A 254,010-nucleotide genomic window follows, 5' to 3' on the forward strand; every position below is an offset into this window, starting at 1 on the left:
CTGTTGTGTTCATTCCTAGTTCTCTTATATTACTGTATAGTTTATTTTTAGTTACACTAATTAATTATTATTTTGCCATGGCCCCATATGGCATATTCCCCCCCACATTAGCGGACTACACCATGGCCTGCTAATGACCTACTTAATTTTGACAATGTATTCTGGTAGGCAGATACTACTGTCATGTATTCTAATAGATACAACTGATGGGTAAACAATTGAGGGTCATATCTGACTATCACTTAACAACCTCACCACTGTTAACGAACCGCCCCGAGTAATTTTAAGCAAGGGTCCAACCCGAAAGCTAAGCCAATTGCTTCCTTGACCATTAGGCCAGTTCATTAATTTTTAAAAACAATATTCCATAGTTCTGACCTGTTTTGTTCTTTTCTTATATTGCAATATCCTAATGTTTATGCTGAAATGTCTTTGACAAGATTGTATGCTTATGTTTGCACAACAAAAATACAAAAATAAAGAATGTAAAAAAAAATTACAAATATCTGAAACTCCAGATTTTGGGGGGACGGAATCTTGTAAATAAACCTATAAGACAAATGACAATGGAGGTAATGGACAGACTGACAGATATACACATGTATATGTTCCTCAGAGAACAAAGAATTTTTGCATTTCTGCAGAACCATAAATAATACTTTGTTTCTAGTAAATTCCATGGTGCTAGTTCACAATTTTCTATTTTATATATTGACATTTACGGATTACTCCCTAACACTAATTGCTACACAACAAATCTAATAATTATAGATGACAATAGCATCAATATTACACTGTACATTGACACAATTTTTTTTTTAATTTTTTTTTTTAAGTCCCTAAAATACAGCTTGTGGTTACAAAGTTAATTAGCTTTTATTCTCTGGCAGATAATACATATTGAGAGATGGCATACATCTCAGTCACATTTATCTATATTTCAAATCCCTTTAAATCTGAAGTGCACTCTGAGATCTAAACAGAAAAGCTGTGTCGTAAGTCAGAATTCAATTATTTTAAAGGGTTATATAGTGCTTGGAGCTCATCCTTTTTTATGTGCAAGATTAACTATCTTGTTGTATCCTGTGTACAATTAATCACACTTGTGCCGTATCAAAATAGTTATTAATGTTTTTACATAAACCATGCATATTGTAAAACATAAATAAATATACTAGAAAAAAATATGTATTTATATAGGTGTGTATTTATATATGTGTGTATGTATACACACACACACACACACACACACACACGCACACATTTTATATCTAATAGGCATTGTGTAGGAGTAATTATTAATGTCAATCTTTAATGAGGCCATCTCATAATTGGTCTTAGGAAGCTGCCAATCAAAGCACATGAAAAACTATTTTACTGAGAACTAGTGTGGAATAATTCAATAAAAAACGTGCAAGAATGGTTTTTAGAAAGTGCAATTGGATTTCAGTTGAACTTTGTTTAAAAACCAATTAGTGATATATAGTAGCTACTGGGATGTTTAACTCCCACAAGTTGTATTACACATCTTTTCACTTGAAAAAAAAACATACTTGGAGCATTTCTTGCGTTGAGCTATTCCAATTGTTTTTATTTCATTTGTTCATTGCAAACAGCTGAAAGTCTTTACATTTTGACAACAAACCTGATTTTCAACGGGGGTTGAATCATTTTGATTACAATTGTAAAACCTATATCAGTTAATAGAGGCTTATGAGTCCATTTCGGTAATCCATCACTTCTGTTCTGGATAATGGTGATGAATGATCTTCCTTTATCAAGTAGTTTTTCAGAATGATAAACCAGGAGCCTATTAACTGGCTCTGTATATAAGCACTGTATGGTTGTAGACCACACCACCTTCCTTAGAATTTATCAACTTGATTGTTTAACATATATTAAAAGGACATACTACTAGTGTGAATAGAAAGTCTTAAAAGCTATTATCCTCACCTTGGTTTTTATGTAATCAACATATTCATCACGACTAAGGAAGGATGTAAAAATTAGTATTTTTGACCTGGACAGAAGATTCACTGTCTAGGCTCACAGTCTCCCTTGCCACTTTGTTGCCAATGCTAATTACACCTACATGTCCTGGTGCCTGGCCGTAGAGAAATGTGATATCTTACTCTTTTCCGATTTCCCTTTTTTGTGAGGTTAACGTACCAGGGAAGATATGCAATGGGGCATGAGAAATGTTTACTATGGCATTTTGGTGAAAACAAGGAAAATGCATTTAAAACGTGGCCAATATCATTTAAGAATGAAGAGGAACATAAATTATGACTTTTAAAATAATAGAGATAATGAATAATCAACTGCTTTATAAATTCCCTATTCCCTAGTTTCCTATGTTTTCCTATGGTTTAAATCTTTGCTTGCTTTTGAGCCCGTCATTCCCTCATTTGATTTCAATATAATTACAATTCACTCCCCTTTCTTGCTCAAAGGTAATCAGCCTTGACTGTAAGCCGCACTAGCATAGTCTACCAGGACAGTTTTTCATGTATACCGTGCTAAGGATGTGCACATGCATAATTCAAATGTGATCTCCTGGTCTACAGACAAGGTCCTGGGTTGGGAAACAGGCTAATAGGGCGTAGATCAAGATCAGAAACACTTCTCTTCGTCTCTGCAGCTTTTAAAATTCCCGATCAATACTTTTATTCTGAAGTGCTTTGCTTTTTGTTTAAGAAACTTTTGAGTAGATTTTTTTTTGTGCCCTAATATTTATTTGTGGTTGGATGATCACTAGGATAGAGGGGATTTAATAATGTGAATAGCCTGAAGACAACATTTTCGTCTCTATATAAAACAAACCTGCTGTGCAGCTGTAACGGTATTACACAGTCCATGTTTTATTACATATCAGTTACTAAGTGTTTAAAGGCCAGTGAGGTATTTTTCCTCCCATACCTTTGCTTGTGTTCCAGCACATTTGTTGTACAATTTACCATGTGATTTTATTTCAGAAGGCCAGGATGATGTTCAGATAAACCTTTTTGGTTATTTAAAAATTCAAACGAAGACATTTGCACAGACCGTTGTTGAAAACAAACTATATTTCAGAGTGCAATGGTAGTAATCAAATCTTTAAAACCCCACAGTTTATTAATAAATATAATAACATAAAAATAGCAAAGAAGATGCTTTTCTCAATAATGATATTTTCCCCTGTGGCTTATGATATCATTGTTTCCGAGCGTGATTACAGTTCTGTTTGTGGTTGTTTATCTAGCTACTGTCTTTGCCTGCAGTACTTGACATTGTTCAATTTTCTGTATCAATCATCTTGTTCTATGGAACATTAAATATAGTACAGGCCTAACAAGTTATTTCTCAGGAAGTGAGGATGCATCCTGCCTCTGTGCCCTCAAGGACCAGTATGTCTCTCATGAATTACCTTTACACCAATTTGTAGAACTGAAATACAAAATCAAACCATGGTTACTATGCACTTCTTAATACAACATCCAATGTCTGCTTGAATAAACAGCAATAACATGTGTCATATCAGTGCCTTATGAGAGCGGAGCCTCAGTAGGACGGTATGAGATGTGGTACCTGGTTAAAGAAACAAATCCCAGAATTAAATGCAATACATAGAGAAACTAATGTGTTCCACTTGGCCAATACTGATATGCTGCTTTGCAGAGTACTCAGTGAATTGACTAGGCATTTAGAAGCTTTGAAACATGTAGCAGTCTTCTAAGAGGAAGATATATTTCTGTAAAACTGAACTTAAAACCTCAGCAGTCAAGTAAAGTCATTTTTCTTTAAAATGATTAAATGCTCCAGTGCATGGGAGGTATGAATGCATCAAAAAACAAAACAAAACAAAAAAAACAAAAAACAAAAAAAACCTACTGTGAAGTTCTAAATTGTTTTCAAATGACAAGATGTATGGTTTAAGCTTTCTTGTTGTTTTTTTATTTGTTTCACTTCATGGTTTTTAGAACGCTGAAGGTGCTGCTGATTCAGGGGTGAGTTATATAAATATGCCAGAAAAAAATAAATGATAACATCTGTTAGGAGGCTTTCTTACTAAAGAATCAGAGAAATAAAAGCAAAATATTTTCTGTGCTACTCATATAAAGTTTAAATTTTACTCAGAACAACTGACTTTTTTCTAAAGTGGAATATTGAAACATGTATTAGAGTCAAGATTTACACATACACACACAAACACACAGACACGCACACACTGTGTACATCTAGCAGGCAGATTACTGTAAAAACCAATATGCATGTAAATATTAAATAGCATTAAAAAATACTACTGGCCACTGACCCATAAAATTTGTCCATTCATTTTCAGACCCCCCCCCCCCCCCCAAAAAAAAAAAAATCAGCATTTTTGCTATCTATCTGCAGGGGTTTACATGGGATATTTTCACTCTCTGAGCGGTTTTAGACACTTTCTGTCTGTTGAGACATCACTGCAGAAGCTGAACAAAATGGTGTTGGCAGAAAATATTTATATAAAACAAAATATACTCCTGTTAAGATAGGACTTAGACACTGTACTGGTTAGTAGGGACATTTCCTTATAAATCCTTCCACCTCCAGCTATCATACATCAGGTGGTTGTAAGAGAACTGCTAGGCTTTCATATTACGCACGCCTAGTGTAATAGTAAATGCTATACATATATACATTGTGTTAACAGAATTGCTAGCAAAGTTTAGATTGGATTAAAGGAACACTATAGTCACCTAAATAACTTTAGCTAAATAAAGCAGTTTTAGTGTATAGATCATTCCCCTGCAATTTTACTGCCCAATTCACTGTCATTTAGGAGTTAAATCACTTTGTTTCTGTTTATGCAGCCCTAGCCACACATCCCCTGGCTGTAAATGACAGAGCCTGCATGAAAAAAAAACTGGTTTCACTTTCAAACAGATGTAATTTACCTTAAATAATTGTATCTCAATCTCTAAATTGAACTTTAATCACATACAGGAGGCTCTTGCAGGGTCTAGCAAGCTATTAACATAGCAGGGGATAAGAAAATCTTAATTAAACAGAACTTGCAATAAAGAAAGCCTAAATAGAGCTCTCTTTACAGGAAGTGTTTATGGAAAGCTGTGCAAGTCGCATGCAGGGAGGTGTGACTAGGGTTCATAAACAAAGGGATTTAACTCCTAAATGGCAGAGGATTGAGCAGTGAGGCTGCAGGGGCATATTCTATACACCAAAACTGCTTCATTAAGCTAACCTTGTTCAGGTGACTATAGTGTCCCTTTAAAAAAGAAAAACACTTACAAATAGGTCCCTCTATCACCTGTCAGTCAATTCTTAATCATAGAGACCGCATACAAATGAAGAGCATGGAAATCTCCTGCTATCTGGCACAGCAGCTACCATGCAAATGTAGTGCTATTGTAAATCTACTAAAAAGTTTTGTAATAGGCAGCCAGTGGTAGGCTTAGAGCGTCAGCTGATATGTTCAGCCAATTATCAACCATCCAGCAAAACCTTCCACATACTACAGTGACTGAGAGAAATGAAATCAGGGGCCAGCAGTGTCGGCACTGAGTTACCAATTTCAAAGTTAAAATTTTAAAAACTTGTTTACCCCTGAAGGTAAGACATTGCCCAGACACTCCTGCCTCATAAAAACTTCAATGAGTTTGTTATGGGGTTGGAAGCGTTTCTTTAAGAGTTGTAATTACAAATCAATCATGGGTGTGTGCTAGATAAAGTACATATCATATATAAAAGGAAAATAGAAAGTTAAGCACACAGGTATTAGTAACACCAGAGCTCCTTGGTTGAGGTCCACTAAGCTCTAAAAGTGAAGAGCCACAGGCTGCACAGCTTAGGGTGAACACTCAGATAGGTTTATTGTGGAATCAAGGACAAAACAAAGATACGTTTTGGGCTTTGATGCCTTAATCATGGCTGAAACATTGTATCTCTGTTTTGTCCATGATTGCACAATAAACATATATGAGTATTCACCCTCCGCTGTACATAATAACATGAACAATACAGTATTAATATTAAATTAAGATACACTTTATTAAAAACATATAAGGGTAACAATTATACCTATTAGAAGCAACTATATGTGGCTATATATGTAAATAAGGGGACGGGAGCGCTATTAAGTGAACATTAACACTTATGCCTCGTTTCCACTGAGCGGATCGGTTCGGGTCGGTACAGTTTGGAAGGTTTAGAATGGTCCAGCCTATTCAGGTGAGCGTTTCTACTCAGTGGCGTACTAAGGAGGGGGCGGAGGGGGTGGTCCGCCCGGGTGCCACCAGGGTGGGGGGGTGCCATGACCCTGGTCTGGGGGCTGGAGGGGGCTGTGTGAGCTGTGGCCGCACAGTGCCCCGCCATGTTAGTTAGGATGCCGGGCGGACAGAACAGCTCTCACAAGCAAAGAGCAGCTGAACTGGCCAATCGGAGGAAAAGTGGGGGGCGGAGCTAACACAAATCGGGGGCGGAGCCAAACCGGCAGCGGAGGTGGAGCTTAATACGGCCCTTACCGGTTACTGCTGCACATGGATGTGCAGTAAGATGGAATGTCTGCTTCTCCACAGGCTTCAGGGAAGGACTTCAGGGAATCCTTTCCTCCTCCAGCCCACTGTCTGTAAGTAAGAGTGTGTGTCTGTGTGTGTCTCTGTGTGTGTGTGTGTGTGTGTGTGTATGTGTGTGTGTGTCTCTGTGTGTGTGTGTGACTGTGTGTGTGTGTGTCTCTGTGTGTGTGTGTGCCTGTGTGTTTGTGTGTGACTGTGTGTCTGTGTGTGTGTGTGTGTGTGTGTGTGTAAAACTGTCTGCCTGTAACTGTGTTTGCGTGTGTGTGTGTGTAACTGCCTGTAACGGTGTGTATTTGTGTGTGACTGCATGCCTGTAACTTTGTGTGTGTGTGACTGTAAGTGTGTGTGACTCTCTGCCTGTGATTGTGTGTGTGCCTGACTGTATATGTGACTGTCTGCCTGTAACTGTGTGCGTGACTGTCTGGCACTGACTGTGTGTGTGTAACTGTCTGCCTATAACTGTGTGTGTGACTGCATGTGACTATGTATGTGTGACTGTCTGCCTGTGACTGTTTGATGTTGCCTGTAACCGTGTGTGTGTCTATCTGCATAGGCATGCGCACGGGGTGTGCCAGCTGTGCCTGGGCACACCGTAATCCCTGCGGCACACGCTATATGCCTCCCTCCGTGGGCCGGTGAGGGAGATCAAAGATCTACCTTACCGGCCCACAGCAGCATGGAGGGAGGCAGGAGAGGACCCAGGGAGCTCTAGCCAGCAGCTCCGCTAGGTTCCTCTTGCAAGATCTGAGCGTTGCCACAGCAACGCTAAAGGTCACTCACCACTGAACCACCAGGGATGGCAGCAGCATGGTCCCCCCTCCCTACATAAGGTAAGAAGGGAGGGGGGATATTAACTAAATGGCCCACCCACCTACACACAATACACACAAACAGCACCCACACACAGCACACACACACTAACAGCACCCACACACACACACACACTAACAGCACCCTTACACACACAGCACCCTCACACATACACTAACAGCACCCTCACACACACAGCACCCTTACACACACAGCACCCTTACACATACACACACACACACACACACACACACTAACAGCACCCTCACACACACAGTGCCCTCACACACACAACACCCTTACACACACACACCACCCTCACAAACAAACACAGCACCCACACACACTGCCAGCACACACACACTGCCTGCACACACACAGTGCCTACACACACACAACGTGCCTTCACACAACGTCCACACACACAGTGCCTTCACACACACAGCGCCCACACACACACACACAGTAGTGTGTATGTGTGTATGTATATGTATGTGTATGTATGTGCATATATATATATTAAGCAGCGTGTGTTTGTGCTTCAGGGTGTGTCAATGTATATGTGACTGTCTGCCTGTAACTGTGTGCATGACTGTCTGTGACTGTATGTGTGACTGTCTGCATGTGACTGTGTGCGTGTGACTGTCTGCCTGTAACTGTGTGTGACTGTATGCCTGTAACTGTGTGTGTGACTGCCTGCCTGTAAATGTGTGTGTGGGGCTGCAGGGATTTTGTAGAAGGGGCAGGGGTTTTGTATTGGGACAGGAGTGTTTATAAGGGGGGATAAGCAGGGGATTTGTAGAAGGGGGTTGCAGGGGTTTTGTAGACGGGGGGCAGTACAGGATTTGTAGAAGGGGCAGGACAAGGATTTTGTAGGAGGGGGCGGGGCAGGACAAGGGTTTTGTAGGAGGGGCTGGCAGTTTACAAATTGTAAAAAAAAAAGAAAACATGAAAAAAGATTGACAGGTTCTTTGGGGGGGGGGGTGCCAATCAATGGCCAAATGCCAAATGCTCTAGGTACGCCCCTGTTTCTACTGCAAGTCAGACCTCTAGGGGCCATGCAGGGTTTAGAAAAAATGCCTAGCATGTCATCCAATCAATGGATTGTATAGCAGCTTTGCCCTAACCATAGCGTATCATTTCCTATGGCCCTACATCTGAAGCAGGACCCTGAATGGTGCGGTACGGTTCGGTTGTATGGGCCACTTTCATAATGGAAACACTCAAATAGTGTACGTACCGAACCGACCTGCTCAGTGGAAACGAGGCATTAGATTACTTGAATGGCCAGTAGATGTAATAGATGTTGCTACAAAAAGAGCAGAGCAGAGCAGGCAGTAAATTGCACGAGCGAACTATAAATTATAGCCGATCAAATAACACTTAATTTATGTAAGCTTAGGAACAATGTTGCCACATTAGTGGGTTGTGTAACCAGGAGGTGTTTAAAGCACAATGCAGGAGTGGAGATAGATAAGCCGGGTGGGCCAGCAAGCAAACCCCTCAGGACCATGTCCAATGCAGACCCACTCTGTAACTCTCAGGACCGTGTCCACTGTAGACCCACTCTGTAACTCTCAGGGCTGTGTCCAATGCAGACCCACTCTGTAACTCTCAGGGCTGTGTCCAATGCAGACCCACTCTGTAACTTTTATGGCTGTGTCCACTGTAGACCAACTCTGTAACTCTCAGGGTCATGTCCAATGCAGACCCACTCTGTAACTCTTAGGGCTGTGTCCACTGTAGATCTGCTCTGTAACTCTCATGGCTGTGTCCACTGTAGACTAACTCTGTAACTTTTATTGCTTTGTCCACTGTAGACCAACTCTGTAACTCTCAGGGCCATGTCCAATGCAGACCCACTCTGTAACTCTTAGGGCTGTGTCCACTGTAGATCTGCTCTGTAACTCTCATGGCTGTGTCCACTGTAGACTAACTCTGTAACTTTTATTGCTGTGTCCGCTGTAGACCAACTCTGTAACTCTCAGGGCCATGTCCAATGCAGACCCACTCTGTAACTCTTAGGGCTGTGTCCACTGTAGATCTGCTCTGTAACTCTCATGGCTGTGTCCACTGTAGACTAACTCTGTAACTTTTATTGCTGTGTCCGCTGTAGACCAACTCTGTAACTCTCAGGGCCATGTCCACTGTAGACCCACTCTGTAACTCTCACGGCTGTGTCCACTGTAGATCTGCTCTATAGCCCTCAGGGTTGTGTCCACTGTAGATCTGCTCTGTATCTCTCAGGGTTGTGTCCACTGTAGATTCAGTGGGTGTGCGCTAAAAAGCACAGCAAATTCAGTGTGGCCAACAGAGAAAGGGAAAATAGACCTGTCTGATCTCCTTAATGACGGCACAAAGCATATAAATCTTCCCAAACTGTTGTAAAAATAACCCAAATGTATTACTGTAATGAGTCGTCAGCTGTAAGTCCTTGCAAGGTTACTGCTTTAATGGAAAATAGTTGGACAAAAGGCCAACAACCTGATGGCATACAAATAGGGCAAAGATCTCACAATCTATGCATTTCTTTAAGTGTTTGGCCAGAAATGGTCAGATTGGAATTAGAAAGAATTCTGGTATATTTTCAGTTTGGCTATTTTTACATATATATGAAATTGTTGTTTTGTTTTGTTTTTAAACTATCAACAATTTAGTGAACAATCCTGCTACAGTCTTCATGGTGATGAAGGCAGTTAAATTTAATAAACAGGGAACTGTGCAATATTGACAGAAAATTTGGGAAATTTGGGACAAATTAGACAATTTTGGAATAGTGTTTCCAACTGACTTATTGTGGTTTGAATTTTGCAAATACATTTTTTTAGTTTTTCTATAATATAATGCTTAGAGGATATACAGCCAGAGCCAGATACTATGGTTTATATCCAGAGGCAAGAGCAGTTTTGGATACAGCTACCTGAGAAAAGTTTGAAGAATGGCCTGGCTTATTGCTGCCATATTTTGCATGTAAAGATATGCATAAAAATAAAAGGAGCAACATAAAATTAACAGTTCAAATCAAAGATACAATAAAATAGAGTGATGCTGGAAACTTGAAACAGATATAAAATCTATTTTCCTTCCCTTAGCTCAGTATTAAATACAAACTAGATTAGCTTTTAATTCATGCTGCATGACTGAATTATACCAGCCTTTCTCATTTACAATGTTTAACAGCTCTTGTGCTGGGTATTCCTGCCCTCTTGTGGTTAGAAACAAAATTGACAATTGAACTATTTTTCTGAAAATTTTTATGACATGTTTTGATACATATAATTAGTTTGACTTTTCAATTCCTGACCCTTTCTTCTTCTCGTTCATTATGAGACAGCAAGTTCAAACACTGAACACTCTTCACAGTAATTTCTGAAATGTGTGACAGTATTATCCAGAATACAAATGCGACAATGTAACGAAAGAAAGATTTAAGCACTATGCACCTTATGTATGGGTGACATTTTCTTATATCCCCAATGTATGTCAAAACATTTTACAAATCATCGAGAATGTTTATATAAATATTTAATCTATACATTTCTACTGAATGGGACTTAACCAGATTTCACTGTGGATTCACTTATTAAATTCTTTATTTGAGCTTATGCATTCTATATGCTGCTGTGCAGAACTTTTGTGTACTTGTCACTAGCGCATGACATTTATATGTTACCCATAAAAATACAAATTTTGATAACATTTTCCTTACGAATGTTGTGGATTGAATATAAATATATGTGTGGGAAGATTTAGGATTCCTGCACCTGACATTTAAAGGGATACTATAGTGCCAGAAATACAAATCTGTATTCCTGGCACTATTGCTCCCTTTGCCACCCCCCTCCCTTGTGTCCCCCTCCCGTTAAATAAATGGTTTAAAACCCTTTACTTAACTTATCACAGCGCCAATGTCCCTGGGCGCTGGGTCAAAGCTCCACCCCCTCTGATGTCCTTGTGACATGCGGCCTCTACTGCGCATGCACGGCAAATGCCATGCGCGCATTAGACCTTCCCATGGGAAAGCATTGAATCAATGCTTTCCTATGGGGGAAAATCTGACGCTGGATGTCCTCATGCAGAGCGTGAGGACATCCAGCTTCAGATACCGGACCAGAGGTCTTTTTAAAGGGACACTATAGTCACCAGAACAACTACAGCTTATTGAATTTGTTCTGGTGAGTAGAATCATTACCTTCAGGCTTTTTGCTGTAAACGCTGTCTTTTCAGAGAAATTGCAGTGTTTACATTACAGCCTAGTGATAACTTCACTGGCCACTCCTTAGATGGCTGTTAGAGATCCTTCCTGGGTCATGGCTGCCTAAAATGCATCCAAACATTCAGTGCAGGAAAAATAATCAACAGATGTCCAATGTGAAGACACTTTCAGCAGGATAATCCCTAAATTATATTATGTTATTTGTTCATTATACAATGTGCCAGCACTTAACACCTATCAATAACTGTTTTAAAAAAAAACACATTTGTATTAACTGTATTTAACTCCGTAAGGGCGGAGGCAATTGTACACATTCTGATCAAAACAAGATCTAAACAAAACCTGGAATTTAAGACAAAAAATTGTTTCTAAGTGTATCTCGTATAAACAAGATGGTGCAGCACTTGGTCATTGCATGCAAAAATAGATAGAAAAATATATTCTCTTCTTACCTGGAATTTGACAATATGTATGTTTAGCCACAATGCATCCACACTTATTATATTTTATTTTGTTCAGGAGAAGCAGGGTTTTCATTTCACATCAAATATTCATATATAAATCATAATTTTATTTAAATAAAATCTAAAAAAAAATCAAACATAGAGTGTGAGAAATAAAGAAATGTTATTTTCTTATTTTTGGGGGGGTAATGTGTAACTGTGAATGTCAGTTATCTTTTGCTGCAATAAAATGCACATATTTGCATTCAGTGATGTTTCATGAGACAACAGTACCCCCCAAGTATAGGTTTTATGGTGTTTTGAAAAGATACAGGGAAAAATATAAGGCTTGCCCATTTCTTTTTTTACACATTGAATTTTCCAGATTTGTTTCCTCTGAGAGTGTATGGCAGTCCAGGAATGAGAATTACCCCAGCATGGCATAACATTTGCAAAGCTAGACAACCCAAGGTATCCAACATCGGGTATGTTGAGGTTTTTTTTTAGTAGCCACTTAGTCACAAACACTGGCCAAATTTATTGTTCATATTTAGAATTAGCATTTTTCACACACAAATGGAAATTTCACTGATAATATCATTGTCACAATACATTTTAATGTTTTAAAACACTTATATGGAGAGGGCGGGGCCTGACCGCTGAGTTGAGCGGACGCAAGAAGCAGCAGCTCCCGGGCCCACAAACAATAATCACAGACTTCGCCAAAATAGACACCCAAATCGGGCACTGGGATGCTGAAACCGAGCAGAGGACACCGAGCCCTACAGAAGGACACCTCAAACAGCGATGCCCTGCTCGGCGCCAACATAGGGACTACACATACGAGAGGCGCGGGAGAGACGGACGCTCTCCCGCCGCTTTCACACTTGGCAGACTCACTACCGGGCCCACGTTCCCCCCCCTATGGACCGGCGGGGGTCATCCCGGTCCGCACTCCACGGGGCCACAGGACCTCCGCGACTATACGCAACCCGCAACCAGCACTCAAGATGGCAGCTGCCGACAAAGCTCCTAGGCCTACACTCACTAAACCTCGACCAGAGCGACAGGCAAACGGGACCTGCCAAGAAGACTGCATAACAGCAGCCTTCAATCACTTTTGGGCACGGTTGTGGGCCACAATGACATGGGCCCGAACAGCCACAAAGGACCCTCGTCTGCCCTTACTTACACCTACACCGACCCTGAAGGGCACCACCAGGCCGCCTTCCAGTGAGCATCAGCAGAGGAGTGCGGTGACCAAGCCTGGACTTCAGGGCCGCGGTCCGCGCCTGCCAGGGTCAATGCCTGCCAGGGTCTCGACAAACCGAGGGAACCCCCACTCACGACCCACCATCACACAAGGTAGTGAGATGCACTCGGAGATCCCAAGCTCAGCTCACGGCCTGCACAGTCAAGAGCCGCCGACAACGCTTCTCGGCCGCAACCAGGGTCCAGAAGGGCTTAACTCCCACATCAAGAAAAAAAGCAGAGACACCAATCACCAGATCAAAATGGGGAACAAAGAGACCGGCAAGCCACCAAGGACATGCCCATGACACCCGAGGTAATTACCGGAGACCGAGAGGCGGAGGCCCACCAGTTCTGTTGGTCCGCGGCACCGAGGCCCCTTGGAACCCACCGGCTGGAGCCATACCCCTGCCAACTAGAGGCATCGGATGACTCTCAAAGCCTCATTGCTGGATGGCCTATTGCCACGCCACCACGTCCCTGCAGCTGAAACAGACTTTGTCCCACATCAGTACGATACCACAAGATAGACTCAAACTGCCGTTAATATGTACTGCCGTGAATATGTACTGCCGTTAATATGTACAGCATAAACGTGAAAGCGCAACCTTCTCCATGTTTAAATAGTTGCAAGTTACAACACCACAAGCGTACAACTTACAGCTATGCCGCTAACAGGGATTGGCTGAACTTTCTCTAGAGACTGCCGTCTGACCAAACTCCCTCTCCGACAACAAGAAAAACAATCTATATGTTTTAAGTACCAGTTTTCTATACTTTATATTATGATTTTCCTTTCTCTGCTTTTATCTCTCTTTACGCTAACTGACTTATTGTTGATGCGGTAAAGTAACACTATAATATAAGCGACTTCACCTTAGCCTACACATTAATTTTGCTCTTTGTTAAATGTACAACTTCATAAATATGTTAACGTGGGAGACAGTGAGCTCCAACAGCCAGCAGCACTGGTATACAGGCAGACAAAGTACCTGTCTACACATCGCCTAGCCTAACATGTTGTATAATCATACAGCTCACAAACGCCTCACTATCTATTCTAAATGCTAATATGCATGCCATATCATGGAACTAGAAAAAGTGCAGAGGCGGGCTACAAAATTAATAAAAGGAATGGAACATATCAGCTATGAAGAAAGGTTAACAAATTTAAACCTATTTAGTTTAGAAAAACGTCGCCTGAGAGGGGATATGATAACATTATACAAATATATTCGGGGCCAATACAAACCATTGTGTGGAAATCTATTCACAAACCGGACTTTACATAGGACACGAGGCCATGCGTTTAGACTGGAAGAAAGAAGATTTCGTCTAAGGCAAAGGAAAGTTTTTTTTACTGTAAGAACAATCAGGATGTGGAATTCTCTGCCTGAAGAAGTGGTTTTATCAGAGTCCATACAGATGTTCAAACAGCTACTAGATGCATACTTGCAAAGACAGAATATTCAAGGATATAATCTTTCAATGTAGGGTAATAACTGCTTGATTCAAGGATAAATCTGATTGCCATTCTGGGGTCAAGAAGGAATTTTTTTGTCCTAGCTTGTTGCAAAATTGTGCTTCAAACTGGGGTTTTTTTTTTTTGTTTGTTTTTTTGCCTTTTGGATCAACAGCAAAAAACAAATGTGAGGAAGGCTGAACTTGATGGACGCAAGTCTCTTTTCAGCTATCTAACTATGTAACTATGTAACTATGTTTCCATGTTCTTTTGTCACTCCTCTGTCCACCTCCTCTTGACACATAGGCTAAGCTAGCATACTTACACTAAGAGAGGAACCAACTCATGATAACCTGCCTTTTCTACAACAAAAATGTGCCTGACTCTCCTCGCTCTTGTATTCAACAATACTACATACCTTTAACGAGCAGGCAGTAAATGGCAACATACTCATTTCTTCCTCAAGCATGGAACACAATTATGTCATTATTATTTCTTGTCTAACCTGTTATTGCAATATAACTACAATCTGATGTGTAACCAGTCGTGTAAACGCAATTTTAACCTAGCATGTTATATCATAAACCGACACCTATTAGCTTGTTATCTTTACGTAATATGTTAAAAAAAAAAAAAAAAAGTGCATTGTTTATCTACCCCCCACTGTAACTAATGTCTTGAAATCTGCACATGGAATGTCGTTGGGGCACCATATGTATGCCTCTGACAAATATACGCACTGCAAAAATAAACAATTACAAAAAAACACTTATATGCGTGTTCAACAAAGTCTCCCGAGTACAACAGTAACCTTTATGTACAGGTTTTATGGTGTTTTGAAAAAAAACAGGATCAATATAGGGCTTGCCCATTTCAGTTTGCCTGATTGGTTTGTGATGCCTATGTTGCATTTGAGACAATATGGCAGACCAGGAATGAGCATTACCCCATCATGGCATACCATTTGCAAAAGTAGACAACCCAAGGTATTCAAAATGGTGTATGTATTCAAAATGGTGTAAGTCTTTTTTTAGTAGCCTCTCGGTCACAAACATTGACCAAATTTATTGTTCATATTTGTTTTTTGCCATTTTCACATACTAACAGATCAACAGCAAAAACATAAGTGAGGAAGGCTGAACTTGATGGACGCAAGTCTCTTTTCAGCTATGTAACTACGTACATATCATCGTTGTGATACGTTTTACTGTTTTGAAACACTCATATTTGTGTTTAGTGAAGTCTCCTCAAGTACAACAGTACCCCCATTTACAGGTTTTATGGTGTTTTGTAAAGATACAGGGTTAAATCTAGGCCTTGCAAATTACGTTTTTTGGACTTTCTGCCTGGATTGTCAGGCAGGTCCCTCAAATCGTAATTAATAAAATTACTTAATAATGAAAAAAGATTACATAAATATATCTCCCTTTCTCAAGTCTAAAGCATTTCTCAATGCTTTAGACTTGAGAAAGGGCGGTTCTCCCAAAAGCTTGTCATTAGCAATTTATGTTAGTACAATAAATAAGGTATCTCAAGATACAAATTTGATCTGTTTTTTACATCTACATCACTGGACTAATATGGCTACAATCTCTACTTGAATACTATGGAAGATACTGCATACAGCCACCTAATAAAGCAAATCTACAAGATGACCACATATATATATATCTATATATATATCTATAATATAGATAGATATAGAAATAGATACATAAATACATTTCATTCTAAGTGTATTTTGATGTAAATATAAAAAGTGCTCTGTGTGTAAAAGTAGGCGCTTAAAAAGGAAATGTTTGAAATGCCAATCTATCAGCCTCTACAGCACTATTGTGGGCAGGGGAGGGCTGGCAGCCTTAGGTCTGGGGGAAAAAAACAGTCAAGTGGCCCATTGCACCACCAAATCAGTTAACCATCCATGCCCACCTTTTCCTGGTTTTATAACGGATATTGATGTTATGCTAATCAGTAGCTCTTTGCCATACCCGCTCCTTCACGGCTCTGACTTTCAATGTTGTCAGTGCGCAGGCTGAGAATCTCTGAGCCTGTGCTCTGACTCACTAACTGAGCGCCGGAACCACGAGGGAGAGGATATGATCTGACTGCACCTACTCCTGGTGCGCACCATTGGACCACCAGCGAATCGTTTAAATTGAATATGCTGGTGTACCCAACTTGTGAGCTGTGTTGGCCGCCAGGTGCCTCTGTTGTCATGGCACCCTGCGTGACCGCACAGCTTGCACACCCCAACGGCTGGCCCTGCTGACACACACTGACGTTACTACTTAGACATCCCTCAATATTAATACAGACATCAGAGTAAACACCAATAAACTGTGGAAACAGAGCTGATCCCCCCAAATGTATAAAGGTTTGCTTAGAGTATATATTGTAAGATTAAATCATGCCTCCTCCTCTCTCTCTTTCCCATGCGCTGCTCTGTAGGCTGGGAGGAAGTGAAGAGTAATCACATTCTCCCAGCACAGTGCCACCTGTGGCTGCATGGGGAACAGCTGTTTAATGTAATGCTTGCAGGACGGCCAGCTGCCGCAGAACCTCTTTGTTCCTGTCTCTGCAAAGGGCTCCAGGCACTGCTTGTTTTGAGTGTGAGCCACTGTAAATTAGGGGCAGAGGGCACTTGCACTGCGGTAAAGATGGGTCTGGGCAGGAGGAGTATGCAGTGCAATTAGTGCACTCCCCTCCTGTGGGTCACCAGTAGACTGGTGCACCTGCCCAGGATCAGAGCCGGTGCAAGGATTTTTGCCAGCCTAGACAAAATAAAAATTACCCCCCCCCCCCCATGTGACATCACAATGCCCCACCCATATGATCTGCCATATGAACTAACGCCAGTGCTGAACACAGTGTGTGTTTACATAAAAAAACCTGCAGGGACCAGCTATAGACACCAGAACCACTTCATTAAGCTATAGTGTCCCTTTAATGTGAGGTAAATTATAGATTAGTGTCACTAATAATATACTAGATTGCCTACTTACAACCAGATGAGGATGATGATGGGCTGCAGTTTGGCTCCACTGGTCTGGTGTAGAACAGGATCTCTGGAGGCTGTTTGCAACTGTGGTCACAAAATTCAATGTTCTGGGAGAATTGGAAGCAGCTCCATTTTTTGGTGGCCCCTTACACAGCTCAAGGTCTGGGCCCCAGGGCCTGACGGTGAGTATGCCCATAAGGCCCACTCATAAGTCCACTTATATGTTCCACCCACCCATGAGTTCGCTCACAGGGAGTGGAGTGTGTAGGGGATGTGTTATGTGTTATGTGTTATTGTAGAGGATCTAATATGTGTGCTTATGGTATGTAGTGTATAGGGATACCAGTTTGTGCAGGTGATGTAGTGTGTTTCTGTTTAGTGGAAGCAGTGTGTATTTGTGTAGAAGGGATGTATTTTGTGTTTCTGGTTGTGTGTAAGGGATGCATTGTGTGAATCTGTGTTTGTATGCATAAGGGATGCAAGGTGTGTGTCTGTATGTGTGTGCATTGAGTGTAAGAGATGCATTGTGTTTCTGTGTGTATGTAAGAAAAGCAGTGTGTGTGTTTGCATGTGTGTGTAAGGGTTTGCATTGTCTGTTTCTGTGTATGTGTGCAAAGGATGCATTATCTTTGTGTGTAAGGGTTGCATTGTGAGTGTGTGTAGTGGATGCATTGTGTGTTTCTCTGTGTGTAAGGGAAGCATGTTGTGTTTCTGTGTATGTATAGGGATGCACTGTGTGTTTCTGTGTATGTATAGGGATGCATTGTGTGTTTCTGTGTATGTATAGGGATGCATTGTGTGTGTATGTGCGCGTAGTGTGAAAGAGCTCCCTGTCTTGCCCCCTGTCCTATAGAGCTGTCCCTTCTGTCCCTTAGAGCTGTCCCCTGCCCCTTAGTGGTCTCTCCTCTCCCCCACCCTCCCATAGCGGTCTCTTCCCACACTCAGCCACCCTCCCTGTGCTCTTCTCATCCCCCCCTCCACCCTCCCTGTGTTCTTCTCACTCCCCCCCTCCATGTGTTCTCCTCACCACCCCTGTGCTCTTCTCATCCCCCCCTCCACCCTCCCTGTGTTCTTCTCACACCCCCCTCCATGTGTTCTCCTCACCCCCCTGTGTTCTTCTTACTCCCTCCACCCTCCCTCTGCTCTTCTCATCAGGGCTGGATTAACATAGGGGCTGATGGAGCTGCAGCTCCAGGCCCAGGCCCATGGAATAGGCCCATTTAACCCCTTAAAGACACATGACATGTGTGACATGTCATGATTCCCTTTTATTCCAGATGTTTGGTCCTTAAGGGGTTAAATTTTTTTTTTTTTTTTTTTTTTATTTTTTTTACACACTACTCTTAGGTTTGCCACCTGGCTGCTATTTTGCTGGCACAGCTGGTATTTGAGGCTGTGCCAGTATTGCAGTTATACAGGCAATACAAATGCAGGTATTTTTCTCATTATAAACGGAAATTACTCTGCAATACCAGCACCAGCCACTGTGTGTGGAGAGAGGCAGGGATAGGAAGTTACAGCATATCCCTCCCTGCCTTTCTCTACTACTCACTGATCCGTGGGGGAGCAGCTACACAGCACAGAGTCCAGACAGGAGCTCTACAGCTCAGGTAAGTGAGGGATGGGGGAAAGGCAGCAGGGAGACATGGGGACACTGAGACACTAGGGGACACTGAGAAACTAGGGAACACATGGGGACACAGACACTAGGGGATACTGGGAGACCTGGGGACACTGAGAGAAATGGGGACACTGAGACATTGGGACACGGAGACACTAGGGACACAGTGTCCCCTAGTCTCCCAGTGTCTGTCCCTATGTCTGTGTCCCTAGTGTCTCAGTGTCCCTAGTGTCTCAGTGTCCCCTAGTCTCCCAGTGTCCCCTAGTCTCCCAGTGTCTGTGCCCCCATGTCTCCCAGTGTCCCTAGTGACTCAGTGTCTCCATGTCTCCCAGTGTCCCCAAGTGTCTCAGTGCCCCATGTCTCCCAGTGTCCCCAAGGGTGTCAATGTCCCCGGGTCTCTCAGTGACATGGGGACACAGTGAGACATGGGGACACTGGGAGAAATGGGAGACTAGGGGACTGGGCGACATGGGGACACTGACACTGTGATACATAGGGACACTGAGAGACAGGGAGACACTGGGAGCAATCCGTCTATAGTTGTTCTGGTGACTATAGTGTCCCTTTAAGTTTGGACTGGCTGACAATAAAATAAGTTTAGATAATGCAGCCTTTGGTCTCTCTAACACTGTGGTATGTTCTCTTTCTTCTACACTCACTACATACACCTTTTCTCTGTCTCAGACTATATACCAGGAACTTCTGCCTGCTACTAAGATGACAAGTGGACATGTGAGTGCTAGGGGACAGTCCTTAGAAATCGTGGAGTAGGCGCATCATTTGATGCATTTATGTCAAGCTCAGGGTGCTTCCTGCATAGTATGCCCTTAGTTGGACAGCCTGCATTATTGGCAGGCAGTCTGGCATGCATTCATACCAGGCTGGCCTTCCAATTCTTTGGACAAGCATGTTCACCCCTTTTGGCAGGTCTGGTCACGTGATTCACGTCAGTGGCCCACTCTTTTACCCCGCCAATTGACTTCCTGCTTCACTGGACACTACTATTAGGGGGTATGGATTTACTTGAAAGATGAAAGCATAAATTATAGAGAGATTAGCATAGAGTATGTGTTTTCTTATAGCTGCATCCTTTGAGTTTCTCTCCAACACCATCTCCATCAGATACATGATGCTTGGGAGGTATGATTGTTTTAGTGTTTTAAGATCGATAAGATTCTGTAAATAGGCCCCATCATAATTGTCAGCACAAGGCCCACTGAGCTCTTAATCTGGCCCTGCTTCTCATCCCCCCTCCACCCTCCCTGTGTTCTTCTCACTCCTCCCTCTATGTGTTCTCCTCACCCCCCGTGTTCTTTTTATCCCCCTCCTCCCTGTGTTCTTCTTACTTCCCACCCTTGTTTTTCTTACTCCCCCCTTGTTCTTCTTACTCCCCCACCTGTTCTTCTTACCCCTTCTTCTTATTACTCCCCCCTTCTTCTTACCCCCTTCTTCTTATTGATCCCCCTTCTTCTTATTGCAACCCCCTTCTTCTTACCCCCCTCTTCTTCTTACCCCCCTCTCTTTCTTATTACTCCCCCTTCTTCTTCTTAACCCTCCTACTTCTTTTTACTCCCCCTTCTTCTTACTCTCCCTTCTTCTTCTTACTCCCCCTCTTCTTCTTACCCCCTTCTTCTTCTTACTCCCCACTTCTTCTTACTCCCCCTTCTTCTTACTCTCCCTTCTTCTTCTTACCCATCTTCTTCTTCTTACCCCCCCTTCTTCTGACTCCCCCTTCTTCTTACTCCCCCTTCTTCTTACTCTCCCTTCTTCTTCTTACTCCCCCTCTTCTTCTTACCCCCTTCTTCTTACTCCCCACTCTTCTTCTTCTTACTCCCCCCTCTTTTTCTTACTCACCCCTTCTTCTTCTTACCCCCCTCTTTTTCTTATCTCCCCTCCTTCTTACTCCCCCCTCCCGCTCTTCTTATTCCCCCTTTCCTTACTCCCCCTCTTCTTCCCCCCTCTTTTTCTTATCTCCCCTCCTTCTTACTCTCCCCCCCTCCCCTTACTCCCCCCTTCTTCTTACTCTCCCCTCCCTTCTTACTCCCCCCTCTTCTTATTCCCCCCTCCCCTTACTCCCCCTCCCCTCTTACTCCCCCTCCTCTTCTTATTCCCCTTCCTCCCCTCTTCTTACTCCCCCGCCCCTCTTCTTTCTCCCCCCTCCCCTCTTACTCCCCCCTCCCTTCTTCTTACTCTCCCCTCCCTTCTTACTCCCCCCTCTTCTTATTCCCCCCCTCCCCTTACTCCCCCTCCTCCCCTTATTCCCCCCTCCTCTTCTTATTCCCCCCCCTCCCCTCTTCTTACTCCCCCCTCCCCCCTCCCCCTGTTTCCTGTAACCGGCCGGACTGACAGGAAGTGCACACTGAGCGGACCGGAGCGGACCGGAGAGCAGCTCAGCCACGCTACAGGGGAGGGGAGGGGAGAAGCAACTGCAGCTGCCTGAGGCTCTTTACAGAGCGCTCAGGCGGCTGCAGCATTAGGACAGGCCCGCCGCGGCCGGTCTTAAAAGAATTTAGGACGGCCTGGGGGGCAATTGCCTCCCTGCCCCCCGGCCCAGCCCGCCCCTGATTGTGGGTTTCTCTCCTATCCACCAAGTTCTTAGTTATTGCGCAAAGAAAGGGAAAAAAGTGACTTCCACCGTTAATCCCTTAAAGGACCACTATAGGCACGCAGACCACTTCAGCTTAATGAGGTGGTCTGGGTGCCAGGACCAGCTAGGTTTAACCCTTTTTTATATGAAAATAGCAGTTTCAGAGAAACTGCTATGTTTAAATTAGGGTTAAGCCAGCCTCTAGTGGCTGTCTCACTGACAGCAGCTAGAGGACTTGTGTGCTTCTCACTGTGAAAGTCACAGTGAGAAGACGCCAGCGTCCATAGGAAAGCATTGATAATGCTTTCCTGTCAGACTGGCAGAATGCGTGCACGGCTCCTGCTGCGCATGCACATTCAGCCGAGGAGGCGGAGAGGAGGAGGAGAGCAGGAGGAGAGCTCCCCGCCCGGCGCTGGAAAAAGAGGTAAGTTTAACCCTTTCCTCTCCATCCAGCACGGCGGGAGGGGGTCCCTGAGGGTGGGGGCACCCTCAGGGCACTATAGTGCCAGGAAAACTATAGTGGTCCTTTAGTGGAGCGCTGCATATAAACACTCACCCTTAATATAGGGCAATCGGTTATTCCAATATAGGTATATAAAAGAGAAAAAAATATAATAGTGAAGTACATATTGGTATTATGGTAAATATAGAAAGGTGTATAAAGAACAAACTCACAAGTGAAGAGCCAAGTATAGGACTGGCTCAAATCACGACCACTTTGGTGTATTAAGGTGACACCCTCCCTCTTCTTTTTTCTTTCCTCGTATACTCAAAAAGGAAACACAAAGAGATTGCTTCTAGTATAGTAAGCCACGTAACATATAGAAATGAAGAAAACAACCCTCCAGCAGGCAATAATGAAAATTATCTGGCAAAACAAAAGACATAGGGTATCCAGACATGTCCTTTACCGCCTGAAAAAGAGGGGCGGTCTGGACCTCCGTAACTTGTTCTTTTATTACTTAGTGGCACAGCTGACACAGGTTGATATGGGCACTCACCCCCGGACAAGAGAAAGTGGGTGGAAATAGAATCGCTCCTACCTGGCGCAGACCTACCCCAATTCACAATTTGGGTCCCAAGAGAAGACACAGACCTATGGTTCGCGGCAATCTTAAAATCTTTTAGACTCTGGGATTCATACGGGCTAAAGTATGGTCTAGTGTCGTCCCCTTCTCCCCTTATGCCATACCTGCATAACAGAGCATTTAGCCCTGGAATGGCAGCCAGGGATTTCAGGAATTTAGAAAGAGCGGGACTTCAGAGGATACACCAACTATATCAGGGAACCAAAATCATTACCTTTGATGAGCTTAAACAAGGATGCCATCTTACCCCAGCAGATTTTTCTTAGGTACCTACAAGTTAGGGACTTCGCCAAACAACCCCCGAATAAAAGAGGCGGCTATGAAAGCAATGACGTTCTTTGAAAGGCTATGCATCTTGGACAGCAAGCCTACAGGCCTTATCACATTGCTTTATAGCCATCTGTATTTAGAGGATGCGGAGTGCGGGGGACTGACATATACTGAACAATGGGAACAGGATCTGGGCGAGGTTTTAGAAAGGGGTGGAATGGCAGGAGATATGGGAAGCTAGCAACACATCCCCTGTATGCGTAACCCTGCAGAAACAATCATTTAAGACGATGTTCAGCTGGTATACTACACCGGAAAAACTGTATATGATGAACAAATGCACCACAGATGTCTGCTGGAGGGGATGTGGAGCCAAGGGGACATATATACATATGTGGTGGGAGTGCCTGGAGATATTCTGGAGGGCTGTTGAAAACGTACTCAATCAGGTGTTCTCCAGGACACCGGACCTAGGCCCATGGGTGTATCTACTGAATACATCCATCGATGGAATCGACGGGAACAAACATTGATACATAAAATTACATTACCTGCAAGAGGGGCTATAGCATACACATGGCTAAAACCAGACCTCCCCCACATAGCGAGTGTGATGACTAGAATCAAAGAAATACAGCTGATGGACGACCTATCGGCCAGGGTGAGTGAAACTAATGAGGCGTTTCAAAAACTGTGGGAACCATGGGCAGTAGTCCTCTGGGCTCATAAGCGCCTGACCCCCCCGCGGGGTCCACTGGGTCGCCTCCCCCTTTCATTGGCGCGCCCCCCTTGCTTGCCCCCCCCCTCCGTCCCCGGGCCTCCTTCTTGTTCTCTCTATCTCTCCTCTCTTCTCCTTTTTTCTCTGGCCCTCTTCTACCGGGCAAATGCTTAGATTTGTGCAAACTACTCGCAGCTCAGATACAGTATGGACACTCACCAGAGTGAAGTGTAAAGCTGAATTAAGCCAACAGGATAAATGTGATTGAATTACAATGATGCTGCAAACTAGGCAACAATATTTAAACTCTATATATGTCTAACAAATATACAGGTTCATTCATTAAGCCGAGAGTTTTAACCAATGCTTTGTGTTTCGTATGAATCGATGTTAATAGCACAAACCGTGCTCTTTGTTCATGCCTCAACAATGTACCCGCGCTAAGAAGTAATATGGGATGAGACTGCTGAACATTTAATATTGTTTGTATTATCGCTGTTGTGGCGACTAAAGCTTGACTGTTGTTATCCATGCACAACAAAAATAAAGAATAAAAAAAAAATGAATAAACCAAATAGATTCTGCTCACCTTTTCCAGAGCCAATATGCATTAACCTGGCTCTGGGTGTAAAAGCTTGTTACCCACTAAAGGGGGATAAACCTTCTTTGTTGGAGGTAAATTAAGTCTACAGCCGATGGGACTTTAAAAATCCAGATGGATAAATGTATTAAAATGTAATTACACACATATATTAAAAAACAAAATTTTAAATCCACATAAACAGCTTGCTTGCTTCGAGATGCGTTTCGCCCATTCCACAGGCTTTCTCAATCGAAGTTCTTTGATTCTCTCTCATCACCTCCTTTTAAATCCATGTCCTGCTCCGTGATTCGCTGTATCCGAATATAAAAAATAGATATCCAAATATAAAAAATATAGATCAAGATAACAATAAAAGAATATTCCATTTAGATATAGCTAAAAAGGTTTTCTATCTTTACAACAATTAGTTAGCGCTCAGCAGAAAGTTAATGCAAATCAAGGAATTGTCCCAGTGTGTGTATGATATTCTTTTAATGTGTCCAATGTGTTACAATGTACACTGAAATAGCCCTCTTCTAAATCCTTCAGGATTCCAAAGGTTACAACATAGGTGGGTAACCTAGAGAGATTAGAACTGAAATGGTATATGTGACGGTCTGAATATGTGTTACGGTCTGTCATTCCCTTATTCCCATAAAGTACTATCGCCACTATAATCCACAGGGTAAAATATTGCTGTTGTCGCATAATAATCCACACATGAGCCAAAGCTTAATGCTGGAAAGGCATTCCATTTATACAGCATCAAACTCCTCCTCTGAGCCAGCGAGCTAATTGAGTTTTGGAAACATACTAAACTCAATTATCTGCTGGCCAGAAAAAAATTTCAATTTCACATTTTTCAGAAATACTATATACATGCATAAAAACCCCACAAAAACCATATCCCTGGGTAGCTGAGCTTGATGGGAGTAACATAAAAAAATTCAGACAAATCCGTTCGGTGGTTTTCAAACGGCACCGCGTGGAAGTTTGACCTGTCTGCCACGAGGTTGAATCCGACAAAGAGTTCCATAGAATTGGCAGCAAGAGCCGGTCTCCGTTCGCGCGGATTTATACGAAAACCGCCATAGATGGAGTAAAGCTGATTCGTGTAGAATGCTCTTCTTATTCGTCTGATTCAAACTCCTGAACGCCGTTCGTCTACCATATTGGAAAGCAGTACGTATGGGACTTCCATATAGACCGGGAATTGTGCGAGTGCCATGCCCAAAACAGTTCCAGTCACTCGACGACCAAGTCCCGCTGGCCGTCTTCGGGAGACAAGATGGCCGTCCATTGTTCTCACCACGTGCGTTCGTATGCATGAAATGGCGGCCACCTAGTAGCATTCAATTAGTCTGCGGTTTTCGTAAAGTTACACAGTGTTCCACGTTCTAATTAGTACCCAGGGTGGTCTCCGTTCGATAAAACAAATGATTTAACGAACAACGAAAAATAAAACAAATAATCCAAGGGAATTAAGTAGCAGGGAGGGGAAATAACTGAACGGTTACTGGGAAATCCTTCACAGTATAATAACATCGGATGAGAAACCTCCACCTTACACACCCTATGTGGAGCTCTCACCTAGATGAATATTCTTACATATTCCGTCCTAATTGATATCTTTTTGGTCCATGTCTAAGGAATGAAACACATAGAATTTCCAATAGTACAGCACTTTGTGAGAAGGGGTTAACAGCACTCCCCCTATGTACCCTGCTCACTTGATGCAGGGACTTGAATTGGACCCACGGTATATGTACGATATAAGCAAATAACGAGCCTTCAGTGGTTAAGTTATTACCACACTTTATTAGCTTACATAAAATAAATAATAAAATCTCTATAGCTTGGCTTACAGTTCGTAGGGTAATAGATAAGATCGTGATCAGTTAACCGTCCACCGATATCGCTGCTTGATCCTCTCCCCTGAACGCCAGGAATGTCAGCACCACGTGACGAAATTTATATGCATACATATATGCAGCTATATACTTGCATGCCCTGCCCTGCTGTTTTCCTGTTTTGTTGTTTATGTGTTTGTTTGTTTTGGTTTTTTTTTTGCTTTTTTAACTAGCTTATTGACTCTTCTCAGTTTTTTTTTACTTTTTCTGGCTATTCCCAGCCAACCTGACCTCTTGTGTGTTGCTATCCCTAATTCACTACCATTTAGGGTGTAAGTTGCTTGTGCATTCTTTACCCTGAAGTACATAACTTTGCATGTCTCTACATTAAATTTAATCTGCCATTTTAGTGCCCAGTCCCCCAATCTATCTAAATCCCTGCAGCAAAGCAGTATCCTGCTCACATTTTATTACTTTACAAAGTTTTGTGTCATCTGCAAACACTAAAACATGGCTATTTTCAAGATTATTTAAATATCTTAAATAGAAGCGGTCCTAAAACAGAACCCTGAGGGATACCACTTACCACTTTTGTCCAGCCTGGAAATTTACCTTACAATGACAACTCATTGTACTCTATCCTTAAGCCAAGGCTCTACCCAAGAACAAGAATATTCATATAGATCAATTTCTTTGACCTATTTTGAGGAACTGTATCAAATGAACTGGCAAAATCCAAGTAGTTCACATCCACTGCAACACCCTGATCTATACTTCTACTTACTTCTTCGTATAATGCAATTAGGTTAGTTTGACATGACCTATGTTTCATGAAACCATGCTCATTGTTGCTAATAACAAAGTTCTTGCCAGTGAATTCCTGAATATTATCTCTTCATAGCCCTTCAAATACTTTCCCAAGTATATATATATATATATCTATATATATATATATATATATATTGTGCACTCATATATTGTGGAGCCTAAGTGTTGGTTTCAGACATGTTAAAAAATACTGGAATGCGATTCACAAAACTATTAAAAAAATTACAGATTAAATTATAAATTCTCAATTATAAATTTAACCGGAAAAACTACAAAATCTCCTCCAAATTCATCTAAAAACTAATCCATTATGCTAAATCTTTTATTAAGTGACACTATAATCACCAGAACAACTACAGCATATTGCAATTGTTCTGGTGAGTATAATCATTCCCTTCAGGTTCTTTTCAGAGAACATGCAGTGTTTACATTACAGCCTAGTGATACCTCCACTGGCCACTCCTCAAATAGCTGCTGAAGGTGCTTCCTGGAGCAGTGCTGCACAGTGAGCAGCACTTCCATTCAATGTCTCCACCATCTTTATGCAGACACTGAACTTTACACATAGAGATGCATTGATTCAATGGATCTCTATGAGGAGATGCTGATTGGACAGGGCTGTTTGACTTGTGCTGTTTGACTTGTGCTGGCTCTGTTCCTGATCTGCATCTTTGACAGTCTCAGCCAATCCTATGAGGAAGCATTGTGATTGGCTCACACCACCACTTCTGATGATGTCAGCAGGCAGTTTCAGAGACAGACATGGGCAGAACCAGCAGTTTCAAACTTAAATACAATTAAGATTTCACTATATTTAGGGAGGCACGGGGGCTAGATGGTTGCTTTAAAACTATTGGGTCAGGAATACATGTTTTTGTTCCTGACCATACAGCAGGAACAAATACTGGAAGTCTATCAATGTCCCATCTATAAAAGAAATACTTAATTTAACCGTAGAAAACAAAAGATCTGAATTGATTTTTAGACAACAAACTATAAAAACTATTAATTTTAATCATGAATGGGCAATGTGCGAAAGGGACATTGTGGCGAAGGTAACCTCGCCACTAGTTTTTGGAGGGGCCTGTTTGCCAGCTTCCTACCCTGGAACTATGGGCCCTGTGATAACCCTTGTTTAAAAGTACTGTTTGTGCCCTTTTGGACTAGTACAGTAGCCTTTCGAACTTTCAAAGTGGCACTTCGAACTCTCGAACAGTCGAAGTGGCCGCCATTCGACAGTCTAACACATGGCAGCGGCCATTTTGTTTAGTCAAACGTGTTCAGCAGTGTTTTGTTGTCGAGTTCATGGAACTCAAATCAGACACGCGATGGTACGAACACCGCTGAACAGTTACCTTCCATGGAACTTCGGCTATTCGAACAGGAGTCGAACGGCGTTCGGTAAGCAGAAACCCACTAACAAGGGACATATACTGATTACATTCACGAATGGCTACGTTTGGTAATTTGAACGGTATTTATTTTTTTGGAAATCTTTTTATTTATTGAGGATAGAATAACAATATTGTTAGGCTCGCAGGCCTTCATGAATAACATTTGGAAAGACAATTCAAATTCGGTGACAATCATTTTGAATTCAAAATACCAATCCGTAGAGCAGTGCTCAATTATATCATTGTGTTTTTTTTGGTTTTTTTTTTTTAAGTAATTATATGTGTGTAGAAGATAACAGAAAAGTTAGGCTCGCAGACCTTCAGTAGAAACAGCTGAAGCTCTGGAACACAATCACCTCTTAAGATTCTCTAAATCTAGGTTCACAATGTCGTTATGCGTGGGATATAGTATTCGTTCCTATAGGAATATTTTGGGGTTGTATTGAAATGAGTGTTCATTGCATTGTGTGTCGGTAAGCATGGAAACCGTTATCCCAGGGTTAGGGTGTGTCATCGCATAGGTGAGTTCATGTTTCCCTCAGGCTAAGGTATGCGTGGTAGTTTCCGTGTCAAGGCAGTCTGTTTGTTTGTTTGTTTTTTTGTTAGTTAGTGAGAGAAAGCAGTGGTGTGTAGAGATGAAGAAGGGAGATTAGAGTAGTGGTTGTAACAGGGTCCCCCCCCCCCCCTGTCCCGCAGTGCGCCCCGCGAGGCATGTGAATCTAAGGTCATGTAAGAGATGGTGTATCCTGTTCGGGTCATGTGTCCCTATCGTCGTGATGTGTGTGTGGGAAGGCTAAGTCATTTGTCTGATGTTGGTTTCTCTATCCTTGGAGATATTCCCCTAGTATTGGGGTGATCATATCTCCGAAAGTGCTGATGGAGGGTGTCATGGTCCGTCTCCCGGCCCCCCGCACCCGCGCCGCGTACGATCTGCTCATTGCCCTCTAGCCTTATACGCAAACCACGGTTGCCATATCTCCGCGTGCCTGGTCTCCTGACCTGTTAGGGATGCCAGAAGTGCTTCCGCCATTTGTATGTCTCCGACCCTATGGAGCCATTCCTCAACTGTGGGGGTCTCAGTTCACTTCCAGTACACAGGGATAAGGGCCTTGGCTGCGTTCAATAGGTGGCGTAGGATAGACTTCTTATATCCAGATATGGACCATGAGGTGATATGTAGGAGGGCCAATTCCTTGGACCATTCCGTGTCATCCCCCAGGATTGTCTTGATGTCTGATCTAATTCGTCCCCAATATGGGGTAATGATTCTGCAGTCCCACCACAGGTGTATCACCGTCCCTCTCTCTTCCTGACACCTCCAACATGTTGGGGACACCGTCGGAAAGATTCTGTGTAGGGCGACTGGTGTTCTGTACCACATGGACATCAGTTTATTGTTGACTTCTTGATAGTGGGAACTGGAGGAGCTCTTGTGTTGCCACAGGAGTGCCATGTCCCATTGTGGTGGCACTATTGGCCCACCTGGTTGGTCTTCCCATTGTCTTCTGAAGGTGTTATTATCCATGTTGGCTCCCACAAGTAAGTGTTGGTAGAGTGTTGAGACTGCCACAAAACAGGTGAGGTCTCTGTGTAGTTGTTCTTTACATGAGAGATTTGAACGGTATTTAGACTATTGGAAATAGACCGGCGGCACATCCTGATTCACTGGAACTGTTTTGGGCATGAAACCATGCGTGCGGTCGGTTAAAAAGAGACTTTCAGGAATTTCCTGAACCCCCGATCTTGGTGATTTTTGAATATGTTGTTCACCCAGGTCAGGGCTATCAGGAGATATAACTTTTATGGGGATTTTATGTGTGTTTGGGGTACTTTTGGGGTTTTGAAAAATCAGTGGTTTTTCTGCCTGAAGATAATTAAGTTAATGCATTATCTGCCTTAATTATCTCCCAGGCAGAGGGGAGGGACTGTGTATATTGTATGAAAGTGTCTCACTGTATAACGCTGTTTTTATTGGTTTATTAACTTGTGTCCCTATGCCCAACAAGGTCCATGTGGGTGTCACCCTTGTTGGGAAAATTGCATAAAAGGCCAGTGTGGCTCCAGTAAAATAGAGTTCCTGTTTACCCTCAACACAGAGCCTCGTCTTGTGCTTGTAGGGGAAAGCTATACCTACTATAACCCCTGCTCTTGGGATTGCTCTTTGGAGTGTTATAATCACTAGCTCTTCTAAGAGCTGTTCCTACTACACTCTCTGGATTAGGAGAGGTTTGCCCACTGGGAGCTGGATCCTGGTCTTGGGTCCAGGGTTGGTGGAGGACGGTGAGTTCCCAGCCAAGCTGTAACGCTGGACATGGGGACTGCGGTGCTGATGGTGTCGGGTGGAGTGCTTGGAGTCCTCGATGAGCACAAGGAGCATCGATTGGCGGAGGCACCCAGTCAGGGTGCCAGGCGGTCCATCACAGACATAAAAAGCAGATACCTCAGATACAGTCTGAAGTAATGGCCTTCACAATTTTGCTTTTCTTTTTTTCATTAATAACTATTCATACTTTTCCTGTTTTTTGTTATACATATACTTGTAATTTAAATTTAATTTATATATTATGTTTAGATGTATATAGTTGTGAAAAATCATATAATAGTATTTTGTATATACACCCATAATGGCATACCATTTGCAATAGCAGACAACCCAAGGTATTGCAAATGGGGTATGTCCAGTCTTTTTTAGTAGCCATTTGGTCACGAACACTGGCCAAAGTTAGCGTTAGTATTTGTTTGTGTGTGAAAAATGCAAAAAACGCCAATTTTGGCCAGTGTTTGTGACTAAGTGGCTACTAAAAAAGACTGGACATACCCCATTTGCAATACCGTGGGTTGTCTACTATTGCAAATGGTATGCCATCATAGGGGTAATTTTCATTTTTGGGCTACCATAGGGTCACAAAGGCAACGTAAGCAATCTGGCGAATTTTAATGTGAAAAAAATGAAACACAAGCATTATATTTGACGCTGTAACTTTTGAAAATACCATAAAACCGGTACATGAGGGGTACTGTTGTACTCGGGAGACTTCGCTGAACACAAATATTTGTGTTTCAAAACAGTAAAAAGTATCACAGCAATAATATCGTCCGTGTAAGTGCTGTTTGTGCGTGAAAAATGCAAAAACGTCACTTTTACTGGCGATATCATCGTTGTAATACATTTTACTGTTTTGAAACACTAATATTTGTGTTCAGCGAAGTCTCCCGAGTAAAACAGTACCCCCCATGTACAGGTTTTATGGTGTCTTGGAAAGTTATAGGGTTAAATATAGTGCTAGCAAATTAAATTCCCTATACTTTCGGCATGGGTTGTCAGGCAGGTCCCGCTAATTGTAATTAATTAGGATACCTAATTATGTAAAAATATTACATAAATATATGTGTAGAATTAATAATGTTTTTAAAATATTTTTATTTATATATAGGTATATATATAGTGATATATACGTATATATTTATGTATATAGATATATATATTATTTCGTTCAACGTGTATTTTGATATAAATATATATATATTAATATCAAAATACAGTTAGAACGAAATAACACACATCTATATATATTTTTTTTTTATAATTCTTTATTTTGGTTGTGCATAAGCTTGCATGGCCACGACAGCTCAAACATTTTAGTAGAAAATATCATATTACATTGACATGTCGTTTAGAGTAAATGCACATTTTATGAATATAAGATCAGGCTAATCAGTCGTGTCTAACTACTTAGAAAAGAGAAGGTCTCAATACAAGCTAGTACCGTGTATTTAACTAGACATGCTTACAATAGCTTGATAGCCTGTGTAAATAGTCAGACATGGAGATGCGACAGTGTTACGTTAGGTAAACATGCTAATAAACTGCTAATAAAACCCCACGTAATATAAGAGTGCATTATACATTGCTAAATTTGTATTGTTTAATGCACAATACCAGTTCGGAGAGAAATCTGTACTATAACAAAGGCTAGGAAACCAATAGGGTTATTCTCTAAACTGAATTGTGGCAAAGCGACAGAGAAACTGCAGGTTTTAAGTAAGGCCCCCCATCACTGAATTAGATAACAATTGGAGAGATCATGCCCTCTTGTTCTCAGAAGTATTGCAACCGAGGAGCTAGAGGAGTTGGCTTAAAATAGGAGCAGAAACTTAACAAAACATAAAGTCACACAAGGCAGCGTGTATGCATCTGGGCTGGTGTGTGCAGGTGCGTGAGTCTCAGGTCCCTTACAGCCTATGTCCCTTTGGGGTAGATCATGGTTCAGTTGTGGTAAAGAGGTCTGTGGGCTGTGTATCCCATATGAAAGCTTAAGCATCGTGCTGCTTCAATGAGGTAGCCTGCTGAGTGTCTGTTTCATACTTCCCTTCGGTTGGTTAGTTTCTGGGCTGTGTGAGGTCGAACACTGCTGGCCGGTCTGCTGCGAGTGATCCCGACACTTTCCGGCTGAGCATTTTTGCTCCTCGTCTCTCCGGCCCGTCTGCAGTGTGAGCACTTGAGGGGTGAGGGCAGCCAGGAGTGAAGAGTCCGCGATTGGTCTGCTTGCCAGCGTCTCCGAGGGGGAGCGGTATGTGTGCCTCAGCCTCCCCTGCTATAGCTTTGGTAAGCTTGTGTCTCGTGAGGCAGGAAGATCAATGTCCTCTCTGGAGTAGGCTGTTGGGTGCACGGCTTCCACCATTTTGTGGGAGACCCCAGGTCTATGTTGCAGAACGGTGGTGCTGGGGGGATTCAGAGTTGCGGTAGCGGTGGGGGCTGCAGGGTTAGGACCGGGATCAACCCCCCGGCCCAGAGGATTGAGCCTCTGATTGGGGTCTGTGGTGCAGGATAGTGGGGCAGCGGTTGTCCGCCCCACTCCCCGCCAGAGAAGGCCTCAGTTTGGGCGACTAGAGTCTCTCCCCCAGGGGACTGTAGCTCGATGAGCCAGCCTCTCCCTGGGTCCAACAGTCCCCTTGCTTTGGATGCTCTCGCTGTTGGTCTTCTTTAAGGTGGAAATCATGTTTTAAGATTTGAATCATAGAGTTATTGCAGGAGCTGCTCCTGCTTGCGACCATCCAGCTCGGCGGTCCGGCCCCGCTCCCCATCTATATATTTTTTAATAATTTATTTGTAATTATTTTTTTAATTTTATTTTTTTACGTATTTACATATTTATTTATTTTTATATTATATATAAATATATATATAACAATAATTCTATATATATTTAATCAGTGTCAGTCTACGTGTAATTTGATATTAATATATATATATATATATATAATTATATATATATATATATATATATTAATAGTAAAATACACCTAGACCGTGTATGTGTGTGTATGTATATGTGTATATATATACACATATATATATATGATCTAAGAATATATATATATATATATATATATATATATATTTTACACTTATTTTAATTTAATTTAATTTAATTTCCAGCCAGCAGGGGGACTAACTGTCATTACAATTAGTCCCCCTGCTGGCAATGCCTCAGCCAGCTATCCCGGCCATGTGATTGTGAGGTCCTCGCAAGGACCTCACTCTCACATGGCCAGGGGGGCTCCCAGGAGGGAGGATCTGCCGCGGGGGGCTCCCTGGGGGCTCCCTGGGAGTCCCCCCAACCACGATCGCCGGCGTGGGATCGTCGGCAACCGGGTAAGTAAGAAAAGACCGGAGGGCGTACAATTACGCCCGGCGGCGTTTAGAGCTGCTTAAAATAGGGCGTAATTGTACGCCCTCCGGTCTTAAAGGGTTAATAGCCTGTCTCTGGAGGCTGACCACTGTAACGGCTGCCTTTTCAGAGAAAAGGCAGTGTTTACATTGCTGCCTAGGAACACCTCTAGTGGCAGTTTCTCACACGGCCACAACAGGTGCTTCCTAGTCTATGCCTTGAGTCACTGCAATTTCCCAATAGAGGTGCATTGTTCTATGGGAAAGCATTTGATTAGCTGACATCATCACAATTAATGAGTGTCACAATTGATCATTACAATTGATGATCTCAGACATGGAGGCAGAACCCTGCGAAGCATGGAAGAAAAGGTAAGTTTTAACCCTTTCATCTCCACGGAGAGGGGAGCCAGGAATCTAAACATTGATTCCTGCACTATACTGCAAGGAATACATGTTTCTATTCCTGACACTATAGTGTTCCTTTAAGATGGAATGCTGGTTAACAGTACTTAAAGAGACACTCTGGACCCCAAAAGCACGTCAGCTTGCTAAAGTGCTTTATGTGTAAAGAGTGTATACACTTCTTTTTTTCTTTTCATTTTACAAAAAGTGCAGTGGCATTTTTAGAAATTAACTCTGGTAAACCTCCCAGGCTGTCAATCAGACAACTGGTCCTGGTACTTCCTGGTTGTTTAGCTCAATGTGGCAGAACTCAAGATGCCGTCAAATTCCCAGAGCACATGCCTTGCAAAGACATCTAATTGAACTGCATTGGGAAGTCTATGATTGGACAGCCACCGAAAGCCTAGTCTGGGGAAGTAAAGGAGGATTTGCAAAGGCTTCAGACAAGAGATCTACGGTTTTTGCCTTTTGCCAGCTGATTTTTAGATATATGATAATGACAAAAATGCATTATTAAATATTCACAAGCTTTTGTTGGTGGTATATATACTAAACAGTGATTTTTGAAAAAAATAAAAATTATTTCAGCAATGAGTGCCTTTTATTGAAGATATCTGTCGTCCTGGACTTATCCACAGCTTAATGTATAGTGTGAGATGAAACAGTCAACAGGAAGAACAAGGAATCTCACCTTAAGAAGAACTATTATGAAAAAATAATAGTTGCAGCTTGAATTAATTTATACAAGCTTGCAAACTTGTAATTGCCACAGTCCTTTAGTTCATATTGTACTGGTGGATTTGTTTCTTCCTCAAAAATACCTTAAAAAAAATCAGCAAGAATAGTCCAGTGTAAGCATTTTTTTTTTTACTAATATGGAATCCAACAGTAGAGTAGTTCTCCTTTAATGCTAAACCTCCTAAGACTGTGTTTCCAGCCAAGATTGTAAAACAAACAACCATCCGGCACAGTTCATTAAATGAATTATGGTAGAAGGGCTCCATCTGTTATTTTGATAATTGTAGTAATGCTCATTTTGTATTTTGATAACTGTGATATCTGTGTTAGAGGTGTTTGGTAGACTTGGCACATTGCTAAATATAGAGTGGTCTTGTTGAATATGACTAGAAACAGAAAAAGTCGGATCTTATCTTACGCAATTGCTGTTATTTTTTCTTTTATCCATGCTTCGAGACATTACAACCTATATTCAAACATTTTCTACAGGAACACATTTTTTATTCATTTATTTATTACTGTCATTTAAAAAGCACCAACATATTCCACAGTGCTGTACAATTAGGGGAGAATGTACATTCTAAACAGACAAATACAAATACAAAAGGTAGGGCCCTGCCCGTGAGCTCAGATATAATGATTGAGCTCTTTTATACAGAATGCTTAGTTAGATAGCCTGTGAGCTTACAATCTAAAGGATATAATGGGAATTTGAGACAAGAGGTAGAAATAGGAATTTGGAAGTGGTGGCTAAAGGAAGTTAACGGAAAGTTGTAGCTACTAGTAAAATGTAAAGGGAATGAGGAGATAATTGAATATGATCTCAAGTAGCTGGAGAAGAATGCTATAAATTTAGTAGGAGCCTGGGTGGTCAGATGTGCGGGAGGAGGGCAGGTGTGTGGGAAGTGCTTAGAGAAAATTAACAGATTCTTTTTTTTGTTAATATATATTTCAGACATGCATATGTCTGAAATATGTTTTATCGGGTGCTTCTTGTTTCCAGGCACTGGTACTCTTGTCATCATAAATATCTCTTCCCTTACTCCTTCTCCTCCAACCCTAGTTCTCATCTCTTTATTAATATGTTCCCTTCTTTATTCAACAGATTTATGAGTAAAAGAGATGGAGGTAGCAGCGGGGATAACTTCATTAAACTCTAATCCTTCCCACCCCCTCCTACCCCATTATGCTTCTTGTTATAGGTTATTGGTTATAAATCTATCCTTCCTGCCTATCCTTGGTGAGAGAGCGCACGGCATTCCGTCTGATGTAATGTCGTTCATTTTTTTCCGTTCTTTTTGTCTGCCCGTTTCATAGGATCTTCTTTTTTGGGACCAAAGGAACTTTTACATCGGTGTGGTAGTTGTTAAATTATAGCTTCCAATTTGTTTATCCATGTGTCCCAATCTTCTATTTGAGTGTATCTATTTGCTAGGTTTGTCAATATACCCCATTTCCATATGATTTGTGCTATTAATTCTTGAGTGTATGGGATTATCACTGTTTTCCAATTATGTGCTAAAACAAGTTTAGTTGCCGTGATGATATGTAATGTTACCATTTGTACTTTTTTTGCATTTTGGGCCAATTTAGATTTAATAAGACCACTTCCAGCTTGAATTCTAGTTTCATTTCAGTTATTTGATATATTACTTTCATTACATCCTTCCAATATTGACTTATAGGTGCGCATTGCCACCAACTGTGAATCAAATTACCTTCACTGACATTGCATTTCCAATACCTATCTCATGCCTCTGTGAAAATTTTATTTAAGCGTTTTGGTGTTAGATACCATCTATTAGAAAGTTTAAATTGTGTTTCCTTCAGGTTTAGGCAATGTATATGTTTATATACTTTATTTAGGGAGCTTATCCATTCTTTTTCTTCTATGGGGACTTATAGTTCTCTTCCCATTTATTTATCAAGCCTATTGGTTTATCGTGTCTCCATCCATATATAATTTTGGCGCACTTTGCCAATAGGTTTTTATAATTCTTTAATTCCAGAAGGTGTTTTATATTTTTCTCCTCTTTATTTTTAAGTATATATTCTGAAATAAAGCTTTTGATTCTCAGATAATTAAAAGTTTCTTTCTTGGAATTATTGAATTCTTCCATAATTTGATTGAAGGGCTTGATTTTATTCTCCACTAATAGATCTTTGAATTCCCTAATCAACCTGGTTTTCCAGGTGCCTATTTTTATATTTTCCAGCATGTCTGAAATGGTAGAGAATGGAAGCACCTCTATTATTTTATTTCTAAGTCCTATATTGATTGTGAGTTTATCCCACATACTTGTAAATTCTTTAAAGTATCTGTGATTTGCTCCGTGCCCCTTCAATAGATTTTTTTATTCAAGTCTAAAACTCAAAATAGTGAGGATAAGTTGCCAACCCCAGTTTTCGTTTTTTCCATTTTGTACCAAGTTTCTTTGGTTGCCGCGTATTTTTGGGAGAGCATTATGTGGAAAAGTCTGCTAGCCAGGTAACATTAGAAAATTCCTCCGTCTTGCCTTGACCTAGCCAGGTTTTTCATTTTAACCCTTGCTTTTTTTACCACCCCATACAAATTTAGAAAATGAAGAATGTAGTAAAGAAAGTCAGTTTTCTGGGAAGTTGAGAGGGATCATTCTCCATAAGTAGCCATTTTGATAGGATATATGTTTTTAGAATGTTAATTCTACCCGACCAAGAAAAGCCTAGTCCTGTCCAGTCCTTTAGTTTTTTTATTGGTTTGTTTTAATAAGGGTAAGATGTTAGCTTCAATTAGGTCTTTTAAATCTGGCGTTATGGTTATACCTAAATAGCTTAGTCTATTCTTCTTGTCAGGGAGCCCTATATTTTGTACAAGAAAGTTAGTTAATCTTTTATTCATATTTTATCAGTGTATATTGATTTCTCTAAGTTCATTTTATATCCTGAGACTTTAGAATAATTGTTTATCTCCTTCAATTACTCTGGGACCAAGATTTCTGGATCTTCTAGTGTTAGTAAAATATAATCTGCGTAGATATTTAGCTTTGTTTGTCCTGACATGTTGTTAAAGCCTTTAATTTTTTTCATTTTGTCCTACTGAAGTCACTAGAGGTTCTAAAACCATTATGTACAATAGACGGCAAAGAGGGCATCCCTGTCTTGTCCCATTTTTTATACTGAAATTTTGTGATGTAAATCCTGACCCTTTAACCTTTGCTGATGGATCAGTATAGGGCTGATATCGCTTGTAGTACTGAACCAGTGATTCCAAATTGTTTTAGGGTTACAAACATGAAGCCCCAACCCACCCTATGAAACGCTTTCTCTGGGTCTATAGATAGTAACATTAAAGGGGTTTTATTGTTATCTGTTTCTTCTAATATGTTTTTAATTTTTCTGAGATTGTTGATTGAGGACCTCTCTGGTATAAATCCCACTTGGTCGCTGTTAATTAATTGTGGTTTAACTATTTTTAGCCTTTCCACAAGGATAGAAGAGAGAATTTTAATATTGGTATTAATTAGCGAAATCAGTCTATAGTTACCAATCAGTTCTGGATCTTTATCTGTTTTTGGAATGGGGACTATGTTTGCTGTCAACAACTCTCCAGGACATTGTCCTGTTCTCATTATATAATTAAAAATGTTAGAGAGTTCTCATTTTAGTTGCGCTTTCATTAGTTTATAAAAAATGTATCTGTAAATCCATCTGGACCTTGGGCAGTCTTTAATTTAAGCTTATCTATTGATTTGCTGACCTCTGTTTCTGTTATAGGTTGGTTTATCTTTTTTAGTTGGTCCTGTAGGATTTTTGGCATCTATATATTTTGGAAGAATTTATCAATCTCATCTTCCTTACCGTATATTTCTTCTGGTAAATTATATAAATCCCGATAATATTTCCCAAACGCTTTTCCTATTTTTTCTGAGGCCATTAAATAGGTTTCTTTGTCCTTTATTTTGTATATTACTCTTTTGTGTTTTTATTTTTTTTTATTTTTTTTTATATTTTAATATTTTTATTGTGCATATTTGATTGTATCACAAAAGCTTGTGGTGCCCCGACAGCAGTCCTCAAGCGCATTTTGTACAGCATTAGGAGCATAGATATAACTTGCGCATTTTTCTTTTAAGTGAGTGAGTACAGACATGAAGCTTAAATGTTATGATGTCTAAGTGGTCAGGCTATAGTTGCATGAGTGTGTAATCGCTTTATGGATGTCTGTGTGTCGGATTTTGTCTGAAGGCTAAAATTGCCACGGGTTCCAGGGCTCTAAGATTTGGTGCTGTTTCCTGAGTCTGGTAGGCCCTCACGTGGCGTGCGTGCTCGTGTGCAGTCGGAGCCGTGTGGGTGGCTGTGCCTGGAGTATGTGGAGTGTGTATCTGCCTTATGGTGCGTCGTGCTGGATGTGCCTGCAAGTGGGGTCGCCATGTTGTCAGGTGTGTGTGTAGTCGCTTGCGGGGCTGTGTGTGCTAGCAGGTGCATGAACAGTCCAGCATATCAGGTTGGTGTGGGAGTCCCCGAACCGCTTGCCGTTCTTGGCGTTGGGTCCACCGCGCCGGTGGCCGATGCTTCGGGAGTATGTCCCAGGTGGCCTTCAGCCCTGGTGGGCCCATCGTGTGGGTATTAGCTCTGCAATGTAGGGGGTGCCCAGGGGAGCTCCGCTCTCCGCCCGCCACCCACCCACCTGCTCTCATCTGTGGTAGAACTGAGGGCTGCTCGGGGGGGTTCCGCTGTTTTGTCCTGGGGGGAGCTCAGGGACTTGTTCAGGGTCTATGGCGTGGGCACCAGGTTGTTCTTGGTCGTCTCGCCCTGTAGTTGCAGACGTGGCTGCGCGTTGTCGGACATCTTGTCTTGTGCTGCTTTGTTTGCCTTTCACTGCTGGGTTGGTAGTTGGGCTTTGTGGCAGTTCAGGCTGTCACCCATATCCCCCCCGGTCCAGAGGGGGGGGGGTAACAGGACCAGATCCGCCCGATCAAGAGTGTCTGTCGGGCCACATTAGGCAGGATAGTGGGGCAGCGGCCATCTGCCCCACTCACCGCCGGAGAAGGACCCGCCGGAGTCAGCAGTGATCTCTCCTCCGAGGGACTAAAACTCCGGGAGCAAGCCTCTCCTCGGATCCAGCAGCCCGTGTTCATTGAGGGTCGCAGCTACAGGTAGGTAGATTTGTCAGAAGGCATGGAATATTGGCTTCATAGATTATGATTTGCAGGAGATGATCGTTCCTGCGACCGTCCATGTTGGCGGTCCAGCCCCGCCCCCCGTGTTTTTCTTTTTTTAAGCTTATTGGTCATTAGTGCTTCTGGCTTATTGCCCTTTAGATACCATTTTGATTGTGGAGATTCTAGCTGTTTGGCTGCCTTGTTCATTAACTGGTTATTGATCTGTTTTTCTATTTCTACAATCTTCCTTGCTATTTGTATGGAGGGTGTTGTTTTATTTAGTTTTTTGTATTCGCTTAGTATTATATATAACTTAGATAAAGGCGGTGTTCCTTTCTTTTTTGCGTTGGATACCATTATTATTACGCTTTTATTTGCACACCAGACCTTGATATCTGGAGTGCCTTTATTTTTATTTTCTTTAAAAAAAGAGATTAGTTATTTTTTTTAATCTCATCCACATTATTCTTCTTATATAATATATAATCTTTTAAGCGCCAATTAGTGATGTACCGAACTGTCCGCCGGCGAACAGTTCCCGGCGAAATTAGCGTGTTCGCGTTCGCCGTGGCGGGCGTACACATGCGCAGTTCGATCCGCCCCCTATTCGTCATCATTGGGCAAACTTTGACCCTGTGCCTCTCGGTCAGCAGACACATTACAGCCAATCAGCAGCACTCCCTTCCACACCCTCCAACCTCCCTCCCAGCATCCATTTTCGATTCATTCGGAAGATGCATGCTTAGTGAGAGGAGGGAAAGTTTAGCTGCTGCTGATTACATAGGGAAATTGATAGCTAGGCTAGGGTATTCAGTGTCCACTACAATCCTGAAGGACTCATCTGATCTCTGCTGTAAGGACAGCACCCCAAAAAGCCCTTTTTAGGGCTAGAACATCAGGCTGCTTTTTTTTTTTTTTCTGTGTAATGTAATTGCAGGTGCCTGCCTGCCAGCCTGTGTGTCAGGCTCACAGCATATACTGTGCCCACTTGCCCAGTGCCACCACTCATATCTGTTTCAACAATCGGTTAAGCTTTACATTTAAAATAAATATTTATTTTTCACTGTAATAGAAGAGCAGTTGCCTGCCTGCCAGCTTCTGTGTGAGGTTGGATGCCTTGCCCATTTGCACAGTCAGTGCCACCACTCATATCTGTTTTAACAATTGGTTAAGCTTTAGATTTTAAATAAATCATTTTTTTCACTGTAATAGAAGAGCAGTTGCCTGCCTGCCAGCTTCTGTGTGAGGTTGGATGCCTTGCCCATTTGCACAGTCAGTGCCACCACTCATATCTGTTTTAACAATTGGTTAAGCTTTAGATTTAAAATAAATAAAAAAAATTCACTGTAATAGAAGAGCAGTTGCCTGCCTGACAGCTTCTGTGTGAGGTTGGATGCCTTGCCCATTTGCACAGTCAGTGCCACCACTCATATCTGTTTTAACAATTGGTTAAGCTTTAGATTTAAAATAAATAAAAAAATTTCACTGTAATAGAAGAGCAGTTGCCTGCCTGACAGCTTCTGTGTGAGGTTGGATGCCTTGCCCATTTGCACAGTCAGTGCCACCACTCATAATTTTTTTTCACTGTAATAGAAGAGCAGTTAGTTGTCTGCAAGCGTCTGTGTTTCAGGCCTACTTCAGCGTGTGCTCTGCAGACCTGTGCCAGCGTGCTTTGACAGTTGCCAATCATATCTGGTGTCTCTTTAGCGTGCTTTTACAACCAAAATTTTGTTTCCACTGTAATAGAAGAGCAGTTGCCTGCCTGCCAGCTTCTGTGTGAGGTTCACATTGGATACTGTGCCTATTAGCCCAGTGCCACCACTCATATCTGTTTTAACAATTGGTTAAGCTTTCGATTTAAAAGAAATAATTTTTTTTCACTGTAATAGAAGAGCAGTTAGTTGTCTGCAAGCGTCTGTGTTTCAGGCCTACTTCAGTGTGTGCTCTGCAGACCTGTGCCAGCGTGCTTTGACAGTTGCCAATCATATCTGGTGTCTCTTTAGCGTGCTTTTACAACCAAAATTTTGTTTCCACTGTAATAGAAGAGCAGTTGCCTGCCTGCCAGCTTCTGTGTGAGGTTCACATTGGATACTGTGCCTATTAGCCCAGTGCCACCACTCATATCTGTTTTAACAATTGGTTAAGCTTTCGATTTAAAGCGGCACTGTCATGCCGAATCACGTTTTATTTTTTAACCCCCCTCCCGCCTCCACTACATCCAATCGACCCCCTAGTCACCCCCAAATTCCCCTAAGCCCCCCACATTACCTCTTTTTAATTCTTTATCTTCTGCCCCGATCTTTATTCAGGGCGCCGCCATCTTTGTGTAAGTAGGTGAAGTCCCTGTGGGACACGTCATCTACCCACACTACACAGACTGTGAGATTCCCGCACATGCCCAGTGAAACACCTGGACATGCGAACGGAAATTTCACCTATTCATTCATTCATCAGACAGACGAATGAATGAATAGAAAAAATCAGATGAACAAACTAACACTGTGTATCAGTGTTAGTTTGTTCGTTCAGTTTATTACAAGGAGGGAGCTACCGGCGTGCAGCTCCCTCCTTGTAATATGTAACTATAGAAGCGGCAGGGAGCAGTGCTCCTCGCCACTTCCTAAGCCCCCCATGTCCCCCCCCTCACTCTATGGGGGTCAATATGACCCCCATAATAGCACAAGGGAGATTAAAATCTCCCCAATACCCCTACTCGCGATACCGCGAGTAGGGGCATGTCCACTAAACAGTGAGCAGCCTGTGGCTGCTCACTGTAAAAAAAAATAAATGGTAATAAGTAGGTCCCCCCCCCCCGGCCCCCACCCCTGCGCGGTGGGTGGGGGCCCTAATAAAACAATAAGGGGGGGGGGACCTACTGTCCTCCCCCCCGGCCCCCACCCCTGAGCGGTGGGTGGGGGCCCTAATAAAACAATAAGGGGGGGGGACCTATTGTCCTCCCCCCCCTGGCCCCCACCCCTGCGCGGTGGGTGGGGGCCCTAATAAAAACAATAAGGGGGGGGGGACCTACTGTCCTCCCCCCCTGGCCCCCACCCCTGAGCGGTGGGTGGGGGCCCTAATAAAACAATTAGGGGGGGGGACCTACTGTCCTCCCCCCCTGGCCCCCACCCCTGAGCGGTGAGTGGGGGCCCTAATAAAACAATAAGGGGGGGGGGACCTACTGTCCTCCCCCCCTGGCCCCCACCCCTGCGCGGTGGGTGGGGGCCCTAATAAAAACAATAAGGGGGGGGGACCTACTGTCCTCCCCCCCGGCCCCCACCCCTGAGCGGTGGGTGGGGGCCCTAATAAAACAATAAGGGGGGGGGACCTACTGTCCTCCCCCCCTGGCCCCCACCCCTGAGCGGTGGGTGGGGGCCCTAATAAAACAATAAGGGGGGGGGGACCTACTGTCCTCCCCCCCGGCCCCCACCCCTGAGCGGTGGGTGGGGGCCCTAATAAAACAATAAGGGGGGGGACCTATTGTCCTCCCCCCCCTGGCCCCCACCCCTGCGCGGTGGGTGGGGGCCCTAATAAAACAATAAGGGGGGGGGGACCTACTGTCCTCCCCCCCTGGCCCCCACCCCTGAGCGGTGGGTGGGGGCCCTAATAAAAACAATAAGGGGGGGGGACCTACTGTCCTCCCCCCCGGCCCCCACCCCTGAGCGGTGGGTGGGGGCCCTAATAAAACAATAAGGGGGGGGGACCTACTGTCCTCCCCCCTAGCCCCCACCCCTGCGCGGTGGGTGGGGGCCCTAAATGAACCCCCCCCCCCATCAAGGTGACTAGGGGTCCCAAGCCCCTAGTCACCCCCCACCCAAAACATTCTATCCCCTACCTACCCCCCTCACCCTAAAAATAGTGAGGGGGGAATAAAATAACTAACCTGTAAAAAAAAAAAATAATAAACTTACCATTTGACGTCTTCTTTTTTCTAAATTCTTCTTACTTCAGCCCCCCAAAAGGCCAAATAAAAATCCATAAACCCGTCGCACTTTAAAAAAAAAAAAAAACGAGCGCAAACAAAAATTAATCCATCTTCACCCATGGAGGGCACGCCGCGTACTGAGCTCCGCAGGGCGGGGCAAGGCTTATAAAGCCTTGCCCCGCCCTGCAATTAGGCTTAGAACACAATGATTGGTTGGTTTAAGCCAATCAGAGTGCTCTGTGTCATTTTACACAGCGTGGGAAAATTCAAAAGAACTTTCCCACGCTGTGTAAAATGACAGATCACTGTGATTGGATGGTTTTCAAGCCATCCAATCACAGTGCTCTGTGTCATTTTACAAGCGTGGGAAAATTCCAAAGAACTTTCCCACGCTTGTAAAATGACACAGAGCAGTGTGATTGGATGGATTTCAAGCCATCCAATCACAGTGCTCTGTGTCATTTTACACAGCGTGGGAAAATTGAACTTTCCCACGCTGTGTAAAATGACACAGAGCACTGTGATTGGATGGTTTGAAATCCATCCAATCACAGTGCTCTGTGTCATTTTACAAGCGTGGGAAAGTTCTTTGGAATTTTCCCACGCTTGTAAAATGACACAGAGCACTGTGATTGGATGGCTTGAAAACCATCCAATCACAGTGATCTGTCATTTTACACAGCGTGGGAAAGTTCTTTTGAATTTTCCCACGCTGTGTAAAATGACACAGAGCACTCTGATTGGCTTAAACCAACCAATCATTGTGTTCTAAGCCTAATTGCAGGGCGGGGCAAGGCTTTATAAGCCGTGACCCGCCCTGCGGAGCTCAGTACGCGGCGTGCCCTCCATGGGTGAAGATGGATTAATTTTTGTTTGCGCTCGTTTTTTTTTTTTAAAGTGCGACGGGTTTATGGATTTTTATTTGGCCTTTTGGGGGGCTGAAGTAAGAAGAATTTAGAAAAAAGAAGACGTCAAATGGCAAGTTTAATTTTATTTTTTTACAGGTTAGTTATTTTATTCCCCCCTCACTATTTTTAGGGTGAGGGGGGTAGGTAGGGGATAGAATGTTTTGGGTGGGGGGTGACTAGGGGCTTGGGACCCCTAGTCACCTTGATGGGGGGGGGGGTTCATTTAGGGCCCCCACCCACCGCGCAGGGGTGGGGGCTAGGGGGGAGGACAGTAGGTCCCCCCCCTTATTGTTTTATTAGGGCCCCCACCCACCGCTCAGGGGTGGGGGCCGGGGGGGAGGACAGTAGGTCCCCCCCCTTATTGTTTTTATTAGGGCCCCCACCCACCGCGCAGGGGTGGGGGCCAGGGGGGGGAGGACAATAGGTCCCCCCCCCTTATTGTTTTATTAGGGCCCCCACCCACCGCTCAGGGGTGGGGGCCGGGGGGAGGACAGTAGGTCCCCCCCCTTATTGTTTTTATTAGGGCCCCCACCCACCGCGCAGGGGTGGGGGCCAGGGGGGGGAGGACAGTAGGTCCCCCCCCTTATTGTTTTATTAGGGCCCCCACCCACCGCGCATGGGTGGGGGCCAGGGGGGAGGACAATAGGTCCCCTTATTGTTTTATTAGGGCCCCCACCCACCGCTCAGGGGTGGGGTCCGGGGGGAGGACAGTAGGTCCCCCCCCCCTTATTGTTTTATTAGGGCCCCCACCCACCGCGCAGGGGTGGGGGCCGGGGGGGAGGACAGTAGGTCCCCCTCCTTATTGTTTTATTAGGGCACCCACCCACCGCGCAGGGGTGGGGGCCAGGGGGGGGAGGACAGTAGGTCCCCCCCCTTATTGTTTTATTAGGGCCCCCACCCACCGCGCATGGGTGGGGGCCAGGGGGGAGGACAATAGGTCCCCCCCCCTTATTGTTTTATTAGGGCCCCCACGCACCGCTCAGGGGTGGGGGCCGGGGGGGAGGACAGTAGGTCCCCCCCCCCTTATTGTTTTATTAGGGCCCCACCCACCGGGCAGGGGTGGGGGCCGGGGGGGAGGACAGTAGGTCCCCCCCCTTATTGTTTTATTAGGGCACCCACCCACCGCGCAGGGGTGGGGGCCAGGGGGGGGAGGACAGTTGGTCCCCCCCCTTATTTTTTTATTAGGGCCCCCACCCACCACGCATGGGTGGGGGCCAGGGGGGAGGACAATAGGTTCCCCCCCCTTATTGTTTTATTAGGGCCCCCACCCACCGCTCAGGGGTGGGGGCCGGGGGGGAGGACAGTAGGTCCCCCCCCCCCTTATTGTTTTATTAGGGCCCCCACCCACCGCGCAGGGGTGGGGGCCGGGGGGGAGGACAGTAGGTCCCCCCCCTTATTGTTTTATTAGGGCACCCACCGCGCAGGGGTGGGGGCCAGGGGGGGAGGACAGTAGGTCCCCCCCCCCTTATTGTTTTATTAGGGCCCCCACCCACCGCGCAGGGGTGGGGGCCAGGAGGGAAGACAGTAGCCTCCCCCCCCCCCAATCTTTAACCCCCGCGCAGGGGAGGGGGGGTGTTTATTAGTTGTTTTTTTTGTTTTTTTGTTTTTTACAGTGAGCAGCCACAGGCTGCTCACTGCTTACTAGACATGCCCCTACTCGCGGTATAGCGAGTAGGGGCATATTATTTACTAATACTAAGTAATCTTTACTTAGTATTAGTAAAGTTGGCTGAAAGACCAATTCAGGTATTTCAGCCTTTTAGTAGATAGCTCCCTGATACCGTGGGAATTAGGGAGTTATCTACTAAGCGGCTGCAAGATGCAGCCGCGGCAATGAATAGGATCGGAGTTTCATTCATTAGAATGAAATTCCGATACAAACAAAGTACCGAATTGCATCCTAACACCAATGGAGAAACAGTGCTCATTCTGTTAGGATGCAATTCGGCAGTTTTGCCGGCGTTCTGTCTAAGTGACAGTGATACCGGAGAAACTGACGGAAGCCAAGCACAGAGAGATGGACACAGGTTTCTTCAGGAAGGAAGAGATTCTTTATTGGATCACCGATCGGGACTCAGAGGGACTAGCGTCACCAAAATACAGCAAAGTCTGAGTACTGAATACATAGAGTACATTCCTTATATAGCACTGTAGCTCCTCCCACAATTAACTACACCCACACATACCCTTAACCTATTTAATGAATAGAGTCTAAACTCATCCATCCGGTCTAACCACGTGGCTCATCTGATACAAAGGAGAGGGACGCGTAATTCCAGTTCTTACATTCCTGCACCTGGTCAGTACAGTGATGACAGTATCTTAGCTACGTGTTATTAACTAACTGATACTACAAACACATATACATACATATGCCTTGTGGCAATCTTAGCCTGCTAAACTTGTATTTTACTGGAATTACATCACATTCCCCCCTTTGATGCCTCTGATATTTCACAATTACTTGAGGCATCACTTAACCTTGGTTTGCATATACCTCAGGTTACCATGAACCAGACCAGACTTATCTTATGATGTGAATCTTCAACATTCATCTTCTTGCATTGGTTCTCCCTGATCTAGAGCCTTATACTTATATATCGCCATTATCTGTGCAGCAGCCTTCCTCTCTGCTATACTTCCTATCAGGCTTTGCACAGACCTAACTACTAAGGGTATAAGACACGGCAGGAGTAGACACAACAGTAAAATCAGTAGGACTCCACCTACCACTGCCTTAAGCCCTCCAAACCACTCATACCAGCTACCAAACCAACTACTTGGATTATACCCTTTCCATACCTGAGTAGGCACATGCGCTAGTTTAACCATATGGCTAGTAAGCTCAGCTATTGCTTGCCCTTCGTCATCTATTTGAAGACAGCAATTGCTCAGGTTAAACTTCCCACATACACCTCCCTCTACTGCCAAAAGGTAATCCAAGGCTAATCTATTTTGGTAGACTGCTGTCCTCATCCTGGTGTTATGCTTCGCTAGAAGATTGAGCGCTTGTGATGTCTCATTTGTGATAATCTCAACCACCGCCTGTAATCTTATAATACGGTTGAGCATATAAATAGGGGTTCTATAACCAAAGGTACCATCCTCAGCCCACGTGGCTGGCCCATAATAATCTATGATACGCTGGGGAGGCCATTCGTTATCTTCCCAGGTACCTATCTCTATGGGTCCCCTTTTCTTCCTATGATTCACATCATACACTTTAACACCTAAAGTCTCACCTGTTTCAATTGGTAACAAGAAGAAGGATGGTTTGAGCATACCCAACACACATGCCCCTTCCCAGTCCTGTGGCAACTCCGAATAGGCTTTCTTACCACAGATCCAGTACAAATTTGCTGGGGCTCTCCAGGTAGATGTGATGGATAGATCAAACCACACATCCTTTAAATTGGCGTATCTAGCAAACGGGTTTGATGGTTCTGAGACATTTGAAGCCGACCACCAAGTTGTATTCTTTGTATCATCATCATAAGCTTTTTGCCCTAGACAAGTTAATTCTCCTACAGAAGTATTATACATCATTCCTTTCCTTGCTATGCAAACATAACCTATGATGGAGGTCTTTAATCTCCACTCAGATTTACCTCTAACACTCATCTGATAATCGGCTTGTGAAGATATTAATTGTTGAACTGCCTCAGAACCGGACATTACCTCCTTTGCTTCCTAAGGCCATTGGTCTCCCATGTTAGTACCTCCACACACATAGCAGTTGGTAACATTAAGACTACCGGCAATACTTTCAGCTAAATCGATGAACAGGTTTTTAGCATTATGGGGGATCTTATTATCTATACTCATCTCTTCGTAAAAGGAATGGTATACTTGATGAGTCTGGGAGGATACCGTATCAGTCTCTATTCCTATAAACAATAATGTCCCAGGATCTAAACCCGTCCCGTATATTTGAAACCCAAATAAATTTCCATACTTATCTAAGAACTTGTCGGGGTTATTAATGAGTATATGGACTGGGTTGCATTCCATAGACTTACAATAAGGGCTAGTCGGCAACTTAGTCACTATCATGTCTTTGTCTACTGTCTGTCCCCAAGTTGCCCACCCCACACAAGACCAATATGGGCAAAAGTTATAGTCTTTATTTGGGCATCTAGGACTTACATATTTATTTTTGCTACTGGGACAAATATATTTATCGTTAGACCCATACGTCCTCTCCCATCTAAGATCCCCACATACATTCCACGGCTTTCTACCACTCGATATCGCTTTACACGCATCAAATAGCAGAACACCCGAAGAATGTACGGATTCTAACACCGTTTTATTAATTAGGGTCCCCTGAGGATCTCCATTCCTGAGAGTCAACCAAATTGTACGAGGCTGATACTCCGGACTGAAGCACTTAGGTTCTCCTACTCCTAAATGGCACACACTATAGTCTATATTTAAGTATCTACATCTCGATACATCTCCTTTACACTCGTATTGTGAATGCCAAATTAGGGTTTGGGATATATGGTTACCTGTTCTCGTAGTCTTAATGCATACCTCACAGCTAGGAGTGTCGGTACCTCTACCTTCCTGAATATAAAAACACATATAAATAAACACTATCAAAAGCACATCTTTCGCCGTCATCCTCAGTCTTCGTCCGTGCGATGGCGCCTCAGCTTCCAGGATGTGAGGGGCTGCAGGGAATGGAGTTCTGCTCATCTTCACAGGTGTCCCTTCGAGACTTTCCTGGCTTATACACTATGTGATGGTAAGCGGACAGGCTTTATTATGGCCTTCTCACTCACACCTGTAACAATAAAATTTGTAATCCACAATAATTCCTCGTTACTCCGACTGAGTAGTACGTTTTAACCGGATCTTGCAGGGATTCTCTGGATCTGCTGTAACTTGCCAAGAATCGACTGCTGCTGGTTTAACCCTGGAGTGATGTATCCACGGAGTCACTTCTGCTACTTTTATTGCTGTAGGGGTAGACAAAAGAACAACATAAGGACCTCTCCACTTGGGCCCTAACGGTACAGTATTCCACTCTTTAATCCACACTTGGTCTCCTGGATGGTAACTATGAACAGGGGGATAAATATTCACAGGTAATCTATCTTGTACCCATTTCTGTACCTCCTCCATAGTCTTACCCAACTCTACAACCTGCTGCCGAGTAATTCCTTCTCCCAACTGACTCAAGTCCCCCCTTAAGTTACCAAGTACGGGAGGTGGTCGCCCATACATGATTTCAAAAGGAGAGAGGCCCATCCTTCTGGTAGGGGTACTGCGGATTCGCAATAAGGCTATAGGTAAGAGAACGTTCCACTTAAGTTGGGTTTCCTGACACATTTTAGCCAACTGGTTCTTTATAGTTCTATTCATTCTCTCTACCTTACCAGAACTCTGGGGTCTATATGCAGTATGAAGCCTCCACTTTATACCAAGCATATGAGTCAGTTGTTGTAGGCACTGGTGAACAAAAGCTGGACCATTGTCCGATCCTATAGAACAGGGTAGTCCATATCGGGGTATTATTTCTCGTAGCAGGAATCTCACAACTTCTCCTGCTTTCTCTGTACGAGTAGGACATGCTTCTACCCAGCCTGAATAGGTGCACACAATTACCAGCAGGTAACGATGTCCACCCGACTTAGGCATCACTGTAAAGTCTATTTGTAGATCGGACATGGGGAGTCCCCCCATAAACTGGACTCCTGGTGGCTTTACTGGTCCTTGTCTTGCATTATTTTTAGCACACGTTACACATCTACGTACAATGGCCTGAGTCAAGTTGGACAATCTTGGTATGTAGAAATGTTTTCTAAGAGATTCTTCAGTACTGTCTCTCCCAGAATGTGTCCCGTTATGATAGTTTTGGACAATTTCTACTGCTAGTGATGCTGGTATAACTATTCTTCCATCTTCTAGCTGATACCACTTGTTCTCCAAATACTTTCCCGGTTCAGTCTTTAACCACTCCTCTTCTTGAGCTGTATAAACTGGAGTCCATTGGGACAGTGGAGTTGGTATAAGAGCAGCTATATGCCCCACATACTCCTGTCTTCCTGATTCAGCAGCACGCTTAGCTGCACTATCTGCCATCCGATTTCCCTTGGTTACATCACCATCTCCTCTCAGATGCGCTCGACAATGTATGATACCGACTTCTTTCGGCTCCCACACTGCTTCCAATAGTTGTAGGATTTCAGCTGCGTACTTGATTTCTTTGCCCTCTGAATTCAGTAGTCCTCTTTCTTTATACAAAGCTCCGTGGGCATGAGTGGTTAAAAACGCATACTTAGAGTCCGTATAGATATTCACTCTTAAACCTTCAGCCAATTGTAACGCTCGTGTCAGTGCTATCAATTCTGCCTTTTGTGCTGATGTTCCTTTCGCCAGTGGCCGAGCTTCTATCACCTTGTCTATGGTTGTTACTGCATATCCTGCATAGCGGATCCCTTCTTTCACATAACTACTGCCGTCTGTATAATATTGAACATCGGGGTTCTGGATGGAAAAATCACGAAGATCTGGTCTACTTGAGAATACTTCATCCATTACTTCCAGACAATCATGTTGACTTTCAGTAGGTTGTGGCAAAAGGGTAGCTGGATTTAAGGTGTTTACAGTCTCTAAATGCACTCTTGGGTTTTCACACAACATTGCTTGATACTTGGTCATACGGCTGTTACTAAACCAATGATTTCCTTTGTAATCCAACAACGTCTGTACTGCATGTGGGACTCGTACATAAAGTTCTTGACCCAGAGTGAGTTTATCGGCTTCAGCTACTAGCAGGGCGGCTGCAGCTACGGCTCTTAGACAAGGTGGAAGTCCGCTGGCCACTGCATCCAGTTGCTTAGACATGTAGGCAACAGGTCTTTGCCATGATCCCAAGTACTGTGTCAATACTCCCACAGCCATTCTTCTTTGCTCGTGTACATATAAGTAGAATGGTCGTGTGTGATCAGGTAGACCTAATGCTGGGGCACTCATCAAAGCCTTCTTCACATCTTCAAATGCCGTTTGCTGTTCTTGGGTCCATAAGAAGGGGTCGTGCTCTGTACCTTTGATAGCTGCGTACAGAGGTTTTGCCAGTATCGCATAGCTGGGAATCCATATCCTACAGAAGCCTGCTGCCCCCAAGAATTCTCGCACTTGTCTTCTATTCTTGGGTATTGGTATTTGGCAGACAGCCTCTTTTCTCTCTGGCCCCATAATTCTTTGACCTTCAGAGATATGGAACCCCAGATACTTGACAGTTGGCAAACACAACTGAGCCTTCTTTCTAGACACCTTGTATCCTGCCTTCCAGAGAATGTGTAGTAGATCGTGCGTTGCTTGCTGACATTTTTCTTTTGTAACTGCTGCTATCAACAAGTCATCTACATATTGTAACAATACACACTCTCCTGGGATGGACTCGAAATCCAATAGATCTTGACTTAGGGCTGAACCAAATAGGGTAGGTGAATTTTTAAACCCTTGGGGCAGTCTTGTCCAAGTCATTTGGCGTTTTGAGCCCGTTACAGCGTTCTCCCATTGGAAAGCGAAAATACATTGACTTTCTGCGGCAATTCGGAGGCAAAAGAAGGCATCTTTGAGGTCTAAAACTGTGAAGTAAGTAGCCCCGCCCGGAATTAAAGCAAGCAGGTTATATGGATTGGGTACAACTGGATGTATGCTAACAACCGCATCATTGACTGCTCTTAAGTCCTGCACAGGTCGATACTCATCTGTGCCGGGCTTTTGAACAGGCAGCAATGGGGTGTTCCAGGGGGAAGTACAGAATTTTAGGATACCATACCGTATGAACTTATCCAGATAGGATTGGATGTTCTTCTTAGCCTTCTGCGGAATGTGATATTGTCTTAGGCTCACTGGATAAACCCCATGTTTCAGTTCAATTTTTATTGGTGGAATATTGCGGGCCAGTCCTGGTGGGTTGTTCTCTGCCCAAACTCCTGGTATGTTAAACAATGTCTCATCACTCCTAGGGTTTTGGCTAGTCAACACTGTATAAAGTCGCCACTCTTCTTCCTTTGGTACGGATAAAGTCATAATACCTGAAGGTCCATTAAACTTTAAAGATGTTGTTCCATCTGGTAGGAACGTAATCTGCGCTTGTAATTTGGATAGCATATCACGTCCCAGCAATTGGACTGGACATTCAGGCATATAAAGGAATTGGTGTTTTACTACGTGGCCTCCCAATGTACAGAGTCGACTTTTAAGAACCGGTCTTTCAGCACTTCTTCCAGTTGCTCCTATCACAGTAATAGTCCTTCCAGATGGAGGAGCAACTAGATTAGTCACCACTGAATGTTCAGCACCAGTGTCGATCATGAACGCACTCCTTTTCCCCCCTATTGATACATCGACCATAGGCTCCGCTCGACCAAGGGGGATGGAGCCCGGTCGGTATCAATAGTCCTCCATGACCGTGTCAGCCAATCCTACGAAGTCCCTACCTTCTCTATCGCGGGACCTTTGCGCTGCTGGAATATATCTGTCTTCCCTAACACTTCCTCTGTTCCCATTACTCCCTCTATAACCATTACTCCCTCCGGGGCCTCCTCTACCTCTCGCTCTGCCTCTAAAGTTTCCGTAGCCTGCCCTGGGTTGGTCTCTCTCGTACTGCTCTCTTTGCGGACATTCGTTCCTCCAATGCCCTTCTTCCTTGCAATACGCACACTGATCCCTACTCAAAGGCTCCCTACTCCATCTATTATTGCCTCTATCTGGGCCCCGTTTATCTACGCCTGCGATCGCTACCGCTAGCATATCAGCCTTTTTACGCATCTTGCGCTCCTCCTCTTTCTTGCTTTCTGTTTCCCTATTCATATAGACCTTATTAGCTACCTCCATTAGTTGGGAGATTGACATACCTGCAAACCCTTCTAACTTTTGTAGCTTGCGCTTAATATCTCCGTAAGCTTGGCTGACAAAGGCGGAGTTCACCATTCGGGAATTGTCTGCGTCTTCCGGATTAAAGGGGGTGTACAAGCGGTACGCCTCCAATAATCGGTCATAAAAGACACTGGGCGCTTCATCGCTTTTCTGAATCACCTCAACTGTCTTTGACATATTAATAGCCTTCTTTCCTCCGGCTTTCATGCCAGCAATTATAGCGTCTCTATAGGCTCTGAGTTGAACCATATCAGCACCATTTACGTTCCAATCGGGATCAGTGTTGGGATAATGTGTTGCGGCCCATGCTGCTGGATTAGCTTGGTTCAAAGCACGGGCTCTATCCTCTAATGCTTTAATGGCTGCTTGATTTATTCTTGTCCTTTCCTCATTGTTAAATAAAGTCATTAATAACTGCTGGCAATCAGCCCATGTCGGATTATGTGTCTGTACTATTGAGGTGAACAGATCAGTCATGGCTTGTGGTTTCTCAGTATACGAGGAATTGTGGGTCTTCCAGTTTAAAAGATCGGTTGTAGTGAAGGGAACATATACGAAGACAGGGTCAGCTTGTGCCATTTGACCTGCGGCATTAATATAGGCTGACCCGGGATTCAGACGAAGAGGCATCTGATAGTGTCTCAATTGTTGGGCACCGGTCAACTGTCGGGTCTGTATGGGGCTACGTGGAGGGGCGTCAGTCATGGGTTCCGGTCGGGGAGAGATAGGGTATGGGGATGTGGGAGGTTGGTTTTGGGAAAAGGTGGTAAATAGAACACTTCGGGCCGAGCTAGATGAAGCTTGACCGGAAGTCTGAAGTGGCGCCAAATCAGGATATTCGTTTCTAATGGGGGTGGGTTCTGGTTCCGGAAGGGGAGATTTAGTACGAGGGGGGGTGGATCCTGTACTGGAGGAGGAAGCGGAAGTGGATGAGGGTAATGAGGGAAGGGTTACAGGACTTCCTGTATTTGCGTCACTTCCTCTTACCGGAAAGTAAGGGGGCGGCAAAGGGATCTCGGACTCAGGGGGCGTGTCCAAAATGGGCCTAACACCAGCCCTAGTGGACGAACAAGTCCTAGCTACCATGAGGCGACACTGTTCCTCGTGGCATGTCCGGAGCCATTTTGGCGAGTCATTTACGGCCTGTCTCCAACAATCAATATAAGGAAACTGGCCGTAAAGTTCAGGCCTACCTGATACAGCCACGTGTAAGCGCTGTACCAGAGTTGGATCCAAACTGCCACGTGGCGGCCATGCCGCAACCAAAGTAGGCCACTCCCTAGTGCACAAAGTGACCAAACGTACAGGGGACATCTTAACCCCAAAATCACAAACTTTGAATCCCTTTTTAAAATTCTTAACCATACATCCTAAGGGATCCGTAATCGTTGACTGCGACGCACCCATATTTAACAGTGGAACGTCGTCGACAACGATTACTATACACGCGTACTATTCAACAGTCACACCCGTTTCCTCTGGCAACAGCACCACGTGGTACGGTTACCAAGTGAAACGTACACAATAACAATAAACACTCAGGGAATTCCCGTACACACACAGCTGCTACACCAGTCACTATATAATCAATATTATGCCCTTTGGCGTAACTACACAGTCACCCACGCTATAATTCTCTATATACGAATTACCCGTCTATAACACACCCCAGTAACATCGTCTTTTACAAATAGCGGTTACAGTACGGTTAGCATAGGTCAAAGCACAAGTTAAGGTCACAATACAATTATTAGTGGTTATGGTGTTAAACATGCAATGGACGACAATGATTAGTACTTATTATATAATGTCAGTAAATATACAGGGTTATGGTACCGTGCACTATAATACAGCAACACACTATTAACACTCTCGCTAGACGGCTGAGCTCGCGCTATCTAACAAGATATACACTTTACTAAAACAATCGTTAACACATTTACAATTCCCAACTAAACTATTGGCCAGTACCTTGAATGGACTACCTAAAACTATATACACCCGTTTTGGTTAGCCACACTGCCCAATCACCACATATACATAGCGAGCTAGAGAACCGAATTTACACAGGCGCCTCTTAGTCGCACTATACAACGAGCTAGAGATCCGAATTTACACAGGCGCCTCTTAGTCGTACTATCAAAAGTCTAGTGGGTTCCAAATTTACACGCCTTCCCACTTAGCCCAGATAGGATGAGAACTAGCGAACCGAATTTACACAGGCGCCGCTTAGTCTCCCGGTCCCTCCGACCTAGCGAACGTAATATACACCCTAGAACGCTAGTCTAGACAAGACACCGGTGTCCGGCTAGGGCTATCTTACACCAGGACCCCGCCTGACTAACCAAATCAAACGGTCTGACTAAAGAGCGTTCGATCGAGCGGTGCGCCTTCGCTCCTTCCCTCCGACAGAGGGGGCAGATACAGATTCAAAAACCCCTTTGGGCCTACCGCACAATCGGTATACCCCTAGCGGGTCCTGCCGTCTAAAACAGCAGTTATCTTACCTCCTCGTTCCTGAACCTGAGTTCACACTCATCGACGGGGACACCCCAGCACTTCTTACGTAGAGGCCGATGATCTCCTGGACAACAGACCAGTGGCGCCGAGACGAAGGGAGGTCCACGCAGAAGTTCAGGGGTGCAGCCGTAGAGAACGTGGGCAAAGATAGACCGTCTCACGCCTCTGCCTCTCAGCTACCGTTGAACGATGAGCTTCCCGGCCAATGCACCAAATGATACCGGAGAAACTGACGGAAGCCAAGCACAGAGAGATGGACACAGGTTTCTTCAGGAAGGAAGAGATTCTTTATTGGATCACCGATCGGGACTCAGAGGGACTAGCGTCACCAAAATACAGCAAAGTCTGAGTACTGAATACATAGAGTACATTCCTTATATAGCACTGTAGCTCCTCCCACAATTAACTACACCCACACATACCCTTAACCTATTTAATGAATAGAGTCTAAACTCATCCATCCGGTCTAACCACGTGGCTCATCTGATACAAAGGAGAGGGACGCGTAATTCCAGTTCTTACATTCCTGCACCTGGTCAGTACAGTGATGACAGTATCTTAGCTACGTGTTATTAACTAACTGATACTACAAACACATATACATACATATGCCTTGTGGCAATCTTAGCCTGCTAAACTTGTATTTTACTGGAATTACATCACAACAGGACGTTCGGCAATACTGACAGGAAGCATTGTGGGAACAGGGAGGAAAGCTAGGGATCATGGGAAAATTGCTCTGACCAGCGGAAATGAAGCACACTTTGCTCCTCCGCTGGTCAGAGCTGGTCAAGCGGAGGAATCCCATAAGACAAAGAGTCCCTACTTCGTCTTATGGTTTTAAAGAAAACTAAAGAAGACAGGAAGAAAAGAAGAACAGATCCTGAGAGAGGGGGAGAAGAGGAAGAGATTGAGGAAAGGTAAGTTCAGCATGACAGTGCCGCTTTAAAAGAAATAATTTTTTTTCACTGTAATAGAAGAGCAGTTGCCTGCCTGCAAGCATCTTGGTGTCAGGCCTACTTCAGCGTGTGCTCTGCAGACCTGTGCCAGCGTGCTTTGACAGTTGCCACTCATATCTTGTGTCTCTATAGCGTGCTTTTACAACCAAAATTTGTTTTTCACTGTTATAGATTGAATAGCAGTTACTTGTCTTCAAGCGGGTGTCTCAGGCCTACAGTGTGTGCTCTGCAGCACTGTTCCAGTGCACATTGCCAATCATATCTTGTGTCTCTATAGCGTGCTTTTACAACCAAAATGTGTTTTTCACTGTTATAGATTGAATAGCAGTTACTTGTCTTCAAGTGGGTGTCTCAGGCCTACTTCAGCGTGTGCTCTGCAGACCTGTGCCAGCGTGCTTTGACAGTTGCCACTCATATCTTGTGTCTCTATAGCGTGCTTTTACAACCAAAATTTGTTTTTCACTGTTATAGATTGAATATTCAAGTGGACTGATTACAATTACAGGACCTCTAAAGAGTCCTGTATTGTTATTTGTCGTCACTACCTTCCCGCGTCGGGAAGATTTCTTGCACAGGGCGCCCAAAGGCCTAAGGCTGGCCCTGCGCATGGGTCAGTGGCTCTGCACCAGACTTCCCTCCAATTGATCAAAGTTAAAGGATTTCAAGTGGACTGATTACAATTACAGGGCCTCTAAAGAGTCCTGTATTGTTATTTGTCGTCACTACCTTCCCGCGTCGGGAAGATTTCTTGCACAGGGCGCCCAAAGGCCTAAGGCTGGCCCTGCGCATGGGTCAGTGGCTCTGCACCAGACTTCCCTCCAATTGATCAAAGTTAAAGGATTTCAAGTGGACTGATTACAATTACAGGGCCTCTAAAGAGTCCTGTATTGTTATTTGTCGTCACTACCTTCCCGCGTCGGGTGTGGGTCATTTGCGCCCCTGCTGCCTTCCTTGCATGTGGTAGCTGTTTGTCAGGGATTTGTCAATCCATATCTGCCAAGTGACCCTATGTAGGGGGAACAGTCTCTATTCTGCTCTGTGTCAGTGTGTATCAGGGATCATTAGGACAGGTGTCAATCCATATCTGCCAAGTGACCCTATGTAGGGGGAACAGTCTCTATTCTGCTCTGTGTCAGTGTGTATCAGGGATCATTAGGACAGGTGTCAATCCATATCTGCCAAGTGACCCTATGTAGGGGGAACAGTCTCTATTCTGCTCTGTGTCAGTGTGTATCAGGGGTCATTAGGATAGGTGTCAATCCATATCTGCCAAGTGACCCTATGTAGGGGGAACAGTCTCTATTCTGCTCTGTGTCAGTGTGTATCAGGGATCATTAGGACAGGTGTCAATCCATATCTGCCAAGTGACCCTATGTAGGGGGAACAGTCTCTATTCTGCTCTGTGTCACTGTGTATCAGGGATCATTAGGATAGGTGTCAATCCATATCTGCCAAGTGACCCTATGTAGGAGGAACAGTCCCTATTCTGCTCTGTGTCACTGTGTATCAGGGATCATTAGGATAGGTGTCAATCCATATCTGCCAAGTGACCCTATGTAGGGGGAACAGTCTCTATTCTGCTCTGTGTCAGTGTGTATCAGGGATCATTAGGACAGGTGTCAATCCATATCTGCCAAGTGACCCTATGTAGGGGGAACAGTCTCTATTCTGCTCTGTGTCAGTGTGTATCAGGGATCATTAGGATAGGTGTCAATCCATATCTGCCAAGTGACCCTATGTAGGAGGAACAGTCCCTATTCTGCTCTGTGTCACTGTGTATCAGGGATCATTAGGATAGGTGTCAATACATATCTGCCAAGTGACCCTATGTAGGGGGAACAGTCTCTATTCTGCTCTGTGTCAGTGTGTATCAGGGATCATTAGGATAGGTGTCAATCCATATCTGCCAAGTGACCCTATGTAGGAGGAACAGTCCCTATTCTGCTCTGTGTCACTGTGTATCAGGGATCATTAGGATAGGTGTCAATCCATATCTGCCAAGTGACCCTATGTAGGGGGAACAGTCTCTATTCTGCTCTGTGTCAGTGTGTATCAGGGATCATTAGGATAGGTGTCAATCCATATCTGCCAAGTGACCCTATGTAGGGGGAACAGTCTCTATTCTGCTCTGTGTCACTGTGTATCAGGGATCATTAGGATAGGTGTCAATCCATATCTGCCAAGTGACCCTATGTAGGGGGAACAGTCTCTATTCTGCTCTGTGTCAGTGTGTATCAGGGATCATTAGGATAGGTGTCAATCCATATCTGCCAAGTGACCCTATGTAGGAGGAACAGTCCCTATTCTGCTCTGTGTCACTGTGTATCAGGGATCATTAGGATAGGTGTCAATCCATATCTGCCAAGTGACCCTATGTAGGGGGAACAGTCTCTATTCTGCTCTGTGTCAGTGTGTATCAGGGATCATTAGGATAGGTGTCAATCCATATCTGCCAAGTGACCCTATGTAGGGGGAACAGTCTCTATTCTGCTCTGTGTCAGTGTGTATCAGGGATCATTAGGATAGGTGTCAATCCATATCTGCCAAGTGACCCTATGTAGGAGGAACAGTCCCTATTCTGCTCTGTGTCACTGTGTATCAGGGATCATTAGGATAGGTGTCAATCCATATCTGCCAAGTGACCCTATGTAGGGGGAACAGTCTCTATTCTGCTCTGTGTCAGTGTGTATCAGTGATCATTAGGATAGGTGTCAATCCATATCTGCCAAGTGACCCTATGTAGGGGGAACAGTCTCTATTCTGCTCTGTGTCAGTGTGTATCAGTGATCATTAGGATAGGTGTCAATCCATATCTGCCAAGTGACCCTATGTAGGGGGAACAGTCTCTATTCTGCTCTGTGTCAGTGTGTATCAGGGATCATTAGGATAGGTGTCAATCCATATCTGCCAAGTGACCCTATGTAGGAGGAACAGTCCCTATTCTGCTCTGTGTCACTGTGTATCAGGGATCATTAGGATAGGTGTCAATCCATATCTGCCAAGTGACCCTATGTAGGGGGAACAGTCTCTATTCTGCTCTGTGTCAGTGTGTATCAGGGATCATTAGGACAGGTGTCAATCCATATCTGCCAAGTGACCCTATGTAGGGGGAACAGTCTCTATTCTGCTCTGTGTCAGTGTGTATCAGGGATCATTAGGATAGGTGTCAATCCATATCTGCCAAGTGACCCTATGTAGGAGGAACAGTCCCTATTCTGCTCTGTGTCACTGTGTATCAGGGATCATTAGGATAGGTGTCAATCCATATCTGCCAAGTGACCCTATGTAGGGGGAACAGTCTCTATTCTGCTCTGTGTCAGTGTGTATCAGGGATCATTAGGATAGGTGTCAATCCATATCTGCCAAGTGACCCTATGTAGGAGGAACAGTCCCTATTCTGCTCTGTGTCACTGTGTATCAGGGATCATTAGGATAGGTGTCAATCCATATCTGCCAAGTGACCCTATGTAGGGGGAACAGTCTCTATTCTGCTCTGTGTCAGTGTGTATCAGGGATCATTATGATAGGTGTCAATCCATATCTGCCAAGTGACCCTATGTAGGGGGAACAGTCTCTATTCTGCTCTGTGTCACTGTGTATCAGGGATCATTAGGATAGGTGTCAATCCATATCTGCCAAGTGACCCTATGTAGGGGGAACTGTCTCTATTCTGCTCTGTGTCAGTGTGTATCAGGGATCATTAGGATAGGTGTCAATCCATATCTGCCAAGTGACCCTATGTAGGGGGAACAGTCTCTATTCTGCTCTGTGTCAGTGTGTATCAGGGATCATTAGGATAGGTGTCAATCCATATCTGCCAAGTGACCCTATGTAGGAGGAATAGTCCCTATTCTGCTCTGTGTCACTGTGTATCAGGGATCATTAGGATAGGTGTCAATCCATATCTGCCAAGTGACCCTATGTAGGGGGAACAGTCTCTATTCTGCTCTGTGTCAGTGTGTATCAGGGATCATTAGGATAGGTGTCAATCCATATCTGCCAAGTGACCCTATGTAGGGGGAACAGTCTCTATTCTGCTCTGTGTCAGTGTGTATCAGGGATCATTAGGATAGGTGTCAATCCATATCTGCCAAGTGACCCTATGTAGGGGGAACAGTCTCTATTCTGCTCTGTGTCAGTGTGTATCAGGGATCATTAGGATAGGTGTCAATCCATATCTGCCAAGTGACCCTATGTAGGGGGAACAGTCTCTATTCTGCTCTGTGTCAGTGTGTATCAGTGATCATTAGGATAGGTGTCAATCCATATCTGCCAAGTGACCCTATGTAGGGGGAACAGTCTCTATTCTGCTCTGTGTCAGTGTGTATCAGGGATCATTAGGATAGGTGTCAATCCATATCTGCCAAGTGACCCTATGTAGGAGGAACAGTCCCTATTCTGCTCTGTGTCACTGTGTATCAGGGATCATTAGGATAGGTGTCAATCCATATCTGCCAAGTGACCCTATGTAGGAGGAACAGTCTCTATTCTGCTCTGTGTCAGTGTGTATCAGGGATCATTAGGACAGGTGTCAATCCATATCTGCCAAGTGACCCTATGTAGGGGGAACAGTCTCTATTCTGCTCTGTGTCAGTGTGTATCAGGGATCATTAGGATAGGTGTCAATCCATATATGCCAAGTGACCCTATGTAGGAGGAACAGTCCCTATTCTGCTCTGTGTCACTGTGTATCAGGGATCATTAGGATAGGTGTCAATCCATATCTGCCAAGTGACCCTATGTAGGGGGAACAGTCTCTATTCTGCTCTGTGTCAGTGTGTATCAGGGATCATTAGGACAGGTGTCAATCCATATCTGCCAAGTGACCCTGATACCGGAGAAACTGACGGAAGCCAAGCACAGAGAGATGGACACAGGTTTCTTCAGGAAGGAAGAGATTCTTTATTGGATCACCGATCGGGACTCAGAGGGACTAGCGTCACCAAAATACAGCAAAGTCTGAGTACTGAATACATAGAGTACATTCCTTATATAGCACTGTAGCTCCTCCCACAATTAACTACACCCACACATACCCTTAACCTATTTAATGAATAGAGTCTAAACTCATCCATCCGGTCTAACCACGTGGCTCATCTGATACAAAGGAGAGGGACGCGTAATTCCAGTTCTTACATTCCTGCACCTGGTCAGTACAGTGATGACAGTATCTTAGCTACGTGTAATTAACCAACTGATACTACAAACACATATACATACATATGCCTTGTGGCAATCTTAGCCTGCTAAACTTGTATTTTACTGGAATTACATCACATTCCCCCCTTTGATGCCTCTGATATTTCACAATTACTTGAGGCATCACTTAACCTTGGTTTGCATATACCTCAGGTTACCATGAACCAGACCAGACTTTTCTTATGATGTGAATCTTTTCAACACTCATCTTCCTGCATAGTTTCTCCCTGATCTAAAGCCTTATACTTATATATGGCCATTATCTGTGCAGCAGCCTTCCTCTCTGCTATAGTTCCTATCAGGCTTTGCACAGACCTAACTACTAAGGGTATAAGACACGGTAGGAGTAGACACAACAGTAAAATCAGTAGGACTCCACCTACCACTGCCTTAAGCCCTCCAAACCACTCATACCAGCTACCAAACCAACTACTTGGATTGTACCCTTTCCATACCTGAGTAGGCACATGCGCTAGTTTAACCATATGGCTAGTAAGCTCAGCTATTGCTTGCCCTTCGTCATCTATTTGAAGACAGCAATTACTTAGGTTAAACTTCCCACATACACCTCCCTCTACTGCCAAAAGGTAATCCAAGGCTAATCTATTTTGGTAGACTGCTGTCCTCATCCTGGTGTTATGCTTCGCTAGAAGATTGAGCGCTTGTGATGTCTCATTTGTGATAATCTCAACCACCGCCTGTAACCTTATAATACGGTTGAGCATATAAATAGGGGTTCTATAACCAAAGGTACCATCCTCAGCCCACGTGGCTGGCCCATAGTAATCTATAATACGCTGGGGAGGCCATTCATCATCTTCCCAGGCGCCTATCTCTATGGGTCCCCTTTTCTTCCTATGATTCACATCATACACTTTAACACCTAAAGTCTCACCTGTTTCAATCGGTAACAAGAAGAAGGATGGTTTGAGCATACCCAACACACATGCCCCTTCCCAGTCCTGTGGCAGCTCCGAATAGGCTTTCTTACCACAGATCCAGTACAAATTTGCTGGGGCTCTCCAAGTAGATGTGATGGATAGATCAAACCACACATCCTTTAAATTGGCATATCTAGCAAACGGGTTAGATGGTTCTGAGACATTTGAAGCCGACCACCAAGTTGTATTCTTTGTATCATCATCATAAGCTTTTTGCCCTAGACAAGTTAATTCTCCTACAGAAGTATTATACATTATTCCTTTCCTTGCTATGCAAACATAACCTATGATGGAGGTCTTTAATCTCCACTCAGATTTACCTCTAACACTCATATGATAATCGGCTTGTGTAGATATTAATTGGTCAACTGCCTCAGAACCGGACATTACCTCCTTTGCTTCCCAAGGCCATTGGTCTCCCATGTTAGTACCTCCACACACATAGCAGTTGGTAACATTAAGACTACCGGCAATACTTTCAGCTAAATCGATGAACAGGTTTTTAGCATTATGGGGGATCTTATTATCTATACTCATCTCTTCGTAAAAGGAATGGTATACTTGATGAGTCTGGGAGGATACCGTATCAGTCTCTATTCCTATAAACAATAATGTCCCAGGATCTAAACCCGTCCCGTATATTTGAAACCCAAATAAATTTCCATACTTATCTAAGAACTTGTCGGGGTTATTAATGAGTATATGGACTGGGTTGCATTCCATAGACTTACAATAAGGGCTAGTCGGCAACTTAGTCACTATCATGTCTTTGTCTACTGTCTGTCCCCAAGTTGCCCACCCCACACAAGACCAATATGGGCAAAAGTTATAATCTCTATTTGGGCATCTAGGACTTACATATTTATTTTTGCTACTGGGACAAATATATTTATCGTTAGACCCATACGTCCTCTCCCATCTAAGATCCCCACATACATTCCACGGCTTTCTACCACTCGATATCGCTTTACACGCATCAAATAGCAGAACACCCGAAGAATGTACGGATTCTAACACCGTTTTATTAATTAGGGTCCCCTGAGGATCTCCATTCCTGAGAGTCAACCAAATTGTACGAGGTTGATACTCCGGACTGAAGCACTTAGGTTCTCCTACTCCTAAATGGCACACACTATAATCTATATTTAAGTATCTACATCTCGATACATCTCCTTTACATTCGTATTGTGAATGCCAAATTAGGGTTTGGGAAATATGGTTACCTGTTCTCGTAGTCTTAATGCATACCTCACAGCTAGGAGTGTCGGTACCTCTACCTTCCTGAATATAAAAACACATATAAATAAACACTATCAAAAGCACATCTTTCGCCGTCATCCTCAGTCTTCGTCCGTGCGATGGCGCCTCAGCTTCCAGGATGTGAGGGGCTGCAGGGAATGGAGTTCTGCTCGTCTTCACAGGTGTCCCTTCGAGACTTTCCTGGCTTATACACTATGTGATGGTAAGCGGACAGGCTTTATTATGGCCTTCTCACTCACACCTGTAACAATAAAATTTGTAATCCACAATAATTCCTCGTTACTCCGACTGAGTAGTGCGTTTTAACCGGATCTTGCAGGGATTCTCTGGATCTGCTGTAACTTGCCAAGAATCGACTGCTGCTGGTTTAACCCTGGAGTGATGTATCCACGGAGTCACTTCTGCTACTTTTATTGCTGTAGGGGTAGACAAAAGAACAACATAAGGACCTCTCCACTTGGGCCCTAACGGTACATTATTCCACTCTTTAATCCACACTTGATCTCCTGGATGATAACTATGAACAGGGGGATAAATATTCACAGGTAATCTATCTTGTACCCATTTCTGTACCTCCTCCATAGTCTTACCCAACTCTACAACCTGCTGCCGGGTAATTCCTTCTCCCAACTAACTCAAGTCCCCCCTTAAGTTACCAAGTACGGGAGGTGGTCGCCCATACATGATTTCAAAAGGAGAGAGGCCCATCCTTCTGGTAGGGGTACTGCGGATTCGCAATAAGGCTATAGGTAAGAGAACGTTCCACTTAAGTTGGGTTTCCTGACACATTTTAGCCAACTGGTTCTTTATAGTTCTATTCATTCTCTCTACCTTACCAGAACTCTGGGGTCTATATGCAGTATGAAGCCTCCACTTTATACCAAGCATATGAGTCAGTTGTTGTAGGCACTGGTGAACAAAAGCTGGACCATTGTCCGATCCTATAGAACAGGGTAGTCCATATCGGGGTATTATTTCTCGTAGCAGGAATCTCACAACTTCTCCTGCTTTCTCTGTACGAGTAGGACATGCTTCTACCCAGCCTGAATAGGTGCACACAATTACCAGCAGGTAACGATGTCCACCCGATTTAGGCATCACTGTAAAGTCTATTTGTAGATCGGACATGGGGAGTCCCCCCATAAACTGAACTCCTGGTGGCTTTACTGGTCCTTGTCTTGCATTATTCTTAGCACACGTTACACATCTGCGTACAATGGCCTGAGTCAAGTTGGACAATCTTGGTATGTAGAAATGTTTTCTAAGAGATTCTTCAGTACTGTCTCTCCCAGAATGTGTCCCGTTGTGATAATTTTGGACAATTTCTACCGCTAGCGATGCTGGTATAACTATTCTTCCATCTTCTAGCTGATACCACTTGTTCTCCAGATACTTTCCCGGTTCAGTCTTTAACCACTCCTCTTCTTGAGCTGTATAAACTGGAGTCCATTGGGACAGTGGAGTTGGTATAAGAGCAGCTATATGCCCTACATACTCCTGTCTTCCTGATTCAGCAGCACGCTTAGCTGCACTATCTGCCATCCGATTTCCCTTGGTTACATCACCATCTCCTCTCAGATGCGCTCGACAATGTATGATACCGACTTCTTTCGGCTCCCACACTGCTTCCAATAGTTGTAGGATTTCAGCTGCGTACTTGATTTCTTTGCCTTCTGAATTCAGTAGTCCTCTTTCTTTATACAAAGCTCCGTGGGCATGAGTGGTTAAAAACGCATACTTAGAGTCCGTATAGATATTTACTCTTAAACCTTCAGCCAATTGTAACGCTCGTGTTAGTGCTATTAATTCTGCCTTTTGTGCTGATGTTCCTTTCGCCAGTGGCCGAGCTTCTATCACCTTGTCTATTGTTGTCACTGCATATCCTGCATAGCGGATCCCTTCTTTCACATAACTACTGCCGTCTTTATAATATTGAACATCGGGGTTCTGGATGGAAAAATCACGAAGATCTGGTCTACTTGAGAATACTTCATCCATTACTTCCAAACAATCATGTTGACTTTCAGTAGGTTGTGGCAAAAGGGTAGCTGGATTTAAGGTGTTTACAGTCTCTAAATGCACTCTTGGGTTTTCACACAACATTGCTTGATACTTGGTCATACGGCTGTTACTAAACCAATGATTTCCTTTGTAATCCAACAACGTCTGTACTGCATGTGGGACTCGTACATAAAGTTCTTGACCCAGAGTGAGTTTATCGGCTTCAGCTACTAGCAGGGCGGCTGCAGCTACGGCTCTTAGACAAGGTGGAAGTCCGCTGGCCACTGCATCCAATTGTTTAGACATGTAGGCAACAGGTCTTTGCCATGATCCCAAGTACTGTGTCAATACTCCCACAGCCATTCTTCTTTGCTCGTGTACATACAGGTAGAATGGTCGTGTGTGATCAGGTAGACCTAATGCTGGGGCACTCATCAAAGCCTTCTTCACATCTTCAAATGCCGTTTGCTGTTCTTGGGTCCATAAGAAGGGGTCGTGCTCTGTACCTTTGATAGCTGCGTACAGAGGTTTTGCTAGTATCGCATAGCTGGGAATCCATATCCTACAGAAGCCTGCTGCCCCCAAGAATTCTCGCACTTGTCTTCTATTCTTGGGTATTGGTATTTGGCAGACAGCTTCTTTTCTCTCTGGCCCCATAATTCTTTGACCTTCAGAGATATGGAATCCTAGATACTTGACAGTTGGCAAACACAACTGAGCCTTCTTTCTAGACACCTTGTATCCTGCCTTCCAGAGAATGTGTAGTAGATCGTGCGTTGCTTGCTGACAGATTTCTTTTGTAACTGCTGCTATCAACAAGTCATCTACATATTGTAACAATACACACTCTCCTGGGATGGACTCGAAATCCAATAGATCTTGACTTAGGGCTGAACCAAATAGGGTAGGTGAATTTTTAAACCCTTGGGGCAGTCTTGTCCAAGTCATTTGGCGTTTTGAGCCCGTTACAGCGTTCTCCCACTGGAAAGCGAAAATACATTGACTTTCTGCGGCAATTCGGAGGCAAAAGAAGGCATCTTTGAGGTCTAAAACTGTGAAGTAAGTAGCCCCGCCCGGAATTAAAGCAAGCAGGTTATATGGATTGGGTACAACTGGATGTATGCTAACAATCGCATCATTGACTGCTCTTAAGTCCTGCACAGGTCGATACTCATCTGTGCCGGGCTTTTGAACAGGCAGCAATGGGGTGTTCCAGGGGGAAGTACAGAATTTTAGGATACCATACCGTATGAACTTATCCAGATAGGATTGGATGTTCTTCTTAGCCTTCTGCGGAATGTGATATTGTCTTAGGCTCACTGGATAAACCCCATGTTTCAGTTCAATTTTTATTGGTGGAATATTGCGGGCCAGTCCTGGTGGGTTGTTCTCTGCCCAAACTCCTGGTATGTTAAACAATGTCTCATCACTCCTAGGGTTTTGGCTAGTCAACACTGTATAAAGTCGCCACTCTTCTTCCTTTGGTACGGATAAAGTCATAATACCTGAAGGTCCATTAAACTTTAAAGATGTTGTTCCATCTGGTAGGAACGTAATCTGCGCTTGTAATTTGGATAGCATATCACGTCCCAGCAATTGGACTGGACATTCAGGCATATAAAGGAATTGGTGTTTTACTACGTGGCCTCCCAATGTACAGAGTCGACTTTTAAGAACCGGTCTTTCAGCACTTCTTCCAGTTGCTCCTATCACAGTAATAGTCCTTCCAGATGGAGGAGCAACTAGATTAGTCACCACTGAATGTTCAGCACCAGTGTCGATCATGAACGCACTCCTTTTCCCCCCTATTGATACATCGACCATAGGCTCCGCTCGACCAAGGGGGATGGAGCCCGGTCGGTATCAATAGTCCTCCATGACCGTGTCAGCCAATCCTACAAAGTCCCTACCTTCTCTATCGCGAGACCTTTGCGCTGCTGGAATATACCTGTCTTCCCTAACACTTCCTCTGTTCCCATTACTCCCTCTATAACCATTACTCCCTCCGGGACCTCCTCTACCTCTCGCTCTGCCTCTAAAGTTTCCGTAGCCTGCCCTGGGTTGGTCTCTCTCGTACTGCTCTCTTTGCGGACATTCGTTCCTCCAATGCCCTTCTTCCTTGCAATACGCACACTGATCCCTACTCAAAGGCTCCCTACTCCATCTATTATTGCCTCTATCTGGGCCCCGTTTATCTACGCCTGCGATCGCTACCGCTAGCATATCAGCCTTTTTACGCATCTTGCGCTCCTCCTCTTTCTTGCTTTCTGTTTCCCTATTCATATAGACCTTATTAGCTACCTCCATTAGTTGGGAGATTGACATACCTGCAAACCCTTCTAACTTTTGTAGCTTGCGCTTAATATCTCCGTAAGCTTGGCTGACAAAGGCGGAGTTAACCATTCGGGAATTGTCTGCGTCTTCCGGATTAAAGGGGGTGTACAAGCGGTACGCCTCCAATAATCGGTCATAAAAGACACTGGGCGCTTCATCGCTTTTCTGGATCACCTCAACTGTCTTCGACATGTTAATGGCTTTCTTTCCTCCGGCTTTCATGCCAGCAATTATAGCGTCTCTATAGGCTCTGAGTTGAACCATATCAGCACCATTTACGTTCCAATCGGGATCAGTGTTGGGATAATGTGTTGCGGCCCATGCTGCTGGATTAGCTTGGTTCAAAGCACGGGCTCTATCCTCTAATGCTTTAATGGCTGCTTGATTTATTCTTGTCCTTTCCTCATTGTTAAATAAAGTCATTAATAACTGCTGGCAATCAGCCCATGTCGGATTATGTGTCTGTACTATTGAGGTGAACAGATCAGTCATGGCTTGTGGTTTCTCAGTATACGAGGAATTATGGGTCTTCCAGTTTAAAAGGTCGGTAGTGGTGAAAGGGACATATACGAAGACAGGGTCAGCGTGTGCCATTTGACCTGCGGCATCGATATAAGCTGACCCGGGATTTAAGCGAAGAGGCATCTGATAGTGCTTTAATTGTTGGGCACCAGTCAACTGTCGGGTTTGGATGGGGCTACGTAGGGAAGCGTCAGTCATGGGTTCCGGTCGGGGAGATATAGGGTATGGGGATGTGGGAGGTTGGTTTTGGGAAAAGGTAGTGAATAGAACACTTCGGGCCGAGCTAGATGAAGCTTGACCGGAAGTCTGAAGTGGCGCCAAATCAGGATATTCGTTTCTAATGGGGGTGGATTCTGGTTCCGGAAGGGGAGATTTAGTACGAGGGGGGGTGGATCCTGTACTGGAGGAGGAAGCGGAAGTGGATGAGGGTAATGAGGGAAGGGTTACAGGACTTCCTGTATTTGCGTCACTTCCTCTTACCGGAAAGTAAGGGGGCGGCAAAGGGATCTCGGACTCAGGGGGCGTGTCCAAAATGGGCCTAACACCAGCCCTAGTGGACGAACAAGTCCTAGCTACCATGAGGCGACACTGTTCCTCGTGGCATGTCCGGAGCCATTTTGGCGAGTCATTTACGGCCTGTCTCCAACAATCAATATAAGGAAACTGGCCGTAAAGTTCAGGCCTACCTGATACAGCCACGTGTAAGCGCTGTACCAGAGTTGGATCCAAACTGCCACGTGGCGGCCATGCCGCAACCAAAGTAGGCCACTCCCTAGTGCACAAAGTGACCAAACGTACAGGAGACATCTTTACCCCAAAATCACAAACTTTGAATCCCTTTTTAAAATTCTTAACCATACATCCTAAGGGATCCGGAATCGTTGACTGCGACGCACCCATATTTAACAGTGGAACGTCGTCGACAACGATTACTATACACGCGTACTATTCAACAGTCACACCCGTTTCCTCTGGCAACAGCACCACGTGGTATGGTTACCAAGTGAAACGTACACAATAACAATAAACACTCAGGGAATTCCCGTACACACACAGCTGCTACACCAGTCACTATATAATCAATATTATGCCCTTTGGCGTAACTACACAGTCACCCACGCTATAATTCTCTATATACGAATTACCCGTCTATAACACACCCCAGTAACATCGTCTTTTACAAATAGCGGTTACAGTACGGTTAGCATAGGTCAAAGCACAAGTTAAGGTCACAATACAATTATTAGTGGTTATGGTGTTAAACATGCAATGGACGACAATGATTAGTACTTATTATATAATGTCAGTAAATATACAGGGTTATGGTACCGTGCACTATAATACAGCAACACACTATTAACACTCTCGCTAGACGGCTGAGCTCGCGCTATCTAACAAGATATACACTTTACTAAACAATCGTTAACACATTTACAATTCCCAACTAAACTATTGGCCAGTACCTTGAATGGACTACCTAAAACTATATACACCCGTTTTGGTTAGCCACACTGCCCAATCACCACATATACATAGCGAGCTAGAGATCCGAATTTACACAGGCGCCTCTTAGTCGCACTATACAACGAGCTAGAGATCCGAATTTACACAGGCGCCTCTTAGTCGTACTATCAAAAGTCTAGTGGGTTCCAAATTTACACGCCTTCCCACTTAGCCCAGATAGGATGAGAACTAGCGAACCGAATTTACACAGGCGCCGCTTAGTCTCCCGGTCCCTCCGACCTAGCGAACGTAATATACACCCTAGAACGCTAGTCTAGACAAGACACCGGTGTCCGGCTAGGGCTATCTTACACCAGGACCCCGCCTGACTAACCAAATCAAACGGTCTGACTAAAGAGCGTTCGATCGAGCGGTGCGCCTTCGCTCCTTCCCTCCGACAGAGGGGGCAGATACAGATTCAAAAACCCCTTTGGGCCTACCGCACAATCGGTATACCCCTAGCGGGTCCTGCCGTCTAAAACAGCAGTTATCTTACCTCCTCGTTCCTGAACCTGAGTTCACACTCATCGACGGGGACACCCCAGCACTTCTCACGTAGAGGCCGATGATCTCCTGGACAACAGACCAGTGGCGCCGAGACGAAGGGAGGTCCACGCAGAAGTTCAGGGGTGCAGCCGTAGAGAACGTGGGCAAAGATAGACCGTCTCACGCCTCTGCCTCTCAGCTACCGTTGAACGATGAGCTTCCCGGCCAATGCACCAAATGATACCGGAGAAACTGACGGAAGCCAAGCACAGAGAGATGGACACAGGTTTCTTCAGGAAGGAAGAGATTCTTTATTGGATCACCGATCGGGACTCAGAGGGACTAGCGTCACCAAAATACAGCAAAGTCTGAGTACTGAATACATAGAGTACATTCCTTATATAGCACTGTAGCTCCTCCCACAATTAACTACACCCACACATACCCTTAACCTATTTAATGAATAGAGTCTAAACTCATCCATCCGGTCTAACCACGTGGCTCATCTGATACAAAGGAGAGGGACGCGTAATTCCAGTTCTTACATTCCTGCACCTGGTCAGTACAGTGATGACAGTATCTTAGCTACGTGTAATTAACCAACTGATACTACAAACACATATACATACATATGCCTTGTGGCAATCTTAGCCTGCTAAACTTGTATTTTACTGGAATTACATCACAACCCTATGTAGGAGGAATAGTCCCTATTCTGCTCTGTGTCACTGTGTATCAGGGATCATTAGGATAGGTGTCAATCCATATCTGCCAAGTGACCCTATGTAGGGGGAACAGTCTCTATTCTGCTCTGTGTCAGTGTGTATCAGGGATCATTAGGATAGGTGTCAATCCATATCTGCCAAGTGACCCTATGTAGGGGGAACAGTCTCTATTCTGCTCTGTGTCAGTGTGTATCAGGGATCATTAGGATAGGTGTCAATCCATATCTGCCAAGTGACCCTATGTAGGGGGAACAGTCTCTATTCTGCTCTGTGTCAGTGTGTATCAGGGATCATTAGGATAGGTGTCAATCCATATCTGCCAAGTGACCCTATGTAGGAGGAACAGTCCCTATTCTGCTCTGTGTCACTGTGTATCAGGGATCATTAGGATAGGTGTCAATCCATATCTGCCAAGTGACCCTATGTAGGGGGAACAGTCTCTATTCTGCTCTGTGTCAGTGTGTATCAGGGATCATTAGGATAGGTGTCAATCCATATCTGCCAAGTGACCCTATGTAGGGGGAACAGTCTCTATTCTGCTCTGTGTCAGTGTGTATCAGGGATCATTAGGATAGGTGTCAATCCATATCTGCCAAGTGACCCTATGTAGGGGGAACAGTCTCTATTCTGCTCTGTGTCAGTGTGTATCAGGGATCATTAGGATAGGTGTCAATCCATATCTGCCAAGTGACCCTATGTAGGGGGAACAGTCTCTATTCTGCTCTGTGTCAGTGTGTATCAGGGATCATTAGGACAGGTGTCAATCCATATCTGCCAAGTGACCCTATGTAGGGGGAACAGTCTCTATTCTGCTCTGTGTCAGTGTGTATCAGGGATCATTAGGATAGGTGTCAATCCATATATGCCAAGTGACCCTATGTAGGAGGAACAGTCCCTATTCTGCTCTGTGTCACTGTGTATCAGGGATCATTAGGATAGGTGTCAATCCATATCTGCCAAGTGACCCTATGTAGGGGGAACAGTCTCTATTCTGCTCTGTGTCAGTGTGTATCAGGGATCATTAGGACAGGTGTCAATCCATATCTGCCAAGTGACCCTATGTAGGAGGAATAGTCCCTATTCTGCTCTGTGTCACTGTGTATCAGGGATCATTAGGATAGGTGTCAATCCATATCTGCCAAGTGACCCTATGTAGGGGGAACAGTCTCTATTCTGCTCTGTGTCAGTGTGTATCAGGGATCATTAGGATAGGTGTCAATCCATATCTGCCAAGTGACCCTATGTAGGGGGAACAGTCTCTATTCTGCTCTGTGTCAGTGTGTATCAGGGATCATTAGGATAGGTGTCAATCCATATCTGCCAAGTGACCCTATGTAGGGGGAACAGTCTCTATTCTGCTCTGTGTCACTGTGTATCAGGGATCATTAGGATAGGTGTCAATCCATATCTGCCAAGTGACCCTATGTAGGAGGAACAGTCCCTATTCTGCTCTGTGTCACTGTGTATCAGGGATCATTAGGATAGGTGTCAATCCATATCTGCCAAGTGACCCTATGTAGGGGGAACAGTCTCTATTCTGCTCTGTGTCAGTGTGTATCAGGGGTCATTAGGACAGGTGTCAATCCATATCTGCCAAGTGACCCTATGTAGGGGGAACAGTCTCTATTCTGCTCTGTGTCAGTGTGTATCAGGGATCATTAGGATAGGTGTCAATCCATATCTGCCAAGTGACCCTATGTAGGAGGAACAGTCCCTATTCTGCTCTGTGTCACTGTGTATCAGGGATCATTAGGATAGGTGTCAATCCATATCTGCCAAGTGACCCTATGTAGGGGGAACAGTCTCTATTCTGCTCTGTGTCAGTGTGTATCAGGGATCATTAGGATAGGTGTCAATCCATATCTGCCAAGTGACCCTATGTAGGAGGAACAGTCCCTATTCTGCTCTGTGTCACTGTGTATCAGGGATCATTAGGATAGGTGTCAATCCATATCTGCCAAGTGACCCTATGTAGGGGGAACAGTCTCTATTCTGCTCTGTGTCAGTGTGTATCAGGGCTCTGTGTCAGTGTGTATCAGGGGTTTTGAGGACAGGTGTCAATCCATATCTGCCAAGTGACCCTATGTAGGGGGAACAGTCTCTATTCTGCTCTGTGTCAGTGTGTATCAGGGATCATTAGGATAGGTGTCAATCCATATCTGCCAAGTGACCTTATGTAGGAGGAACAGTCCCTATTCTGCTCTGTGTCACTGTGTATCAGGGATCATTAGGATAGGTGTCAATCCATATCTGCCAAGTGACCCTATGTAGGGGGAACAGTCTCTATTCTGCTCTGTGTCAGTGTGTATCAGGGATCATTAGGACAGGTGTCAATCCATATCTGCCAAGTGACCCTATGTAGGGGGAACAGTCTCTATTCTGCTCTGTGTCAGTGTGTATCAGGGATCATTAGGATAGGTGTCAATCCATATATGCCAAGTGACCCTATGTAGGAGGAACAGTCCCTATTCTGCTCTGTGTCACTGTGTATCAGGGATCATTAGGATAGGTGTCAATCCATATCTGCCAAGTGACCCTATGTAGGGGGAACAGTCTCTATTCTGCTCTGTGTCAGTGTGTATCAGGGATCATTAGGATAGGTGTCAATCCATATCTGCCAAGTGACCCTATGTAGGGGGAACAGTCTCTATTCTGCTCTGTGTCAGTGTGTATCAGGGGTTTTGAGGACAGGTGTCAATCCATATCTGCCAAGTGACCCTATGTAGGGGGAACAGTCTCTATTCTGCTCTGTGTCAGTGTGTATCAGGGATCATTAGGATAGGTGTCAATCCATATCTGCCAAGTGACCCTATGTAGGAGGAACAGTCCCTATTCTGCTCTGTGTCACTGTGTATCAGGGATCATTAGGATAGGTGTCAATCCATATCTGCCAAGTGACCCTATGTAGGGGGAACAGTCTCTATTCTGCTCTGTGTCAGTGTGTATCAGGGATCATTAGGACAGGTGTCAATCCATATCTGCCAAGTGACCCTATGTAGGGGGAACAGTCTCTATTCTGCTCTGTGTCAGTGTGTATCAGGGATCATTAGGATAGGTGTCAATCCATATATGCCAAGTGACCCTATGTAGGAGGAACAGTCCCTATTCTGCTCTGTGTCACTGTGTATCAGGGATCATTAGGATAGGTGTCAATCCATATCTGCCAAGTGACCCTATGTAGGGGGAACAGTCTCTATTCTGCTCTGTGTCAGTGTGTATCAGGGATCATTAGGACAGGTGTCAATCCATATCTGCCAAGTGACCCTATGTAGGAGGAATAGTCCCTATTCTGCTCTGTGTCACTGTGTATCAGGGATCATTAGGATAGGTGTCAATCCATATCTGCCAAGTGACCCTATGTAGGGGGAACAGTCTCTATTCTGCTCTGTGTCAGTGTGTATCAGGGATCATTAGGATAGGTGTCAATCCATATCTGCCAAGTGACCCTATGTAGGGGGAACAGTCTCTATTCTGCTCTGTGTCAGTGTGTATCAGGGATCATTAGGATAGGTGTCAATCCATATCTGCCAAGTGACCCTATGTAGGGGGAACAGTCTCTATTCTGCTCTGTGTCACTGTGTATCAGGGATCATTAGGATAGGTGTCAATCCATATCTGCCAAGTGACCCTATGTAGGGGGAACAGTCTCTATTCTGCTCTGTGTCAGTGTGTATCAGGGATCATTAGGATAGGTGTCAATCCATATCTGCCAAGTGACCCTATGTAGGGGGAACAGTCTCTATTCTGCTCTGTGTCAGTGTGTATCAGTGATCATTAGGATAGGTGTCAATCCATATCTGCCAAGTGACCCTATGTAGGGGGAACAGTCTCTATTCTGCTCTGTGTCAGTGTGTATCAGGGATCATTAGGATAGGTGTCAATCCATATCTGCCAAGTGACCCTATGTAGGAGGAACAGTCCCTATTCTGCTCTGTGTCACTGTGTATCAGGGATCATTAGGATAGGTGTCAATCCATATCTGCCAAGTGACCCTATGTAGGGGGAACAGTCTCTATTCTGCTCTGTGTCAGTGTGTATCAGGGATCATTAGGACAGGTGTCAATCCATATCTGCCAAGTGACCCTATGTAGGAGGAACAGTCCCTATTCTGCTCTGTGTCACTGTGTATCAGGGATCATTAGGATAGGTGTCAATCCATATCTGCCAAGTGACCCTATGTAGGGGGAACAGTCTCTATTCTGCTCTGTGTCAGTGTGTATCAGTGATCATTAGGATAGGTGTCAATCCATATCTGCCAAGTGACCCTATGTAGGGGGAACAGTCTCTATTCTGCTCTGTGTCAGTGTGTATCAGGGATCATTAGGATAGGTGTCAATCCATATCTGCCAAGTGACCCTATGTAGGAGGAACAGTCCCTATTCTGCTCTGTGTCACTGTGTATCAGGGATCATTAGGATAGGTGTCAATCCATATCTGCCAAGTGACCCTATGTAGGGGGAACAGTCTCTATTCTGCTCTGTGTCAGTGTGTATCAGTGATCATTAGGATAGGTGTCAATCCATATCTGCCAAGTGACCCTATGTAGGGGGAACAGTCTCTATTCTGCTCTGTGTCAGTGTGTATCAGGGATCATTAGGATAGGTGTCAATCCATATCTGCCAAGTGACCCTATGTAGGAGGAACAGTCCCTATTCTGCTCTGTGTCACTGTGTATCAGGGATCATTAGGATAGGTGTCAATCCATATCTGCCAAGTGACCCTATGTAGGGGGAACAGTCTCTATTCTGCTCTGTGTCAGTGTGTATCAGGGATCATTAGGACAGGTGTCAATCCATATCTGCCAAGTGACCCTATGTAGGGGGAACAGTCTCTATTCTGCTCTGTGTCAGTGTGTATCAGGGATCATTAGGATAGGTGTCAATCCATATCTGCCAAGTGACCCTATGTAGGAGGAACAGTCCCTATTCTGCTCTGTGTCACTGTGTATCAGGGATCATTAGGATAGGTGTCAATCCATATCTGCCAAGTGACCCTATGTAGGGGGAACAGTCTCTATTCTGCTCTGTGTCAGTGTGTATCAGGGATCATTAGGATAGGTGTCAATCCATATCTGCCAAGTGACCCTATGTAGGAGGAACAGTCCCTATTCTGCTCTGTGTCACTGTGTATCAGGGATCATTAGGATAGGTGTCAATCCATATCTGCCAAGTGACCCTATGTAGGGGGAACAGTCTCTATTCTGCTCTGTGTCAGTGTGTATCAGGGATCATTAGGATAGGTGTCAATCCATATCTGCCAAGTGACCCTATGTAGGGGGAACAGTCTCTATTCTGCTCTGTGTCACTGTGTATCAGGGATCATTAGGATAGGTGTCAATCCATATCTGCCAAGTGACCCTATGTAGGGGGAACTGTCTCTATTCTGCTCTGTGTCAGTGTGTATCAGGGATCATTAGGATAGGTGTCAATCCATATCTGCCAAGTGACCCTATGTAGGGGGAACAGTCTCTATTCTGCTCTGTGTCAGTGTGTATCAGGGATCATTAGGATAGGTGTCAATCCATATCTGCCAAGTGACCCTATGTAGGAGGAATAGTCCCTATTCTGCTCTGTGTCACTGTGTATCAGGGATCATTAGGATAGGTGTCAATCCATATCTGCCAAGTGACCCTATGTAGGGGGAACAGTCTCTATTCTGCTCTGTGTCAGTGTGTATCAGGGATCATTAGGATAGGTGTCAATCCATATCTGCCAAGTGACCCTATGTAGGGGGAACAGTCTCTATTCTGCTCTGTGTCAGTGTGTATCAGGGATCATTAGGATAGGTGTCAATCCATATCTGCCAAGTGACCCTATGTAGGGGGAACAGTCTCTATTCTGCTCTGTGTCAGTGTGTATCAGGGATCATTAGGATAGGTGTCAATCCATATCTGCCAAGTGACCCTATGTAGGGGGAACAGTCTCTATTCTGCTCTGTGTCAGTGTGTATCAGTGATCATTAGGATAGGTGTCAATCCATATCTGCCAAGTGACCCTATGTAGGGGGAACAGTCTCTATTCTGCTCTGTGTCAGTGTGTATCAGGGATCATTAGGATAGGTGTCAATCCATATCTGCCAAGTGACCCTATGTAGGGGGAACAGTCTCTATTCTGCTCTGTGTCAGTGTGTATCAGGGATCATTAGGATAGGTGTCAATCCATATCTGCCAAGTGACCCTATGTAGGGGGAACAGTCTCTATTCTGCTCTGTGTCAGTGTGTATCAGGGATCATTAGGATAGGTGTCAATCCATATCTGCCAAGTGACCCTATGTAGGGGGAACAGTCTCTATTCTGCTCTGTGTCAGTGTGTATCAGTGATCATTAGGATAGGTGTCAATCCATATCTGCCAAGTGACCCTATGTAGGGGGAACAGTCTCTATTCTGCTCTGTGTCAGTGTGTATCAGGGATCATTAGGATAGGTGTCAATCCATATCTGCCAAGTGACCCTATGTAGGAGGAACAGTCCCTATTCTGCTCTGTGTCACTGTGTATCAGGGATCATTAGGATAGGTGTCAATCCATATCTGCCAAGTGACCCTATGTAGGGGGAACAGTCTCTATTCTGCTCTGTGTCAGTGTGTATCAGGGATCATTAGGACAGGTGTCAATCCATATCTGCCAAGTGACCCTATGTAGGGGGAACAGTCTCTATTCTGCTCTGTGTCAGTGTGTATCAGGGATCATTAGGATAGGTGTCAATCCATATATGCCAAGTGACCCTATGTAGGAGGAACAGTCCCTATTCTGCTCTGTGTCACTGTGTATCAGGGATCATTAGGATAGGTGTCAATCCATATCTGCCAAGTGACCCTATGTAGGGGGAACAGTCTCTATTCTGCTCTGTGTCAGTGTGTATCAGGGATCATTAGGACAGGTGTCAATCCATATCTGCCAAGTGACCCTATGTAGGAGGAATAGTCCCTATTCTGCTCTGTGTCACTGTGTATCAGGGATCATTAGGATAGGTGTCAATCCATATCTGCCAAGTGACCCTATGTAGGGGGAACAGTCTCTATTCTGCTCTGTGTCAGTGTGTATCAGGGATCATTAGGATAGGTGTCAATCCATATCTGCCAAGTGACCCTATGTAGGGGGAACAGTCTCTATTCTGCTCTGTGTCAGTGTGTATCAGGGATCATTAGGATAGGTGTCAATCCATATCTGCCAAGTGACCCTATGTAGGGGGAACAGTCTCTATTCTGCTCTGTGTCAGTGTGTATCAGGGATCATTAGGATAGGTGTCAATCCATATCTGCCAAGTGACCCTATGTAGGGGGAACTGTCTCTATTCTGCTCTGTGTCAGTGTGTATCAGGGATCATTAGGATAGGTGTCAATCCATATCTGCCAAGTGACCCTATGTAGGAGGAACAGTCCCTATTCTGCTCTGTGTCACTGTGTATCAGGGATCATTAGGATAGGTGTCAATCCATATCTGCCAAGTGACCCTATGTAGGGGGAACAGTCTCTATTCTGCTCTGTGTCAGTGTGTATCAGGGATCATTAGGATAGGTGTCAATCCATATCTGCCAAGTGACCCTATGTAGGGGGAACAGTCTCTATTCTGCTCTGTGTCAGTGTGTATCAGGGATCATTAGGATAGGTGTCAATCCATATCTGCCAAGTGACCCTATGTAGGGGGAACAGTCTCTATTCTGCTCTGTGTCAGTGTGTATCAGGGATCATTAGGATAGGTGTCAATCCATATCTGCCAAGTGACCCTATGTAGGGGGAACATTCTCTATTCTGCTCTTTGTCAGTGTGTATCAGGGGTTTTGAGGACAGGTGTCAATCCATATCTGCCAAGTGACCCTATGTAGGGGGAACAGTCTCTATTCTGCTCTGTGTCAGTGTGTATCAGGGATCATTAGGATAGGTGTCAATCCATATCTGCCAAGTGACCCTATGTAGGAGGAACAGTCCCTATTCTGCTCTGTGTCACTGTGTATCAGGGATCATTAGGATAGGTGTCAATCCATATCTGCCAAGTGACCCTATGTAGGGGGAACAGTCTCTATTCTGCTCTGTGTCAGTGTGTATCAGGGATCATTAGGATAGGTGTCAATCCATATATGCCAAGTGACCCTATGTAGGAGGAACAGTCCCTATTCTGCTCTGTGTCACTGTGTATCAGGGATCATTAGGATAGGTGTCAATCCATATCTGCCAAGTGACCCTATGTAGGGGGAACAGTCTCTATTCTGCTCTGTGTCAGTGTGTATCAGGGATCATTAGGACAGGTGTCAATCCATATCTGCCAAGTGACCCTATGTAGGAGGAATAGTCCCTATTCTGCTCTGTGTCACTGTGTATCAGGGATCATTAGGATAGGTGTCAATCCATATCTGCCAAGTGACCCTATGTAGGAGGAACAGTCCCTATTCTGCTCTGTGTCACTGTGTATCAGGGATCATTAGGATAGGTGTCAATCCATATCTGCCAAGTGACCCTATGTAGGGGGAACAGTCTCTATTCTGCTCTGTGTCAGTGTGTATCAGGGATCATTAGGATAGGTGTCAATCCATATCTGCCAAGTGACCCTATGTAGGGGGAACAGTCTCTATTCTGCTCTGTGTCACTGTGTATCAGGGATCATTAGGATAGGTGTCAATCCATATCTGCCAAGTGACCCTATGTAGGGGGAACTGTCTCTATTCTGCTCTGTGTCAGTGTGTATCAGGGATCATTAGGATAGGTGTCAATCCATATCTGCCAAGTGACCCTATGTAGGGGGAACAGTCTCTATTCTGCTCTGTGTCAGTGTGTATCAGGGATCATTAGGATAGGTGTCAATCCATATCTGCCAAGTGACCCTATGTAGGAGGAATAGTCCCTATTCTGCTCTGTGTCACTGTGTATCAGGGATCATTAGGATAGGTGTCAATCCATATCTGCCAAGTGACCCTATGTAGGGGGAACAGTCTCTATTCTGCTCTGTGTCAGTGTGTATCAGGGATCATTAGGATAGGTGTCAATCCATATCTGCCAAGTGACCCTATGTAGGGGGAACAGTCTCTATTCTGCTCTGTGTCAGTGTGTATCAGGGATCATTAGGATAGGTGTCAATCCATATCTGCCAAGTGACCCTATGTAGGGGGAACAGTCTCTATTCTGCTCTGTGTCAGTGTGTATCAGGGATCATTAGGATAGGTGTCAATCCATATCTGCCAAGTGACCCTATGTAGGGGGAACAGTCTCTATTCTGCTCTGTGTCAGTGTGTATCAGTGATCATTAGGATAGGTGTCAATCCATATCTGCCAAGTGACCCTATGTAGGGGGAACAGTCTCTATTCTGCTCTGTGTCAGTGTGTATCAGGGATCATAAGGATAGGTGTCAATCCATATCTGCCAAGTGACCCTATGTAGGAGGAACAGTCCCTATTCTGCTCTGTGTCACTGTGTATCAGGGATCATTAGGATAGGTGTCAATCCATATCTGCCAAGTGACCCTATGTAGGGGGAACAGTCTCTATTCTGCTCTGTGTCAGTGTGTATCAGGGATCATTAGGACAGGTGTCAATCCATATCTGCCAAGTGACCCTATGTAGGGGGAACAGTCTCTATTCTGCTCTGTGTCAGTGTGTATCAGGGATCATTAGGATAGGTGTCAATCCATATATGCCAAGTGACCCTATGTAGGAGGAACAGTCCCTATTCTGCTCTGTGTCACTGTGTATCAGGGATCATTAGGATAGGTGTCAATCCATATCTGCCAAGTGACCCTATGTAGGGGGAACAGTCTCTATTCTGCTCTGTGTCAGTGTGTATCAGGGATCATTAGGACAGGTGTCAATCCATATCTGCCAAGTGACCCTATGTAGGAGGAATAGTCCCTATTCTGCTCTGTGTCACTGTGTATCAGGGATCATTAGGATAGGTGTCAATCCATATCTGCCAAGTGACCCTATGTAGGGGGAACAGTCTCTATTCTGCTCTGTGTCAGTGTGTATCAGGGATCATTAGGATAGGTGTCAATCCATATCTGCCAAGTGACCCTATGTAGGGGGAACAGTCTCTATTCTGCTCTGTGTCAGTGTGTATCAGGGATCATTAGGATAGGTGTCAATCCATATCTGCCAAGTGACCCTATGTAGGGGGAACAGTCTCTATTCTGCTCTGTGTCAGTGTGTATCAGGGATCATTAGGATAGGTGTCAATCCATATCTGCCAAGTGACCCTATGTAGGGGGAACTGTCTCTATTCTGCTCTGTGTCAGTGTGTATCAGGGATCATTAGGATAGGTGTCAATCCATATCTGCCAAGTGACCCTATGTAGGAGGAACAGTCCCTATTCTGCTCTGTGTCACTGTGTATCAGGGATCATTAGGATAGGTGTCAATCCATATCTGCCAAGTGACCCTATGTAGGGGGAACAGTCTCTATTCTGCTCTGTGTCAGTGTGTATCAGGGATCATTAGGATAGGTGTCAATCCATATCTGCCAAGTGACCCTATGTAGGGGGAACAGTCTCTATTCTGCTCTGTGTCAGTGTGTATCAGGGATCATTAGGATAGGTGTCAATCCATATCTGCCAAGTGACCCTATGTAGGGGGAACAGTCTCTATTCTGCTCTGTGTCAGTGTGTATCAGGGATCATTAGGATAGGTGTCAATCCATATCTGCCAAGTGACCCTATGTAGGGGGAACAGTCTCTATTCTGCTCTGTGTCAGTGTGTATCAGGGGTTTTGAGGACAGGTGTCAATCCATATCTGCCAAGTGACCCTATGTAGGGGGAACAGTCTCTATTCTGCTCTGTGTCAGTGTGTATCAGGGATCATTAGGATAGGTGTCAATCCATATCTGCCAAGTGACCCTATGTAGGAGGAACAGTCCCTATTCTGCTCTGTGTCACTGTGTATCAGGGATCATTAGGATAGGTGTCAATCCATATCTGCCAAGTGACCCTATGTAGGGGGAACAGTCTCTATTCTGCTCTGTGTCAGTGTGTATCAGGGATCATTAGGATAGGTGTCAATCCATATATGCCAAGTGACCCTATGTAGGAGGAACAGTCCCTATTCTGCTCTGTGTCACTGTGTATCAGGGATCATTAGGATAGGTGTCAATCCATATCTGCCAAGTGACCCTATGTAGGGGGAACAGTCTCTATTCTGCTCTGTGTCAGTGTGTATCAGGGATCATTAGGACAGGTGTCAATCCATATCTGCCAAGTGACCCTATGTAGGAGGAATAGTCCCTATTCTGCTCTGTGTCACTGTGTATCAGGGATCATTAGGATAGGTGTCAATCCATATATGCCAAGTGACCCTATGTAGGAGGAACAGTCCCTATTCTGCTCTGTGTCACTGTGTATCAGGGATCATTAGGATAGGTGTCAATCCATATCTGCCAAGTGACCCTATGTAGGGGGAACAGTCTCTATTCTGCTCTGTGTCAGTGTGTATCAGGGATCATTAGGACAGGTGTCAATCCATATCTGCCAAGTGACCCTATGTAGGAGGAATAGTCCCTATTCTGCTCTGTGTCACTGTGTATCAGGGATCATTAGGATAGGTGTCAATCCATATCTGCCAAGTGACCCTATGTAGGGGGAACAGTCTCTATTCTGCTCTGTGTCAGTGTGTATCAGGGATCATTAGGATAGGTGTCAATCCATATCTGCCAAGTGACCCTATGTAGGGGGAACAGTCTCTATTCTGCTCTGTGTCAGTGTGTATCAGGGATCATTAGGATAGGTGTCAATCCATATCTGCCAAGTGACCCTATGTAGGGGGAACAGTCTCTATTCTGCTCTGTGTCAGTGTGTATCAGGGATCATTAGGATAGGTGTCAATCCATATCTGCCAAGTGACCCTATGTAGGGGGAACTGTCTCTATTCTGCTCTGTGTCAGTGTGTATCAGGGATCATTAGGATAGGTGTCAATCCATATCTGCCAAGTGACCCTATGTAGGAGGAACAGTCCCTATTCTGCTCTGTGTCACTGTGTATCAGGGATCATTAGGATAGGTGTCAATCCATATCTGCCAAGTGACCCTATGTAGGGGGAACAGTCTCTATTCTGCTCTGTGTCAGTGTGTATCAGGGATCATTAGGATAGGTGTCAATCCATATCTGCCAAGTGACCCTATGTAGGGGGAACAGTCTCTATTCTGCTCTGTGTCAGTGTGTATCAGGGATCATTAGGATAGGTGTCAATCCATATCTGCCAAGTGACCCTATGTAGGGGGAACAGTCTCTATTCTGCTCTGTGTCAGTGTGTATCAGGGATCATTAGGATAGGTGTCAATCCATATCTGCCAAGTGACCCTATGTAGGGGGAACAGTCTCTATTCTGCTCTGTGTCAGTGTGTATCAGGGGTTTTGAGGACAGGTGTCAATCCATATCTGCCAAGTGACCCTATGTAGGGGGAACAGTCTCTATTCTGCTCTGTGTCAGTGTGTATCAGGGATCATTAGGATAGGTGTCAATCCATATCTGCCAAGTGACCCTATGTAGGAGGAACAGTCCCTATTCTGCTCTGTGTCACTGTGTATCAGGGATCATTAGGATAGGTGTCAATCCATATCTGCCAAGTGACCCTATGTAGGGGGAACAGTCTCTATTCTGCTCTGTGTCAGTGTGTATCAGGGATCATTAGGATAGGTGTCAATCCATATATGCCAAGTGACCCTATGTAGGAGGAACAGTCCCTATTCTGCTCTGTGTCACTGTGTATCAGGGATCATTAGGATAGGTGTCAATCCATATCTGCCAAGTGACCCTATGTAGGGGGAACAGTCTCTATTCTGCTCTGTGTCAGTGTGTATCAGGGATCATTAGGACAGGTGTCAATCCATATCTGCCAAGTGACCCTATGTAGGAGGAATAGTCCCTATTCTGCTCTGTGTCACTGTGTATCAGGGATCATTAGGATAGGTGTCAATCCATATATGCCAAGTGACCCTATGTAGGAGGAACAGTCCCTATTCTGCTCTGTGTCACTGTGTATCAGGGATCATTAGGATAGGTGTCAATCCATATCTGCCAAGTGACCCTATGTAGGGGGAACAGTCTCTATTCTGCTCTGTGTCAGTGTGTATCAGGGATCATTAGGACAGGTGTCAATCCATATCTGCCAAGTGACCCTATGTAGGAGGAATAGTCCCTATTCTGCTCTGTGTCACTGTGTATCAGGGATCATTAGGATAGGTGTCAATCCATATCTGCCAAGTGACCCTATGTAGGGGGAACAGTCTCTATTCTGCTCTGTGTCAGTGTGTATCAGGGATCATTAGGATAGGTGTCAATCCATATCTGCCAAGTGACCCTATGTAGGGGGAACAGTCTCTATTCTGCTCTGTGTCAGTGTGTATCAGGGATCATTAGGATAGGTGTCAATCCATATCTGCCAAGTGACCCTATGTAGGGGGAACAGTCTCTATTCTGCTCTGTGTCAGTGTGTATCAGGGATCATTAGGATAGGTGTCAATCCATATCTGCCAAGTGACCCTATGTAGGGGGAACTGTCTCTATTCTGCTCTGTGTCAGTGTGTATCAGGGATCATTAGGATAGGTGTCAATCCATATCTGCCAAGTGACCCTATGTAGGAGGAACAGTCCCTATTCTGCTCTGTGTCACTGTGTATCAGGGATCATTAGGATAGGTGTCAATCCATATCTGCCAAGTGACCCTATGTAGGGGGAACAGTCTCTATTCTGCTCTGTGTCAGTGTGTATCAGGGATCATTAGGATAGGTGTCAATCCATATCTGCCAAGTGACCCCATGTAGGGGGAACAGTCTCTATTCTGCTCTGTGTCAGTGTGTATCAGGGATCATTAGGATAGGTGTCAATCCATATCTGCCAAGTGACCCTATGTAGGGGGAACAGTCTCTATTCTGCTCTGTGTCAGTGTGTATCAGGGATCATTAGGATAGGTGTCAATCCATATCTGCCAAGTGACCCTATGTAGGGGGAACAGTCTCTATTCTGCTCTGTGTCAGTGTGTATCAGGGGTTTTGAGGACAGGTGTCAATCCATATCTGCCAAGTGACCCTATGTAGGGGGAACAGTCTCTATTCTGCTCTGTGTCAGTGTGTATCAGGGCTGGGCTTTGAGGACAGGTGTCAATGTTAGGTGATTTCTGCCCTTTATGGATTAAAAGCAGACTCTGCATCAACTGTGCAATTTTCCATGGGAGTTTTGCCATGGATCCCCCTCCGGCATGCCACAGTCCAGGTGATAGTCCCCTTGAAACAACTTTTCCATCACTTTTGTGGCCAGAAAGAGTCCCTGTTGTTTTTAAAATTCGCCTGCCCATTGAAGTCAATGGCGGTTCGCCGGTTCGCGAACATTTGCGGAAGTTCCCGTTCGCCGTTCGCGAACCGAAAATTCCGGGTTCGCGACAACACTAGCGCCAATCTTTGCAAAAGTTATCAAAGGTATCCTTTTATTCTAACATAATAGGACTGTGGTCTGACCACGTTATATCTTGTATCTCTATTCTTTTAACCAGATATAGCATGATCACATTTCCCAACATGAGGTCAATTCTGGAATAGGAGTTAAATGTTCTAGAGTAGTATGTGTAGTCTAAATGGGAGGGGTCCCACCTGTCGTGTGGGAAGAGCATGCTGAGGGTAAACAATCTGAGGACAGCCAACCTTCAAGCGCTTCTGAGCATGGAGGAAAAACATTTGTCCAAGTTTGGGGACAAAACAGGTCCCCACTAATGTAAACCACACACCCCTTTTACCGTATACCTTATTATAGCCCCAGTCAGGGCCGGCCTTAGGTGATCAGACGCCCTGTGCGAGCCCAACATATGGCGCCCCCCCCTTCAGCAAAACCCCTGCCCCTTCTACAATAGCCCTGTTCCGCCTACTACAAAACCCTTCCACAAAACCCCCGCCTCCCTTTCTACAAAAACCCTGCCCTCCTTTTTACAAAACACCTGCCCCGTCTACAAAACCCCTGCTCTCCCTTTAATACAACCCCTGCCCACCCTTCTACAAAGGTTTTTCTCCCCCCTTAACAAACAACTATCATTGTATATATCAACTATACAGCAATGTACACATAATACCACTAAAACCTACCCCTCCACCAAAACCACTGCCACCCTCTACAAAAGCCCTGTACTCATTCTACATAAACCTCTGCTCCCCTTCTGCTAAACCCCTGCTCCCCTTCTGCTAAACCCCTGCCCCCCTTCTACTAAACCCCTGCTCCCCTTCTGCTAAACCCCTGCTCCCCTTCTACTAAACCCCTGCCCCCCTTATACTAAACCCCTGCCCACCTTATACTAAACCCCTGTCCTCTTATACTAAACCCCTGTCCTCTTATACCAAACTCCTGCCCCCTTATACTAAACTCCTGCCCCCTTATACTAAACTCCTGCCCCCTTATACTAAACTCCTGCCCCCTTATACTAAGCCCCTGCTCCCATTATACTAAACCCCTGTCCTCTTATACTAAACTCCTGCCCCCTTATACTAAGCCCCTAGCCCTTATACTAAGCCCCTGCTCCCCTTATACTAAATCCCTGTCCCCCTTATACTAAACCGCTGCCCCCTTATACTAAACTCCTGCCCCCCTTATACTAAACTCCTGCCCCTTATACTAAACTCCTGCCCCCTTATACTAAACTCCTGCCCCCTTATACTAAGCCCCTAGCCCTTATACTAAGCCCCTGCTCCCCTTATACTAAATCCCTGTCCCCCTTATACTAAACTGCTGCCCCCTTATACTAAACTCCTGCCCCCCTTATACTAAACTCCTGCCCCCCTTATACTAAACTCCTGCCCCCCTTATACTAAACTCCTGCCCCCCTTATACTAAGCCCCTGTTTCCTCTACAAACCCCCTGTTCCCTCTACAAACCCCCTGCTCCCCCTTCAACAAAACCCATGCCCCCTCCACAAAATCCTTTCCCCTGCCACTTCACCAGAAATGCCTGCCCCCTCTTCTACAAAACCCCAACTCCTTCTATAAAACCTCTGCTCCTCCCTAAACCAAAACCCCTCCCCTTCTACAAAACCCCTTCCCCAAAATCCCAGCCAGAAAACCTCTGCTCCCGTTCTGCAAACCCCCCACACACACAAAGACAACAATTTATTTAATAAAAGGAAAACAATAGTTATAACAAGAATAAGCAGACTTACATTAAATCTTGCTGCTCGCTGGACCCTCCTGACAGTGTCCCAGTCTGCCGACCTTGATACCAGCACTGACCTCCTCCCTCACACTCACTGTGCGGATCCTTCCGCGAATGACTGTGGAGGCGGAGCATGCTCTTCCTCCGTGCTCCTGACCTCCTCTCTCTCCCGGCCGCTGCTCTCTTCATAATTTGCAAGTCAAGTGCACAGCACAATGCACTTGACTTGCTCTGCACATGACTCGGGCCGGCCTGTGAGTGACTGAGTGCGAGCTGTGTCGGCCGCCCTGCGCCCCTGCTGCCATGGCGCCCTGTGCGGCCGCACAGCTCGCACACCCCTAAGGCCGGCCCTGGCCCCAGTCATTCATTTTTTTCCTTTTCTTTTTCTTTTTCCTTTTTTCTTTTTTTGTAATTATTTTTTATTTTCCTTCTTCGTGCAAAACTTTATAATCTAATCTCTCTGTTTAGACTTATTTTCACCCCTATTTCCTATTTCCCTTTAAATATATTTTACGTTTCCTTGTGTAGGTGTGTATCATTCTATATCCTTATAACTTCCTATTGTTCTTAGTGTGTTATTTAGTGTGCATTTATATAGTTTCCTTCTTAATTGGTTTGTGCCTTTCTATAAAAGTGATATATTTCACTTTGTGTGTTGTGTAACTTATTATCTGTCTGCTTCATCTTTTCCTATCATAGTTATACTTTTTTCATTATTCTTTGGTTGTGGTACCAGTTATCCCCTTGTGCTTTTACACTCTCTCCCCTATGCTGCACATCCACATGCTGCAGATGGCCGCAAGCAAACTTAAGCTTTTTTTATTTTTGTAGATTTTCAACCTGGGAATGTAAGACAAGGGTCTAAACATGGCACTGAATCTGAAACATGAGATGTATCAGCATGCCCCATCGATGACTGAACATTAGCTAAGTTGATGAGTCATGTACATAATACGACATAAGAAACCAATGACAATGATGATATTGTACCTGCATTATTACATTTTGTTTGTACTTTGGACACCTTAAAGAGGAAGAAAATAGAATGTGTTGTGAAAAAGTATTCAGAACTAAAGCATGGGATATCTCTGAAGAATTAAACGTAGCCACACTCTCCATGAGAGACCCTTTTCATTATTTACAAATAAGGAATTTTTTGAAAACTCTCTCTGTTGTGAGATCAGGCCGAAGAACATTTGTTGTATTTGAGGATCTCCGTGAGAAATAGTTAACTTATAGAGGACTAATTTTAGATATTTGTGGTTCAATGCATGCTAATTCCAATGTCTGGGGGATCTTAGTTATGTGTGTCAGTGGGAGACAGACCTGGAAATGTGAGTGTGTGTAACATTGTGTGTCTCTGTACATAAGTATGATTGTATGTGTAACCAAAGAAAGAAAGGGTTCTCAGGATACAGCCACCACTGTTTTTTCTGTATAAATGAAAAAATCTTTAACTCTAAATGGTCGACAAAGGAAAAACATTCGACATGCAATGGTAAGCTCACAACCACCAAGTACCTTAGCAATCTATGCATTTTGTGACTGTTGACACATTATCAAGATAACCCAGACTAACAGGTTCCCTGTTCTCTTATCAAGTGGTAAATTAGAATATTACTAGCACCTGGGAAGCAAAGTCCTGCCGGTCCCATAGGAAATCCCGAAATGGATACCTGAAAAAACTAAAATGTTCCTCCCTCTCCCCTGCTCTGCAGGACTGGAGGGGAGATAAGAGATCTCCCTCCCCGGCCACCTAGCAGTGCAATGCGGCAGCTGGCAGGGAGAGAGGACACAGGGGAACTCTAACCTGCAGCACCGCTGGGTTCTCCTCTCGCAAGCCCGGAGCATTGCCACGGTTACTATGGCAACACTCCGAATCTTGCGAGAGTGAACTTTAGCAGCTCCTGAGGCTGCTAGAGTTCACTCTCAACACTTGGACCACCAGGGCTTCTCCACTGGACCACCAGGGATTGCACTGTCCCCCCTCCCAGGCAAAGGTAAGCAGGGAAGGGGGATATTAAAATAATTATTTTAATAAAAAAAATATATATTTATGAATTTGCCCTCCTACCCCCACAAAGACCCAATAACTCCCCCCACACACACACTGCCCCCATACACATACACCACCCACCATACACACACTGCCCCCCCCATACACACACTGCCCAACACACTGGGTGACTGGCTGTGTGTGTGTGTGTGTGTGTGTGTATGACTGCCTGTGTGTGTGTGTGACTGTCTGCATGTGTGTGTGTGTGTGACTGTCTGCCTGTGTGTCTGTGTCTGTGTAAGACAGTGGCTACCATGTCATATTCCTATCCTACTTCTTAGACAGGATTGTGTAGATTGTGTAGCCTGTACTGTTTATTTACGGAAAAAGGGAAGGAGACACGCAGCTTTTTCATCATGTCATGTTACTTTTACGCCTTCTTTTTCCTTTTTTCTTTTTTTTATCTTAACCACTCTTGCTGACATGATCCTATAGCCATGTTTGTATACCAATGACATATTATCTCACGGGTTTTTAGGCTTGTTATACACTTAATTTACAGTACTCATCCAGTCTGCTAGAACACCATAACTATAAATTTTGTGCAATTGCTCTGTAGGCCATGTTATAATCATACACTGTGTTTTTTCGCTTGTCCTGGTGTTGTGGCGCAACAAGTGTGTATGTTACTATTTGCACAAGAAAAAGATTTTATTTATTTTTTTTAAAGCTGAAATAAAACAAAAATGGAGATAAATATAAATTACATTATTTAATAAATTGAAAAATCAAATAAATCCCAAATTCACAAAACTATAACTTACATACTAATAACATCAGATTTCTTTAAGATAAGTGAGTTTTTATAAAACAGTCTAAATATGAAGTCTATATCGTATACCATACCATGATAACCAATCAATGTTTTAGAGTTGATCACTATTTCGTTTAGATTGCAATATAATCATATCAGCATATAACTCTGAACCAAATATACTCACAAAACTATACTCCTAAAACATAACCTAATCCAGGCATTTATTCTGAACTCCCTATGGAGAAATGCTTTATGTGTGGATAGATATACTGTTATAATGCTAGCCTTGTCAAGGGATAAAGATACAAAAGTATCAAATAAATAAGCCAAAGAAACCAATATTTAATGCAATTACCAGGAGTAAGTGTTAACAAGAAAAAAAAGGCTAATAAACTTTTAGCTAATTAATAATATTTCTGACAGTATTCAATGATATACTGTCAAATATGTGCTTGAATGTAATAATCCAGTGTATATTTAAAAGGTATTAATTGCTCCAATCTACTCACAATTCTTTAAAAATAAGTCACAGCCTGATGATAAATGTCCACAGCTTTAGTTCTGTGTCTTCACTGATAATAAATGTCCACAGCCACAGTTCTGTAGCTTCACTTTAGGCAGTTCCTGGAAACACAATATCCCTGTGTTATGGGCAGAATGCAAATATTGTATTTGTCAAACTGTGTATTTTGTCTTTAAGAGATATTGCAAACTGACAAGGTGTTAGAAATGGAACATATTGTTTTTCATACATGTTTCTTTAAGCAATAACCTTTTACCTACTTTCAGTGCATAATATGTTTACGCCATTTTGTCCCAGACGAAATACAATAACAATAATGCATAAACAAGCTTCAAGGCTATGCTACAACTCTTTCAGTACATAATATACTGTGGTTACCATAAACAGATAAGATGTTCAGACTTTAAGACGCCTGTAAGGGATCGACGGGCACCCCGACTGGGTACCTCCGTTGAAGGATGCTCCTAGCGCTTCCTGAGGACTCCAAGCACTGCAGCAGACGCCACAACCACCGAACCGGAGAAGCATACGAATGCTCTCAAGCATATGAATGCTGTAAACAGCTGAATGCATACAATCAGCTTACACTCCTGGCAATCAGCATACAATCCAATTCCCCCAATAACGAGACGACACTTCGTTTTGAGGGTCAAGCAGAACTGACTGTACTGGCACATACAGCCTCTTTTATTCACAATCCACAAACATAGTACTGCCCACAGGGTTTTACAGAACAACCAATCAATACGTACAATACAGACAGACACTCCCACACAAAATCCTCCCCTCTGCCTGTGATATGATTACTGAACACAATGGGTAATATAATTATCACAGACAGAGAAATACAGTTTTTTTAAAACATATCACAGGGACCCCAAAACATGCAATAACCCCATATAAAGTATATCCTCAGAACCGGGGGATCTGGGTGAACCACATATCCAAAATTCACCCACATCCGTTCAGTAGTTTGGACGATACAGTTTAATGCAGATTCCGCAGAACATATACAGATTATATAAAAAATAATTACTGTATATTATGTGTCCCCTGTTGTATAGTTTAAAACTACTGCACGATGTCTTTGTGCACCAAATACCGGCGAGATGGCACCGTGTAGAAAAGTCACAACAGTGTCTGTGAGTTAAAATGGCCACCATCCATTGTTCTCACCATGTGCTTCATCCATTGTTCTCACCATGTGCCTATGATACATGAAATGGTGGCCACCCAGTAACTCCACAGTATGTCCCCAGATGAGGGCCACTAGCAGCATAATACAATACAACATGCCCAAATCCTGTATTTAAAGGGTCAAATCTCCCAGGGGCCATAGTCAGCAGGCATGAGGCGGGCAAACAGGCTTCTCCAATGCCCAGTGGCGAGGTTGGTTCCGGCACAATGCCATCTTGTCCTAAGTCAGGTAATTTCCCATAACGTGTACACCCTTTCGTTTTAGTTATGGTCTTATATCTTTGGAAAGTTAAGGGAGGTCCTGAAATAATTAAAAGTAGAAGAAGTTTGACTTTTTCATATATGAACTACGGTAACCCTAAAATGAAAAAAGGTATAAATATGTGTACCTTTTAAATGTTAACGGACAGAGAGGAGAGATTTGGAGACAGACGCTGCTCCATCTTATAATGATAGAGAGACTGACATGATGAGATGTTCAGGAGGGTATGTTATTCTGTTAATGATATTGCAAGCATATAGTTTAACTTTAGAAACTCTGCTATTAATTATTGTAATGGATTTTATATGTCTATATTTATATTTTTATATAATAAATATCTAAAAGACAAAACTTTATTGCTTCCAAGACAATCCTTATTTTATATTGTCTTCTCAATGATTTATATATTTTAAATAGAGGATCTCTTGCTAACTGTATAATATTACGGCTAAAGATATCTGTATGGTTAGCCCTGCTAAGTTCTATGCTTTAAGATGTTATAGTAGTAAATAAGGGAACCAGCTGTGGTTACACCTGAATGCTCTTAAAGGGACTCTCCAGGGAGGAGATTTTACTCACCTCGTTCCAGCGCCGGGAGCCTCGTGAAGCCGCGCCCCCTATTTCGTCAAAATGACGAAATAGGCGGGCGCGAGCAGGGAGCAATCAGACGCTTCCATTTGGAAGCGTCATTGCTCCCTTGTGCGCATGCGCGGCTTCGCCGCACATGCGCACATACTTCAGAGGGCGGCATTCATGCGTCTGATTCATGCGCGCGGTGTGCGCGGCCGCGAGCTGAGTGACAGCTCAGCTCGCGGTCTTTGCCCGCCCCCCTCCTCCGCTGACAGGCTGGAGAGAGAAGGCGCGCACACAGTGCCTTCTCTCTCCTGAACACGTCAGACGTATTTTAATACGTCTGACGTGTACAGGGCCTTTTTAGGGCCCTGCGTGATAGGAAGTCCCTCTAGTGGCCGTCTGAGTGACGGCCACTGGTGGTATTCCTATCAATCAATGTAAACACTGTATTTTCTCTGAAAATACAGTGTTTACATTAGATTGCCTGCAGGGAGCTATAGATAATACCTGAACAACTACATTAAGCTGTAGTTGTTCAGGTGACTATAGTGTCCCTTTAAAGTTCAGTTGCTCTTAAATGTAACAAAGAGCAACAAACAATGTAACAACTAAACATCTACTTTTGGAGTTAAATACACTCCAGTTTAGTTGTGTTTGTCCAGTACCAGATTCCAATCTACTTCAATCTCTTCTATATACAGCACTGGTACAGAATTGGTTCCTGTTTCTTTATAAATGTTGGACCACAACAATAGGCACTAAAGTGCCCAGGTATAGCCAATCTACAATAAAATAGATAGTGCTCTACATTTAAAATGCAAGAAACGGCTATCTCTTACCAGGGATAGTGAGTGATACTCTAAAGTGCCTAAGTGGTAGAAGCAGCTAAACACAAAAAGTGGAATACCCTTTATCCACAATACAATATAGATATAAAATAAAATGGTATAGGCTATATACCAACAAGTGGAGCGCTATTACAATATGGATAGTAAAGGGGTACACTCACCCCATTCAGTACAGTGACAATCTGGAAGTATACGCTTGAGTATGCATAAAAAGGGAAATACAAGGAAAAACAATATATAGTGCAGATGGTTTTCAAATGGAAATGAGTGATAGTAGAAAATTGTTGAATCACTCACATGGACTGGAGCCTATATGGTATAGACTCCGTAAATAAATCCTTTTTGCTTTTTGGGCAACAACACACCCCTTGTCCCGAATTATATTCCTCCAGGGATATAAAACAAGAAAGAGACAAACCAGCTGAGTAGTACTGTATGAAGACGTATATATAGTCTTGGTGGTAATAGTTATGCTCACCTTTAACAGAGCCCTGGATTCCCGGCTCTGAGGTTGATTGACAGTGTGCTACTTTTGTTGGGATAGCACTCCCCAAATGTGGCTCCTGATGGCTAGAAAGGACTTGTAGGACTAAAAAGTATAAAATATTGAAAATAATGTATTAGTAATAAATTAAAACAGAAATAGTACTTCTTCTGTAAAAATAAAAAAAGTCTGAATAAAAAAGTCCAAGTGAAAAGTCCAAAATTCAGCTAAACGCGTTTAACTCCATGAGCTTCCTCAGTAACGCATTTAGCTGAATTTTGGACTTTTCATTTGGACTTTTTTATTCAGGGGTGGGGGCCAGGGGAGAAGACATTAGGTCCCCCCCCCTTATTCCAATTTAGGGCCCCCACCCACCGCTCAGGGGTGGGGGCCAGGGGGGGAGGACATTAGGTCCCCCCCCTTATTAGTATTTAGGGCCCCAACCCACCACTCAAGGGTGTGGGCCAGGGGGAGGACATTAGGTCCCCCCTCCTTATTAGTTTTTAGGGCCCACACCCACCGCTCAGGGGTGGGGGCTAGGGGGGGAGGACATTTTCAAAGTGCACTTTGATAAAGACTGAGAAACGCGTTTTATTGTTATGTTTTTACCGCGGATCTTTTATTGTAGATTGTTTTTATTGGAGTAAATATTCTTTGTACCTCACTTATCCTGGTTTGGCATCTATCTTTTATACACTGGGGAGAGGACCTCCGATACTACAAGAAGACTGTGTGTATAGCCTGAAAAAGCTGATTTTTCACAAGTGATAACAGTCAGAGCCTGCTATTCTAGGCTCTATATATCGTGAGTGACCCATTACCTGTTATACATCATTTTACATATATACAGTATTATGCTATGTATATATTGTTATATTTATCAGATTATTTACAAGATTCACGACTATTGAATCTAAGTATTTATTTTGTTTTCCTTTTATCTGCACCCCCCACATTGTAAATTGTTAGTTTACTATTTTTTAGTGTCTTTGAGTGATTTTAGACACTGGGGGTAGTTGCTGTTCTACACTATTTAGCGCCAATCCACCTATAATTTTTCTCCTTTTAGGTGATTCATTTTTTCCTTTTGTATACTAAATAATTTTTACTTAGTATTAGTAAATTTGTCTGAAAGACTAATTTAGGTCTTTCAGCCTTTTGGTAGATAACTCCCTAATACCGTGGGAATTAGGGAGTTATCTACTAAGCGGCTGCAATAGAAGTCCCGAAGTGCCAAAGTCCCGAAATGCCGAAGTTCCGAAATTCCGAAGTTGCCGAATTTCCGAAGTGTCGAAGTGCTGAAGTTCCAAAGTGTTGAAGTGCCGAATTGCCGAAGTCCTGAATTGCGAAAGTCCCGAATTTCGGAATGCCGAACCGAAAATTTTCCCCATGCACATGCCTACTGCCAACTAGTTATGCAGTCCGACTTGTTCCTTTCTTGGTCCTTGGATGTAGCCTTAAGCGTTTTGTGATTTCCATGATCACATCATCAGAGGAAATTATCCTGATCGTGAGGCTTGTTTTTTTTAGATAGCTTCAAGTCTCTTCATATATTGCGCTGTTAACCTTTAAGTGTCCTGTGAATTGCTGTGACTCCATTACAAAATATCCCTATTCATGAAATAAATTATATTAATACACAGAAAAATTATATTGTTTATAAATCCACCCTCTGGATACCTAAATATTATGTTTAAACTTTCCAAAAGGGTATATATAAAATCAAATACAAATATTTAAAATAAAATGCAAATAAAATAAACAACATAATCAAAATAAACATAAAACCTAAAAATCAAATAATAACAAATGTTATTCATATTAAATTGTATACCATGTGGCGGAGTCTGACAGCCAAAGCAAACGGTCGCATGTGTGCGGAGTTCCGGACCACGAGGGTTATAATTACCCAATTTTCGCCATCCAGACCAGCCTTATTGAGTTCTGAAGAACTCCCCAGCATGCTTAAAACCCCTTAAGGACCAAACTTCTGGAATAAAATGGAATCATGACATGTCACACATGCCATGTGTCCTTAAGGGGTTAAGCCCCATGGGGAAAAAGATGGAAAAACTACAGCAGGATGCACCCCAGCTGGGCATGAATAGTGGGGATTTGTGGCAGCAGGCTCATGGCACTCATGGGCCCAAATTGGCATCCATCACTGGGGACTGCTTGGACCTCTCAGACGACTTCTCCTGTGGAACAGAGGAAGGCTACATACCTGGCTCAGGCGCCTCCACCGCCGACCCCCCTAATGAAATCAGACTCAGCTCCGGTGACAACTACGATATTAAAAGAGCTACTGGTGGACCTGCAAAAAAAACTTTAGGCAGACATGGCCATGATAAGCCAGGACCTGCAGGGCCTGACAGGCCGAATTAGAGCAGTGGAAACTAACTCACTCCTGCACACAGCAGATCATAACTCTTCAACAAGAGGTCAGCGACTTGCAAAAGCAACACCACTCCTATGGATGCCGCTTTGCTCTACAAGACGACTCCCGCCACCGGAATAATCTGAAAATGTGGGGGTTCCCTGAAAACGTAACCGAAGGAGAGCTCCCACATGTGGTGAGACGATTGCTGACAGCATTACTAACACCCAAACAGTCCAAAACAATAGTGACAGAAGGCATTTTCCGGGTGCCCAAACCAGCAAAAGCGCTACCTACAACATCAAGTTTACCACTTCTCACTCACCTGTCTCACCATTTACTCAAACTTTATTGCCAAGTCTTCTGCAATATGCTTGACTCATTAAAACAAAAACAAAAAAATGTGCCAATTTCTATGTACAAATGTTTACATCTGACAAACCCACTCTTTGATATATTCGTATATTGTGCAATCTTTGTTTTAGAATTATATGTAATTAAGAATTATTTTAAAAAAAATGTGTACTATCTAAAATCTTTGATGTGAAATGAAAGTCCTATTTCTCCAGGACACAATTATATATAATAAGTGTGGGTGTGCTTAATATTAAAGAGGTACATTAACAGCCATATAGTTTAAATTCTAGGATTTGTTTTGGTCAGAACTCGTACAATTGCCTTCATCCTTAAGGGGTCATAAAACAGTCCAATGGAACTTTGTGTTGATTTATGAAGCAACAATTGTGGATATAAGAGCATCAAGGTAGATGTTGTCCCCAACATCTGGAGTGCCTAGTGATTCTGGTGCTTAGAGTGTTCCTTTAAGAGGTACCACATTGCTTCAGACACTAGCTCTCTATTTTGTTAGTTGATCTCATTCAGTTCTAAGCAATTACTTTTATTACATTTCTATACAGGACTGTATTAACCCAAGTAGATCTCTAAAAAGATACATCGTTTTTGTAGGCAGGTGTGTGCCATGGTTGCTCACCAAAGTGTAAATTATTTGGATTTCAAAGTGAATTTAAATTGAATGTAATATTATTGACAAAAATAGATGATTCAGATACATTTTCCAAGTCAGCTATGCATTTATTGGCTATTTTATTTTTGGGTTTCTTACTCTTTAATGAATAACCTTGTGTGACGTACTAAGATACTTTGTACCTACCATTTTATGTTTGCCATCAAAGGTTTCACTATATCCACAAATGCATGTGTTATATTCACAGAATATTTGCTCACTCTACAGTGCACACAAACATCAAAATAATTCCCTTTCCAGTTATGGTTTGGTGTCTTTCAATTTTTCTGTTATCTACTGGGTAGCCACTAGAGGGAGTTTTTTTGGCCATCCTTTTCAGCCTGCCTTCTTAGTCTTCTTTCTGTTGAGCAAAGTGATTGTGTGTACTTGCATTAATTAGCAGAAAAGTGAAAGTTATGTGTTAACAAATGTTTATAGAAAACATCTCTCTCTAAAAAACACACATGATTTAACAAACTGAAATAAAAATAATATTAGAACATAGGCGACTAGATGTATGTATTGTGTATCTAACACAGGAAATAGGCACATCTAATTGAAATTTCCTTGGGGATACTGTGATCCAATGGTATGCAACAGTGTTTCCTCACTCTTATTTTGTTATAGATAATGCTTAGCTCCTTCATGCCCAAGTCCTTTATTTAAAAAAAAAGTGTGTTTGTACATTCAAATTCATGTACATTTAAAATAGAGGGACGGCTTCCTGTCCACCCCTGCAGTCCTTGCCAATTCTGCGGCCTTGGGCCACGAGAAAGCCTCTGCCTTTCCAGACAGCCCCCAAACCTCTGATGTTGGGGCCTGTGATACGCATTACCCAATGGGCCAGCTTTGGGGACCTCCAGGCATTCTGAACAGCGATGTTCTCAAAACTAGATGCATCAGTGCTGGAGGTCTCCATCTCAACTTGCCAGGCTGAGGTGCAATCTTCACTTGGTTGATTGATGGACATTGTTGAATCCAGAAGGAGGAAATTACACCTATTATTCCACGGTACATGGAACATACACCATAATCGATATGTTCCTACCTCAGGCTTCCCCTCCTTGCTTCAAGACACAAAAATTGGCAGCATGACCTAGTTGGATCACTTTCTGGTCTCCGATCTCTTTGCCACTTTTTAGGCATGTGGAGCACCTGTGGAGACTGAATGAACTGCTCTTATTAGATGCCGAGGTGCGGAAATCCATTCATAACTAGTTATCACAATATTTCATGAACAACTCTATTTCTGAGATGCTACCAGTAGCAGCATGGGAAGCTCATCAGAGCATCATACGGGGCAAGTTTATTTCCATTGCTACAGCCAGGGCCGGCGCAACCATTAGGCAAACTAGGCATTCGCCTAGGGCACTGGCCTGCTGGGGGCGCCCACCGATATGTTTCCTGGTGGGCTGCCTGCCCCTGTCTGGGGCTGCAGCGCTGGGCAAGCGGCTCTTGAGCTGCCCCCAGCGTCAGGCTGATCCTCAAGGCGCCCGAAGATGGGGGCGCCGAGAGGAGCCCTGTCACAGAGGGGCTGGGAGGTGGCCATCTGTCCACCTCAGGGCACCCCCGAAGCTGTGCTAGTTAAGGCAGAGCAGGCACCTGCTTACCTTGATGGCAGATGCCTGCTCTGTCAACAAATGCCAGTGACCGTCCAGAGGAGAAGAGGACGGAAAAGCCAGGCAGCGAGGGAGGCTGTTCTTGCAGCCTCTCACTCCTCCCTCGCCTGCCCTCTATGATGCCAGAAGCTGAAATATGACTTCATTCCGGTCCCAGCATACTAAACAGCAGGCAGGAAGGGTGAGGAGCTGCCCCACACTGGACCCCAGGGAGGTGAGTGTTTGAGCGTTGACTGTCAGTGAGTGTCTGCCTGTGTGTGTGTGTGTCTGTCAGTGAGTGAGTGAGTGTATGTATGTCAGTGAGTGTCTGCCTGTGTGTGTGTGTGTCTGTCTGTATATCAGTGAGTGAGTGTATGTATGTCAGTGAGTGTCTGTGTGTGTCAGTCAGTGAGTGTATGTATGTCAGTGAGTGTCTGTGTGTTTGTCTGTCAGTGAGTGTGTATGTGTGTGTGTGTGTCTGTCAGTGAGTGAGTGCATGTCTGTCAGAGGGTGTCTGTGTGTGTGTGTCTGTCTGTCAGTGAGTGAGTGTATGTCTGTCGGTGAGTGTGTGTTTGTGTGTCTGTCAGTGAGTGAGTGTATGTCTGTCTGAGTGAGTGTATGTCTGTCAGTAAGTGTCTGTATGTGTGTGTGTGTCTGTCAGTGAGTGAGTCTATGTCTGTCAGCGTGTGTCTTTCAGTGAGTGAGTGTATGTCTGTCAGTGAGTGTATGCGTGTCAGTGTGTAAGTGTATGTCTGTCAGTGAGTGTGTGTGTCTGCTAGTGTGTGTCAGTGAGTGAGTGACATGAGGGGGCGGCAAAATGGATCTTTGCCTAGGTTGGCAGAATTCCTTGCACCAGTCCTGGGTACAGCCCATAAAAAAGTACAGATCGAACAACTGCAGATGGTGTTGGAGACAATAGCTGAATTAGAAGCACAACATAAACAAACTCTTTCTGACAAAGCTTTCAGAGAATTACTTGTAGCTGGGAAAGAACTCACAATGATACTTACACAGCAAAACCATCTGATACTCCAGTTACACACTTTCACTAACACAAACACTCTCACTGACATACACAGTCTCACTTACACACTCTCACTAACACATACTCACTGACATACAGTGTCACTTACACACTCTCAATAGCACACAGTGTCACTTACACACTCACTCACACACACACTTTCACTGACATACACACAGTTTCAATAACACACACACTCTGTGACATTTACAGTGCCACTTCACACTTTCACTATCACACACGCTCGCTGACATACACAGTGTCACTTACACACTCTCACTTACACACACACACACACACTGTCATTGACATACACACACAGTTTCAATAGTTTTAATACACACAGAACAATTTACAATCATACACTCATGCTCATAATCAGTTCCACTTACCTTCAGATGGATCATTCATAAGTGATGATAAGTGAAGGAGAGAGGTCCAGCCTACAGGTAGCTGCTGTTGTTCCTGGTGGGGGGAGCAGGAGAGCAGTACTTCCTGTTCCCCTCAGAGTACTTCTGGTGTTCACAGGCACGGGGCAGCCAGGATACCAGGTCATATTCTGACTTCCCCTGCCTGCAGGAAGCACAGTGCTCTGCTAGGGTGCTGGGGTTAAAGGATTAAAGGGAAACTCCAGTGCCGGCACTGCCGGTCCCCTCTCCCTCCCACCACCCATCCCCCGGTAGCTGTAAAAATGCCGCCGCGCCTCCCAATGATTACTACAGCCGGTGGGCGAGACTGATCCCGCCGGCTGAGGAGACCTAATGCACACAGCGTGAGGATGTCCAGCGACGCTCTAGCACAGGTTTCCTGTGCTATGGACACGGTGGTAGACAGCCACTAGAGGTGAAGTTAACCCTGCAAGGTAATTATTGCAGTTTATAAAAAACTGCAATAATTACACTTGCAGCGTTAAGAGTACTGGGAGTTGGCACCCAGACCACTCCAATGGGCAGAATGGTCTGGGTCCCTACAGTGTCCCTTTAAGCAGTGCTGACCCACCTGCAGTCCTTTTCCAATTAGGATCAGCTGCATCTAATTAGCAGGCTGTAAAAGCCAGTCCTTCCTGAAACCTAGTATCTGGTCATTTTGTCTGTTTGGTGTTTCCTGCCGGATCTTTGCTTTGCTACTGACTGATTTCCTGGATTGTGACCTCTGCCTGCTTTACCGACTACGTTACTCTGCTGCCAGCCCTGATTTCTGCTTCTCATCTGACCCTGCCTTTGGTATTCCCCTTAATCTATACTGCGCTTTTGGTTTTTGCCTCCTTCCTGTGCCATCTCCTGCAACTGGGCTCCAACTCCTGGTAAACTGTTACATAAGTCCCCAGGTGACTGTTACATAATGACCATATCTTTACCATGGAGCCCGCGGAGATGTTGAATGTCCTGAGTACCCTCACACAGCAAGTGACCCTCCTGTCTCAAACCGTAAGTGAATTGCAGCGTGGCTATGTTGATTTAAAGAGGAACACACACCATGTTCCTGAACCTGATATTGCATTGCCTGAAAGATTCACTGGTCGCAGGGATTTCTTCCGCTCCTTTATCACAGACTGTGAAATCCTGTTTGTACCTTAACCCCATACATATGCCACAGATTTTGTTAAAGTAAGAACTGTTCTCTGGGCAACCCAAAACCTGGGCTCATCAACAGCTGTATGCCAAAAGCCCTGTACTGGACACCTGGGAATCCTTTGCTACAGCCTTGACCTCCTTGTATGAGGACTCCTTCCGTGCCTCCACAGCTAGGACTTCTCTCCGTTCCCTTAAACAAGGAAACCGTCCGGTGGAAAATTATATCACAGAGTTCCGTGGCTTGTCAGCAGACACTGGACTCAATGAAACCGCCATAGTGGACCAAATCCGCCTTGGATTAAGTGAAACCCTTAAGGATGAACTGGCACGAGTGGGAGTTCCAACCTCCCTGGAAAAATTAATGGTGCTAGCCAGCCAACTGGATCTCCGGTTCAGAGAAAGAAAGCAGGAGCGATTTGAAACGAATCCTCTGCCCGATCAACGCTCCCAACCTGCTGGTGAGACCTATACTCCTATCCCCACCATGGACATAGAGGAACCTATGCAGATTGGAACACTAAATACCATGCTCACAGAAACTGAAAAGGCCAGAAGGAGAGCCAAAGGCCTTTGCTTCTATTGTGGCATGGTACATCAGCTATTGCCTGATATGTCCTCCTCGCCCATGTGGGGGCTCTGTATCACCATGCAGCATGCTACTGGACCGAAAAGACCACCTAACCAGACCAATGGCACCATCACAGCCCTGGCTAACCCTGCTCCTGTTCCAGAGTCTCAAAGGGAGGCAGCTGTGGCTACCTTCCAATCCCCAGCCTCTGTCTCCCCTAACATTTCCTGCTCCAACAGAGAGGATCTGTCTCCAGGCTGTGTAATTGCCTCCAATTAGGGTCAGCTGCATCTAATAGCAGGCTGTAAAAGCCAGTCCTGCCTGAAACCTAGTATCTGGTAATTTTGCCCGTTTGGTGTTTCCTGCCAGATCTTTGCTTTGCTACTGACTGATTTCCTGGACTCTGACCTCTGCCTGCTTTACCGACTACGTTACTCTGCTGCCAGCCCTGACTTCTGCTTCTCGTCTGACCCTGCCTTTGGATTTCCCCTTAATCTGTACTGCGCTTTTGGTTTTTGCCTCCTTCCTGTGCCATCTCCTGCAACTGGGCTCCAACTCCTGGTAAACTGTTACATAAGTCCCCAGGTGACTGTTACATTAAGACCATATCTTTACCATGGAGCCCGCGGAGATGTTGAATGTCCTGAGTACCCTCACACAGCAAGTGACCCTCCTGTCTCAAACCGTAAGTGAATTGCAGCGTGGCTATGTTGATTTAAAGGGGAACACACACCATGTTCCTGAACCTGATATTGCATTGCCTGAAAGATTCACTGGTCACAGGGATTTCTTCCGCTCCTTTATCACAGACTGTGAAATCCTGTTTGTACCTCAACCCCATACATATGCCACAGATTTTGTTAAAGTAAGAACTGTTCTCTGGGCAACCCAAAACCTGGGCTCATCAACAGCTGTATGCCAAAAGCCCTGTACTGGACACCTGGGAATCCTTTGCTACAGCCTTGACCTCCTTGTATGAGGACCCCTTCCGTGCCTCCACAGCTAGGACTTCTCTCCGTTCCCTTAAACAAGGAAACCGTCCGGTGGAAAATTATATCACAGAGTTCCGTGGCTTGTCAGCAGACACTGGACTCAATGAAACCACCATAGTGGACCAAATCCGCCTTGGATTAAGTGAAACCCTTAAGGATGAACTGGCACGAGTGGGAGTTCCAACCTCCCTGGAAAAATTAATGGTGCTAGCCAGCCAACTGGATCTCCGGTTCAGAGAAAGAAAGCAGGAGCAATTTGAAACAAATCCTCTGCCCGATCAACGCTTCCAACCTTCTGGTGAGACCTATACCCCTATCCCCACCATGGACATAGAGGAACCTATGCAGATTGGAACACTAAATACCATGCTCACAGAAACTGAAAAGGCAGATATGCTAGCGGTAGCGATCGCAGGCGTAGATAGACGGGGCCCAGATAGAGGCGATAGTAAGTGGAATGAGGAACCTCTGAGTAGAAATCAGTGCGCATACTGTAGAGAAGAAGGGCATTGGAGAAATGAGTGTCCGCGAAGAGAACAGTATGAGAGAGACCGACCTAGGACAGGTTATGGAAACTTTAGAGGCAGAGCGAGAGGTAGAGGAGGCCCCGGAGGGAGTAATGGCAATAGAGGGAGCAATGGGAACAGAGGAAGTGTTAGGGAAGATAGGTATTTTCCAGCAGCGCAAAGGTCCCGCGATAGAGAAGGTAGGGACTTTGTAGGATTGGCTGACACGGTCATGGAGGACTATTGATACCGACCGGGCTCCATCCCCCTTGGTCGAGCGGAGCCTATGGTCGATGTATCAATAGGGGGAAAAAGGAGTGCGTTCATGATCGACACTGGTGCTGAACATTCGGTGGTGACTAATCTAGTTGCTCCTCCATCTGGAAGAACTATTACTGTAATAGGAGCAACTGGAAGAAGTGCTGAAAAAACGGTTCTTAAAAGTCGACTCTGTACATTAGGAGGCCACGTAGTAAAACATCAATTCCTTTATATGCCTGAATGTCCAGTCAAATTGCTGGGACGTGATATGCTATCTAAATTACAAGCGCAGATTACGTTCCTACCAAATGGAACAACATCCTTAAAGTTTAATGGACCTTCAGGTATTATGACATTATCCGTACCAAAGGAAGAAGAGTGGCGACTTTATACAGCGTTGACTAGCCAAAACCCTAGGAGTGATGAGTCCTTATTCAACATACCAGGAGTTTGGGCAGAGAACAACCCACCAGGACTGGCCCGCAATATTCCACCTATTAAAATTGAACTAAAACTTGGGGTTTATCCAGTGAGCCTAAGACAATATCACATCCCGCAGAAGGCTAAGAAGAACATCCAATCTTATCTGGATACGTTCATACGGTATGGTATCCTAAAATTCTGTACTTCCCCCTGGAACACCCCATTGCTGCCTGTTCAAAAGCCCGGTACAGATGAGTATCGACCTGTGCAGGACTTGAGAGCAGTCAATGATGCGGTTGTTAGTATACATCCAGTTGTGCCCAATCCATATAACCTGCTTGCTTTAATTCCGGGCGGGGCTACTTACTTTACAGTCTTAGACCTCAAAGATGCCTTCTTTTGCCTCCGAATTGCCGCAGAAAGTCAATGTATCTTCGCTTTCCAATGGGAAAATGCTGTAACGGGCTCAAAACGCCAAATGACCTGGACAAGACTGCCCCAAGGGTTTAAAAATTCACCTACCCTATTTGGTTCAGCTCTAAGTCAAGATCTACTGGATTTCGAGTCCATCCCAGGAGAGTGTGTATTGTTACAGTATGTAGATGACTTGTTGATAGCAGCAGTTACAAAGGAAATATGTCAGCAAGCAACGCACGATCTACTACACATTCTCTGGAAGGCAGGATACAAGGTGTCTAGAAAGAAGGCTCAGTTGTGTTTGCCAACTGTCAAATATCTGGGATTCCATATCTCTGAAGGTCAAAGAATTATGGGGCCAGAGAGAAAAGAAGCTGTGTGCCAAATACCGATACCCAAGAATAGAAGACAAGTGCGAGAATTCTTGGGGGCAGCAGGCTTCTGTAGGATATGGATTCCCAGCTACGCGATACTGGCAAAACCTCTGTATGCAGCTATTAAAGGTACAGAGCACGACCCCTTCTTATGGACTCAAGAACAGCAAACGGCATTTGAAGATGTGAAGAAGGCTTTGATGAGTGCCCCAGCAATAGGTCTACCTGATCACACACGACCATTCTACCTGTATGTACATGAGCAAAGAAGAATGGCTGTGGGAGTATTGACACAGTACTTGGGATCATGGCAAAGACCTGTTGCCTACATGTCTAAGCAACTGGATGCAGTGGCCAGCGGACTTCCACCTTGTCTAAGAGCCGTAGCTGCAGCCGCCCTGCTAGTAGCTGAAGCCGATAAACTCACTCTAGGTCAAGAACTTTATGTACGAGTCCCACATGCAGTACAGACGTTGTTGGATTACAAAGGAAATCATTGGTTCAGTAATAGCCGTATGACCAAGTATCAAGCAATGTTGTGTGAAAACCCAAGAGTGCATTTAGAGACTGTAAACACCTTAAATCCAGCTACCCTTTTGCCACAACCTACTGAAAGTCAACATGATTGTTTGGAAGTAATGGATGAAGTATTTTCAAGTAGACCTGATCTTCGTGATTTTCCCATCCAGAACCCCGATGTTCAATATTACACCGACGGCAGTAGTTATGTGAAAGAAGGGATCCGCTATGCAGGATATGCAGTAACAACAATAGACAAGGTGATAGAAGCTCGTCCACTGGCGAAAGGAACATCAGCACAAAAGGCAGAATTGATAGCACTGACACGAGCATTACAATTGGCTGAAGGTTTAAGAGTGAACATCTACACGGACTCCAAGTATGCGTTTTTAACCACTCATGCCCACGGAGCTTTGTATAAAGAAAGAGGACTATTGAATTCAGAAGGCAAAGAAATCAAGTACGCAGCTGAAATCCTACAACTATTGGAAGCAGTGTGGGAGCCGAAAGAAGTCGGTATCATACATTGTCGAGCGCATCTGAGAGGAGATGGTGATGTAACCAAAGGAAATCGGATGGCAGATAGTGCAGCTAAGCGTGCCGCTGAATCGGGAAGACAGGAATATGTGGGGCATATAGCTGCTCTTATACCAACTCCACTGTCTCAATGGACTCCAGTTTATACAGCTCAAGAAGAGGAGTGGTTAAAGACTGAACCTGGAAAGTATTTGGAGAACAAATGGTATCAGTTAGAAGACGGAAGAATAGTCATTCCAGCGTCACTAGCGGTAGAAATTGTCCAAAACTATCACAACGGGACACATTCTGGGAGAGACAGCACAGAAGAATCTCTCAGAAAACATTTCTACATACCAAGATTGTCCAACTTGACTCAGGCCATTGTACGAAGATGTGTAACGTGTGCTAAGAATAATGCAAGGCAAGGACCAGTAAAGCCACCAGGAGTCCAGTTTATGGGGGGACTCCCCATGTCCGATTTACAAATTGACTATACAGTGATGCCTAAATCGGGTGGACATCGTTACCTGCTGGTAATTGTGTGCACCTATTCAGGCTGGGTAGAAGCATGTCCTACTCGTACAGAGAAAGCAGGAGAAGTTGTGAGATTCCTGTTACGAGAAATAATACCCCGATATGGACTACCCTGCTCTATAGGATCGGACAATGGTCCAGCTTTTGTTCATCAGTGCCTACAACAACTGACTCATATGCTTGGTATAAAGTGGAGGCTTCATACGGCATATAGACACCAGAGTTCTGGTAAGGTAGAGAGAATGAATAGAACTATTAAGAATCAGTTGGCTAAAATGTGTCAGGAAACCCAACTTAAGTGGAACGTTCTCTTGCCCATAGCTCTATTGCGAATCCGCAGTACACCTACCAGAAGGATGGGCCTCTCTCCTTTTGAAATCATGTATGGGCGACCACCTCCCGTACTTGGTAACTTAAGGGGGGATTTGAGTCAGTTGGGAGAAGGAATTACCCGGCAGCAGGTTGTAGAGTTGGGTAAGACTATGGAGGTGGTACAGAAATGGGTACAAGATAGATTACCTGTGAATATTTATCCCCCAGTTCATAGTTACCACCCAGGAGACCAAGTGTGGATTAAAGAGTGGAATAATGTACCGTTAGGGCCCAAGTGGAGAGGTCCTTATGTTGTTCTTTTGTCTACCCCTACAGCGATAAAAGTAGCCGAAGTGACTCCGTGGATACATCACTCCAGGGTTAAACCAGCAGCAGTCGATTCTTGGCAAGTTACAGCCGATCCAGAGAATCCCTGCAAGATCCGGTTAAAGCGCACGACTCAGTCGGAGTGACGAGGAACTTTGTGGATTACAAAATTTTATTGTTTCCGAGTTTTGGTAAGTGAGTGAGAGGGCCATAATAAAGCCTGTCCGCTCACCGACGTATAGTATATAAGCCAGGAAAAGTCTCGAAGGGACTCCTGTGAAGACGAGCAGAACTCCATTCCCTGCAGCCCTTACATCCTGGAAGCTGAGGTGCCTTCGCACGGACGAAGACTGAGGATGAAGACGAAAGATGTGTTTATGATAATGTTTTTATATGTGTATTTTTATATTCAGGAAGGTAGAGGTACCGACACTCCTAGCTGTGAGGTATGCATTAAGACTACAAGAACAGGTAACCATATTTCCCAAACCCTAATTTGGCATTCACAATACGAGTGTAAAGGAGATGTATCAAGATGCAGATACCTAAATATAGAATATAGTGTGTGCCATTTAGGAGTAGGAGAACCTAAGTGCTTCAGTCCGGAGTATCAACCTCGTACAATTTGGTTGACTCTCAGGAATGGAGATCCTCAGGGGACCCTAATTAATAAGACGGTATTAGAATCCGTACATTCTTCGGGTGTTCTGCTATTTGATGCGTGTAAGGCGATATCAAGTGGTAGAAAGCCGTGGAATGTATGTGGGGATCTTAGATGGGAGAGGACGTATGGGTCTAACGATAAATATATTTGTCCCAGTAGTAAAAATAAATATGTGAGTCCTAGATGCCCAAATAGAGATTATAACTTTTGCCCATATTGGTCTTGTGTGGGGTGGGCAACTTGGGGACAGACAGTAGACAAGGACATGATTGTGACTAAGTTGCCTACCAGCCCATATTGTAAGTCTATGGAATGCAATCCAGTCCATATACTTATAAATAACCCCGACAAGTTCTTAGATAAATATGGTAATTTATTTGGGTTTCAAATATATGGGACGGTTTAGATCCTGGGACAGTATTGTTTATAGGGATAGAGACTGATACGGTGTCCTCCCAGACTCATCAAGTATACCATTCCTTTTATGAAGAGATGAGCATAGATAATAAGATCCCCCATAATGCTAAAAACCTGTTTATTGATTTAGCCGAAAGTATTGCCGGTAGTCTTAATGTTACCAACTGCTATGTGTGTGGAGGTACTAATATGGGAGACCAATGGCCTTGGGAAGCAAAGGAGGTAATGTCCGGTTCTGAGGCAGTTGACCAATTAATATCTACACAAGCCGATTATCATATGAGTGTTAGAGGTAAATCTGAGTGGAGATTAAAGACCTCCATCATAGGTTATGTTTGCATAGCAAGGAAAGGAATGATGTATAATACTTCTGTAGGAGAATTAACTTGTCTAGGGAAAAAAGCTTATGATGATGATACAAAGAATACAACTTGGTGGTCGGCTTCAAATGTCTCAGAACCATCTAACCCGTTTGCTAGATACGCCAATTTAAAGGATGTGTGGTTTGACCTATCCATCACATCTACCTGGAGAGCCCCAGCAAATTTGTACTGGATCTGTGGTAAGAAAGCCTATTCGGAGTTGCCACAGGACTGGGAAGGGGCATGTGTGTTGGGTATGCTCAAACCATCCTTCTTCTTGTTACCTATTGAAACAGGTGAGACTTTAGGTGTTAAAGTGTATGATGTGAATCATAGGAAGAAAAGGGGACCCATAGAGATAGGCGCCTGGGAAGATAATGAATGGCCTCCCCAGCGTATTATAGATTATTATGGGCCAGCCACGTGGGCAGAGGATGGTACTTTTGGTTATAGAACCCCTATTTATATGCTCAACCGTATTATAAGATTACAGGCGGTGGTTGAGATTATTACTAACGAGACATCACAAGCGCTCAATCTTCTAGCGAAGCATAATACCAGGATGAGGACAGCAGTATACCAAAATAGATTAGCCTTGGATTACCTTTTGGCAGTAGAGGGAGGTGTATGTGGGAAGTTTAACCTGAGCAATTGCTGTCTTCAAATAGATGACGAAGGGCAAGCAATAGCTGAGCTTACTAGCCATATGGTTAAACTAGCGCATGTGCCTACTCAGGTATGGAAAGGGTACAATCCAAGCAGTTGGTTTGGTAGCTGGTATGAGTGGTTTGGAGGGCTTAAGGCAGTGGTAGGTGGAGTCCTACTGATTTTAATGTTGTGTCTACTCCTGCCGTGTCTTATACCCTTAGTAGTTAGGTCTGTGCAAAGCCTGATAGAAAATATAGCAGAGAGGAAGGCTGCTGCACAGATAATGGCAATTTATAAATATAAGGCTCTAGATCAGGGAGAACCAATGCAGGAAGATGAGTGTTGAAGATTCACATCATAAGATAAGTCTGGTCTGGTTCAAGGTAACTTGCGGTGTATGCAAACTAAGGTTAAGTGATGCCTCAAGTAATTGTGAAATATCAAGAGGCATCAAAGGGGGGAATGTGGTGGAATCTCTGTAAAAATAAATTTAGTAGGCCGAGATTACCACGTGGCATGTGTACGTGCATATGCTGACGTATCGATCAGTTGGTTGCACGAGGCAAGATACGATCAGTAGTGTACGGAGCATGTGCAAGAATACAGGATGTAGTATTCCCCTCCTCCATTGTGCTGGACAGGCCATGCGGTCAAGCAGGAAGTTAATTCTTATTTGTATTGATTGGTCAAGAGAATGTGCGGGTGGAGCTTAATATGGGAGGAGTTATGTGCCTATATAAGGAGCCTGCACTATTGTCCGGGGCTCAGAACTTGCTGTATTTTGGTGACATTAGTCCCTCTGAGTCCCGATCGGTGATCCAATAAAGAATCTCTTCCTTCCTGAAGAAACCTGTGTCCATCTCTCTGTGCTTGGCTTCCGTCAGTTTCTCCGGTATCATTTGGGGATATGGATTCCACAGGACCTGAAGACTTAATATCAACTAAACTTTCAACCCCTACTAAACCACATCCTAGCTGATATTAAAGCTTGGACAGTGCCTCCCTTCTCATGGACTGGACTTATTAACTAAATAAAAATGAATGTTTTGCCTAGGATTTTTTATCTATTCCAGAACGTCTCAGTGATTTGTCTGTCTGCATTTTTTAAAGTCTTTTTTAAATTCTGCTTTAGTGCAATTTACTAACTTGGGGACCCCTAGTCACCAGGGGGGGGGGTTAACATTTTCATTTAGGGCTCCCACCTGCCGCTCATGGGTGGGGGCCTTGGGGGACAATAGGTGTTCTCCCCCCCCCTCCATTTTTATTTAGGGCCCCCAACTGCCACTTATGGGTGGGGGCCGCAGGGGAGGACAATAGGTCCCCCCCTACATTTTAATTTAGGGCCCCCAACCCAACCTCACAGTGTCTTACATAGTCAGGTTTACCGCCCTTCACTGTCCTCGCAGACTTGCGCACCAATCAGATCACCAACCGCATGGACTGCTACAAATACATATACCGCAAGGGCATCGTGCAGACCACTCCCAGATGCCCTTGCGACCCACTGAACGCGCACAGGCTGAACTGACAGCCTACCCTGCAGTGCACATGTGAACATGATCGAGTGGCCATGTACTTTCTGAAATGCTGTAGAATTGCAAGCACTGGGGAATTCCTTCAATAATGCTGTTCGAGTGCATTTTCCTAAACATACAGCAGTGCAGGGTTAATGCGACTTATATTTTGTAATAAAAACGTAAACTACTTATATTTAGTAAAGTAAAGCACAACCCAAATCTCACTTTTCACGTCTCAAATTTCAGTAGTGACATTTCTACTTCAGAAGAAAACAAACAAGACTAGAACCTCTAAAGGGTTACAAGTATATAAATGTTCTTTCAAGGGCCTCTAACAGACCATCTGACTTTGTTTCCTGTCCATTATTCTTGATTCCTCCCTGTTGATCTTGAAGTAGATAAAACACGCCCAAACTGAACTAGCAGTTAACGTTTACAAAACAATGAAAAGTGTACACGTTCTGTTTAAGGACAGTTTGCATATCTTAACGTCCTAAAAGGTTTGTAATACTGGTTCACATGGAAATGCTCTGGGTTTCCCAAGGAAGGCCCTCCCTTTTGGGGCAGAGCCTGGATACAAACTGTACTATACAATTTTTTTATTTTTTTTTAGAGGGGCCTTGTTCTTACTTAGGAGAGAGCAGGGAGAGTGAGAGAATAGAGGTATGGCTGCAGAGAGGGTCCCAGTCACCCAGCAGATAGGGAGGAGTGCTGAGGAGATTCTGGCTGAACAGCTCTACCACCCAGACTTGGAGAGGGCAGCAAGCTGCCTGGTGAGGGACAGGACTGGCAGGAGCTTGGAGTTTGGAGACTTGTTCAGGGACAATAAAGCAATCATTGTGTTTGTGCGGGTAAGAATGCATGTGTGTGTCTTTATGTGATATACTGAGCCCTGTATATCCTTATATATTTTATTCTAAAAGTCTGCTGCTTGTATTTAACCCCTTAAGGACACATGACATGTGTGACATGTCATGATTCCCTTTAATTCCAGAAGTTTGGTCCTTAAGGGGTTAAATGGGATTTCTTTTCTAACAGAACTGAAGAAAAAATGCTATTTCTGAATGTCTTCCATCTATGTATATAATGTTTAAGGAAGTTGACCCTCCCTACATTCTTATATAAATATTGACATTCGATGTATCACTCTTTTTATGACGGTATTTAGATTTCTATATTTTGGTTTAATTTTTGGCAAGGAATTTCCCCTGTAGTGCTGAGCAGTCAGTTGAGGGTTATCGGAGGTTGCTAGGATACTGCTGAATACATTGTTTACATTGCAGAATTTCCTCTGTTACACTTGTAAAGAATATGTTGAAGATCTTGCCATGATACCTAAAAGTTTCCTGGAGGTAAGATTTATTGATAATTATATTTTAAATAACACAATTTACTTGATTACACATTTTTTTTCCTGTTTTAATATGGTTCTGCAGACTTTAACTGAACTTTTAAATACATATTACATATGTTTTTAAACTAAAAATATTTTGTCATATGATTTTTTTATCTGTGTTTTTTAGAATGCCAACGTCAGACTCATTGTTATCGGACAGTCCTCTTATATTCACATTCAGGTATTTACTTATTATATCAGTAAAATATTTACTATAATTTTTGATATATTGTTATTAAACTTTATTAAGGAAGGACCAACACTTTTCATGCTTGCAATTATTACAATCGAAAAAAAACTAAGGTACAATACATCTAAGAGACAATACAAAATGTAACAAAATTCATATGTCATTAAATTGCTAATCCCAGTGAGCAAATGTGCAAACAGACAGATATTATAAACTGTGGCATATGTATCGTAAACTTATGTTTTCTCAGAATTTAAAGAAGTTAAATTAATTGTTACTTGAGGCTGCTTATAGTGGATATAGTCACCTAGATTATGCAGGAAGCACTCTTTGTAACACAGCCCAAAAACTATAAGTGATTGTCCCATTTTGCAGTACTTAAAGAGACTGTTGAGTCACCTAGACCACTTCCACTTAATTAAGTGGTCTGGGTGCCAGGTCCCTCTAGTTTTAACCCTGCAGCTGAAAACATGTTTCACTGAGGGTTAATCCAGCCTCTAGTGGCTGTCTCACTGACAGCCGCTAGAGGCACTTCCGCAATTCTAACTGTGAAAATCACAGTGAGAAGACGCTGGACGTCCATAGGAAAGCATTGAGTAATGCTTTCCTATGGGCAGTCTTGCCACGCATGCGCATCCGGATCTGACGTCGGCAGGGGGAGGAGAGGTCACCAGCGCCGAGGGAGCCGGAGCTGGAGAAAAGTAAGTGGCTGAAGAGGTTTTAACGAGTTTGTTTTCCTGGCACGATAGTGGTCCTTTAAGAGTGAAAAATAAATAAATAAATATACTTTTTTTGAAAAGCTGTATTCCTTAGGACGCTTCCAGATATTTAACCCCTTAAGGACCCCATGATTCCCTTTTATTCCAAAAGTTTGGTCCTTAAGGGGTTAAAGGGACACTATAGTCACCAGAACAACAGCTTAATAATAATAATAATAATAATAACAAAGTATTTAACCAGGAAAGGTACATTCAGATTACTCTGGTTTTCAAGTACGTCCTGGGGATGTTACCTTAGCCCAACATCCAGGGGTTGTTACTATTACCCAATTTAATCTACCTCGGAAGGATGAAAGGCTGAGTCAACCCTGCCAGGATTCAATGTAGTAGTTCTGTTGAGTATAATCATTGCCTGCAGGCATTTTCATTCAAACACTGCCTTTTTAGAGAAAACACAGTATATACATGGCCCCCTACGGACACCTCCAGTGGCCACTCCTTAATGGCCACTGGAGGTGTATCTCTGCATGGAGATGCTTAACTTTGATTTAATGCATCTCTATGAGGAGGTGCTGATTGGCCAAACTAGCGTTTGGCCTCACCAATGTCCCATCTCCTTGCCAATTTCAGCCAATCCAATGCTCTCCCTGTGGGAAAGCATTGGATTGGCTGAAATCCTAAATTCTTATGAAGTCAGCAAGGATGCGGAGCCAGCACCGGCAGACCTGTGCAAGGCTTAAAATAAGGTAAGTTTTATTACCTTTTATAGAGGCTAATGGAGGGCAAGACACCTAAATGGTGGTTTTAACACTATAGGGTCAGGAATACATGTTTGTGTTCCTGGCCCTATAGTGTTCCTTTAAGAAATAGTAGAAAGAACAAAGGAAATACTGCAAGAAAATACAAATAGAGTACAGGAAAATTATATGAATAAAGATCATTATTGTGCGATTGTTTTTAATCACTACTGTATGTTTTTCAGCATTTTTGTGCATTAACGGGTTATTCTCATGAAATGTATGTCGATCCTGAGAGAGAAATTTATTCTACGCTCGGGATGAAGAAGGGTGAAACATCAACTACATCAGGTACATTTTATTACCTTACTTTTTTTTTCCAAGATTGTACAATATGCAGAAAAAAACATTCACATCTTAAAGGAACAATCTACAGTTAAAAGTAAATATATTTATTGTTAATGATTGTATTCTTTTTTTTAAATTTAATTTTTTTTTTACTATAGATTACTGGGTCCCCGCAAAAAAAATAAAAGTAACTAAAAAGCCATAATCTTACTTGTGATTCAGCACCAGGTTTATGGTGCATATGTGGCAATCCCAGTGATCCCCCCCTAATTCGCTGCTTCACATAGAGAGGCACTGAATTCAATACTTATGTTTGAGAAGCATTAGCTGAACACATGAACACATGACTTGAAAAACAAAGCACATAAGGTAGAAAAGCCAAATGTCTCAGAAAAGGAACAGTCAGGTTTTAGGCATTGTAAGTTATTAACTTGTGGAGAATACTATAATGCCGACATTGTACTGTCATCTAGTAATTTAGGTTCAGTCAGATTTCCTCTAGCAAATGGGATTGCCAGACTGCCATATTTATGTGGGATGGTTATAAAAAGTTAGTGGGAGTAAGGCTTGCAGGTACTGCACAGTAGTATGTGGAATTCACGTGCACCCAATGTGACATCAGTTAATTATGGAGGGTACTTTGATATCCTGAGTTTGATAAGTTACATGATTACTCCAACCAAAATAGTGTTGTTTTTTTGGAGTAAGCCTTGCTGTCATGCCATCTCCCTTGCAAAAATAAAAAAGAAAGAAAGAAAAACGTACCTTGGCTGGCAGGGGGTTTGGGACGGCGGGTGCTGCCATTGGTTATCTGTGAACAGCATGCTGTCTGCTGAAAACAGATGGCTTTTGGGGTGGTTTAGTGTGACAGGGTGACTGTGCGGGATGAGTGTGGGTGGGGATGACTGTAGCATGGTAACTATGTGGGTGAGTGTGACAGGGTGACCGTATTGGGTAAATGTGAAGGGTGAGTATGATGGGGTGACTGTGGGTGAATGTAGGGGGATGAGTGTGACATTGTTACTTGGGGTTGCATGTGGGGGGTGAATGTAACAGGTTGACTGTGTGGAGGTGAGAGTGACAGAGTGGATTAAATGTAGGGTGTTGTGTAAGCCAGGGTTAGTTGGGGAGTTAGACTGTGTGTGGGGGAGGAGGCAGGGCTTCTCTGTACAGTCTCCCCACACAGTGCATTGTTTTTCTTTGGGGGCGGGGGGTCTTTTTTTTATTTCGCCATTGCTTCACTCCTGCTTACATTTTGGGTAAAGAGGGGGGCAATGCTTCATTTTCGTCATGCTCCGTGAATTCCAAGGTGGTCCATTGAGCTGTCAGTGCAGATCTGCTCCTCCGGCTGTGTCCACTTTTGAATTCTCCCTTCTAAAATCTGACTGGGTGGGAGCATCGGGAGCAATATGCATGCAGCAGGAGTTGCAGAACTGCAGTGAGATCAGTACAGGGCTGGGCAGGGCGCTCTATAGATCTCGTTGCTGGCTTATGCAGCTGATGGAGGTCACAGCAAAGCCAAAGCTGCAATGTTAGCACAGCAATTGCAAACACAATTCATTTGCAATAAACAAATTTAATTTTAATTATTCATAGGTATTTTTTGCATTATGAAGGGATTAAGGTACCACATTTTCACAAGATTCTGACAACCATTGAATACTTGAAATGCTTGAAAAAGACTAATTTGCATTGCATTAGAGTGCCTGGACCAGTGGTGTATCTTGGTTTTGTGCTGCCCTAGGCAGGACAAAACTCAGACCGCCCCCCCGCGCGCGCCACACCCACCCAACCCTTCCCCCCTGCCCCGCCTTCTAAATACACACACATTCACTGACAGATACGCATACACTAGCTAACAGAAACACACAGACACACACAGACACACACACACACACACACTAACAGACACACACACACACTAACAGACACACACACACACTAACAGACACACACAGTCAGACACACACACACTAACAGACACACACAGTCAGACACACACCCTAACAGACACACACACACACACACACAGTCAGACACACACACAGTCAGACAGACACAGTCACACACACACACTCACTCACTCACTTTAACACTCACTTCTCTTTTTTTTTTTTTTATTTAATCCCCCCAGCCTCCTTACCTTTGGGAATGCTGGGGGGTGAAGGGGGTTCTCCCATTCCCTGGTGGTCCAGTGGCTGCTGGGTGGCACTGGCGGGCGGGCAGCTGGTGGGGGAGCACTTCCCCTGAGCTGTCTGCTCAGCTCCCTCACGCGCCGCCCGCAGAGTGAGGCTGGGAGACGGAATATGACGTCATATACCGGCTCCCAGCCTCACTCTGAGGGCGGCGCGCGAGGGAGCTGAGTAGACAGCTCAGGGGAAGTGCTCCCGCGCGCCAGTGCCGCCAGCCCATCAGTCCGACCGGCATGTCAGTTAGCAGCAAGGCTAACAAGGCATTTGCCCTGGGCAAAATGCCGCCCAAGGCAAATGCCTTGTTTGCCTTGCAGCTAAAACGTCCCTGGCCTGGACATTCTTTTTCCTTCTGCAATTTACTGTTTGGGGGTTGCCCCTGGCCTAGTAGTTGCACACATTACTACTTAATTCAATGAGGGCAGTTCTTTTACTTGTGAACCAATAAAAACGGTCCTCATTTGTTGTGATGATGTATGTAATCATGCCTGTTTATTTTTAGCAATTCATGGAGATATGTTTTGTATGTTCATTCTATAGTTTCTTCAAAAAATAGAATTTCATTTTGCAAACAATAATGCTTGTTGTTATGGAACATGTTTTCATTTGATATATTCTAGCAAGAAGCCCCCATGTTAAATCGAACCTCATTTCTGGAAGCTTCAAAAGTATTTACAGAGCAATAACAAGCCCAGTGTTTGATTTCCAAGGAGATCCAGCACAACAGGGTGGGGCGTTAATAGTTGGCCCAGGTATGTGCTCAGTCAGTAACTTGTTTCTGTGTTGTTGTTTTTATACAGATTGTTCCTTTTTATTCCAGTTTTTGCTTTGTTTTTTCCAATTTTAATGCTGCTACCCATCAATATGTATAAGTGATCCTTACATGGTAATATACTTAAGTGAGAATTTAAAGTGAAGGAATTTTATATTTAAGGCCAGAGTAGTCAAGCTGAAAGCATTGCTGATTTAGAGTGTTTTTTTTTCCAGTTTAGCCCTTTTGATTTTACATTTGAAATTCACTTTGAGTTCTCACTTTAGTGAATAACCCTGTCAGCTCATTTGAGCAGGGCCTTCACCACATTTTCTTTCTTGTACATTCAGCTTATCTTTTTGCATTTACATATATTGGTCATTTTATAAGTTAATTAATCTTAGTAACAATATGTGTCAAAGAAATCATTTTGAATATGAATAATATTTGGTAAATATATTTACTAAACCCAGACTTGCCTCATGTTCAAAAGTAAAAACAAATAAGGTGCACTGTGTCTTTAAGACGTGTACTTAAGGAACACTATAGTCACCAGAACAACTACAGCTTAATGTAGTTTTCTGGTGAGTATAAAAGTTCCCTTCAGGCTATTTTCATGCAAACACTGCCTTTTCAGAGAAAAGAGAAGACGCTGAATTTTCCTCATAGAGACGCATTGATTCAATGCACCTCTATGAGGAGGTCCTAATTGCCAAAATGGCATATGGCCCTGCCCCCGTGCCAATTTTAGCCAATCCAATGTTTTCCCTATGGAGAAAAATCTGCCATTTTGATGATGTCACAAAGGGGGCGAAGCCAGCACCAGCAGACCCGCGCGGCGCTGGAAATAAGAGGAGTTTTAAACTTTTAAAGGGGGGCAAGACACCTAAATGGTGGGTTAAACACTAGTATAGCACTACGGAATCTGATGGCGCTATATAAATAATAATAATAATAATAGGGTCAGGAATACATGTTTGTGTTCCTGACCCTATAGTGTTCCTTTAGTAAAATATATAAAATGTTTGTATAAATGATATTTGTTAAAGGACCACTCTAGGCACCCAGACCACTTCAGCTTAATGAAGTGGTCTGGGTGCCAGGTCCAGCTAGGGTTAACTAATTGTTTTATAAACATAGCAGTTTCAGAGAAACTGCTATGTTTATCAATTAGTTAAGCCTTCCCCTATTTCCTCTAGTGGCTGTCTCACTGACAGCCGCTAGAGGCGCTTGCGTGATTCTCACTGTGAAAATCACAGTGAGAGCACGCAAGCGTCCATAGGAAAGCATTATGAATGCTTTCCTATGTGACCGGCTGAATGCGCGCGCAGCTCTTGCCGCGCGTGCACATTCAGCCGACGGGGAGGAACGGAGGCGGAGAGAAGGAGGAGAGCTCCCCGCCCAGCGCTGGAAAAAGGTAAGTTTTACCCCTTTTCCCCTTTCCAGAGCCGGGCGGGAGGGGGTCCCTGAGGGTGGGGGCACCCTCAGGGCACTCTAGTGCCAGGAAAACGAGTATGCTTTCCTGGCACTAGAGTGGTCCTTTAAAGTGATTATATCTTGAAGTGCAAAAATAAATGTGCACCAGTGCAATAAATAGTTAACAATAAAGTGCTTAAGTGCTTCAATCCTTGTGCAAAAGAGCAGTGTTAAGTGCCACCAGAGGCGGCTTTCTAATTAGGCGATTTAGGCTTGCGGCCCCCTAAATAGCCATAGGGCAGACTGAATTGTCAGGTTCTCGGTCTATGAGTGAGGACCCAGCACAGGAGGGGGCCCGGCAGCTTGCCTTTTATATATATATAATATGCCCTCGGTCTGCCCTGGAAGAGAGCCAGCCTTCAGTCTGCAGCTCTGCCAGGTGTGAGCTGCAGACTAAAGTGTTGCCGCGGGTGACCACCAGGGACAGAGGGAACCAACTGGACCACCAGGGAATCGTCTAACAAAAAAAAAAGGTATATTTCAACCCCCCTTTTCACACTATGTCACCACCCTCTTACCCTCTCACCCCCTCACACTATGTCACCCCACTCTCACCCTGTCACCCCTGTAAGGGGTGTGACAGAGTAAGAGGGGGTGACTGTTTTTAAGTGTTATATTAAAGATTTGATTTTTTTTACCACAGCAGAGTCCATAGTGGTATATCCTGAGGCTCCTCTGCTCTATACTTGTGAGTGTTCCCTTCTGAAGTTTTAATACATTTTTCAATTTACTGTGCAATATTGCCCTATGAGGTTGTTGGTTTCTTTTTTCCTTTTTTTTTTTTACATGTGTACCTTCTGTGTGGAGTCAACTCATACCAATGTATATTGTGTGTAAGTAAAGTGTGGCACTTTACACTGCTCTTTTGCACAAGAATTGCAGCACTTTATTGTTATTTATGTAATGCTATGGTGCACATTTATATTTGCACTTAAAGATATATGCACTTTAACAAATAACATTTATACAAAGAGTTTATATATTTTACTAAGTACACTTCTTAAAGACACAGCGCACCTCATTTGTTTTTAATATTGTACTCAGTGTTATTTTGGGTTTATGCACTGTGTGAGGTGCAGCTTTATTTGAATGTTTCCTTGGTCTGCTTATTAGCGCCCTTGTTAGTTGAATTGGTTTGTTTTCGTTTGTCTCATGTTCAAAATGAAACTTGTCATACACAAATCTAGTAAATCCAACATATTAATTAAAATAAGCTAGGAAGCTGCTGAGTTCTTTGCAGAGTGTATAGTTTTGAAGGAATGACTCAATTGTTCTCTTGAGACAATTTATTTGTAACTGTAAATTCATAGCATGTCGTGAAGAGGTTAACATGCACTGTTCAGGTTAAAATTACTCGAGATAAATTTATGAGGTTTGTTTTTTAATGCTGCCTCCTAAGACACCTTACAGCTACTGTTATCACCTAGTAATTTAATCCATAAAAACTTATGGTGAATAGCAAGAAAAAAGTCCCACTGACTGTGTTGCACAAGACCTGAGAAAGGGAAAAATAAAATATTAAAATCCATGTAAAATTCACACCTCTCTCTGCCTCTATTAACCTGCTGTAAAGTCCTTAAGACCGGAACAACAAGGACTTTCTGAGATCCTAATCCCTTGCTGAGTGCAACTTGCATGCACCAAAAGTGTGGTAGTTAATATTCAGTGTTAAAAGAAATTAATTAGAGCAGCACGATATTTGAATAAAATTTCCAGCACTGCAAAATGAGGACTCTGCTTTGTTATTCATAGCAAGTGATACCGGAGAAACTGACGGAAGCCAAGCACAGAGAGATGGACACAGGTTTCTTCAGGAAGGAAGAGATTCTTTATTGGATCACCGATCGGGACTCAGAGGGACTAGCGTCACCAAAATACAGCAAAGTCTGAGTACTGAATACATAGAGTACATTCCTTATATAGCACTGTAGCTCCTCCCACAATTAACTACACCCACACATACCCTTAACCTATTTAATAAATAGAGTCTAAACTCATCCATCCGGTCTAACCACGTGGCTCATCTGATACAAAGGAGAGGGACGCGTAATTCCAGTTCTTACATTCCTGCACCTGGTCAGTACAGTGATAACAGTATCTTAGCTACGTGTAATTAACTTAACTGATACTACAAACACATATACATACATATGCCTTGTGGCAATCTTAGCCTGCTAAACTTGTATTTTACTGGAATTACATCACATTCCCCCCTTTGATGCCTCTGATATTTCACAATTACTTGAGGCATCACTTAACCTTGGTTTGCATATACCTCAGGTTACCATGAACCAGACCAGACTTATCTTATGATGTGAATCTTTTAACACTCATCTTCCTGCATTGGTTCTCCTTGATCTAGAGCCTTATACTTATATATCGCCATTATCTGTGCAGCAGCCTTCCTCTCTGCTATACTTCCTATCAGGCTTTGCACAGACCTAACTACTAAGGGTATAAGACACGGTAGGAGTAGACACAACAGTAAAATCAGTAGGACTCCACCTACCACTGCCTTAAGCCCTCCAAACCACTCATACCAGCTACCAAACCAACTACTTGGATTGTACCCTTTCCATACCTGAGTAGGCACATGCGCTAGTTTAACCATATGGCTAGTAAGCTCAGCTATTGCTTGCCCTTCGTCATCTATTTGAAGACAGCAATTGCTCAGGTTAAACTTCCCACATACACCTCCCTCTACTGCCAAAAGGTAATCCAAGGCTAATCTATTTTGGTACACTGCTGTCCTCATCCTGGTATTATGCTTCGCTAGAAGATTGAGTGCTTGTGAGGTCTCATTAGTAATAATCTCAACCACCGCCTGTAATCTTATAATACGGTTGAGCATATAAATTGGGGTTCTATAACCAAAGGTACCATCTTCTGCCCACGTGGCTGGCCCATAATAATCTATGATACGCTGGGGAGGCCATTCATTATCTTCCCAGGTGCCTATCTCTAAGGGTCCCCTTTTCTTCCTATGATTCACATCATACACTTTAACACCTAAAGTCTCACCTGTTTCAATCGGTAACAAGAAGAAGGATGGTTTGAGCATACCCAACACACATGCCCCTTCCCAGTCCTGTGGCAACTCCGAATAGGCTTTCTTACCACAGATCCAGTACAAATTTGCTGGGGCTCTCCAGGTAGATGTGATGGATAAATCAAACCACACATCCTTTAAACTGGCATATCTAGCAAACGGGTTAGATGGTTCTGAGACATTTGAAGCCGACCACCAAGTTGTATTTTTAGTATCATCATCATAAGCTTTTTGCCCTAGACAAGTTAATTCTCCTACAGAAGTATTATACATTATTCCTTTCCTTGCTATGCAAACATAACCTATGATGGAGGTCTTTAATCTCCACTCAGATTTACCTCTAACACTCAAATGATAATCGGCTTGTGTAGATATTAGTTGGTCAACTGCCTCAGAACCGGACATTACCTCCTTTGCTTCCCAAGGCCATTGGTCTCCCATGTTAGTACCTCCACACACATAGCAGTTGGTAACATTAAGACTACCGGCAATACTTTCAGCTAGGTCAATGAACAGGTTTTTAGCGTTATGGGGGATCTTATTATCTATACTCATCTCTTCATAAAAGGAATGGTATACTTGATGAGTCTGGGAGGATACCGTATCAGTCTCTATTCCTATAAACAATAATGTCCCAGGATCTAAACCCGTCCCGTATATCTGAAACCCAAATAAATTTCCATACTTATCTAAGAACTTGTCGGGGTTATTAATGAGTATATGGACTGGGTTGCATTCCATAGACTTACAATAAGGGCTAGTCGGCAACTTAGTCACTATCATGTCTTTGTCTACTGTCTGTCCCCAAGTTGCCCACCCCACACAAGACCAATATGGGCAAAAGTTATAATCTCTATTTGGGCATCTAGGACTTACATATTTATTTTTGCTACTGGGACAAATATATTTATCGTTAGACCCATACGTCCTCTCCCATCTAAGATCCCCACATACATTCCACGGCTTTCTACCACTCGATATCGCTTTACACGCATCAAATAGCAGAACACCCGAAGAATGTACGGATTCTAACACCGTCTTATTAATTAGGGTCCCCTGAGGATCTCCATTCCTGAGAGTCAACCAAATTGTACGAGGTTGATACTCTGGACTGAAGCACTTAGGTTCTCCTACTCCTAAATGGCACACACTATAGTCTATATTTAGGTATCTACATCTTGATACCTCTCCTTTACATTCGTATTGTGAATGCCAAATTAGGGTTTGGGAAATATGGTTACCTGTTCTCGTAGTCTTAATGCATACCTCACAGCTAGGAGTGTCGGTACCTCTACCTTCCTGAATATAAAAACACATATAAATAAACACAATCAAAAGCACATCTTTCGCCGTCATCCTCAGTCTTCGTCCGTGCAAAGGAACCTCAGCTTCCAGGATGTGAGGGCTGCAGGGAATGGAGTTCTGCTCGTCTTCACAGGTGTCCCTTCGAGACTTTCCTGGCTTATACACTATGTGATGGTAAGCGGACAGGCTTTATTATGGCCTTCTCACTCACACCTGTAACAATAAAATTTGTAATCCACAATAATTCCTCGTTACTCCGACTGAGTAGTGCGTTTTAACCGGATCTTGCAGGGATTCTCTGGATCTACTGTAACTTGCCAAGAATCGACTGCTGCTGGTTTAACCCTGGAGTGATGTATCCACGGAGTCACTTCTGCTACTTTTATTGCTGTAGGGGTAGACAAAAGAACAACATAAGGACCTCTCCACTTGGGCCCTAACGGTACATTATTCCACTCTTTAATCCACACTTGGTCTCCTGGATGATAACTATGAACAGGGGGATAAATATTCACAGGTAATCTATCTTGTACCCATTTCTGTACCTCCTCCATAGTCTTACCCAACTCTACAACCTGCTGCCGGGTAATTCCTTCTCCCAACTGACTCAAGTCCCCCCTTAAGTTACCAAGTACGGGAGGTGGTCGCCCATACATGATTTCAAAAGGAGAGAGGCCCATCCTTCTGGTAGGGGTACTGCGGATTCGCAATAAAGCTATGGGTAAGAGAACGTTCCACTTAAGTTGGGTTTCCTGACACATTTTAGCCAACTGGTTCTTTATAGTTCTATTCATTCTCTCTACCTTACCAGAACTCTGGGGTCTATATGCAGTATGAAGCCTCCACTTTATACCAAGCATATGAGTCAGTTGTTGTAGGCACTGATGAACAAAAGCTGGACCATTGTCCGATCCTATAGAACAGGGTAGTCCATATCGGGGTATTATTTCTCGTAGCAGGAATCTCACAACTTCTCCTGCTTTCTCTGTACGAGTAGGACATGCTTCTACCCAGCCTGAATAGGTGCACACAATTACCAACAGGTAACGATGTCCACCCGATTTAGGCATTACTGTAAAGTCTATTTGTAGATCGGACATGGGGAGTCCCCCCATAAACTGGACTCCTGGTGGCTTTACTGGTCCTTGTCTTGCATTATTCTTAGCACACGTTACACATCTGCGTACAATGGCCTGAGTCAAGTTGGACAATATATTTACTCTTAAACCTTCAGCCAATTGTAACGCTCGTGTTAGTGCTATTAATTCTGCCTTTTGTGCTGATGTTCCTTTCGCCAGTGGCCGAGCTTCTATCACCTTGTCTATTGTTGTCACTGCATATCCTGCATAGCGGATCCCTTCTTTCACATAACTACTGCCGTCGGTGTAATATTGAACATCGGGGTTCTGGATGGGAAAATCACGAAGATCTGGTCTACTTGAAAATACTTCATCCATTACTTCCAAACAATCATGTTGACTTTCAGTAGGTTGCGGCAAAAGGGTAGCTGGATTTAAGGTGTTTACAGTCTCTAAATGCACTCTTGGGTTTTCACACAACATTGCTTGATACTTGGTCATACGGCTGTTACTAAACCAATGATTTCCTTTGTAATCCAACAACGTCTGTACTGCATGTGGGACTCGTACATAAAGTTCTTGACCCAGAGTGAGTTTATCGGCTTCAGCTACTAGCAGGGCGGCTGCAGCTACGGCTCTTAGACAAGGTGGAAGTCCGCTGGCCACTGCATCCAGTTGCTTAGACATGTAGGCAACAGGTCTTTGCCATGATCCCAAGTACTGTGTCAATACTCCCACAGCCATTCTTCTTTGCTCGTGTACATATAAGTAGAATGGTCGTGTGTGATCAGGTAGACCTAATGCTGGGGCACTCATCAAAGCCTTCTTCACATCTTCAAATGCCGTTTGCTGTTCTTGGGTCCATAAGAAGGGGTCGTGCTCTGTACCTTTGATAGCTGCGTACAGAGGTTTTGCCAGTATCGCATAGCTGGGAATCCATATCCTACAGAAGCCTGCTGCCCCCAAGAATTCTCGCACTTGTCTTCTATTCTTGGGTATTGGTATTTGGCAGACAGCTTCTTTTCTCTCTGGCCCCATAATCCTTTGACCTTCAGAGATATGGAATCCCAGATACTTGACAGTTGGCAAACACAACTGAGCCTTCTTCCTGGACACCTTGTATCCTGCCTTCCAGAGAATATGTAGTAGATCGTGCGTTGCTTGCTGACATTTTTCTTTTGTAACTGCTGCTATCAACAAGTCATCTACATATTGTAACAATACACATTCTCCTGGGATAGACTCGAAATCCAGTAGATCTTGACTTAGAGCTGAACCAAATAGGGTAGGTGAATTTTTAAACCCTTGGGGCAGTCTTGTCCAAGTCATTTGGCGTTTTGAGCCCGTTACAGCGTTCTCCCATTGGAAAGCGAAAATACATTGGCTTTCTGCGGCAATTCGGAGGCAAAAGAAGGCATCTTTGAGATCTAAGACTGTGAAGTAAGTAGCCCCGCCCGGAATTAAAGCAAGCAGGTTATATGGATTGGGTACAACTGGATGTATGCTAACAACCGCATCATTGACTGCTCTTAAGTCCTGCACAGGTCGATACTCATCTGTGCCGGGCTTTTGAACAGGCAGCAATGGGGTGTTCCAGGGGGAAGTACAGAATTTTAGGATACCATACCGTATGAACTTATCCAGATAGGATTGGATGTTCTTCTTAGCCTTCTGCGGAATGTGATATTGTCTTAGGCTCACTGGATAAACCCCATGTTTCAGTTCAATTTTTATTGGTGGAATATTGCGGGCCAGTCCTGGTGGGTTGTTCTCTGCCCAAACTCCTGGTATGTTAAACAATGTCTCATCACTCCTAGGGTTTTGGCTAGTCAACACTGTATAAAGTCGCCACTCTTCTTCCTTTGGTACGGATAAAGTCATAATACCTGAAGGTCCATTAAACTTTAAAGATGTTGTTCCATCTGGTAGGAACGTAATCTGCGCTTGTAATTTGGATAGCATATCACGTCCCAGCAATTGGACTGGACATTCAGGCATATAAAGGAATTGGTGTTTTACTACGTGGCCTCCCAATGTACAGAGTCGACTTTTAAGAACCGGTTTTTCAGCACTTCTTCCAGTTGCTCCTATCACAGTAATAGTCCTTCCAGATGGAGGAGCAACTAGATTAGTCACCACTGAATGTTCAGCACCAGTGTCGATCATGAACGCACTCCTTTTCCCCCCTATTGATACATCGACCATAGGCTCCGCTCGACCAAGGGGGATGGAGCCCGGTCGGTATCAATAGTCCTCCATGACAGTGTCAGCCAATCCTACAAAGTCCCTACCTTCTCTATCGCGGGACCTTTGCGCTGCTGGAATATACCTGTCTTCCCTAACACTTCCTCTGTTCCCATTACTCCCTCTATAACCATTACTCCCTCCGGGGCCTCCTCTACCTCTCGCTCTACCTCTAAAGTTTCCGTAGCCTGCCCTGGGTTGGTCTCTCTCGTACTGCTCTCTTTGCGGACATTCGTTCCTCCAATGCCCTTCTTCCTTGCAATACGCGCATTGATCCCTACTCAAAGGCTCCCTACTCCATCTATTATTGCCTCTATCTGGGCCCCGTTTATCTACGCCTGCGATCGCTACCGCTAGCATATCAGCCTTTTTACGCATCTTGCGCTCTTCCTCTTTCTTACTTTCTGTATCCCTGTTCATATAGACCTTATTTGCTACCTCCATTAGTTGGGTGATGGACATACCTGCAAACCCTTCTAACTTTTGTAGCTTGCGCTTAATATCTCCGTATGCTTGGCTGACAAAGGCGGAGTTAACCATTCGGGAATTGTCTGCGTCTTCCGGATTAAAGGGGGTATACAAGCGGTATGCCTCCAATAATCGGTCATAAAAGACACTGGGCGCTTCATCGCTTTTCTGGATCACCTCAACTGTCTTCGACATGTTAATGGCTTTCTTTCCTCCGGCTTTCATGCCAGCAATTATAGCGTCTCTATAGGCTCTGAGTTGAACCATATCAGCACCATTTACGTTCCAATCGGGATCGGTGTTGGGATAGTGTGTCGCGGCCCATGCTGCTGGATTGGCTTGGTTCAAAGCACGGGCTCTATCCTCTAATGCTTTAATGGCTGCTTGATTTATTCTTGTCCTTTCCTCATTGTTAAATAAAGTCATTAGTAACTGCTGGCAATCAGCCCATGTCGGATTATGCGTCTGTACTATTGAGGTGAACAGATCAGTCATAGCTTGTGGTTTCTCAGTATACGAGGAATTATGGGTCTTCCAGTTTAAAAGATCGGTTGTGGTAAATGGGACATATACGAAGACTGGGTCAGCGTGTGCCATTTGACCTGCGGCATCGATATAAGCTGACCCGGGATTCAGACGAAGAGGCATCTGATAGTGCTTTAATTGTTGGGCACCAGTCAACTGTCGGGTTTGGATGGGGCTACGTAGAGAGGCGTCAGTCATGGGTTCCGGTCGGGGAGAGATAGGGTATGGGGATGTGGGAGGTCGGTTTTGGGAAAAGGTCGTAAATAAAACACTTCGAGCCGAGCTAGATGAAGCTTGACCGGAAGTCTGAAGTGGCGCCAAATCAGGATATTCGTTTCTAATGGGGGTGGATTCTGGTTCCGGAAGGGGAGATTTAGTACGAGGGGGGGTGGATCCTGTACTGGAGGAGGAAGCGGAAGTGGATGAGGGTAATGAGGGGAGGGGTGCAGGACTTCCTGCGTTTGCGTCACTTCTTCTTAACGGAAAGTAAGGGGGCGGCAAAGGGATCTCGGACTCAGGGGGCGTGTCCAAAATGGGCCTAACACCAGCCCTAGTGGACGAACAAGTCCTAGCTACCATGAGGCGACACTGTTCCTCGTGGCATGTCCGGAGCCATTTTGGCGAGTCATTTACGGCCTGTCTCCAACAGTCAATATAAGGAAACTGGCCGTAAAGTTCAGGCCTACCCGATACAGCCACGTGTAAGCGCTGTACCAGAGTTGGATCCAAACTGCCACGTGGCGGCCATGCCGCAACCAAAGTAGGCCACTCCCTAGTACACAAAGTGACCAAACGTACAGGAGACATCTTTACCCCAAAATCACAAACTTTGAATCCCTTTTTAAAATTCTTAACCATACATCCTAAGGGATCCGGAATCGTTGACTGCGACGCACCCATACTTAACAGTGGAACGTTGTCGACAACGATTACTATACACGCGTACTATTCAACAGTCACACCCGTTTCCTCTGGCAACAGCACCACGTGGTACGGTTATCAAGTGAAACGTACACAATAACAATAAACACTCAGGGAATTCCCGTACACACACAGCTGCTACACCAGTCACTATATAATCAATATTATGCCCTTTGGCGTAACTACACAGTCACCCACGCTATAATTCTCTATATACGAATTACCCGTCTATAACACACCCCAGTAACATCGTCTTTTACAAATAGCGGTTACAGTACGGTTAGCATAGGTCAAAGCACAAGTTAAGGTCACAATACAATTATTAGTGGTTATGGTGTTAAACATGCAATGGACGACAATGATTAGTACTTATTATATAATGTCAGTAAATATACAGGGTTATGGTACCGTGCACTATAATACAGCAACACACTATTAACACTCTCGCTAGACGGCTGAGCTCGCGCTATCTAACAAGATATACACTTTACTAAACAATCGTTAACACATTTACAATTCCCAACTAAACTATTGGCCAGTACCTTGAATGGACTACCTAAAACTATATACACCCGTTTTGGTTAGCCACACTGCCCAATCACCACATATATAGCGAGCTAGAGAACCGAATTTACACAGGCGCCTCTTAGTCGCACTATCAAAAGTCTAGTGGGTTCCAAATTTACACGCCTTCCCACTTAGCCCAGATAGGATGAGAACTAGCGAACCGAATTTACACAGGCGCCGCTTAGTCTCCCGGTCCCTCCGACCTAGCGAACGTAATATACACCCTAGAACGCTAGTCTAGACAAGACACCGGTGTCCGGCTAGGGCTATTTACACCAGGACCCCGCCTGACTAACCAAATCAAACGGTCTGACTAAAGAGCGTTCGATCGAGCGGTGCGCCTTCGCTCCTTCCCTCCGACAGAGGGGGCAGATACACAGATTCAAAACCCCTTTGGGCCTACCGCACAATCGGTATACCCCTAGTGGGTCCTGCCGTCTAAAACAGCAGTTGTCTTACCTCCTCGTTCCTGAACCTGAGTTCACACTCATCGACGGGGACACCCCAGCACTTCTCACGTAGAGGCCGATGATCTCCTGGACAACAGACCAGTGGCGCCGAGACGAAGGGAGGTCCACGCAGAAGTTCAGGGGTGCAGCCGTAGAGAACGTGGGCAAAGATAGACCGTCTCACGCCTCTGCCTCTCAGCTACCGTTGAACGATGAGCTTCCCGGCCAATGCACCAAATGATACCGGAGAAACTGACGGAAGCCAAGCACAGAGAGATGGACACAGGTTTCTTCAGGAAGGAAGAGATTCTTTATTGGATCACCGATCGGGACTCAGAGGGACTAGCGTCACCAAAATACAGCAAAGTCTGAGTACTGAATACATAGAGTACATTCCTTATATAGCACTGTAGCTCCTCCCACAATTAACTACACCCACACATACCCTTAACCTATTTAATAAATAGAGTCTAAACTCATCCATCCGGTCTAACCACGTGGCTCATCTGATACAAAGGAGAGGGACGCGTAATTCCAGTTCTTACATTCCTGCACCTGGTCAGTACAGTGATAACAGTATCTTAGCTACGTGTAATTAACTTAACTGATACTACAAACACATATACATACATATGCCTTGTGGCAATCTTAGCCTGCTAAACTTGTATTTTACTGGAATTACATCACACAAGTACCATTGAAAAAGCAACCAATTGTGTTACTTCTCTTCTAATATGGGGTCCTGAGGACATTCAACGCCATTTTATTTTTCTGTGAGAGGGGATGTTAGCCTAGTGATGTCTCGAGCTACCAGCATAGCGAATGTAAATATATCCAGGATTACTGACCATTGGCAAATAAATCTTGATATGCTTAAAAAAGAAATCTTACTGTTGGCCTGTCTAATTTTAAAGTTATTAATTGACAACCTGGCACTTGATGTATTTGATTTCTATATTCTACATCAAGCATGTCAAACTCAAAGTCTAACAAGGGCCAAATAAACAAGCTTTAAGTTTATGTGGGCCGCAGAAAAAAAAAAAAAAAAATATGTACATTTTCATAGAAACGTAGGTTTATTTTGAAAAGTACAGTATAAAAAAAATCCCAGCATCCCCTTCTACTAAACCACAGCACCCCTCTACTGAATCCGAGTCCCCCCCCCCCCATATACTAAATCCCAGAACCCCCTCTAGCCAACAAGCAGACTCTACTCACATTGTCGCTGCCACTATGGACTCCGGAGTAAAGCCTCTTGTATACCCAAATAGCGCCGTCCGCACCCTCTGCCAAAGCGGATCCTCCCAGCACTTCTTGAAACCCTGTTTATGTGGAGCATGTCGACGTCACGTTGGAATGTGACGTGGCGTTGCGTGCTTCCGTGCACCTCCAGGTCCTCCACTGTCCAGCTGTGGCCATCGCAACACTGACCGACACACACACACTCAATGACAGACAAACACACACAGGCACACAGGCACATACTCACACCATTGTATTTATTCCTGGGGTCCAGTGGGGATCTTCTATCTGGAGCTCAGCCTTCCTGTTTCTGACTGCTCCCTCGCGCACAGTTTAGTGATGCCAGGTGCCGGAATATGACAGAATATTCTGGCGCCCGGCATCACAACAGACAGCGCGTGCGAGGGAGCAGTGAGGAGCAGGGAGGCTGAGCTCTCTCGCTGCATCCACCTCTCCTCCCCAGCCAGGTGGGGGGAAATGTGGGGAAAGCAGGTGCCTACTCTTCTTGGAACACTAAGCACGTACTCGCTGCTCGCAAAGATGTCCATTATGGGCCGCGAGTTTGACATGCTTGTTCTACATGATGTACGTTTCATTTTCCATGTGTGTGTTCTACCAAAAATGTGTATTATTTTATTACTACCTCTAGTAGAATATTGTCTTTAGAGACGATTTTTTTTTTTTTTTTTAAGAAAAAGTTATCTTTAACAAGTGAACAGTGATTTTTCCATTTCTGTCAAATGGAGAACTCCTATACAGTTATATACTATACCGTTACCAGAGTTACATTTACCTCTGCTCATAAATCCAGCTCTTAAAGGACCACTCTAGGCACCCAGACCACTTCAGCTTAATGAGGTGGTCTGGGTGCCAGGTCCTTCTAGGGTTAACCCATTTTTTCATAAACATAGCAGTTTCAGAGAAACTGCTATGTTTGTGAATGGGTTAAGCCTTCCCCCTATGTCCTCTAGTGGCTGTCTCATTGACAGCCGCTAGAGGCGCTTGCGTGCTTCTCACTGTGATTTTCACAGTGAGAGCACGCCAGCGTCCATAGGAAATCATTGAGAATGCTTTCCTATGTGACCGGCTGAATGCGCGCGCAGCTCTCGCTGCGCATGCGCATTCAGCCGACGGGGAGGAGAAGAGGCGGATCGGAGGAGGAGAGCAGGAGGAGATCTCTCCGCCCAGCGCTGGAAAAAGGTAAGTTTTTACCCCTTTCCCCTTTCCAGAGCCGGGCGGGAGTGGGTCCCTGAGGGTGGGGGCACCCTCAGGGCACTCTAGTGCCAGGAAAACGAGTATGTTTTCCTGGCACTAGAGTGGTCCTTTAATGTATTATAAGTCATTCTAGGGCAGATATCTCAATGTTGCAATCACTAAAACTGGATTTATTGTAGCATGACTGCTCCACCGTTGAGAACTTTAATTCAGTGTAGCACTTTATAAATACCTTTCTTTCTTTGTATGTATGAATATACACTGTCTACTTGCAAAGTGTAATAATTTATGCACCCTTTTTCTTCCAGGTAATAGAGTCCATTTTATGCATCGTGATGTCAACAGACTGGATCATGTTCCAATACGTACCCTGCTACAATATGCAGGTGTAAAACCTATCCATTTTGGTGACAAACCAGAGATAATAGAAGTATAAATTCCAGGATACTAAAAATAATGTTTCAGATGGCATACCACTGGCACTGTTTGTAATAGGCAATTCTTTTTGCAACTTATATGTAAAAAAAAATGTGCAAGCTTATTTATATGTAAACTACATTTTCTTATCAAACATGTGTTGTGTTACTTTGATTTATGTATTTGATATTAGACATGCACAGTTTTAGCAATGGGGCGGGGAGCACTGCATTTTTGACAATATTCCATGGACAAAGGCCACATCTAGCCGACAGAAATAAGCAGTGGCGTCTCTAGGATTAATTTTTAGGGGGGGCACATGGTGGGCCAGGGACAAAAGTAGGGGGGCACATTTAACCCCGCCCTCACCGCAGTTTGACCCCGCCCCTGTCGCATGTTAAGCCCCGCCCCTGTCACAATATGGGTTTTTTTTGTTTGTTTTTTTTACTAATCCCTGGTGGAGAATTCATTATTTTCCACCAAGGATTATTAAAAAACAAACACATTTCCCTTGATACAGTCCATACACACACACACAGACTGCGGAGTCCTTACTCACACAGAGACACAGACTACTGACCATACACACAGACACACAGACTGCTGAGTCCATACCCACACACTGCTGAGTCCATACCCACATACAGACTGCTGAGTTCATACCCACATACAGACTGCTGAGTTCATACACACATACAGACTGCTGAATCCATGCACACATACACACTGCTGAGTCCATACACACTGCTGAGTCCATACACACATACAGACTGCTGAATCCATACACACATACTGCTGAGTCCATACACACATACACAGACTGCCGAATCCATACATACACACTTCTGAGTCCATACAAGTAGACAGTGTATATTCATATACACATTCATGCAAGTAGACAGTGTACATTCATACACACAGACTGCTGAGTCCATAGACACACACACAGACTGCTGAGTCCATACACACACACTGCGGAGTCCATACACACACACTGCTGAGTCCATACATACACACACACACACACATACAGACTGCTGAGTCCATACACACATACAGACTGCTGAATCCATACACACACACTGCTGAGTACACACACACAGACTGCTGAGTCCATACATACACACACACACACATACAGACTGCTGAGTCCATACACACATACAGACTGCTGAGTCCATACACACACACTGCTGAGTCCATACACACACACTGCTGAGTCCATACACACACACTGCTGAGTCCATACATACACACACACACATACAGACTGCTGAGTCCATACACACATACAGACTGCTGAATCCATACACACACACTGCTGAGTACACACACACAGACTGCTGAGTCCATACACACACACACACAGAGACTGTTGAGTCCAGACACAGACTGCTGAGTCCATACACACACACTGCTGAGTCCAGACACAGACTGCTGAGTCCATACACACACACTGCTGAGTCCATACACACACACACACACACATACAGACTGCTGAGTCCATACACACACACACACTGCTGAGTCCATACAGACTGCTGAATCCATACACACACACTGCTGAGTCCATACACACACACAGACTGCTGAATCCATACACACATACAGACTGCTGAGTCCATACACACACACACACACACAGACTGCTGAGTCTAGACACAGACTGCTGAGTCCATACACACACACACACACACCTACAGACTGCTGAGTCCATACACACACACCTACAGACTGCTGAGTCCATACACACACACACTGCTGAGTCCATACACACACACACACACCTACAGACTGCTGAGTCCATACACACACACACACACACACTGCTGAGTCCATACACACATACAGACTGCTGAATCCATACACACATACAGACTGCTGAGTCCATACACACAGACACAGACTGCTGAGTCCACACACACACACATACAGACTACTGAGTCCATACACACACTGCTGAGTCCATACACACACACAGACTGCTGAGTCCATACACACACACAGACTGCTGAGTCCATACACACACACACACACACAGACTGCTGAGCCCATACACACACACACTGCTGAGTCCATACACACACACACACACACAGACAGACTGCTGAGCCCATACACACACACACTGCTGAGTCCATACACACACACACTGCTGAGTCCATACACACACACAGACTGCTGAGTACACACACACTGCCGAGTCCATACACACACACACATACAGACTGCAGATGTCCACACACACACACACACACACTGCTGAGTCCATACACACATACAGACTGCTGAGTCCATACACACATACAGACTGCTGAGTCCATACACACATACAGACTGCTGAGTCCATACACACATACAGACTGCTGAATCCATACACACATACAGACTGCTGAGTCCATACACACACACACACAGACTGCTGAGTCCATACACACACACTGCTGAGTCCATACACACACACACACGCCTACAGACTGCTGAGTCCATACACACACACACTGCTGAGTCCATACACACATACAGACTGCTGAATCCATACACACATACAGACTGCTGAGTCCATACACACAGACACACACATACAGACTGCTGAGTCCATACACACACTGCTGAATCCATTCACACACACAGACTGCTGAGTCCATACACACACACAGACTGCTGAGTCCATACACACACACACACACAGACTGCTGAGTTCATACACACATAAAGACTGCTGAGTCCATACACACATAGACTGCCGAGTCCATACACAGACTGCTGAGTCCATACACACACATTGCTGAGTCCATACACACACACAGACTGCTGAGTCCATACACACACACACACACACACACACACAAGCTTCCTCACTAGCAGACAGACACAGACACACACACACACACAAGCACATTAAGCCTACCTGTACTGGAGCCTGTTGCTGGTGGTCAGGCAGCCATCTTCCATCCTTTGCAGCAGCAGCATGGGCTGCTGCTTAACGGTGGGGGCGGGGCTTATGTGCGGGAGGTGGGGCTTTGTTTGGGGGCGGGGCCTGTGCCGTGGAAGCTGCTGAAATCACCCAGCACTGTTCCAGCTGCTCCGCCCTGCATTATAGAATTTAAACACATGGCCAGCAAGTTGCTGGCATTTGGGGGGGCCCAAAGGGGGGCACAGCATGATGTAGGGGGGCCATGACCCCCTCTGCTCCCCTCCAGCGACGCCACTGGAAGTAAGTGACAAGACTCAAGCAAAACTTTAAACTTTAGACTCTTTTCTTTGGAACATATATTGCCAGTGACCGTTTCCTACCTTTTGCAGGAGGGTGACTTTCCCTGTGGTTCAGTGGGGGCTCAGCCTGTTGGAAGTCAGAGTTCCCACTCTGACTCCCTCTGCCTTCCTCCCACGCGGGCTCTGTGTGATTGCTGGGAGGAGTGACCGCAAAACATGGCGGTGGGTACCCAGTCACAGGGGTCTGCAGGGCGGCCGGGTATGTACGCCAGTGCTTAAAAGGACATTTAGCAAGAAAACAGAAAAACAATGTTTGTATAAAGGGATGTGTCAGAAACACAAATTAATACCAGCTTATTCAGCTTGGGTCTCAAATGGAAACCTCAAAAAAACATTGTTCTAAAGGGGTCCTTGTGCCTATAAACATTGGGTATATTTACAGGGCACTTCACTGCCCAAATACAAAAAGTAAAAATCACTGTTTAATTGATATCATGGGCGTGCGCACGGGGTGTGCCAGTCGTGCCTGGGCACACCCTAATCCGCTACGTGCCTCCCTCCGTGGGCTGATGAGGGAGATCGAAGATCTCCCTCACCGACCCACAGGCAGGGAGGGAGGCAGGAGAGGACCCGGGGAGCTCTTGCCAGCAGCTCCGCCAGGTTCCTCTCGCGTGGTCAGAGTGTTGCCGCGTCAACGCTCAGATTTCGTGAGAGTAGAGTGAACTCTAGCCCCGCAGGCTAGAGTTCACTCACCACAGGACCACCAGGGATGGCAGCAGCAAGGTCCCCCTTTCTACAAAAGGTAAGAAGGTAGGGGAGATATTAACTAAACGCCCCCCCCCCCCCACACACACAATACACAAAAACAGCACACACACACATACAGCACCCTTACACATACACACACACACTGAGAGCACCCTTACACACACACACACACACACCATCACAAAACACACACAGCACCTACACACACCACCTGCACACACACAGCAGATTGTGTATGTATGTGTGTATGTATGTATATATATATATATATATATACACACACACACACAAAAGTTAAGGGGATATTGGGGGTATATATTCTTATGGATTTGATTTGCCAGCTCATCCTGATGAAAGTCTGTGATACAGACTGAAACCTTGATTTTTGTTTTGAGCTAATAAAAAATAAAAAAGTTTTATTCATTCGACTTGGAAGTCCCTGGAGTGTCATCTTGTACTTTTGGCTGTATATATAAATATATACACACACATACGCGGCGTGTGTGCTTGTGCTTTAGGGTGCACACCCCTATGCAATAGTCTGCGCACGCCTACATGCAATGCATGTATATTTTAATTTCTGAAAACAGCTTGCAAAAACTGCAGTGCTCGTCTGAAGCCTTTGCAAGCCCTTTCCAACTTCCCACACTCCTACTTTCTGTGGCCATCCAATCACAGACTTCATCTTGGAGCTCAATAAAAAGTATTTGCAAGGTAGGTGCCCTAAACGATTGTCTGCCTTTTGAGGTTAATTCTACTGAACTAAACAACCAGAACACAACAAGGCAAGTTGCCTGATTGACAGCTACAGAGTGTAACAAGGTTAATTTACTAAAGTGACAATTTCTTTTGAACTCTGCACTTTTTGTAAAATTAAAAAAAGAGGACACTTCACATATAAAGCATTTCAGCAAGATAAAGCGCTTAAGGGGTCTGGAGTTACATAGGCTGAATAGAAACATGCGTTTATCAAGTTCAGCCTTTCTCACTTCTGTTTTTACTCTTGATCCAAAAGAAGGTAACAATAAAAGCTAAAACTGTTTGAATCACCTTTGAATTTTGGACCAAACTTGAAAAAAAATCCTTTTTGACCCCAGAATGGCTGTCAATTCTCTCCTTGGATCAAGAAACTGTAACCCAACATATTGAAAATCATATCCCTGACTGTTGATTTTTGCAAATATTCATCCAGTTGCTGTACATCTGTACAGACTCTGATAAAAACCACATCTGCAGTCAGAGAAATCTACCTCTGTTTTGTTCTTACTGTAAAAAATCTTTCGCTTTGCCTTAGACTAAATCTCCTTTTTCCAGTCTTAATGTGTAATCTCATGGCCTGTATCGTCCTGTTTATGACAAGATTTTCAGACAATGGTTTGCATTGGCCCTGAATATATTTGTATAATGTTATCATATCCTTTGAGGCGCCATTTTTCTAAACTAAACAGATTTAAATTTATTTAAACTCAAATGTTCCATTCCTTTTATTAATTTTGATGTCCACCTCTGCACTTTTTCTAGTGCCATAATATCTTACTTTTGAACAGGTGCTCAATATTGCAGCGCATATTCAAGGTGTGGTCTTACCATTGATTTATAAAGAGGCATAATTAATTTTATACCTGACAATACCTTACTAACCTTAGCAAATGCTGACTAACATTGCACATTGTTGCCTAGTTTGTGGTCTATAAAAAAAATTCCCAAATCCTTCTTGTGTGTTGTTGTCCCTAATTCACTACCATTTAGGGTGTACGTTGCTTGTATTTTCTTTTCCCCCGAAGAGCATAGCTTTGCATTCATCTACATTAAATTTCATCTTCCATTTGAGCAGTGTTAATTTTGTTGACTAACAATTTTTGTCAGATTTTAGTTGACTAAAACTATTCAAATGACTAAAATACAACTAAAACGGCTTTTTAGTCAAAACACTATGACTAAAACTAAATTTTGTTTTTTTGCTAAAAGGAACACTGGCCAGTAAGACACATGGGAGAGGGAGTTGAGGGAATGAGACAAATGGGGGGCTGGAGGATTGAAACACATGGGGGGGGGCTGGGAGAATAAGACACATGGAGTCAGAGGGGCAATGTGCACATTGGGAGGAATGATACATGTGGAGGGGCTGGGGTAGGAATTGAGACATGTGGAGCAGATGAGAGGCATAAAGGGGCTGGGGAGACACAGTGACAGAGGGGCAGGGGTAAAAAGAGACAAGGCGCTAGGGGGAAGAGACACAAATGGGGCTATGGAGAGAAAGAGACCCACAGAGGGGCTGGGGAAAGGGCAAAGAGACAGAGAGGGTTTGGGGGGGAAATACCCAGAGGGGCTTGGGGGACACAAAGAGACACAGAGGGGCTAGTGAAGGGGCAAAAGAGAGATGCATTAATTAAACCCATTAGATTTTAGTCATGTTGACTAACATCTACTGGAGATTTAGTCGGCTAAAAAAAAAAAACAATTCAGATGACTAAATATGATTAAAACTAAAATGGCTTGTAGTGGAGCTCCCTGTACCCCTAGCTGGAACCAGGGGAAAACCTCAGCGCTTCTGCCCCAGTCAAGCCACAGAGACTGGGGTCCTCCTGGGACCTCTCGGTCCTGGAACAGGATAGGGGATTAGCTCCATTTTATCCCAGGGACTGGACAACACACAGTTCTGAGAGCTCTAGTCCTTACAAGGACTTTCTCTGCTGAATCCTCCACGAGCTGGAACAAGGTGCTAAGCAGTGATTAGCCCTTTCCCCTCCCAGTAACTAGACGATACAGAGTTCTGGGAGTACAACTGATTTTAATGAGCCAGGCTCAGCCTGCTTTGCACAGGCCCCAGCATGGGGTTTCCATTGTATTCCACACGGGAGATAATTGAGCCAAAGACTGGTAAGCTAATTATGTGCCAGGAACAGAAAGCCCAACACAAAACATAAAAACATACAATAACCCCACATATATAGCCGTAATCTGAGGGCCCAAGTTGTCCAAATAACACTCAGATCCATGCTGTGTAGGGAAAATGCCACTGTGTTAAAGTTCTGCATGGCCGTACACGTCGTCCTATGCACAAAATAGTTCCTGGGTGTTTAGTGCTTTTGCTGATCAACTTTTAGAAGCTCCTGCATCAGAAACGCAGGGGGGGGGGGGGGGGGGGTGCCTGGCTCTCAGTTAGCATTTGTTCCCCTAAGTCACAGGCACCTTCCCTCCAAAAAATGCTCTACTGGCAGTTTGCAAAGTGGTTCAACAGACTACCCCCTCACACATACTCCACCCCTCCCACACACACACTCCACTCCTCACACACGCACTTACACAGCACATCTCTCTCTCACACACACACACATACAGCACCCTTCACACACACATAGCACCATTTACACACACACACACACACACCCCTCACCCACAGAATGCCCCCTCACACATTCTGCACTACACACACACACAAACACACAGCACCCTTCAAACACACAGAAAAAAGTAAAATAGACAATAGAAAAAAAAAGGAAAAATAGATTTATGCAAGTACATATCTTTAAAAAAAAAAATCCTTTCTAAAAAAATAAAAAATAAAATAGAATTGCAAACTTGCGCTATAAAATTAGTTACCGCGGCACTGGTGGGCAGTAAGGAATTTTTTTTTACCATCAACATAGATAAAAAAAATAGTGGGCGGTAGTTATTAAAAGGTTGACTACCCCTGATTTAGACCAATTTGTTTTAGTTTGAAAGGTAACCTATTGTGTGGAACCATATCGAATGCCTTGGCAAAATCCAAGTAGATCACATCCACTGCAACACCCTGATCTATACTTCTTATGTAGGGTTATCCTGTTAAATAAAATAAATTTATTTAAATCAAACAATAAAAAGTTAGGGTGGATTCTCACATTAGCTTAGAATTTTACCGGCATATCACTCCCCTAAGGAAGTTACCAATGTGGTCCCTTCTGTTTGGTGTCCCAGCAGATCCTATTTTGTATCGGTATGCAGAAGTTCATGTTAAGGTTCCTTCACTTCCTGTAGCCCATGGATCAGCGCAGCTAAGAGGAAAAGGCCTTGACAGAGCCAGGAGGTAGGCATAGCAACCACAGGAAGTTAGTGTCACTTAGCATGCTGGGTGGGGCGGAGCCATAAGGGGTGTATTTATACCGGCCATTTTATGAAGTGGCCATTGTAAAAGAAATTAATCCTACCTGTCAGTTGTGCAGGTTGGTGTGTTTCTGTGTTTTCTTGCAGGTGGCATCAGCTGAAGTGATCCAGGCAGGCTGGTGAGCTTTGGGAAGGAGCAGAGGACGGCATGGATGCAGACTCAGTTGGGGATTAGAGCACGTCTGCTCTCCCCCACTCCCCCAGCGGTGATAGAGTGCAGGCGGAGAAGGAGGGCGCGACCGCCCCAACGTATCAGCACGGGAGCGGCGACGGCGGGAAGGTGGCGAGCAAGTCTGTCGTCTCGCGGCAGGGGAATGACGGCCCAGGCAGACGGACGGGCCTTGGAGGTGGGAGCGTGGCCGGCACTGGTCAGGCGCAGAGGCCCAACACAAAGAATGCGCCCCGCCACATGGCTGCGGGCAGGAAGGCACAGCACAGGCAACGAGGCAGCGCAGAGAAAGGGATAGCAGAAGAGATGAAGGGCGGGTAAGGCACCAAGTGGACAGACTACCCAGGTTATCTTCTCCTGGCAGGTCACGAAGTGTTTTAGCTGCGGCCGCGAGGCGGGGCGAGGCGGACAGGAGTTGGAGTCAACTGGAGTCTCCGGAGACTGGCAAGGCGGACGGAAAGACAGCACTCCATGGCCTTCCGAGGCTGGGGGACCCGGCGGTGAGTCAAGAACAAGAATTGCATCACACACTGGGGATTTACCAGGTTGATTAACATCAATTTTAAAGCCATGGCAGGAGAAGGGGTTTCATTACAGCGGTTCCGAAGGGTATTGTTCCCATCGGGTGGAAGGGAGATAGAGAACGGGTCAGAGGGGGCGACAACACGCAGGGAAGGGGCGGTGAACCGGAGGAAGTTACACCAGTAACAGAGATGGCGGACGGGTCAAAGGGCAGTCAGTAGTGGGCGGCGAGTTTACGGATGTGGCACGGCAAAACGTGCGCGTGTCCTGCGCGGGGCCTTTGGGGGTGTCCCTTGAAGATAGGGGTGAGATATATTTGGAATGGTGCCCAATTCCTAATGAAGAGAGGAGTGTTCTGGATATGGGAGAGTCAGGGTGTCATTGGGAGCGTCAAGAAAAGAACACCTGAGGCATGTAGAGTACTCGGCCCCGCATTTGCGGATCAGAGCGACACCAGTGACGATCCGGACGTCGATGCTGCTGGCTAAGGCAATACGCCCATTAGATAGGCACTAATTTGATGGATGGGATTGTTGGGGGGTTTTAGTTTATTCTATTCAAAATGAGGGATTGGAAAACAGCTGGGATTGATTTGCGAGCAGTCATGCTTGGAAGCCCAATTGGGGATGGGGCGGGCCCGTTTCGCCCCGCCAGTCGTGGATCGGGGGTGTCTCCGTCGGGGGTGGTTCCCTAGATAGGGGCGGGCATATTCTGTTGCTACACAACTTATCGCACCCGAAAGGGGCATGGGGGAAGCAGGCATCGACGCAGCCCGGTTCTGTATCTCAGGCATCATTGCTGTCGAGTTGGTTCGGAGGAGCGGGACGCGTTATTGGCGACCCTTCCATCTTTTGGGTAGCATATGTACAGGTGCCTATTGGTGAACTCTACTTGCCAAGGGGAGGTTTCATGTCATGTTCCTATGTTTGAAGTGGGTTCTTTTGGGCATGGGGGGGGGGGGGGGGGGGTGAAAGAGGATTCCGGAGAGGGTTCATTAGTAGAGTGTCCGGGAGCTAGCTTGCTGTGGGGCTCGGCTGGGCCGGGCCATGGTGGACTTACATTACGGTCACGGGAATCCTTCTGCACATCTTTGAGGGGTGAGTAACTGTTTTGGTGGTAATCAATAAAGTATAGGGAGAACAAAATTCTCTGACCTGTGCACTTAGTTGGAGCAGCAAAGAAAGAGGAAGGGCCTTTTGTGTAACATCCTCCTTTTTCTGATTGGTCGTTTATGATCTGTGCTGCTGGAGATTTTCAGTAAGGAGAGTTATGCAGATATGAAGCCTCCTGTCATGTGGTAAAATTGTTTAATAAACTTAAATAGCTCTTTCATGTAGAGTTGATAACTAGGTCCTCCTTAAATATACCACTACGATGTGGTGTAATAACACTGTGGAAAATCCCTGAAATTCTGAGCGGATATAATTTTTAATTTCAAGTTAAAACCACACATGGAAAAAACAACATTAAGGATGCATTACAGAAATTTAACATGAACTATGTTCCAAATCTCCCTCCCTGCCCTCCCCACCCCCACAAAAAAGAAACCTTTATTTCAAAAAGACCCAACTTAATGCGATTTGTTACTTTCTGCTGCCTAAAATTATTATTAATGTCAAAGAATCCATGTAAAGGTGAATTAAATCAGGGTACACTGAAATAAATTAGAGCCACATGATAGAATGTTCTTCTTTGTTAACTTTAAGAATGCAACAAAATACTGTCTTACTTATATACCTCTTCCCAAATAGACGTTCAAAAGGGTTTTTTTTTTGGGGGGGGGGGGGGGGGGTTCTGGCATCCAAGATGTCATGATGAGCACCATAAAAAAAAAATCTACTTGCATGATAATTTGATCCATGTATGAAAAAAATAAAAACCATAAGGCAATAGATATGGCAATATAAGAGCTTTTCTTAGTATTAGTTGTGCACAGAGCCAAATATATGTGCCGCAGACCTAGTGGCAAGTAGCTTTGCTCAGGGGAAAAAAACTTTGATGAAGCTCCTTGTAAATAGAATCTTCTCCACAGCTTTTATTAAACTTTGGGCATTGCATTGACACCATTTGTTTATGAATTGTGGAAATGGTGCACTAATTATATATATAGATGTGTAAAATAATAATTAAAACAAATAGTTTAAATATAAAAACAGGGGGGCAGAGCTTAACTGCCAAAGCGAACGGTCACATGATTTTGGTGCTCTGGCAAGTTGCAACAGAATTCTGTCTATTTAACCTTTCTATTTGCTCTCACTGTGTTTTAAGGACCCCCCAAAACAGCCAAACCATCATGGGGTGAAAAAAAAAAAGCAAAAGCCAGACAAACACAGAATGGGGCTATCAATTGTAGATGTGTGGGAGCAGGCACATGGCGCAGCTGAGCTCAAGATGGCCACTCAGACTTCTTGGATGACCTATCCTTCAAGGCAGAAGAAGAGAGCCTACCTGTACCGGCAAAACCACAGGCAAGCCCGGCAGGCCACATTCTTCTCCAATGAGGAAGTCTGTGCTGCAGGAACTACTGGTGAACTTCCAAAAATATATTTTAGCTAAAGTGGCTGTAGCGGATCTCCCTGTACCCCGGCTGGGTACCTTCGCCAAGGATCGCTTCCTAGCTGGAACCAGAGAAAACCGTGGCTTGACTGGAGTCCTTCTGGAGCCTCTCCATCCTCGAACAGGATAGGGGGAAAGTATATTCCCTCCCAGTGCCTTGACGACACACAGTCCTGGGAGCTGTAGTCCTTAAAATAACTTTCCCTGCTGAATCCTCCATGAGCTGGAACAATGCTCTGAGCAGTAATTAGCCCTTTCCCCTCCCAGTAACTAGACAACATATAGTTCTGGGAGTACAACTGATTTTAATGAGCCAATCTCTGCCTTTTATGCACAGACCCCAGCAGGAGGGTCTCCAAACAATACAATGGAAGCCCCTCCCAGAAATCTCTGGGCCTAGGAGATAATGGAGTTAAAGACTGGTAAGCTAACCATCTTCCAGGAACAGAGAGCCATGCACGGCACTCAAGGCTACTACAGCCAAACAGGCTCTGGCCTATCGGAAGTCCCAGTGAAACTTCACATAACTGCTAATAGGAAAAGGTGGTTATCACATGCATTGAAGCATACAGAGAAAGTGATCTCAAATCACTTCCTCCCAGCACTTGTGAATGGGAATAATTCATGCAGATGCAGCTCCTGTGATTGACCTGTACCTGGCCAACCTGGTTCCCACTGGAACCCATGGAAGCCACCCACACTGCTAGATATACACAGAAATGCATAACAACTCTCCCCTCATACAAATAATACGAACGGCCCACGCACAAACATACACACAATTCGCACAAGTGTAACACCAATAACAATTCACATACATGCATACAACCCCACATGCAGCCTCTCACATGCAATACCCCAAACAGTCCCACACATACACACACAATGTGACAGCCATCCACACGCACAATTTTTATGTTACAATATAAATGGAATGAAAAAAACATCTGAACATTCCGTCAAAAATCTTGCACTGATGCACTGATATTTGATGGTTTTATCTTCATCCTGAGGCCCTCCAACTCCTCTTTTTCTTAGATTTACATATATACAGATGTTACATCCATTTAAGCAGATGGACTCCCCAGAACTTCAACTGGAGTAAAAAAAAAAAAAAAAAATATCTTTACAAGGAAATAAAACAAACTGACTAGAGAGAAAGGATGGGGAATAGGAGAAATGAAGGTGATGTGGTGGTCTGGGCAATAACTAGCTCTGTCATCTTATGTTAGCCGCACACAGACTGATTTCTAAACACATTTATTATAGTTAAAAGACACATTACTGTGAGTATTATTCCTGTGGAAGCTTCTAAAAAAGAGGGACATTAGCATAGAAAAGAGGGACAGAATGATTTGGTGTCAAAATAGGGACTGTGCCTCCTAAATCCTGACACTTAGGAAGTATGTGGTACTGCGGATATCTACACTTTTTTGGTGTTTAGAGAACAAATCAGCGAGAATGTTAAAATATGTTATATTACTCAGTCCATAAGGATATACATGTATCAAGCAATACTCCAGAAGAGTGAATACCCAGAGGAAGACATTGCATTATGCTGCTGTCACAAATTACAGCTATAAGGTAGGCAAAAACAATGAACAATTATATATTTTGTCTACATAATGCATACAAGCCATAATCCACAAGTTCATATAAAAGGGCTGCACAGCAAAAAGAAGAGCCATAATAATGGCTGTAAATGAATTGTACTTGTTCTCATTTAACCAGATACACACATCAGGAGGACATGCAATCACCTAAAATTAAACAGTCCTGTCCCTGGCCATACACACCCATTAAACTGTAAGTCAGTGCTCCTGTTTGACCATTCAAAATGTTTGGATATAGAACAAATGTGTGGTAGTTGTATTTCATTAAAATTTTTACCAACTTTTGAATATTTAATTTAGCCACACTGCACATATTCCATTCAGCTTGCCTACCATAATGTCTCAATAATAATGTGACACTAATGGCCAACACTGTGTTGGGGGGTCCTGCTGAGAAGTCCCATTAGCTGTGCATGCTGCTAAGGCTCACAATGACACCAGCCCCTCTGCCAGCAGTTTGCATGCCTTTTATGACCTCCACAACAAAGTGCAACACGCTGCACGTGACGTCATCACGCGTTGGCCAATCAGGTGAGTGCATGTCACCTAGCCCACCACCCACCCAGGCCTAGAATCAACGCCCCCCCTTCCCCTCTAATTATTCACCTACCCCTCCTCTATACAGCACACAGCAAGGTGGGGAGCAGGGGGTGTGTGTGTATTTGGCATGCTGGCTGCAGAGAACTATTCTGTCTATCAACCCCAGCAAAAACAACAGCAACCAGGCCAGCAGCAGAGGGAGGGGGATCTGCTGGGAAGCTGCAGCTGCTGCACTGTGCATGCTACTTAGTTACAAGCCATCCCTATCACAGGGGATCCCTCTCACCAAGGGCACAGGTAGCTCGAAGGGACTTGTCTTACAGCAGTACTGGGAAGGGAAGGGACACTGTTCCATCACCACCATCACATACCTGGCATTATATGCTCACTAAGTCCCTGTGACTGGAGCAGGGATTCTGCAGCTGCTGTGTGTTCTTCTATCTGTGCTGTGTTTAATCACCTCCCCCCCCTACTCCCCTTTCCTGATTACCTGTGAAGTATGTAGGGAAATCTGCAGGAAAAAAAAAGATGAAGAGGAGGAGATCAGACCGCTGTTGTGGAGGGCACAGGAGGAAGAGGAGTTCCAAGAGGCTGAAAAGGCGCAGGGATGAGCTGATGGAGGAGGAAGATGGGGAGATTGAGGATGAGTGTGTTCAAGATGACATTTATATGTCTCTGACTGGTAAGACTGGTCCCCAATTCTATATATAGCTTTAAACTAAGGGGTCTGTATGGGCATTACCAACTGCTTTACAGGTAATGTTCCTTTTATTTCAAATAGTCACTATGAGACCTGTATTGTCATGCATTTCTGTAAATCAATTTAAATATTATTATTATTATTATTGTGCTGTACCATAATGATAATCAGGTATTATTAATAATCAGTGTGTTAAAACCCCTTAATGACACAACTTCTGGAATAAAAGGGAATCATGACGGAATATATCCGTCGTCTGTCCTTAAGGGGTTAATCCCCCAAGCCCTGCACTGGGTTTAACACACTGCAACTTACTATTTGGTACTTTTTTGATTATATTGGGTTATTGTAAACTGAGGTTTGTTACTTGTTTCTAAAAGCACGACCTGAATGAAATTCAAATTGTGAAGATGATGTTTTTAAGAGGTGTTGTTTAATCCACCAATCTTGTAAAATACTCTGCTATTGTATGTAATGCAGGCGTGTTGGTGTTTTCTTTACTTTGGCTGAGTATCTGCATATTGATTATATTGTGTTTGTTTGTGTGGAGTGTAACCTTTTCAAGTGGTAGGCCATGATCTGCAATAACAGAGGTTCCTTCAGGCTGTATGATATCAATTAACCCCTTAAGGACACATGACATGTGTGACATGTCATGATTCCCTTTTATTCCAGAAGTTTGGTCCTTAAGGGGTTAAAGGTGAGCATCTTGGCTAAGGTGCATATAAATTGTATTCAGTGCAGTGGAAATAGCTCATATGTACATGATTTAATAACATAAATAAAGTAGAGTACATAATACTTTACTCAATATTTTTAAATAGTTTTTATTCCTATGTTATTCTTAAATTGTGACTGACACATTTTTATATTTTAGTCTCTTCCAAATTCGATAAAGCCAGAGACATTCTGAAATAAGTGCAGCTCCAACTTTGAGTATTTTTTATTTTATTTTTTATTTTAGATCTCTTGTGTCACCTGCTTGACTAAGAGACAAACATCTCTAAGCACAGAGACCACTACAGTAATTTAAATACCATGTTTTAACTGGAAAGGGCAAGTGGCAAATTCAGTACCAAATACTGTATAAAATGTAAGTTTTATTGACACACAGAAGCACAAATTAGGGGAAATTTTGACTACGTTATGAATAAACTGCAAAGATGCATCAAAGACCACCTGGAACTTGATAGTGTAATATGATGCAGGCATGTTCTTGGTTAAAGACTAAAATATATTAAGTGTATGTATTTTGCTCCTGCACTAAAGCAATACTATCAGCCGATAGAATAGTCTCAAATGATAGGATTACCTCCTCATCAAACAGATCCATCCCTTACCATGTCAACGATGCCCACCATGGACATGTCCTGTTCGCTTTATTTTTTTATTTTTATTTTAAAGGGACACTATAGTCACTGAAACAACTTTTAGCTTACTGAAGCAGTTTTGGTGTATAGATCATGCACTTGCAGTCTCACTGCTCAATTCACTGCCATTTAAGAGATAAATCACTTTGTCTTTACATCTCCAGCCACACCTTCCTGCATGTGACTTACACAGCCTTTCTTAACACTTCCTGTAAAGAGTCATCTAATGTTTACACTTGCTTTATTGCTACTTCTGTTTGATTTTGGAATTTCTTATCTCCTGCTCTGTTGCTAGCTTGCTAGACCTTTCAGGAGCATCATATATGTAATTAAAATTCAATTTACAGAGCAAGAGAAAAACTTTTAAAGTAAGTTATATCTGATATAAAACAAATTAATTTTGTTTCATGCAGGCAGTGTCCGTCACAGCCAGGGGAGGCTAGGGCTGCATAAACAGAAACAAAAGTGATTTAACGCCTAAATGGCAGAAAATTGAGCAGTGAAATTTCAGAGTCCTAATACCCATGACCTCTGAAGAGCTTGAGCTTGAGATCTAATCAATTGCATAGATTATTATCCAAGCTAAGAGAGGTACCATTCCAGTTCATTATCTCGTTGGTCATTACATGTATTCCTACATTTTAGTTAGACTGATTATTCACCCTAACCAGCTGGGCATTATTGCATTAAGGGACTTCTCATAGTCGGATATTTTTCCCATGTTGCAGAAGTTACTGCTTTAAGGACGACACCTTCCCTAAAGGCAGGGTTACCCCTTTCCCACTGCTGTTGTTTACATGTGTGAACCAAGTTGCCGGTGGTTTGTATTGGACTCGAATCTAATGTCATGGAGAAATCTGCTATTGTGCCATGCCAGATAAACCTTTTTCACACACATTTTGCTGCTCACTACATCAGCCCCGTCACATATTGTTCAACCTTTACAGATCTCAGCAAATTCTTTGGTCTGTCTTGTTACAAAACTAATTTTTCTAACCATGAGGCCCTCAGTGTTTCTCTCATATTCCGTTTCTAAATTGGTATTTTTAAATGTTGGTTGTTGGAAGCTGTCCAATCCTGTGGACCGATTATTTATTTTTATTTTTATTTTTTTATGTAATTATAATCTGTTCAGATGAGCAATGAATGTGGCATATGTAAGAACAAGCTGCTTACATTTTGTATAATGAAAGGAAATGGGTAAATGTGCTTGCTTTATTTGTATCACTCTTCAAAAGGTTATGGACATAATACAAAAGTAATTTTGTGCTGAATGGTGTTGAACTGTCCATAACTTTATGAAGAGTGATACAAACCAAGCAAGTAACTATACCATTTTAATCCCAGAGGAAGTAGATATTCTTTAGACCATCTAAAGATCGGGTTTCTATAGAAACACACTAATTCCCCCTCAATCACAGCCACATGCTGGATGTAGGAAACTTTTTGTCCTATTCTGAAGAGGCTGAGAGTGCCATTCTCTATTTGATAAACTCTGGTTAGATTCACTTTTCAACATTTTTTTTTACAAGGATAATGCAGGTCTCATGCTGTGTACTTCTATATTTTTGTTTTTGCACCCCCCCGACCCCCACCCCATCTTTCATGGACATGTAGGTATATATCATTTTTATGTTCTGATTCTTTCCTGATTTATTGCCATGCAATGTCATTAAATTTTTCAGTTAAAATCTGCATTTTTAAAGTAAGTACCAGTGTTATTTAGAGTCAATATGGGTGCATAATACATTTGTATTTTGAAAAAGTATGTAGGAAATAGCTGCTGAACTAGTGCAAAAAAAAGTCACGCACTTGTTTAATAAATGCAGAGAACGCAAAATACACACGTTATTCCATAACATCATGTCCATTATCGTACATTAAGAAAGAGCTGTTGCCCAAAACGTTTGTGTATTTTGCCATCTCTACATTTAAAAGAGTAGGTCACCTTTTTGTACCAATTCAGCAACCTTTTGCCCCTAAATATTTCTTGTATAATGTTCACGCTTGTCTTTTGTTGGTTGAAGCAAAACAAAATGTTGGGCTCTGTGGCTGCATTGGGCAAAGATTGTCATATTAATTACTTGAGGTACTGCAGATACCTGGTTCAATTAACTATCATTATTTACCTTTTGTGTTTGTTTATTTTTTGCTACTCGAAAAAAAAAAAAAAAAAAGGAACATGGCACATTGCAGCTATGATCTCAAGACATGCAAGTGTTTTTCTTTAACTACTTAGTCAATATTCCCTGTGGAAGCTGTTTTTTCATATTCGTTATCGTCCTGCATTTCCTCTGTTGGATGCAGACCTAGGTGAGTCCTTGGCTTTAGAGCAGATCATCTCTATCCTTGAAAACTCTCATAAACGCAGAAAATGTATGTGTTTGAGAAAATGCTAGCACAATTGTGAGCAGGTTATATTTTCTTCCTGTTAATTTGCTGAGCCGGTTACCCCTCTTCTTATACCTACCTTCCATGCTTAGTGGTGCTGATCAATGGTTAATAGGATGGGAAGTATTTTATCCTTACAGTTACCCTCCTCTGTACACATGGGATGCTCTTCAAAACTTTCCTCTCAGCTTTGCATAAAATTGACTATATTTTAGACATTGAGTATCATATAGACCTCTTACACGTTATTGTAGCCAAGTTTGGTTTCTTGGCTACAATATTTTTTTACTATTGCCACAGATACCAGGGCGTTGCACTATTATGCTCCTGTGGCAGCAGAAAGCCTGAGGGTACTTTGTACCCTTTCTTGAACAAGTGTCATATACATTTTTATATGTTACATTGATCTGCATATGCTTGTAAACAGAATTATCATGTTCTTTTCTCATATTTCTGTGTTTTTGTTACGGTGTATTTGATTACCATTTTATTAAATTCCTCTCTTACTTTATTGTTCTTTAAATGAACACTCCAAGCAACATAGCCATTACAGTCTGCTGTAGTAGTTATGGTGCAAGGAGTGTTCTGGCACCCTCCCAGAGACATTTGTTAAAAAAACAAAACATTTTTAAATGGTTCGACAAATTACACTAGGAGAGTGCTGCAGGACTCCTGGCACCATATTCACTACACTGATCGTATAGTGATTTGGCGCTCCTTTAAATAGGACATGAATTAAGCTGTGATTCAACATCCATTTGGCTACAATAGAAGGTGCAAATGGGTATACTTGGCTGGGCTTCTGTCTTGTCTTGGGCTGAGCTGTTGGGAGACGTGGGACAGCCGAGATGACCAGAGCAATCATCATTGCTGCTCTTGTTGCCATCGGGGGTTGCTAGACCAGGGAAGTAGTCCTCACAGTAGGTTAGTCTGTTTTCTTTGATGGGATGCTCCAAAAGCATGAACAAAATTAAAGAGCTAAAAATATGAGGAGTCAGTCCAGGTGATATTTAGTTCTCTTTCTAAAAATGAATAGAGAAAACATTGAACACCTGACTCCCTGCAGGCAGGTGTAATTGCATACCTGAATACGTGTTTACCAGGGAGAAATACAGGTTGTTTACCAGCTTTATGGCATAGAGTAGCAGTGGTACCAAGAACAATTTACACTCAGTACAGTCTTGGCACACAACAGCATTCCAGGATGAAGCATTAACATAGTTTACACTGTCCTGTCTGTATTTGCAATTGTCTAGTCAGTGTGTACAGTACTGAAAGGCAAATAGTGTAATTGGCAGTCAATATGATATGAACAGTAATACATATAGGATCTATAGAAAAATATTAAAACCGCAAGAGGGCAAAAAAAATCCCAATGCAAAAGGTTTCACTATAAAATCCTTCTATAATAATACACAATTCCTTTACTTTACAAATGCTATATATATATATATATATATATATATATATATATATATATATATATATATATATATATAATCTATATCTATCTCCATAGTGGTAAATATCTGAACACTGACTTCAGTTAAGTATTTAATAAGGAAATATATTTGATTTATAAGTTATGATCTTTAAATTCATGTTTTTCGTTTTTCTTTCTCTATTCTGTTTGGTCAGCAGCAGGGGAGGGCTGGCAGCCTTAGGCCTGGGGGGCAAAACCAGTCAAGTGGCCCATTGCGCCACCAAATCAGTTCACCATCCATGCCCACCTTTTCCTGGTTTTATAACGGATATTGATGTTATGCTAATCAGTAGCTCTTTGCTATACCCGCTCCTTCACGGCTCTGACTTTCAATGTTGTCAGAGCACAGGCTGAGAATCTCTGAGCCTGTGCTCTGACTCACTAACTGAGCGCCAGAACCACGAGGGAGAGGATATGATCTGACTGCACCTACTGCTGGTGCGCACCAGTGGACCACCAGCGAATCGTTTAAATTAAATATGCTGGTGTACCCAACTTGTGAGCTGTGCTGGCTGCCGGGTGCCTCTGTTGTCATGGCACCCTGCGTGACCGCACAGCTTGCCCACCCCAACGGCTGGCCCTGCTGACACACACTGACGTTACTACTTAGACATCCCTCAATATTAATACAGACATCAGAGTAAACACCAATAAACTGTGGAAACAGAGCTGATCCCCCCCCAAATGTATAAAGGTTTGCTTAGAGGATTTATTGTAAGATTAAATCATGCCTCCTCCTCTCTCTCCCCCATGCGCTGCTCTGTAGGCTGGGAGAAAGTGAAGAGTAATCACAGTCTCCCAGCACAACGCCACCTGTGGCTGCATGGGGAACAGCTGTTTAATGTAATGCTTGCAGGACGGCCAGCTGCCGCAGAACCTCTTTGTTTCCGTCTCTGCAAAGGGCTCCAGGCACTGCTTGTTGTGAGTGTGAGCCACTGTAAATTAGGGGCAGAGGGCAGAGGGCACTTGCACTGCGGTCAAGACGGGTCTGGGCAGGAGGAGAGTGCAGTGCAATCAGTGAACTCCCCTCCTCTGGATCACCAGTAGACTGGTGCACCTGCCCAGGATCAGAGCCGGTGCAAGGATTTTTGCCGCCCTAGACAAAATATAAATTTGCCGCCCCCCATGTGACATCACAATGCCCCACCCATATGATCTGCCATATGAACTAACGCCAGTGCTGCACACAGTGTGTGTTAACATTAAAAAGCCTGCAGGGACCAGCTATAGACACCAGAACCACTTCATTAAGCTATAGTGTCCCTTTAATGTGAGGTAAATTATAGATTAGTGTCACTAATAATATACTAGATGAGGATGATGGGCTGCAGTTTGGCTCCACTGGTCTGGTGTAGAACAGGATCTCTGGAGGCTGTTTGCAACTGTGGTCACAAAATTCAATGTTCTGGGAGAATTGGAGCAGCTCCATTTTTTTGGGGCCTCTTACACAGCTCAAGGTCTGGGCCCCAGGGCCTGACGGTGGGTATGCCCATAAGGCCCACTCATAAGTCCACTTATATGTTCCACCCACCCATGAGTTTGCTCACAGGGAGTGGAGTGTGTAGGGGATGTGTTATGAGTTATTGTAGAGGATCTAATATGTGTGCTTATGGTATGTAGTGTATAGGGATACCAGTTTGTGCAGGTGATACAGTGTGTTTGTGTGTAGTGGAAGCAGTGTGTATTTGTGTATAAGGGATGTATTATGTGTTTCTGGTTGTGTGTAAGGGATGCATTGTGTGAATCTGTGTTTGTATGCATAAGGGATGCAAGGTGTGTGTCTGTATGTGTGTGCATTGAGTGTAAGAGATGCATTGTGTTTCTGTGTGTATGTAAGAAAAGCAGTGTGTGTGTGTTTGCATTGTCTGTTTCTGTGTATGTGTGCAAAGGATGCATTGTCTTTGTGTGTAAGGGTTGCATTGTGTGTGTGTGTAATGGATGCATTGTGTGTTTCTCTGTGTGTAAGGGAAGCATGTTGTGTATGTATAGGGATGCATTGTATGTTTCTGTGTATGTATAGGGATGCATTGTGTGTGTGTGTGTGCGCGCATAGTGTGAAAGAGCTCCCTGTCTTGCCCCCTGTCCTATAGAGCTGTCCCTTCTGTCACTTAGAGCTTCTTAACCCTCCTACTTCTTCTTACTCACCCTTCTTCTTCTTCTAACCCCCCTTCTTCTTACCCCCTTCTTCTTCTTACCCCCTTCTTCTTCTTACCCCCTTCTTCTTCTTACCCCCTTCTTCTTCTTACCCCCTTCTTCTTCTTACCCCCTTCTTCTTCTTACCCCCTTCTTCTTCTTACCCCCTTCTTCTTCTTACCCCCTTCTTCTTCTTCTTACTTCCCCCTCTCCTACTTACTCCCCCTTCTTCTTCTTACTCCCCACTCTTTTTACTCCCCCTTCTTCTTCTTACTCCCCCCTCCTTCTTCTTACTCCCCCTATTTTTCTTACTCCCCTCCTTCTTATTCCCCCTCTCCCTCTTCTTACTCCCCCTCCCCTCCCCCCTATTTTTCTTATCTCCCCTCCTTCTTACTCCCCCCTCTTCTTACTCCCCTCCCCCCTCTTCTTCTTACTTGCCCTTCTTCTTCTTACCCCCCTCTTTTTCTTATCTCCCCTCCTTCTTACTCCCCCCTCCCCCTCTTCTTATTCCCCCTCTCCCTCTTCTTACTCCACCTCCCCCTCTTCTTCCCCCCTTTTCTTATCTCCCCTCATTCTTACTCCCCTCTTCTTATTCCCCCTCCCCCTCTTCTTATTCCCCCTCCCCCTCTTCTTATTCCCCCTCCCCCTCTTCTTATTCCCCCTCCCCCTCTTCTTATTCCCCCTCCCCCTCTTCTTATTCCCCCTCCCCCTCTTCTTATTCCCCCTCCCCCTCTTCTTATTCCCCCTCCCCCTCTTCTTATTCCCCCTCCCCCTCTTCTTATTCCCCCTCCCCCTCTTCTTATTCCCCCTCCCCCTCTTCTTACTCCCCCCTTACTCCCCCCCTCCCCTCTTCTTACTACCCCCTCCCCTCTTCTTACTACCCCCTCCCCTCTTCTTACTACCCCCTCCCCTCTTCTTACTTCCCCTCCCCTCTTCTTACTTCCCCTCCCCTCTTCTTACTCCCCCTCCCCTCTTCTTACTCCCCCTCCCCTCTTCTTACTCCCCCTCCCCTCTTCTTACTCCCCCTCCCCTCTTCTTACTCCCCCTCCCCTCTTCTTACTCCCCCTCCCCTCTTCTTACTCCCCCCTTCTTCTTACTCCCCCTCCCCTCTTCTTACTCCCCACCTCTTCTTACTCCCCCTCCCTCTCCACCTCCCCTCTAACTCCCCCCTCCCCTTACTCCCCCTCCCTCTCCTTACTCCCCCCTCCTCTTAATCCCCCTCCTCTCTTCTTAGTCCCCCCTCTTCTTATTCCCCCCTCCCCTCTTATTACTCCCCCACCTCCCCTCTTACTCCCCCCCTCTTCTTACTCCCCCCCTCTTCTTACTCTCCCCTCTTCTTACTCTCCCCTCTTCTTACTCCCCCCTCCCCTCTTCTTACTCCCCCCTCCCCTCTTCTTACTCCCCCCCTCCCCTCTTCTTACTCCCCCCCCTCCCCTCTTCTTACTCCCCCCCTCCCCTCTTCTTACTCCCCCCCTCCCCTCTTCTTACTCCCCCCTCCCCTCTTCTTACTCCCCCCCTCCCCTCTTCTTACTCCCCCCCTCCCCTCTTCTTACTCCCCCCTCCCCTCTTCTTACTCCCCACCTCCCTTCTTCTTACCCCCCTCTCACCTCTTCTTATTCCCCCCCTCCTTTCCCCCCCTCCCTTCTTCTTACCCCCTCCCCTGTAGCGTGGCCGAGCTCCTCTCTTGTCCGCGATGCCCGGCCGGAGTGATAGGAAGGTGCACGCTCAGTGTGCACTTCCTGTCAGTCCGGCCGGTTACAGGAAACAGAAACTCCGCGCGCAACAGGAGTTTCTGTTTCCTGTAACCGGCCGGACTGACAGGAAGTGCACACTCAGTGTGCACCTTCCTATCACTCCGGCCGGGCACCGCGGACCGGAGACCAGCTCGGCCACGCTACAGGGGAGGGGAGGGAGGGAAAAGCTGCTGCAGCCGTCTGAGCACTCTTTACAGAGCGCACGGCGTCTGCAGCATTTAAAGGGCCGGCCCGCCGCGGCCGGTCCTAAAAGAATTTCGGGCGGCCTGGGGGGCAATTGCCTCCCTGCCCCCCGGCCCAGCCCGCCCCTGGTCAGCAGAAGTAGTGACTTTGAGATTGGGCTATGTTTATTTTTTAATATGATTGTATATGTTTTGTAATATGACTGCCTTCTTGCGTTTTTTTTTTGTTTGTTTGTTTTTTTTCATTTCACAACAAAATGTACAATGGGTACTTTGGATTCTATTTGTCTAGCACTGTTTTTTTTTTTTTTCCTTTTTTAAACCTGTACAACTACACCTTCTCACATGTTTTATTTATTATTATTTTTAAGTGAATAAAATGAGTCATTGGTGGTCTGGCAGCTGCTTAATCCACTTGTTGCATGTGAAAATAACCACCCTAGCATCTGCCAAAGTCTTCCAGTTTTTTTTTTTTTTTTTAACGACATTTGCAGTGTTTTTCAGTATTATTTTATTTATTTTACTATGTACCGTATTTATTGGCGTATAACACGCACCGGCGTATAACACGCACCTCATTTTAAGAAGGAAATTCCAGGAAATTTCCCCCCCTCCCATAGTATTCCCCTTCCCATAGTATTCTCCACCCCCTCCCATAGTATTCTCCACCCCCTCCCATAGTGTTCCCCCCCCTCATCCCATAGTATTCCCCCCATAGTATTCTCCACCCCCTCCCATAGTATTCTTTCTCCACCCCCTCCCATAGTATTCTTTCCCCCCCTCCCCCCTCCCATAGTATTCTTTCCCCCCCTCCCATAGTATTCTTTCCCCCCCTCCCATAGTATTCTTTCCCCCCCCTCCCATAGTATTCTCCACCCTCTCCCATAGTGTCCCCTAGTGCACTTTCCCTTGTCCCATAATTACTTACCTGTCTTCAAGCGTGGGCCGGCTTCACAGCGGGCACCGCGGTACAGAACTTCAATTTCAGGTTCCGGTTTCCGGCGGGACTGAAAGGAAGTGTGCACACTTCCTTTCAGTCCTGCCGGAAACCGGAACCTGAAATTGAAGTTCCAGTACCGCGGTGCGCGCTGAACACCGGCCCACGCTTCAAGACAGGTAAGTGATTATGGGATATCGGCGTATAACATGCACCCATCATTTTCCCCCTATTTTCAGGGAGAAAAAGTGCGTGTTAAACGCCGATAAATACAGTATTTTTAGCTGTTGTATACTAAGCTACTGCTGCTGTAAGCACGGTGCTTTATGTTTGTGTTTGTATCACACAGCTATGTTGCATTGCTGCCAGCCACCCCATGTTTGTCTTATTAAGGGTTTATAAGTATGTAGGGGCAGCACCCCTTCCTGTCTCAAAAGAGACATTTGCCTTTTAGCTGATAGCGGCTAAGTGATTTGTATGTGTTATAGCCCTATGTAGGGTTAATAAGTATGTAGGGTTTTATAAAACACCCCTTCATGTCTCATTAGAGATGTTTACACTCTGTCTGATACCAGCAAAGTTTATTGTATGTGTAGAAGCCCAATAAAGGGTTACATGTGAAAGGGTTTATAAAATACCCCTTCCTGTCTCATTGGAGATTATTGGCTGATATATCAGCAAATCTAATGGCTTGTGTAGGACTCCTCTTTTGAGGCTTGCCTTGACGTGGCAGGTGAGCTTATATATTCAAATGGCCATTGGAATAAAAACTAAAGAGCCTCCATTTTGTTTAAATGTACATGGGGATTTAGGCCAGAGCGCAGGTAAAGTTCTCTTTGTTTTTACTATGTATTTTGAGCTGTTGGATACTAAGCTACTGCTGCTGTAAGCGCGGTGCTTTAGCTTTGTGTTTTTATTTATTTATGTAAATATGTTTTTATCTACATTTTAGTTACGATCCCAGCCGACATTGAGACTCGCAGGTCTCTCAAATCATCTGACATTGTGTGAATACGCAGATCCGTGCATTGTTATACATGTAATGAGATATATAATATACATAGGTCGGTTAACTCCCCTCTGTGGTGTCATTAGGGATATAGGGACCTCCGTATAGGTCATTAATAGAGTGCGCCTTCTATAGTGTGGAGTATCTGGTGCGGAGAGTAATTGATCCTCGGCGTTCGTGTAGGTGTTCCTACCAGCGGCCTCTAGAGTCCCTACTACGGCTAAATAAGTGTTTTGCCTGGCGTTAGTTGGCTCGTCCGTGTGTTCAATTGCGGTCGTTTGTCTTCCGGCAGTGCATTCATAGGTTATGCCTCCAGTAAGTGCTCTGGGGGCACGTGTCTATTGTGAGAAGCTCGAGCAGCTACCTATTGGTATGGTGCAATGTATGTTATCGTCATTCCAGCTGTTATCTCAATGTGCGGGGGTAGTCGCTTGAGTCTAGGTAACCTATTCAGCCTCGGGCGGGCTAGATGCATAGCCTGGAGACAGGTTATTGTAGCTACTAGTCTAGAGTGTATGCTCTCCTCTCAGGTATGTCCAGCTACGGGATGGTGCTAACTAGGGTGGTTTGTTAGTAGTTGCCGTGTCGCTATTACGGTGCCGTGTGACTGTATGATATAGAAGTCAAAGATATATTAGTTTTTGGAGAATCCGGGCGACTGCACTCCGTAATCGCAACTTGCGTTTGGGAGATGGCATGGGAAAGATTGTGCATATCGTTATTTTTTTATTTATTTTTTTCCTTCATATTTGTTTGTAAAAGGAATTATATGTATCGTTATTTTGTGCTATGATTCTGATGGTTGTAAACTGGTAACAATGGAACTTTGCAAAACCGCGGGGCTCGCAGGCCTCCTTAAATGTTAACATTAGCTAAAACTTTGTTGTTAGTGTGGTTGATGCTTGGGTGTATCATTAGCTTTCTGGACGTCGTGTCGTCATTCTTTGTTGGCGTTGTGTGTTGGGCTTCTGGGTATGTGTGTCGGTCTGGATGGGTGGTGTGGTGTCCCTATGACTAGCTGTGTGTGTGTGTAGTAGTCTTCGTCTGTTGACAGCTATGTCGATCTGGTAAGGTGTGTTGTGTGGTATGTGGGGGTGAGTGGTTGGTTTGGGTTTTTTTTCCTTGCGTGTTTATGGAGCATTGTTGATTGAGGTGGTCTCCTGGGTGTGGTTCCCATGTGATTATGTTGGTAATGGGTGTGAGGCAGTTGTAGAAGGCGTGTGTTTGGGTGCCAAGTTGGCGTTGTTCTAGCGTGTCTTGGTGTTTGCCAGTCGTCGTGTCGGCCTGAGCTCGAGTGTGCGGCGTCTCTTGTGCGGCCGCGGGGGTGTGTGTTTGTGTGGCGTCTGTGTGGTATTACATTTTTGAAGTGTGTGTGAGGAGGGTGTTTGTGGGGGTTAGGGTATGCTGTTGTGTGCATGTCTGTGTGTGGTGTATAGGGGTGGGGAGTTGTGGGGGTTAGGGTATGCAGGGTGCAGTGGGAGTTGTTTCGTCCCCTCAGTCCCCCCCCCCCCCCCCCCCGTCGGCCGCGCCCCTTCGATCCCTTCTTGCCGTGTATATTATCCATGGTTGTGTGTTTTTATTTATTAATTACAAAAAAAAAATGTATCCTGTGCTGTCTGGAAGTTTTGTGTACTGCTATGGATATATTCTATGGGGTCGGTACCTGGGTAAACAGTGTGAAGAGTAGATGTTTGGTTGTTCCTGTTGGTAATACAAAGCAAAGTGCGGATAAGATGGAAGAAGGGGTTAGAAAAAAGGAGGCAGTTATAGACTTTCACACTGGTAAGCTGATATAGTTTCTCTGTATGATGAAGTAAACGATGAAAAGGAATGAGAAAAAAATATCTAAATTTTTATAAAATATTGAAAACAAAAAGAAAAAAAATTAGAATATAAAAAAATATCAAAAAATATATATATTTTTTTCTTTGCATGATGATTCTTCAGGCATTAGTAACGTTACAGTTGCTTGATAATGCAGTTTTGTTGAGGTGCCCTCGAAGACACATTCAGAGAGAGACTTGTCAATATCTCTTTCTCTGATATTTTCTCAACAAGTTTCCTGTCAATTTTCACCTTCTACTCTGCCACAATCGCTACAATGTTTCTATTGATAACTAAAGGGACATAGATTTTGGTTTGAATAAGCTGCACAGCACTGATTTGGCTGTAGTCTCTGACACATTCACACTGGTGACTGACTGTAGCAATCACACACCTTTTCATTATATAGATATTGATGGATAGTTTGGTTTTAATTAATTAAATAAAAAAATAGATTCATATGGAATTGCTTGCCTTCTCTTTATTTGTTTTTCTGAGAATTCTAAATTAATTTAAAATTTAAGGTCAAAATAGTTGCGCTGGAAAAATTCTCTAAGTCTGCTATGCTTTCAGTTTGAATTTGTAATTTAGTAAATAACCCTGGTACAGAGCTATTTAGTAAAGTGAACATTCAAAATGAATTCGGAGTTATTTTCCAATTTAGAGCAAAGTAGACAGACTGACAGCATAGATGACAAATTGGACAGAGGTAAACGGTAAATAAAATGTGTGTACTTTTATTTAGATTCAGAAAACAGAATAGATTAAAGATTCTTCTTTTACTAGCTTATTAAAGGGACTCTCCAGTGCCATGAAAACATATCTGTTTTCCTGGCACTGCAGGATCCTGCAGTGCCCCCTCCCTCCACCCCCATCCCATGTTGCCGAAGGGGTTAAAACCCCTTCAGTGACTTACCTGAATCCAGCGCCGATGTCCTTTGCGCTGGGTCAGGCTCTTCCCCCGCCGACGTCAACCGTAGAGACGTAATCCGCAAGCGCAGCAATGGCCACGCGCGCATTAGACCTCCCCATTGGAAAGCATTATTCAATGCTTTCCTATGGGGATTCTGGCGACACTGGAGGTCCTCATGGATAGCATAAGGACGTCCAGCGTAGTTTAAAACACTTTTTCGGGTTTTTAAGAACCTGGAAGTCCTTCTAGTGGCTATCTGGTAGACAGCCACTAGAGGAGAACTTAACCCTGCAAGGTAATTATTGCAGTTTATAAAAACTGCAATAATTACACTTGCAGGGTTAAGAGTGATGGGAGTTGGCACCCAGACCACTCGTGGTCTAGATGCCTGGAGTGTCCCTTTAAGTAGATTTATAGTGCAAGCATCCACGAAGAAGTGTGTGCCTTAGAGAAAGACAAGTGGTTTTAAAGAATTGTACACTAGATCTGCTTATTTAACTAATACATTTATCACCTCTACTCATGTACAGCTTTTCTACAGCTAATATTAAATTACTTGTTTCCTGTTTTTATTAAGATGTGAATTGAATGGGTGAGGTGTCACAATATACAATATCTGGTACTTGAATAAGGAAGGTTAGAGAGTGTTATTTGCCACATTTATCACCCATTTATGAAATTTCACCTGTGAAATGCAGTTGATGTACCGGAGGCAGAATCAAAACTAAGGTTGAAATAATTGATCATCAAAATAGGCTGTTGTGCCTTGTGATGAATGGTAAGCTGTGCTGAACTGCTGTGCATGGCATAACCCTTTATCAACACAACCGCTGAAATTTTTAACAGCGAAAGAAAACTGCAATAAGCTCTTCCATCCTCTCATTAATGATTTCATGCCATGACAACTAGCGGAAGATTTAGTACAGGCCCGGATCTCGACTTTATACATCAACTCTCCTCGGGAGAGTTCATTGAAAGTGCTAGTCCTTTTTAGGTGTTGTACATAGAAAGAATTAGATTTTCTTGTGAATCACCATAAACAAGATAAAAGCATAGTTACATTTTTGTATTATTATTTTTTATTTATTTTTTGCCATCTATATAAAATTACAATTTAGACTTAAGTTATTATTTTATTCTTTAATATAAATATACTTATTTAATAATGTTAACCTATTTTATGGAGCCCACAATATAGGTGATTCCCACAGCTGTTATATGGAATATTTCTTTCTGTTGTGTGATGATGTGATGTTCTAGATTTGTCAAGAAACAGAAGAGCTTTGGAATGGTTACCAAATCATGACAATTAAGCAGGACTTTATGAAATCTGCAATTTTCTTCCTAAAATTATTTTGAATTACAGGCAATTTAAATAAAGATGTCAGAAATAATTTGAAAATAATTTTCAAAGTGAAGTGGCTCATTATGTTCTGCAATGTTTCTCCTACTGTACAAATAGCAATAAGCAAGATAACACACATAAATATATCCACTAAACTCCAAATCTGCCAAGACGGTTACAGTCATACCAGAAGTATTGAACATTGTTTTTTTGTTTTTGTTTTTTTAGGATAAATTATGGATATTTCTTTTTTAGGATTCCGTAGCTATTTACAGAATTAATAAAATACCTTCGGTTTCTTTGAACAATTGGCTAAATTAGTTAATTAAACAAATGAGAATCAGACAGCCCTGTTGTTAACCAAGAAGAACTGTATGACTATTTCATTGCGCCATAGCTGGTAGTGTAAGCCTTAGTAATAAAACTGCCCACTCACGCTTTTTATATCACCTGGATGGTGGGGCAAGGGATTCATGTTTAAATATAGTCTTAATTGTCCTCCACTTTCTATCTCTTGATGTACTACAAGTGTTGAATTTTTTGATTGCCCACCTATCCTCCCCCCCTGCCCCATAATGTGAACTGTCAGATGGTAGCCTAAAATCAATTAATTCTCCAATAATGCTGGCAAAGCATAGGGTAGATGTAGTCCACATCATCTGGAGTGCCAAAGGTTGACTACCCCTGGTCTTGAGGATGCGGCTGCACTGGCTTGAAAACAAACTTGCTTTAAGAAAATGTGACCTTGACTGCTTTTTAAACCAGCATGGAGCAGTGCCCCTGTCTGTCACCTTTCCATTATACCATACAATTTATATGCCAGTGCACTGAATAGTCGCAGATCTTTGGGATGGCTAGTACAAGTCTCACATGATTATCTCCTCTCATAGTATTAGTAAGCATATTCCAGTTTATTTTTTCCATAATTGAAAATCCCGGCATCAGGTTTACGTAACAATGTTCTTTTCATAGCATTTAAGTTCTTGACTGATTATCCATGGTAGATCATACCTTTATAACCATGGCAATATGCAAAGCAGGACAGATGGGTGGACCTCAGTGGGAGTGTCACCAGTCAATGATGTGCTTTCCAAGGACAGCATCCATAGGTCCCCAGACGCGGGACACTATGGAACTAAATTGGGACAGCAGGACAAAACCCCAACATCAGGACTTTCCCACTGACATCAGGACTGTTGGGAAACATGTTAGACTTAAAGGATCACTATAGGGTCAGGAACACAAACATGTATTCCTGACCCTAAAGTGTTAAAACCACCATCTAACTCCCCTGGACCTCTCATGCCTCCATAAATATAGCAAATTCTTACTGTATTCATGCCTGAAGCTGTAAATCTGAATTCTATTTGCCTCAGAAAAACAAGCTGTCTGCTGACTTCATCAGAAGTGGTGGCCTGATCCAATCACAATGCTTCCCCATAGGATTGGCTGAGACTGACAAGGAGGAAGATCAGGGGCAGAGCCAGCATGATTCAAACACAGCCCTGGCCAATCAGTGTCTGCATGCAGAGGGAGGAGATGCTGAATGTTTGGATGCATTTTAGGCAGCCATGACCCAGGAAGGATCTCTAACAGCCATCTGAGGAGTGGCCAGTGAAGTTATCACTAGGCTGTAATGTAAAGACTGCATTTTCTCTGAAAATACAGTGTTTACAGCAAAAAGCATGAAGGTAATGATTCTACTCCCCAGAACAAATTCAATAAGCTGTAGTTGTTCTGGTGACTATAGTGTCCCTTTAATTACAAAAAAATAAAAATAAATTATAGTTGAAATCTAAATTGCAAACTTTAGGCCAAAATAGCTACGTTAGAAAATAGTTTTCCCAAATTTTGCTATATGAATTTCAATTTACTGCAGTTCATTATTTAAACAATATTGTCATTCAGAGTTTTTTCAGATCTTTTCGATGGACCTTTTTTTCAATCGAATGTAGAAGCTGTTAATTTGGATATCAATATGTGTGTGTGTGTGTATATATGTATATATATATATATATATATATATATATGTATGTATATGTATGTATATGTATGTATGTATGTATGTATATATATGTATGTATGTATGTGTATATATATATATATGTATGTATATATATGTATGTATGTATGTATGTGTATATATATATATATGTATGTGTGTGTATATATATATATATATATATTTCTTTTTTTTTTCTTAAAGCGACACTATAATCACCAGAACAACTACAGCTTATTGTAAAGTCAGTCCCTGCAGGCATTTTCATGAAAACACTGCCTTTTCAAAGAAAAGGCAGTGTTTACATTGATCCCTAGGGACACCTTCAGTGACAGTCCCTGTCAGCCACTAGAGGTGCTTCCTGGGTCTCTGCAGGGAGCCACTGAACTTTACATTTAGCTTGGCTGCTGCCTCTAAGTGCTGCTTCAAAGGGTATACTATCTGGAGAGTGATTTGATTCTTCCTCCCCATAGAGGTGCATTGATTTAATAATCTCTATGAGGAGATGCTTACTGGCTAGAGTGGTGTTTTTCACCGACCAACCCACGTCATTTCCTCAGTTCGTGTATTCTGATGATCTCTGCCAAAGAGAGGAATCGAGGGCGGAGCCAGCACAGCAGACCCGCACTACGCTGGAAGTTAAGTTTATTACCTTTTTAAGGGGGGCAGGCCACCTTAATCGTGTTTTTAACACTGTAAGGTCAGGGATACTCATTTATATTCCTGACCCAATAGTGTTTCTTTAATGTTAGGTCTTGAACATTTAGATTGTACATAGAAATGTATAGGCACCATACTTATATTTATAGGCGTTTTACCACTTGGTATTAGAATAATAAAGGATTTCACTTTTAATTCTATGTGGGTATTGTGTATATAAGAACCAGTTTGGTAACAAATCAACCAGTTCAACGGGTTGAGTCAGAGTCCTAAAATAAAAAGCTCAAATGTGGAAGATAAACCTTTTGAAATTACATTTGTTGTGTTTCTCAAAAATTCTAACATTTTATTCGCCAACATTGCAACTATTACAAATTGTTCAGGGGCTGAGAACAAAGTAGCACGTGTAGCTTGTTATTGTCTTTGAAGCTTCATAGCTTTAATCATCTAATTATGCTATGACTTAAACCTTACAATGATGTAATTCTTTTAACCTCTCAATGATTTAATCAGTGAAAGGGTGTGGCGTAGCTGGGTATGCTTTCCATGCTTGACATAGCTTGCTAGCATGCCCCAGCAATTACACGCTGTGTTCTGTCATTGGACATACCTATATAGAACGAGCTCAAAATAACCATTACTACCACCCAGCAACAGCCATGTGACATTTGAAAATTTCTTGATGCATGAAAAAAATAAAACGAGAACAATTGTTCACTTGTGTAAAATAATTTTTGCATGACACACACCTGTGTTTTCCTAACCTGTCACAAAGTAAAATAAATGGCCAGTAAAGACTCCTGGTTTTTCAAGCACTGAGTGAATTTCTCGAAACGCCATGACAAATTCGGTGTTTTGAAGTGGCCATGGTGCAATGAGCCAGTGCATGTGTTTAAGTTTGAAATTCTGCAAATACTTAGAGATATGATGAAGTTGCCAGATGTGTCTACCATTTGTCAGTGCGCAGGCTGACTAATGTAAAATCTGTGCATGATAAAATATCTGCTGATGGCATGCATAGTGTGGTGGCTGGGAACCATTTCTACTCACTGTTCTCACTTTACAAGTGTAAATATGTTTGCAACCACATTTCCTTAGGGGCATACAGCATATTGCTCTGTCTAATCCAGTAATTTGGACTCTGCAACACTCTGATTTATTACAGTTATGTTAACCATGGATGAATACCTTCCTAAAGCTTTATCTAAATACATCCTTGCTGTCATAATTTAAACTTGAAAGTTCACAGGAAATGCTTTACAATGACTAAGGCTGAAAGAACCACTAACACCCCCAGAAATACAGTTGTTTTAATACATACAAGAGAGCTTGGATTTTTATTTTTTTGCTTGAGATTGTATCACAGTTTTATAAACGTATGTATGTATAAATATGCATCTCTTGCTTGCATTATAATGCCCATTAGACATGTGCAATTCGATTCGGCCTGAATTTAAATTCGGACAAATTTCGGCAATTTGGCTGCTTCCAAATTTCGGAAGTGTCAAACTGAACCGAATTTCAGAAGTGCCGAAGTGCTTCGGATTTCTAAAAAGTGGCAAAACAGGAGAGGAAGGGAATGATGACCGGAATCTAACCCTACACCTAACCCTTGAAAAATGGGGGGGAAAAAAACTAAACTTTTTTTTTACAATTTTGCCAATAATAGCGTGTGCATAATATGTCCAGCTTAGAAAAAGTAATTCAAAATAAATTCATTTATGTGTCTTGATTTGTAGAGTACATCATATGTATAGGATTTCAGCTTATTTTGAAAGGTACAGGTCACAAAATACAAGGTCTAAAATAACATTTGAATGTGAAACAATTTTAGAAGTTGGTATGTTTGACTTGTAGGTTTAGTAGCCGCCACACAAGTATATATTTTTATTTAAAGTCACATGCTATTTACCTAAGGTTATTTTGACACTTTTTTTTTATTTTTTAAATTCTTTATTTTTGTTGTGCACGCATGAACATGATGCTTGTATAGCCATGATGCTTGTATAGCCACAACAGCTAAAGCAAGCTTATTCGACAGCAGAGTATAATAATAGTATGGCATTTTGAGTATCGGCACAAATTTTAAAAGGTATAAAAAGCAGTTGCGAAGGTTAACAACAAAAGGTAATAGATAATAGAGCAAATTTCATCCTGTTCGTAAGATTAGTGTCGGCGTATGTGCGTATGGCCTGGAGTAAGCCTAAAGTTAAAGGCACGGTGTGCGCTTACGTGTCTCATGCCTCAGGGTTGAAGTGAGACTCTGTACTGGAAGGGAGCATGTCGATACGCCTTTGTTGTGGGGCATACGGAAATTCCATGCGTAGACCATGCGGGTGGTCTTAATGTATCGTGAAATGTGAGGGTTGTGCATAGCCTAGAGTGTCGTATGTGTGGGGGGGGGGGGTTAATAGAGGATGCTGACGCGCAACCTGATGAGGTAGTTGTGCAGCTCCTAGGTGGTGGCCTCGTTGTGAAGTAGTTAAGGCGGAGCTGGGGAGGTGTGGTAGTAAATGGAGCTAACTAGTCTGGGTTCTGCCCGGTTCAGCGGTAAATAGCCGCCGTATAGCAATCCTGCTATATGTGTGCAGGGAACTCTGGGTTACACAACGTTAGGGGCCTGTGCCCTGTAAGCTAACATCAACAAGTACGGTAGTGTAGATAAAAGGGAGAACATTAGAACAAAAAGTAAAATGTAATTAACTCAAAAGTCCCGGTTCAGGTGATCTTCACTCCGTGTGTTCCCCTGGATGTTGGAAGAAATGGGACAATCGTGGCCGGATCCCAAGTAGTTGTGGTTGAAGAAGGCATGAGTCCCATATCTGTCAGGACAGTGTCCATCTCCGTGACGTCCGTCGCTTTATATTCCTTGCCTTGGTGTTGGAAGAGGAGTATGTGTGATGGTCCCCAACGGTACTTCACTCCCTTAGCCGTCAATGCCGCTGTAAGTGGTCGGAGAGATTTGCGCCATTGCAGGGTTGTGCGCGAGAGATCAGAATAGAACGTTAAGTCCATGTCTTCAAAGCGGTATGGATTTTTTCCTTTGATGGCGCCCATTAGAGTAGCTTTGTCTTGCCCATTTTGAAATTTGACCAGGAGGTCACTTGTCGCTGAACTTGCGAGTTGTTGCGGCTTGGGTAGGCGGAACATGCCATCCAGCTGCACCCCTTTAGCTATTTTGGGGGACAGGAGGGCCGTGAAAAGCAGTCTTAGAAGATGGGGAAGCTTGGCCGGGGATATTGCGTCTGAAAGGCCTCTGATCTTGACATGCTTCCACCTCCTTTTGTCTTCCATAGCTGCCAGTTGGTGGGTGAGTGTAAAGTGGGCTGAGGAGAGGTCTTTGACCTGATTCTGCAGCTCTGTGATTTGTGCTGTCTGGGCCTGAGTGGATTGCTCCACTGCTGAGAGGCGATCAGTGAACCCCTTAACATCCTCCCTTACCTCGGAGATCTCCGTGGAGAGCGACTGGCATAGGTCGGTCAGGAGAGAGGTAAGATTCTCCGTGGTAACTGGAGAGCCCATCGGCTGTTGCTGTGGTTTGGGAGGTCCCTTGTAACCCAGTGTCTCAGGGCAATGAAGGGATGTGTCATCTGAGCTCTCTGAAAAATCTTCATAGTCGGCCGCCGTGTTGGGTGCCGCTGCACCATGAGGCCTCCTCAGTAAGTCGCCGATATCGGCCGTGAACCGCGGGCGATCCGGCCGCGGTTTTTTAGTTTTCCTCCCCATTGAAGGGGGAGTGTGAGCAGGCTGTCTGCGGTCCGGTGGAGTAAAACTTGCAGTTGATTTCGGGTCGTTTTGGGCTGCGGTCGTCGGAGAGCAGTGAGTGTGCGACCGTTCATGCCGAGAGCTGGCTCCGCCCCCCCATTTTGACACTTTTTTTATGTAGCCATTTCATCGCCAATCTCTGCTAAATATTGGAGTAAAATTGTGTTTTTTCTTTATTTTGGCATATACACATATAACAAGGTTTTTGTAATGTGTATTTCGTAAAGCCTGTGGGTGCTATTCCTGCACAGAACCCCATATTATGTTCAGCTACATCTGCTGAGTATAACGATACCCCCATTGTATGCCTTTGGCACTATTCTGTGAAGCTACAATGCTATATAATAGACAAGGCTATTTCAGTTACTATAGTTAGAATTTTCATAGATGGATTTGACGGGCCTATGTCTCATTGTAGGGTATTATAGGAGTGTGACCAGGGGCGGACTGAGAACCCTCAGGGCCCCCGGGCAAAATAAATCAAGGGCCCCCTTACAGGCCCCACCTATACTCCGCAGCAAGCGCCACCCATGTCCCGCCTCCATGCCCCGCCTCCAGCCACACCATACACAATCTTTAGACACAAGGAACAAAAGTGCAATAATCCCTTCAAGGCCCCAGTAGAGACTACAATTGAGGGCTAATGGGCCATGGAGGGGGGTCTTTCTAGCAGAGGCTATCTCAGTGTCCTTTAGAGAGTGTGTTAGAAAGAATACCCTCCAGGCCCTATTAGAGACTAATAGGCTTGGAAGGGGGTCTTTCTAACAGAGGCCATCTCAGTGTCCCTGCTGGAAACAGTCGCCTCCAGGCCCCAGTAGAGACTACAATTGAGGGCTAATGGGCCATGGAGGGGGGGGAGCATTCTAGCAGACGCTATCTCAGTGTCCTTTAGAGAGTGTGTTAGAATTTCCTCCAGGTCCCATTAGAGACTACAATGGAGTCTAATGGGGCCTGGAGGGGGGTCTCCAACACTCTGGTTCCTATTCACAATATAGCAACACAACATAGCTCGCTGATACCTAGGCCAAGTTGGCTCCTCTTACCTTAATTACTGTTGCTGGCTGGCAGTCTGTGGGCTTGCTGGAAGGATGTGGGCTTGCTGGCTGCGGCTGGCAGGCTGTGGGCTTGCTGGCTGCGGCTGGCAGGCTGTGGGCTTGCTGGCTGCGGCTGGCAGGCTGTGGGCTTGCTGGCTGCGGCTGGCAGGCTGTGGGCTTGCTGGCTGCGGCTGGCAGGCTGTGGGCTTGCTGGCTGCGGCTGGCAGGCTGTGGGCTTGCTGGCTGCGGCTGGCAGGCTGTGGGCTTGCTGGCTGCGGCTGGCAGGCTGTGGGCTTGCTGGCTGCGGCTGGCAGGCTGTGGGCTTGCTGGCTGCGGCTGGCAGGCTGTGGGCTTGCTGGCTGCGGCTGGCAGGCTGTGGGCTTGCTGGCTGCGGCTGGCAGGCTGTGGGCTGGCAGGCTGTGGGCTTGCTGGCTGCGGCTTGCTGGCTGCGGCTTGCTGGCTGTGGGCTTGCTGGCTGCGGCTTGTTGGCTGCGGTTGGCAGGCTGTGGGCTTGCTGGCTGTAAGCCTAACTGGTGGCCTGTGGGCTGGCTGGCTGGCTACTGGCCAGCCTGTGGGCTGGCTACTGGCCAGCCTGTGGGCTGGCTGGCTGGCCGGCCTGTGGGCTGGCTGGCTTGCTGGCTACTGGGGCACTTGTAGATTATTTAAAGAAATAATCCATGCACAATAACCACTACTGCTCTGTGTAGTCGTTATGGTGCCAGGAGGGCCGGGCCCCCCTCCCAGAGTAAGTAGTCAGACCGTTTAAGAACAGTTTGACAACTTACCTGGGGTCTGCTGGGATATGAGGCTGTAGTAGGGTATAGGAGCAGTGGTGCAGTGTGTAAGGGGTGCAGTGTGTGTGAAAGGTTCAGTGTGTGTGAGTGGGTGTAGTGTGTGAATGTGTAGGGTGTGTGGGGCAATGTGTGTATGAGGGGGCTGTGTATGTGTGTGGCAATGTTAGTATGGGGGGCTGTGTGTGTGTATGGGTGGGCAGTGTATGTGTGTGTGTGAGGCAATGTGTGTAAATGTGTATGGTGTGTGAGGGCAGTGTGTTTATGGGGCTAGAGTTCACTCTCACCACTGCGACCACCAGGAATCCCTGGTGGTCACAGTGTTGAGAGTGAACTCTAGCCCGTAGCTCCAGGGCTAGAGTTTACTCTCGCAAGAGCCGTAACGTTGCCGTGGTAACCGCGGCAACGATCTGTGCTCGCGCAAGAAGGACCCAGAGGAGCTGCAGGCTGAGCTCCCGGGTCCTCTCTTCCTCCCTCCCCTGCCCGCTGCCCGCACGGTGCCTGCGGACAGGGGAGGGGGCAATTGCCCTCCTCTTACTCCCCCCTTCTTACTCCCCCCTTCTTACTCCCCCCTTCTTACTCCCCCCTTCTTACTCCCACCCTCTTCTTACTCACTCTCTTCTTACCCCCCTTCTTACTCTCCCCCTCTTCTTACTCCCCCTCCCTCTCTTCTTACTCCCCCTCCCTCTCTTCTTACTCCCCCTCCCTCTCTTCTTACTCCCCCTCCCTCTCTCTTCTTACCCCTCCCTCTCTCTTCTTACCCCTTCCTCCCTCTCTATTTTTACCCCCCTTCTCTCTCTTTTTACCCCTCTCCCTCTTTTTCCCCCCTCCCTCTCCCTCTTTTTCCCCCCTCCCTCCCTCTTTTTCCCCCCTCCCTCCCTCTTTACCCCCTCCCATTCTCTCTTTACCCCCCTCCCTCTCTCTCTTTACCCCCCTTCCCTCCCTCTTTACTCCTGTAATCATTACATTATAACATTGCCTTAGTATTGTTCATTAACATTGTAATCATTTATATTCATATTATATTTCTATTATATAAAAAAAAGAAAAGAAAAATGAATGCCTTCTTTTCTGGTTTATCTTTTTCTCATCTATCTTACAATTGTAATATACTCCCTTTAATTTGTTGCAGTATCAATTAATTTACATTTTTTAATTTCCTTAACTAAACAACATCCAAACAAAACAAAAAAAAAAAAAAAAAAAAGCCCTCACCACCATTCCCCCCGCCGAACCCTGGTTAGTCACCCATTACCTTTATGTACTCTATTTAATCCCTCTATATCTATATAAAGAGCATAGTTCAGTCGTTTTTTATCCAACTGTACCATTCTTTTTTTATACTTGTCGAGACATCCATTAACTTCACTGGCCATTTTTTCATATGAGCTAATCTTGTTCAATTTAGCATATACTGCCTCATCTGAAGGAATAGCTTTCTGCTTCCAGTTGCCTGCTAGGGCTTTTTTTTGCTGCCGTAAGGATATTTAAAATTACCTTTCTGTGAGCATGTGTATTAATCCCAGGAATAATATGAAGTACGAGTTTCTCCGCATGCAATGGAATCATAAGCTTTGTTTTTTCATATATTAAATTCTGAATTCGCTTCCAAAACTCTCTTAAATATGGACACTCCCAAAAAATATGCAGCATAGAACCAACTTCTTTCTCACACCTCCAACACAGCCTTGATGAGTCAGCATACATATGTGCTAATCTTTGCGGTACCAAGTACCACCTCATTGTCACCTTACAGTACGCCTCCCATAACGATAAGCTACGTGCAGGGCCGGATTAACATAGGGGCTGATGGAGCTGCAGCTCCAGGCCCAGGCCCATGGAATAGGCCCATTTTAAAAAAAAAAAAAAAATTTTTTTTTTTTTTTTTTTTTTACACACTACTCTTCTTAGGTTTGCCATCTGACTGGTATTTTACTGGCACAGCCGGTATTTGAGTGTGCCTGGCCGTGCCGGTATTGCAGTAATACCGGCAATACAAATGCAGGTATTTTTCTCAGAATAAATGGACATTACTCTGCAATACCAGCACCGGCCAGTAGGGGTCACTGTGTGTGGAGAGAGGCAGGGATAGGAAGTTACAGCATATCCCTGCCTCTCTCTACTACTCACTGATCCATGGGTAAGTGAGGGATGGGGGGAAAGGCAGCAGGGACACATGGGGACACTGAGACACTAGGGGACACTAAGGGACACATGGGGACACTGAGACACATGGGGACACTGAGACACTAGGGGACACTAAGGGACATATGGGGACACTGAGACACTAGGGGACACAGACACTAGGGGACACAGACACTAGGGGACACAGACACTAGGGGACACAGACACTAGGGGACACAGACACTAGGGGACACAGACACTAGGGGACACAGACACTAGGGGACACAGACACTAGGGGACACAGACACTAGGGGACACAGACACTAGGGGACACAGACACTAGGGGACACAGACACTAGGGGACACAGACACTAGGGGACACAGACACTAGGGGACACAGACACTAGGGGACACAGACACTAGGGGACACAGACACTAGGGGACACAGACACTAGGGGACACAGAAACTGGGTGACCTGGGAACACTGAGACACTTGGGGACGCTGAGACACATGGGGACGCTGTGAGACACTGAGACACTATGTCCCCATTTCTCCCAGTGTTCCCATGTCCCCCAGCCAGTGTCCCTAGTGTCTCAGTGTCCCCAAGTCTCCCAGTGTCTGTGTCCCCATGTCTCCCAGTGTCCCTATATGTCCCAGTGTCCCCAAGTCTATGTCCACAACTGTCCCCATGTCTTCCAGTGTCCCCAAGTGTCTGTCTCCCAGCCAGTGTCCCCTAGTCTCCCAGTGTATGTGTTCCCATGTCTATGTGTCCCTAGTGTCTTAGTGTCCCCAAATGTTTCAGTGTCCCCATGTCTCTCAGTGTCTGTCCCTAGTGTCTCAGTGTCCCCATTTCTCCCAGTTTCCCTAAATGTCTCAGTGTTCCCATGTCTCACAGTGTCCCCATGTCTGTGTGTTCCCGGGTCTCTCAGTGTCCCCATGTCTCTCAGTGTCCCCGGGTCTCACTGTGTCCCCAGTATCCTAGTGACATGGGGACACACAGACATTGGGACACTGGGCGACATGGGGACACTGAGACACTGGGAGACTAGGGGACTGGGCGACATGGGGGCACTGACACTGTGATACATAGGGACACTGAGACACTGGGTGACTTGCGAGACTGAGACACTGGGAGACATTGGGAGCAATCCATCTACACAGCAGAATCAAACTGTGAGTAGTTTGTTGGTGATTTTACAGAATTTTCTCTGATGTCACTCCTTGTGATTATACAAATGATTAAGGCTGGTATTTTTATTCCCAAGAAAGGTGGCAACCCTAACTACTCTTCACATACTCTTGCTTAAAGGAGCACTATAGGGTCAGGAACACAATCATGTATTTCTGACCCTATTATGTTAAAACCACCACCCTGGCCCCTTCTTGCCTCCCTAAGTATAGTAAAATATAACTTGTATTCAAGTCTGCAGCTGCTGGCTCTGTCTCTGAACTGACTGTCTGCTGACATCATCAGAAGTGGTGGTCTGAGCAAATTACAATACTTGCCCATAGGATTGGCTGAGACTGTCAACCAGGCAGATCAGGGGCAGAGCCATCACAAGTCCAACATGGCCCTGGCCAATCAGCATCTCCTCATAAAGATAAATTGAATCAATGCATCTCTATGAGGAAAGTTCAGTGTCTGCATGCAGAGGGTGGAGACACTGAATGGCAGTGCTGCACAATAGGCAGTACTGCCCCAGGAAGCACCTCTAGCAGCCATCTAAGGAGCGGCCAGTGGAGTTATTTTCTCTGAAAAGACAGTGTTTACTGCAAAAGGCCTGAATGGAATGATTCTACTTACCAGAACAAATACAATAAGCTGTAGTTGTTCTGGTGACTATAGTGTCCCTTTAAGTTTGGAAGCTTGAGAGGGATGTATGGGAACAAAACTTGTGTGGACTGGCTGACAATAAAATTAGTTTAGATAATGCAGACATTGGTCTCTCTAACACTGTGGCATGTCCCCTTTCTTCTAAACTCACTACATACACCTTTTCTCTGGTTCAGACTATATACCAGAAATTTCTGCCTGCTAGTAAGAAAGTAAGGAGACAAGTGGACCAGCGAGTGCTAGGGGACAGTCCTTAGAAAGCATGGAGTGAGCGCATTATTAGACGCATTTATGTCAAGTTCAGGGTGCTGCCTGCATAGTATGCCCTTAGTTGGACAGCCTGCATGATTGGCGTGCAGCCTGACATGCATTCATGCCAGGCTGTCCTTCAAATTCTTTGGACAGACAGAAGTTCTCCCCTTTTGGCAGGTCTGGTTACGTGATTCGCACCAGTGTCCCACCCTTTTACCCTGCCCATTGACTTCCTGCTTCACTGGACACTGCTGTTAGGGGTTATGGATTTACTTGAAAAATGAAAGCATAAATTAGAGAGATTAGCATAGAGTATGTGTTTTCTTATAGCTGCATCCTATGAGTTTCCCTCCAGGACCATCTCCATCAGATACATGACGCTTGGGAGGTATGACTGTTTTAGTGTTTTTGGTCGATAAGATTCCGTAATTAGGCCCATCATAATTGTCAGCACCAGGCCCACTGTGCTCTTAATCCGGCCCTGGCTACGTGAGGCTTGCTTGGTGCTAAACATAGCTAAGTGCCAATCTCTCCTTGAAAATTGCTTCCCAATTTCATTCTCCCATTTAATCATATATTTTAATTTTTCTGGTGCCTCGCTTTCAATCAGTGCATTATAACACCAAGAAAATGGTTTAATAGACTTACGTGACAAAATAAATTCTGGTGAGGGTAAGATATTTGCCTCATTATCTGGATTATCCATAGCATATGCCTTTATTATATTCTTAATCCTTAAGTATACGAACATCTCTTTAGCATCTAAGTTAAATTCTTTTTGAAGATTAGGAAATAATTTTACTTGTGGCCCGATCATTAAATTGCCTATTTGTCTTACCCCCTTCTCTTGCCACCTTCTCATCTGAAGGTCCAAAGAAAGGGCTGCTAACGCCATTATTGGTGCAGCTTTAAACATCAAATTAAGATTTATTACACATGGACACCATTTTTTCCATATTCTTAGTAAGAGTTCTGTGCTTTGTAACATGGGTTTTAAAGGAGACTGGGGAACCGAGCATGTCCATAAGTAGTATGTTATGTTATTTGCATCTAAGCATGCATTTTCAAATGTTATTGGGCCAAATTGGGTATTGAGAGGTTTTTCTCATTCTAAGTAATCTAAACCCTTCTGCTAAAAAGAATGCTCTATAATATATTTTAATGTCTGGCATTCCCAGACCCCCTTTTACATATGAAAGACCTGAACTCCCTCGTGCCACTCTTGGGGGTTTCCTCTTCCAAATGTGAGCATTTATAGTGCTCTGAATCTGTTTAAGTAATTTGTTAGAGAGTGCTATGGGTAATGTTCTAAAGAGATATAGTATCTGAGGTAGTATCATCATTTTAATAAGATTTATGCGTCCCAGCCATGAAATCTCCAAACCTTCCCACTTTGCCATTGTATTTTTAATTTGTTGAAGCATTGGATAATGGTTTACTTTAATTAATGTTTTAGCTGCTTTAGTAAGTTTAATTCCCAAATATTTTATAAATGAAGTACGCCAATCAAATTTATATTGTAGCTTCAATTTATCTATAACTGTTTGTTGTAATTTAATAGGTAGTGCCTGTGTTTTAGCTATGTTATTTTTATAATACGATACCTGCCCATATTCTATTAGTAGTTTAATCAGTGCTGGTAAAGAAGACTCTGGGTCTTTAATAAAGAGCAGAATATCGTCCGCAAACAACGCTATTTTTTTAATACCCCCTGGTGTAATCAACCCTTTGATATTATTATCTTGTTTAATCATCCTTACTACAGGTTCCATACATATAATAAAAATGAGAGGGGAAAGGGGACAACCTTGACGAGAGCCGTTACTTATTTTTATTTTGTCAGAAAAAAAGCCAGTATTAAGCACTCTTGCACTAGGATTTTGATATAGTGCTAATATACTTGCTAAAACATTTAATGGGAAACCCATTTTAATAAGCGTAAGTGACATATACCCCCAATGTAAACGATCGAATGCTTTTTCAGCATCTAATGCTAAAATTAATCCTTGTTGTGATGAAGTGTTTGCCTATTCCACCAAGTTCACAAAATGTCTAGTATTATCCCCTATCTGTTTTCCAGGTATAAACCCTGCTTGTTCCTCCGAGATAAGATCCGGGAGGAGGTGTTTAATTCGTGAAGCTATCAATTTAGCATAGATCTTAATATCCGTATTAAGTAGGGATATCGGTCTTAAATTTTCACTCTGTGTAGGCGGTTTATTAGGTTTCGGTAAAGCCACGATATTTGCTTCCAACATTTCTTGGGGAATGGCACCAGTAACTTTTATAAAATTGAAAAGTTTCGTAAGAGTAGGGATCAGTTGTTTTGCTAATTTTATATAATAATAATTTGAAAACCCATCAGGCCCGGGAGCCTTATGTTTAGTGAGGGAATTTATTGCTACTGCTACCTCTTCTTCCTCAAATGGTTTATCAAGGGAGGTACATTTAAGTGGTGTTAACCTTGGCAAATTTGCCTTCTCCAAAAAAAATTTGATCTCCTCCTCCTTTGGCTGATATGTATTAGTATCTCTCTCTAATTGATAGAGCTCTGAATAGTAATTTGCCAGTTCATTTGCTATATCTTGAGGATTATATAATTTTATCATTCCTTTTTGAGACAATATAAGGGATTTTAACTTGTAATTTTTTTTGTTTAACTTTATTAGCTAAAAGTCTACCCGCTTTATTCCCCATAGCATAATGTGATTGGTTTAATAGTCTCATATGCTTCCCTGTCTCTAATAGTTGTAAATCTTGTAAGGCTGACTTTATCACCATCAGTTGTGAATGTGAACGTGAAGTAGGGGCAGCTTTATGAGTGGCCTCCATCTTTGTCAACTCTAATTCTAATTTGCTCATTTCCTGTGACTGTAATCTCTTTACCCTTGCTCCTTGCTGTATTAACATGCCTCTTATAACTGCCTTATGGGCTAACCATTGAGTAGTGACATTAGTCTGGCAGTTAACGTGATTTCTAAAAAACATTTCTACCTGAGATTGCAACTTTGGGAGATATTCTTCACTATCTAATAAGCTATCATTTAGGCGCCAAGAACTACAGTGCTGTAAAAGAGACGTGACAAGTTCCGTTTTTTAAATGTGAATTTTCATGGAGGGTTTTAATGCGTCCGTGTCCCACTTTGGAGCACTTGAGCAGGCTACATATTCCAACTATACCATTTATTAAAGAAGACATCCCAGGGTATTTCAAAAAGGCATATTTTGAACCTTGGCGTGGGATACTTTTTCCGTTGGCTTGTACCAAGTGTAGTGCCTTTTTGACACACAGTGAGTTTACACAGTATATTTTGCAAACCTTTTGCGTACTACGACTGTATAATACTTCATATGTTGCTCAGCTATGTCTGCTGAGTACAGCAATGCCCCCATATGGTATAGGTATAAGTGGCCAGGTATAAGTGGATGTTGAAGGGGCACATTTGAGACGCAGCCATTCAGTTTTTTTCTAACTTTGACGTTTTACACTGTGTCCATGTTCCATTTTAGAGTAGTTTAGCTGGTTGGTTATTCAAACTTCCCCACAAACACATACTATTTATTAAAGAATACACCACGAGGTAAATGAAAATGCATATTTTGAACCTTTGCGTGGGATCCTTTTTTCGCTAGTATGTTCCAAGTGTAGTGGTAATGAGCATTTTTTTAATGTCTTTTTTTTTTTACTTTCTAAAACTTGTTTTTATATATATATATATATATATATATATATATATATATATTTTTACTTATTAAAGTAACGGCGGGGACATTTTATGCCGCTCGTCGGCGTTTAGGACCACACCAAAAAAGACGGCATAGAATGCCCACCATCCTTAAGGGGTTAATGAAGCAGGGGATCCAATCAGGTAAATTGTCAAACGTTTGCAAACTGACTTATATTTGAGGGGACTCCCATGGAATCATGCCATCATCAGCACTACAGTGCTCTGTAGTAATTATGGTACTTGGGGTGGGGGTCAAGTGATTTTGGTACTTGGACTCTGCCTTTAATTTAACAACAAAAGGACACAGTCTTAAATTAGAGGGGCAAAGGTTTAAAAATAATTTCAGGAAGTATTACTTTAAGCATGTGTGGGATAGGCTTAAGACTATCCTAGACTGAAGCTAAGGCCAGGGACTAATGCAAGTATTTAGAAAATTGGGCAGACTAGTTCTTATCTGCTGTCAAATTCTATGAATGTATTTCAGTTGAGTTGACAAAACCAGTGCACAAACCAGTCATTCAGTTAGTAAGTGTTGCAATCTCAATATGTTAATGCACTGCTATATAAATATAAATCCACAAATTGGTAAATCTACTGATTCGACGAGTACATCCAATGCAGCTTATGTTTGCTTACGATGGTCTGTGAAAACCATTGACTGTATCTCTCCAGCTGCATACCTCACAAATATCAATCTTAAGAACCAACAGTCCCTATATTGGATCCAAACCCCTCTGTCCCTTAATTCCATTGTAATGTCATTCTGTTCTAGGAGATCCAGAATATTGCTGTCCTAACACTGGCTCTCTATATGTTCACAGACTAAATTTTAAATCCTAGTTCTTACCCCTAATATTCTTCATAGCAGTACCCCAACCTACATATCTGCTCAAATAAATATGTCTCACCTTGAGCTCCCCACTTCGATGACTTATACCTCACCCCGGATCACAGCCGTATCACCAACTAATTGTTCTCAGATATTTTATGGGGCTGTGCAATTCTTGTACAATTCCCCAGTGAATTAGACTTAGAACTTTCCATATATGTAAGAGACTTAAAAAATTGACCTCTTTAGGAAGGCATATCAAATAACTATCTTCTCTCTCCTGCCACATTTTCCTAATGGTCTACATTAATCCCTCTCCTCCTTCACCCCTTGTCAGGGCACAGACCTCTAGCCGGCGTTGTTTACCTACCCCTTGTGACACCGTGAACTGTACAGAAATTGGCAATGAATGACAAACTGCTATTTTTTACTCTGAAATGAAGAACAGTAACAGTGTTGTTTTTGACATGACACACTCTGTTGTACACTAGAATAATAATGCAGATCCTAAATTAAAAATGATGCAACCTGGGGGCGGGGCCTAACCATCATGGCGACCAGACGTGCACCTCCAAGCCAAGCAGAACGAGCACTTTGAGAGGTTCTGGAGAGAGCTGGAACGCAGGCTACATCGACAAGCCCCACTACACAAAGCTAACCCTCCAGGGCAGAAACAGCAACTACACAGTCGACCAAAGGCTCCACGCCCTGCGGGCCGACTGGCTCCACGAAGAAGGAAGGGGCCTCTGGGGACGCCTGGGGTCCAACAGCGGCAAAGAACGCGGTCTATGCACCGACCAAACCAGCCACCGGGTTACCCACACACGTGGCCCAAACAAGCCATTCCATGGAAAGACCTGCCAGCAACCTCCCGGATCTCTATACACACGGAGACGCATCCTTGGGCACAGCCTGCAACCCACGATACCCACCACACAACGACGACGCCACCAACACGCAGCAGGGCCCCGATACTCCGTACAGACTTCGGGAGGCAAACTGACCAGCGAGGCAAAAGTGCGGGACTATGCTGGAGACTGGGTCTGGTGGGGTTGCATTGAGGTGACCCAGTCCCTTGCTAAACCTCTGGACAGGCTACGCAGACCAGTAGGCATAGGGTAATCACCCCCCTCCATGTAGGCCTTACTCTTATTAGACCGCCTAGCAGCCTAGTCCGCACAGAGTAACTGCCCCAGCACCCCTTCTCAACCATTAAATGACCCTCTAAAATGTGCATCTAAATTAGACTCTCAGAGGTTTAACCACAGTAATGTTAATTTGCTTTTTTGTACTCTTGTTCTTTTGTAGCTTAATGTGCATAATCTGACTAGGCATACCTCATGCATCTAATCGATATGACCCAACTAATGTACGACTTAACGTAAACCGACATACTCAACACCATCATGTGAACCATTTAAAATTGAAAAATGCTTAGTCTAACTTGTTTATCTTAAATATAAAATGTGCAGTCTGGTTTAAAACAGCCATGAAAATCTATAATGTATACTCTTGTTCGTGCTATCGTGGCACACCATGCATGATTGTAATTCCCTGCACGCTATAAATAAAGAATTAAAAAAAAAAAAATGATGCAACCTGACTTTTTCTGATCCAGCGCCAAAATAACAACACCAAACGTCACTTCAGCATCAAGAATGATGCAGATTGCTGTAGCCATACAAATTTATACAGCCAAATTGCCATAAGTATGACATAATTTTGGCATTGCACATATATGACGTTCTGGCATCATTCTGATGACATCAGATGCAAGGCTTCCATAGCCCTGTCATGGCCAATTATAGCTTGGGAGTGCATTCTGTATAGTTCCTTTGATTATCCAGTTATTGACTTTGGCATGCTTTCACTATCCTGATATCTCTAATTCTGAGCTTGGCTTATTTACCCGCATTGTTGCTATTCTGTATTCCCTTGACCAAGGCCTGTTTGATTATTTTCTCTATACTACATTAAGCTCAGCCACTTCTAAGGGCTGGTAATACGTACTATCCTTTGAATTGTTCTGTATTTGCATGCTGGGGCTCTGTATAAAGTAAAAAAAGAAACGCAATCAGTATAACATAGTAACACGCTTAGAAACATAGAAACATAGAATGTGACGGCCGATAAGAACCATTCACCCATCTAGTCTGCCCAATTTTCTAAATACTTTCATTAGTCACTGGCCTTATCTTATAGTTAGGATAGCCTTATGCCTATCCCAGGCATGCTTAAACTCCTTTACTGTGTTAACCTCTAACACTTCAGCTGGAAGGCTATTCCATGCATCCACTACCCTCTCAGTAAAGTAATACTTCCTGATATTATTTTTAAACCTTTGTCCCTCTAATTTTAGACTATGTCCTCTTGTTGTGGTAGTTTTTCTTCTTTTAAATATAAGGGGTCTGGAAACCACAAAAAGGCACTGAACCATAGAAATGTGAGAGAATATATGCCCAATCCATTTGTCAGATTTGCGTCATTGACACATGCACATAAAAAGCAGTCAGGACGCCAAACAAGGAATAAAATATAAAAAAAAAGCATGGCTTGTGTCATTGTGGCCAAAATGACGTGACTGTGACATAGTGCAAACTGCACTATTAGCAGAATTACTTTAGCCAGAGTTTGACGTGGCCATGTCGTTGTGAAAAGAGGAGACTTTGTTTTGACGCATGCTTCTAAAAGTAAGTGAGAGAAATATCTTAGCTAAGTTTTTTCTAGAGTGTTGTTTCTGTATTGCCTTGGTTGCATCAGTGCTGTTATTATGCCTAAAGACTCATTTTAAAACTCTTCCATAGGTCTGAAACAATACTTGAAGGCTTGTCTTTTAAATATTATGATATTCCAAAAAAAAAAAAAAAGGTATCATTACATATGGCAATACTCTGGGCATTTCGGCAATATTTTCTGTATTTAAAACAAGCATTCATTTTCAGTTGTTTACATAATTGTATTATTCAATTAAATAATACATGTTTAGAATTAGACTGTATGTGTATGAGGGCTGTATTTATTCTTGTTTTTCTGATCAGCTTGCCATTACTTGAGATGAAATGTTTGCTTGCTGAAAATAAGCAAACAAATGGCAGAAATACTAAACTCTCTCTCGAGCTGACTTATTAACACTTTGAATACTGCCAGTGTTTTAAAAATAAAACAAAAATTAAAAACTGCCTTAATCCTGCATTACTGTGAAGACAAGTAAACTGTATTTGATGACTTCAAACAGAACTACTGGATTCAGGGGCGTACCTGGAGCATTTTGCACCCGGGGTGGATCCTATATTTGGCACCCTTCCCCCCAGCTTAAAAATGTAAAAAGCACCCACAATTATTATTTTTTTTTTTTTATGTATTTAACACCGAGCATTGTTTGTGTGTTTGAATGTTTTTGTATGGAGTATGTGTGAGTGAATGTACGGGTGTGTTTGCACGTATTGGCATATTAATGCAGGCGTGCATTTTTCTGTAATGTGGTTTTTTAATATGATGGTGTGTTGATATTTGGATGCAGGGTTGTATTTGTGTGTAGTGTAGGCAAAATGCTGAGATGTATGCACATATACACACACTGGCACACAGACGTACACACATGTAGTTACATAGAAATGCTCTGATTGCTCATATCTCGCAAGACAAAAATGGTCTGCAGCTCTGCTCACTGCGGAGCTGCAGACCGGTGTCTGCGATGGGTGCAAGAGGGACATTGCACCCAGCTGCATATTGAGCAAGCTGCCGGGCCCCCTCCTCGTTTCGGGTCAGACACAGTCTGCCACGGGCACCCCTCTTAGTGTGTGGCACCCCATTAGTACACCACTGATTGGATTATATAAAGTCATTTTGAGAGTAGCTAAAGAGTGCTAAACTGCACAGAGTTTTCATGAGCTATTGTATATGTAGTCAAGGCGTTGGATGTAGTTTAATTAATTAAAAGAGCTGAGCAGCTTCTATAAGGTTTCTAGTACCCCACCCAATTAAGCTTCTTTCATCCATGCATATACGCAGAGGCGGCTCTCTAATTAGGCGGTTTAGGCGGCCGCCTAAGGCCTCGCGCTGGCTGGGGCCTCGCGGCCGCCTAAACCGCCTGTTGGCAGAGTGTGTCAGGTCCTCGGTCAGTGACCGAGGACCTGACACCAGGAGGGGGCCCGGCGGCTTGCCCGGTATGCCGCTGGGTGCGAGGCCCCTCCTGGCTGTCCGGCCACCATCGCAGACACTGGTCTGCAGCTCCGCAGTGTGCAGAGCTGCAGACCATGTGACTCGCGAGAATTAGCCAATCTACACGGTCTACACGGTCTGCAGCTCCTCAGAGCTGCAGACCGGGAGCAGTGGCCACCGGACCACCAGGGAGCCCACTGGACCACCAGGGAAATCAAGGTACGCTCACCATCACCCCCCACAACACTCAGCCTCACCCCCCCAGTCACCATCACCACACTCAGCCTTACCCTCAGCCTCACCACCCCCCCACCACCATCACCCCCCACCACCCCTAGCCCCCACCACCACCGGCATCACCCCCCTCAGCCTCACCCCCAGCCCCCCTCAGCCTCACCTCCCACCACCCTCAGCCTCACTACCCCTAGCCCCCACCACCCTCAGCCTCAACCTCCTACCACCCTCACCATCACCCCCACCATCACCCCCACCACCCTCAGCCTCACCCCCCTCAGTCTCACCCCCAGCCCCCCTCAGCCTCACCCCCCACCCACCTCAGCATCACCCCACTCAGCATCACCCCCCTCAGCCTCACCCCCCACCCCCTCAGCCTCACCCCCACCCCCACCCCCCTCACCATCACCCCACCACTCTCAGCATCACCCCCCACCACTCTCAGCATCATCCCCCACCACTCTCAGCATCATCCCCCTCACCACCCTCAGCATCACCCCCCACCACCCTCAGCATCACCCCCACCACCCACCACCCTCAGCATCACCCCCCCACCACCCTCAGCATCACCCCCCACCACCCTCAGCATCACCCCCCACCACCCTCAGCATCACCTCCCCCCACCACCCTCAGCCTCACCACCCCCCACCACCCTCAGCCTCACCACCCCTAGCCCCCACCACCCTCACCACCACCCCCACCACCCTCAGCCTCACCCCCACCAACCTCACCATCACCTCCCCCCACCACCCTCACCATCACCCCCACCACCCTCAGCCTCACCACCCCCCACCACCCTCACCATCACGCCTCACCACCCCTAGCCCCCACCACCACCCCCACCACCCCCACCACCCTCAGCCTCACCCCCCACCCCCACCCCCCACAGCCTCACCCCCACCCCCACAGCCTCACCCCCACCCCCACAGCCTCACCCCCACCCCCTCAGCCTCACCCCCACCCCCTCAGCCTCACCCCCGACCACCCTCAGCCTCACCCCCCACCACCCTCAGCATCACCCCACCACCCTCACCCCCTTCACCATCACCCCACCCCCCTCAGCATCACCCCCCTCAGCCTCACCCCCACCACTCTCAGCATCACCCCCCTCCACCTTCAGCATCGCCCCCCTCAGCCTCACCCCACCCCCCTCACCATCACCCCCACCACTCTCAGCATCAACCCCCACCACTCTCAGCATCAACCCCCACCACTCTCAGCATCAACCCCCACCACTCTCAGCATCAACCCCCACCACTCTCAGCATCAACCCCACCACTCTCAGCATCAACCCCCACCACTCTCAGCATCAACCCCCACCACCTTCAGCATCACCCCCCACCACCCTCAGCATCACCCCCCATCACCCACCAACCTCAGCATCATCCCCCACCACCCTCAGCATCACACCCCCCACCACCCTCAGCATCACACCCCTCACCACCTCAGCCTCACCTCCCCCACCACCCTCAGCCTCACTTCCCCCACCACCCTCAGCCTCACCACCCTCAGCATCACCTCCCCCACCACCCTCAGCCTCACCACCCCCCACCACCCCCCACCACCCTCACCATCACCCCCCACCACCCTCACCACCACCACCCCCACCACCCTCAGCCTCACCCCCACCAACCTCACCATCACCTCCCCCCACCACCCTCACCATCACCTCCCCCACCACCCTCACCATCACCCCCACCACCCTCAGCCTCACCCCCCCCCACCACCCTCACCATCACCCCCCACCACCCTCAGCCTCACCACCCCTAGCCCCCACCACCCTCACCACCACCCCCACCACCCTCAGCATCACCCCCCTTAGTCTCACCCCCAGCCCCCCCTCAGCCTCACCCCCCACCCCCCTCACCATCACCCCACCACCCTCACCCCTTCACCATCACCCCACCCCCCTCAGCATCACCCCCACCCCCCTCAGCATCACCCCCACCCCCCTCAGCCTCACCCCCACCCCCACCCCCTCACCATAACCCCCACCACTCTCAGCATCACCCCCTCCACCTTCAGCATCACCCCCCTAAGTCTCACCCCCAGCCCCCCTCAGCCTCACCCCCCACCCCCACCCCACCCCCTCACCATCACCCCCACCACTCTCAGCATCAACCCCCACCACCTTCAGCATCAACCCCCACCACCTTCAGCATCACCACCCACCAACCTCAGCATCACCACCCACCAACCTCAGCATCATCCCCCACCACCCTCAGCATCACACCCCCCACCACCCTCAGCATCACACCCCTCACCACCCTCAGCCTCACCCCCCACCCCCACCCCACCCCCTCACCATCACCCCCACCACTCTCAGCATCAACCCCCACCACCTTCAGCATCAACCCCCACCACCTTCAGCATCACCACCCACCAACCTCAGCATCACCACCCACCAACCTCAGCATCATCCCCCACCACCCTCAGCATCACACCCCCCACCACCCTCAGCATCACACCCCTCACCACCCTCAGCATCACACCCCTCACCACCCTCAGCATCACACCCCTCACCACCCTCAGCATCACACCCCTCACCACCCTCAGCATCACACCCCTCACCACCCTCAGCCTCACCTCCCCCACCACCCTCAGCCTCACTTCCCCCACCACCCTCAGCCTCACTTCCCCCACCACACTCAGCCTCACTTCCCCCACCACCCTCAGCCTCACCCCCCACCACCCTCAGCCTCACCCCCCACCACCCTCAGCCTCACCCCCCACCACCCTCAGCCTCACCCCCCACCACCCTCAGCATCACCCCCCACCACCCTCAGCATCACCCCCCACCACCACCCTCAGCATCACCCCCCACACCACCCTCAGCATCACCCCCCACCACCACCCTCAGCATCACCCCCCACCACCACCCTCAGCATCACCCCCCACCACCACCCTCAGCATCACCCCCCACCACCACCCTCAGCATCACCCCCCACCACCACCCTCAGCATCACCCCCCACCACCACCCTCAGCATCACCCCCCACCACCACCCTCAGCATCATCCCCCACCACCACCCTCAGCATCATCCCCCACCACCACCCTCAGCATCATCCCCCACCACCACCCTCAGCATCATCCCCCACCACCACCCTCAGCATCATCCCCCACCACCACCCTCAGCATCACCCCACCACCACCCTCAGCATCACCCCACCACCACCCTCAGCATCACCCCCCCACCACCCTCAGCATCACCCCCCCACCACCCTCAGCATCACCCCCCCACCACCCTCAGCATCACCCCCCCACCACCCTCAGCATCACCCCCCACCACCCTCAGCATCACCCCCCCACCACCCTCAGCATCACCCCCCCACCACCCTCAGCATCACCCCCCCACCACCCTCAGCATCACCCCCCCACCACCCTCAGCATCACCCCCCCACCACCCTCAGCATCACCCCCCCACCACCCTCAGCATCACCCCCCCACCACCCTCAGCATCACCCCCCCACCACCCTCAGCCTCACCCCCTCTCACTCTCACATTACCCCCCCTCTCACTCTCACATTACCCCCCCCCGCTCCCTCTCACCATTAACCCCCTCTCCCTCTCACCATCACCCCCCCACCATCACCCCCCTCTCACCATCACCCCCCTCTCACCATCACCCCCCCTCTCACCATCACCCCCCCTCTCACCATCACCCCCCCTCTCACCATCACCCCCCCTCTCACCATCACCCCCCCTCTCACCATCACCCCCCCTCTCACCATCACCCCCCCTCTCACCATCACCCCCCCTCTCACCATCACCCCCCCTCTCACCATCACCCCCCCTCTCACCATCACCCCCCCTCTCACCATCACCCCCCCTCTCACCATCACCCCCCCTCTCACCATCACCCCCCCTCTCACCATCACCCCCCCTCTCACCATCACCCCCCCTCTCACCATCACCCCCCTCTCCCTCTCACCCCCCTCTCCCTCTCACCCCCCCTCTCCCTCTCACCCCCCCTCTCCCTCTCACCCCCCCTCTCCCTCTCACCCCCCCTCTCCCTCTCACCCCCCCTCTCCCTCTCACCATCACCCCCCCCTCTCACCATTACCCACCTCTTCCCCCCCCCCCATACACACAACACACTTCAAGCAGCTACCCCATACACATAGGTTCTCAGACAAAAACGCAAACATGTTCAGAGACATACATTCACACACACAAGGATACTCTCTGTCAGACACACTCTCAGGCACATACACAGGTCGACAGTGCATCAATGTGTATATGTGACACTTTTTTTTTGTTAGTGGGGCCTCATGTTTGCGTTTCGCCTAAGCCCTCATAAAGTCTAGAGCCGCCTCTGCATATACGCATCTGCTATGGAGACTCTTGTGTGATGCACATGCAGAATGTTATATAATCTGGGGGAGGGACAGCCTCTTCGATTTCACAAATAAGGTTGCTAGATCATCATATTTATGTAGAATGTTTATCATTTCTGGTTTTGGCACAGGGCTGATAGCAGGGCCAGTGCAAGGACTTTTAATTACTATTTGAGGGACCTGCCTGACAACCCAGGCAGAAAGTTAAGAGAATTTAATTTGCAAGCCCTATAATTAACTATCCAAAACACCATAAAATCTTTATATACACATGGGCACTGTTGTACTCGGGAGACTTCGCTGAACACAAATACGAGTGGTTTAAAACTGTAAACCTTATGACTATATCATCAGTGAAAGTGTTTTTTTTTTTTTTTTTTTTTTTTTGTGTGTGAAAAATGCAATACAAATATGAACACTAACTTTGACCAGGGTTAGGACTTGGTGGATTAAAAAAAAAAAAAAGTAGCCATACCCCATTTCGAATACGTTGGCTTGTCAACTTTTGCAAATGACTAATTCTCATCACTGGGCTGCTATACGGTCTCAAAGGCAACATAACCAAATTAGCAAATTTAAATGTGTATAATCTGGAAAAGGATACATGCCATATTTGACCCTGTATTTTTCCAAAACCCCATAAAACCTGTTCGAGGGGGGGGGGGGGGGGGGAGGGGAGAGACTGTTATATTTGTGACACATCGCTGAACACAAATACGTGCTAACTGTATTATGGCATTTACCGTTAAAATGCCATACAGAACTAAGAAAAAAACAATCTCTTCATTTCTCATACTTCTTTAGATTGCATGTTTCATATATAAATATTTTATATGAAATGATAGCCTTATTTCTCTTGAACAAAATGACATATGTATGGGTACACTTAATATGAAAGAGGTAAATTATGATTGAACAGACATATAGCAGAAATTCTAGGAAATTTTGTTTTGATTAGAACTTGTACAATTGCTTCTGTTCTTAGGGACTTAAAGGGTTTCTCCAACCAAAAAACAATGTTTTCATAATACAGTATAGCAGCCATTGTTGTGCTATCCCCCTCTCCAGGGCTCGAGTCCTGCGGGAACGCGTAGGAACAGTCATCCTGCACTTTTTTCACAGCAGGAACGCCGTTCCCCCTGCAGGCACTAACCAGGGGACAGCAAAAAATGCTGCCTCCCGTGTTCCCCCGGTCATGGGGGGGCCACCTGATGGACCCCCCCCCCGGCGGGCGCCTTTCTACCTATCAGACGTGGCGAGGGAGCTGTGTTTCCTCTGCTCCCTCGCACACCGTTTGCTGATGCCGGGAGACGGAATATGACGTCATATTCCGGCTCCTGGCATGAGTACACAGCCCGTGAGGGAGCAGAGCGAACATAGCTCTCTCACCGCGTCTGATTAGAACAGCCGCCTGCCCCACTGGACCCATCCGTGCCAGCTTTCCCAAAAGGTAGGGAGGCTGGGTGGGTGGGAAATGTTAATTCAATTTGTATATATGTCTGTTAATGTGTGTATTTGTGTGAGTCTGTCAAATCAGTGAGAGTCTTTGTCATTTAGTGTGTGTGTGTGTGTGTGTGTGTGTGTGTGTGAAACGATTAGTGTAGTGTGTCTGTCAGTATGTTTGTGTGTGTCTTTGTCAATGAATGAGTGTGTCAGTGAATGTGTGTTTGTCAGTGTGTTTGTGTGTTACTGCAGTGTGTGTCTGTCAGAGAGTGTGCTTAAAGGGACACTATAGGCACCCAGACAACTGTCCCAGTCCCCTTAAACCTGAAGTGTAATTATTGTAGTTTCTCAGAAATTGTAATAATTGCCTTCAGGGGTAACTCCACCTCAAGTTGCTGTCTACCAGACAGCCACTAGAGGGACTTTCGGGTGGTTAGGTGACCAAAAGTCGCCTAACTGATGCTGGACGTCCTCACCCTGTGCATGAGGATATCCAGCATCTGCTTAATTCCCATAGGATTTTAACCCCTTCAGTGTTGAGTGGGGGAGGGGAGAACACGAGGGAGGGGAGCTCTATAGGGAATTATAGTGCCAGCAAAACAACTTTGTTTTTCTGGCACTATAGTATTTCTTCAAAAGGAGCAGGAAAAGGTGGAGTCTGAAGAGGAAGGGATGGGTTCTTAATCATGAAGAGGTGCACCATTGGCAGGAAGGGGTGGTAAATTTAGATTAAAGGGAAACTCCAGTGCCAGGAAAACAATCCGTTTTCCTGGCACTGGAGGGTCCCTCTCCCTCCCACCCACCAATCCCCAGTTGCTGAAGGGGTGAAAACTCCTTCAGTCCCTTACCTGAGGCAGCGGCGATGTCCCTCATCACTGTCTCCTCCTCCGCGCCTCTCCTCCCTCTAATTCCGGCGGGCGAGACTGATCCCGCCCACCGGCCGAGGAGACCTAATGTGCGGCAATGCCGCGCATGCGCATTAGCGCATTAGATTTTCAATGCTTTCCTATGGGGAAATGAGCGACGCTGGAGGTCCTCACACAGCGTGAGGACGTCCAGCGATGCTCTAGCAAGGAAAATCCTTGCTAGAAATCAGGAAGTGACCTCTAGTGGCTGTCTAGTAGACAGCCACTAGAGGTGGAGTTAGCCCTGCAATGTATTTATTGCAGTTTATAAAAAACTGCAAAAATTACAGTTGCAGGGTTAGGAGTAGTGGGAGTTGGCACCCAGACCACTCCAATGAGCAGAAGTGGTCTGGGTGCCTGGAGTGTCCCTTTAAGGGGGTGCTCAGGTTTAGTCATGCCTAGTGCAGCACAAAATTAAAATACACCACTGTGTGTCTGAGTATGTGTGTGTGTGTGTGTGTCTGTGTGCACCTGTCAGTGTGTGTGTGCACGCGTTTATATATGCATATGAGTGTATATATATATATTTTTTTTATAAATTTTGGAGGGGGGTGGTTCTTGGGTGAGTTCCCACATTTTTTCTGCCCAGGACTTGACCCCTGCCCCTCTCCTCATATAAACAAATCTGAAACTTGTCTCACTGCAGCCTGGTCCTCCTCAGCAGACATCACTATCTTTTGCTGGAGGGTGGGGGAGATGTCAGGAGGGCAGGCTGAGTGATGGAAGTGTGAGACACTTGCTGCCATTGGACCCCTGTTCCCACTATCCTGTGTGTGCTGTCAAAAATATGGAATATGCATGGAATTTTATATATATAATATTTGTGTAAGGGGCAAATAGCCGTATATGGAGTAAGGTTTCAGCATAAGCTAGGATAGTATATAGGGAGCAAGTCGGTTGTGGTGTGCCGAGACCGACGATATGGTAGGCCTGTAAATAAAGAGGGCCCACCAAGGAGAAAGAAAGTAAAGTAAATGGAAAGAAAAGAGAAAGTGTTGAAATGAGGAGTGGTGGGAGGGTCATTCTGATGCAGACCTGAAGCGATATGAGTCAGGTAAGGGGTGTCCCTTATATAGGGGAGTGAATTAATTTAAGCCCTTCCCACAAATACAGGCCAAACGGCCGTAATACTTGTGTAAGGGGCAAATAGCCGTATATGGGGTATATATGTATATATAGGTAAAAAACAGGAGCACTCACTTGGATTTTTCAAACGTGTATTAACCGTCTAAACACAAATCTACATCAACGTTTCGACCCTTCAGGGTCTTTATCAATCTTGATAAAGACCCTGAAGGGTCGAAACGTTGATGTAGATTTGTGTTTAGACGGTTAATACACGTTTGAAAAATCCAAGTGAGTGCTCCTGTTTTTTACCTTCATATCTACTGGCCTGGAGGCACCCTGGTAATATTTTTACACATTATATATACTTTTTTTGGGTTGAGTGCCAGAGTCTGGTCTGATTTTATATACATATAATATTATGAAATCCAAAGAGGATTTCTTGGATATTTAAAGCCTTGGCTTAGCACCCGGCACACAAGGAACATTTAAAGCGTGAGTGCAAGAGTATGTATGTATGTATGTATGTATGTATGTATGTATGTATGTATGTATGTATGTATGTATGTATGCATGCTCTTAGCACGTCATCGCCTTGACACATGAGTTTTCATTGGTACAAGCCCAGAACTGTTCTGAACTGGTTAATAATGCCACAATCACTGCCAGCCGGCCGACATTACAGGGGCCTGGTCATCGGGGAACTGGGCGCTGCGGCACACAGTTTGGGAACCGCTGATTTAACCAATACATGGCAGAACTGAGCAGTGAGATTGCAGGGGCATGATCTCTATACCCCAAAACTGCTTCTTTAAGCTAAAGTTGTGTTAAAAAAAGTATTCCACATTCTGCTGTTAAGTTGAAAAGACTTTAGTCTAAATGTTTATTGTACATCTCTAGCTGTTTCACTTAATTAGCAATAAAATCACTTGCTCAAAACTCGTTATCTTAGATTACTGAAGTAGCCGGAGAGTGGTGAATCAGGTGGTTGATTTTAATAAGTTTTAAGCATGTTATTGCTTTGCAAATTTATTACAAAAGAAACAAACCAGAAAAATAGGAGTATAGAAAGTTGTTATCGTGCGGTTTTAATGTGTACATGGAATTGGTTACAGAGCTAATCGAGATGTCTTCTCAATTAACGTCCATGCAAAGTTTCCATGTCTGCATTAGCCCTTCCAGCCAGAATACACAAGTAGAGAGGCAGTGTTTACTTCCTGTCCCGAGACGCCCAGCTGTAAAGCAGCACATTCTAGCTAAGCCGTGTTGTTGGAGCGTTTATTGCACATGGGCGGAATTGGTCTTGAACCTGCTCCTCCTCTCACCTCCTCGCACAGGGACATTTAAACTTCTTTACTTCCTCTCATTGGTCGCTCGGCGCATTCCATTCACGAAACGGCTGACGTTCCAGCCAATGGGAAAGCGGGGATGGTAGGAGACTAGGTGTGTTCAGAACGTTGTACTGCTCTCTACTCACCCTGGCAGCGCTTGTTTGCAACATTCGGATGTTCTCAGAGTTCGGTTCTTGTGCGCAGGCTGTGAGGCTCGGGACCTTGCTGGAAGGGACCCAATAAGGGAGGCGTGACCGTCTCTGGGCCTGTTACATGCTGCACTGACTACCATCTCAGCTGGGTCTCCGGATTGGACTCTGTGAGGGGAGAGAATAGCCAAGTGCGTTCTAGAACTTGGTCTCCCTCTTCCATCTGACTCGCTGCTTTCTTGGGAGTTAAATCTTTCAAGATCATTTTAGATTTTATACTTTCTAATCCTTTTTATTTTATTTTTTGCTTTTTTTTTACATCTGCACTATTTGATGCATAGTTAATTGTGCCTTTTTTTTAAAAAAAATTTCGGCGGAAGCGATTTTTCCCAATTGTCCCCCCGCCTCCCCTCCTTCTAACGAGAAGTAACCCACCACAAAGGTTGCTTTGGATGTGTAGTAGAGGTTGATGGGTGTTGGAAAGGATTTATCACCTCTCTGCCTGGCTCACACTCAATCCACATACTGTCCCTGCAACTGAAGGATCAGAAGCACTTCGTATCTACATACCAAACCTCTCCATTCCAGACATGACTGAAGAAAGTGATAAGTCTATTACTATACAGATTGCTAAGGGTAAGTCGCTTTATAACCTTTTTTAACCTTTTCCCAACCCCTCCCACCTCTATAGAACTCGTGCTAACTTGACATTAACAAGTGTTGTTCTGGGTCAAAATGCTAAATAGAGCGCAATCACCATGGAAACTAATATAATGTATCGTCGCATTTAGCACTTTATCCCTGTAACCTTATTTTTTATGTGGCCCTGGCGTCTTTTTGCATCCATGTGGTTGCTGAAGTTTAGACTGTTGCTCAGATCATGAACGATGGACTTTGGACCTAAATGATGAGCTGTGATAAGATTGCCCATAAATGACAAACTGCTTCTAATTAGCTAACTGTATAGTACTGAATAAATGCAAAGAAGTTCACAACTGTCAAAGATTCTCCCTTGTGTCTTGAGGTCTCTCTATTTATAAAAATGGCTTTTACATGTTTTCTCTATTACTCATATGTTGCCTTGTTACCAATTTTATACATCGCTTGTTTTGATGCGTGTTCTTTTTGTAAAACAGTCTTCTTTGCACCAATAAACAAACAAAAACCAAAAGTAGAATTAGAGGAATTGTGATTTGAGAACTTAGAAAGGAGCCCCTTGAGTGATCATCCCTGTCTTCTCTATCCTAATGTTAGCACTGTCAGGGCTATTCACTAAACTGGGTATTCTGGAAAATGAATAATGTGGTCACATTTATTACAGTCAAGCTATTTTGATATAATTAGCCGCCCTTGTCACTTCTCTCCTGTTTTAGGTTTAGTGCCTAATTCGAACTACCTTGATTGTTTTCATACAACCATTTTAACCATTGAGCTGACACTTTATTTAACAATGTGGTTCACACCCCCATGTCCTGAAAAGTTTTGTTCAACCAGAATTTGTAAGAGTATCCCACTTGCAGTTTAGGTCCCATTAGTGTAAGTGGCAACCTTTTTTCAATGTGTCTTGTCTGGAAATCTGTCAAATCTAAAGCTTTTGGTAAATCCTATATTTTCAAAATTTAGCTTTATATTGCATTAATGATTGGTGTCGTGTAATGCTGTGCCGTAAAAAAGAGTTTTCTTTTTTGACCGTGCAACATTGTAAAGACCTCTGTACATTTTCCTCAAAGGAACACTATAGTGTTGGCAATACAAACATGCATTCTGAACGCTGTTGTTTTAATATAACTATTTAGGTTAGGTGATTATAAATAAGAGTGTTGACTATCTTAGCCATTTCAATATTTCTCCCTAGGGAAACATTAAGAGGCTAGTGCACATGCTTGGCAACATGCCATACTACGCCAATCAAATGGTCTGTATGAGCCTATCTGATTGAATAGCAGAGTCTAACTCTGCTATTGAGGTGGAATCACCTATAGTGACTGTTAGGAAGACAACCACTAGAGGCATACTAACCATGCAGTGTAAACAAAGCTGTTCCTACTAACAGGCAATGTTTTCAAATGCAGGGTTAAAAACTCAAGGGCATGGCACCCAGACCACTTTAAGATTGAAACTTTCACCTAGTATGTTTCAGGCTATCAAGAGCCTAGGATTGAGTGCTCTTGCATATCTCTCAAAAATCATGATCACCAAACCGAGATTGTGTGGGTGGGACTATGAGGGGAGATTTCCAGTGATGCGAGACGCGTCACTTGTGATGCCCAGAAAATGGGAGGGACTGGCAAGCTGTCTGAAGCTCTCCCTACATAGGCCTGCTAGGCCGCATTGGTGAATCTAATGACTAGGAAAGTAAAACTTGACCACAAAATCTAGACTTTCCCGCTGAAAGCAGGACTATTGGAAGACATGCTCTAGATAGCACGTAATGTGATAGATTTATGGATACCCTGGTTACCACTATGTACATTTTTGAGAAGTGATTGTGTGTTCTCTGATTTTTTATTTTTTTATTTTTTTTTAAGCTAGTGAGTGCCAAGCCCCTTTTTATTGTTTTATATTGTGGAAGCAACCTGCTTATTCTCCGTGCATTGGTATAGCTCAGACTTTTTATTGAGCACCTATAACTTGGCCACACTCTTTGTTGGAATTTGCAAACTTGAGACAATCTCCAGCCCCTTACACAAGTTTATGCTTTGTCTCACATTATCTGATTGTTAGAATATGGCTATATTGACAATTGTTTGACTTGTTGCAATTTTTAAGGTCTGTGTGCTTTGGTTGTATTTTCTTTTTAATAGTACTTTTAAAGGGGTGGTTCAGGCACCATAGCCACCAATAATCCATGCAAAGGTTGGTACACAGAGTTTCCACTTTACTTTTAGTCATCTGCGCAGAACTATAATCCTCTATAAGCCATAAACCCATCCTAAAGTCCTACGAACATGATTACCTGTTGCCTAGAGGTACTTGAATAGTTTTTGAACATCCAATAGAACTCCCCAATACACTTAACCGGTTTAATATCTGTGGGTCTTACACTACTTTTAACACGAGATCTACATGCCAACTGCAATATTTACTGTTTTTAAACTTCTTCTACACACTCCTCAATTTATGCATTCCTGTGGTCACCTCCAATGGGGCACCTATAGTGGATGGGCAGGATGCTCAACCCAAAAGGAAACTTCTATGTATATTTAATTATAAGGTGTAAATATTGGTTTGTTAAAGGGTTATTATAAGTGTGGAAAATCCCCTTTTTACCAGAGTTTGCCACGAGCTCCTGGAGAAGCCTGCTTGCCAGCCTCCTGCCCACAGACTATGGGCCCTGCAGGGAAACTTGTAAAAGACTACCGAACTTGACCGACTGTTAGGACTGATTTCCCTGGAACAGTTTTGGGCATAGGACCATGTGCAAGATCGGTCAAAACTATGACTTCCAGGAAATTCCTGAACCAATCTGGGTGATTTTTGGATATGTTGTTCACCCAGATGGGGACTATTAGGGGATGTGACTTATGGGGTTTTGTGTATTTTTAAGGTATTTTTGGGGGGTTTTAATATAATTGTATGTTTTGTCTGTGCTTGGAGATAATTGGGTTAGATTAGTACAGCTCCTGATTTAATTATCTCCCAAGCACAGAGGAGGGATTATATTGTTTGTGTATTGGGAGTGTCTCACTGTATGACTGTTTGTTTTTATTGGTTTGTTCACTTTGAGTCCCTGTACCCAACAAGGTCCACCTGGGTGTTGTCCTTGTTGGGAAACTTGCATAAAAGGCCAGTGTGCCTCCATTAAAAGCTATTCCAGCTTATACTCCAAAACTGTGTGTCGTCCTGTTATTGGAGGGAAAGAAGATTTACTTCTGTGTCTGCTGTTCCAGCTTGCAGGGGATTCAACGGGGAAAGTCCTTGTAAGGACTAGAGCCAATTCCCCATATGGTTCCAGGGCCCCAGTCAAGCCATGGCGACTGTGGGCAGAAGTGCTGCGGTTTGTCCCTTGTTCCAGCTAGGAAGCGGTCCCTGGCGGAGGTACCAAGCCGGGGTACAGGGAGCTCTGTTACAGTAAGCATCTCAACTACTTCAGCTAGAAAAAAATATTATGATCCAAGGAGCTCACCATTAAAAAGAACATCCAGTTGTCCAACAGGAAACCTTTCTGGACCAGCTGTCCGTTTTTATTCAAGTTTTTTCTTCCAGTATCTGCATGACTTGGACCGAGTGCTAAAGAGACGAGCCACAGATCTTTGCTTCGACAAGTGTAAAATTAAGCAGTGTTCAGTCAGCAGGATGCTGAACTATGTGTAAACAATTCGTTTAGTGAATAAACTCCTAAATGTTTAATCAGCCTGTGTTTATACCTGTTATTTTGTCTTTTTTTTTTTTTATGTTTTGTTATATAGCGAGGTGCTTGTTTTTCAGAAGCTGCTTTAAACATCAGCTTTAGTATTTTTTCAGTTTTAATAACTTCTCCATTTGTTCTGTTTATACAGGAATGTGGGAGTGTTTGTAGGTGTGTTGACGTAAACTATTTGTAGAGGTTGTTTTGTGGTTAAATGTTCTCTTTGCTGTAGTACAGTAACCATTGTTAGGTTTTGCAGTGATCTTTGTAGTTAGTTATGCAATTCTTAGAATAAATAGAGTGCTTCCACGTGATGTTCCATTTCGAACATGTGTTGACACTTGCACAACAAATAACGAATAATTAGTGACTTGTGTTGACTAATAGTCCTGATCTATGGCTTCTACTAACATTCCATACCTTGTTAATTCACAAAGGTGCACATTTTCGGTATTCTTGCCAGGTGTGTTTTTATTGAGGCAAAACTGGTACTATTCAGAGGCAGACTACCAAATACAGAATAATCGTCCCAAATAATATGTCAACCTTTATCACTTTTTGCTTTTCCCCTGAATAGCTCATATTTGTCCTTGATAATTCTCCCTGATTACCTTAAATTGCAATCGCTTTTTACCCCCAATCGCATCCTGGAATATTTTGAAAGAAACACTGCAGTATCAGAAGTACGTCAAACACTAGTGTTGCTGAGTCTCCAGGCACTCCTTTGCCTTCCTTCCTGCAAATAAAGGGTTAAAGGGAACTGTAACTTCATGTGCTTCTTTGCCCGTTTATAAAAATGCTGATTTCAATGGAAAATCTGCTCCCCATAACCTTGCCCCAGGAGGAAGCATTTCCAATGTAAGTGGCTTAAAGGGACTCTATAGTCACCATATAAAAGCAAGAAAGACAGGTCCCCCAGCCTTCCTTCTTGCTTTTATATGAACTTTCATTCATTAAAAAAAAAAAAATCGGTGTTTTTATATTAAAAACTTACCTCCGTTCCAGCGCCGAGCTCCCCGCTAGGCCGCGCCCCCTTTTTCGTCAAAATGACGAAATCGCGGGGCCCAATGGGACGGCTTCGCGCTGGACCAATCGCGTTCTTCATAGAGCGGCATTGAATGCCGCCCTATGAAGAACCTGAGCGCTTTACCGCGCATGTGCGCGGAATGCGCGTTCGCGAGCTGAGCTGTCTGACTGACAGCTCAGCTCGCTTTCTAAAATTATCAATAATAATTTAGGGCCCCCACCCGCCCTGTGCGGCGGGTGGGGGCCCTAAAATTATCAATAAGGGGGGGGACCTACTGTCCCCCCCCGGCCCCCACCCCTGTGCGGCGGGTGGGGGCCCTAAAATTATCAATGAGGGGGGGGACCTACTGCCCCCCCCCGGCCCCCACCCCTGAGCGGCGGGTGGGGGCCCTAAAATGATCAGTAAGGGGGGGGACCTACTGTCCCCCCCCGGCCCCCACCCCTGTGCGGCGGGTGGGGGCCCTAAAATGATCAATAAGGGGGGGGACCTACTGTCCCCCCCCCCCGGCCCCCACCCCTGAGCGGCGGGTGGGGGCCCTAAAATGATCAATAAGGGGGGGGACCTACTGTCCCCCCCCCCCCGCCCCCACCCCTGAGCGGCGGGTGGGGGCCCTAAAATTATCAATAAGGGGGGGGACCTATTGTCCCCACCCCTGAGCGGTGGGTGGGGGCCCTAAATACAAAGGGGGGGGGACCCTAGTTAACCCCCCCCCCCCCCAAAAAAAAAATATCTCCCTACCTACCCCCCTCACCCTAAAAATAATGAGGGGGGACCATTAACTAAAAACCTGTAAAAAAAAATGAGATAAAATCAACTTACCATTCGATGTTTTCTTTCTTCTAAAATCTTCTTTCTTCAGCCCCAAAAAAGGCCAAATAAAAATCCATAATAACCGACGCAATTAAAAAAAAAAAAAAAAAAAAAACGAGCGCAAAAAAAAATAATCCATCTTCACCCATGGAGGGCTCCGCGCAGACTGAGCTCCGCAGGGCGGGGGAAGGCTTATAAAGCCTTGCCCCGCCCTGCAATTAGGCTAAGAACACTCTGATTGGTGGGTTTAAGCCAATCAGAGTGCTCTTTGTCATTTTACAAGCGTGGGAAAGTTCTTTGGAATTTTCCCACGCTTGTAAAATGACAAAGAGCACTGTGATTGGATGGATTTCAAGCCATCCAATCACAGTGCTCTTTGTCATTTTACAAGCGTGGGAAAGTTCTTTGGAATTTTCCCACGCTTGTAAAATGACACAGAGCAATGTGATTGGATGGCTTGAAATCCATCCAATCACAGTGCTCTGTGTAATTTTACAAGCGTGGGAAAATTCCAAAGAACTTTCCCACGCTTGTAAAATGACAAAGAGCACTGTGATTGGATGGATTTCAAGCCATCCAATCACATTGCTCTGTGTCATTTTACAAGCGTGGGAAAATTCCAAAGAACTTTCCCACGCTTGTAAAATGACAAAGAGCACTCTGATTGGCTTAAACCCACCAATCAGAGTGTTCTTAGCCTAATTGCAGGGCGGGGCAAGGCTTTATAAGCCTTCCCCCGCCCTGCGGAGCTCAGTCTGCGCGGAGCCCTCCATGGGTGAAGATGGATTATTTTTTTTGCGCTCGGGTTTTTTTTTTTTTTTTTTTTTTTTTTTTTTTTTATTGCGTCGGTTATTATGGATTTTTATTTGGCCTTTTTTGGGGCTGAAGAAAGAAGATTTTAGAAGAAAGAAAACATCGAATGGTAAGTTGATTTTATCTCATTTTTTTTTTCTTTACAGGTTTTTAGTTAAAGGGTCCCCCCTCATTATTTTTAGGGTGAGGGGGGTAGGTAGGGAGATATTTTTTTTTTGGGGGGGGGTGGGGGAGAGGGTTAACTAGGGTCCCCACCCTTTGTATTTAGGGCCCCCACCCACCGCTCAGGGGTGGGGGCCGGGGGGGGGACAATAGGTCCCCCCCTATTGATAATTTTAGGGCCCCCACCCACCGCTCAGGGGTGGGGGCCGGGGGGGGGCAGTAGGTCCCCCCCCTTATTGTGAATTTTAGGGCCCCCACCCGCCGCACAGGGGTGGGGGCCGGGGGGGGACAGTAGGTCCCCCCCCTATTGTGAATTTTAGGGCCCCCACCCACCGCTCAGGGGTGGGGGCCGGGGGGGGGCAGTAGGTCCCCCCCCTTATTGTGAATTTTAGGGCCCCCACCCGCCGCACAGGGGTGGGGGCCGGGGGGGGACAGTAGGTCCCCCCCCTATTGTGAATTTTAGGGCCCCCACCCACCGCTCAGGGGTGGGGGCCGGGGGGGGGCAGTAGGTCCCCCCCCTTATTGTGAATTTTAGGGCCCCCACCCGCCGCACAGGGGTGGGGGCCGGGGGGGGACAGTAGGTCCCCCCCCTATTGTGAATTTTAGGGCCCCCACCCACCGCTCAGGGGTGGGGGCCGGGGGGGGGGGCAGTAGGCCCCCCCCCCCCTTATTGTGAATTTTAGGGCCCCCACCCGCCGCACAGGGGTGGGGGCCGGGGGGGGCAGTATGTCCCCCCCTTATTTTTTATTTTAAGGCCCCCACCCACCGCACAGGGGTGGGGGCCGGGGGGGACAATAGGTCCCCCCTTATTGATAATTTTAGTGCCCCCACCCGCCGCACAGGGGTGGGGGCCGGGGGGGCAGTATGTGCCACCCTTATTTTTAGGGCCCCCACTCACCGCTCAGGGGTGGGGGCCGGGGGGGGGGGGGAGGAGAGTAGGTCCGTCCCCCCCCCCCCCCCCTTCAACCACTATTGTGGCCAGACAGCATCCCTGTGGGTTCGGGCTTCAGCTGTCAGCTGAAGCCACGCCCACAGCAGTGCTGACAGGCTGTCAGCACACAAAGCGCGTTCACAGTGCTTTGTGTGCTGATAGCCCGTCTGATGCATTCACCCAGAATGCATCGGACGAGAGGCCTTTTTAGGGCCTCTGAACTCGGAAGTCCCTCTGGTGGCCGTCTGATTGACTGCAACAAGAGGTGTTCCAAGCTTCCAATGTAAACACTGCATTTTCTCAGAAAATACAGTGCTTACAAGAAAAAGGCTCCGGGTAGCTGTAGCACTCACCTAAACAACCTCATTAAGCTGAAGTTGTTCAGGTGACTATAGTGTCCCTTTAATCTCATAATAGCAGACAGTAGGTTTTTATAATGGGACCTGTTAAAATTGGGTACATTGACATTGTGGCAGGCTTATGCAATGTATGATCATATGCTGTAACTACCCGTTATTCTGGTGGTGTTTTGTGTGTTTGTGGTTTATGTTTTTATTATTTCTCCCTCCCATTCTTTCGTTTGTAAGTCTAATGGTTCCTAACAGTATCCTAGAACTGCATCTTCTGGACAGAGATCAGATATCCTACTTGGAATCTGCTAAAACCATTTTCCCAACTTGGGAGTTTTAGGCCTAAGTTCTCCTGTCACAACTGAGACTACTACTGCCTTTACTTTCAACTTATTTTTTAGCACCTAATTCAGCACTCTAGTATTTGTCCCTCTTCTCACGTTTTCTTCTTTAATGTTATTGCCACATCCACCACTGCAGTCTTCCGTTCATTGTCTACCACCACAATGATGGGTGTTGGCACATACATACATACATACATTTCCCACAAATCTGCAGCTTTAAGCCCCTCTCAGAACTGAGACTAAGCTCTCTGTGCCCTGTGCACCATAACCATTGCAGTTATGCGAAGTTGTGATGGTATTTAACCCCTTAAGGACACATGACATGTGTGACATGTCATGATTCCCTTTTATTCCAGAAGTTTGGTCCTTAAGGGGTTATAGTGACACATTCAGATATTAAACTGTGTATATTAACTTGTCCAGGATACCTGCAGCTGGGTAAATGTTAATTCTCACATGCTTGTCTTCACTACAAAGCTGCTCTACATGCACATATATTGCAGAATGACTTTGTATAGCACTGATTACAGGAAATGACAATATGTGAAAGATCTCGTTTACCTGTTGATGTAAATGTGTGTCTAAAAGTATCCATTATATGACTGAAAACTGAATTGCCACTCTGGAGAAGTCATGAGAATGTTCTGTTTCAACTTGGTGACGCCTACTGCTGCACTGATTGCACAATGCGTTACAAACATGGGAAAAAACAGGAAATGTTGTTTAATAAAAACTTGATTACTTTTAATGCATGTACAATGAACTTCTCAGTGTGGTTTAAAGAAAAATAAAATAGAACAGTGTGACCAGTAGGTTCTTAAAGGGTTTACTTCAAGCACCATTACCACTTCAGTGATTTGAAATGGTCAAAGCGCCTTGTGTCTGTATGCACAGTGTTTCACTTTGAAATGTTGCACGTGTTGTGTTTAACCCCTAAGCTGTCGGAGGTGTTATCAGCCAACCTGGAACTAGAGTTGTGGGCTGCATAATGTCAATTCTGTGCAACCTTCTTTGCATAGAATGTCAGTCATTAGCTGAGAGTGGTCAACTGTTGCAATGAATGTTTCTAAATGGTCGGTTTCATTACCAGGGTACTCCTGGCATCATAACCCTTTAATTCGGTATGTATGATTTTTGAAAAATGTTTTTTATAATGTAAGAATAATGCAGCCCACTGAGTAATATTTCAGAATAAATCTAGCTCTTTTCAAAGGGGAACGATCATATCCCAGGTTTCTTTTTATATTAGGTTTATTTATCCCAATATTTACAATTTAACTTTGTATTTGTGAGATGTGTAGAACAGAATTAAATGTAGAAATCACCTGTTCCTGGTGTCGACTCACCTTCAGGGATTAAAGTGTTGAATCCAGTGCTGGGGAGCTCTGTCAGAGGCTTGAATCAGGAAATCTCAGACAGGGGCGCCTATCAGTAGCTTCCCATACACAAAATGACTAGAGAAACGTATGTATTTTCTCAAGCGGCTTTGTGAATGGGGATCCACTGATATGCTGGGCATGTAAGCTGACACTCTTGGCCTATTAGTGTCACTATTGACCGTCTTGTGTTTTAAACCGTTCATTAACTATTTAATCCCTGAAGGTAAGCTGGCGTCAGGGACCTCCTGACACTACTAACTTTATTCCAATGAAGTAGTTATGGTGCTCACCTGAACTGTTAGATGGTTTGCCCTTATACCTGGGTTCCCACCCTGCTTCCTAGTGGTCCGGTGATGCGCTTCTGCAGAGAAGCGCTTATCACCATTTATTGGCTGAGAACACCAGGTGACTACTCTCAGCTGATGACTGATATTCTGTGCAATGAATGTTTGCTTATCTTTGTATTTGTGGTACACTTTTATGGTTTACAAATAGGGAGCACATGGAGAGACAAAACACCTCAAAAATCTCGGTGCAAACCATATAAACACTCCCTCCAGTGTTGAAAGTATCCATAAAATATCCATAAACTACAGAACTCCACATAGCCCTAGGACAGAAACACGAACCACCAAACCCCCAACATTTCGGCAACCAACCGCTGCCTTTATCAAGTGCCCTTGATAAGGGCAGCGGTTGGTTGCCGAAACGTTGGGGGTTTGGTGGCTCGTGTTTCTGTCCTAGGGCTATGTGGAGTTCTGTTGGTATTGTACTATTTACTATTGTATTTGCCCTTGCTACTGTCATTTTGTTTACTCATTTTTGTATTGTTTCTATGTGGTACTGTTTATGTACATAATAAATTGTTTTTTTTTTTGTTTTTTTTACTCGCAGTGCTTATAGTGTGCATTCTGTAGTTTATGGATATTTGGACACTTTTTTTTTTTATGGTTTTGCATGACAAACCAAACCTATAGATTAATTTATAGGGACTGGTCACTGTCTGGGGACTTTGTTTAATTTGCATAAAATGTTGATGTCGCCAATGGTGTCCGGTGGCTGGGAGAGATAAAGGGGGCAGACAAAAGTGAAGTTTTACTTACTTGAACTGGTTCTTCTTGGGTGCTGCTATCCTTTTCGGGGTAGTTCTCTTCTGCTCCTAGAGCTTCAGCTGCCAGGAGCCGATGTCACTGCTGTACTCTTGCGCATGTGTTCGAGTACAGCAGTGGGGTCCTGCAAGACCATGGAATTCTCTATACATAGATCTAATTTCCCTGCAGCCGTCAAAATTTACACTGATGGCTTTAGCTCCGAGCAGTGTCAAGCATAGGGGAAATACTGAGACAAAGTATTCCCCTCTTTGTCAAAGTATAGCTTTTGACTGGCTTGGAATTTCAGTGATGGTGCCGCTTTAAAAGCATGTGATCCTTATTTCTCTTTATACAATCTATATAGGTGTTATTTTGCATTTGAGAATTTTTTTTGAGAAAAAGCACATGGTGATAACTCTTAATCCTACTAATTCCATTTCAAAATTCTACTTTTCAGATCGTCTTTATTTTGCCATTCTCTGCTGTAGGCCAAAGAACACATCAAGCACCCATTATTTCTCCATCGACGATGACCTTGTGTATGAAAAGTAAGTCTCTGGGCACTGTGTGTTTGGGAAACAGCAGTATGAATGACCAGAGTTAAGTATCCAGTTGTACAATTAAAGCTCTCCTTGAATCGTTGCTCTCATTAAAGTGGCACTATAAAATTTGGGGTCATGGCATTGTATTACAAGGAGGGTTGTCAGAGAAGATCGGACTGCAGAAGGACTTGGGGCAGCACGTAGAGGGGTGCCATGGCACCATTGAATGTTGGTCGCCACCATGCTGTGTGTGCTGACTGACCTCTTTATTTTAAACCCAGAAACCTTGTCCAGGCTGCTACTGATGCTGCCGAAGGTGGAGTAACATTTCTCTGTATAAACATGATTTCTTTAAAATGCTGCACATAATGACTCCAAGCTACAAGGTCACTTTGAAGTGCTTTAATTTACCTGTTAACCTGCCCCTCCTCAGCAATGAAAAGATGCAAGTTCTCCCTCTATTGAGTTGAACAGCACTAGTACAGCTAAGAAAGAATGGAATGTTCCATTTTATTTCACCATGTATTGCAATGCCACAACATTAAAACCACTGACCGGTGAAGTGAGTAACATTGATTATATTGTTACAATGGCAACTGACAAGTTGGATATATTAGACAGCAAGTGAACAGTTCGTTCTTGAGTTTCATGTGTTGGATGCAGGGAAAATGGGCAAGCGAAAAGATCGGAATGAGTTTGGCAAGGACAAGAATTGCTTACAGCAGCAGTAGTTAGGTGGTCCTACCATATGCCAGTATTCACAGCAAGAGGGCAGATGTTAACAGCTGGGGAGAATAATTAGTACCAGTGCATCCAAGAATCTGCAACCATGCGTGCGTGTGCTTTATTATGGAGTGTATTTACCCAAAAACCATCAGAGCAATTCTTTGGTACAGTAGTGTAAACAAATTTAATAACCTATCAAAGCTAATGGGACAATAAGATTTTGAGAGATGCAATTTTAAAAATGCTCAATTTGGTTTTTATATTCCAATCCGGAGTAATTTATTTTGAATAAAAAAATAAATAAATATATATATATATATATATATATATATATATATATATATATATACACACACACACACACACACACACACGGCTGTTTCTCACACTCATCCCATATAAACAAAACATATAACCTTTAATGGCATGCCGCCTAAACAGCTAGCAACCAGTGGCTGCTCGCTGTCATTTAAAACTACTAGTGACTGGGTTTTTCTTTCTTTCAGTTTCTATGCGGATTTTGGACCTCTTAATTTGGCCATGTTGTACAAATACTGCAACAAGCTAAATAGAAAAATGAAGGTACATTTTTAATCCATGGTAGCATGACTGTAAATCTCTGTGTTGTAAACAAATTCCTGCTTTTCTGGAAATGCTCTAGTCCATATCCTGTATGGTGCTTTCATCACTAAAACGTGAAAATCTTGTGCATGCATTTGAATGATGTTGAGTGGAATTGCTGCATTGATGTCAGAATGTGTTGTCCATCCTGTTGCATTTGTATTTGTCTAAAGCAGGAAATGTATGCCAAAAAGCCAAACTGTAATAGGCTGGAGCAGTGCAAGGATCCAGTGAGACGTAATATAATATCCGTTTGTTAATCCCAGCAGAGGGTTCCTCTTCCTTGATCTGAAGATTTATTGCAAGCTGCTTGTATCTCTTCCAGAAGTGTTTAGGGTTCACTATGCTTTTGATGAACATCTTTACAGTGCTCCGCTATTGACACATGTATAATGCAATGTTTTGAGCCCTGACTCATATACATATGCTCAATCTCTATCTATATCTCTCATTAACAAGCAGCAAATGTAACCTTGTAAATCAATGCGTAGGTCTAACTATCAGTAATCTGAGATCAAGATGCTGTTGCCTGATCTTTTGTAGTGTTCTTTTGCAATCCTGTAGATGCTACACAAGGGTTTATGAACTAGTACAACTATGTAGCACTTTATTTAAAAAATAAATCCTGTTTAGAGAAGCAGAACATATAGTGTCTCCTCTGAATGGTGACACGTTTTTAGTTTTGATTTAGTTAGACGTGTTTTTGTATAGAGTGTGCATTGATCCATTGGCCATATGAATTAAATCTGTGTATGGAAACTGTATGCAGATGACTGTGTGCTATATGTACAAATGGGGGCATGAGCTTTTCTACTTGTATTTAGTACTAAGCCAGCAGTTTGTCTTGTCTTGTTCTTCCTTTTTTTTGTTTTTGGCTGGAAATTTGCTTTTGCTCTTAGCTGGCTCTTGACGTTTAATGTGCTGCATATCAAACCGTTTTATTTTGAACATGTACTAACTTTGCATTTTTTTTTTACACAGTCCTATTCACTGACTAAGAAGAAAATCATTCATTACACCTATTGTGACCAGAAAAAGCAAGCAAATGCTGCCTTTTTAATAGGAAGCTATGCTGTGAGTAACTAACATTTCTGTGGGTGGGGGTGTTTTGTTTTTTGTTAAAATATCCATTTCTTGTCATTGTTTATAAATTGCTTGAATATGCACAGTTAAATGTTTACTGCTACATTTTAAATAAATAAACGCTCTTTAAAGGAACACTATAGTGTCCGGAATACAAACCTGTATTCCTGACACTATAGTGCCTTTATGGCTGTTTAGGTGGCTGGCACTCCATGGATCACTCCAAGGTGATTTTTACTTTTTTTAAATTTTATCTATTTTTTTTATCTTTTTTTATTTCCCCCCCACCGCAGCGGTCGCCCTGCATGTCCCCGCCTCATGGCTGAAATTATCAATTTTGATGATATCTGCCAATCATATGCTTTTCCAAAGGAAAGCACTGAGCCGCTATTGCTTATGTACAGCATAAATCAGCGCCGCATTAATCAGCTTGTTTTTGTAGAGTTGCATTGAATAAATACATCTCTATGAGGAGCGATCAGCGCCTCCATGCAGACTGAGATGATGAACGTAGGTCCGTGTCTGTTGTGGCCATGGCTTAAAGATGAATATTAATCTTTTTTATTTTAATCAATATATGATAATGAAGCAATAAGTAATGACATAAATATTTTTTTATAGTTCTTGGTATAGTGGTCTATCTAATATGTGGCTATAAAATACACAAAGCATTGTAATATGTAATGTATATTTAATATAATAATTATAACAAGTAACAGGGTAAAATATGCTGGATGCCAGTACAGTACAATACAACATATTACTAGCATTGGCCCCACCCAGCCCTTTGGTTGGGGCTGAGTCAGAGCTGGTAAGTCTACATCCTGGGCACAGTGAAAGAGTGAGAATGTTTTTCGTTAAAACATTTTTTGGGAGGTAACTTCCCTAGATCAGGCTGGCCTGTGATGTCACTGCCACAATCACATGGCTTAAGGAAACCATAACATGCTGCCCCTAGTGGCACCTCTAAAACATTAACCTTATGCTTTATTTATGGCATAAATCATTACAGTGTCACTGCAGCACTGACACAGGAAGACTCTCTACTGGCCATCTTAGTGACTGCAACTAGATGTGTTCCTAGGCACCAATGTAAATACTGTATTGTAATGTTTTGTTTTGTTTTTCACTGAAAAGGCAGTGTTTACATTCAGAAGCCTGCAGGGACAGGCTATGCACACACGCTGTAGTTGCTCTGGTGACTAGTGTCCCTTTAATATATTTTCTAATTTTCGAAAATTAATATTGCTTAGTCTTTCAATGGAAGACAACTTCGTACAATTTGTGAGCAAAATACATTTTAATATTGCATTGCATTTCCCCAGTTAACTGTCACAAACCTGATCCCAATGCATGGATGTTATACTGATTATAATATACATGTCTATCCCCCTGACTCCTCCCATCTCCTATCTGATTGGCTGTGCGTAGAAAGACAACGGCACTTCCCGAAGCATTGAATTATTTCATTGTGTCAACATGCTCACTTCAGTGCCTTGGCATATGAATAGTCACGTGCTACTACATTCGGTTGCTTTCTGGCAACGTGGACCATTCTTTTGTGTACCTTATTGCTGCTGTGGTTCTGGTGTCTATAGCTGCTGGAGGGTTCTTCTGCTTTTCACCTCTCTATCAAATCTTTAAAAAACCCTGTTATGCAATGGACCTAGCAGTGTATGAAAATAATTGATTGAACGGGTATTACAAAAGCTAAGATTTCTTGAGAAATGTATAAATTCTGGCTAGCACAATGTATAAATTACATTCAAACCTCTATAACTCGACTCCAAGTCGTGTGAGCTAGGACAGGTGCACTTTAAACATGCCAGTGTAGAGGGACTTCATTGTTTAAATGTATTTTTTGTGTGACTATATTTATCACCAGTTGTGTTTTATATTTTCTTTTACACAGATAATGTATATGGACAAACTCCCTGAAGAAATGTACAGGCTTTTACAAGTGGGGAATATAAACTACCTTCCATTTAGGTAAGTGCATACTGACACTTTCCAGATTTCATCTCCTCCCTTTAACATCTAAACAGCAAGGGTATCTTGTCGCAGTGAACAAAAATAACACACAGGTTGCTTGTGCTGATTGGCCACAGGATGTCCATGCTCTTGTGTACAGCACACATATCCATCCTGATAATCTACGAGGTGGAAACCAAAGAAAAGAAAATGTTACCTGCGCTCTCTCCTTAATCCCTACGTATATTTAGACAAATGGAGGTCATTTAGTTGCTCCAATGGCCATTGGAGGGAATGCCCGCCTGCCTGACGGGCATTCCCTCCAATGGCCATTGGAGCAACGAAATGACCTCCATTTGTCTAAATATACATAGGGATTAAGGAGAGAGCGCAGGTAACATTTTCTTTTCTTTGGTTTTTACTATATATTGGGGCTGATGTGTATTGTAGTCCTTGCTGCTGGCCCAGCAGTAATGGGACTAAGCGCAGGACTTCTCTTTTTGTATTTGAATCTACGAGGTGGAACAGAGTAAAATGACATGTGTTTTCAGATATATAGATATAGATATATGATCTATATATATAGATACACACACCAGTTTTGGCTGTACATGTACAAATGCATTTGCCTTCTTTAAAGCAACAAAAATAATTAATATTGTATCATTATACAGTTGAGTCTGAAATATGTTGACACTGACACAATTTCCATAATTTTGGCTCTGTATGCCACCACAATGGATATGAAATGTAACCACTGTGATGCAAATGAAGTGCAGACTTTCAGCTTTAATTCAAGGTGTTGGACAAAAATAATGTATAAAACATTTAGGAATTGCAACCATTTTCATACACATTCCCCTTATTTGGGTTTCCTTCTTTGTGATGCTTGCCAGGCCTATAGTGGAGCTATCTTCAGTTTTTGTTGTTTGTTCGTGGTTCTTTCTGACTTAAGTTTTGTCTTCAGCAATTGAAATGCATGCTCCATAGGGTTAAGATCAGGTGATTGACTGTGCAATTGCAGACTATTCCACATTCTCTTAAATAACCCCTGGTTTGCTTTCGCAGTATGTTTTGGGTTATTTTCCATCTGTAAAGTGAAACCCCGTCCAATCAACTTCGTTGAATCTGACCAGACACTATATCACTATACGACTAAGAATTCATCTGTCTGCTTCTATCTTCTGTCACAACATTAATAAATACTGATTATCCAGTGCCATTGGGAGTCATGCACGCACATGTCATCACACTACCGCCAACATGTTTTACTGGTGATGTGGTATGATTTGGATCATAAGCCGCTCCAAACCTTCTCCATACCTTTTTCTTCCCACCATTCAGATACAGGTTGATCTTATTTTCATCGGTCAAAGAATGCTGTTCCAGAACTTGGCTGGCTTTTTTAGATATTGTTTGGCAATTAAAAAATAGAAAGAAACCGCGCCCAAAGATTATGTACAGAACTTAATACGTACACAGGTTTTTTTTAAGGTAGTATACACATTTGACCTCAAAAAGAACAGAATAAATAATAATAGTGCAGTACAGTATGTACAATGAATAAGTGATGTGTGATCTTATGTGACTTCACTCACATTTGTTTGAGCTATTTCAGAGCTCAGCTGTTTTAGCACATGGAAGGAACAATCACTGTCTAAGGATACGTGGTGGTATGGGCGTCCCAGATTGCTCAAATTAAGTGCAGGACATATTTAGGAGTAAATACAAAAAGGATTCTCCAATGGCGAAATAAGTATTGGTGAATATGAAGTAAAAAATAAGGTAAAGTTCTTAGATATACCAGAGCAAAACTTGCTCTGGTATATACAGCATGGGTGGTATTATCACCACCTAGGAATAGGATGATGCCAGGAAGTAGTAGATGGAAAAATAAAAGTATAAATATACTTTCTATTCTTGAGGCTTATGTAGGGTTTGCACCTTGTGGAGAAACCTCTGTATTTCCTCTAGTGAAGTCTTCTTTTGATGGTAGACTTGTATAATGACAATCCTACCTCTTTTGAGTGTTCTTCATTTGGCTGGATGTTGTGAAGGGTTGTTCTGTTGGTGTTTTTTTTTTGTGTGTGTGGGTTTTTTTTGCAGCTGAGGGATGGCCTGTTTCACTTGCATTGAGAGCTCCTTTGACCGCATGTTGTAGCCAGATTCACAGCAACCGATTCTGCCAAAGCCACAACTTTATTAAACTCTAGACCTTTTATCTGCTCAATTGATGAAGAAATAACAAAGGAAGAGCTTGAATACCTGTCAATGAAACAGCTTTTGAGTCAATTGTCCAAATACATTTGGTTCCTTGGAAAAAGAGGAGGCTACATATTAGAGAGCTGTAATTCCTAAATCCTTCCTCCAATTTGGGTGTACATACTCTCAAATTAAAGCTGAGACAGCAATATAAGCCCATATTCCTTATTTAACTGTAAAGTGAATTTATTTGTAAAATAGCCGAAATAACACAACTTGTCACTGTCCAAATCTTTCCAGACCTAACTGTGTGTGTGTTCTCTCTCTATCTCATTTGTAGTGGGTATGTTATGAATCTCTGTGCCATCTCCTGATTTTCTGATAAGCTATCTTGAAGTAGAAGTAGTGGCAGAAGAGCTTTAGTTTTTGTAAATGGGTGAGCTTTAAGAACTTGACAACAAAAAATAACAATTTCTCCTCCTCTTTGCTATGTCATTTCTAAAGCATGAATAACCATGTATTGCAATGGCAGTCAGGTATTTTTTACTGATAACCATGATTCTGAGGGCACAATGATTGTGGGTTTGTTATAAAAACACTACACTTGTAGCACGTCTAGTTTAGGTATTAAGCTGCAGATGTTGCAGTGCACAAAGGAGAGACTCTTTTTTTTCTTTGGTCGTATTATGACTGCAATGTTTTATAACTTTAAATTCCAGCCCTCATACCCCCATCCCGCACTCTGCAGATTAGTTACAGCAACAGAGCAGGACATGGTATAATAGCGTTTGTTTTCCAGCTTTGGGTGTGGTTTGAGATGGGAACATGATTGGAGTGAGAAAAGGATTACCAAAAATGACTGTGGTCATATTTGGTGGTGTACAGGAGATGTGAAGATGAAAGGTAGGTGGATATGGAGAGGGAGTGGAAACCTATGGCTAGACAAAGAACACAAACCTAAATGCAGCATGCACAAGGGTATTGATGGTGACGACGATTGGAGTGCTGTCTGTAGGTTTCCTATTTCTCCTTCTTGGTGAACTCCCTTGGTAAACTGCTATGATTCTTTCATCAAGGCACTTATTTGAAATTGGCACCAGATGGAATGTGACCTGAGCTCCCATCGGTTGTACGCTTCCCATGAACATCAACATTCAAAGTGTTATGGGAGATGCTGATCTCCATAGCTGTATCGTAATGCTTTATTTCAGTTATTGCTGCTGCCTTGTCAATTTGAATATTTCTAGCCATTCCCCATTGACCTCTCATGAGAACAGCTGTTTGCCGCTGTTTGTTTTTGTGTGTGTGTGTGTGTGTGTGTATATATATATATATATATATATATATATATATATATATATATATATATATATATAATTACACTTTTTTTATTTCCCTTTTTTTATATATATATATAATTTGGGACTTTTTTATATATATATAATTTGGGACTTGTATCATGTGGTGGTTTGGTGTGAACAGCTGAATCTTTTGGCTGTGCCTGCACGCTTTTATCCATTGAGTTTCACATGCAGATATTTACATAAACAAGCATGTATATCGGAAATTCTAATAAAATGATCAATTAATATATATCTTTATAATGTAATTAACACAATTTTGGGCTTTAGATTGTGAGCCCGTTTGGGCAGGGCCCTCTTCACACTCTTCCTGTTATTCAGTCGTGATTTGTTAAAGTAACATTTTTTGTTTACCTATTATACAGCGCTGCAGAATATTTTGATGCTATATAAATAATTGTAATTTATGCGACTGTTCTTTACTGTGATCAATTGTGTAATAGAATCTCGGACTTTGTCGTTTTACAAGGTTTTCTTTTACTTATTTGGCTGTGTTTTGTTTCAGGGATGCGTCATTTGGTACCTGTTGCTTTCATTTAACACTCCTTGACTGCTTCCATGCTGTCCACAAGGTGAGATTTTCCGAAAAGAATATAAATTAAAAATACATATATCTAAATATATATCATTACCCTTTAAGTTATTTAAACATATTTCCTCTTACATTCTGCTGCTGTTCAGTAAGTGTCTCCGTGCCTCATTTATTTCCCATTCATAATGCCATTTGGCTGCTCTTGGGTGATAATGCAGCTGCATTTCATCCAAGCCATTTTGAAAATAATCTCACTACAATGAATTGAATTTTAAAATCACAAAGGCCCATTGAGCGGATTGTGGTTTCCACTTGGTTAATAGTTAATAACGTGAGTGTCAGAGGCATTGTCTATAAGCTGTATGGAATAGTCACATCCGACTCCCGGAGCATGGAATTGCTGTAAGAGTTGTGTTTATTGTTACATCCACTGTACGCCTCACCCCAATAAATGTTTTATTATTGTTAGCTGGGGCGAGGGAGGGAAGAACTGTCACTTTCAAAAAAGTAGTTTATATAACTTTAATTGTTTGTATTGGCAACTTAGTATTTTTTTTTTTTTTTTTCCCCAATTGCGTTTTTGGTTTTGGATTTTTTTCACCTACAAATGTTTTTATTCAGACTGTGACGGTGTGTGACTTTTTTTTTATTTTTATTTTTTTATCTCTTCAGGCATTGCAGTTTGACTTCTTTAACTTTGAAACATTTGATATTCAAGAATACCAACATTATGAGGTCTGTATTAACACTGTGTGCTCTATGCAGTTTTGTTTGCTTTTTAGATTGTGTTTTTGGCTTGGGACATATAAAGCAGTATTTTATTTTAATTTTTCTTTTATCTCACAGAGAGCAGAAAATGGAGACTTCAACTGGATATTACCAGGCAAATTTTTGGCTTTTAGTGGACCACATCAGAAGAGTAAAATTGAAAATGGTATGTGCTTAGTATCCAGGAATAGTAAACCCATTACTAGTAAGATAATTTTAAAATGGTTAATTGTAATTTTAAAGGGTTTCTCCAAATCTGTCATGGTGTTTGGAGTAACACTGTAAGTTTCAGTCTGCGTACCCAGAATACTAATGAAGATTGTTTTGGAATTTGTCTTATATCGTGCCTGGGTTGTAATTTTCAGTCAAATTAGGGACTACTTTGTCTTGTGTAGTTTTTCTATCCTGGACAAAGGACAGAACTACTTTTTATTTATTTATTATTTATTTATTTTTGTCACGTGTACATGTGTACAGTGCGGACATTGGCTCCTGGCAGTTAAGATTACCTTGTGGAACAAGATTGTTGTCCCCCGACTGACTGGTTCAGATAAAAAAAACTTATTTCCCTGCATACCACAACACAGCAGTCACATCTGCAGTCTTTTCAAAATATGCAAAGACTCCAGAAGGTGACAAGGCTACTTTAATTGTATTTTGGGGGGAATGAGGGGGACACAGTAGGTTAGATTATGGATGTAGGAAAATCTAGTGATTGGTGAAAGGGTTAAGTTCCCCTAACCGTTATGATGTAGCTTTTACAAATCATATGTTGAACTATTTAAAGTAAGCCTGTCATGTCATAAATATACTAAAGGTGTAGAATGACTTATAAAATATAAGTCTGTACTTTGTCTCCCCCACTTCCCATAATGCCAGTGTTTACACATGGTCCTCTGTGCTACTTTAGACTTCTAAATTTGTATGCTCATCGCACATAAAATGTTCTATGCAAGACGATAATGTGCATGTCTTTTACTGTTACAGATCTGCAGATAGGAGCACTGTAAATAAAAGGCAGATGTCTTCAAATACTATCCACTATATACCTACTTGCTGATGAAGCCTATTTAATGTTTTGTCATGTGATGTTGGACATTGTAGGAAATAGGTCAATAAAAAACATTAAAAAAATGTTCATCTGAGCACAAATATAGAATGTTACCTGAACTTTCTACTGTTTCTTTTATTCATAAACCAACATGTCCAGCAGCTTTATTATAATTGTACCCACTGTACAAAGTTTTCTGTTCTACCCTTTAAGAAGCAGATCTGGCATATTTGGTTTATAAATACAAGTGTATGTTGAGGGTTATACCTAGACAATACGCAAAAGAAGTTTCTCCTCTTATGATGAACACAAGCATAACCTGCATGAATTATGGCTGTGAGCGAAAACGTATGCAAAGTAATTGTTTATCATGCAGTATCTGTGTCCCACCAGGTTACCCAAACCACGCACCAGAAGCCTATTTCACTTACTTCCGAAAACACCATATCTCCACCATCATTCGCTTGAACAAGAAAATGTATGAAGCAAAGAGGTTTACTGAAGCTGGATTTGAGCATCACGATCTGTTTTTTGCTGATGGAAGTACGCCAAGCGACTCCATTGTCAAGAAATTTCTAAATATTTGTGAAAATGCAGATGGAGCCATAGCTGTACACTGCAAAGGTATGTTCACCATATGTTTATGTAGTGGTGCGCCTCTCATCAGCTGTAGTATCTTATCCCCAATCAGCGTGGATGTGTTTTTTGTTTTGTTTTCTTGGATGTCTATTTTGGGCTTTATTTTGTGTTCCAGTACTAATTTTTCCCCTGTATTGATATCTGGATTTGTCTTGCAGCTGGTCTGGGCCGCACTGGTACTCTTATTGGCTGTTACATCATGAAGCATTACAGGATGACCGCTGCAGAAACAATTGCTTGGATCCGGATATGCAGACCAGGTTCCGTGATTGGACCTCAGCAACACTTCATGGTGGAGTAAGTTAAAAGGACAGCATGATACAATGCCACTCGCTGTAGCAAAAGTATTGTAGTGATTACAGATTATGCACTTTGGCATTCACATTATTTCCGCTTGGTTTATCGTGTGTAGATTTAGAAAACTGTTTTATTTTTTTGTTTCCTATCATAAAAATACCGTACATCGATGAATCTGCTACTGTGAACATTTAGAGCATCAGCAATAACTTCATTTTGTTTTATTTATTTTTTATTTTTTTATAATTCTTGATTTTTGTAGTGCATTGTGCATAACAAGGAGGGGTAAAGATATGGAGTATGGAGTAGGTTGACCAGTATCAACAAGGGATACAAGACATGTCAGAAATACTGCACCATTGTTTTTTGTTTTTTTTTATCACAAGAAAAACATTTGTAGCACATAGCAGATGAATACTTTTTATTTCATTTTATAAAAATCCGTAGTAAGAAAAAAATTAAAATAAGATACTTGAAGTTGCTGCATTTGCAATAATTTCTAAGGCCATGGATATCTTTTGACTCAACAAGGAGGTCATCCACCAATAGGGAACCTTCAAAAAAATAAATAAATGTATGACTCTTTTTCAAAGTGCTCACTTCACCCTATAGTTGTAGCTCCATAGACCAGGACATTTTTTGTAGAATGGGTGGAGTATGGGAGAGAATGCAGTGGATACAGGAGTTGAATGCAGTAAAAAAAGTAATTATTTTGACCTAAAGCTCTAGCATGCAGAATTTTGTCCTTAAGTCAGCAGCAATGCCTAAATACTTTATTTTATGTTGGTATAGCATTTTGCTAATCTTTGAAGTGTGCTTGTTTACAGACTACTGATATGTAATTATTGTAATTGATTTAAATTGACAGCAAGCAAATGGGTCTTTGGAATGAAGGGGACATTTACCGCAAAAAGTTAAGAGAGCAGGAAAATGGGAACTCCATGGCAGTCACCTTTATCCTTTCTGGAGTGGATGACATCTCTATTAATGATAAGAGAACATCTTGTAAAGAAGACCTAGATCTGGTAAACCTCTAAATGTGTGTTGTCTGTTATGTATGTATAGATACTAAGCAGAAATTCATTTGGATTGCATTTAATGTTGGCCGTTGCAGAAAATTTTTGGCGTCATCCACAAAATCTTTCATCTCCCAGCTCTTTTGATAATGACATTTTAATAAAGACCAGGTTAAAGTACTGACTTTACATGGTTCCTTGACCTCAATTGTTATTTGACAGGAGACTACTCCTACAGGTGGTTCTCTTGCTCAATGTCACAGCCATTCTCCATTTGCATTACAAAGGGTTTGGAGCAAGGTGGGACCTAGGGCAGCACAAAACCAGGATACACCACTGCCCATAGGTTCCATGTTTCCATGGCTAACTTTGTGGAGGGAAATATAAATGTAATTCTAGTCTCATAATTATTTTGTCAATGCCAACCGTAAGCTGAGGTATGGACAGTATCATGGTGGTTTTCCACTTTCTCGCTATGAGCTTTTGACCTACCATGAAATATGTATGATGATCAGCTTTCACATCTTCCTAGTGATTGATTTTAAGAAGCTCCAAAAGGAGATACGTTAGGGCTGTAAAATTTATGGAGCAGCCTGTGATGTCTTTAATTGTGCTATGGACCTCACCCCAGAAAATTGCCAATGGAGGGCACTGCCACCATACATGGAGCATTGTCCCTTCTGCCCGTTGACATCTCCAAAAATCGGCAGATGTGTTGGGGAAAATAGCATGCAGTCTAGTCGGCACTAGGTACCACCTATACCTAGCACTTTTCCCTGTTGTTCCAAATATATGGAGGATTTGATTAAGCCCACTGGGGTATTAACTATGCAATCCCACTGCTTGTTGGGTTTGAATTCCGGAAAGGGTTTATGGTCTGATATCATTCTATAGCACATGGAGATTGGTTTACAATGTTTAGGTAGCACACCCTTGATACACCTGTGTTCCCATTCTGTGGTCTGTTTGTAAGTTTGTTTTGTATTGAGTTAGTAAGTGAACACTTCAAAGGAATGACCCAAGTTGGATATAGGAATACGCGGAGGTAAGAGGGATTGCATATTTGTTGGTTAAAGATCCCAAATCTAGAAGAGAATCCTGCTGGAACAAATGGTACAAATGGGTTATTCCACATTCATGCCATGATGTTGCTTGAAAGGTGGGGATGCAGTAAGTCAAAGCCTTTATCGGTGTTGCTAATGATAAAGGAGTAGAGCCACTTAGTATGTGCCTATATTTCTCCCAGATTCGTTAGAGTAAAATTATGTATGATGAGGGAAAAGTAGCTTGGGGTGGTGTTTCTTAGGTAACCTAAGTAGGTGGGTGAAATCATAGGGGCAGATAGATGCTTCTTCCAGAGAAACACATTGTGGTTGGGGTATTTGGAGAAATGTTGGGAAGGCTGTAGCCAGAATGGTTGTGTTGTAATAGAGTTGTACATTGTGTACAGCAAGGCCTCCTTGCCTGGTGGGTGCTTGCATTAATTTGTGTGACACTCTCTAGGCTTACCCATCCTGGCCAGATGAATCTGTTAATGTCAGAGCGGACCTTTGTGAAAAAGGAGACTGGGAGGACTATCTGGAGGGTCATGAATAGATATTGTAATCTAGGAAGTATTGACATCTTAAACACTATCACTTGTTCTGTCCATGTGCGAAATAGAGGGGTCAATTTTTGCAGCAATTGTTGACATGATCTCCATACTGCTATATAATTTGCATGGCTTAGGTCATGGAGTTTGTTTTAACAGTAAGTATGTTCTGCACGTTTGATGTGTGCGGTAGATAAGTTATATCCCTTGCATTCAGTTCATATCCATTTCTGTCCTAGACTGCTGTTTGCACAAACATCTACGCTCACTGCAGCACATACGAAGGTCACTTCCTCAGTGAATTTTTAAACCCCATTTGAGTGCTCAATGCATGCACAGGACAGAAATGGCAAAGTGGGTTGTACAAATATCTTTGAATATTTGAAAGCATGTACATTTTCTTTGCTGTATTAATGTTTTTTCATGTTGCATTGCAAAGCCATCAATTCTACCCCAATTTAGTATTTAAAAGTTCAGCTATGGACTATTGCAGAAAAGGAGAGCTAAATTTGATGTGTATCTGATTTTAAGTATTGTAAAAATGGAAAAAAAGGGAGAGTACAAGTATACCTGGAGGGTACACTAAATTGAAAAGTGCACCTTCAGATCACTAGTACAATAGCAGCAATCCATTTTAAATAAAATATAACTTTTAATAATCAATTTTAAAAGCGAAAAAGATAAGCACAATAGCTCAATGGACAGAAGTTAGTAGTAAAAGGAGAAGGGAAAAGTGATAGAAATATTAATCAGAAAATGCCATATTCATCCAATTCTGGCAAATGTAATTAGAAGAATGGGGGGTTAAAACGTGCTTAGCAGATTTGCCCAGCGTTTCCACCTCAGAAACAGTAGAAAGTTCAGGTAACATTCTATATTTGTGCTCAGATGAACATTTTTTTAATGTTTTTTATTGACCTATTTCCTACAATGTCCAACATCACATGACAAAACATTAAATAGGCTTCATCAGCAAGTAGGTATATAGTGGATAGTGGATAGAACAATTCCTATTGTTCAGTATCACTTGATATCCAACTCACCCCCAACTCCTCTAAACTAAACCAAAAGTAATAATAAATAAAAATCTGACGTAAGATAGTGATTGCTACCTAAACGTCTAAACTTCCATCCTATCGAAGTCAAAGTAAAATAAACTAAATAGGATTTAAGGGGGTGGCTGTACAAATATCGAAAAGTCACAACTGCAGCATTGTCCCTGTCTGATACCTCCACCCTCCACTAAGCTAGTCTCGATGCGCGTTTCGCCGAAAGTGATCTGAACTAGTGATCTGAAGGTGCACTTTTCAATTTAGTGTACCCTCCAGGTATACTTGTACTCTCCCTTTTTTCCATTGTTATTCAGTAGGGGTTACCCCCCATCTATTAGCAATCTGACACACTCTCTCTATCTGTTTCTTTCTAAACAATAAGTATTGTAAAAAGTTTCGTAATGTGTATTTTTGTAAATTTGTCTTTACAGTACAGTAGTGATGATGAAGAAACCATCAAAATGACACAGGGTGATAAGCTCCGTGCCTTGAAAAGCAAGAGACATGTGCGAACATCAGCTTCTGCTCCTTTGTCGTAAGTTACCAGTCTACACACTTTTTTAGGTTTTATATTTGTTTGGTATTTGAAGATAGATATAGATGGATATATATTTGCTGCTAACTGTGTTACCACTTTATGTTTATTACTCCCCCGCCCCGCCCCAAATCTACATAGTGGGCTCAGAACTGTTGTGGTTGGGTAGAAATGCAGGTTTTTGAGGTGAATAATTTTCAAGGAGCCATAGAAAATATAAGGGGAATTAAATTTCACCACTTCATAGACCTTTCAGCCTCTGGAATAACAACTTTTGCACAGAATGAAATAGATTGATTATGAAGCAGTAAAACACCATTTTATAGGAAGTAGAACGGAAAAGTATTGTGAAATGTCAACAGTATAATTTAGATGTAATGTTAGTGTATTTTTTTTTTATATCACCCTGTGAACCTTTTTCCTTTACTAAGATTATATAAAATATTTATTTATTCTTAAAGGTTTAAGAGGTACATACTTTATTGTTAATATGGAACTCTTTATGTGGCCGAAGTGTAGTCAGTTTCATACATTAGGGGAATTTTGCAGTTCCCTCTAACCCACAGCAGTTTCTAACAGTTGTGTCAATGTCAAATGTATCACTGTCAAGTGATGGCTATTAAACTATTTTACCTGCAATTTTGCAAAACGGAACACTTCAGATAGGGCTGTTCCTTTTTTTTGTCGTCACTAAAATGCTATTATCATTATGGCACATTGTATGTATATAAAAACATGTTCCATTAAAATAGTACGCAAGTGAAACAAATTACGGGTTGTAGTATCTGATTAACTAAAACACTTGGCTCACTCCATGGCTGTAAATGTGGCAAATTGTTTATTTTTATTTTTTTCAGCTTTACCATAGTTTTCTTTGTTTTATTTTGATTTCCTGTATAGAACATCTTTTACAATGCCATATTCTTAATAAGAGGTGTTGCGTCACACAATGCATTAAAGGGGCATTATAGTAACCAGACCAGCTTAATGTAGTTGTTCTGATATGCATAGTATGCCCCTGTAGGCTTTTTAATGTTTCAGAGAACAGGCAGTGTTTACATTGAGTGCCTGCCACTAGAGTTTTCCTAGGCACCAGACTGCCACTAAAGGTGCTTCCTGTGCCAGAACTGCACAGTGACTCTGATCTACGTTCAGCGTCTCCAAGATCTGGATGGAGACGCTGAATGTTCCCCATGGAGATGCATTGATTCAATGCATCTCTGAGGAGATGCTCATTGTAGCAGCAGTTTGGGGCAAAGTTTTCCTTGATCATCTTGTATGCAGCAAAATTTGCTATCTATTTAGAAACTCAAAGTAATTTTAGTTTCCTCCCCTCCCCGCAAAATTGTCATGCAACTTCTCACTAAGTTACCAAATCAGCGTAGACGAACAAAAGACAAAACCACCATTGCAGCTAAATCTATGTAAGAGACATCTATAGATTCCATTGTATAATTTACGTACATGAAGCTGATTTTATACCACATAATGCTGCCCATCACCTGTATAATAGAAGGGGATCATGACAATTAGTGGACCAAAAAATGTTCTGTCCTTATGTACAGAGCTGTTAAGTAATTCCTCTTGTGCCAAGAAAACACACAATTCTAGAGGACCTTTGTATAAACCAAGCTTGTAATTTATTTTGCTTAGCTTCACCTGTATAATTATATATTAATGTGAATTAAACTTGTACTCACAATGTTTCAGCAAATATGCACAAGGAAGGGGTAATTATGACTTTTAACCCCATAGAGTTGGAATCGGGTGCAAAAGCTGTCTTTGTTTGTTAGTGTGAACATTAAATAATTGTTATAGTACAATGCAAAGATGTTGGCTTTCTGCATAATGTAGCAGTCCTACCTAATGGCATTCATATCGACTAAATGATGCAATGCTAAGCAAGGGGTTTAAAATGATTGCCAATGGAAAAACTCACTCTGTTGGATTAATAAAATAGTCAGTCTTTCCTTGGGAACATTACATAAAGGCAAACCTCAATAGGGACTACAAATCTCAGAAATAAATAATAAGTAGCACCAGCTACTTAATTTTTTTTTCACTCCTTAAGACCTCAAAAATGAAAAAAATATTCTGTTGGGCACCAACACAGTGTCTTCCATATAGCAGCCACAGATCTACATGTTTCGTATAAAAGTTACTTTGAATAATAGTAATGAATAAATAGGAATTAACCCTCCTCAAAAGGACGTGTTATCAAAATTGGGAATAAAATGAGCGAATAAGACCTTTTTCCACCTAAGAGAGAGGCAACTATATATATCTAACTGTTGGTGTATGTGGTATGTGTGTGTTTTGGAAAGATTGGTTCTCTATGCCTGACTTATGTATGATGTGACATTTAAAAATGTGGCCCCTAGAACAAGCTAAAATCTGTCAGGCCTGACTTGAGAGAGCGAAAGAATGTATGGTGATGTGAGGAATGTAAGGAAATGGCTCCTTGGCTCTCAAGGTTTGTCCAAGCTATTTATTACATTATAAAGCTCTAGCTAATTTTCTGATGTCTCCGCTGTCTTGGATGATGGTTTATTGCATTGATGTCTCTTGCTAATTTTTCATGTGAAAGTTCTGTTTTGTACATATTGTCTCCTCACGCAAATTCCATGTCTGTCAGTTTTTTGTTTTGTTTTCTCTCTTCATAATTTGTGTTCACATAAAGATATTAATCCAACTAAATGTTTTTTGTTTTTTTTTGTTTTTTTTACTTCTGTGTAACTTGTTGCTTGAGCATGTCTTATTGCTGCAAGGGGCTGCATGATGTCCAGAGCTGGAAGGGATGCATGACCTACCATGAAGGTCATTCCTACTACGGCTCCCTAAGCTTTGCTTTTCCATTCATTTTATTTTTTTATTTTTTTGCTCATCTTCTCCCTCTTTTAGATGGGTCCTAGCTATTCTGGTCTCTACATTATGTGGCATTGTCACCTGGTGGATTGTATGTGGCTTCCCACTGCCTACAGTGCTATTCTTTCTAGATGGTTTAAGAACATAGTAGCCCACAAGACCATGGCACATAGCCAGTGTAAGTGTCCCTTCTGTGTTCTGTTTTGTGTCACTTGCATGGTGCCGTAAGCTTGATCTGCCTCTTTTCAATGGTTCTGCTCACTTAGCCCTATAGTAGACTTTTATTATGTGTTATGTATGTCCTTTTCTGTTTTTGATTTAGATTCTGTGTTTGAGTTGTGTGTTTGTTACATGTATTAAAGATTGTTCTAATAATTTTCAAAACCTTAAGTGAATTAAATATTTAATTTGGACAGACCTGTTTTAAAAGTCAAATCCAGGCTCTACTTTTTTGGTAGATTAAATTTGGCTTTTACAAAAATCAGATTGACAGGACCCAAACATTTTTTTTGCACCATCACTACTATAAATTGTAGTTTTTATGGTGCTTGGTGTGTCCCGTTTAATTTTTGATTTGGTCTTTGTCAATGAAACATGAAGTCTTAATTCTTCTATTTAAATCCACTAGAGCTTGTTTTGTAAAATTATTTTTGGAATTGTTTGACTTCTTACCTGAGGTACGCTGGATGCCACCCCCCACCTCAACTGCAAATAGTGTTGAAAACAAAAAACTCTTAGTTAAGCGCTTCAAATTGGAGCTTCCTGGTCTCCATTATCCATAGCAAAGGTAAGACTTGGCGCCTGGCGGACGCCATGTAAGAATTCTAACCTTTCTAAAACTGTTGGCCTCCTTACATTGGGGTAAAAGGCCAAGGTACGCCTGGCACAATAACTACTATGGTAAGCGGTTAATAAGGGAATAATTTAACTGTTTTTTTACTACCTCGAAGCCCATCAGATGATTACCTAACTTCAGATTCCACTCCAACAAAATGCCTATGCTTAAGTAGTGGATCAGACAGAAATTGCATAAAAATATGCCCCAGGCTACCAGCTTCTATCCTGTTTTGTTCACTTAGATTTAAGTTGACTTATTTATTTTTACCTCTGCATCTTTGAAGGCAGGTTTAGTATGCAATTTCATTAATTCAGAATCCATTATGTCTGGCCTGACCTCTGAGTTAAGGCAATTTTAAAGCTGCATTTAATGAGTTAGCAGGAGTGATTATGCAGTGGATGCTAACAAAAATTCTGAAATAAGGGCCACAATGTAAAGTGCTTAACATTAAGCCATGTGAATTTAGCTACCTACAAAAAGGGAAAGAGACTGCATACAAAAGATAAAATATAACTTTTATTCAATTTGTAATGGGGTTGAGGGGGTGTAAGTACATCCTTTAAAAAAAAAAGAAGAAACGAAGATGAAAGGACCACTCTAAACCCTATAACCAGTTTATTAAAATGGGTCTAGTGCAAGGAGTCTTTGGATTCTTTTGCTGATCGGACACCCAAAACTGAGGGGTGGTGGGAGGGGGTAGTTCTTTTCATATTCTGTTGACTTACAAATAATTACTACACTCAAAGTACCATAACCACTCTAGCAGATTGTTGTGGTTCAAAAAAATCAGTGGGCCTTGGACTGCAACTTTGGGCGGTGACAATATTCATTGTGCGCTATATCATAATGTGTTTTGAGCTAATTTATTTTCTGGTATGTGTATAAAGTCCATGCAATTTTGTTAATGACCTGGCGGCTTGGAAGAGGGCCTTACCATGGACAATCTAAACTACATGGATTTACTAGCAAGTACTTGACCTTTTCCAGAATTCCTTTACCATCATTGCTGTTGGAAATTAGACAGTCAATGCAGAAATCTACGTCCAAATTAGTTAAGCAGTATAAGAGGAACTGGGTTGTAGGTGCATGGGAGAGCCTTTTTTTTTTTTTTTCTCTCGTCTAGTGGTTAGACTGGAATTGTTAAAGAGGAATGAAATAAAAAATAAAATGTAACTTTATTAATTGCTTCTAAAAGTCCTTCAGTTGAACAAAGTGGTAAGCACGGGTAAAGGCGTGTTCTTGCACCAATAGATCTTTTTGTTATACTCTATAGTGTATTATGGAGACTACCCCATTAAAATGGCTATAGTGCATGGAGTCCCCAGTCCATTCAGTGTTAATCCATTCTTAAACAGTTTCATTGTTACTCCAAGCACCATGACGACTTTAGAGATTTAAGTGATCATGATGCTTTGAGTTTGTATAATGCTGCACATATGAAGTTTAACATCTTTGCTCCATCTCTGGTAGCATAATTAATGGATCATTACCCAGGTTGGAACAAGAGTTTTGGGTTGACTAATGTCCATTATCTCCATATTTCTATGCACTGAATCTCATTCATTGGCTGAGAACAGTCATCTGACCCTCTCAGCCAATGAATGGTCTGCAGAAGCTGTATGTATGTCATCGGTCATTAAGCGAGAATTGACTCCAGATGCATATATAGGTAAGAGGGCAAACATTGCAAAATGTTTTACCCCTTTACTAGGGAAGGGGGCCAGGGTACTCCTTTCATCATAACCACAACTGTAGTAATTGGCCTAAGCTTTACAGAGATGGTGATTAAAACATAAATAAAATAAAAATAAAACTGTATACCCTGAATTGAGGGATGGAACCAAGAGACTCCCGACACTATAACCACTTTAATGAGATGAAGTGGATGCAGTGCACATAGTAGCTGGCATCATAGCCACAAAACTACACTGTAAATTACAATAATTCCAGTGGAGGTTTGTGGGATATGGTGCTACCTAAGGAATGATTTGGAGTAATACACACTGTGTCTATATAGCTTTTCACTTTTTCACTTTTATAGTTTTCCCCAACTCTAGTTCTTTTAGAAGTTCTAGAAACAATTAAAATGTAACCTTTTTATTACCGCTCACTTTAGCAATTATTTGCTATGGTTCTCTCTTCCTATTTAGGAGTAACCTCTCACCATCAAACCTGTTGATATTTTGTATCACTTGCCAAATGGTTAGTTTTGGGGTGCTATCCTCCCAGTTTGTGTGTAACTAGCATAATCATTAGCACTTATTATAGCTGCTATGGAGCAAATCTTTTTAAAGAAACTCTCAATGCACCATGACCACTACAGCATGCTTGGCATTTTTCTTTTAATGGTATCTGTCTTGCACCCCTCAGCAAAGAAAAAAGGGGGCTGACATCTGTATATATTCTGGAATGGAATGGCATAATCTAAGCTTTGCATCCAGATTCAGTTGTGTGAGAATTTTTGATTTTGATCCAGTAATCAATTTATTAGAGTGACTTTTAATTTTTTCCTCCAAATTTTAATTAAAATGTCCCTATTTCGCATGTCATGTTAAACTATTTGGTACCTCAAAAAATTGCTTTGTATAATATTGCTAGGAAGACAATGTAACCTTTCTTTGCGAAATCCATGCTGAGCTATTTACACTTGAGTTATATTGATCCCTCTGTTTTCTTTGTCCATATAATGGCTGTTCTGTTTTTTAATCTCTTTATTTAGACAATGCTTCAGTTCAATTTTATAACTTTAAATTGTCCTTTTACTTGCTGCATTGATAAAGGACTAATCATTGCTAATCATTTGTTTGAATGCATTTGTAGCCAATATGAACTGCATTCAAAGTACTCTTCTCTTCCATATTGGGGCCCTCCAATGTCATTTCATTTTGCATCTAAATTAAGTCTCCACAAACACCAGATGACTTCCTTTCTACTTTTTCTACACCATTCATTCATGATCTTCATGTTGTACTAACACAATTTCCTTGTTCATTTCCTTTCCATGTCCAGTCAACAATGGACAAAGTATTTAATGTAGTGTTGGGATTGCGATTATAAATTGCTTGTATTAGTTGAAATGGCATAAAACCATGTCCCCAGAAGATTGAAACTTAAAATATCTTGGTTATACAAAAATAGGCATTTTCACTGGAAAATATGACCATGTGCAGTATTGATGTGTAACCATCATTTTTTTTTTAATATTTAGAAGTTACCCATTAAAGTGTTGAATGCCAATCAGAACATGAGATTGTCACAGTTCAGCTAATTAGTTTACATTATTCTCTAGTTCATTCAAACTTCACATTTTCTCAGCACAATGGAATCCTATAGAGTTTCCTCTGCCCTAGCCTACACTTCATGTGGGCAAAACAATTTATAGTAGTGTACTTGTGGATGTGGGTATGAGTTGTTTGACTGTGCCTATAGATATTTGTGGCTAGGTATTTACTTGTATGGCTAATCAGAAGTGCTTTTGTATGTACAATAGGAGGTCCCATTTATTTTCTCCCTTTCTACGAATCACAAATTAGAAGTGAGGACATAAACTGAATGTTGTACACCTCAGTCTGTGCTTCAAACCTCAAGAGCTGAACCTTTTTCAAGAATGTATCACGGTTTTTTTTCTTCAAGAATGTATCACCTCAAGAAAGGCATCACCATTTACTCTCTTCCTAATTTTTAGTTTAAACCTTTAATTTTAGAACCACTTAATTGAGAAGGCAGTCTGTTTCTATCAGACTTTAAAGGATCACTATAGGGTCAGGAACACAAACCTGTATTCCTGAACCTATAGGGTTAAAACCACCATCTAGCCACCCTGGTCCCCTCATGCCTCCCTAAATATAGTAAAATCTTACTTGTATTCAAGTCTGGAGCTGCTTACTTTGTCCATTTTTCCTTTAGACCTGCCTGCTGACCTAATCAGAAGTGGTAGCCTGATCCAATCACAATTCTTCTCCATATGTTTGGCTGACACTGTCATGGAGATAGATCAGGGGCAGAGGCAGCACAATTTAAACACAGCCCTGGCCAATCAGCATCTCCTCATAGAGATGAATTAAATCCATGCATCTCTATGAGGACAGTTCAGTGTCTGCATGCAGAGGGAGGAGACAGTGTATGTTTGGATGTATTTTAGGCAGCTATGACCCAGGAAGGATCTCGAACAGCCATCTTACGGGTGGCCAGTGAAGTTATCACTAAGCCTTAATGTAAACACTGTATTTTCTCTGAAAAGACCGTGTTTAAAGCAAGAAGCCTGAAGGTAATGATTCTACTCACCAGAACAAATTCAAAAAGCTGTAGTTGTTTTGGTGACTATGGTGTCCCTTTAATATAATGCCTTGTTGTATGATTTTTTTTTTTTTTTTTTTAATGATTTTTTTTTGACCGATATAGTTGCTCAGTATAAAACAGGTACTTGTAGCTTCACTGTATTTTATTAGAGCGAGAGTGCTTGGCTAATCCAAACTGATTGGGTCACAGGACAGCTCTACAGCCGGCTTAGCATGTAAGTAGAAAAGGGAGAGAGTCCAGAGAGCTTTAAGTAAGTGATTAGGGCAGTTAAGGCAAAAAGAAAAACAGGAGAAAAGGTGTAAATAGAAAGGGAGGGGAACAGCGCTACAGTAATGATCACAAGGGGGATAGAGCTGCACACCTGAAAGGAAGGGTAACTCTCAAGCCCTTCAAAGAATGGAGAGAACAAAAGACAACAAATACAGGGTGCGCTAAATAAAATTAAGGGAGATGAAAAAGTCTTTAGGTACAATGTGGACCTTGAGTGAGTGTTCTTAGGTTCTTTCTTTGGGATCTCAGTAGTCGAATATGGAATAAGGTGAGCTTAGTGTTTTTATAGTGCAGCCAATTTATACATTGTGGTGTGTCTATTTTATGACTATACATTATGTATAGTTATACTGCTCTAGACTAAGTGTGCTGGTGCTAATATTATGTCTAAATTCCATTAAGCTGGGAAGAGGTTTTTCGGTGGTAAAGAAACCAATGATAATGGTAATCTTTGTCTTCAGTACAAAAATGATAGGGATAGAGAAACATTTGGCTCAATTAAAAGTATAAGAGAAATTCAATAGCTGTTACCAAAGCACGCCTTTGTAAATGGTGTGTTTTTTTTTGTTTATCCATGCTTCACGTTGCTTGTTAAGATTCCTCTGCCGAGCGTAAACTTGCTTTTTCTCCCTTAATTTTGCCCACTCACATTTGTTACTTTAGTCTTTAAAATGTAGAATGTTTTTAATGTATTCCCCTCCCCCTGCCCACCATATATCTATAAACCTATTGGACCGTGTTTTTTTTGTTTCTATTAAGAAGCATGGCTTGTAATACATACCCATGTTGAACTGGCTTATTTAGCAGAATGCCCCTAGTGTTTGTGACACTGTAAATCTGTCATCCATGCTCAATGAGGGGTTTTAATGCCAGTCACATCATACTATAATCTCCTACTCTTTTCAGCGTAATTCTACAGACCAGTGTGCAAAGCCCCAAGTCAGATTTATGTGGCAGTTCATGCATTGCAAAAAGGAAAAGCAGGTCTTCTACTGGAAGCAGCTCTTTGAGAGGGTAAGCCTTGTTCCTGCCCTTAAGCCCATTACTTATTTATTTTTGCTTATCCAATTTTTATTCTTTGTTGAATGAAACCACCATAACTAACTAACTAGAATTGATTCTGATATAGATATATATGTGTGTGTGTGTGTGTGTGTGTGTATCTCAGAAATCAGAATCAATTGGTTGATTTCTATATATAACACTGGTATGTACAGTCATGTGAAAAATAAAGTACACCCTTTTGAATTCTATAGTTTTAGATATTGGGACATAATACAATACTGTTGCTCAGCAGGTATTTGGTTATAGAACCTCAGATGAACAACACCTAAAATTATACACTGGGTCCTGATTTATTTAACAATAAAAAAGCCAAAATGGAGAAGCCATGTGTGAAAAACGAAGTACACCTTATGATTCAATAGCTTGTAGAACTACCTTTTGGCAGCAATAACTTGAATTAATCGTTTTCTGTATGACTTCAGTCTCTCACATTATGGAGGAATTTTGGCCAACAATTATTTACAATGTTGCTTTAGTTCATTGAGATTTGCTGACATTTGCTTATGCACAGCTCTCTTAAAGGGATCCTATTGTGCCAGGAAAACAGACCCTTTTTCCTGGCACTACAGGTTTAATAGGTCCCCCTTCCCTCACGGCTGAAGGGGTTAAATCCCCTTCAGCCACTTACCTGAATCTAGTGCTGATGTCCCGCGGCACTGGGTCAGGCTCTGCTGCAGTCAGCCGGCGGGGAGACCTAATGCGCATGCGCGGCAATGGCCGCATGCACATTAGACCTCCCCATAGGAAAGCATTATTGAATGCTTTCCTATGGGGAAAATCTGACGCTGGAGGTCCAGGAGGACGTCCAACGTCAGATAACTGACCAAAGGTCGGTTTGTATCCTGGAAGCCCTCTAGTGGCTGTCTGGTAGACAACCACCAAGGGCAGACTTAGAGCTGCAATGGAAACATTTACATTGCAGCACTAAGTGCAAAAGGGTCACAGGACCCAGACCACTTCAAAGAGCTGTGTCCCTTTTAAGGTCCCACCACTGCATTTCAATCAGGTTGAGGTTTGGACTTGGACTGGGCCATTGCAGCACCTTACTTATTTTATATTTCAGCCTTTCTGTTGTAGATTTGGTGGTGTGCATGGGATCATTGTCCTGTTACATGACCTATTTTCGGCCAAGCTCTAGCTGTCAGACATATGGCCTCACATTTGACTCTACAATACTTTGGTATACAGAAGAGTTCATGGTACACTCAATAACTGCAGGTTTCCAGGTTCTGTTGTCACAAAACAAGCCCTAATCATCACTCCTCCACCACCGTGCTTGACAATTCATACGAGGTGCTTGTGCTGATATGCTGTGTTTGGGTTTTTGCCAAGCGTGGCGCTGTACATTCTAGCCAAACATCTCCGTTTTGGTCTTGTCTGTCCAAAGGACATTGTTCCAGAAGTCTTGTGGTTTGTTCAGTTGCAAACCTAAGCCATGCTGCCCTGTTCTTTTTAGAGAGAAGAGTCTTTCTCCTGGCAGCTCTTACAAACAAACCATCCATGTTCAGTCTTTTTGTAATTGTAATGTAGAGTATGAGATTAGGTTTTTTTTGCAGCTTCTCTGAGCATTGCACAGTCTGACCTTGGGGTGAATTTGGTGGGGAATCCATTCCTGGGAAGATTGGCAATGATCTTGAATGTTTTACTTTTGAATAATATTTCACACTGTAGATTGTAGGACTTTAAATTGTTTGGATATGGCCCTATAACCCTTCCCAGTTTGATGGACCGCAACAATTGCTCCCCTAAGATAATTGCTGGTGTATTTTCATTGTTAAGACACACCTGAACGCTCCAGACCAGCAAACTGCTAAAACTTTGGCTTTTATGAAGGTGGTCACACTTGCTGATGAAGGGCATTTGATTAGCAGCACTGGTCTGCTATTTAACTTGGCCTCTTAATTCCGGTGGAAGCAGTAAGCATGTAGTTAGTTTTTCACACATGGCTTCCCCATTTTGGCTTTATTTTTGTTAAATAAATCATGACACTGTGTAATATGTCATGTGCTGTTGTTCATCTGAGGTTGTATTTACCTCATTGTAAGACTTGATAAGGAACAGATGATAATGTCGTGATGTGTAAAACAATCGAATTCAAAGAGCCTTTTTCCCCCCATGTCTGTAACAGAATGATATAAATGTCTTGTGATTCAAGCTGTTTGGTATCCTAAATGCAGGACAGGTTCTAGGTCAACTGCTGTCCCGTAAACTTTTCTGTATCAGGGTCTTGGTTTATGTTTGTTTGTTTTTGACAATTGCTTTCTCTGGCTCAAATTTTTAAAAGTAATTTTATGGATCTGGCTCAAAGCATGTGTGATTTGTGAAGTTATAGGAGGTAACATTGTTTTTAAACATTTTTAGAAAATTGTCTTATTGCTTTGATTATGTTAAATTAACACATACATAATGTTATATAGAATACCAAAGATGGAATTGTGCATTCCTATCTGTTGCCAGACATTGGTTTCTTGTCTTGTAAATATCTTGCTAGCTTAGAATAGTTTAAGTGTTTCTTTGTTATTCAATTTCATCCATCTAGTTAGTCTGGATGGAGTGCACACGCTAAGAACTCTCCTCCCTCTCGGTAAGCCGACCCATGGCTGCACACAATTGGCAGTTTGGTTCATAAAACTGTGAAATGGGTTGTAAATAATCAGGTAGCAGTTGTGGTATGGCTATCCACTTATAAACTGCTTCCACTCATCCAGTGTGACTGAAACCAAAGTGGAAGGAGAAACTGTATATCCCATTAAATTTTTCTTGACCAAGGTTCATATGATTTAAATCAGGCACATAAGCCAGAAAGAGAAGCTCATGTTTGGTGGACCATATTGTTAGACCAGGAAGGGGTCTACTTGCTTGTAGACAGCGTTTCTCAGATTTGCATTTGTCTTGGTTTTGTAGTGTTTGAGGATATTATTTATTTCAAAGTTTGCAACTTGCCTGTTTTTTTTTTTTTTTTCCTGGCTTTTCAAGGCTTCTGTACCAAACATGTGAAATGTGTTAATGGAACATTATAGCATTAGGAATACAAATATACACTAGAGAGCCCTAGTCACCATTTAGGTTACTAGGACACCGTTCCGTGGCGACTAAATGGTTAACCATTTATTTGCTTACCTTAATCCGGCGCTGGGCTTCCTCTGCACTGGTGACCTCTCCTTCTTCATCGACGTCAGCTTCCGAGTGGACCGAATGCGCATGCACGGCCAGAGGTGCATGCATTCAAACCTGCCCATAGGAAACCATTACTCAATGCTTTCCTATTGGTATCTTTTTTTTTTTTTTCCGCTAAACTCCGTGAGGACGTCCAGTGTCCAATAAGTGCGATAAGTCAGGAAGACGGCCACTAGAGGCTGGATTAACCCTGCAGTGTAAACATAGCAGTTTCTCTGAAACTGCTATGTTTTCAGCTGCAGGGTTAATATTGGCACCCAGACCATTTCATTGAGTTGAAGTGGTCTGGGTGCCTATAGTGGTCCTTAGAAAACACAGCTTGACATACCTTATGTAGCCCTGCAGCTCTCTAGCGTTTTTAATTTTAAATTGAAGGGCACTATGAATGACCCTAACGGCACTGTCTGTTTTTAAATACATATTGGGTGACTAGTGATTTGGTTCCAATATAACTTGCCACCTAAACATTACCTTGTTGCTGGATTGTACACTATGTGTGATCTTGTGATGTGCAAGTAATGTGTTAAATATTAGTTTTGCTTTAATCCCCAATTCGCCTTATTTCTTGCTAAACTTCAGGGGGTTTTTTTGTTTCATTTTCTTTCCTTCTCAAATACCATTTAACCTAGAGCCTTTCTGCTAATTTCACAATCTGTTGTCATTCTTTCTACTTTCCCCACAGTGTGATTCCTGAGAGGAAGAGAAGGATTGCTTTGCACCAAATGCGCTTAATGAAATTATGGTACTCCCAGTCATCTGCTGCTTTCTGCCTGCAATCTTTGCTTGACCAGATCTTTCAGCCTTAATGCACCCTGTTTATGCTTCTGCTAGATAGAATACAGCATTACATTATGAAAATCATGCGTGTCCCTTTTTTCTGCTTCCATTTACTCATTTAATTGGAGTGTTTTTCTTAGTTTAGTCCAGTGTGGTTTGTTTTTGCTTTTTTCTTTTTCTTCATGTTCTACCACAGTTTTATTTGGGAAATATTTCAGAGTACCTGATGTTCAGATGAAAATATGATTAATGAACTCCGTTTTCTTATCTTATTCCAGCAGTAACTCTATTCCAAGGACAAGAACAGTGTTGCGGTAAACAAAACGACAGACTTTAACAAAACAAGACCAGACATTAGAAGATACAATGTTGAATAATGAACGTAAAATCTCAAATCTGCCTTTCTTCTACAAACCACAATTTACTGTTTGCAGAAGCTATTCCTGCTGGAGCAACAAGAACTAAATAAACCACGCTTTAAGAGCAGTTACTTCGTCACAAGACTGATCAGACCTCACTGTCGTGCTGGTGGTCTAAAGCATATATATACATTTGCTTGCATGTTGAATGCACTGTGATGGCAATCATTTAGTGTGGTTGAACGAAAACAACTTGGCACTAAGTTTCTAGTGGTCTATCTGGTAACAAATACTATATATATATTTTTTTCTTACTATACATTCCATCTTTTTTGTGATTGTTTGCCATCTTATAGATTTTCCTTGTTTTAAAAGGAAGCTTTCTGTGTATATAGGACTTATGTAAGTACCCCAACCTTTTTAATGTTCTTAAAACTGTTGCACCCCCCTCACCTAAAACCATCTGCAAGTTATAAGGTGTTGAATACGGAGCCTCTGCTATGCACACAAGCAATAGAAAAGAAGCTTGGTCTCATCACCGAGGCAACCGTGATGGGGATCTCCACTTGTAACATTACATATCCACCTACTTTATTGATTTTTGAATCTTTCTAATAGGGTCAAGTACCCAAATGACCATGCACATTTATGCCCAACCCTCCTCCATATAAGAGAGCACAGCGACGGATCTCTATTCTTCATACTGAATGCCTAGGTGGGAATGTACAAAGAGATTAGCGACTGGGCAAAACAAAGACCATGTTGACTTTGGCAGCTATGAGAAAAGGGAAGCAACAATTATATTATCTGGTACTGAAAAAAATGTATTGTGCAAGTCTGATACTATAGTCTATACATTAGCCTTATAGTAACGATATCCACCTTTTGAATGTGTTTTTGTTCTTTTATTTTGTATTTTGGAAGTACATTTTTGTTTGTTTCCTGTGGTACATATATAAAGGCTTTTGAACCAAAAAGCTTTAACAAAATGGAATGGAAATTGTTCAGTACAAATTAGAGTTTATTTAATTTTAATAAACTTTACAATTTTTATTAAGCCAAATGGGATGTACTAAGCTACTCAGTATTACATTTACACCACTCCACCAGCCAGTCAAGTGCATCTAATCGTTAATGATGGAAGAACACAGAGGCTGCATAGTCCCACAATGTTGGGGTTAACTATACTATACTATGTTTATTTTGTTCTAATTTAAGATGCAGGTTTGACCAATCAAGAATAACATGTGATCACCTTACCCCCTAATACAAAGGATTTATCAGACAGGATGTCACTATCAAGTGGATTATGACTACCACAAGTAGCTAGCCATGAAACCTATTTCCACTAACTCTAATATGCAAATTTGGGATTAGCTTGCAAGGGTTATCAGTTGAGAAAATAACTTTGTGTCTTCATCATGGCCTTAATTTCTAATTAGCTGGGAATTGCATAGTTGGTGTGCAGTCTCAAACAAACAAAAAAAGTGGGGTTTCTGTAACTTCATTAAAGTGTAAAAACAAAGAGGTGCAACAGTAAATTCTCAGACATTGGACTTTTTCTGATCATTTAGATTATATTAAATTTATAATTTTAATTTCTACCTAATTGGGTTTATCTGGGCTGGAGAGAAAGTTAGTCTATTTTAAGTCTTAAATGAGACCAATCTAAACCTATCAAGATGTTGAAGGTTAACTGGGATTTGTTCTGTAGGTGGATGCCTTACATGTTTTGTACCATTACATTTTGTCACTTATAATACTTTTACAAAGTTAGCCATTTTAAGAGCTGTTTAACCCAGGTCCAGATTTGGAGTGAAATTGTATATTTGTAATCCTATTTTTTTTAAACTGGAATGAGCTACTGCAAGGCTGATATTTCGATGAAGGTATTTTTATGATAAAAATAAAAATTACGGTCTTGTTCTCTTAAGTTCGATATGCATTGTCTAATACGGAGATCTTAACAAAATATGAAGCAATGATTGTTAAAAAAAAAAAAAAATTCAACAAGATTAAAGTTCTTATCTGAAAACACAATGGTTCTTTTCGGCTGTTTGCCACGCATGCACCACAGGTCTTACATTTTTCTTTCTAATAATCATAAATGTTAGAAGGGAGGTTTTCCAGAAAATACAAAATTCTCATAACCTTATGCATGCATTCAAGAATTTGATTAGCTATTAAAATGGGACATTAACAGTGCGCCCAGTTTGGCTATCACTTGAAAAAGCCTATGGCTGAAACGCGCTGTGATTATATAGGACTGTTTTTATTTTGTGTGGTATATTACAATAAAATTTTTTTTTTTTACCCTCAATTTAAAAAATAAATAAATTAATTTTATTAATCTTAAGGAAACTCTACATATACCTACTTTTTATCGTATATGTTTATTTTATTGATGTCTTGCGCATTTTATTACCAATACAGCACTTTGAAAATATTACTACCTGTGACTATTATCAAATATACTGCAGCTACTTCGCTCCAAAGGAGTGTGAGTGGGACCCCTAAATCCCACTAAGCTGATATTTTGAGCCAAGAATTTACTGGCTCCTCATTGAGTGCATTTTTATATACCTTTCTATTGCAACGCTAGGATACAAACTATATTGCACTAGTGTTTGCTTTTCTCTTATTTTAATATCATATTTGCTAAGGACTTATTACTTATCTTCCAAAGCTCATGAACCAACATTCTCTGTACCTATTGTATACAGTATTTCAAGACCAAATGTAAGATGCTCCATCGTATGTGTGTGTGTATGTGTGTGTGTATATATATATATATATATATGTATGTATGTGTGTGTGTATGTGTATATATATATATATTTATTTTCATTTTCTCAGGTGAAGTAAATGGATAAAAAAAAAATCACATTGCCTCTGCGTAGATTGAGATGTATTGATCCCAAACAGTTTTATTAAAAGTGCATTTTGATTTAAAGTGACAAAGTGCATTGGATTGTTATAAAGCATCAATAACATGGTGCTATAAAGGATGATGTAAAGTGCATAAAAGCAATTGAAAGTGCACTTATTCTAGATAAAGTGCATATAATATTGTTAAAGGGACACTGTAGGAACCTAGAACCACTTCAGCTAATTGAAGTGGTCTGGGTACATTGCACTTACTGCTGCAATGTTAAACATTGCAGTTCCAGAGAAACTGCAATCTTTACATTGCAGCTCTAAGTCTGCCTCCAGTGGCTGTCTACCAGCCAGCCACAAGAGGACTTCCTGCATCCAAATGGACCTTTGGAGCCAGACATCCAGTGTTAGTTTTCCCTATAGAAAAGCATTGAGTTAATGGTTTCCAATGGGGAGGTGTAATGCGTGCGTGGCATCTACGCTCAACGGGGGGCATGGTGTCGACCCAGTGTGGAAGGACATCGGTGCTGAAATAACGTAAGTAAATAAAGGGTTTTTAACCATTTATTCTCTGGGGAGGCAAGGGGAGCTATAGTGCCAGGAATACGGCTTTGTATTCCTGGCACTATAGTATCCCTTTCAAGGGCCTTGTGAAGACGTTAAAAGTGCTGTTTTAGCAGGAAAACAAACGTGCTCACCTTAAAAAAAAAAAAAAACCTTTTTCAATGCATGTATTCACCTATTACTACAAATAATAAACCATAAACACTTAAAATAATGGTGTGCCAATGTCCATCTATATGAAAGATACATATAGATATAATAAGGATAACTATAACTTTACCACTTTAGACTAATATATCAATATATATATTTTCCAATATGTGGTGATTTTTTTCTAACCATCTTCTACTGGCACACATAATAGCGCAATCTTGTACAAACTATAACCAAACTATAAATGAAAAACATAAAACAAGCAAAAGGAAAGAATGATATGATAATGCCTCATTTAAATGTACAAAGCATCAGAATGCGCATAACGGCCACAAATAAAATTCTTTAAATCCTTTGTTCAAACAAAATGCTATCAATACATAAAATAAATGGACAAAGGCAAAATATGTAATTTAAAATACAGTGGAACCTCGGAACTTAACCCCTTAAGACCGCAGCCAAATGTACAAGTTGTGAACCAAAAAAAATTTAAACAAACCACAGATTTTGACTATATGTCTGTTCAACAATAATTTACCTCTTTCATATTAAATGCACCCACACTTATTATATATCATTTTGTTCAGGGGAAACATGGCTTTCATTTAACATCCAATATTTAGGTATGGAACATAACGTAATATGAATAAAATATAAAAAAATGAGAGAAAATATGATTTTTTTTAAATTTTCTTAGTTCTATGTGACATTCTAACTGTGAATGTCATAATACTGTTTGCTTTTACTGCAATAAAATACACATATTTGTATTCAGCGATGTCTCACGTGTAAAACAGTACCCCCTATGTACAGGTTTTATGGTGTTTTGGGAAGTTACAGGGTCAAATATAGCATGTTACACTTTTCAGTTTTTTCACATTGAAATTTGCCAGTTTGGTTATGTTGCCTTTGAGACTGTATGGTAGCCCAGGAATGAAAATTACACCCATGATGGCATACCATTTGCAAAAGTAGACAACCCAAGGTATTGCAAATGGGGTATGTCCAGTCTTTTTTAGTAGCCACTTGGTCACAAACACTAGCCAAAGTTAACGTTAATATTTGTTTGTGTGTGAAAAATGCAAAAAACTAATTTGAAAGCCAATTTTGGCCAGTGTTTGTGACTAAGTGGCTACTAAAAAAGACTGAACATACCCCATTTGCAATACCTTGGGTTGTCTACTTTTGCAAATGGTATGCCATTATGGAGGTAATTCTTATTTCTGGGCTACTATACGGTCTCAAAGCCAACGTAACCAATCTGGCGAATTTCATTGTGAAAAAACTGAAACGCAAGCCTTATATTTGACTCTGTAACTTTTGAAAACACCATAAAACCTGTACATGAGGGGTACTGTTATACTCAGGAGACTTTGCTGAACACAAATATTTGTGTTTCAAAACAGTAAAAAGTATGACAGCAAAAATATCGTCAGTGTAAGTGCCGTTTGTGTGCGAAAAAGGCAATAAATTTCACTTTCCCTGACGATATCATTGTTGTAATAAATTTTACGGTTTTGAAACACAAATATTTGTATTCAGCGATGTCTCCCGAGTAAAACAGTACCCCCCATGTACAGGTTTTATAGTGTCTTGGAAAGTTATAGGGTTAAATATAGTGCTAGCAAATTAAATTCCCTATACTTTCGGCCTGGGTTGTTAGGCAGGTCCCGCTAATTGTAATTAATTAGGATACCTAATTATGTAAAATTATTACATAAATATATATGTAAAATTATTATATATACACGTGTGTGTGTATATATATATGTATATATATGTATATAATTTTTTTACTATTATTTTTATTTATATATAGGTATACATATAGTGATGTATACGTATATACTTGGGTATATTATTTCGTTCTACGTGTATTTTGATCTATATATATATATATATATATATATATATATATATATATATATATATATATATAGATATATAGATATATATATATATATATTATCAAAATACAGTTAGAACGAAATTACACACATATATATTTTTAATTATTTATTTTTTTATTTTATTTTTTTTACGTATTTACATATTTTTTTATTATAATATATATATATATATATATATATATATATATATAATTATGTATATATTTAATCAATATCCTTCTACGTGTATTTTGATATTAATATATATATATATATAATTATATATATAAATATTAAAATACACTTAGTGTATGTGTAAATGTGTGCGTATATATATATATATATAATATATAGATCATATATATAATATATATATATAAATGATGTAAGTGTGTTTTTTTTTTTTTTTTTTTTAAATTCTTTATTTTTGAAGTGCGCACAGTGATAACAATTGCTTATGAGGTACCCCAAAGGCAATCCTCTAGCACGTTAGGCACATTTGTACATAGGGGTAAACATGAGATCTTGCACACAATTTTTAAAAGTAAGGAGATAAACAGTAATGAGAAACTTAGCTTAGTGAGTTTACAGAGCATAACAAAGAAAAACAATGTTCAGGTTTTTACGTGGTGGGTTAATATGTTGTGTCAGATGCTAGGCATAAGCGTTTTCGATTATTCTTATTCCAAATGATGTGCATTTCAAGGCTGAACTAAGAAAAACAATCTATTCTGGAAAAATGCATGTAATAGCTGTCAGCTAGGGTATGTGTCTTAAGAGTAACAGTTAGGCTGAAAATTTGTCGTTGTTGGCAGTTCAAAGGTCTGTACGGCTTGTAAGGAGCAGTTCGTATGCAATAAGGCAAGTAAAATGAAATAAAAAGTCCCGCATTACCAAGAGGTGCCTGCCGGACTCTGCGCCGTCTCCTGGGCTCACCCTATCCCCTCTGGGTGCCGCTTGCTGATCGTGTGGGTCTTTGGTTTCCGGAGCTTCTGTGGCTGGTGTGTGGCTGAGAGCCAGGCATCTGGCGAGTGTCGAAATTTCCCGCGGTTCAGCTGGTCGGAGCAATGCTTTAGGCCTCTGGGCTTCGGGCGTGATATATGGGGCCAGTCCGGTCTGCGGGTTATGGTCGATGGGGTTGTCTGAGAACTGCAGCGAAGGGCATAAGGAGTTCTTGCTTGTCGGGGGTTTTGTTTCAGCTTTAGCTTGCGTTGGGGTGATGTGCCGGGCCCAGTCTTCTGCCTCTGTGTGAGTTTCCTCCCTGTGGGAGTCGCTCGTATATTCTGTGAGCTGAATACCTGCAGGGGGTCTCCATAGTAGCGTCTGCGGGTCACTGGCCGAATCCACCCAGCCACCGCCTGCGCCGCGTGGAAGTAAGGTATACCCCTGCTGCATTGTAGGTTGTAGAAGGCTGAGCACAGCCAGTCGAGGACTTCCAGGGAGGAAGGCATTCTTTGAGTGCTCGCGGTCTTCCCCTGTGAGCCGTTACGGTCGGCCATCTTGGGCTTGCCTCGCCTGCCTCGTGTGTCTGCCAGATTTACGAGTTTGATCGCCGTCGCTTGTCCGCTTGCTTTGCGGGGACCGGGATGACCCCCACCGGTCCAAGGGGGGGGGGTTCAGCGGCTAGTCGTGCTTGCAGGGGTGTCCGGCTCCGGAGAGAGCGGCCGCCTCTCCCCAGCTCCGTCTCCCGCAGGCCTCAGGTAGCTTGTTGGGCGATATGCCCCGATCCGCTTCAGCAGGGTGTCTACCGCTTCCTTTCAGTGTCCCCGATGTGGGTGGCACACCTTGGAGGGTCTCTGGGCTATAAGGCAGCAGTTATTGCCCGTTGTGCCACTTGCCCGTCGGGAGCTCTGTCCCTGCACGTCCGTTTGCCTCGGCGGCCAGACTCCGCCCCCCCGTGTATTTTATTTTTAACTCTAATTTTTATTTATTTTTTACATTAAGGGGTTAATAGGGGAGGAGAGGGGCAGAGACAGTGTCAGCCAGTGATTTTACATCACTGGCTGACACACAGGATCAGTGATCACAGTGACAGGCTGTCACTGTGATCACCTCCTGCAGATCGCGGTAATTGGCCACAGGGGGAGTGCCTGGGTGGCCAGGCATGCCCCCCACCGCGATCTGCAGGGGGATCCTGCCTGCAGTTACTATGTGTCAGCCAATAGGCTGACACATAGTAACTCTGATCGCAGTGACAGGCTGTCACTGCGATCAGATCGCAGGGAGAGGCTGTCTCTGCATTCAGATCGCAGAGACAGCCTCTCCCTGCGATCATACTCTGCAGATCGCGGTCACTGACCGCAGGGGGACTGCCTGGGGGGCCAGGCATGTCCCCCGACCGCGATCTGCTGCAGAGAATTCCGCCGGCTCCATGTGTCAGCCGATTTTAAAATCGGCTGACACATGGTAAATACCGATCGCAGTGACAGCCTGTCACTGCGATCGGAAGCTGCAGACCGCGGTCCCCAGGCACTTGGGGGCCAGGCATGCCCCCCGACCGCGATCTGCAGCGGCCATGTTCCGCCGGCCACGTGGGGCTGAAGACCGCCCAGGACGTACTATGCCGTCCTGCGGCGTTTAGAGCCACCAAAATAAGGACGCATAGTACGTCCTGCGGTCTTAAGGGGTTAATCTGTTCCAGAAGGCTGTTTGAGTTCCGATTTGTTTGAGAACCGAATCAACATTTCCCACAGGGATTAATCTGTTCCAGACCCCTAAAATTACCGCATTCAACAGTGTTGCAGTTCCAATGCAAGATATAAAAGTAATAAATTATTATTTTAGCAATGTATGTTATGGAGTCATAAAGCCACAGTGTGGGAAATACTCTTGTTTACGTTTTTTTTTTTTCCGGATAGACACATTTTTAGATTTACTTTACATATTGCCGTTTATAATTGTCCCCTGGTAACTCCCTACCATACTCCAGACCTGTGACACTATTAGTGGTCTATTAGTAGTACAGAAAGAGATGGGTCTTGTAAATGCACTCTGACTTGAAATGAGACATGGCTCTTTGTTGTATGTTCGGGTACCGAGCTCTTTTTTTACTGGAAATATTTGTTCGACTTCCGATTTGTTCGAGAATGGGACCATTCGAGTTCAGAAGTACCACTGTAATTACCAAGTTTCCACAAGCACAGCAGAAACACGAGCCACCAATACCCTCTAATGTTTCAGCACCTACTGGCTGTCTTTCTCTAGGATGTCTGTATCTGTACATCTGTGTCTGCTTATAACTCCCCATAACAGCTGATGGCCATTAGCATGAAATCATATCATACTGCAAGTGACATCATCACTTCCATTATCTGTATATGTCTCTACAGTATCACTACCCAAATATCACTTCTATCCTATGTTGCATAAATGCAATAAACAGTATTATAACGAGTAAGAGGATGAATCAAACATGCCCCAGAGTACTCCCATACATGTACCACTGTGCAGAATTATGCTGTCGCATGCGCATACAGAATTATTCTAGCGCTCCCACGCCATCTCATCTCGCTGGCAGATCCCCACAGTTCACAAGGAGCCTGCAATCTACGCTCCTGTTCAATCTTACTTAGATCCAAATTAGACGTACACACAAAGAGCCATTGCAATATCTCGCCTGCTCTACCAACCTTTAGATAGTGTACATATACATAAAGAAGAAAATTGAGGGAATTCAAATCTATTTTCTATATAGCAGTCCATGATGATACAAAGAGCCTAATAAACTGAGTGACTACTCACCCAATCCAATTAGAGTACTTATAAGCTTATACACCAAATATAAATTGAATAAAAACAATAAATTAAGTGCAAAATATATTTATTAGAATTACACCCAGTGCAGCAATAGCATATTAGGACACAATCCCCACATAATGAGCTAAATCTTGTATATCTTAATGGTATAAGGATGTAATGTGTATTCTTTTTTATTATGGGAAATCACAGTCATATTTAAAGCATAAAACAAAATATATTATAATTATAGTGTCATATACCACAGGGATCATTTAGCATTCAGCACCCAAGATAACCGGACAACATAATGTCAAATGCTCATATTGTTAGATTTAATAGTATACTTAATGAGACAATAATTACATATGTCCTATAATATTAACAACAAACAATTTTACCAGCGCATAACAGCAGCTGTATGTGCTTCCTTTGGTCCTGATAATCCATCCCGATACTGTACTCCTGTCTTATATGAAATTGCATTGTCCTGCATCCATCCTTATTCCATCTTCTAGTATACAAAATCATGTCCAAACAAACCACATCGCACCAAAATCTAAAGAAATTATACAACGTTAAAACCAACAAAGACACAAAACATACACAGAGCGAGCATGTATGACATAAATGCCAAAGCCATGAGTAAAAGGGAGAGAAATCTCTCTTCTCGTTAAGACCCTTCGGATACAATGTCTGCAGCTCATGTATCCAGTAGAATTCTTGTTTCAACACAACTTCTCTCAAACTTCCCCTCTTAAGGGGTTTTACTGATTAAAAGACCGTATATCGTAATTGCAAAACCACATGATTTTATTCTGCAAAATGTCGAGCCACCGGGTATTGGATTTTCTTAGTCCAAATACAATTTTAATGTTCTCTAATCCTTGTGGTAAATGTCCATGTAGTCTCGCCAACATACACCAGGCAACACAGGCACTTCTATAAGTAAAGCACAAATTCGGATTGGCAGTTGCAGAACTTTTTTAAACCCTTGGGGGTGACGGTGTCCACTGTATAAATCAAATACGCTTCCCTGTTCAGTAACATGGTACCCAGGATGCCACCTCTTTTTAGTTAAAGTATGTAGTCAATGGCAATGAATTTAAGTGTTGTTTGTTTTCTAAAATTATGTCTGGCAGTAGCACCATTCCTAAATGCAGTTTGGATGCTAGAGTAATGACCATGTATGCATTCACATAATGATGTCTCTGTCTTCCCTATATAGGACAAACCACAAAGACAAGTCAATTAGATATCATGAACGGTGTTTTGCATGTGACAGTGTGATTTATATGGCAATATGATTGCATGTGACACAGCTCAAACATCTAACGCTCCTTAGTCTCCAAATCCCCAATCTCTGTTCATAACTTTGTACAGGGGTTGGTCTTTACTAATAAAAGCACAGAGGTTTTGATTGCGTTTGTAACACATCAATGGAGCGTTGTGTAGATCAGTGCTCCCCAACCTTTTTATCGCCGCGGACCGGTAAACGTTTGATAATTTTTCCATGGCCCGCTTGTTTTGATTTAATAAGACAAAAAAAAAAACAGTCACATATATTAAAAAAACACGCAGACACATACATAGCCAGAAAATCACAAACACAGTCACATAAAGACATAGACTCAAAATTGTGTGTATGTGTGTGTGAGCGGTGCAGTGTGTGTGTGAGCGGTGCAGTGTGTATGTGAGGGTGGCAGTGTGTGTGAGAGTTGCAGTGTGTGTGTTTGGGGCGGTGTGTGTATGGGAGGCAGTGTTTGTGGGGCAGTGTGTGTAGTGTGTGTATGGGGGCAGTGTTTGTGGGGCAGTGTGTGCAGTGTGTCTATGGGGGCAGTGTTTGCGGGGCAGTGTGTGTAGTGTGTGTATGGGGCAATGTTTGTGGGGCAGTGTGTGTAGTGTGTGTATGGGGCAATGTGTGTAGTGTCTGTATGGGGCAGTGTTTGTGGGGCAGTGTGTGTATGGGGGCAGTGTTTGTGGGGCAGTGTGTGTAGTGTGTGTATGGGGCAATGTGTGTAGTGTGTGTATGGGGCAGTGTGTGTATGGGGCAGTGTTTGTGGGGCAGTGTGTGTAGTGTGTGTATGGGGCAATGTGTGTAGTGTGTGTATGGGGCAGTGTTTGTGGGGCAGTGTGTGTAGTGTGTGTATGGGGCAGTGTTTGTGGGGCAGTGTGTGTATGGGGGGTAAGGAGGGTAGGGAGGCTTTTTTTTATTTATTTAATTAAACTTAATATATCCATGTCCCCCCTCCCTTCTTACCTTTACTGTGAGGAGGGGGGACATTTCTTAGTCCCTGGTGGTCCGGTGGGGATTCCCTGGTGGTCCGGTGGTGGTGAAATGAACTCTAGCCTAGTTACAGGGCTAGAGTTCACTCTCGCGAGATTTGGAGCGTTGCCGTGGTTACCGCGGCAACGCTCCAAATCTCGCGAGAGGAGGACCCGGAGGAGCTGCAGGTAAGAGCTCCCGGGTCCTCTCTCATTCCCTCCGCTGCCGGCTGTCAGCACAGTGCCTGCGGACCGGGGAGGGAGATCTCTGATCTCCCCTCCGGTCCGCAGGCACATTGCAGTGCTGGCACTTGGGCAATGCCAGCCCTGCATTAGCGGCAGGCTCGCACACCCCTGGGCGGCCCGGTACCGTTTGATCCACGGACCGGTACCGGTCCGCGGCCCGGGGGTTGGGGAACACTGGTGTAGATGACTCGTTGTTGGTCATGGGGAAAGCTAAATGTTGTGTAGTATTTAATATAGAAAATTTTCTCCATACTTACCGTAATTTTCTTTTCCTGGCTATAATTCATGGCAGCATCACTAATGGGTTAGCTCCGCCCCTAACAAGAACAGGACAGGAAACAATTAATCAATTAATCACCCAGACTATAGGTATAAAAGGTCCCTCCCCCTTCTAACCCACAGTCTAGTATAAAGCTAAAAAATTATTTGGGAGGGTTGCTGATGCTGCCATGAATTATAGCCAGGAAAAGAAAATTACGGTAAGTATGGAGAAAATTTTCTATATTCCTGGCCATTCATGGCAGCATCACTAATGGGTAATACCCAAGCTCTGTAATTAAGGGAGGGTGAATAAAAAAAACGAGACTCCAATATTATGCTGCAAGGAGATGTAATCACAAGAGTGTCACTGAGGACAAAACCCCTCTACCTGAAGGCTGATGAGGAAGAGACCACCTCCAGTTTGTAATGTTTGATGAAGGTTATAGGTGACGACCAGATGGCTGCCCTGCACATGTCGTCAGCAGGAACCTCTGCCCAATTAGCCCAGGCGGTGGTCAATGCTCTCGCATAACGGGTCTTTATCTTTTCCGGAGTAGATAGATTTGAGTTTATATGCCATTTTTATGGTATTAGAAAACCCAACGCCTTAAAGTAGCCGTAGAGGCCACCTCCACTAGTCTGTATCCTGACGGGATAATAAACAATAGCTGCGATTTTCTAATTCTGATTGAGACCTCTATATATTTCATTACACATTCTCTCACATCCAACTGATGGAGTTTAACTTCTTCCGCAGAAGAGGGGTTTTGGTAAAAAGATGGTAGAACCACTTCTAGAGCCAAGCGAAAACTAGAAACCACCTTAGGTAGGAATTCCATTCTAGGTCTTAGGATAATTCTATCATTGAAAACCTGAACGTGATTTGGATCACTGGAGAAGGCTTGAATTTCAGATATTCTTTTTGCTGTAGTGATCGCCACCAAGAACAAGGTCTTGTATGTCAGATTAATAATACCCAACTCATCCAACGGAGCAAAGGGGGTTTCTGACAAAACATCCAGTACTACAGGAAGATCCCAAGGAGGAGCTTAGTTTCTAGATGGAGGTCTTATGCGTATAGCTGCCTTAAAGAACCTCGCAATGATAGGGTCTAATGCCCAGGAGGTGTTCACACAGGGCCGATAGAGCTGATGACTGCACTTTCAGAGTGCTCCAGCTTAGGCCTTTTTCTAGACCTTCGTTTAGAGATTCCAGAATATCTATTTCCGAAGGCTGTAGGAAATTCTTGGATTTCCTTTCTGCGCATAATTGAAACAAATCCCATATCCTGTGGTAACATGCAGAGGTGGAATTTATCCTGTATTTTAGCAGTGTATTCTCCACCGGCTCTGGTACTCCTTGCTCTAAAAGTCTCTGCTTTTCAAGAGCCAAGCCGCCAATTTCCATTGGCTTGGATTGGGATGCATCGCTGGACCTTGTATTAACAGATCCATTCTTGGAGGAAGAGGCCATGGAGGACCCAAACACATTTTGTTCAAGAGTGTGAACCACTGTCTTCTCGGCCAACTCGGAAGTATAGCGATCACCGTCTTTATTCCCTTCCGAATTTTTCTCAACAATCTGTGAATCATAGGCAGGGGAGGGAATGCATACCCCAGATCAAAGTCCCAAGGACAGGAAAAGGCATCTTGTCCTGCTGATTGATATTCTGCCTTGAGAAAAAAATTTTTTCGGGACTTGAGCATTCCGATATGAAGCCATCAAATCGACCTGGGGTGTGCCCCACCTTGACGCTCTCTTCTGAAATACCTCTGGGTTTAATTGCCATTCTCCTGATAGAACTTTCTTTCTGCTCAGATAGTCTGCCAGAACATTTTCTTTCCCTGGAAGATATACTGCTTTCAGGCCCTGTAGCATGTCTTGAGCAAATTCCATCAATGGAAATATTTCTCATAATAGAGCCTTGCTTTTTGTTCCGCCTTGTTTGTTTACATGTGAGGCCACTGCCTTGTTGTCTGTTTGGATTCTCACCCAATTCGTTATTGCTTGCCGAAAGCTTTGTAGGGCATATAATATTGCTCTAATTTCTTTAGGTTTTAGTGCAACTTGCTTCTCTCTGTGTCCATGAACCTTGAATCCCATCATTTTCCTTGTAGACTTGCGTCTGTAGAACTATTATCCATGTTGGATCCTCCAGGGGAAATCCCATGGATAGGTTCCTGGTTTTCTCCCACCAAGTCAGGTCGTCAATTGTGTTTTGAGAAATAGGAATATTTCGATCACAGTCGTCCTCATGTATTGAATTCTTTTAGAAACTGCAACTGGATGGGACGCATCTTCCACTGGGCCCATTTCTTAATTTCTTCATCCACAGACAAATTCACTTGACCGATTACCGTATCTATGGCAGTCCCCAGGAATATAATATTCTGAGAGGGAACCATCATACTTTTCTCCATGTTCAGATTCCAACCATGGTTCACGAGGCTATTCATGACCCTCTGGTTGTGGAGTGCTACCGTCTGGTTGGATGTACCTATAATCAGAAATTCGATTGACGTCATCCGATCCACCACACTGGTGTTTGGCAATTTCTTCAAGTTCAGGATAAGTCTCCACTTCTTTTGTGGTATTGGGGCTAAAAAAAACTGAATAATTGTGCCCCCTCTTCTGTTCTCTTTTTGGAACGTATTCTATTACATGATCTTTTAGGAGTTTTGCGATGCAATCCTTCATAGCTTCTCTTTTTCTCCTTGCTACCCGAGACTAGGTAAACACATCCTTTATTGGAATGGTCTTGAATTCTAACCTGTATCCTTCTTTTAAAGTATAAGCATACTTACAAAGTAAGACTAGATTGAGATAGAATGGCGCCAAGCAAGCTAGCTTACGGTACCTGAGGTTCCTAGTTGGTCTCCCATACAAGTACTAACCAGGCCCGAGTCTGGATGGCTTTCGAGATCTGACGAGATCAGGCATTTTCAGACTGGTATGGCCGTAAGTACTGGTATGGCCATAGGCTCCTTAGTGGTGTCACGGTTCTCACCGTGACATCCAGACGCCCAGATGAGGTCACCCCAAAAGTGCCCAGCAGGGGATTGAACCTGGTTACTTTGTAGTCCTGGGGCTGCTATATGCCTCTGAGCCACCATACAGCTCTTGCCAATATTGATAGGACCCCGGCGCCTGTCACACTTCTGACCTGGACAGGATAAAATAGATGCAGTCTTCCTCCTGTAATTCCTGGCTGGGCCGGCACACGTTCAGACGTTTACACCCTGTCTTGCTACTCTTCCTCTGGAAGATTGTTGCTGAGTGTTTCTCCAATTTGGTCTGGCATATTCTTTCCCAGGATTATATCTCCTGCTTTCTTGAAAGGCACGGTTTTATATCGCCTATCTTCCCATGTTGTAGAACCGTATTTTCTGACTTGAGGAAGAAAGCTTTTCTCCCATCTTTAGCCTTATGTATAGCTTCATCCAACACCTTCCCAAATAGGAGATCACCTTGAAACGGAAGGCACACAGGGACGCTTTTGAGGTGTAGTATGCTCCCCAGGAGTGTAGCCATAATGCTCTCCTTGCTGTTATAGAGAGGCCCATGCTTTTAGCCACCATTCTGGTAACATCCAGAGATGCTACAGAGCAAAAATCAGTTGCTAACTTCAAATATCTCAGTCCTTCCAGCAGATGATCTCTCCGAACTCCTTTAGTGATATCCTCTTCTAAGTTGTCTAGCCATACTTTGAAGGCTCTAGTGAACGTTGTTAACGCTACTGCTAGATGTAGTGCTGATCCTAAGGGTATGACTTTATCAGGCTGGCATCTAGCCTTTTCTCCATCGGTTTCTCAAATAAGCCATGGAGTCAATAGGAAGGGCTGTCTTCTTTGCCATATGAATGACTGCGGCATCAATCTTGGGGACAAAATTCCCGGTTTTTCAGTCGCTTTTCTTTCTGGTTTCTGTCATTCTTGTGAAATTATCTCCTCTATTGTAGAGTATACTGGAAAGGTAGGTCTATTGGTTCTCAAATCCTCAAATTATCTATCGGATTCCTTAATTTCCTTTCTTTTTCTGGGAATCTCAGGGTCTCTCTGCTTATGTTGATCAACTTATCAACTGATTTTGAATCCTCTTCTCAGGCGTTTAGATGAGGACATCTTGCTTGTGGATTTGAACCCTTCTGCAATCGCCTCTGCAATCCATTTCTTTATTCTGTTTGTGGAGACTTCTTCTCTCCCTTACTTCAGCAGCTTCTGTCAGACAATCCTGACATAAGTTTATTTCACTGGTTGCCATTTGTCTTAGTGAATCCTCATTAGGACTATTCGGGCTGTCAAGAAAGGCCATATTAACAATAATATATTTTTGGCCCATAGTGGCACTCTTTTAAACCCCCCCCCCCCTTTAAGGGATAAATGTATATGAGGCTCACCTATGTTTTCTAGAAACAGATCTTGAGGCAGAGTGAGAAGCCATCTATTTAAACAAAAAAATATTTTTGTTATCCTATTACTTTGAAAAACTAAACAGAAGAAAAACAATATAACCAAGAAAGAAAAAATTATTTACCTTATATATCCAGAATCAGTCTAGTGCAGCCTTAAACACACCAAAACTGTTCCAAACTTCAGCCAAAACATTGGAAAACCCACAAAAAACGCTTTTTTATATGATTTTCGGATTTTAAAATTTTTGCGTGATATCTCTTTACGAGTCCGGCGGTTCGCGCATGCGCAATAGAAACTCCCCGACGCCGATGCTACTGCGCATGCCCCGCCCTCCGAACCCGGAAGTAGCACCCAGCCGGTGCAAACAAGCAGGCTTTCGTTCTCCAGAATGAGAAAACACAAGAGAACACAATTAAAACACTATACTGTCTACATGAATTACAGCAAGCACATTCAGGGTAAGACCAAGATTTTCAGTCACTTACCCAGCTTCTCTTCTGCCACAATTCTGAGGGGGTTATTGATGCTTAAAGGGGAATTTTTAAGGATACACCGACCCCACATCCTTTAAGTTTTTAACAGCCCTGTTATTCTATTAAAGAGGTACATATACTATAATGTACCTTAACTCAGTTAGTCCTGCTCTTGCAGGCTGATTACTGAGTTCTTCAGATAAAGAGAGGCTGAACTTTATCTGGAAGGAACCCATGGTACACATGGGAAGGTGGCCTCAAAAGAAAAATATGAAAGGTATAATTCCTGTTTGTCCTGCTAAGGACAGAAAAAAAGACTGTGGGTTAGAAGGAGGAGGGACCTTTTATACCTATAGTCTGGGTGATTAATTGATTAATTGTTTCCTGTCCTGTTCTTGTTAGGGGCGGAGCTAACCCATTAGTGATGCTGCCATGAATGGCCAGGAAAGGCTTACTATCTTTAATACTTTGTGTTTCCTGAAATACTTTTTCCAACGTCTTACGTTTGTATCCTCTGTTTATAAACTTCTCTATCATTTCTTGGAGTCGTATTTCTCTTGTATGTTCGTTGGAGTTATTGCTTATAGTTGTAATGTGTTGTGTCTTAGGTAATCATTGTTTCAGTTGCTCTGGATGTGCACATTCTGCATGTAGAATTGTATTGCAACCAGTCGTGTATTAGCAAAACTTCAATTTCTGGTCCTTGATTGAAATTTCCAAATCCAGTAACTGTATCCTTTCAGTGCTTATCACAGGGGTAAGTCTGATTGGGCTTGCCAGTTGGTTAAGGGAATCCACCATAAATTGAGCCCTCTTTGACACTTCCTGTCCACAGGATTAACAGGTCATTGATATACCTGTAACATCCTAGTATCTTGTCTCTATAATGAGGTAGAATGTGTGTGGTTTCATATTGAAACATGTAGGTGTTTGCGTACATCGTGCCATTGCTGCTCCATCAAAGTGCCTGCTTTTTGTAGAAACCATTGATCCTCAAATCAGAAATAGTTGTTCTGGAGAGGCAATTCTAGTAGTTTTAGCACAACTATGGGGAATAATAGTGTACAAATTGCTTACATCCATAGTAGTAAGCACTACTTCTTCGCCACAGGTAGTGCACCCCAGTTGTGGATACTATAGGTCTTCCGGGTGGGTGAAGAGGATCCCTATGTATTTTGGAGATGCTGTATATTATTGGAGTGTGAAATTGTAGAAGTTCAATGTATTCCACTGCTAGACTCGTGTTGATGACTTCCTCTATTTTACGCAGAATTTCCACTGCTGGGTCTTTATTTAGAGTCATGTATGTTTGGTGTTCTTGCAGTTGTTGTTTAAGTTCCTTGGCATATTCTTCGTATTGCATGATACCCCCTCCTTTATCCGCAGGTTGCACTACTATTGATGGATCATTGGCTATATTTTCAATGATTTTGCGTTTTCTTTGTAAGGTTATGATGTTTGATACGATGATGTTGAATATATTATTTAGTCTCATTGGCCACTGTTGAAACAAAAGTTTTGATGGAAGATTTGGTGGTGATGGGGTCAAATGTGGATTAGGAACGTAGTGTTTGGTATTCAGTACTGCAGTCACAATTCGAGTCGCATATTTCTCCCAAAACAGAACATTTCAATATTCCATTTGAAAGAGTTCGGTTCTGATGTTAGAACAAAGGAAAGACCCCTGCTTAAAACCTCAACTTCATATTTATTTAAATTTCTTTGAGACAAACTGAAGATTGATGCTATTTTCTCAGTGGGTGTTTGCAGTGACTGCCAGTGGGTCTGCATTGTTTAAGAGGCTTTTTGTCACAGTTTTGCCTACTGTTGATCCTAAAAAAAAAAAAAAAGTAGGTGGTTGAACATGTGATTCACTTTTTGATGCCGATTCCCCTAAGGCAGTGATGGCGAACCTTTTTGAGCCCAAGTGCCCAAACCGCAATACATGCCAAATGTTTTTCCTTAAAGTGCCAACACTGCAATTAAACCTGAATATTGAGGTTTAAGTTGAGAAAGAACAACTCGTACTGTTGTCCGAACTAATTAACAACTTTTGTTTTAAAAGAACACAACAACAGAGAGTTCAATGATACAAATTTTAAATAATGATACAAATAGATAAAATTAAGCTTATATTTATTAGTATCTCCAACAAATGCAATACATACACACACAGT

At 43.3% G+C, this 254,010-nt stretch overlaps 2 protein-coding genes and 1 pseudogene across 9 annotated transcripts; 2 read left to right on the forward strand and 1 right to left on the reverse strand.

The window, feature by feature from the left end:
• The first annotated feature begins 113,167 nt into the window (after nucleotides 1–113,167).
• On the forward strand, nucleotides 113,168–134,003 carry PRXL2C (peroxiredoxin like 2C). Its single transcript, XM_063457180.1, has 6 exons — nucleotides 113,168–113,413; nucleotides 113,846–113,914; nucleotides 114,086–114,139; nucleotides 115,850–115,955; nucleotides 118,762–118,893; nucleotides 133,741–134,003. Exons 1-6 carry the CDS (start codon nucleotides 113,228–113,230, stop codon nucleotides 133,866–133,868), a joined length of 675 nt encoding a protein of 224 aa, XP_063313250.1. The 5' UTR covers nucleotides 113,168–113,227; the 3' UTR covers nucleotides 133,869–134,003.
• Nucleotides 134,004–147,787: 13,784 nt separating this feature from the next.
• On the forward strand, nucleotides 147,788–236,362 carry CDC14B (cell division cycle 14B). Of its 8 annotated transcripts, none has more exons than XM_063454952.1 (15): nucleotides 147,788–148,061; nucleotides 205,779–205,869; nucleotides 207,096–207,171; nucleotides 208,192–208,284; nucleotides 210,206–210,282; nucleotides 214,333–214,399; nucleotides 215,032–215,094; nucleotides 215,206–215,293; nucleotides 216,572–216,802; nucleotides 216,976–217,114; nucleotides 217,983–218,139; nucleotides 221,205–221,308; nucleotides 230,487–230,594; nucleotides 234,505–234,564; nucleotides 234,878–236,362. In XM_063454952.1, the coding sequence occupies exons 1-15, from the start codon at nucleotides 147,908–147,910 to the stop codon at nucleotides 234,915–234,917; spliced, it is 1,548 nt and encodes a 515-aa protein (XP_063311022.1). In that variant the 5' UTR covers nucleotides 147,788–147,907; the 3' UTR covers nucleotides 234,918–236,362. The 8 variants fall into 8 exon arrangements, with proteins under 8 accessions (XP_063311022.1, XP_063311023.1, XP_063311027.1 ...); XM_063454953.1 differs by having other exon boundaries at nucleotides 234,881–236,362; XM_063454958.1 differs by lacking the exon at nucleotides 147,788–148,061 and adding an exon at nucleotides 194,491–194,702.
• Nucleotides 236,363–249,793: 13,431 nt separating this feature from the next.
• On the reverse strand, nucleotides 249,794–249,912 carry LOC134613032 (5S ribosomal RNA; annotated as a pseudogene).
• Nucleotides 249,913–254,010: the final 4,098 nt, after the last annotated feature.

Source organism: Pelobates fuscus, chromosome 5, assembly GCF_036172605.1.
Source record: "Pelobates fuscus isolate aPelFus1 chromosome 5, aPelFus1.pri, whole genome shotgun sequence".
In the NCBI taxonomy this organism is placed as follows: Eukaryota; Metazoa; Chordata; class Amphibia; order Anura; family Pelobatidae; genus Pelobates; species Pelobates fuscus.

Excerpts from the sequence above, each read along its gene's own strand:
- PRXL2C (XM_063457180.1), top strand. The coding sequence starts at position 113,228 with ATGGCTGCAGAGAGGGTCCCAGTCACCCAGCAGATAGGGAGGAGTGCT. Across the intron at positions 113,915-114,085 it reads TACCTAAAAGTTTCCTGGAG|AATGCCAACGTCAGACTCAT; the intron begins GTAAGATTTATT and ends TGTGTTTTTTAG. Across the intron at positions 115,956-118,761 it reads TGAAACATCAACTACATCAG|CAAGAAGCCCCCATGTTAAA; the intron begins GTACATTTTATT and ends GATATATTCTAG.
- CDC14B (XM_063454952.1), top strand. The coding sequence starts at position 147,908 with ATGAAGAGGAGGAGATCAGACCGCTGTTGTGGAGGGCACAGGAGGAAG. Across the intron at positions 205,870-207,095 it reads GATGACCTTGTGTATGAAAA|TTTCTATGCGGATTTTGGAC; the intron begins GTAAGTCTCTGG and ends TCTTTCTTTCAG. Across the intron at positions 215,294-216,571 it reads GAAGAGTAAAATTGAAAATG|GTTACCCAAACCACGCACCA; the intron begins GTATGTGCTTAG and ends GTGTCCCACCAG.